Source organism: Eurosta solidaginis, chromosome 3 (genome assembly GCF_040869045.1).
Source record: "Eurosta solidaginis isolate ZX-2024a chromosome 3, ASM4086904v1, whole genome shotgun sequence".
Taxonomy (NCBI): Eukaryota; Metazoa; Arthropoda; class Insecta; order Diptera; family Tephritidae; genus Eurosta; species Eurosta solidaginis.
Genome location: NC_090321.1, coordinates 68,865,400 through 69,153,757, shown reverse-complemented (window position 1 = coordinate 69,153,757; position 288,358 = coordinate 68,865,400). Strand labels below are relative to the sequence as shown.

The 288,358-nt window shown below is 38.5% G+C and overlaps 5 protein-coding genes and 1 long non-coding RNA gene across 16 annotated transcripts; 4 read left to right on the top strand and 2 right to left on the bottom strand.

Moving 5' to 3' along the window:
* Positions 1 to 94,393: 94,393 nt before the first annotated feature.
* Positions 94,394 to 135,145, bottom strand: dnr1 (defense repressor 1). 2 transcript variants are annotated; one of them, XM_067772203.1, is made up of 3 exons: positions 134,352 to 135,145; positions 99,139 to 100,070; positions 94,394 to 97,614 (listed from the first exon to the last, which is right to left on the bottom strand). In XM_067772203.1, the coding sequence occupies exons 1-3, from the start codon at positions 134,436 to 134,438 to the stop codon at positions 96,801 to 96,803; spliced, it is 1,833 nt and encodes a 610-aa protein (XP_067628304.1). In that variant the 5' UTR covers positions 134,439 to 135,145; the 3' UTR covers positions 94,394 to 96,800. The 2 variants fall into 2 exon arrangements, with proteins under 2 accessions (XP_067628304.1, XP_067628305.1); XM_067772204.1 differs by lacking the exon at positions 134,352 to 135,145 and adding an exon at positions 120,011 to 122,120.
* A 5,813-nt stretch (positions 135,146 to 140,958) lies between these two features.
* Positions 140,959 to 142,152, top strand: LOC137246430 (uncharacterized). 2 transcript variants are annotated; one of them, XR_010951486.1, is made up of 3 exons: positions 140,959 to 141,310; positions 141,401 to 141,496; positions 141,557 to 142,152. It is a non-coding gene; the product is annotated as an uncharacterized lncRNA (long non-coding RNA). The 2 variants fall into 2 exon arrangements; XR_010951485.1 differs by having other exon boundaries at positions 140,959 to 141,496.
* A 12,518-nt stretch (positions 142,153 to 154,670) lies between these two features.
* Positions 154,671 to 218,646, bottom strand: LOC137243903 (uncharacterized). Of its 2 annotated transcripts, XM_067772205.1 has the most exons (7): positions 218,332 to 218,646; positions 164,231 to 167,385; positions 162,270 to 162,694; positions 161,066 to 161,344; positions 156,873 to 157,332; positions 156,596 to 156,735; positions 154,671 to 155,182 (listed from the first exon to the last, which is right to left on the bottom strand). In XM_067772205.1, the coding sequence occupies exons 1-7, from the start codon at positions 218,465 to 218,467 to the stop codon at positions 155,089 to 155,091; spliced, it is 4,689 nt and encodes a 1,562-aa protein (XP_067628306.1). In that variant the 5' UTR covers positions 218,468 to 218,646; the 3' UTR covers positions 154,671 to 155,088. The 2 variants fall into 2 exon arrangements, with proteins under 2 accessions (XP_067628306.1, XP_067628307.1); XM_067772206.1 differs by lacking the exons at positions 154,671 to 155,182; positions 156,596 to 156,735; positions 156,873 to 157,332 and adding exons at positions 157,345 to 158,394; positions 158,449 to 158,631.
* Positions 218,647 to 233,282: 14,636 nt separating this feature from the next.
* Positions 233,283 to 236,792, top strand: RpS16 (ribosomal protein S16). The gene is made up of 5 exons (XM_067772201.1): positions 233,283 to 233,379; positions 233,448 to 233,489; positions 233,596 to 233,727; positions 233,900 to 234,014; positions 236,559 to 236,792. Exons 1-5 carry the CDS (start codon positions 233,368 to 233,370, stop codon positions 236,702 to 236,704), a joined length of 447 nt encoding a protein of 148 aa, XP_067628302.1. The 5' UTR covers positions 233,283 to 233,367; the 3' UTR covers positions 236,705 to 236,792.
* Positions 236,793 to 245,597: 8,805 nt separating this feature from the next.
* Positions 245,598 to 258,532, top strand: SMC2 (structural maintenance of chromosomes 2). Of its 8 annotated transcripts, none has more exons than XM_067772198.1 (8): positions 245,598 to 245,766; positions 253,158 to 253,220; positions 254,002 to 254,212; positions 254,271 to 255,312; positions 255,381 to 255,808; positions 255,872 to 256,018; positions 256,599 to 256,915; positions 256,983 to 258,532. In XM_067772198.1, the coding sequence occupies exons 3-8, from the start codon at positions 254,045 to 254,047 to the stop codon at positions 258,421 to 258,423; spliced, it is 3,543 nt and encodes a 1,180-aa protein (XP_067628299.1). In that variant the 5' UTR covers positions 245,598 to 245,766; positions 253,158 to 253,220; positions 254,002 to 254,044; the 3' UTR covers positions 258,424 to 258,532. The 8 variants fall into 8 exon arrangements, with proteins under 8 accessions (XP_067628299.1, XP_067628298.1, XP_067628300.1 ...); XM_067772194.1 differs by lacking the exon at positions 245,598 to 245,766 and adding an exon at positions 250,169 to 250,489; XM_067772195.1 differs by lacking the exon at positions 245,598 to 245,766 and adding an exon at positions 251,175 to 251,351.
* An 18,292-nt stretch (positions 258,533 to 276,824) lies between these two features.
* LOC137243900 (chymotrypsinogen A) lies at positions 276,825 to 287,664 on the top strand. The gene is made up of 6 exons (XM_067772200.1): positions 276,825 to 277,095; positions 277,161 to 277,308; positions 280,571 to 280,678; positions 280,782 to 280,909; positions 287,132 to 287,316; positions 287,439 to 287,664. Exons 1-6 carry the CDS (start codon positions 276,972 to 276,974, stop codon positions 287,610 to 287,612), a joined length of 867 nt encoding a protein of 288 aa, XP_067628301.1. The 5' UTR covers positions 276,825 to 276,971; the 3' UTR covers positions 287,613 to 287,664.
* The last annotated feature ends 694 nt before the right edge of the window (positions 287,665 to 288,358 follow it).

Genomic DNA, 288,358 nt, shown 5'->3' with positions numbered 1-288,358 from the left:
CCATCTTTGATTAACATTACTCCTGGAATGTTGAAAATATACATTGTTTTTTTTTCTTTGTCTATTTAGTAAACGATAAATATGTCTAAAACTAAAAATACTGCATTTGACGGAATTTAAAAACTTTGGTTAATTAAGTTACTTAGGTATATACAATATTCTTAATAATAAATTTTATTTTCGCTTTGATCTATTTCTTCCAGTAATTTTTTATATCAAAATTTACATTTTCAACTTCGTTTTGATGCTTATATTTTCTTTTAACAATTTGTCTGTCTCTTTTGAGCCCTTTTTCGTCGAGAAAATTAGTGACTCGTTTTTCCTTTACAGTCTTTATTATATACTTCGGTTTTTGTTTCAAATTTTGAAATCCCAAATTTTTTACAAGCTCGCGATCTCCAAATTCTATAGATCCGGCTCTATTCTTGTTAATTTTATTTATATATTTTTCTTTTTTAATATGAATAATTTCTTTTAACTCTTTCCAAGCAGATTTGTCAACGTGATTATTCAACAGATCGAATGGCTTCTGTTTAGTCGTCGAATGGATCGTGTTATTATATATTTGAACAGCTTTTAACACAAGCGTTTTATCATCTAGATCGGAGTGCATTTTGCTCAATCTAAGTATACGTATGTGTTCATTGAGGGTTAGGTGAAACCTCTCAATGTCTGAATTTCCAGAATGAGTATTGGGTGATGTAAAGTGATATTCCACATTTTCAGAGCTAAGAAAATTTTTTATTAAAGCTGTGTTAAATTCATTGTCTGCAACAATTTTTTTAGGCTTACCTAATATAGCAAATCTTTCATTAAGAAATTCTACAATAGTTATCGAATTTCGATCAGAAAGGGTGTGAATAGAAATGTGTTTTGTTAGCTTGTCAATGCACGTTAAAAACATTTTAACTTTATTTAAATACCATATATCGATATGACATACTTCATTAGATTCAGATGGGGTTTCCGTAAGACATAATTTTAACTTATTGGGACTTCTATCAAATTTGCACATATTACAAATTATACAATTATTAATAAATTTATGTATTTCTAGTTTTAAATTTGGATAGTATATTGTGTTTTTCATTTCCTCATATATTTCCTCGATTCCTCTATGATTTTTTCCTAAATGATATTTTTCAATTACTTCAATAAGACGGTCTTTTTCACAAATGTCCGTTAAATATTTACAACATTTTAAAATACGCATGCCTGCAATATTTGAGAAATATTTAACTAAAGTCTTTTGAAGTAATTTAGAAACGTCTAAATCATCACAAAATACCCCAACAGTTCCTTTTATTGGGAATATATCTTTTAAAACGCTTAATACGTAGCACTCTTCGTAATTTTCGATTTTTATTATATGCCTAATTTTTCTTTGAAAAATAATCTTTTTTAAATAGCTATTAGATTTTCCCTTTTCTATTATAATTTGGTGTTTATAAATATTTACTGGTGATTCGGTTATATAAACATGGTCATCAAGATTTTCATGCCCACTGTGGATAGTTGCTAAGTCACTTCGTACATCACAATCATTATCAAAAGTGTTTACTTCAATCCTGCTCAAACAATCTGCAACGCAATTGGATTTCCCTTTGATATATTGTATATCGAAATCATATTCATTCAAACTTATCTTCCATCGTTGCATTTTCATATTTGGTTCTTTCAGTGAACTTAGCCAAACTAACGGACGGTGATCAGTTTGTATTTGAAACTTTCTGCCAAAGAGATACGGCCTAAAATATTTTGTTGACCAAACTATTGTCAGGAGACCTCTTGAGTTCCAATGAAATAATTTCAATAAATATATTTAATTTAATAATTTGGGAAAAATTTAAACAACGTGACATCAGGACGGACAAGGCGACAGCTGTTTCGATTATACCTTGTAAATCTCTTCAAAGCCTTTTCTCCCGGGAGTGGGAGTCGAACTCGCACCCCTACGATAGTTGAAATGGTTGTAAACGCATTCAGCTACGTCATGCCTGTTGTGAAGTCTTTCCCAATTGCCTTCTTTATGCATATTTTAATCTTTTACACATTGCATACTTCGTATGCAATTATGTGTTAAAGCTATGCTTGGTACGGCGGTTTTCAAAGAAACTTTGGTTTTTGTTGCTGTTTTCGTTCTATTTATAGAACTACAACGAATTAACCAATTTTGTCTGTTTGTATGATTTTTAATAATCGGGGATTGCCCATATTGCTTTTTTAAATGTATGAAAACATTTATTTGAAGCAATTTTTTTTTTAATTTTATAATTTACGAAAACAGCAACAAAAACCAAAGTTTCTTTGAAAACCGCCGTACCAAGCATAGCTTTAACACATAATTGCATACGAAGTATGCAATGTGTAAAAGATTAAAATATGCATAAAGAAGGCAATTGGGAAAGACTTCACAACAGGCATGACGTAGCTGAATGCGTTTACAACCATTTCAACTATCGTAGGGGTGCGAGTTCGACTCCCACTCCCGGGAGAAAAGGCTTTGAAGAGATTTACAAGGTATAATCGAAACAGATGTCGCCTTGTCCGTCCTGATGTCACGTTGTTTAAATTTTTCCCAAATTATTAAATAAATTATAAAATTAAAAAAAAAATTGCTTCAAATAAATGTTTTCATACATTTAAAAAAGCAATATGGGCAATCCCCGATTATTAAAAATCATACAAACAGACAAAATTGGTTAATTCGTTGTAGTTCTATAAATAGAACGAAAACAGCAACAAAAACCAAAGTTTCTTTGAAAACCGCCGTACCAAGCATAGCTTTAACACATAATTGCATACGAAGTATGCAATGTGTAAAAGATTAAAATATGCATAAAGAAGGCAATTGGGAAAGACTTCACAACAGGCATGACGTAGCTGAATGCGTTTACAACCATTTCAACTATCGTAGGGGTGCGAGTTCGACTCCCACTCCCGGGAGAAAAGGCTTTGAAGAGATTTACAAGGTATAATCGAAACAGATGTCGCCTTGTCCGTCCTGATGTCACGTTGTTTAAATTTTTCCCAAATTATTAAATAAATTATAAAATTAAAAAAAAAATTGCTTCAAATAAATGTTTTCATACATTTAAAAAAGCAATATGGGCAATCCCCGATTATTAAAAATCATACAAACAGACAAAATTGGTTAATTCGTTGTAGTTCTATAAATAGAACGAAAACAGCAACAAAAACCAAAGTTTCTTTGAAAACCGCCGTACCAAGCATAGCTTTAACACATAATTGCATACGAAGTATGCAATGTGTAAAAGATTAAAATATGCATAAAGAAGGCAATTGGGAAAGACTTCACAACAGGCATGACGTAGCTGAATGCGTTTACAACCATTTCAACTATCGTAGGGGTGCGAGTTCGACTCCCACTCCCGGGAGAAAAGGCTTTGAAGAGATTTACAAGGTATAATCGAAACAGCTGTCGCCTTGTCCGTCCTGATGTCACGTTGTTTAAATTTTTCCCAAATTATTAAATAAATTATAAAATTAAAAAAAAAATTGCTTCAAATAAATGTTTTCATACATTTAAAAAAGCAATATGGGCAATCCCCGATTATTAAAAATCAAATATATTTAACGTTTAATAAAAAGTTTATTTGTACAGAGTTTTTGTATAAATTTTATAAATTCCACGCTGGCTCTGCAGTTCGGACGCTTTCTATTTTAGTTCTCGCAATCGACTGACTGACAGGCATCTTGTTGTTCATTGCCTTTTTCGTGAGTAGGTTACCAGCTTGCTGACAGTCGGCCTTTCCTGATATGGAATCGACCCCGATTTCGTTGTCTTCTAGGTCGCTATAGCTTGTTTCGTTCTCATCGAGTTCGGGACAGTTTCTACACCAAGGTTTCCGTTTGCTAGATTCGAAAACAGAAGAGTAGTTTCGCGACTTTATTGACATACCCGGAATGTCTTCGATCATTGTTTAAGACTTTGGCTATACGATGCGGACCACGATATTTTGACTCTAATTTTCTCGATTCACCAAGCCAGTGAGCCCTAGAAACGAACGAATTTGCTTTATTGTTTTCGGCACAGGTATTTTCTGAATGGCATCTATTTTATTGGGATTGGGGTTAATACCATCGATCGAAATAATATGGCCTAAATATTCGGATTGTCTTTTGAAAAAATTACACTTGTCTATCTGAACTTTCATATTGAATTCAGATAATCTAGTGAATATATTTGTTAGTGAATGGACATGTTCCTCTAGTGACGTTGAAAATATAAGTATATCATCTAGATAAACTACGCAAATCGTATTAATGTAATCATGTAAGATCTCGTTCATCATCCGCTGAAATGATGCCGGAGCGTTTTTTAAGCCGAAAAGCATTCTTGTGAATTCGAAGTGACCCGTTGAGGTTGAGAAAGCAGTCTTATGCCTATCTTCAAGAGCTATGGGGATTTGGTGGAACCCTTTAGCCAAATCCAGGGTAGTAAAATACTGGGAATTGCCTAATTTGGAAAACATATCCTCCATATTTGGCATTGGATTTCTATAATCAATAACCAAGTGCCATTTCTCGATTTTTGAATTATCTAATTTCTTGGGTACAACCCAAATGGGGGCATTATAAGGACTGGAGGATTTTACAATAATTCCAGAGTATAGCATCTCATTTATCTGCGTTTCTTCTTCTTTTTTATGGACCTCTGCTACTCTATATATTTTCGAATAAATGGGGGTGTTATTAAAAGTTGGGATTTTATGCTGGTATTTACTGATAACAGATAATTTTTCTCCTTCGTGATAAAACACTGAATTAAATGTTTTTAATAACGCGGTAAGTTTTTCGATCTCTTCTTTATTCAGGTCATCTGTGATTAATTTCTCCTGTATTATTTGTATATCTGGCTTAATAAATTTTATATCTGCTACATTTGAACTAAAACTGAGAATATCCTCGTTAGAAAGATATTTTATTTCACTATTAGGGTTTGAGAAAATTAAATTAATCGTAGCATTCTTTGTAATCAATTGTTGTTTATCAAAATTAATTTTAGCTTTTAAGGGGCTTAACATATTGCAACCAATTATGCCGTCGAAATCAGTATTTAAGTCTGCTTCTAGCATTTCTATTTTAATATTAGGGTTGTTAAACTCTTTGAATAGGGGAGTAGTTACTTTACTGTTTAGAGTTGATTTTGAATTAATTGTTGTAACTGTAATAGGTTGATCTATTTTTGAACTAAAAGAAGAATGAAAACGATTTGTTTTTATTAATGATGTACCTGCACCGGAGTCAATTAAAAGTGGTATTGACAGTTCTGACCACTGTGGCTGTTGATTGAAAATTTTGCTGCGTTTTGGTTTCAATGGTATCTATTTCCATTGGGGCGGTTCTGTTAGAAATACTAGACTGCCTAGTCATATTAGATGGCATGCGCGCACTACTATTGGTGCCTGTCGCTTGTGAGTTATAGCCTCTCATGTTGGTTTGCACAGAGCCTCTGGGATTACTTAAACATCGCTCCGTAAAAGTTTGATTATTATTACTATTTCTCGCATAGTTATTAGTACTTGCTGTACTATTATATTTACTAATTGGTAAATTTTCCCTATTGTTGGCCAAATTCTGTTGGAAAGCACCAGAAGTTCTTGTATTTCTTATATTTAAGTTTTTATAGAAATATTCGGTTTCAATTAACATTTCTTTAGCTTTCAGTAAATTATTGGGATTTCTAGCTTGAAGCAATAATTTTGCATCGCCGGGTAATTTACTAATAAATATTTTCAAAACCATTTTTTCATTGGTTTCGCATTTGTACTAACTATTTTCTTCGAGTTGCGACTTTAAATTTAGCTTTGTTAAAAGATCTGTAACGTACTCAAACAAATCACTAATACTAGACCTTATTTCAGCCATTTTAATTATATTTACAAGGGTTTCTAAGCTTTCATTTATATTGACCTCAGTTTGTAAAATTGTTTTTATACTCTGCCAATCTACAGAGTTATTGTTATTTATAAGCACCACGTTTGCCCTATCCTTAATTTTAGATCTTACCCTTAAATCAAATAAACTTAAGAAATTCGGATCAGCTGAAATTGTTATGGCACGCAACTCGTCAATGTTTTTGATAAATAGAGACAGCTCTTCTGGTTTTCCTCCGAATTCTTCAACATCTGCTAATAAGTCAAATACTGTGAGTCGAGACATGTTGATTATTTCTGGTTCACTACCACAGTTCGTTGATGAATAATGCTTTACAAGTTTTTTGTAGTTTTGTTATTGCATATATATTGTTAACTATTGTTTTTATTTTTGCTTTCTTTAATCACGCTCACAAAGTCTCTCTTGTTAATGCGAATTAAGTCACTCTTATTAAAGATGGTGTCAGCAGTAGTTTCCGCTTTCTTCATATGCGTGCGTAATGCGGCAGTTACCCACCGACGTGTGCCGTACGTAAGGACGTTTGTCGTACGAAGCACGTTTGACCAAACTCTCAAGCCCGTAGGAATCAATGTGTGCGTCTGCGTACATGTACATAACATATTTGTGTGTGTATTGTTTATAGATAAGCACTGTTGCCATTGCCCATTTTGCATGTATGCTTATGAAAACATCAACTTTTTCCAATTTAATTTTTGATATTGTAAAAGGCCGGAATAAATATTGAATAAGTATAAATAGATTACATATTTATAATATGCACTTTTACATAATTATTTCGAATTATTTTCACAATTTTTCAAACTTTAATTAGGTGTTTTTGCATAAAACTGCAAACGGTCAAAAATTAGCGCACAAAAGTTTACTAGGCAACTCTGTCTAGTGAGAGAGCGATCAGCTGACACGTTCATACGGAAAAAATCAAAATTAGTTTTGATTTCTACGTTCCGGGCTACGTACGTACGGGCGTTGCACGTCGGTAAGTTTTCGTTTACATTGCACACTCATTAGATAGGTCGTGTCAGCTGACACGTTTTTGGTACGTACGTTCGTGAGTAACTGCCGCATTAGTGTGTGGATGTATGTGAGCATAAAACGCAAGACCAACTCTTATAATAAGCTAATCGCTAGGCCAACTTCCGCTCTTTGTTTGTGTTAATCTCATGAGTGAGTTGTGTTGAGCTACTTAATGCAGCTATGAGTGCATTGCAACTACTTGATGCAAATATGTACTTAAGAGAAGATGACTGCTCAATTAAAATGTAGCACAAGTCACAAGTTATTTTGCTTGGTCTCTTAATTATTGTATAACAGTATATGGAAAAAATTTCATCCGTTACTTTTTTGCACAGATTTTCTTCAAAGAAAAAGTTAATGTTTCATATATGAAAATGTTTTTTCACATATTATATTAAAAAATTATCTTATTTTTATATTTAACTACACACTAATGTTTGTATAGGTAGCACTATTTATTCTTTTTGATGGTTTTCAATTTTCAAGGTTCAAGAACCGACTGCGCTAGTTTGATGCATGTGTACGATGTTTGTACATGTTGAACTTTTGAAGTTTATAGTGTACTTAACACTGTGGAAGTTTCCTCTAATCCAAGTAAAATCAATATACACATGTTTAAGTTCAATACAAAGTAGTTTTATTTAACACGAAATATAATACGAGGTTTATTTGTTGAAAGCAAAGAGAAGAAGCTAAAGATGTTGAATTCAAATTTGACATCTTACAAGGTTGCATGAATATATGAATTGTGAACAGAGTTGTATTTCAACACGCCCCCTCAATGAACACATTTATGCAATGAAAAAATATTATTATTTTAAACCCATTACATTACAAAATTTTACATGACTAGGTTTAGCCAAGTTCTTTGTCAATATATCGGCGACCATATTGCTGCTGCTACAATATTTCAAATCGATTTTCCTATCACGATAAGCATTTCTAACGTACTGATATTTAATATCAATGTGTTTGCTACGAGAATGGTACACAGGGTTTTTTACCAAATTCATTGCGCACAGGTTATCACCGTTAACGACGATTGTACGTGGACAATCAATTCTCATTTCTCGTAACAACTGCTTTAAATAAACAGCTTCTTTTACTACAGATGTCATGGCCATGTACTCAGCCTCTGTGCTACTAAGTGCTACAGTTTGTTGTTTCTTTGATTCATATGAGAATACTCCTCCAACTAGAATAACTGCATATCCTGTATAAGATTTCCGGTCAGTCGGATCCCCACCCCAGTCCGCATCAACAAAACATTCGATTTGCTTGCCAGTTTTGTGATACTTCAACTGTTTTTCCTGTGTTGCACATAGGTATTTTAATATACGCTTCCCTGCCGCTAAATGTTCGGTATGTGGATCCTTATTACGTTGCGCTAGTTTACATACAGAATGTAATATATCTGGTCGCGTGCATACCGCAAGGTACATAAGCGATCCTATAAGCGACTGATACTGTTTTTGATCTACACGCTTACAATTTTTGTTTTCGCAGTTCACTCTATGACCTGGGTCCAAAGGTATAGCAATAGGTCGATAATCTTCCATACCAAACTCACGCAGAAGCTTTTTAATATGCCCTTTTTGGTTTATTGCAATGGCTCCAGTTTCGCCATTTCTATCGACTTCCATACTTAAAAAATTTTTAACTTGACCTTTGTCTACTACTTTTATTGCATTCGAGATCTTGTGCTTTATATCTTGCATATTTTGCCTATCTAAACATGCAATAAATAAGCCGTCTACATATACTGCCAAAATATTAATTTGACCCTCAATATTTCGAACATATACGCACGGTTCACTTTCACATGACTTGAAACCTATTCGCTTTAGTATGACATCTAGTTTCATATTCCATTTCCTACCGGACTGTTTGAGTCCATACAAAGCTTTCTTAAGTTTTAAGCAATGTTTGGAAAATGTTCATTAACAAACATTTCTGGTTGCGCCATGTAAATATCTTCAGACAGTTCACTATTAAGGTAAGCAGTTGATACATCCATTTGATGTAAATGCAAACCGTACTCTGCCGCAAGCGCAAAAATTAATCTAATTGTACTATATCGTACAACCGGTGAAAACGTCTTATCGTAATTAACACCATATACTTGCGAACAACCCTTCGCAACCAATCTAGCTTTAAAGCGTTCAACACTACCATCTGTGTTTCTCTTTACAGTGAATACCCATTTATTTTTCACAACGCTTTGGTTTTTGGGAAGTTCCATTAAATTCCAAGTGTCATTATTTAATAGCGCACGATACTCTACCTGCATTGCATTAAGCCACTCTTCTGCTAATTCGCCAGACAATGCTTCTTCTACCGTGTTAGGTACCTTAACGTCATCAGCGCGCATAAAATTTAAAGTATTATATACCTTTTTTGGCCTACCGACCCCACCAGATCGAACTAATTTTGGTCTACCTGAACATCGCTTTGGTACAGCTGGTTCATCTTCTGCCGATTGAAATTCTGCATCGCTTACTTGCATACGCTCACTACTCTGATTGACATCTACCTCTTCTGCGCTTTTATTGCTATCATCACCATCTATTATTGGTATGTGTACATCGCTTGCTTTTGTATGCTCAACACTATGACTACCTGTCTCGTCAACGCTTGTGTTGCTAGCATCAACATCCATATTTGGTATGTATAACATCTGCTTACTGACATTGTTATGGTCATCTGAACATACTACTACATTTGATTGTTGATCCGCGTCTGCTGATTCTATGAAATAAACATCTCTACTTATAATTAGCTGTTTTGTTGTCCGATCAAACAAGCGATATGCTTTGGACGTATCTGAGTATCCAACCAATGTATACTCTTTGCCTTTAGGTTTAAATTTTGCAACCTGCCTTTTATCAAGCGCTATAGAGATGGATCCAAATTCCCGTAAATGCGCCACTTTAGGTTTATGACCGTACCAGGCTTCATAAGGTGTCATGGAATCTAATGCCTTTGTTGCTGAACGATTTCGTATGTATGCTGCAGTATGAACAGCCTCTGCCCGCATTGTCTCTTCTACATTTGCACCAATTAGCATACATCTTGACATTTATATTAACGTACGGTTGAACCTTTCTGTCCCCCCATTTTGTTGAGGCGTATAGGGCACCGTCAACTGCCTTACGATTCTATTGTCTTTTAAAAACTGATCAAACGCATTGTTTACGAACTCTCTTCCATTGTCGCTCCTCAAAATGTTTAATTTTTTGCCTGTTTACCGCTCTGCCATAGTTTTAAATTCTTTAAACTTATCAAACACTTCGTGTTTGTGCCGCAAAAAATAAACAAATACGTAACGAGTATTGTCATCGATGAAGGTTAATAAATATTTCGCACCACCAGTTGATGCTTTGTTTACCGAACCACAAACGTCGGTGTGCACCAAACCCAAAATATCAGCTGCTCGATTTTCTGTATTGGTATATGGACGTTGACTGCATTTGCCTGTCATGCACACATCACAACTAATACTTGTTGGTATGTTAATCTTACAGCCATGAACCATTTCTTTGTTTACCAATTCTCGCAGGCTTGCGAAATTTAAGTGGCCGAAACGTTTGTGCCATCTCATACTTTCATCAATAACCCCTTTTGAAAGAAACAATTTGTTTTTATTTAAATCGAATAAATATAGATCACTTATCTTTTGTGCACGTAATATTATTCCTCCGTGCTCATTGATTATCTCTGCTGTGTCGCCTTTCAATTTCACAACATAGCCTCTGTTAACAGCCTCCGCTACTGATATGAAGTTGCTCTGCAAACCCGGTACATACAGCACATCCACAAGTGTGACGTCGAACTTTTTTGTTTTCAATCGAACTTCTCCTTTGCCGGCCGCTAACATTCTGTTGTCGCCTGCTAGCATGATTGATTCCTCACAAGCTTCAAACTTATTGAACATGTCGCGGTCGCAACATAAATGTGAAGAAGCACCGCTGTCGACGCACCATACGTGACTCTGTAAAATGTTATTGTTGACTGCTGCAAACAACCCGTTGTTGTTTTTATTGTTCTGTTGCGAACTTTCTCGTTGTTTCTGCTTACACTGAGCAGCGAAATGTCCCTTCTTTCCACAGCTGAAGCATTTCAAATTTGATAACCGTCCGAGGTTTTTGCTTTTGCTTGCGTTAGCAACGCTGCCATTTGACTTTTCTTTCAAAGAATTCTGTTTACTGACGCATGCATACTCTTGTGCTACGAATGCTTGCACGATACTTCCAGCACACTCCGAATTATATGATTTCCGTCTTTTGCCTTCTTCTATTAGCTTTACTTTTACAGCATCAAGCTTTGGTAAGTCGTCTCGTGATTCCAGTGCCACAACCAAGTTTTCATATGATCTTGGTAGGCTTGCTAGTAGCATAATTACCACCAACTCTTCTTGCACTACTACACCAATTTCCGTAAGTTTTTCTGCATTAGATGTGAATTTGCAAACATATTGCTGAACACATTCTCCGTCGTTCATACGTGTACTAAGTAATTGTTTGAACAATGTTACTTTTCTTACGGGGCCTTTTGGACGATGTACTTTTTCCAAGCAATTCCACGAATCACTTGCTGTGCTGGAACTTTTTACATGTTGAATTTGCATGGGCGTTATGCTAAGGATTATTGTAGCCTTAGCCTTGTCGTCTTTTGCTTTCCAAAGCAACACATCCTTTTCCTCAGCATCTGTTCCCGGACACACCAGTTCTCCGCTCACAACGGACCACAGATTTTGATGAATAAGAACGCTCTTGAGTTGTAAACTCCACGAGTCATAATTTAACTCATTTAATTTATCAATGTTGAACATTGATGACGCCACCTCGATTTCACAATTTTTAATGAAAAAAACGCAATTCTACTTGGACAGCAGGAATTTGCCCCTGGGTCCATAACGTGTTGAACTTTTGAAGTTTATAGTGTACTTAACACTGTGGAAGTTTCCTCTAATCCAAGTAAAATCAATATACACATGTTTAAGTTCAATACAAAGTAGTTTTATTTAACACGAAATATAATACGAAGTTTATTTGTTGAAAGCAAAGAGAAGAAGCTAAAGATGTTGAATTCAAATTTGACATCTTACAAGGTTGCATGAATATGTGAATTGTGAACAGAGTTGTATTTCAACAGTACACATACATACATTCATAAATAAATTAAATGACAAAGAAACGTTTTGTTTCTATTAAATGTTGTTTGTTTATTTAAAATTCACTTTTAACGTTTTTTTTAATAGATATTTTAATTGCATAAATTTTTGTTTGCTACAAAACGATCCGCACAGGTTAAGATTTAAACATTGATTGAGTAGTGCTTGTTCTTTAAACTAAGGTAAGAGTTAAAAATATATATTAATATTTGGTAAGCTAATTGAGAGTGTAATAAATATTAAAGCTAAGAAGAATAGGAATTTATAAGCAAAGTCTGATGAGAGAATAACGGTTATATAGTAAGTAATAAATGAGTAGTATATTAAGAAATTGTAGGGTAATGAATGCAAAGAATATAAATAGGTAAATTATATATTAGTACTATAAGTATATGTAGGATTAGGGGTGTGGATACATTTATGTAACTAAAGGGCACAAGTCAATTGAATGTAAAAACAAAAGCAAATGAGCCAAATGTTTGCAGTGTCAGAAATTTGGTCATATTGCAAAGAATTCCCCAGAAAAATCTAATAGTGACTCTACAAAAAGTGTGATTGTTGTTAGTAAAAGCAACGATGAAGTTACGAAAAAATATATATCCATTGAAAGTGTAAATTGTTATGCGCTTTTAGATACAGGCAGTAAAGTTAACATTATGTCAATTGAAGTATATAATGCTTTAAATAAACCACGCATGGTCGAGTCAAATGTAATGTTAACCGGGTTTGGTAAAAACAATAATTGTAAGCCATTAGGTGAGCTAACGAAAACAATAACAGTTGATGGTGAGTTATACAATTTACTTTTTCGAGTGTTCCCAAGAGAATGTTTAAGCGTAAACGTTATAATTGGTACGGACATTTGCTTACAAGCCGAGCTTACAATTAATCCTTCCGGTTTTGCAATCAAAAAACCACGTGATGATAATGAAAATGCATCTGTTTTGAATATTGAAATTGACCAAGATGATGACTGTATAACTGTTGAAGAGTCAGCTAGTAAAAATGCCAAACAGAAGCTAAGAGATCTTGTCAAAAATTTTAAAACTATGTAAATCTCCAAATGTGCAATTAAGTATTGTGCTAAAAGATGAAACACCAATTTCATGTACACCTCGAAGATTGCCTTTAAGTGAAAGATTGATAGTTGATGATCAAGTTGACCAGTGGCTGAAAGATGGTATCATAGAGGAGTCTGATTCAGAGTTTAGTAGCCCAGTTGTTCTTGTACGAAAACGCGATGGCACTCCAAGACTATGTGTGGACTACCGAAAAATCAACACAGTTACCGTAAGAGACCGTTTTCCTCTTCCGCTTATTGAAGATCAACTTGATAGGCTACAGAATGCAAAGATTTGTAGTACAATATACTTGAAAAATGGATTTTTTCATGTCGATGTAGCACCAAATAGTCGAAAATACACTTTATTCGTCACCCATAGTGGACAGTACCGGTTTTGAAAAGTTCCTTTTGGTCTTTCAAATGCGCCAAGTGTATTTCAAAGGCACATAAATGCAATTTTTGGAGAGTTTACGCGACGTGGTATAGCTTTGCCATAAATAGATGACATAATAATTCCTGCTAGTAACGAAAATGAAGCATTAGAATATTTAGAAGAAGTTTTAAACCTATGGACTCCAAATTAACGTTAAAAAATGACATTTTCTTAAGACTAAAATAGAATTCTTGGGGCACACAATAGAAAAATAACAAATTTCACCATCTCCGCGTAAAGTTGAAGCTTTGATGATGTACAATATGCCTAAAGATTTAAAAGAGATAGAAAGTTTTATCGGACTAACATGTTACTTTCGGAAATTTATACCCTATTTTTCAGTAATCGCAAAACCACTGATAGATTTACGAAAGTTAAATATGAAATTTTAGATAAAAGAGGAACAGCTAAAAGCATTTAATTCGTTAAAGGAAGTTTTAAGCACGCTCCCAGCATTGCGAAACCGAAGTTCACACAGATGCCTTAATCGATGGTTATGGAGCCGTACTGTTGCAGAGATCACCAGATGACAAGCAACTACACCCAGTATATTATATGATTAAGAAAACGACGGATTATGAGAGAAAACTTACTAGTTACGAACTAGAAGTTTTAGCTGTTAATGAAGCTATGAAAAAATTTAGAGTTTACTTACTCGGTTTGCGATTCAAGCTAGTAAGGCATTTACCAAAACCCCCTAGAGAAAGAAGACCTTAGCACTAGAGTAGCGAGATGGATTTTGTTTTTAGAATATTATGACTTCGCAAAACCGACACGCTGACGCATTAAGCAGGCATCCAGTTATGACGATACATGATAATAATATTTTAACTAAGATTCAACGGGCGCAATCACAAGATGTAGAACTAGAAACCATAAGAGAGTTACTAAAGGATAAACCATTATACATTTTGTTACGCTCCGCTGCTTTCCAACGAAGTTTGCGCCTGCAACATCTATACTTTTCGATAATCTTTAGCAAAACTTAGCGTGGAAGACCCCACAAAGTGGTATCGTTTCGTTGGTGACGTACAGCAAGCAGTTAATTCTACGTACGTTAGAAGCATAAATAAAACACCCTTCGAACTTATGGTGGGTATCAAAATGCGTACAAAGAATGATCACAATATCAGACAGCTAATAGAAGACGAATTTATTGCAAGTTTTGACGCTGAACGCGAGGCTATACGAAAGGCGGCAAAGGATCAAATCTTTAAAATTCAAAATGAGAATAAAAGGTCATTTAATCATCGACGTAAACCATCGAAAATCTACAAAATCGGTGAAATGGTAGCAATAAAACGCACTCAATTCGGTGTTATTAAAGTTAAACTAAATGACACATACGACGTTATTCGCATTGGTGAAGGTGAAGGCTCGAAGGAAACCACAACGGGTGCAGAATACATGAAACCATGGGCTAGTGAATACGATGACGATCATGACGCATTCGAGTCGAATGCATAGCAGGATGGCCGAATTGTGAGAATATAGAACAATATACTTCAATAGTATTACACTGTACAGACTTTGATGTAATCGAGTGAGCGGACACTGAAATTTAAATGAATAGAAAAGATATAAATAGAGCAACAAGCAATCATTTTGGAGGAAGTTTCAATTTTTAAAATTTTCAAATTCATTTTAAACTCTGTCACATTTTTGCAATTTTTCAATAAAAAAAACCAATAATTGTAATAACATTTATTCAATTGACCATATAAATGTGATATTTTAATTAATTTTAAGCATTTGGAATTGATCGCCTTGTATGCTGATATGTATTGCATCAATATATGGCGAAAAAAAGTTTAATATTCAAAAATTCATATTTCGAAAACAACGAGCTTTGGCTAATGGATACCCAAGTTGAAATATAAACTGCTCACTCTATATAGAAAAAGTTTAAACAAAAAACAGTAACAGGTTTTTAGATATATTAATTTTTGAAAAAAGTCATAAATTTCTACTAAATACTAAAAAAATAATTTTTTTAACTATATACAATTGTTTATAAATTTATATAAAATTAAAAGTAACAACGAACATTTCAAAAAAAATCATGAGAATCGGTTAATTTTTGACAAAGTTATTGACAGTTGAAAAAATAGGTGATTGCATTTTATGGAATTCAATTGCCGATAAATCCGAAAAAAAATTTGTTTGAGGCCAAAAAAAAAAAGGTTTCATTATTTTCACCAAAGAACAACATATTAAAATTTCATCGAAATCAAAAATCATGTCCTGCGCGGACCGGGTGTCTTGAAATGGAATGAGCATATAGACATTTCTTATATTAGCTTTATGTTTTTATGAAAAGAACAAAGCGTAAACTTAACTAGTTTTATTTTAGGAATTTAAGCTTAACTTATTGCTTTTGCTGGTTCAAGACTCTGGCGGTGCGTGGTGTAGTGGTAGCGTTCTCCGCCTACACCACCGAGGGTGCTGGGTTCAAGACCCGCGCAAAAGCAACATCAAAATTTAAGAAAAAAGTTCATTCAATTACAAAAAAGCATTTATAAGCGGGGTCGCCCTCGACAGTGGTTTGGAAAACACTCCGAAAATTTTCTGCCATTAAAAGCCATCTCAGTGAAAATTCATCTGCCTTCCAGGTGCCGTTCGGAGTCGGCATAAAAAATTAAAGCCCCTTCCCGTATATTTGTAGGAAAAACTAAAAAGGGGCAAGATGCAAACTTGAAGAGATGCTCACCTGAGATAATCGCGCCAAGTATATATTTGTTTTTATTTATTTTTTATCACGGTTCAGGCCTGATTATTCAGTCCTTTATTTGTCACTTTAGCAATGTCTGACTCCGTCCTAAAATGCTGTGATAATTATTTCTTGGTGCTAAAAAATCTGAGAACGTGTGTTAAGTGATCATATTGCACTACTATGAAAAAAGATATACACACAAAAAAATAAATCTTTTATTTCATGGTTTTGATATCGGCTGACACTTCGGCCAAAAAGCCGCCTGAATATGCATTGCAATGTGATATCTTGGAGAAAAATCTATAATTTTGTTAATCGGTCTTGGTTTAAGTATATATTTTAGTGGCGCAAACAAATCTATTCTTTTATCATAAAAGCCACACAAAAAACAACTTACCTCAAACAAGTAAGGAAGGCTAAGTTCGGGTGTAACCGAACATTACATACTCAGCTGAGAGCTTTGGAGACAAAATAAGGGGAAATCACCATTTAACAAAATGAACCTAGGGTAACCCTGGAATGTGTTTTTATGACATGTGTATCAAATGAAACGTGTTAATGATTATTTAAAACGTAGTGGGCCTTAGTTCTATAGGTGGACGTCTTTCCGAGATATCGCCATAAAGGTGGACCAGGGGTGACTCTAGAATGTGTTTGTACGATATGGGTATCAAATTAAAAGTATTAATGAGGGTTTTAAAAGGGAGTAGCCCTTAGATGTATATGTGAAGGCGTTTTCGAGATATCGACCAAAATGTGGACCAGGGTGACCCAGAACATCTTCTGTCGGATACCGCTAATTTATTTATATATGTCATACCACGAATAGTATTCCTGCCAAGATTTCAAGGGCTTTTGATTTCGCCCTGCAAAACTTTTTCATTTTCTTCTACCTAATATGGTAGGTGTCACGCCCATTTTACAAAGTTTTTTCTAAAGTTATATTTTGCGTCAATAAACCAATCCAATTACCATGTTTCATCTCTTTTTTCATATTTGGTACAGAATTATGGCATTTTTTTCATTTTTCGTAATTTTCGATATCGGAAAAGTGGGCGTGGTCATAGTCGGATTTTGGCCATATTTTATACCAAGATAAAGTGACTTCAGATAAGTACGTGAACTAAGTTTCGTTAAGATATATCATTGTTTGCGCAAGTTATCGTGTTAACGGCCGAGCGGAAGGACAGACGGTCGACTGTGTATAAAAACTGGGCGTGGCTTCAACCGATTTCGCCCATTTTCACAGAAAAGAGTTATCGTCATAGAGTCTATGTCCCTACCAACCAAATTTCACAAGGATTGGTAAATTTTTGTTCGACTTATGGCATTAAAAGTATTCTAGACGAATTAAATGAAAAAGGGCGGAGTTACGTCCATTTTGAAATTTTCTTTTATCTTTGTATTTTGTTGCACCATATCATTACTGGAGTCGAATGCTGACATAATTTACTTTTATACTGTAAAGATATTAAATTTTTTGTTAAAATTTGACTATAAACAAAATTTTTTTTTTAAAGTGGGCGTGTTCGTCATCCGATTTCGCTAATTTTTATTTATTTTATCTGCGCTGTGAGGGAGATCTTAAGGCCACAATAGAGGTGGACGGTTGGCGCAAGGGTGCTAAAGTGGCGAACGAGGCGGTACATGTGTACACAGATGGTTCCAAAGTAGTGGAAGGAGTAGGGTCTGCGTTATACTATGCTGATCTGGAAATCAACATATCCTACAGGATGTCGGCTTACTGTAGCGTTTTCCAAGTGCAAATATTAGCCGTAACCAAAACAGTAGAAACCCCGGAAGAGAATAGCTTAAGCTGCAACCGTGTTAACTTTTATATTGACAGTCAAGCAGCAATTAAGGCAATAATCTCGCATAGCACAGCATCTAAATGCGTGTTAGAAAGTAAGCAATCCCTGGAGAGAATCGGGACAGGGAGAAGCATACATCTATATTGGGTCCCAGTGCATGTGGGAATAGATGGGAATGAAAAAGCGGATGAACTAGCTAAAAAGTGCGCATCGCTTGAAGCTTGCTCCGTAGACGTCCCAATTAGACTGGGCGAGATTAAGCCAAGGCGAGAGGTGCACATGGTCGACCAAGCAGGAAAGGCGTGTGTTCAAGCGCGGGGCTGTAAAGTGTCGAAGATTATGTGTAGGTCTTACAACCTTGGACTAACAAAGTTGCTTCTATCATTAAAAAGAGAGGACTGTAGACTCATAACGGGCATTTTTACTGGGTACTGCCTTCTGGCGTCACATGCCTTTAAATTAGGCTTGGTGAGTGATAGCAGATGTAGGAAGTGCGGGTTGGAGGAGGAAACGATTGAGTACGTTTTGTGCTCGTGCCCTGCGCTGACCAGGCTAAGACTCCAGCTATTAGGAGTGATACAGCTATCAGATCTAGAAGCAGCAGGTGGCTTAAGTCCCAGAAAGCTTCTAGTATTTGCCAAGAAGACGGAGTTATTTTATAACATAGGTCCTGGTTTTTAAAAGGAGTTTTCAGTTTGGTCGTTAAAACAAACTTCTGGTAACACTACGGACTCATTCAGTCTATGTGAGGTCTTCATGGACCGGCCAGTTAAACCTAACCTAACCATGAAGTCTAAAAATATAGCCCTCTGCCCTTTCATTGGCATTTCAGGGGCTATGATTGGGAAGGGCATAAGTCAAATGATTATTCGCTGGGTGCTGTCCATGCTAAATAGAAGAAATCAGATGGTAGGGACCACTGAGTCATTTGGGGAGCACTAGAGGATGCCCTCAAGGGAGTGTACTCTCTGCTCTGCTCTCTTGTATCCAAGCGCATGCCACAAGCCCCGCGCATCATAGAATATTGTAGTGATACGAAAGAACTATTATTGTGCCTTTTACCCGGAGAATAAAGTTATCCATGTAAGAACCATACCTGGGTGCCACGAAAACTCGATTTTTATTGGAAGGTGGTTACACTGGACATAATTCTCACATGGAATGCTCATCTAGATGCTACCTTACGCAAAGCAACAATAGCTCTCTTTGTCTGCGCTGGATCATATGTGAAAACATTGGAGCTATCTGTCAAAATGGTATACTTGATACTTAATACTGCTGTGAAAGCAATAGTCACATATGCCTCCTTAGTTTGGTGGACGAAAACCACGCAAAGAACAGCAACTAAGCAATCCGCATAAACTAGTTTGCATTTGCATAACAGGTGCGATGATAACGTCCCTTACTGATGCACTTAGTGCCTCAGTGGGAGTACCTCTCTTTCCTATTATAATAGACGAGCCGGACCCGTGGGAACCTTGCACAACAAATATAAAAGTCTCGTATCAAATATCAACAGAAATCAGCTGTTATATTAATCAAACATCCATAAATTTACATGCGCTTGCACTGTCATCTGGCGAATGTTAACAACTGCCGGGTATCCATCCAGCATCTATAATCTAACATCCGCTTGCGCTGCCGGTAATGCAGTGTTAGTTGTAATCAAGTATTCACAATAATGCCAGAGTACAAATATATTTCTTTGTGTGCTCGCAATAGTTTATTTTTAACAAATTATTTTAATAAAATATAGCTAAACAAAAACAATACGATTAATAATTCCCAAAGCTCGCTAATAACACGAATGCTCATCATTACAACCAAACCTCTATTTATAGATTTGGATTCCAAATAAGAGCGAAAAAAGGGAACTGTACATAAAACAGAAATTAGAAATAATATATAAGATAAAGAGGCAACACCTGCTGCACCGAAACATAAAAATATTTCCTCATTATGTCAGACAGCCAGGAAGACTTGTGTGCCTTGTAGTCCTGCAAAATTACTTTTAAGTTAGTGGATGAATACATTGGAGTCCTTAATGATCTGGAAAAAGTGCAAAGTCATGAAAAATGATGGCATGGTAACTAATAACGCTAGAACAAAGATATCGATATACAGGTGTTACCACATTATTACAATATAGTTAATCTAGACGCTACTAAAGTTCATGGTCTTGAAGTCGGACCGGCGGCTTATGTGCCCTTCCCGATCGTCTTACGGACTCGGGTTGTCGTACATTTTCTAGTTTTGGATGTACTTCCTCGTATATTTCTGTTCGTTGTTGTGGAGCTATGTGTGTGGCTACTGGACGCTCGATGATTACATCGTTTTATCGCTTCTGTTTCCTCTCTGATACGGTGGTTTCTTTGTGATCCTCGACGTTAGTTACACTTGATCCATGGAGTTGATTTATGTGTCGCTTGAGGCTGTAGCTGTTATCTAATTCAACCTGATAATGTAACTTTCCATACTTTTCTGTAACTACGCCGAATTTCCATGTTGCTTTATTTTTGTGAAACCATCTTACTTGTACCCGGTCTCCCATGCTAAATTGTCGAACTCGCTGTGAGACCCTAGGAGGCGATGTTGCTTCATCGTGTTGTACGGGTTGTTGTAATAGCGTGTAGCCTGGTTCGAATTTTCCGACCCAGGTAAATTTCTGCGGGAGTTTTGTTATTTTCTAAGGGTGTGATTCGATAACGGCTGACAATTTCTTGTACCTTCTTGCGCATTGGTGCGTTAACGTGTTGCATTGCTTCAAGTTTGTTCCTCAACCTATGAATGTGTCTTTCCGCTAACCCGTTTATAGCCGGATGCCCCGGTGCGATGAATTTTTGAACGATGCCGTTACTTTGGCAGAATAATTTGAACGATTTGCTTTGAAAAATCGTAGCGTTGTCGGAGACTAGTACTTGTGGCAGTCCATGCGTTGAAAATATTTCGTGTAATAACTCGATCGTGCTCTCGGAAGTTGGTGCGCTCTTTACTACTTGTATTTTTGGCATTTTGACTTTGCGTCGAAGAAAACGAAGAAAAAATGATTTTGAAATGGACCTGCATAGTCCATGTGAACCCTTTCAAAATTTTCTTGTGGCTGTTCCCAGCAATGGGTGGTAATTTGTGCTGGATTTTTTCCAATCATTGCGCACTCATGGCATGACCTTCCCAGGCCTTCTATATCTGCATCTATACCTTTCCAGTAGCAATACCGGGGAGCAATTTATTTCATTTTCACTATTCCTAAGTGCGTATAGTGCAGTTCTTTTAGGATTTCATTACGCAGGGCTTTTGGGATCATTACCCGTTGGCCTTTCAATACAATACCATTTTGTAACGTGTATTCTGGATCTTGAATTTTGCCATTTATTAATCATGTATGTTGTGTCACCCACATTCTTGGCTCCCTCGCCTGCTTAAATTCTTGAATATTTGGAAGTAAACCGTCAAGCTGATTGTCAATTCATAAGAATAACTCCCACGCTTGTCTTGCCGTTCAGTTATGTTCATAGACGGACACCTGACACCGTACGTGACTTTGGACGGCTTGATACGATGGAGCAAGCAATGCATTCACACATACAAACAGAGCTACCGGCGCATTTACACTAATCCAAACACAGGCATCAGACCGCAAGTAGGGAACTAGCGTAGATTTTAAGACTACAATGTTTAGTTCTAATTTGAGATCAATAAAGTAAAGTCATACATTTGCAAACTTATATATCTCATACAACCGATTGTTTAGATAAGAAACGTAATTTCTGCTCCATTTTAACAGCTAGAAGCTTTAAATTTCAATGTTGTCTGAATAAATTGAATAGATCGGTGGTATATATCTCATAGAACTGATTGTCCAGATAAGAAATTTTTCATAGTTTCTGCCCCATTTTAATAGCTAGAAGTTTCAAATTTCACCGAATACTTACGTTTACAGCATATATTGTTGAGATAAGTGATTCATGGTCAAAGCTACATATTCCATGCCGACCACAAAAAACGTCAAACTTTGCATCCTTACACAAAGTACCTATTTTTTTTTTTTATATTTTAAATTTATCATTCAAGGTTCGAATCGAGCTCAAGGCCAGAACAATAATTTTTTTCTAATGATATTTATTGTTTTTTTTAATTTTTCTAAATTTGAAAAATTGTATTTTGTTTTTGGAATAGTAAGTAGAAAATTTTTCAGACAACCTGCCATAGCTGCGCAGATAGATCCATTTCGAAGGGTGCTAAGCCTTCATCATCAGTACGCTTTAGGCATGCTGCGCTAACCTAAGCCTAAAGCGTACTGATGATGAAGGCTTAACACCCTTCGAAATGGATCTATCTGCGCAGCTATGGCAGGTTGTCTGAAAAATTTTCTACTTACTATTCCAAAAACAAAATACAAGTTTTAAAATTTAGAAAAATTAAAAAGTAACAATAATTCTCATTAGAAAAAAATTATTGTTCTGTCCTTGAGCTCGATTCGAACCTTGAATGATTTATCAATAGGCCGATAAAAACAAAAAGAATTTTAAATTTATCTTAAAAATCGCTTAGATATGTACATATGTTCACTATATATTTCATATCTTATATAGCCGATTATTTGGATATTACGAATGCGATAAGATTATTAGTCAGCTCCATTCATGAAAGCTATGAAGTCTGAAGACAGTTTCGTTTTTACTTTTTTATTATTAATAAATCAGCAGCGTCTCTAATATACGACAATTCTTCTATTTCTTTGTCTTTCTCTGTCTTTTTTTTAATAGATCAGTGTGTGTCATTTAAAATTTTTAAGGTGGAAGGCAGCAAAACACTGGAATTTGAAATAATTTCATTCACTGGAACTAAACGCCATTTCAGTTGGTTTATAATGATGTTGAATACTCGATAAAATATGTTCACTTTGAACTAGAGCTTGCGATTTCTTGCGAGTCTCGCCTTCTCGCGAGATTCTTGAATCTCGAAATACTCGTAGGGCCCCGAGATTCTCGACATTAAGCTTATTTGCTGAATTGATAGTATTATATATTATGATTTTTTCTCGAACACGATCGAGAATTTTAGGACTCGAGAGCTCGAATCTCGCGAGAAACGAGAAGATGCTCGAGACTCGACAACTAAAGTTCTCGTTTCAATCTCGGGTATCGTTATTCTCGCAAGCATTTCCGAGACAAGTAATAAGCAGAAACTTATTTATCAATTAAACAAATAAGGAAGGCTAAGTTCGGGTGTAACCGAACATTACATACTCAGCTGAGAGCTTTGGAGACAAAATAAGGGAAAATCACAATGTAGGAAAATGAACTTAGGGTAACCCTGTAATGTGTTTGTATGGCATGGTTATCAAATGGAAGGTATTAAAGAGTATTTTAAAAGAGAGTGGGCCATAGTTCTATAGGTGGACGCCATTTCGGGATATCGCCATAAAGGTGGACCAGGGGTGACTCTAGAATGTGTTTACGTTATGGGTATCAAATTAAAGGTACTAATGAGTGTTTTAAAAGGGAGTGGCCGTTAATTGTATATGTGAAGGCGTTTTCGAGATATCGACCAAAATGTGGACCAGGGTGTCCCAGAAAATCATGTGTAGGATACCGCTAATTTATTTATACATCTAATACCACGAACAGTATTCCAGCTAAGATTTCCTAGACTTTTGATTTCGCCCTGCAGAACTTTTGCATTTTATTCTACTTAATATGGAAGGTGTCACATCCATACAAAGTTTTTCTAAAGTTATATTTTGCGTTAATAAACCACTCAAATTACAATGTCTCTTTCCTTTTTTCAAATTTCGTATAGAATTATGGCATTTTTTCATTTTTCGTAATTTTGGATATCGAAAAAGTGGGCGTGATCGTATTCGGATTTCGGCCATTTTTATACCAAGATAAAGTGAGTACAGATAAGTACGTGAGCTAAGTTTAGTAAAGATATATCGATTTTTGCCCAAGTTATCGGTTTAAGGGCCGAGCGGAAGGACAGACGGTCGACTGTGTATAAAAACTGGGTGTGGCTTCAACCGATTTCGCCCATTTTCACGGAAAACAGTTATCGTCATAGACTCTATGCCCCTACCAAATGTCACAGGGATTGGGATTTTTTTGTTCAACTCATGGCATTAAAAGTATTCTAGACGAATTAAATGAAAAAGGGCGGAGCCATGCCCATATTGAAATTTTCTTTCATTTTTGTATTTTGTTGCACCATATCATTACTGGAGTCGAATGTTGACATAATTTACTTATATGTCATAATTTGACTTAAACAATTTTTTTTTATAAAAAGTGGGCGTGTTCATCATTCGATTTTGCTAATTTTTATTTGGCACACATATAGTAATAGGAGTAACGCTCTTGCCAAATTTCATTATGATATCTTCAACGACTGCCAAATACGGCTTGCAAAACTTTTAAACTACTTTCTTTCAAAAGTAGGCGGTGCCACTCCCATTGTCCAAAATTTTACTAATTTTCTATTCTACGTCATAAGGTCAACGCACCTACCAAGTTTCATCGCTTTATCTGCCTTTGGTAATGAATTATCGCACTTTTTGTGTTTTTCGAAATTTTCGATATCGAAAAAGTGGGGGTGATTATAGTCCGATTTCGTTCATTTTAAATAGCGATCTGAGAGGAGTGTCCCGGAACCTACATACCAAATTGCATCAAGATACCTCAACATTTACTCAAGTTATCGTGTTTAGGGACGGTCGGACGAACATGGCTAAATAAATTTCTTTTTTCGCCCACATCATTTTGATATATAGAAGTCTATATCTATCTCGATTAGTTTATGCCGTTACGGATTACCGTTATGTGAACAAAGTTAATATACTATGTGAGTCCTGCTCAGCTGAGTATAAAAATAAAATGCAACACAAAACATTTGATAAATATGCATACAAAAAGAAAACAGTAATATGGGTTATTAATTTTAGATTATTAATATGTATGTAATTTGTTTTAAATTTTAGTCAATATATTTTTGGTTCTGATGTAAAAATACCAACATATTGACGTTTTTTTGCAATAAACAGCTTCACTTGGTCGTAACAATATTGCCCGCTGATGAAAAGCAATGTTCAGAGTTTACTGAAGTTGCAGGGATGCAAAGAAACGATCTAGCTTGCTCGGAAAGAAAAGGTTCCACCATTGAAAAGGATCCTCATCATATGAAATTTCTGGTTCACAGATGTAAGAGCTCCATTCCGTCTCAAACGAGCTCTTAAGCTTCGAGTAACTATTAAAAAATATGCCAAATTTAGATATCGTTTTTGAAACCACAGTGCCGTAATTTTTTTTATCCGCACGTTCTATGCTATATTCATCACTTAGTTCGGACTTAGCATAGCAAAGTAGTTTATTGCGCACAGATGCATCTTCATGTTTTAAAGACTTAAATCTGGGGCCGAAAAAAGAAGCTTTCATGCGCGGTGTGAAATCTTCCAGTGAAGAAATTTTTGATTGTAAATTTTGAGCCATTGTGGATTTAAAAACACGAATAAGCTTATCGTCTTCGGAATATAATCTCATTTGATTTTCCAACAAAAATTTTATAATGGGACGAATTATAGACGTCGGGGAGCAGTTTTCTGAGCAGAAAATTTCCGTCAATATATTAATGGGCTTTAGGACGTTAATTAATTTGTCTATATTTATCCAGTCTACTGTCATTTCAAGATTTTGAGCTATTTGTATGCTGGTATGTCGTCGGTCAACCAAAACATTAGTTACAGGCTGTCTATCATGCGAAAAGTAGAATTCCAGCGGGTGTTATTTCTTTGAATTAAAGATAGAGTTGGCATACCAAATTGATGCTGCTTTTCTCGTAATGTAGAACAAGCAGAAGCTGAGTGCTTGAAATATCCTACTACTTTGCTAACTTTGATTAGTAGTGTTACAATTTGTCCAATTTCCAAGCTTTTGTTAACATAAATCTGTAGGGTGTGGACGGCACAGGTCAAACCACTTTTATATCGAACTAGTTCAAGTCTACCGATAGCACTAAATAATAATACAGCAGCGTTATCTGTGACTATTGTTGACACCTTTTTAATTCCGCAGTCTTCTAAAATGAATTTAATTTTCGATTTAATATTTTCTGCAGTGTGCTTTTCACTTATATGTAAAGTGTCTAGTGTTATTGTCTGTAAATTGAACCCTTCGTCCACAAGATATGCTGTTAGTGTTAAAAAACTATTTTGGGCTAATGACGTCCAAATATCAGAGGTACCTACTCTTAACAGAATCATATAAACATTTTACTCTTTTTTTGATGGCTTCGCCTTTTTAGCAGTTGTAGCTGGGCACCGCCACTTCCATAAATTTTTCAAATACTGTGCTCGACCCAAATGAAATAGGCAGTTGGTTACGTACTATAAGCTTAGCCACTGCACCGTGTATATGCTCCATTTTTTACTGGGAATGTGTTCTTTTGCTGTTTTTGTAAGGCACTGCTCGGGTATTCGATTTGTGGCTAGTGATAATAAAAATATGTATGTATGTGCAATTATAATCCAGCGTTCCAACAACATTCTTTCTAGAAAACTTTCCCATCTTGACTAAAATCGCTTGAAATTTTGTGAACACTTTAAATATGCCGTATAATTGCTTTTGTGCTAATTCCTTTACAGGCAATGGCTGCATTGCATAGACAGCATTTGGCCCCAATATTCGTTTTTCTTGCATACTGCCATACCCAGCTTCTTTCTGGAGGCATTCTACATATTATTAAATATTAATATTAAAATATTAAATACTGTACGCGTTGTTTTAAAAAAGGGATATGTATGAATTATGCCTCTGAATTGGGAAATAAAAATATTATAAAAAAATTTTGCACGTACGAGTTGATTCAAATGTCATAGCCAACGTAATAAAATGAAAAAAAAAATCCGAAGTAAAAAAAAAAACCAGAATACTATTACAGCGGCTAAATTCTATGTCAAGAAGCTCTCGAACTTAACGAGTATTTCGAGATTCGAGAATCTCGCGAGCTGTACGAGTACTTCGAGATTCGAGAATCTCGTGATCTTTACGAGTAATTCGAGATTCGAGAATCTCGCAAGAAACCGAGATCTCGATTTCTCGAGTCTTGAAGCTGTACTTTGAACAAACTTGTCGTAACTTGAAGATAAACACTATATCTGACACAATATTCGAGCTTTTAAAACTTGTTTACAAGGTACAACACACAAACACACAACAACAAATAAGCACAAACCAATCAACGCGAAAAACAACATTGTGGAGGCCAAACGACTAAAATTACGGACTTTTACCTGCTTCAGTCAGCCACACTAATCGATAAGTAAAAACCACCCTCGGTTCTGAATGAACACACAGCACATACACATAACTAAATATACACAAGCATCAATTTTGGCAATACCTGCTCATGTACCTACGTACTATAAATATAGGACAAACGACAACAACAGATCAGAGCGAAACTCGACACTGATGATGGCACAACGCCGGTTTGTCTCGAAAATAAATTTGACAAGGGATGACGGAAAATCGTTCCATTATACATTAAAAAAATATACTTTTCAAATAAAATTAAATACTCAAGTACAATGTACAATAATAGTTTTGAGTTCGCGGCCTCTTGGGCGCATTTTGCCAGCCCTGCCACCCTATTGTTACGCCACTGTAGGCTAGGCTCAGCTATGTACTTCAACCAAAAACAAAATGCTTAGCTGCAGTATGGTTATCAATAAGACGTTATGCTATGGCGTCAATAACATAATATATTGATTTCATTATATTTGCACTACGTGGTCTTAAAAAAAATCGAAGAACTTTACTCGGGGTAATGTTCATTCATAAGCACATTATGGGCGGGATTGACTCCTCTGATCTTGTTAGTCGACTCAATTTTCCTGTTCCTCGTGGAATGTCCAGGCACTTTGTGCCTCTATGCCGGCAAAATTTTGCCAAAACTAATCGTAACTGCGTAACTGGTGCTTGCACTACAACAACTTGTATAACTGCATCAGCTTTGAATGTTTGTTTAATTTATAAATTTGTATTTAATTATTTTAAATTGTAACATTAATTCATGTTAATATTTATATTAGTAGTCGACCGCTTTGTGTCTGCGTCGACTTTGATCCAAATAAAAAAAATTAATAAATAAGGTTGATAGCATCAGCTGTTTTATACAGAGTTTGCAGGGCCTTAAAGAAATTATTCCGCAATTTTCTTTTTATCTCATGTTCTACTCATTAAACAGGGAACTTTAAAGCTAAGAATAAAGTTTGATCTCACAACCTAAGGCATTTGCATGTGTCACACTTTCATTGCATACAATAAAAAAATGTTTTTTTTTTTTAATCGCAATTATAAACATTTATTTACAAATAACACAAAAAGAAATATCGTAATTTCGACTGCTGATTGAAATAGCACCATATCTCAGCTACTGTTCCGAAAAAGCTCGATCTTAGCATAAATTCTATATGCTATGAGTTCTGAGGTGGGGCGTTCAGCCGAGTTAAGGTTTCCTTTCACCACGCCCGGTGCCCCAAAATCTTCATTGCACACATCAGAACTAAAACGCGCAGCACAAATCATTGGGTTTGTGAAAGGTTTCCCTGATTTCTTATAACATTTGGCACACACAGGAGGTGAGATTATTTTCAAGAGAGCATTTTGGAGTATATTCGAAGTCTGCCCATAATGTGGAATTGTCCAACCCCATCCACTAGTTCGCATTTCCATGCCCTCTTTTAATTCATCAATTCCGCAAAATTGTATTGTATTTACTTTATTACTCTCTTCAAACGATTGTTCCAATATCATCAAAGCTATATCCATATGATATGTTTCGGGATCATAATCATATGGGACATGTATATCGGCCACACTGTTAGTTTGACCAAAGGGTATATCACATAATTCCGTTACACCAGCTACAACAAAAAATTCGCTTTTTGCTGAATCTTTCACACAAATCGCTGCTGTAACCACCTTCTGCAAAGTGACCAAGGAACCGACGCAACGATTTTTGCCGCTATAATGTATTGACACCAAATATGGGCTTGACTCAATCTCCAAAGGAAGGCCCTCTACAATGCGAAATTCAGACCTCGTATAAGTCGAAATGGAGCTAAATATCAACAACACGAGCGCGAAGTAATGGCGTAAATTCATTTTATTTTATTACAATTTTCACCACTTTTTAAGTATAAACTACACCGATCTCAATTTGGTGGGCGCTATTTATACATAAAAAAAAAAAAGTTTTCTTCTAGATTTCAAGAATTTGAACAATAGTTAATAATTTAAGTTAAAACAATTTATACAAACTTAATAAAATGAAAAAAAAAAATCCGAAGTAAAAAAAAAAAAAACAGAGTACATATAATACTATTACAGCGGCTAAACTCTATGTCGAGAAACTCTCGAAGTTAACGAGTATTGCGAGATTCGAGAATCTCGCGAGCTGTACGAGTATTTCGAGATTCGAGAATCTCGTGATCTTTACGAGTATTTCGAGATTCGAGAATCTCGCGAGAAACCGAGATCTCGAGTCTTGAAGTTCTACTTTGAACAAACTTGTCGTAACTTGAAGAAGCCCATCTTCACAAAGATCACCAAATTTGCGTTTCCGGCGTTTCTAGGCTTCAACGAACGGAAACTTTAAAGCAAAAACAAAGTTGAAGGATTCACAATTCACAAATTTTGCATATCATTAACCTCTCTCACGTGTAACGTGTACATCTCTAAAAATTAATCTACATCTTTTTGTTTAGTTTGGTTGAAATGCTCAACGATTAACTTGAAATGGTGTTATAGTCTTTATTTGTCTCACTTTGAATTTAAAGCAGAACTTAAACAAGTAAGGAAGGTTAAGTTCGGGTGCAACCGAACATTACATACTCAGTTGAGAGCTATGGTGACAACATAGGGGAAAATAACCATGTAGGAAAATGAACGGAGGGAAACCCTGGAATGTGTTTGTATGATATGTCTATCAAATGAAAGGCACTAAAGAGTATTTTATGAGGGAGTGGGCCATAGTTCTATAGGCGGACGCCATTTAGGGATATCGCCATAAAGGTGGATCAGGGTTGACTCTAGAATTTGTTTGCACGATATGGGTATCAAATGAAAGGTGTTAATGAGTATTTTAAAAGGGAGTAATCCTTAGTTCCATAGGTGGACGCCGTTTCGAGATATGGCCATAAAGGTGGACCAGGGGTGACCCTAGAATTTGTTTGTACAATATGGGTATCAAATTAAAGGTATTAATCAGGGTTTTAAAAGGGAGTGGTGGTAGTTGTATAGGTGGTCGCCTGTTCAGAGATATCGCCATAAAGGTGGACCAGGGGTGACTCTAGAATGCGTTTGTACAATATGGGTATCAAACGAAAGGTGTTAATGAGTATTTTAAAAGGGTGTGGGCCTTAGTTCTATAGGTGGAACCCGTTTAGAAATATCGCCATAAAGGTGGACCAGGGGTGACTCTAGAATGTGTTTGTACAATATGGGTATCAAAAGAAAGGTGTTAATGAGTATTTTAAAGGGAGTGATCCTTAGTTCCATAGGTGGACGCCGTTTCGAGATATCGCCATAAAGGTGGACCAGGGGTGACCCTAGAATTTGTTTGTACAATATGGGTATCAAATTAAAGGTATTAATCAGGGTTTAAAAGGGAGTGGTGGTAGTTGTATAGGTGGTCGCCTGTTCAGAGATATCGCCATAAAGGTGGACCAGGGGTGACTCTAGAATGCGTTTGTACAATATGGGTATCAAACGAAAGGTGTTAATGAGTATTTTAAAAGGGTGTGGGCCTTAGTTCTATAGGTGGAACCCGTTTCGAAATATCGCCATAAAGGTGGACCAGGGGTGACTCTAGAATGTGTTTGTACAATATGGGTATCAAAAGAAAGGTGTTAATGAGTATTTTAAAGGGAGTGATCCTTAGTTCCATAGGTGGATGCCGTTTCGAGATATCGCCATAAAGGTGGACCAGGGGTGACCCTAGAATTTGTTTGTACGATATGGGTATCAAATTAAAGGTATTAATCAGGGTTTAAAAGGGAGTGGTGGTAGTTCTATAGGTGGAACCCGTTTCGAAATATTGCCAAAAAGGTGGACCAGGGGTGTCTCTAGAATGTGTTTGTACAATATGGGTATCAAAAGAAAGGTGTTAATGAGTATTTTAAAGGGAGTGATCCTTAGTTCCATAGGTGGACGCCGTTTCGAGATATCGCCATAAAGGTGGACCAGGGGTGACCCTAGAATTTGTTTGTACGATATGGGTATCAAAGTAAAGGTATTAATCAGGGTTTAAAAGGGAGTGGTGGTAGTTCTATAGGTGGAACCCGTTTCGAAATATTGCCAAAAAGGTGGACCAGGGGTGACTCTAGAATGTGTTTGTACAATATGGGTATCAAAAGAAAGGTGTTAATTAGTATTTTAAAGGGAGTGATCCTTAGTTCCATAGGTGGACGCCGTTTCGAGATATCGCCATAAAGGTGGACCAGGGGTGACCCTAGAATTTGTTTGTACGATATGGGTATCAAAGTAAAGGTATTAATCAGGGTTTTAAAAGGGAGTGTTGGTTTTTGTATAGGTGGTCGCCTGTTCAGAGATATCGCCATAAAGGTGGACCAGGGGTGACTCTAGAATGCGTTTGTACAATATGGGTATCAAACGAAAGGTGTTAATGAGTATTTTAAAAGGGTGTGGGCCTTAGTTCTATAGGTGGAACCTGTTTCGAAATATCGCCATAAAGGTCGACCAGGGGTGACTCTAGAATGTGTTTGTACAATATGGGTATCAAAAGAAAGGTGTTAATGAGTATTTTAAAGGGAGTGATCCTTAGTTCCATAGGTGGACGCCATAAAGGTGGACCAGGGGTGACCCTAGAATGCGCTTGTACAATATGGGTATCAAACGAAAGGTGTTAATGAGTATTTTAAAAGGGAGTGAGCCTTAGTTCCATAGGTGGACGCCGTTTCGAGATATCGCCATAAAGGTGGACCAGGGGTGACCCTAGAATTTGTTTGTACGATATGGGTATCAAATTAAAGGTATTAATCAGGGTTTAAAAGGGAGTGGTGGTAGTTCTATATGTGGAACCCGTTTCGAAATATTGCCAAAAAGGTGGACCAGGGGTGACTCTAGAATGTGTTTGTACAATATGGGTATCAAAAGAAAGGTGTTAATGAATATTTTAAAGGGAGTGATCCTTAGTTCCATAGGTGGACGCCATAAAGGTGGACCAGGGGTGACCCTAGAATGCGCTTGTACAATATGGGTATCAAACGAAAGGTGTTAATGAGTATTTTAAAAGGGAGTGAGCCTTAGTTCTATAGGTGGACGCCTTTTCGAGGTATAGCCAAGAAGTTGGGCCTGGGGTGACTCTAGAATGTGTTTGTACGATATGGGTATTAAATGAAAGGTGTTAATGAGTATTTTAAAAGGGCGTGGGCTTAGTTCTATAGGTGGACGCCTTTTCGAGATATCGCCATAAAGGTGGACCAGGGGTGACTCTAGAATGTGTTTGTACGATATTGGTATCAAATTAAAGGTATTAATGAGAGTTGTAAAAGGGAGTGATGGTAGTTGTATATGTGAAGGCGTTTTCCAGATATCGACCAAAATGTGGACCAGGGTGACCCAGAACATCATCTGTTGGATACCGCTAATTTATTTATATATGTAATACCTGCCACCTGCGGCGGCCACCGTGGTGTGATGGTAGCGTGCTCCGCCTATCACACCGTATGCCCTGGGTTCAACTCCCGGGCAAAGCAACATCAAAATTTTAGAAATAAGGTTTTTCAATTAGAAGAAAATTTTTCTAAGGGGGTCGCCCCTCGGCAGTGTTTGGCAAGCGCTCCGGGTGTATTTCTGCCATGAAAAGCTCTCAGTGAAAACTCATCTGCCTTGCAGATGCCGTTCGGAGTCGGCATAAAACATGTAGGTCCCCTCCGGCCAATTTGTAGGGAAAATCAAGAGGAGCACGACGCAAATTGGAAGAGAAGCTCGGCCTTAGATCTCTTCGGAGGTTATCGCGCCTTACATTTATTTTTTTTTTTTTTTTTAATACCTGCCAAAATTTCAAGGGTTTTTTATTTCGCACTGCAGAACTTTTATATTTTCTTCTACTTAATATGGTAGGTGTCATAACCATTTTACAAAGTTTTTTCTAAAGTTATATTTCGCGTCAATAAACCAATCCAATTACCATGTTTCATCCCTTTTTTCGTATTTGGTATAGAAATATGGCATTTTTTTTCATTTTTCGTAATTTTCGATATCTAAAAAGTGGGCGTGGTCAAAGTCGGATTTCGTTCATATTTTATACCAAGATAAAGTCTGACCTCACTTTAGTACGTGAACTAAGTTCAGTAAAGATATATCATTTTTTGCTCAAGTTATCGTGTTAACGGCCATGCGTAAGGACAGACGGACGACTGTGTATAAAAACTCGGCGTGGCTTCAACCGATTTCGCCCATTTTCACAGAAAGCAGTTAACGTCATAAAATCTATACCCGTACGAAATTTCAAAAGGATTGGTAAATTTTTGTTCGACTTATGGCATTAAAAGTGTCCTAGACACAGGCGGAGCCACGCCCATTTTGAAATTTTCTTTTATTTTTGTATTTTGTTGCACCATATCATTACTAGAGTTGAATATTGACATAATTTACTTATATACTGTAAAGATATTAAATTTTTTGTTAAAATTTTATTTCAAAAAAATTTTTTTTTTAAAAGTGGGCGTGGTCCTTCTCCGATTTTGCTAATTTTTATTGAGCGTACATATAGTAATAGGAGTAACGCTCCTGCCAAATTTCATCATGATATCTTTAAAGACTGCCAAATTACAGCTTGCAAAATTTTTAAATTACCTTCTTTTAAAAGTGGGCGGTGCCACGCCCATTGTCCAAAATTTTACTAATTTTCTATTCTGCGTCATAAGTTCAACCCACCTACCAAGTTTGATCACTTTATCTATCTTTGGTAATAAATTATCGCACTTTTTCGGTTATTCGAAATTTTCGATATCGAAAAAGTGGGCGTGGTTATAGTCCGATATCGTTCATTTTAAATAGCGATCTGAGATGAGTGCTCAGGAACCTACATACCAAATTTCATCAAGATACCTTAAAATTTACTCAAGTTATCGTGTTAACGGCGGACGGACATGGCTCAATAAAATTTTTTTTCGATCCTCATGATTTTGATATATGGAAGTCTATATCTATCTCGATTCATTTATACCTGTACAACCAACCGTTATCCAATCAAACTTAATATACTCTGTGAGATCTGCTCAACTGAGTATAAAAAGTATTAATAACGAAGAGCTTGTACTGGAGTACCTCAACAACCAGCACGGAAATGTAAAAGTTTACAATGGAAACCGAAAAAGACGGAGGAATCGACTATCTAGACCTCACGATATATATTGGTAAAGTTGACAAAAGATTTACGTATGACATATATATAAAGCCAACGGCCACCGACACAATAATACATAATACCTCAAATCATCCCCAACAGCTTAAAAATGCAGCATTAAGGCATTTGGTACATAGACTTGAAAGAACACCTCTTACACAAGAGGCATATAATACAGAGCTTGAAGTCATATATAATGCTGCAAAAAACGGATATAGATAAGATCAGAAGGACCAAAAAGAAATAATGAGAAGGACAATAATAACACCTGGACGACTATGATATATACTGGAAAAGCAACATATAAATTGCCAAACTTCTTTAAAAAATAAAACATGAACACAGCGTTCAAAACATCCAACAATCTAGGGCGGAAACTAAGAACTAACACTAACTCAGAGAATCCATTTTGCAGCCACGGCGTATACAAGCTTACCTGCGGATGCGAACATAGTTACATAGGACAAACCGGACGGCAAATAAGACCGAGGTTCAGAGAGCATATTAGAGATTACAACAAAAAAACACGGAATCCAAACATTATACCAGAGTCTAACTTCGCGAATCATATGGTCGAAAATGAATTATCCCCAGCAAACATCAATAAAACAGTTAGGGTTCTTCACATACAAGCAAAGGCCTACGTCTCAACGTACTCAAAAACATGGAAATCTAAAAACAGAAAACATTCGACGGTAGAATAATAAACGAACAGATAAACACTATATCTGACACAATATTCGAGCTTTTAAAACTTGTTTACAAGGTACAACACACAAACACACAACAACAAATAAGCCCAAACCAATCAACGCGACAAAACAACAAACCCACAAAGAAGGCTAAACGACTAAAATTACGGACTTTTACCTGCTTCAGTCAGCCACACTAATCGATAAGTAAAAACCACCCTCGGTTCTGAATGAACACACAGCACATACACATAACTAAATATACACAAGCATCAATTTTGACAATACCTGCTTATGTACATACGTACTATAAATACAGGACAAACGACAAACAACAGATCAGAACGAAAATCGGCACTGATGATTGCACAACGCCGGGTTGTCTCGAAACCAAATTTTACAAGGGATGACGGAAAATCGTTCCATTATACATTAAAAAAATATACTTTTCAAATAAAATTAAATACTCAAGTACAATGTAAAAAAATAATTTTGAGCTCGCGGCCTCTGGGGCTGGGGCCCGTCGCATTTTGCCAGCCCTGCCACCCTATTGTTACGCCACTGTAGGCTAGGCTCAGCTATGTACTTCAACCAAAAACAAAATGCTTAGCTGCAGTATGGTTATCAATAAGACGTTATGCTATGGCGTCAATAACATAATATATTGATTTCATTATATTTGCACTACGTGGTCTTAAAAAAAATCGAAGAACTTTACTCGGGGTAATCTTCATTCATAAGCACATTATGGGCATTGACTCCTCTGATCTTGTTAGTCGACTCAATTTTCCTGTTCCTCGTGGAACGTCCAGGCACTTTGTGCCTCTTTGCCGGCAAAATTTTGCCAAAACTAATCGTAACTGCGTAACTGGTGCTTGCACTACAACAACTTGTATAACTGCATCAGCTTTGAATGTTTGTTTAATTTATAAATTTGTATTTAATTATTTTAAATTGTAACATTAATTCATGTTAATATTTATATTAGTAGTCGACCGCTTTGTGTCTGCGTCGACTTTGATCCAAATAAAAAAAATAAATAAATAGGGTTGCTAGCATCAGCTGTTTTATACAGAGTTTGCCAGGGCCTTAAAGAAATTATTCCGCAATTTTCTTTTTATCTCATGTTCTACTCATTAAAGAGGGAACTTTAGAGCTAAGAATAAAGTTTGATCTCACAACCTAAGGCATTTGCATGTGTCACACTTTCATTGCATACAATAAAAAAATGTTTTTTTTTTTTAATCGCAATTATAAACATTTATTTACAAATAACACAAAAAGAAATATCGTAATTTCGACTGCTGATTGAAATAGCACCATATCTCAGCTACTGTTCCAAAAAAGCTGGATCTTAGCATAAATTCTATATGCTATGAGTTCTGAAGTGATGCGTTCAGCCGAGTTAAGGTTTCCTTTCACCACGCCCGGTGCCCCAAAATCTTCATTGCACACATCAGAACTAAAACGCGCAGCACAAATCATTGGGTTTGTGAAAGGTTTCCCTGATTTCTTATAACATTTGGCACACACAGGAGGTGAGATTATTTTCAAGAGAGCATTTTGGAGTATATTCGAAGTCTGCCCATAATGTGGAATTGTCCAACCCCATCCACTAGTTCGCATTTCCATGCCCTCTTTTAATTCATCAATTCCGCAAAATTGTATTGTATTTACTTTATTACTCTCTTCAAACGATTGTTCCAATATCATCAAAGCTATATCCATATGATATGTTTCGGGATCATAATCATATGGGACATGTATATCGGCCACACTGTTAGTTTGGCCAAAGGGTATATCACATAATTCCGTTACACCAGCTACAACAAAAAATTCGCTTTTTACTGAATCTTTCACACAAATCGCTGCTGTAACCACCTTCTGCAAAGTGACCAAGGAACCGGCGCAACGATTTTTGCCGCTATAATGTATTGACACCAAATATGGGCTTGACTCAATCTCCAAAGGAAGGCCCTCTACAATGCGAAATTCAGACCTCGTATAAGTCGAAATGGAGCTAAATATCAACAACACGAGCGCGAAGTAATGGCGTAAATTCATTTTATTTTATTACAATTTTCACCACTTTTTAAGTATAAACTACACCGATCTCAATTTGGTGGGCGCTATTTATACATAAAAAAAAAAAAGTTTTCTTCTAGATTTCAAGAATTTGAACAATAGTTAATAATTTAAGTTAAAACAATTTATACAAAGGAATTTTTTTTCCTCGACCTTGAGTAAATTTTGGGTTTGAAGTGGCTTATTAAAATTTCAATGGCTTTAATGATGAAAAATATTTATACAGCTTTTTAAAATGATATTTCTGTAGAAATTTCATCTTATATTAGCTTTATGTTTTTATGAAAAGAACAAAGCGTAAACTTAATTAGTTTTATTTGTTTCCAAACTGTTATTATGTTCGCACGCATTTAAATGCCTAATTAAAATTTCAATGGCCTTAATGATGAAAAAAATATAAAATATTTCCACAGCAACACAAGGAGTTGATGAATAAAACTCAAGGCGACTTAAATATATTCAAATAATAATTGCAGAAATATACTGCATACTTATTAAATCATTCAAATTCATGCAAAGACGTCTAGCCTAGTCTAGCCTGAGCTTTGTCTACTTTCAGCGCATTCAAGTCACCAGGATCGGATGAGGTCCATTCTTGCCTGTTAAATCAGGGAATAAGCCGTATAGCACCAGCCTTATCCATGATATATAAGGCATATCTCCGGATCGGCTACACACGAAACAGATGCACAGAGGTTAAAGGTAGTCTATATATATAACAAATACAGAGAAACCTGAGAAACTGCCCTCGTCGTATTGACCAATTAGCCTCAGTTAGTGTCTCCTAAAAAGCATGGAGGAAATTGTGGACCAGCTCATTGAGGAGACTAACCTAAACAAACTCACTTTTGTGCAGGAACAAATTTGCCTGCCAGTCAAGAAAATTCACGAAGACGGCTAACATTTCCTCACGGAAAATTTTTTAAAGACTTTGAAGTCTAAAACCCTCACTAGGGTAGGCACCTTATCGTTGGTGTGAGGGCTTAGCCGAACTCCATAGCGCGCGACTATGAGGCGGAGCTGTTTAGGAGTGGCAGCTACGCCGTTTCGCCTCATAGGAGGGCAGCCAGGGGATAAATTCGGCTGCATTCGAACGGAGCCTTCCCTATACGGGCCACCCCGGGAAGTATTGATGGCCTTACCACAGTAAGGGGCGCTGCTGTGGCGGACGGTTCTTTCCCCATATATAATACTTGACCGCTGAGTCCGCCTTGTCGGGCAGGTGGTCGTACGACCAAGATGAACGACTAATTACCTAATTGTAATAAGGATGATGATAAGAGGAGGACTGAGTCGCAAGCCAAGGACGACAAATACGCATTAAGCGATGCGTCGGACTCGGGGAGCGAGAGTAGTGCTGATTCAATGAACTCCGTGTTGGAAAACCACACAAATGAAAACGGAGTAAAAGAGTGGAGAAGGGTACGGAGCAAGGTATGGATACCATGCGTGATGAAGACTGCGACTTCCGCAGAATCAGAATCCTAACATACCGACCCAGGATTGGAAGGTACTTACTGTATCTCGGCCTTCGGGGGAAGGTCAGTTCTACATCTTCCAAATAAATAAGGAGGCGGAGGATATATTATACACGCAACTTAGAAAAATGTCTTTTGGTACAGGCAAAATTTACATGCGACTCAGGAAAAGAAGACCCGAGGATAAAAATCCTAACACGGTAGAAGTGGGCGAAGTCGAAAAGGACCTCAAAAGCCTAAGAGAAAAGTGACAGGTGGAGGTAGCCAACGTCACCACGAAGATGTTAGAAGAGGACCAACAATCAAATGGTGCTGCGAGTCGCATAGAGGTACACCCGGCGCAACAGTTACGAAAGGCTGAAGGGGGCCTCGAATACTCTAAACGAAAAGGGCAAGGGGACGACGACGACGTCACGACGAAGTTGCTGGAGGGAGACAAACAGCCCAATGGTGCTACGAGTCCTACAGATAAACCTCCAACACAGTAAAGTGGCGTCGAGCGTACTCCTCCTAACCCTTGAGGAGGGTTCGTTTGACGTGGCGCTGATCCAGGATCCGTGGCTCTCATCGGGAGGAAATGTATCCGGACTTAGCGCGCGCGGATTTGGCGTTTACTACGCGTAAACGGAAGGACGGGTGCGAGCTGCAGTAATGGTAAGGAAACAGCTGCATTCATATATGCTGCCTAATTACACTACTGAGGACCCCGTAGTGGTGGCCGTTGAGCAAAAGAATAAGCAGGCATTTATACTGGCGGAAGTTCTACCGATGGAATGCAAGAGGCTAGTACCGGTCGAAGGGCGCAAAAAGCGGTTGGTCATAAGCGCGGATGCAAATGCGCACCACAATGAGTTGGGAGGAGAAGATTCGAACGAGAGGGGCGAATCTCTATTTTGTTACTTACTGCAAACCAATTTGCAGATAGCCAACAGGGGAAATGTCCCTACATACATTGGCCCAACATCCAGCAATGTTTTATGTTTTGGATATTACAATGAGCTCCGAACGTGATATATCAGGTTATGATTGGATGGTTCTTGAAATACCATCCTTCTCCGACCATGCGTATATCAGCTTCAGCATCCCCCTAAAGAGTGTAGAAAAGGGGGAACCTTTAGAAACCCCAGGTCAACGAACTGGACTAAATTCCAGAAAAAGGTAGAAACAAAACTGGGACAACCCAAAGATATTGTCAATGTGGAGGAACTTGAGGAGTCTAAGGAATTCCTAACAAGGACGCTTATGACTGCGTATAACAAAGCTAGCCCTCTAAGAATATTTAGAGGAAAATCAAAGCCGCCATGGTGGAGCAATGAGCTGAGTATTCTAAGAAGACAGGTAAAAGAAATGTTTAAGCTGGCAAAGACCGAGGGTATCGAAGCGTGTCGGGATCTACTGAGGATCTACAAGCGTGAAATTTCCAGGGCGAATAGAATCTCATGGAAAAGGGCTGTACGGACATAGAGTGCTCCAGCGAAACAGCACGGTTGAAAAAAGTTCTAGCAAGGGGAAACATAGTCCAGGGACTAATAAAGAAAGAGAACGGGGAATGGTCACGTAATAGTGAGGAATCCCTTGAGGTGCTTCTCGATACACATTTCCCATCGGGAGTTGATTTAGAAGAGCCAGCAGACAGTACTCATACTTCGATCACGGAGCGGGTAGTGCGTGGCTTGGTGACGGATACCAAAATCGAATGGGCAGTGACAGCATCAGCTGTTTTATACAGAGTTTGCCAGGGCCTTAAAGAAATTATTCCGCAATTTTCTTTTTATCTCATGTTCTACTCATTAAAGAGGGAACTTTAGAGCTAAGAATAAAGTTTGATCTCACAACCTAAGGCATTTGCATGTGTCACACTTTCATTGCATACAATAAAAAAATGTTTTTTTTTTTTAATCGCAATTATAAACATTTATTTACAAATAACACAAAAAGAAATATCGTAATTTCGACTGCTGATTGAAATAGCACCATATCTCAGCTACTGTTCCGAAAAAGCTCGATCTTAGCATAAATTCTATATGCTATGAGTTCTGAAGTGGGGCGTTCAGCCGAGTTAAGGTTTCCTTTCACCACGCCCGGTGCCCCAAAATCTTCATTGCACACATCAGAACTAAAACGCGCAGCACAAATCATTGGGTTTGTGAAAGGTTTCCCTGATTTCTTATAACATTTGGCACACACAGGAGGTGAGATTATTTTCAAGAGAGCAGTTTGGAGTATATTCGAAGTCTGCCCATAATGTGGAATTGTCCAACCCCATCCACTAGTTCGCATTTCCATGCCCTCTTTTAATTCATCAATTCCGCAAAATTGGATTGTATTTACTTTATTACTCTCTTCAAACGATTGTTCCAATATCATCAAAGCTATATCCATATGATATGTTTCGGGATCATAATCATATGGGACAAGGGTATATCACATAATTCCGTTACACCAGCTACAATAAAAAATTCGCTTTTTACTGAATCTTTCACACAAATCGCTGCTGTAACCACCTTCTGCAAAGTGACCAAGGAACCGACGCAACGATTTTTGCCGCTATAATGTATTGACACCAAATATGGGCTTGACTCAATCTCCAAAAGAAGGCCCTCTACAATGCGAAATTCAGACCTCGTATAAGTCGAAATGGAGCTAAATATCAACAACACGAGCGCGAGGTAATGGCGTAAATTCATTTTATTTTATTACAATTTTCACCACTTTTTAAGTATAAACTACACCGATCTCAATTTGGTGGGCGCTATAAAAAAAAAAAGTTTTCTTCTAGATTTCAAGAATTTGAACAATAGTTAATAATTTAAGTTAAAACAATTTATACAAACGTAATAAAATGAAAAAAAAAATCCGAAGTAAAAAAAAAACCAGAGTACATATAATACTATTACAGCGGCTAAATTCTATGTCGAGAAGCTCTCGAACTTAACGAGTATTTCGAGATTCGAGAATCTCGCGAGCTGTACGAGTATTTCGAGATTCGAGAATCTCGTGATCTTTACGAGTATTTCGAGATTTGAGAATCTCGCGTGAAACCGAGATCTCGATTTCTCGAGTCTTGAAGCTCTACTTTGAACAAACTTGTTGTAACTTGAAGAAGCCCATCTTCACAAAGATCACCAAATTTGCGTTTCCGGCGTTTCTAGGCTTCAACGAACGGAAATTTTAAAGCAAAAACAAAGTTGAAGGATTCACAATTCACAAATTTTGCATATCATTAACCTCTCTCACGTGTAACGTGTACATCTCTAAAAATTAATCTACATCTTTTTGTTTAGTTTGGTTGAAATCCTCAACGATTAACTTGAAATGGTGTTATAGTCTTTAGTTGTCTCACTTTGGATTTAAAGCAGAACTTAAACAAGTAAGGAAGGTTAAGTTCGGGTGCAACCGAACATTACATACTCAGTTGAGAGCTATGGTGACAACATAAGGGAAAATAACCATGTAGGAAAATGAACGGAGGGAAACCCTGGAATGTGTTTGTATGACATGTCTATCAAATGAAAGGCACTAAAGAGTATTTTATGAGGGAGTGGGCCATAGTTCTATAGGCGGACGCCATTTAAGGATATCGCCATAAAGGTGGATCAGAGTTGACTCTAGAATTTGTTTGCACGATATGGGTATCAAATGAAAGGTGTTAATGAGTATTTTAAAAGGGAATAATTCTTAGTTCCATAGGTGGACGCCGTTTCGAGATATCGCCATAAAGGTGGACCAGGGGTGACTCTAGAATGTGTTTGTACAATATGGGTATCAAAAGAAAGGTGTTAATGAGTATTTTAAAGGGAGTGATCCTTAGTTCCATAGGTGGACGCCGTTTCGAGATATCGCCATAAAGGTGGACCAGGGGTGACCCTAGAATTTGTTTGTACAATATGGGTATCAAACGAAAGGTGTTAATGAGTATTTTAAAAGGGTGTGGGCCTTAGTTCTATAGGTGGAACCCGTTTCGAAATATCGCCATAAAGGTGGACCAGGGGTGACTCTAGAATGCGTTTGTACAATATGGGTATCAAACGAAAGGTGTTAATGAGTATTTTAAAAGGGTGTGGGCCTTAGTTCTATAGGTGGAACCCGTTTCGAAATATCGCCATAAAGGTGGACCAGGGGTGACTCTAGAATGTGTTTGTACAATATGGGTATCAAAAGAAAGGTGTTAATGAGTATTTTAAAGGGAGTGATCCTTAGTTCCATAGGTGGACGCCGTTTCGAGATATCGCCATAAAGGTGGACCAGGGGTGACCCTAGAATTTGTTTGTACAATATGGGTATCAAACGAAAGGTGTTAATGAGTATTTTAAAAGGGTGTGGGCCTTAGTTCTATAGGTGGAACCCGTTTCGAAATATCGCCATAAAGGTGGACCAGGGGTGACTCTAGAATGTGTTTGTACAATATGGGTATCAAAAGAAAGGTGTTAATGAGTATTTTAAAGGGAGTGATCCTTAGTTCCATAGGTGGACGCCGTTTCGAGATATCGCCATAAAGGTGGACCAGGGGTGACCCTAGAATTTGTTTGTACAATACCCATATTGTACAAACAAATTCTAGGGTCACCCCTGGTCCACCTTTATGGCGATATCTCGAAACGGCTGGTCCAAACGAAAGGTGTTAATGAGTATTTTAAAGGGAGTGATCCTTAGTTCCATAGGTGGACGCCGTTTCGAGATATCGCCATAAAGGTGGACCAGGGGTGACTCTAGAATGTGTTTGTACGATATTGGTATCAAATTAAAGGTATTAATGAGAGTTTTAAAAGGGAGTGATGGTAGTTGTATATGTGAAGGCGTTTTCCAGATATCGACCAAAATGTGGACCAGGGTGACCCAGAACATCATCTGTTGGATACCGCTAATTTATTTATATATGTAATACCTGCCAAAATTTCAAGGGTTTTTTATTTCGCACTTCAGAACTTTTATATTTTCTTCTACTTAATATGGTAGGTGTCATAACCATTTTACAAAGTTTTTTCTAAAGTTATATTTCGCGTCAATAAACCAATCCAATTACCATGTTTCATCCCAGTAAAAAAAAAACCAGAGTACATATAATACTATTACAGCGGCTAAATTCTATGTCGAGAAGCTCTCGAACTTAACGAGTATTTCGAGATTCGAGAATCTCGCGAGCTGTACGAGTATTTCGAGATTCGAGAATCTCGTGATCTTTACGAGTATTTCGAGATTTGAGAATCTCGCGTGAAACCGAGATCTCGATTTCTCGAGTCTTGAAGCTCTACTTTGAACAAACTTGTTGTAACTTGAAGAAGCCCATCTTCACAAAGATCACCAAATTTGCGTTTCCGGCGTTTCTAGGCTTCAACGAACGGAAATTTTAAAGCAAAAACAAAGTTGAAGGATTCACAATTCACAAATTTTGCATATCATTAACCTCTCTCACGTGTAACGTGTACATCTCTAAAAATTAATCTACATCTTTTTGTTTAGTTTGGTTGAAATCCTCAACGATTAACTTGAAATGGTGTTATAGTCTTTAGTTGTCTCACTTTGGATTTAAAGCAGAACTTAAACAAGTAAGGAAGGTTAAGTTCGGGTGCAACCGAACATTACATACTCAGTTGAGAGCTATGGTGACAACATAAGGGAAAATAACCATGTAGGAAAATGAACGGAGGGAAACCCTGGAATGTGTTTGTATGACATGTCTATCAAATGAAAGGCACTAAAGAGTATTTTATGAGGGAGTGGGCCATAGTTCTATAGGCGGACGCCATTTAAGGATATCGCCATAAAGGTGGATCAGAGTTGACTCTAGAATTTGTTTGCACGATATGGGTATCAAATGAAAGGTGTTAATGAGTATTTTAAAAGGGAATAATTCTTAGTTCCATAGGTGGACGCCGTTTCGAGATATCGCCATAAAGGTGGACCAGGGGTGACTCTAGAATGTGTTTGTACAATATGGGTATCAAAAGAAAGGTGTTAATGAGTATTTTAAAGGGAGTGATCCTTAGTTCCATAGGTGGACGCCGTTTCGAGATATCGCCATAAAGGTGGACCAGGGGTGACCCTAGAATTTGTTTGTACAATATGGGTATCAAACGAAAGGTGTTAATGAGTATTTTAAAAGGGTGTGGGCCTTAGTTCTATAGGTGGAACCCGTTTCGAAATATCGCCATAAAGGTGGACCAGGGGTGACTCTAGAATGCGTTTGTACAATATGGGTATCAAACGAAAGGTGTTAATGAGTATTTTAAAAGGGTGTGGGCCTTAGTTCTATAGGTGGAACCCGTTTCGAAATATCGCCATAAAGGTGGACCAGGGGTGACTCTAGAATGTGTTTGTACAATATGGGTATCAAAAGAAAGGTGTTAATGAGTATTTTAAAGGGAGTGATCCTTAGTTCCATAGGTGGACGCCGTTTCGAGATATCGCCATAAAGGTGGACCAGGGGTGACCCTAGAATTTGTTTGTACAATATGGGTATCAAACGAAAGGTGTTAATGAGTATTTTAAAAGGGTGTGGGCCTTAGTTCTATAGGTGGAACCCGTTTCGAAATATCGCCATAAAGGTGGACCAGGGGTGACTCTAGAATGTGTTTGTACAATATGGGTATCAAAAGAAAGGTGTTAATGAGTATTTTAAAGGGAGTGATCCTTAGTTCCATAGGTGGACGCCGTTTCGAGATATCGCCATAAAGGTGGACCAGGGGTGACCCTAGAATTTGTTTGTACAATACCCATATTGTACAAACAAATTCTAGGGTCACCCCTGGTCCACCTTTATGGCGATATCTCGAAACGGCTGGTCCAAACGAAAGGTGTTAATGAGTATTTTAAAGGGAGTGATCCTTAGTTCCATAGGTGGACGCCGTTTCGAGATATCGCCATAAAGGTGGACCAGGGGTGACTCTAGAATGTGTTTGTACGATATTGGTATCAAATTAAAGGTATTAATGAGAGTTTTAAAAGGGAGTGATGGTAGTTGTATATGTGAAGGCGTTTTCCAGATATCGACCAAAATGTGGACCAGGGTGACCCAGAACATCATCTGTTGGATACCGCTAATTTATTTATATATGTAATACCTGCCAAAATTTCAAGGGTTTTTTATTTCGCACTTCAGAACTTTTATATTTTCTTCTACTTAATATGGTAGGTGTCATAACCATTTTACAAAGTTTTTTCTAAAGTTATATTTCGCGTCAATAAACCAATCCAATTACCATGTTTCATCCCTTTTTTCGTATTTGGTATAGAATTATGGCATTTTTTTTTCATTTTTCGTAATTTTCGATATCTAAAAAGTGGGCGTGGTCAAAGTCGGATTTCGTTCATTTTTTATACCAAGATAAAGTCTGACCTCACTTTAGTACGTGAAGTAAGTTCAGTAAAGATATATCATTTTTTGCTCAAGTTATCGTGTTAACGGCCATGCGAAAGGACAGACGGACGACTGTGTATAAAAACTGGGCTTGGCTTCAACCGATTTCGCCCATTTTCATAAAAAACAGTTAGCGTCATAAAATCTATACCCGTACGAAATTTCAAAAGGATTGGTAAATTTTTGTTCAACTTATGGCATTAAAAGTGTCCTAGACACAGGCGGAGCCACGCCCATTTTGAAATTTTCTTTTATTTTTGTATTTTGTTGCACCATATCATTACTAGAGTTGAATGTTGACATAATTTACTTATATAATGTAAAGATATTAAATTTTTTGTTAAAATTTTACTTCAAAAAAAAATTTTTTTTTAAAAGTGGGCGTGGTCCATCTCCGATTTTGCTAATTTTTATTGAGCGTACATATAGTAATAGGAGTAACGCTCCTGCCAAATTTCATCATGATATCTTCAACGACTGCCAAATTACAGCTTGCAAAACTTTTAAATTACCTTCTTTTAAAAGTGGGCGGTGCCACGCCCATTGTCCAAAATTTTACTAATTTTCTATTCTGCGTCATAAGTTCAACCCACCTACCAAGCTTCATCACTTTATCTATCTTTGGTAATGAATTAGCGCACTTTTTCGGTTATTCGAAATTTTCGATATCGAAAAAGTGGGCGTGGTTATAGTCCGATATCGTTCATTTTAAATATCGATCTGAGATGAGTGCTCAGGAACCTACATACCAAATTTCATCAAGATACCTTAAAATTTACTCAAGTTATCGTGTTAACGGACGGACGGACGGACGGACGGACATGGCTCAATAAAATTTTTTTCGATCCTCATGATTTTGATATATGGAAGTATATATCTATCTCGATTCATTTATACCTGTACAACCAACCGTTATCCAATCAAACTTAATATACTCTGTGAGCTCTGCTCAACTGAGTATAAAAAGTATTAATAACGAAGAGCTTGTACTGGAGTACCTCAACAACCAGCACGGAAATATAAAAGTTTACAATGGAAACCGAAAAAGACGGAGGAATCGACTATCTAGACCTCACGATATATATTGGTACAGTTGACAAAAGATTTAAGTATGACATATATATAAAGCCAACGGCCACCGACACAATAATACATAATACCTCAAATCATCCCCAACAGCTTAAAAATGCAGCATTAAGGCATTTGGTACATAGACTTGAAAGAACACCTCTTACACAAGAGGCATATAATACAGAGCTTGAAGTCATATATAATGCTGCAAAAAACGGATATAGATAAGCTCAGAAGGACCAAAAAGAAATAATGAAAAGGACAATAATAACACTTGGATGACTATGACATATACTGGAAAAGCAACATATAAATTGGCAAACTTCTTTAAAAAATAAAACATGAACACAGCGTTCAAAACATCGAACAATCTAGGGCGGAAACTAAGAACTAACACTAACTCAGAGAATCCATTTTGCAGCCACGGCGTATACAAGCTTACCTGCGGATGCGAACATAGTTACATAGGACAAACCGGACGGGAAATAAGACCGAGGTTCAGAGAGCATATTAGAGATTACAACAAAAAAACACGGAATCCAATCGTTATACCAGAGTCTAACTTCGCGAATCATATGGTCGAAAATGAATGTTCCCCAGCAAACATTAATAAAACAGTTGGAGTTCTTCATATACAAGCAAAGGCCTACGTCTCAACGTACTCGAAAACATGGAAATCTAAAAACAGAAAACATTCGACGGTAGAATAATAAACGAACAGATAAACACTATATCTGACACAATATTCGAGCTGTTAAAACTTGTTTACAAGGTACAACACACAAACACACAACAACAAATAAGCCCAAACCAATCAACGCGACAAAACAACAAACCCACAAAGAAGGCTAAACGACTAAAATTACGGACTTTTACCTGCTTCAGTCAGCCACACTAATCGATCAGTAAACACCACCCTCGGTTCTGAATGAACACACAGCACATACACATAACTAAATATACACAAGCATCAATTTTGACAATACCTGCTCATGTACCTACGTACTATAAATATAGGACACACGACAACAACAGATCAGAGCGAAACTCGACACTGATGATGGCACAACGCCGGTTTGTCTCGAAACCAAATTTGACAAGGGATGACGGAAAATCGTTCCATTATACATTAAAAAAATATACTTTTCAAATAAAATTAAATACTCAAGTACAATGTAAAAAAATAATTTTGAGCTCGCGGCCTCTGGGGCTGGGGCCCGTCGCATTTTGCCAGCCCTGACACCCTATTGTTACGCCACTGTAGGCTAGGCTCAGCTATGTACTTCAACCAAAAACAAAATGCTTAGCTGCAGTATGGTTATCAATAAGACGTTATGCTATGGCGTCAATAACATAATATATTGATTTCATTATATTTGCACTACGTGGTCTTAAAAAAAATCGAAGAACTTTACTCGGGGTAATCTTCATTCATAAGCACATTATGGGCGGGATTGACTCCTCTGATCTTGTTAGTCGACTCAATTTTCCTGTTCCTCGTGGAACGTCCAGGCACTTTGTGCCTCTTTGCCGACAAAATTTTGCCAAAACTAATCGTAACTGCGTAACTGGTGCTTGCACTACAACAACTTGTATAACTGCATCAGCTTTGAATGTTTTTTTAATTTATAAATTTGTATTTAATTATTTTAAATTGTAACATTAATTCATGTTAATATTTATATTAGTAGTCGACCGCTTTGTGTCTGCGTCGACTTTGATCCAAATAAAAAAAATAAATAAATAAGGTTGCTAGCATCAGCTGTTTTATACAGAGTTTGCCAGGGCCTTAAATAAATTATTCCGCAATTTTCTTTTTATCTCATGTTCTACTCATTAAAGAGGGAACTTTAAAGCTAAGAATAAAGTTTGATCTCACAACCTAAGGCATTTGCATGTGTCACACTTTCATTGCATACAATAAAAAAATGTTTTTTTTTTTAATCGCAATTATAAACATTTATTTACAAATAACACAAAAAGAAATATCGTAATTTCGACTGCTGATTGAAATAGCACCATATCTCAGCTACTGTTCCAAAAAAGCTGGATCTTAGCATAAATTCTATATGCTATGAGTTCTGAAGTGATGCGTTCAGCCGAGTTAAGGTTTCCTTTCACCACGCCCGGTGCCCCAAAATCTTCATTGCACACATCAGAACTAAAACGCGCAGCACAAATCATTGGGTTTGTGAAAGGTTTCCCTGATTTCTTATAACATTTGGCACACACAGGAGGTGAGATTATTTTCAAGAGAGCATTTTGGAGTATATTCGAAGTCTGCCCATAATGTGGAATTGTCCAACCCCATCCACTAGTTCGCATTTCCATGCCCTCTTTTAATTCATCAATTCCGCAAAACTGTATTGTATTTACTTTATTACTCTCTACAAACGATTGTTCCAATATCATCAAAGCTATATCCATATGATATGTTTCGGGATCATAATCATATGGGACATGTATATCGGCCACACTGTTAGTTTGGCCAAAGGGTATATCACATAATTCCGTTACACCAGCTACAACAAAAAATTCGATTTTTACTGAATCTTTCACACAAATCGCTGCTGTAACCACCTTCTGCAAAGTGACCAAGGAACCGGCGCAACGATTTTTGCCGCTATAATATATTGACACCAAATATGGGCTTGACTCAATCTCCAAAGGAAGGCCCTCTACAATGCGAAATTCAGACCTCGTATAAATCGAAATGGAGCTAAATATCAACAACACGAGCGCGAAGTAATGGCGTAAATTCATTTTATTTTATTACAATTTTCACCACTTTTTAAGTATAAACTACACCGATCTCAATTTGGTGGGCGCTATAAAAAAAAAAGTTTTCTTCTAGATTTCAAGAATTTGAACAATAGTTAATAATTTAAGTTAAAACAATTTATACAAAGGAATTTTTTTTCCTCGACCTTGAGTAAATTTTGGGTTTGAAGTGGCTTATTAAAATTTCAATGGCTTTAATGATGAAAAATATTTATACAGCTTTTTAAAATGATATTTCTGTAGAAATTTCTTCTTATATTAGCTTTATGTTTTTATGAAAAGAACAAAGCGTAAACTTAATTAGTTTTATTTGTTTCCAAACTGTTATTATGTTCGCACGCATTTAAATGCCTAATTAAAATTTCAATGGCCTTAATGATGAAAAAAATATAAAATATTTCCACAGCAACACAAGGAGTTGATGAATAAAACTCAAGGCGACTTAAATATATTCAAATAATAATTGCAGAAATATACTGCATACTTATTAAATCATTCAAATTCATGCAAAGACGTCTAGCCTAGTCTAGCCTGAGCTTTGTCTACTTTCAGCGCATTCAAGTCACCAGGATCGGATGAGGTCCATTCTTGCCGTGTAGCACCAGCCTTATCCATGATATATAAGGCATATCTCCGGATCGGCTACACACGAAACAGATGCACAGAGGTTAAAGGTAGTCTATATATATAACAAATACAGAGAAACCTGAGAAACTGCCCTCGTCGTATTGACCAATTAGCCTCAGTTAGTGTCTCCTAAAAAGCATGGAGGAAATTGTGGACCAGCTCATTGAGGAGACTAACCTAAACAAACTCACTTTTGTGCAGGAACAAATTTTCCTGCCAGTCAAGAAAATTCACGAAGACGGCTAACATTTCCTCACGGAAAATTTTTTAAAGACTTTGAAGTCTAAAACCCTCACTAGGGTAGGCACCTTATCGTTGGTGTGAGGGCTTAGCCGAACTCCATAGCGCGCGACTATGAGGCGGAGCTGTTTAGGAGTGGTATCTACGCCGTTTCGCCTCATAGGAAGGCGGCGGGATGTTGGGGACTAAGAACTGCCAACCCCGTAATCCAGGGTGTTATCCGGTCCGTCTATTGGAGATTTGGATTGGGAGATTTGCAGCCAGGGGATAAATTCAGCTGCATTCGAACGGAACCTTCCCTATACGGGCCACCCCGGGAAGTATTGATGGCCTTACCACAGTAAGGGGCGCTGCTGTGGCGGACGGTTCTTTCCCCATATATAATACTTGACCGCTGAGCCCGCCTTGTCGGGCAGGTGGTCGTACGACCAAGATGAACGACTAATTACCTAATTGTAATAAGGATGATGATAAGAGGAGAACTGAGTCGCAAGCCAATGACGACAAATACGCATTAAGCGATGCGTCGGACTCGGGGAGCGAGAGTAGTGCTGATTCAATGAACTCCGTGTTGGAAAACCACACAAATGAAAACGGAGTAGAAGAGTGGAGAAGGGTACGGAGCAAGGTATGGATACCATGCGTGATGAAGACTGCGACTTCCGCAGAATCAGAATCCGAACATATCGACCCAGGATTGGAAGGTACTTACTGTATCTCGGCCTTCGGGGGAAGGTCAGTTCTACATCTTCCAAATAAATAAGCAGGCGGAGGATATATTATACACGCAACTTGGAAAAATGTCTTTTGGTACAGGAAAAATTTACATGCGACTCAGGAAAAGAAGACCCGAGGATAAAAATCCTAACACGGTAGAAGTGGGCGAAGTCGAAAAGGACCTCAAAAGCCTAAAAGAAAAGTGACAGGTGGAGGTAGCCAACGTCACCACGAAGATGTTAGAAGAGGACCAACAATCAAATGGTGCTGAGAGTCGCATAGAGGTACACCCGGCGCAACAGTTACGAAAGGCTGAAGGGGGCCTCGAATACTCTAAACGAAAAGGGCAAGGGGACGACGACGACGTCACGACGAAGTTGCTGGAGGGAGACAAACAGCCCAATGGTGCTACGAGTCCTACAGATAAACCTCCAACACAGTAAAGTGGCGTCGAGCGTACTCCTCCTAACCCTTGAGGAGGGTTCGTTTGACGTGGCGCTGATCCAGGAGCCGTGGCTCTCATCGGGAGGAAATGTATCCGGACTTAGCGCGCGCTGATTTGGCGTTTACTACGCGTAAACGCAAGGACGGGTGCGAGCTGCAGTAATGGTAAGGAAACAGCTGCATTCATATATGCTGCCTAATTACACTACTGAGGACCCCGTAGTGGTGGCCGTTGAGCAAAAGAATAAGCAGGCATTTATACTGGCGGAAGTTCCACCGATGGAATGCAAGAGGCTAGTACCGGACGAAGGGCGCAAAAAGCGGTTGGACATAAGCGCGGATGCAAATGCGCACCACAATGAGTTGGGAGGAGAAGATTCGAACGAGAGGGGAGAATCTCTATTTTGTTACTTCCTGCAAACCAATTACATTGAGCTCCGAACGTGATATATCAGGTTATGATTGGATGGTTCTTGAAATACCATCCTTCTCCGATCATGCGTATATCAGCTTCAGCATCCCCCTAAAGACTGTAGAAAAGGGGGAACCTTAAGAAACCCCAGGTCAACGAACTGGACTAAATTCCAGAAAAAGGTAGAAACAAAACTGGGACAACCCAAAGATATTGTCAATTTGGAGGAACTGGAGGAGTCTAAGGAATTCCTAACAAGGACGCTGATGACTGCGTATAACAAAGCTTGCCCTCTAAGAACATTCAGAGGAAAATCAAAGCCGCCATGGTGGAGCAATGAGCTGAGTATTCTAAGAAGACAGGTAAAAGAAATGTTTAAGCTGGCAAAGACCGAGGGTATCGAAGCGTGTTGGGATCTACTGAGGATCTACAAGCGTGAAATTTCCAGGGCGAATAGAATCTCATGGAAAAGTGCTGTACGGACATAGAGTGCTCCAGCGAAACAGCACGGTTGAAAAAAGTTCTAGCAAGGGGAAACATAGTCCAGGGACTAATAAAGAAAGAGAACGGGGAATGGTCACGTAATAGTGAGGAATTCCTTGAGGTGCTTCTCGATACACATTTCAGACAGTACTCACACTTCGATCACGGAGCGGGTAGTGCGTGGCTTGGTGACCGATACCAAAATCGAATGGGCAGTGAAAACGTTTTCTAAGTTTAAATCGCCGGGCCCCGGGTGGTATATTCCCGGCCATGCTACAAGTTTCAAGTAGAGCGGTCGTGGAATGGCCTAAAATAATATTCGATGGGTGCATAAGACTGAATCATGTATCGCACTCTTGGAGAACTGCTCGTGTGGCTTTCCCACCAAAGCTGGGGAAAGATCGGTCACGTGTATCCCAAAGACTATAGACCCATTAACTTAACATCATTTCTGCTCAAAACCTTTGAGAGGCTGATAGATGTGTACATAAAGTCCAACGTGGATGAAAAGCTGCTCTCCACAACACAGCATGCGTACACCAAAGGCAAGTCGGTAGCCACCGCATGGCATAGGGTGGTAATAAGCATAGAGAAAGCCCTGGAATATAATGAATATGCTCTAGGAGTCTTCTTGGACATTGCCGGGGCTTTCAATAATGGCGGCTGCATGTTAAATTGCAGGAATATTACATGTTGTTGTTGTTAACGTAGCGATAAGGTTACTCCCCGAAGGTTTTGGGGAGTGTTATCGATGTGATGGTCCTTTTTATTTACGATTTACGATTTATATGGCCACGTTAAACCTTCAGGCCATCCCTCCCTCCCTCCTTCTAACTTCGCGAATCATATGGTCGAAAATGAATGTTTCCCAGCAAACATTAATAAAACAGTTGGAGTTCTTCACATACAAGCAAAGGCCTACGTCTCAACGTACTCGAAAACATGGAAATCTAAAAAGAGAAAACATTCGACGGTAGAATAATAAACGAACAGATAAACACTATTTCTGACACAATATTCGAGCTTTTAAAACTTGTTTACAAGGTGCAACACACAAACACACAACAACAAATAAGGACAAAACAATCAACGCGACAAAACAACAAACCCACAAAGAAGGCCAAACGACTAAAATTACGGACTTTTACCTGCTTCAGTCAGCCACACTAACCGATCAGTAAAAACCACCCTCGGTTCTGAATGAGCACACAGCACATACACATCTTTAACTGTCAAACGGTACGGTTGTGTTTATTTCTGCTCCTCGAATTTTACATTTTAAAGTGGTAAAACTATATTCAAATACTTTTTAAGAATAAATAATGTGTGAGACAGAGACTCAAAAAGCGGAATCAGAAGTTGTTTTCAAGAATATTATACCAAATAAAGTTTGATTTTTTAAATTTAATATATTTGCGAGAAAGTGACTCTAAATAAAGAAAGCAAAACGCATACACTTACAAAGTTTGATACATACATATACATATATTCATTCTATATAAAAAATGGAGAGTAAATGCGACAAGTGCAAAAGTACAATACGTGGAGAAGTGTCAAAAATTCGTTGCGAAGGGGTGTGTGGGAAATATTATCATTTAGCACCAAAATGCTCTGGCATAGACCAATACAGTGTTAATAAATTAGAAGCATGTGAAATGCTTAGATTTATGTGTACTGATTGTGTGCAGTATGTTCATAACGTAGCTGACATTCTAAAAGATATGCAGATGGTAGTGAGCAAAAATGGCAAACAACTATCTGAGTACAGGAATGAATTTGATAATGCTCTCAAGAAACATGAAAGAGAAATAAAGCAAGTTTTAAAAGCAGTAGAATTTGCATTTAGCGACAGAATTAAGACAATGCAAAAAGCGCATGAATCATGCGAAAAGAGTGTTGTAGAAGTGAACAAAATACGGGAAATTTCTGAAGGCTTCAAACGAAGGAGCGAGCAGGTCTGTGATGAATTGAAAACAAACAAGGATGACAATAAGAAAATGATTGCAGAAATAAGTAAAGAGAATAAAAAATGTGTAATGAAATAAAGAAAAATGTTAATAGTGTTGAAGCCAAAGTGTCATACGCAGCGATAACAAAAAATGATGGACAAACAAGTAAGGAAGGTTAAGTTCGGGTGTAACCGAACATTACATACTCAGTTGAAACCCTGGAATGTGTTTGTATGACATGTGTATCAAATGAAAGGCATTAAAGAGTATTTTATGAGGGAGTGCGCCATAGTTCTATAGGTGGACGCCATTTAGGGATATAGCCATAAAGGTGGATCAGGGTTGACCCTAGAATGCGTTTGTACGATATGGGTATCAAATGAAAGGTATTAATGAGTATTTTAAAAGGGCGTGGACCTAAGTTCTATAGATGGACGCCTTTTCGAGATATCGCCGTAAAGATGGACCAGGGGTGACTCTAGAATGCGTTTGCACAATATGGGCATCAAACGAAAGGTGTTAATGAGTATTTTAAAAGAGAGTGGGCCTTAATTCTATAGGTGGACGCCGTTTCGAGATATCGTCATAAAGGTGGACCAGGGGTGACTCTAGAATGCGTTTGTACGATATGGGTATCAAATGAAAGGTGTTAATGATTATTTTAAAAGGGAGTAATCCTTAGTTCCATAGGTGGACGCCGTTTCGAGATATCGCCATAAAGGTGGACCAGGGGTGGCCCTAGAATTTGTTTGTACAATATGGGCATCAAACGAATGGTGTTAATGAGTATTTTAAAAGGGAGTGGGCCTTAGTTCTATAGGTGGTCGCCTTTTCGAAATATCGCCATAAATGTGGACCAGGGGGACTCTAGAATGCGTTTGTACGATATGGATATCAAATTAAAGGTATTAATGAGTACTTTAAAAGGGAGTAATCCTTAGTTCCATAGGTGGACGCCGTTTCGAGATATCGCCATAAAGGTGGACCAGGGGTGACCCTAGAATTTGTTTGTACAATATGGGTATCAAAAGAAAGGTGTTAATGAGTATTTTAAAAGGGAGTAATCCTTAGTTCCATAGGTGGACGCCGTTTCGAGATATCGCCATAAAGGTGGACCAGGGGTGACCCTAGAATTTGTTTGTACAATATGGGTATCAAAAGAAAGGTGTTAATGAGTATTTTAAAAGGGTGTGGGGCTTAGTTCTATAGGTGGACACCTTTTCGGAATATCGCCACAAAGGTGGACCAGGGGTGACTCTAGAATGTGTTTGTACGATATGGGTATCAAATTAAAGGTATTAATGAGGGTTTTAAAAGGGAGTGGTGGTTGTTGTATAGGTGGTCGCATTTTCGAGATATCGCCATAAAGGTGGACCAGGGGTGACCCTAGAATTTGTTTGTACAATATGGGCATCAAAAGAAAGGTGATAATGAGTATTTTAAAAGGGAGTATTCCTTAGTTCCATAGGTGGACGCCGTTTCGAGATATCGCCATAAAGGTGGAGCAGGGGTGACCCTAGAATTTGTTTGTACAATATGGGTATCAAAAGAAAGGTGTTAATGAGTATTTTAAAAGGGTGTGGGGCTTAGTTCTATAGGTGGACGCCTTTTCGAGATATCGCCATAAAGGTGGACCAGGGGTGACTCTAGAATGAGTTTGTACGATATGGGTATCAAATTAAAGGTATTAATGAGAGTTTTAAATGGGAGTGGTGGTAGTTGTATATGTGAAGGCGTTTTCCAGATATCGACCAAAATGTGGACTAGGGTGACCCAGAACATTATCGGTTGGATACCGCTAATTTATTTATATATGTAATACCTGGCAAGATTTTAAGGGTGTTTTATTTCGCCCTGCAGAACTTTTTCATTTTCTTCTACTTAATATGGTAGGTGTCACAACCATTTTATAAAGTTTTTTCTAAAGTTATATTTCGGGTCAATAAAACAATCTAATTACCTTACCATGTTTCATCCCTTTTTTCGTATTTGGTATAGAATTATGGCATTTTTTTCATTTTTCGCAATTTTCGATATCGAAAAAGTGTGCGTGGTCATAGTCGGATTTCGTTCATTTTTCATACCAAGGTAAAGTGGGTTCAGATAAGTACGTGAACTGAGTTTAGTAAAGATATATCGATTTTTGCTCAAGTTATCGTGTTAACGGCCATGCGGAAGGACAGACGGACGACTGTGTATAAAAACTGGGCGTGGCATCAATCGATTTCGCCCATTTTCACAGAAAACAGTTAACGCCATAAAATCTATGCCCCTACCAAATTTCAAAAGGATTGGTTAATTTTTGTTCGATTTATGGCATTAAAAGTATCCTAGACAAATTAAATGAAAAAGGGCGGAGCCAAGCCCATTTTTAAATTTTCTTTTATTTTTGTATTTTGTTGCACCATATCATTACTGGAGTTGAATCTTGACATAATTTACTTATATACTGTAAAGATATTAAATTTTTTGTTAAAATTTTACTTTAAAAAAATTTTTTTTTTAAAGTGGGCGTGGTCCTTCTCCGATTTTGCTAATTTTTATTAAGCGTACATGCAGTAATAAGAGTAACGTTCCTGCCAAATTTCATCATGATATCTTCAACGACTGCCAAATTACAGTTTGCAAAATTTTAAATTACCTTCTTTAAAAAGTGGGCGGTGCCACGCCCATTGTCCAAAATTTTACTAATTTTATATTTTGCGTCATAAGTTCAACTCATCTACCAAGTTTCGTCGCTTTATCGGTCTTTTGTAATGAATTATCGCACTTTTTCGATTTTTCGAAATTTTCGATATCGAAAAAGTGGGCGTGGTTATAGTCCGATATCGTTCATTTTAAATAGCGATCTGAGATGAGTGCTCAGGAACCTACATACCAAATTTCATCAAGATACCTCAAAATTTACTCAAGTTATCGTGTTAACGGACGGACGGACATGGCTCAATCAAATTTTTTTTCGATCCTGATTATTTTGATATATGGAAGTCTATATCTATCTCGATTCCTTTATATATGTACAACCAACCGTTATCCAATCAAACTGAATATACTCTGTGAGCTCTGCGCAACTGAGTATAAAAAAAGAAGTGTTGCCAGACATTAGAAAGAATCATCCCTTAATTGTCAAGCCGAATAAAAGGCAAAATATAGAAATAACTAAAACCGACCTAAACTCGAAAGTTGACCCTAAAGGGCTGCAAATAACTAATATAGTAGCAAGGCAATGCGGAGTTGTTATTGTTGAAAGCAAAAATGACCATGAGCGTGACAAAATAAAAAATGCCATTGAGAATAATCTGGGAAATAACTATGAGGTTAAGATTCCCAAAAAAGTGAAATCAGCAGTCATGGTGACTGGTATACATTTTAAATATAGCGACGAGGAACTGGTGCAAAGAATTAAACGACAAAACATTTATTTAAGTGAAACGGACATCAAAATTGTTAAGCAATATTAAGTGAAAAAGAACACGAAAAACTATTATAATGCTGTGATATAAATGAATATTGAAGCGTTCGCAAATGTACTAGCTGGAGAGAGGCTTAATGTAGGTTGGGAACGTTGCCGAGTATATGATGTAGTGCAGGTTTTGTGTTGTTTTAAGTGCAAAGGTTTCAATCATAAAGCTAAAGACTGTAAAGAAACGGAAGTGTACACTAAATGTCATGGCGCACATTTTTCCAAAGAATGCAATGAGACAGCAATTAATAAATGAATCAACTGCATTAGAGCAAACAAAGATCTGAATATGGGACTAGATATAAACCACGAGACTATGGATAGATTTTGCCCTGTATATCAGCAGAAGCTGAATGTTAGGAAAAAACATATGGGATACTAGCAACAAACCAAATAAATGTGACTATATCACGGAAAACTAAAGCGTATACTACACGTACTAAGGAAGGCTGTATACTGCAGTGCATATATCTTAATATTAATAGTATTGTTTCAAATAAAGTAGAACTAGAACGTCTTATGGAAGTTAAATAACCTGCCTTAGTAGTGTGCTCCGAAACCTGTACAACAGATAATATAATGGAATCCGAGTTAAATATTTCTACATATAAATTAATCCGTTGTGATGCACACGGTAGGCACACGGGTGGTGTGTTATTTTATATACATGAACAAGTAGAATTCAACGTTATATGCAATAAGTCTTTCGACATGAACATATGGTGTATTATTATAAAAATTAAAAAATGCGCTCTAAAGTGGATATTTGGAGTAATCTACCACTCACCTAGTAGCAGCGATGCAGATTTTGTTAAATATTTAAATGAGATCGTGAACATGAATATACCATCCACTCTAACCAACTTAGAAGTGTGTTTGCAAAAATGGCCATGGTACAAAAAATTGATTTTAATACGAGAGTAACGGAGCACTCAGCTACAAAAATTGACCTACTATTTGCCAATAATGACCAGATCAAAATTGAATGTGCCAGCGAATATAAAATATTGCAGAATGAGAAAATATGCTAATGCCGTCTGTTGGGAGAACTACAGCGCGGAGAACCTGATAAATCTGCTGCGGATATGTGATATAAGTTCTATATCTAATATAGTGTTAGAAAATAGGGTCCAGGCTTTGAATTATATCTTGTATGAAGCCATGCAAACGTTGACATACGAGAAGAGGATCAATATAAAATTGCGAAATAAGTGGTACGACCGTTAACTAACAGTACTACATAAAAGAAAATTTGAATTATATAAAATTGCGATTAGCACAGGTCATTGAGATGATCATAATGCCGTTAAAAAAATATATAAAAAAACTATAATACTTAAAAAGAAGAAAGTTTAGTAAAGATATATCGATTTTTGCTCAAGTTATCGTGTTAACGGCCATGCGGAAGGACAGACGGACGACTGTGTATAAAAACTGGGCGTGGCATCAATCGATTTCGCCCATTTTCACAGAAAACAGTTAACGCCATAAAATCTATGCCCCTACCAAATTTCAAAAGGATTGGTTAATTTTTGTTCGATTTATGGCATTAAAAGTATCCTAGACAAATTAAATGAAAAAGGGCGGAGCCAAGCCCATTTTTAAATTTTCTTTTATTTTTGTATTTTGTTGCACCATATCATTACTGGAGTTGAATCTTGACATAATTTACTTATATACTGTAAAGATATTAAATTTTTTGTTAAAATTTTACTTTAAAAAAATTTTTTTTTTAAAGTGGGCGTGGTCCTTCTCCGATTTTGCTAATTTTTATTAAGCGTACATGCAGTAATAAGAGTAACGTTCCTGCCAAATTTCATCATGATATCTTCAACGACTGCCAAATTACAGTTTGCAAAATTTTAAATTACCTTCTTTAAAAAGTGGGCGGTGCCACGCCCATTGTCCAAAATTTTACTAATTTTATATTTTGCGTCATAAGTTCAACTCATCTACCAAGTTTCGTCGCTTTATCGGTCTTTTGTAATGAATTATCGCACTTTTTCGATTTTTCGAAATTTTCGATATCGAAAAAGTGGGCGTGGTTATAGTCCGATATCGTTCATTTTAAATAGCGATCTGAGATGAGTGCTCAGGAACCTACATACCAAATTTCATCAAGATACCTCAAAATTTACTCAAGTTATCGTGTTAACGGACGGACGGACATGGCTCAATCAAATTTTTTTTCGATCCTGATTATTTTGATATATGGAAGTCTATATCTATCTCGATTCCTTTATATATGTACAACCAACCGTTATCCAATCAAACTGAATATACTCTGTGAGCTCTGCGCAACTGAGTATAAAAAAAGAAGTGTTGCCAGACATTAGAAAGAATCATCCCTTAATTGTCAAGCCGAATAAAAGGCAAAATATAGAAATAACTAAAACCGACCTAAACTCGAAAGTTGACCCTAAAGGGCTGCAAATAACTAATATAGTAGCAAGGCAATGCGGAGTTGTTATTGTTGAAAGCAAAAATGACCATGAGCGTGACAAAATAAAAAATGCCATTGAGAATAATCTGGGAAATAACTATGAGGTTAAGATTCCCAAAAAAGTGAAATCAGCAGTCATGGTGACTGGTATACATTTTAAATATAGCGACGAGGAACTGGTGCAAAGAATTAAACGACAAAACATTTATTTAAGTGAAACGGACATCAAAATTGTTAAGCAATATTAAGTGAAAAAGAACACGAAAAACTATTATAATGCTGTGATATAAATGAATATTGAAGCGTTCGCAAATGTACTAGCTGGAGAGAGGCTTAATGTAGGTTGGGAACGTTGCCGAGTATATGATGTAGTGCAGGTTTTGTGTTGTTTTAAGTGCAAAGGTTTCAATCATAAAGCTAAAGACTGTAAAGAAACGGAAGTGTACACTAAATGTCATGGCGCACATTTTTCCAAAGAATGCAATGAGACAGCAATTAATAAATGAATCAACTGCATTAGAGCAAACAAAGATCTGAATATGGGACTAGATATAAACCACGAGACTATGGATAGATTTTGCCCTGTATATCAGCAGAAGCTGAATGTTAGGAAAAAACATATGGGATACTAGCAACAAACCAAATAAATGTGACTATATCACGGAAAACTAAAGCGTATACTACACGTACTAAGGAAGGCTGTATACTGCAGTGCATATATCTTAATATTAATAGTATTGTTTCAAATAAAGTAGAACTAGAACGTCTTATGGAAGTTAAATAACCTGCCTTAGTAGTGTGCTCCGAAACCTGTACAACAGATAATATAATGGAATCCGAGTTAAATATTTCTACATATAAATTAATCCGTTGTGATGCACACGGTAGGCACACGGGTGGTGTGTTATTTTATATACATGAACAAGTAGAATTCAACGTTATATGCAATAAGTCTTTCGACATGAACATATGGTGTATTATTATAAAAATTAAAAAATGCGCTCTAAAGTGGATATTTGGAGTAATCTACCACTCACCTAGTAGCAGCGATGCAGATTTTGTTAAATATTTAAATGAGATCGTGAACATGAATATACCATCCACTCTAACCAACTTAGAAGTGTGTTTGCAAAAATGGCCATGGTACAAAAAATTGATTTTAATACGAGAGTAACGGAGCACTCAGCTACAAAAATTGACCTACTATTTGCCAATAATGACCAGATCAAAATTGAATGTGCCAGCGAATATAAAATATTGCAGAATGAGAAAATATGCTAATGCCGTCTGTTGGGAGAACTACAGCGCGGAGAACCTGATAAATCTGCTGCGGATATGTGATATAAGTTCTATATCTAATATAGTGTTAGAAAATAGGGTCCAGGCTTTGAATTATATCTTGTATGAAGCCATGCAAACGTTGACATACGAGAAGAGGATCAATATAAAATTGCGAAATAAGTGGTACGACCGTTAACTAACAGTACTACATAAAAGAAAATTTGAATTATATAAAATTGCGATTAGCACAGGTCATTGAGATGATCATAATGCCGTTAAAAAAATATATAAAAAAACTATAATACTTAAAAAGAAGAAATACATGGAAGATCGAGTGATTATCAATAAAGGAAATATGAAATCCATGTGGAAATGTTTGAAAGATGGTGTGGAACTTGCAGATAATTAAGAACATATTAAAAAAATAGTATTTAACGGTGAATGTCTAGAAAATAGCAACGATATAGCTAATGTCTTGAATTGTTACTTTGTCCAGAGCATAATTCAAATCAATGATAGTATTGAAACAATTGAACTTGTTGATGAAAGTGAAACAACCAACTCGGTAGCAACATTTGAGCTCACCACTATCGAGTTAGAAGATATAATGAACATAACAAAATCATTTAAAAACAAATATGGCGGTAAAAACCTATTATCAGAGGGTGTTATCAAGGACTCTATGGTGTACATTGCACACTTATATAATGACATTATAAACGAATCGTTTGATAGTGGCATTGTTCCCAGCTGCTGGAAGATATCCACAATAATACCAGTGGCAAAAGTAAAAAATACAATGAAACCTGACGAGCTGCATCCGATTAATACCCTACCTATTGATGAAAAAATTATGGAAACAGTGCTGAAAAAGAAACTAGTAGCATACCTAGACGATCATAATATAATCATACCAGAGCAATCAGGCTTCAGGAAAAGCCACTCCTGCGAAACAGCATTGAATATGGTAATTGCAGAGTGGAAAGAGGCTGTTGCTGATAAAAAGGTAGTAGTATCTTGCTTCTTAGACTTAAAGAGGGCGTTTGAAACAATCGATCGAAATGAATTGCTGAAGTTAATGGATAAAATTGGGATCAAGGGAAAAGCTATGGAATGGTTTCGTAGTTACCTGAGTAACAGAAAGCAGAGGACGGTAATTGGAGACGCAGTTTCATTGGTTGTTGATGTTAACATTGGGCTACCACAAGGCTCAGTACTTGCTCCGATATTGTTTATAATTTACATCAATGATATAAAATCTTGCTTGAGAAATTGTAAAATAAGTCTTTTTGCGGATGATGCATTAGTTAGCATTAGTGACAAAAATGTAGATTGCGCTGTCATGAAAATACAAGAAGACTTAAATAATTTATTTAAGTGGCTATGCAGTAGAAAGCTAAAACTTAATATTGATAAAACTAAGTATATGATATTTAACAAGAACCATAATAACTTAATCCTATCTAGTCTGAAAATAAAAACCAATACAATTGAAAGAGTAGATCAAATGAAGTACCTAGGTGTAATAATTGATGAGAAACTAAGTTTCACAGAACACATGAATCATTTAGAGAGGAAAATTGCACAGAAAATAGGATTTATGTATCGAACATGTAAGCTTATTAGCCAACATCACAAAATATTAGTATATAGATCAATTGTAGAACCACATTTTATTTACTGCCCATCAATACTACTAGTAACAAATGATACGTTAATTAATAAGCTCCAAATACAGCAAAACAAAGCAATGCGTTTGATACTAAAATGCTCTTATAGAACGTCAAAAAGTATTATGCTTCCTATGTTAAATTGGCTTAGTATTAAACAATTAATCTGTTATTACTCTTTGAAGTTTATACATTACATAACACAGGGAATGTTACCAAATTATCTGAGTGATAGGATACAGTACAATCATGAGATCCATAACTATGGAACTAGGAGTAGCAGAAATTTAAGACTGCCCAAAGTAAGAACCGAGTTCGAAAAAAAGACCTTAGAATACGTAGACTAAATGTATAATGAACTGCCAGCAGAGATAAAAGACTGTGAAAACGCTGTTAAGTTTAAAGAAAAACTATTTCTATATTGTAAAAATTTAAATATTTAATACCAGTTAAACAATGAATATACTCATTTCTTTTTAATGAAATAGTTTTAAGAAACAATTATGAATTTTGTAAATTGTACTATACAATGAATTAGGCTTTTTTGGCCGTAATAAATAAAATAATAATAATAATATACACAAGCATCAATTTTGACAATACCTGCTCATGTACCTACGTGCTATAAATATAGGATAAACGACAACAACAGATCAGAGCGAAACTCGACACTGATGATGGCACAACGCCGGTTTGTCTCGAAACCAAATTTGACAAGGGATGACGGAAAATCGTTCCATTATACATTAAAAAATTATACTTTTCAAATAAAATTAAATACTCAAGTACAATGTAAAAAAATAATTTTGAGCTCGCGGCTTCTTGGGCTGGGGCCCGTCGCATTTTGCCAGCCCTGCCACCCTATTGTTACGCCACTGTAGGCTAGGCTCAGCTATGTACTTCAACCAAAAACAAAATGCTTAGCTGCAGTATGGTTATCAATAAGACGTTATGCTATGGCGTCAATAACATAATATATTGATTTCATTATATTTGCACTACGTGGTCTTAAAAAAAATCGAAGAACTTTACTCGGGGTAATGTTCATTCATAAGCACATTATGGGCGGGATTGACTCCTCTGATCTTGTTAGTCGACTCAATTTTCCTGTTCCTCGTGGAATGTCCAGGCACTTTGTGCCTCTATGCCGGCAAAATTTTGCCAAAACTAATCGTAACTGCGTAACTGGTGCTTGCACTACAACAACTTGTATAACTGCATCAGCTTTGAATGTTTGTTTAATTTATAAATTTGTATTTAATTATTTTAAATTGTAACATTAATTCATGTTAATATTTACATTAGTAGTCGACCTCTTTGTGTTTGCGTCGACTTTGATCCAAATAAAAAAAATAAATAAATAAGGTTGCTAGCATCAGCTGTTTTATACAGAGTTTGCCAGGGCCTTAAAGAAATTATTCCGCAATTTTCTTTTTATCTCATGTTCTACTCATTAAAGAAGGAACTTTATAACAACGCCCTGCAATTAGTATTTCATTGCTCGATCTAAAAAGTCTTTAACTAATTCATTACTTAAAGATGTATAAATACTCGGATAGAGTGTGCTCGAACAATCCGCATGATGTGATGCCACGGCACAAAGTTTTCCATTCACCACGCCCGGTGCCCCAAAATCTTTATTGCACACATCAGAACTAAAACGCGCAGCACAAATCATTGGGTTTGTGAAAGGTTTCCCTAATTTCTTATAACATTTGGCACACACAGGAGGTGAGATTATTTTCAAGAGAGCAGTTTGGAGTATATTCGAAGTCTGCCCATAATGTGGAATTGTCCAACCCCATCCACTAATTCGAATTTCCATGCCCTCTTTTAATTCATCAATTCCGCAAAATTGGATTGTATTTATTTTATTACTCTCTTCAAACGATTGTTTCAATATCATCAAAGCTATATCCGTATGATATGTTTCGGGATCATAATCATATGGGACATGTATATCGGCCACACTGTTAGTTTGGCCAAAGGGTATATCTCATAATTCCGTTACACCAGCTACAACAAAAAATTCGCTTTTTACTGAATTTTTCACACAAATCGCTGCTGTAACCACCTTCTGCAAAGTGACCAATAAACCGACGCAACGATTTTTGCCACTATAATATATTGACACCAAATATGGGCTTGACTCAATCTCCAAAGGAAGGCCCTCTACAATGCGAAATTCAGACCTCGTATAAGTCGAAATGGAGCTAAATATCAACAACACGAGCGCGAAGAAATGGCGTAAATTCATTTTATTTTATTACAATTTTCACCACTTTTTAAGTATAAACTACACCGATCTCAATTTGGTGGGCGCTATAAAAAAAAAAAGTTTTCTTCTAGATTTCAAGAATTTGAACAATAGTTAATAATTTAAGTTAAAACAATTTATACAAAGGAATTTTTTTTCCTCGACCTTGAGTAAATTTTGGGTTTGAAGTGGCTTATTAAAATTTCAATGGCTTTAATGATGACAAATATTTATACAGCTTTTTAAAATGATATTTCTGTAGAAATTTCTTCTTATATTAGCTTTATGTTTTTATGAAAAGAACAAAGCGTAAACTTAATTAGTTTTATTTGTTTCCAAACTGTTATTATGTTCGCACGCATTTAAATGCCTAATTAAAATTTCAATGGCCTTAATGATGAAAAAAAATATAAAATATTTCCACAGCAACACAAGGAGTTGATGAAAAAACTTAAGGCGACTTAAATACATTCAAATAATAATTGCAAAAATATACTGCATACTTATTAAATCATTCAAATTCATGCAAAGACGCCTAGCCTAGTCTAGCCTGAGCTTTGTCTACTTTCAGCGCATTCAAGTCACCAGGACCGAATGAGCTCCATTCTTGCCTGTTACATCAGGGAATAAGCCGTATAGCACCAGCCTTATCCATGATATATAAGGCATATCTCCGGATCGGCTACACTCGAAACAGATGCACAGAGGTTAAAAGTAGTCTATATATAAGTTACACGCATAGGTACCATAATACGGCACACCCTACGATCACGTTGCTAAGCATGTGACTTATTTAGTTCAACATAATAAAGTCGCTGACGCGTCACACGCGCAACCATCGATCAGGTCACCTTACATTAGTTATGGGAATCGCACGCTAAGCATTTCCTGTTTACACAAGCGAGCAGTTCTGGGTAAAGCATGGGAACTGCAATGTAAACATTTTAGTTAATCTAAGAAGTTATTTAAGTAAGTTACAACGTATGTTGAGGGCAGTAGTTGATTAGCGTGCAAGTGGCACGAATAAAGAAGTTGTGACGTTAATCTGAAATCGTTCCTTGTTTTCATTTCACAAGTATCGGAGGACAGTGAGTTCTCCGCACCTTTAATTTTTTTACATCTCCCACGAGACGGGAGATAACTGGCGCCCGAGCTTCGGAGTACAGGGTTCGCGTCGCGTGTGTTAAGTGGAAAGTGCACAAAAAAAAAAATTGAAAATTCTCCAATCTAACAGTGAAAAGTGCAAGGAAAATAGAAAACAATTTAAAATTCCCCAATCTAACAGGGAAAAGTGAAAGAGAAAGAGAGAAAATTGAAAATTTTCCAACCTAACAGTGAAAAGTGCAAGAAAAATAGATAAAATTGAAAATTCCCCAATCTAACAGGGAAAAGTGAAAGAGGAAGAGAGAAAATTGAAAATTCTCCAATCTAAACGCGACAAGAATCCTCAAATGAGACATTGGATTGTGTAGGTCACACGTATATTTTCTTACAGTTCTTATCTTTTCAGCATACCTAATCATGAACGCCGACAAAATGAAGAAGTCGCTGACTGAAATGAATGGCGCCGTGAACGCCATCCTCGCTCAGCTGAGGAGATTCGAGGAACGCCTCAAAAGCGTAGAATTGACGAACGCTGACGAGTCCATACAAGGACTTAGCCAAACCCTAGAGAGACTAGAAAGTAGGGTAGAAGAGGTTCATCGGCAATCTGTCGATAGTGAGGCAACACCAGTAGAAGAGCCTCTTGTGACTCCTCAGACGGAGGAGGACCTCAAAGAAATAGCAAGGTTACCAGATTGTGTGAAAGAACTTCAAGTGTTTGATGGATCTCGGGAGCACTATACCTCCTGGATCTATAGTGTAGAGCAGGTTTTAAGTGATTATAAGCCCGTTCGGCAAAAGCCAATATATAGGGCAATTTTAAGGCACATAAGATGCAAGATTAGGGGAGCGCCAGATGCCGCCTTGGTGTCTCACAATATTTTAGATTCGGATTGGAAGAAAATCAAGGAGATTCTCTCCTTGCATTATGCGGACGTTAGGGATATCGAAACCCTTGATCAGCAACTTACCCTCATGACCCAGGGGCGGCAAAAGTTGTCCGAATTCTATGCCCAAATAAACAAACAATTGTCACTCATGATAAATACAATAAGAACTGATAAATATGTGCACACAGAAACGGTTAAGGCATTGGCCGAGGCACATAGACGAAGAGCCTTGAATGTCTTCATCAGGGGGCTAAACGGCGACTTGCCGACCTTGCTTCTTATGCAGAAGCCAAAATCCTTACCTGAGGCATATTCGTCATGCCTCATGTTCATGAACGTGGATCGGCGAAACGCTATTTACCGCCCCCCACAGGTATTAAACAGAAGTGGCCGAATGTTCGGCGATTCGTACCAAACTCCATCACAGCGTTATTTTCCTCGCGGCAGCACAGACTACTCTGGCACACCGCAGAATCCAGCCCCGAACCATTCAAGGTACAACAATGCAACCCACTCCAATGGGAGCTTTATAGACCGACATCAAAATCAGATGGGATTCAACTCCCCATACGCCAGGTCAGGGCAAACCAGGAATAGCCACCAATCTGCGCAAAGCTGGCGCAACAACAGTGACCCCCCACGGCTTTAAGAGCGGATGCCGGTGCATCCTCTCAAACCCGCCAGACAGGAAATTCCAGGTTCTCTAGGTACGACGGGCCAAGGAAAAGTCAGTTTCCAACAAAATTTTCAAACAACGAAACAAACAAGAAACAAAAATTGTTTCATCTGGTGGCCGTAGACGAAAAGGAGGGAGAAGATGCCTCCAATGAACAAAAAGATTCAACAATTGACCAACTAAATTTTACAATGGGAGCCTCGTGTCCGGCGTACCATATTTAGAGTACGTCACTCAAGGTCAAGGTATATTAGAGTTCTTAGTTGACACCGGCGCAAATAAAAACTACATTAGCGAGCGCGTAGCCTTAAACACTACCCCAGTGGAAAAACCATTCCATGTAATCTCGGCGGGGGGTAGAATCAAAATCGACAAGAAGGTTTGCGGAAACTTTTTTCTGTTTGTTGGTAGGGATCTGCCGACTACATTCTTTGTCCTTCCCGATCTAGAATCATTTGACGGGATAATAGGGGATGATACTCTCTCAGAAATTAAAGCGGTGTTAGATAGGGAACTCAATACCCTCATCCTTAAACCAGACATCCTTCTGCCTCTTAAGCGAAAGACTGCGCAACAAGTTAACTCCATTAATATAGTCATCCCCCTTGACAACTATGTCACCGAACATACGAAAAGCAAGCTATATGGAATACTAGAAAAGTACGAAACTTTATTCGGTCCAGTCGACCAATCCACGGAAATTCAAACCAACCTCCAGGCTGAGATAAAAACAGTAACCGAAAACCCCATTTACACCAAAAGCTCTCCCTACCCCGTCAATATGCGTGGAGAGGTCGAAAGACAAATTCAAGAACTGCTTTCACAAGGCATCATCCGTCCGTCAAAGAGTCCCTATAACTCCCCCCTATGGATTGTCCCAAAGAAATCCGGCTCGGATGAAGAAAAGAAATACCGGATGGTCATTGATTTTAAAAGGTTAAACGCCGTAACGATTCCCGATACATATCCCATCCCGGACATCAACGGGACTATTGCCAGCCTTGGCGAAGCCAAATATTTTACCACACTGGATTTAACGTCAGGATTCCATCAAATCCCAATGAAAAAGTGTGACATCCCTAAAACAGCATTTTCCACCATGAATGGAAAATATGAATTCCTGCGACTTCCTTTCGGGCTAAAGAATGCGCCCTCTATCTTCCAAAGAATGATAGACGATGTCCTCAAAGAATTTATAGGTCGAATTTGTTTTGTATATATCGACGATATAATTATCTTCAGCAAGGACGAGGCCACCCATTTGGAGGACATCGAAACAATTCTTTTTAGACTACTAGACGCGGGACTCAAAGTTAACCTCAAAAAAACACAGTTTTTAAAAAGAAGCGTTGAATTTCTGGGTTATATAGTAACCTCCGAAGGAATCCTGCCGGATCCTAAGAAAATAAATTCGATAAGAAATCTGTTGCCACCCTCAAATCTAAAAGAGCTCAAAAGTTTTTTAGGTTTAACTTCTTACTATAGGAAATTTATTCGGGACTACGCCAAAATCGCGAAACCGCTCACTAACCTCACAAGGGGTGAACACGCACAAGTTAAGGCTACGCAGTCCAAAAAAGTGCCAATATCACTAGACAGGGACGCCCTTAGGGCATTCGATGACCTTAAGGAAATGTTGACAACCTCAGAAGTCCTAACACTTCCCAACTTCGAAAAAACCTTTAACTTAACAACAGACGCCTCAGACTACGCTTTTGGCGCGGTATTGTCGCAGGACTATGATGGTAGAGACAATCCAATTGCGTTTATATCGAGAAGCTTAACAACCACAGAGGAAGGGTACGCTACAAATGAAAAAGAGATGCTCGCCATCGTTTGGGTCTTAGACAATCTGCGAAATTACTTGTATGGTGCCAGGAAAATACGTATATTCACCGACCACCAACCACTAACTTTCTCCCTCAGCAATCGCAACTACAATGCTAAGCTGAAGCGATGGAAAGCCCGGATCGAAGAGTACAATTATGAACTTATCTACAAACCCGGAAAATCTAACGTCGTGGCTGATGCCCTTTCTCGTCTAAAAACCCAAGTAAACCAATTGACGGATTCAATGCCGCCCACATCCGAGGTCGGTAGTCAGAATGCAACCATGGGATCAGATTCCGATACAGTCCATAGCGCAGAACAGGATAACACAGACCTGATCCCGTTCGTGGAAGTACCACTAAATGTTTTCAGAAACCAAATTGTGTTCGGGGGCAGACTTCAAATCTACGAAGAACCGCACCCTGGACACTCACGCCACTACGTAGGGATAGAAAACATTAGTGAAAACGAACTAATTAGCATCTTGAAAGAAAAACTGTGCCCAAATGTCATCAATGGTATCAAAATACCGGAAGATCAGTTAGGTCTATTACAGAGAGTTTATTTAGACCATTTTACCAACTATAAGGTACGAATAGCGCAAACCCTTGTGGAGGACTTAAGAAATCCAGATAGTGTGTGTGAAGCAATAGCAAAGGAGCACAAGAGGGCTCACCGTAATGCCACGGAGAATAGGAAACAACTTCTTGAGCGTTGCTATTTTCCCAAGATGAGCAGTCAAATTAGGAAATATGTACTGGCTTGTGAGACGTGTAGACTCAGTAAGTACGACAGGCACCCCCATAGGCCAGAATTACAGGCTACACCAATCCCATCGCGACCATGCGAGATCCTTCACTTAGATATATTCGAAATTCAAGGGGAAAAATTTTTGAGTTGCATCGATAAATTTTCTAAATTCGCAAAGCTTTTTCACATCAGAAACAAAGGAACCCTGCACCTTAGGCAAAAAATAGTGAAACTTCTGCACTATTTCACCACCCCTAGAATTTTAGTCACTGATAACGAACGCGGATTGATTAGCCCTGTTATACAAAGCTTGTTAGAATCTCTAGGAATTCAGCTTTACCGCACCCCAACTCAGAGGAGCGGGGTGAACGGCCAAATCGAGAGATTTCACTCTACGTTACTTGAAATTTTTAGATGCTTAAAGGCGGAGACTGAAGCCCTCAGGACCAAGGAACTTGTTATCATAGCTGTAGATCGCTATAATAATTCAGTCCACTCGGTAACGAACAAAAGACCAACAGACATATTTTTTAATCGCTCACAAGCCTCCAACTTCCAAGAACTCCTTGACCAGAGCAGAAAAATGAATAGCCAAATTAAAGCACTATTGAGGGAAAAGCAAATGGCTCAGTTAAAAAGACACAATAAAACAAGTAAGAACGGGACTGTCTTCGGCTGTGCCGAAGACTTCATACCTTTCATGAATGGGGCTGAACAATAATCTTATCCCGTTCGTAATAATCGGATGTATAAGATAAGAAATATATAGTGAACAGATCTGCATTCCTTAACGATTTTTAAGATAAATATAAAATAAAAAATAGGAAGGTAATCTGTGTGAGGATGCAAAGCTTCACGTTTTTTGTGGTCTGCATGTAAAAACTATGACTACGAATCACGTATTTCAAAAATATATGACGTAAACGTAACTATTTGATGAAATTTGATGAATTTTGAAGCTTCTAGCCGTAAAAAAGGGGCAAAAATGAGAGTTTATATGAAGTATATAATATATATACCACCGATCTCTATGATTTTTTCAGACAACAATACATGCTATATACGTAAGCATTTTGTGAAATTTGAAGCTTCTAGCTGCTAAAATGGGGTAGAAATTGCGAAAAGTTTCTTATCTGAACAATCGGTTGTATGAGATATATACTATATATACAACCGACCTCTATAATTTTTTCAGACAACAATATATGCTATATACTTAAGCATTTGGTGAAATTTGAAGCTTCTAGCTGTTAAAATGGGGTAGAAATTGCGAAAAGTTTCTTATCTGAACAATCGGTTGTATGAGATATATACTATATATACAACCGACCTCTATGATTTTTTCAGACAACAATATATGCTATATACGTAAGCAATCGGTGAAATTTGAAGCTTATAGCTGTTAAAATGGGGTAGAAATTGCGAAAAGTTTCTTATCTGAACAATCGGTTGTATGATATATATACTATATATACAACCGATCTCGTATGATTTTTTCAGACAACAATATATGCTATATACCTAAGCAATCGGTGAAATTTGAAGTTTATAGCTGTTAAAATGGGGTAGAAATTGCGAAAAGTTTCTTATCTGAACAATCGGTTGTATGAGATATATACTATATATACAATCGATCTCTATGATTTTTTCAGACAACAATATATGCTATATACGTAAGCATTCGGTGAAATTTGAAGCTTCTAGCTGTTAAAATGGGGCTAAAATTTGCGAAAATATATATATATATACTATATATATATACTATATATACCACCAAATATATACTATATATACCACCGATCTTTATGATTTTTTCAGACAACAATATATGCTATATACCTAAGCATTCGCTGAAATTTGAAGCCTCTAGATCTTAAAATGGGGCAGTAATTACGAAAAGTTCCTTATCTGAACAATCGGTTGTGGGGGATATATACTATATATACGACCGATCTCATCAATTTTTTCAGGCAACAATATGCGCAATATACGAAAGTATATGGTGAAGTTTGAAGCTTCAATCTGTTAAATTGGGTAAGATATTACAAAAATCCTCTTTTTCTGAAAAATCGGTTGTATGGAGGATATATGCTATAGTGGTCCGATCCGGTCGGTTCCGACAAATGTCTAATCGGACACCCAAATACACCCGCTCACCAAATTTTATCAAGCTATCTCAAAAATTGAGGGACTAGTATGCATACAAACAGACAGACGGACAGACGGACATAGCTAAATCAACTCAGCTCTTCAACCTGATTATTTCGGTATACTTAATGGTGGGTCTATCTATTTTCCTTTAAGGACTTACAATTTTCGGTTTCGTGACGAAATTAATATACCATTTCATTTTCATGAAAGGTATAAAAATAGGTAGGTAATCTGTGTGAGGATGCAAAGCTTCACGTTTTTTGTGGTCTGCATGTAAAAACTATGACTACGAATCACGTATTTCAAAAATATATGACGTAAACGTAACTATTTGATGAAATTTGATGAATTTTGAAGCTTCTAGCCGTAAAAAAGGGGCAAAAATGAGAGTTAATATGAAGTATATAATATATATACCACCGATCTCTATGATTTTTTCAGACAACAATATATGCTATATACGTAAGCATTTTGTGAAATTTGAAGCTTCTAGCTGTTAAAACGGGGCAGAAATTGCGCAAAGTTTCTTATCTGAACAATCGGTTGTATGAGATATATACTATATATACAACCGATCTCTATGATTTTTTCAGACAACAATATATGCTATATACGTAAGCAATCGGTGAAATTTGAAGCTTATAGCTGTTAAAATGGGGTAGAAATTGCGAAAAGTTTCTTATCTGAACAATCGGTTGTATGAGATATATACTATATATACAACCGATCTCTATGATTTTTTCAGACAACAATATATGCTATATACGTAAGCAATCGGTGAAATTTGAAGCTTATAGCTGTTAAAATGGGGTAGAAATTGCGAAAAGTTTCTTATCTGAACAATCGGTTGTATGAGATATATACTATATATACAACCGATCTCTATGATTTTTTCAGACAACAATATATGCTATATACCTAAGCAATCGGTGAAATTTGAAGTTTATAGCTGTTAAAATGGGGTAGAAATTGCGAAAAGTTTCTTATCTGAACAATCGGTTGTATGAGATATATACTATATATACAACCGATCTCTATGATTTTTTCAGACAACAATATATGCTATATACCTAAGCAATCGGTGAAATTTGAAGTTTATAGCTGTTAAAATGGGGTAGAAATTGCGAAAAGTTTCTTATCTGAACAATCGGTTGTATGAGATATATACTATATATACAACCGATCTCTATGATTTTTTCAGACAACAATATATGCTATATACCTAAGCAATCGGTGAAATTTGAAGTTTATAGCTGTTAAAATGGGGTAGAAATTGCGCAAAGTTTCTTATCTGAACAATCGGTTGTATGAGATATATACTATATATACAACCGATCTCTATGATTTTTTCAGACAACAATATATGCTATATACCTAAGCAATCGGTGAAATTTGAAGTTTATAGCTGTTAAAATGGGGTAGAAATTGCGCAAAGTTTCTTATCTGAACAATCGGTTGTATGAGATATATACTATATATACAACCGATCTCTATGATTTTTTCAGACAACAATATATGCCATATACGTAAGTATTCGGTGAAATTTGAAGCTTCTAGCTGTTAAAATGGGGCTAAAATTTGCGAAAATATATATATATATACTATATATATATACTATATATACCACCAAATATATACTATATATACCACCGATCTTTATGATTTTTTCAGACAACAATATATGCTATATACCTAAGCATTCGTTGAAATTTGAAGCCTCTAGCTCTTAAAATGGGGCAGTAATTACGAAAAGTTCCTTATCTGAACAATCGGTTGTGGGGGATATATACTATATATACGACCGATCTCATCAATTTTTTCAGGCAATAATATGTGCAATATACGAAAGTATATGGTGAAGTTTGAAGCTTCAATCTGTTAAATTGGGTAAGATATTACAAAAATCCTCTTTTTCTGAAAAATCGGTTGTATGGAGGATATATGCTATAGTGGTCCGATCCGGTCGGTTCCGACAAATGTCTAATCGGACACCCAAATACACCCGCTCACCAAATTTTATCAAGATATCTCAAAAATTGAGGGACTAGTTTGCATACAAACAGACAGACGGACAGACGGACAGACGACAGACGGACAGACCGACATGGCTAAATCAACTCAGCTCTTCAACCTGATTATTTCGGTATACTTAATGGTGGGTCTATCTATTTTCCTTTAAGGACTTACAATTTTCGGTTTCGTGACGAAATTAATATACCATTTCATTTTCATGAAAGGTATAAAAAGGATGCTACCGGAGCGTTATGACGAAAATGACGTCATATACGTGAAGGATAAGCAAATAAAGGGGAAGCAAAAACCTCTATACAAGAAAGAAATCGTTTCAAAAGACAATAAAGTATCAGTCATGGCTACACTACTTCCAAACGGGATTCTGGCGATCTCCCCATAGCTGGTTCGAGAAATGTTAACACCTCTGGTCCAGGAGAAAAAAGAAAAATTTGAGCTTATGCGCCTAATCCGCTAAGCAAATATTTATTTAATTCTCTGCGCCTAATCCGTAGATGAAAAAGAAAAAAAGAAAACTTTGAGCTTATGCGCCTAATCCGCTAAGCAAAAATAAAACAAATTTTTTTTTTAACAAACACAAATAAACTAATAAAAATAAAATTAAAATATTAATCCAATGAAAAAGGATACAAAAAAAAGACAACCAAAATTTTCCACCTTTTTAATTTTCTAATTTTTTGTTCCCTTTTTATTTTTGAAGCCCTTTGTAATAACAGTATAAAGCAAAATTTTTAAATTTTATTTTAATCTTCCCCACTAATCATAATTTGTAAACCACCGACACATTAACAAATTAACATCGCTAGAAAGGCGAAAATCCTAAACTAAAACGATAAGGCTAGTTTAATGATAATCAATCTAATCTTAAGAATTCTGCTTACTAATAATACTTTCCTACTATCAATAACATTTTTTTCTTTTTTATGAAATAGATAACCGTAACTTAGTACTTAGAACATAACAACTACTAACTACATTAAATTAGAATTAACATCTTGCGTTGCAGATTCCCACTGCTGGCATCAGCCATCAGCGCACTACACATATTCAACTACAAGGCCCCAATAATAACCATCCAGAGCGGGGATGGGTGGATCATAGGGGGCTCATTCAAACTCATACACGTCATCGACCTACAAAAGTACACCACGATGGTGACTCAAATGGATAAATTAGCAAGTCATCTAATCAAACGAACCGACGAGCAACTCTTAGCCCAGCACTACATCAACCAAACACTCGAACGACTCGAAGAGTTGATGGGAAGCACAAGCAAGACTAGAGTCACCCGATCCATTGACTGGATTGGGTCAGCATGGAAATGGCTGGCAGGATCGCCTGACGCAACAGATTGGAATAACATCCTCCACAGCCAAAACCAGATAATAGCGAACAACAACTATCAATATAAGGTCAATAGAAAGCTATTCACAACCACCGAAGAAGTATTGAAACGAATTGAAGAAGTGGTGAACCGCACCAACTACGTAGTAAAGGAAACAGAAGGAATCGAATTCGAGCAAAGCGCACTTCGCAACATCGTCCTTATTCGTGAAGAGGTCAATGAATTTGTGCGAGCATGTCAATTGGCAAAGCGAGGAATTGTTAATACCAACTTGCTAGACATAGACGAAGTGAACCAAATCCTATCCGAAACAGAAACCCTCCCATACCAGAATGTAATTGAGGCAATCGAATATGGCCAACCATCGGTCCTCACAAACGGGACACTTCTACTCTACGTCCTATCGATGCCGAAAGTGACGGCCAGTAAATACAATCTTCTGATTACCCGCGCTGGAATCTACGCTGGTAAACAAGTGGACTTACCGTTCGACAGAATGCTGGTCAATCAAGAGGAGACATACGGGTTGACGAAGGATTGCATGGTTATCGGCTCATCCACAGTATGCAGCTCCGAGTCCTTGATTGCGCTGGAAGAAAACAGCTGCCTGCCACGACTCTTAAAAGGTGGGGCTGCTAGTTGTCAATTTATTAGACGAAACGGATCCCGTATAGAGCTGGTAAACGAAAACACCATTTTCATTTCAAACTACCAGGGCATAATAAGGAGCAACAATGCCACAATTACTATTAATGGCACATACGTAATTCAATTCAACAACGAGTCAATCAAGATTGGCGATCAGGAATTTTCCAGCAATGAAGCTGTTACCGCACACGCCCTCCCAGCCGTACTTTCTAACATAAAAAACCATACCATGAAAGTCAACTTGGAGAACATCCACGACATCACAATGGAGAATGTTAAGTATCTAGGCTATGTCAATGAAAAAATCAATTTTTCTATCGTTACAGAAGCTATCTCGATTTGCGCAATAGCCCTTATTGCCGGAACACTGTGGAGATGTTACACAAAGAAACTAGACCTTCCACCGGTTCAAATTCCAACGCATTGGACGGGAAACATTAGCATAAATAGGACCCCCAAAGGCAAATCTGCACCTGCATTTTATCGCTCAGATCCTAGCCTGCCAGTCACAAGCGTCAGTACTAAATCATCACCAGAAGGCCGCAATCACTCCTTACAAAATTTCTCCCCCTCACGCTTTTCGACATTTGATCTACGAGACCCAGATCTTTAAAGGGGGAGGAGTTACACGCATAGGTACCATAATACGGCACACCCTACGATCACGTTGCTAAGCATGTGACTTATTTAGTTCAACAGAATAAAGTCGCTGACGCGGCACACGCGCAACCATCGATCAGGTCACCTTACATTAGTTATGGGAATCGCACGCTAAGCATTTCCTGTTTACACAAGGGAGCAGTTCTGGGTAAAGCATGGGAACTGCAATGTAAACATTTTAGTTAATCTAAGAAGTTATTTAAGTAAGTTACAACGTATGTTGAGGGCAGTAGTTGATTAGCGTGCAAGTGGCACGAATAAAGAAGTTGTGACGTTAATCTGAAATCGTTCCTTGTTTTCATTTCACAAGTATCGGAGGACAGTGAGTTCTCCGCACCTTTAATTTTTTTACATCTCCCACGAGACGGGAGATAACTTATATAACAAATACAGAGAAACCTGGAAAACTGCCCTCGTCGTATTGACCAATTAGCCTCAGTTACTGTCTCCTAAAAGGCATGGAGGAAATTGTGGACCAGCTCATTGAGGAGACTAACCTAAACAACCTCACTTTTGTGCAGGAACAAATTTGCCTGCCAGTCAAGAAAATTCACGAAGACGGCTAACATTTCCTCACGGAAAATTTTTTAAAGACTTTGAAGTCTAAAACCCTCCCTAGGGTAGGCACCTTGTCGTGGGTGTGAGGGGTTAGCCGAACTCCATAGCGCTCGACTATGAGGCGGAGCTGTTTAGGACTGGCATCTACGCCGTTTCGTCTCATAGGAGGGCGGCGGGATGTTACGGACTAAGCACTGCCAACCCCGTAATCCAGGGTGTTATCCGGGCCGTGCCTATTTTGAGGTTTGCAGTCAGGGGATAAATTCGGTTGTATTCGAACGGAGTGGGAAGTATTAATGGCCTTACCACAGTAAGGGGCGCTGCTGTGGTGGACGGTTCTTTCCCCATATATAATACTTGACCGCTGAGCCCGCCTTGTCGGGCAGGTGGTCGTACGACCAAGATGAACGACTAATTACCTAATTGTAATAAGGATGATGATAAGAGGAGGTCTGAGTCGCAAGCCAAGGACGACAAATACGCATTAAGCGATGCGTCGGACTCGGGGAGCGAGAGTAGTGCTGATTCAATGAACTCCGTGTTGGAAAACCACACAAATGAAAACGGAGTAGAAGAGTGGAGAAGGGTACGGAGCAGAGGAAGTAAAAGAGCTCTTTCGCAGTACCGTGCAGCACTAAGCATTGTCCAATGCCTGGGAGCAGTGGTCGACCCAACAGAAGTGGAGATCGAGCGCTTGGAATGGACCCAAGAGGCGGTAGAAGTAGGTCGAAGGCAGTTCAAAAGGTTTGCTGCGAGAAACCCCCGGTTCTGCAACCCGTACTAGCAGGAAGAAGCATCGAATAGCAGAATGAAGAGGCAACGTTCGGCGGAAGGCGACAAGCCTGCTTTCAAGAGGCAGAAAGGAGCCAGTCCCAGAGCCGCCAGGCAGGGCAGTCGCATAGACAAGACATGAAGGCCCAAAGCTTTAGGACAAATGGGCCCCAATAGCGAGGTAGCAACTACCTCGAAAGCTGCGAGTCAGAGGGAAGTTCCAACTACAGAAGTAGTAGATAAGCCAAAGGGTATAACGCTAAGACTCCGGCTTTCTCGGATGTGCTAAAGGGATTTAACGCTAAGACTCCGGCTTTCTCGAAGGTGCCAAAGGGAGATAACACTAAGACTCCGGCCTTTGCCGAGAAGATGAGTGATATGGCAAAGCAGTCACTGACTGTGGCGCTGGTTTATCGTAGCAGTCCTGTCGGACAGATGACTACTGAAAGGTGGAGGTCTGTAGAAAGGGAGCTTATTAGCTAATTGCTTATTATGATGCGGGAACAACCAAGTAAGCCCCTTCCAACCTTTGATTCGGGGGTGGTATAATATATAATACCAAAAGCTAAGGTATGGATACCATGCGTGATGAAGACTGCGACTTCCGCAGAATCAGAATCAGAACATACCGACACAGGATTGGAAGGTACTTACTGTATCTCGGCCTTCGGGGGAAGGTCAGTTCTACGTCTTCCAAATAAATAAGCAGGCGGAGGATATATTATACACGCAACTTGGCAAAATGTCTTTTGGTACAGGCAAAATTTACATGCGACTCAGGAAAAGAAGTCCCGAGGATAAAAATCCTAACACGGTAGAAGTGGGCGAAGTCGAAAAGGACCTCAAAAGCCTAAGAGAAAAGTGACAGGTGGAGGTAGCCAACGCCACCACGAAGATGTTAGAAGAGGACCAACAGTCAAACGAAAAGGGCAAGGGGACGACGACGACGTCACGACGAAGTTGCTGGAGGGAGACGAACAGCCCAATGGTGCTACGAGTCCTACAGATATACCTCCAACACAGTAAAGTTGCTTCGAGCGTACTCCTCCTAACCCTTGAGGAGGGTTCGTTTGACGTGGTGCTGATCCAGGAGCCGTGGCTCTCATCGGGAGGAAAGGTATCCGGACATAGCGCGCGCTGATTTGGCGTTTACTACGCGCAAACGGAAGAACGGGTGCGAGCTGCAGTAATGGAAAGAAAACAGCTGCATTCATATATACTGCCTAATTACACTACTGAGGATAAGCAGGCATTTATACTGGCGGAAGTTCCACCGATGGAATGCAAGAGGCTAGTACAGGACGAAGGGCGCAAAAAGCGGTTGGTCATAGGCGCGGATGCAAATGCGCACCACAATGAGTGGGGAGAAGATTCGAACGAGAGGGGCGAATCTCTATTTTGTCACTTCCTGCAAACCAATTTGCAGATAGCCAACAGGGGAAATGTCCCTACATACATTAGCCCAACATCCAGCTATGTTTTGGATATTACATTGAGCTCCGAACGTGATATATTAGGTTATGATTGGATGGTTCTTGAAAGACCATCCTTCTCCGACCATGCGTATATCAGCTTCAGCATCCACCTAAAGAGTGTAGAAAAGGGAGGAACCTTTAGAAACCCCAGGACAACGAACTGGACTAAATTCCAGAAACAGTTAGAAACAAAACTGGGACAACCCAAAGAGGATGCCAATGTGAAGGAACTGGAGGAGTCTAATGAATTCCTAACAAGGACGCTTATGACTGCTTATAACAAAGCCTTCTAAGAACATTCAGAGGAAAATCAAAGCCGCCATGGTGGAGCAATGAGCTGAGTATTCTAAGAAGACAGATAAAAGAAAGGTTTAAGCTAGCAAAGACCGAGGGTATCGAAGCGTGTCGGGATCTACTGAGGATCTACAAGCGTGAAATTTCCAGGGCGAAGAGAATCTCATGGAAAAGTTTCTGTATGGACATAGAGTGCTCCCGCGAAACAGCACGGTTGAAAACAGTTCTAGCAAGGGGAAACATAGTCCAGGGACTAATAAAGAAAGAGAACGGGGAATGGTCACGTAATAGTGAGGAATCCCTTGAGGTGCTTCTCGATACACATTTCCCATCGGGAGATGATTTAGAAGAGCCAGCAGACAGCACTCACACTTCGATCACGGAGCGGGTAGTGCGTGGCTTGGTGACCGATACCAAGATCGAATGGGCAGTTAAAATGTTTTCTAATTTTAAATCGCCGGGCCCAGGTGGTATATTCCCGGCCATGCTACAAGTTTCAAGTAGAGCGGTCGTGGAATGGCCTAAAATAATATTCGATGGGTGCATAAGACTGAATCATGTATCGCACACTTGGAGAACTGCTCGTGTAGCTTTCCTACCAAAGGCGGGAAAGATCGGTCACGTGTATCCCAAAGACTATAGACCAATTAACTTAACATCATTTCTGCTCAAAACCTTTGAGAGGCTGATAGATGTGTACATAAAGTCCTACGTGGATGAAAAGCTGCTTCCACAACACAGCATGCGTACACCAAAGGCAAGTCGGTAGACACCGCACGGCATAGGGTGGTAATAAGCATAGAGAAAGCCCTGGAATATAATGAATATGCTCTAGGAGTATTATTGGACATTGCCGGGGCTTTCAATTATGTTTCTAAATGGGCGATTATGGATGGTCTTAATTACATTAAAGTACATCCAGCCTTAACCAGATGGATCGGCTGCATGGTAAATTGCATGAATATTACATGGTGTTGTTGTTGTTGTAGCGATAAGGTTACTCCCCGAAGGCTTTGGGGAGTGTTATCAATGTGATGGTCCTTTTCCAGATACAGATCCGGTACGCTCCGGTAACACAGCACCATTAAGGTGCTAGTCCGACCATATCGGGAATGATTTAGATGGCCACATTAAACCTTCAGGCCATCCCTCCCTCCCCACCCCCAAGTTCCATGAGGAGCTTAGGGTCGCCAGAGCCTCGTCGGTTAGTGAAACAGAATTCGCCGCGGATAGGTGAGGTTGACAATTGGGTTTGGAGAAGCTATATATTGCGCTGAAGGGTTGCGCTACACAGCCCCTTGAATCTGGTATTTTAGTCGCCTCTTACGACAGGCATACCTACCGCGGGAATATTACATCACAATGGGGATTGTACGAGGCCACGAAATCAGTGGACAGGGGCACGCCGCAGGGAGGAGTGATTTCACCTCGCTGTGGACGCTGGTCGTCTACCAACTGCTCAGGCGATTCGATGAGGGGCCCGTAAAACTTACGGCTTACGCTGATGACGTTGCAATTGTCATAAATGGAAAGTGCCTTCCAACGATTAGCTCTTTGATGGATCGGGCACTTCGGGATATTCATATCTGGGCATCCAATGTCCGGTTGAAAGTCAATGCGGAGAAGACGGATATGGTCCTTGTTTAGAACTATCTACTACTCGGAATCTTCAACCGGTTACTTCAGTGTAATCTCTAAGTCAGCATCACTCGCCAACACTGAAATTGTATACCGAGTTATATTTGGCATTTTGCTTTCTCGTTATTTTCGTTCATAAGAATACGTTTCGCTGGAGAAAAATCATTGTTTCCGAGCAGCTCTGGCATCCCTTGCGGGTAACCTGACTCTTCGCAAATTTGGAATTTTTCATATTGGTGTCATAACCTCAGAATAAATTTATCACGCCACTTTTTTTCGCGTACCGAGTAGAGTTACGATTGCTTTTACAATTGCCGTTTAATCACGCCACCTTTTTTGCAACGTAAGTAATACATTTTGTACATATAACCACCTACAATCACCAAAAAATGGCACTTGAACGCGAGGAAAACGTAGCAAAATTTATTTCTAATTTTTTAATAAACACCTGCAAAACTGCTAAGCAAAAGCAAACCTATAGATATTTCTGTACTCGAAAAGCGTTACTACAAGATTATTGGAATCGTTATTATCAGGCCAAAGATGATGTAGCGAATATGGAAGAAACGTCTGACAACATTGAAAGCCGTCGCAACGCATTAAGCGAAAGCCGATTCATTGCCGTGGAGAGCGCTTATTGTGAAGCGATGGGCGAACTCAACGACGATATATCAAATTTATTTAACAAACCACCCAGCAGCTCCAACTCTTTGACTACTGGCACAATTCATCAGCCAAATATCACTCTACCAAAAATTGAGCTGCCCAAATTTGATAGCAACCTTCAACATTGGTGCATCATTAAGGACATCGAACTCTGTCCGCAGTCACCAAACTAGTCTCAATCAGTGTATGCTGTTCGTAAAAGCACGCACTTCGGGCTTGTTTAGCTTTTCGTAAACTCCAACCGAGAGCGAAAATAAATCTAGTTCGCAACCACAACCTGTGCGAAAATTGCTTGAGGGGGCACATGCCCTGACTAGCTGTACATCAAAATACACTTGCAAAGCACCACACTTTCCTTCACGATTTCTTCAACGGCAATACGGTGCTGGTGAATCATAATTTCCTGCCACCGGCTTCGCCGCCCTCATCAGAAAATCTACCCAACGTTTTGCTTGCAACTGCACTAATAGGAGTTGAATCACCGAGTGGTCATTTCCTCAAGCTACGTGCATTACTTGATCCCGGATCACAGGCAACTAAGTAATACATTTGTTCGCGGCTCAATAATTACGCTTGCCTCGAACCTCGGTGGCTGTGCCTATTACAGGCATAGGTAAGGTACCTGTCGGCACGTCGAAAGGGCTCGTTGAATTCACTTTGCGCTCTTTACTAGAGCCTGATTTTAATATAAAAGGCATCTCACTGATTTTACCACGATTGGGGCACATGATTCCCACATCGTCGATCAATCATCACGCAGTCAGTGAGTTTTGCGATCTTAAATTAGCAGATCCAACTTTCGTTGGACCTGGAAGAGTAGACGTATTAGTGGGCGCTGACATCTATGGTTCCCTATCGTACAGTGGCCTAAAACAGTCGACTAATAACGCACCTATAACACAAAACACACATCTGGGGTGGATTGTCTACGGACCTATAGTTTCTAACACACAGAAACATTTGCAAGCGAAGTGGTGTACGAACACTTCTGTTGAGCTAAACGAATTGGTTAAACAGATGTGAGCATGAAGACTTAGCATCACCACTGCAAATGACAATGGACGAATTGTATTGCGAGGCATACTTTGCAGAGACCACACAACGCGATGACACTGGACGTTTTTCAGTGCGCTATCCTTTCAAAGTATTTGCCAACTTATCCGCATTGGGAGAATCAAAACAAGACGCGCGAAGACTGTTCAAGTATCAACAAAATCGTCTTCACCGCGATCCAAATATGCAAAACATTATACGAACAGTTCATGGATGAGTACAACTAGCTCGGCCACATGCAGCCTGTATTGGAGAGTGTTGAACCAAACCCAACTTGCTACATTCCTCACCATGGAGTATACAAGGAATCAAGCTCAACAACAAAGCTGCGAACAGTGTTCAACGCGTCGCGAAAGTATAGCACTGGTGTGTCATTGAATGACTGCTTGCATATAGGCCCGAAATTACAAACTGATTTCGCCTCACTCCTCATCAAGTGGCGTTTGCACCGAATCGCTTTCATGTCCGAAATTGAGAAGTGCTACCGACAAGTCAAGGTGTGTCATTAAGACATAGATATGCAGCGTATTTATTGTTCCAATGCAGAGGGCCAACCCCAAGTATTTCGACTACTTACCGTGACATATGGACTTAATTGCTCCCCATACTTAACGATCAAAGTTCTCCATTATCTTGCAATGGAAGAAGACGCTACATATCCCCGCGCCTCGAAAATTTTACGCGAATAATTCTACATGGACGATTGCTTGCACGGCGCTGACACCGTGACAGAGGCGGGAAATCTGAAACACGAACTTCAAGAGCTCTTGCGCTGTGGAGGGTTTTCTTTACGGAAATGGAATTCCAACTCCACGGAATTTCTGCAAAAGATCAGTTCGGATACTCAAGCATCGTCTGAAGCATACTGTAGCTTAGCATTGGACAAAGAAACCAGGGTATTGGGTATTTTTTGGAAATACCTGTCAGATACCATCAAATACAAAATATCGCGTACCTCGAACACAGGACGCATTACAAAACGCCAACAGCTATCTGATATCGCAAGAACATACGATCCACTGGGCCTTTTAGCACCAGTCATCATTGTAGGCAAAATTATATTTCAAGAGCTCTGGGTACTTGGGTGTGAATGGAATGATCCTATTCCAAACCCACATCAGGAAAAATGGAGAAGGTTTCGAGATGAGCTCCCCTGCCTCGAGTCAATAAAGATTGAACGATGGGTTCACACATCAACCAACATACTCAACCGTCAATTGCACATTTTTGCGGATGCATCAAAATCAGCCTACGCCGCGGTGTGCTACTTACGAGTGATCGAGGCGGATGGAACTGTACACGTGTCAATCTCGATGGCTAAAACTAAGGTATCGCCACTCAAAAAGATAACTATCCCACGTCTTGAGCTAAACGCAGCGGTTTTAGCTTCTAAGCTTGCTTCTAAGATGGCAGATGCCCTTAAAATCGACAATGCAAAAATATATTGCTGGCAGACTCGAAAACGACGCTGAGTTGGATTCGCTCTGATCCAGGTCAACACCGACAGTATCTAGCGTATCGCTTGGTTCAAATGCACGAAGTAACATCAGCATCTGCGTGGAGATATTTATCAACGAAGTGTAATCCAGCTGATGTCGCAACTAGAGGAGTTATGCCATCTGATATTACCAATATTAATATATGGTGGTCGGGTCCGTCTTGGCTGACTAGCGCCGAGGGAGACTGGCCAACTCAACCTACCTTAAGTGCTACATCAAACACGATTGCACTTGCCGTCATGACCACTAACATCACTGATCTGTTACGAGAGCATTTGCTGGCGAAATATTCAAATATCAACAAACTCGTCGCGGTGACAGCCTGGTGTAGAAGATTTCTAGCTGCATCAGAACGAGCGGCTGTCCTTAATTTATGGCTCAGGTACGGTGAAAATGTTAATTTTTCTAATGAGATCTCTTGTCTACGTCAAGGTAAAGCGCTCTCGACCAAAAGTAAGCTGCGAAGGCTCAACCCAACCATTTTACGAGTTAATGGACGCCTCAAGCATGTCTTCTTATCAGAAGCGGAACGATTTCCCATTATATTACCAAAAGATGATAAATTGACTACGCTGCTGATAGCCCAAACACATGAGTGTACGTTGCACGGTGGGGTTCAGACGACGCAGAACTTTATTAGGCGTCGGTTCTGGCCTATTGACGGGCGATTATCCATCAAGAAATACACAAACCGCTGCATAAAATGTTTCGCCATCGCTGTCAACAGCTCCGATATATACAGCGACAGTGCTACAACATTTGTAGGAGCAAACACCATGTTGAAAGACGACATCGCTCATTTTCGAAATTGGGTAGAGGCCGGTGCGCATTATGGATCCGTTAGAGGAGTTTCTTGGCACTTTATTCCCCCCGGGTCTCCCAATTTTGGAGGTATATGGGAGGCAGGAATAAAAAGCATGAAGCACCATATTAAACGCGTTGTCGGCGAAGCAACATTGACATTCGAAGAATTCTATAGCGTGCTAAAAGAGGTAGAGGCTGTACTCAATTCGAGACCACTGACCCCTCTCTCAAATGATCCGAACGAAATCACGGCGATTACACCTGCACATTTGTTGAATGAAGGTCCCTTGATAGCACCACCCAAGCAAAGCTTACTTGATATCAAGGCTTCCAGGCTACCCCGTTGTAGACAAATACAACAAATCAATCAACATTTTTGGCAGCGCTTGAGCGCCGAGTATTTGAGGGAGCTTCAGATTCGAAATAAGTGGCAGCAATCGCAACAAAATTTGAAGATAGGTGACCTGGTTATTTTACGCGACGAACGGGCACCCCCTACTCAATGGCTTTTGGGTCGAGTTATCCAAGTACACCCTGGTGGAGATTCTCATGTAAGAGCTGCAACTGTACGTACCAAATCAGCAACTATAAAAAGGGCAATTTCAAAACTAGTGACGCTTCCAATCGATGAGCCGCATATTACGCCTACGGTGGGCGGATAAGTGTTTCGTCGCACAGGACGAGGTGGGCTGAATGTTTAGAACTATCTACTACTCGGAATCGTCAACCGGTTACTTCAGTGTAATCTCAAAGTCAGCATCACTCGCTAACACTGAAATTGTATACCGAGTCATACATATTTGACATTTTGCTTTCTCGTTATGTTCGTTCATAAGAATAATTTTGTTGTTGAATTTATCACTTCACTACGGTGAGCACGTTTTCATTTTGCATTTTCTTTACTGAATATACGAGATTATTAAATAATATATAAATTTATGGCGGTGTAATTAAAATTATTTGGAGGACAATACGTTTCGCTGGAGGACAATCATTGTTTCCGATCAGCTATAACAGTCATGTTTACAAAGAGGTATAAGGTCCCAAATTGGACCAGGCATAAGTTAAGAGGGGTGACCCTACAGGAGAAACTTTAAAATAAAAAATGTAAGGCGCGATAACCTCCGAAGAGATCTAAGGCCGAGCTTCTCTTCCAATTTGCGTCGTGCTCCTCTTGATTTTCCCTACAAATTGGCTGGACGGGTCCTACATGTTTTATGCCGACTCCGAACGGCATCTGCAAGGTAGATGAGTTTTCACTGAGAGCTTTTCATGGCAGAAATACACCCGGAGCGCTTGCCAAACACTTCCGAAGGGCGACCCCGCTTAGAAAATTTTTCTTCTAATTGAAAAACCTTTTTTCTAAAATTTTGTTGTTGCTTTGCCCGAGGTGTGAACCCAGGGCATACGGTGTGATAGGCGGAGCACGCTACCATCGCACCACGGTGGCCGAGGTGGAGAAACCTTGCACAAAATATTTAGGAATCATCCTAAACAGTAAACTGTCATGGAACTCACCGTGGAGGAGAGGGTGAGGAAGACCTCAACGGCACTTTATGCATGTATAAGAATGCTGGGGTGTACGTTAGGTTTATCGAATTTTACAGCGATTGTAAGCCCTATTCTGTACTATGGAGTTCTTGTTTGGTGGAAAGCCACACAAAAAACAACCTACCTCAAAAAATTTGAGGTGGTATGCAGACTATCAATGATTAGCATTACGGGAGCCCTGAAAACAACCCCGACGCCTGTACTGTATGCCATTCTGCACATTCCACCTGTAGACCTGGTAGCAAAGAACATAGCGTTAACAACTGCAACCAGGCTCGGTGCCTCGAGGCAGCGTGAGCGCCGACCATACGGCCATAGTAGTATAGCGTCATCAATCACAAGACAAACAGACTACCTGATTCCCTATCTGCGCTGCGAGGGAGATCTTAAGGCCACAATAGAGGTGGACAGTTGGCGTAAGGGTGCTAAAATGGCGGACACAGATGGTTCCAAAGTAGTGGAAGAAGTAGGGTCTGCGGTTGTTGTTGTTGTTGTAGCAGTGCTTCGCCCCACTTAACAGCTAAGACCGATCACAAATTGTCATGAATATCCTCTAACGGGTGTCCAAGGAAACTTGCTGTTTCAACAGGGGTGGACCATAATGAAAGGGGTGTTAGAGGCGTTGGTTGATTCTGGATAGGTAAGAGTTTAACCTGTTACAGTACCCAGAACGAAGTTGAGCTAGAGTGACTCGCGTTTCCCTGGGGAGTATGCGTTCCTCTTCCGCAAGTTTTGGGTACTGTTCTTTGAGTATTGGATTCACCGGGCAATTCCTGGCATAAAGGTCCGACGCCTGTTTGTCGAGTTCACCAAGGACCTGCTTGTGTTTTTTTGCTTCATACGGCTGAGTTCTCAGGTACCGTATTTCCTCAAAATGCTTACGGAGATGACTCCTTAAGCCCCTAGGTGGTGTTGGCTTATTAATCAGATGTCTTTTGGGATATTCAGGATCTGCGGTATACTGTGCTGATCCGGAAATCAAGACATCCTACAGGCTGCCGGCTTACTGTAGCGTTTTCCAAGCGGAAATATTAGCCGTAACTAAAGCAGTAGAAACCCTGGAAGAGAATGGCTTAAGCTGCAACCATGTTAACTTTTATATCGACAATCAAGCAGCAATTAAGGCAATAATCTCGCATATTACAGCATCTAAATGCATGTTAGAGTGTAAGCAGTCTCTGGAGAGAATCAGGACAGGGCGAAGCATACATCTATATTGGGTCCCAGGGCATATGGGAATAGATGGGAATGAAAAAGCGGATGAACTAGCTAAAAAGTGCGCATCCCTTGAAACTTGCTCCGTATATGTCCCAATTAGGATGCGCGAGATCAAGCGAAGGCGAGAGGGGGACCAAGCGTGAAAGGCGTGGGTTCAAGCACGGCTCTGTAAAGTGTCGAATATTATGTGTAGGTCTTACAACCTTAGACTAAATAAGTTGCTTCTATCATTAAAAAGAGAGGACTGTAGACTCATCACGGGTATTCTGACTGGACACTGCCTTCTGGCGGCATCTGCCCTTAAATTAGGCTTGGTGAGTGATAGCAGATGTAGGAAGTGCGGATTGGAGGAGGAAACGATTGAGTACGTTCTGTGCTCGTGCCCTGCATTTGCTAGGCTAAGACTCCAGCTATTAGGAGTGATACAGCTGTCAGATCTAGGAGCAGCAAGTGGCTTAAGTCCTAGGAAGCTTCTAGTATTTGCCAAGAGGACGGAGTTATTTTATAACATAGGTCCTGGTTTTTGATAGGGGTTTTCAGTTTGGTAGTTAAAACAAATTTCTGGTAACACTACGGACTCATTCAGTCTATGTGACTAGCCCTCTGCGCTTTCATTGGCATATCAGGGGCTTCCAATAACACGGTACATCAAACTATTGAACAAGCTATGATTAGGAAGGACATAAGTCAAATGATTATTCGCTGGGTGCTGTACATGCTAAATAGAATAAATCAGCTGGTAGGGACCACTGAGTCATTTGGGGGGCACTACAGGATGCCCTCAAGGGAGTGTACTCTCTGATCTCTTGTAGACCAATATCAAGCGCATGCAGCAAGCCCTGCGCATCATAGAAAGTGTCGATCACATGGCCAAATATTGGAGCTATCTGTCAAAATGTTGAACTTGATACTTACTACTGCTTTGAAGGCAATAGTCACATATGCCTCCTTAGTTTGGTGGACGAAGACCACGCAAAGAACGGCAACTAAGCAAATCGCATAGACTAGTTTGCATTTGCACAGGTGCGATGATAACGTCCCTTACCGATGCACTTAGTGCCTCATATCAATTATCAACAGAAATCAGCTCTTCTATCAATCAAACATCTATAAACTTACATGCGCTTGCACTGCCATCTGGCGAATATTGCAACTGCCGGTTATCAATCCAGCATCTATAAGCTTACATCCGCTTGTACTGCCGGTAATGCAGTGTTCGTTCTAATCAAATATTCACAATAGTGCCATAGTACGAATAGATTTCTTTGTGTGCTCGCAATCATTTATTTTTAACAAATTATTTTAATAAAATATAGCTAAACAAAAGCACTACAACTAATAGTGCCCAAAGCTCGCTAATAGCACGAATGCCCATCATTACAACTAAACCTCTATTTATAGATTTGGATTCCAAATAAGAGCGAAAAAGGGACCCGTACATAAAAACAGAAATTGGAAGTAATATATAAGATAAAGAGGAAGCACCTGCTGCACCGAAACATAAAAATATTTCCTCATTATGTCAGACTTGTGTGCCTTGCAGTCCTGCAACATTACTTTTAAGTTAGTGGATGAATACATCGGAGTCCTTAATGATATGGTTAACTGGGAGCCAAAAACACGGTTTTGTTAGGATAGTTTCCCGGGAATCATGGAGATGAAGGTAATGAACAGGCAGACCACCTAGGCAAACAGGGGGCTATAGGCGCATTATATGGTCCAGAGCCCTTCTTTGACTTACAAGGGCACACACTAGGGATATAATAAGTAACTGAGAAACGAAGCAGTACATATAACACTGGGTGGAATGCTTAGAACAAAGACAGGGCAAATTGTTTATACTCCCAGCCAAGAGAGTATCAGCCAAAGTCTATAATATAAGCAGAGGGAACCTATAGAAAATGGCCAAGATGGTCCCGCTAGTGAAGCCTGGGAAACCAGCTAACATAGGAGTTTCTTATCGTCTGATATCTCTCTTATCGCCAGTAGCCAAGACACTTGAAGCCACTCTGCTGCCCTACATTAAAGCAAATTTGCAACTAGCCAATCATCAACATGGATTCAGAAAACGACATAGCACAACCACTGGCTAAATGCCATTAGTACTCAAAAAAATTTGCGGATTAAATCAAAGCCCCCCATCACAGGACAGTACTTGTTGCATTAGACCTGTCAAAAGCTTTTGACACGGTCAACCATGGCACGTTGCTGCAAGACCTGGAAGGGTCTACCCTTAACCCAAGTCTTAAAAGGTGGAATGCGAATTATCTGTCTGGTTGGCAGGCATCGGTGCAATTCAGGAACGCAACATCCAAACCAAGAAGAATTAAACAAGGGGTGCCACAGGGTGGTGTCCTATCCCCACTTCTGTTTAACTTCTACATATCAAAGCTACCTTCACCACCAGAAGTAGTCACTATCGTTTCCTACGCCGATAACTACAAAATAATGGCCACAGGCCCAGGCCCACAGATCGATGAACTTTGCAACAAAATAAACGGCTACCTCTCTGATCTCTCCATTTTTTTCACCTCGCGAAACCTGACATTATCACCGACTAAATCATTGGCGACCTTATTTACACATGGACGTCCCAAATATCGACCATTTTGAACATCCACGTCAATGGCACTACGCTACCGACTGTCTTACACTCCAAAATCTTGGGTGTGACGTTTGATCAGGATCTACATTTTGGTGAGCATGCAGCCGCAATTGTACCGAAGTTCCAGGGCCGCAATAAAATCCTCAAATCTTTTGCTGGCAGTACTTGGTGTAAAGATAAAGAAACGCTCATTACCACTTACAAAGCTAATGGCCAGCCAATTGCATGCTACGCGTCCCAATATGGTCGCCAAGCCTAAAGACTATTCACTGGAAGAAGCTACAGGCCTGCCAAAATACCGCCGTGAGAACCGCCACGGGTTGCCTTCTTATGTCCCCAGAACAGCATATACATAATGAGGTAAGAATACTTCCCATTAGGGAAAGAAATGAAATACTAACGAAACAATTTCTGTTGAATACCCATAAACCTGGACATTCCAACAGACATCTGATTGATGAACCTACAGCGCCCAGGGGCTTAAAGAGTCATCTCCGTAAGCATTATGAAGAAATACGACACCTGAGAACACAGCCGTATGAAGCTAAAAAACACAAGCAGGCCCTCAGTGAAATCTACAAACAGGCGTCGGACCTCTATGCCAGGAATTGCCCGGTGAATCCTGTACTCAAAGAGCAATACTCAAAACTAGCCGAGGAGGAACGCACTCTCCCTAGGGAAACGCGCTTCACTCTAGCTCAACTTCGATCTGGGTACTGTAACATGTTAAACTCTTACCTATCCAGAATCAACCCCGATATACAGAACATATGTCCTGCTTGTAATGTATCCCGCATGACACCAACCATCCCTTCAACTGTATTGTGGAACCAACGCCTCTAACACCCCTCTCATTATGGTCCACCCCTGTTGAAACAGCAAGAGAGAAATATTCGACCTGATGATGTAAGGCAGGAGTATCTACGTGTCTCTCGCGCTACATACGATGTTTGTAAGGGTTATTGTGACACGAATATACAAAATAAATGCATTGTTAGAAGAACAAGCGCTAGTCAAACAGCGCAAGTGCGAACGGCCTTAAATACCGGCTGCCCGGAAATTCAATTAGAAGGGCTAATTTCTGCAAGATTCATTAAAGTGGCTTGGCTGTCGATGTACAAACCATGCTTAAGTTGTGAAGGGAATATTTCTCTACATTATTACATAACGAATAAATGACGAATTCGCTTTTCTACTCCCTGACGATCGGTATACGGTACGCCATCAGACTATGACAAAGTGAAAATGGCTATATCACCCTAGAAAAAAGCACAGGGAACCGATGGACAACTACCCGTACGCCACCCTGTAGGCAACCAATTATAACAGTCCGAGTTGATATTTGGACCTCATAGATTGTTGCCATCTAGGATAATGGTAAAATAACTGCCGTCAATCGCGACCTTTTCAACATGGTTTGGTGTTCTTTGATCGACAGGGAGCCAAGGACCTTTGTATATTGTCTTATGCTGGAACCTATTACGATATATACCATATTTCTGGCTATCACGATATCAATCAATCTAAGCTCATTGGGATATGTTTTGATGACTTATCAAAGTCGGCTGTATGCCTTGCTTGCGTGAAGGCGGAGATAAGGACTGATTTGATGCTGATCGCGGTGAGACTTTCGTTCACAGCCGTAAACTGCATTACTTAGCGATGAAGTCTTTACCACCACGAAATCAGCACCGTGACTGCTGCTGAGCTTTCCTTGTTCTGGTCACGGTTGATGTTAAAAGGCGCTATTCCCCTCCTGCTTTGTCCCATTATCCGTATATATGGGTCCCATGTATATGGCGGTGATGTTGGCCTTTGCTTTATGAGGACATCAATAAGCCGGTTAGCCGTATTTTCTTTTAAAACGCCCTGATACTTTAGGCACATGCCCTCAATTTGGTAATAGTCTAGAACAGGGGTCGACTGCGGAAAATAAGATTCACATGATATTAAGGAAAAACCAAAAAATTACCACGGGTCCCTCCAAAACCGGGGGTGGGAGCCACAGAATTTTTGCGATTCACCGCGCTTATAAAAAATAAACCTAGTCGGTCCACCAACGTTTTCCGTGGTCGAAAACAGAAAGATACTTGTGGCAGATATTTGTCATTGGATGATAAAGACATAACATGACAACCAAGTCCAATCAGAGCTGTTTGAAATAAAACATTTTTGTTTTTTGTAATATTTTCTTTTTAATTTTTAATATTTTGTTCTTATTTAAATTGTTTTCTATTTTTAGCTGCCTTTAACAACATTCGGCATTAATTTTTATAAAATATACAGAAAGGTTTATTATAAAAAAAATTTGTGTTTGTATTGATTTTTTAAATTTTGTTACGTAAAATATAAAAGCTTCAAAAATACTTCTTTATATTTTGATTCTGTAAGAAGTCCTGTTGGACAGTTTTAGCCATGGCTCAATTATATGGTTGGCTCATCTCATCAGCTGATTTTGTTTTTTTTTTTTTTTCATTTGACTGGTATAGGGATTGTTAAAAGATGGAAAACGCAAAATGTAACCAACACAATGATAATTATTTACTGCTTAGTGGTAATTTTTTATACAAAAAAGTAGTTTCATATCACTTTAAGTAATTTTTTTAGTAAATGCATCTAATTTAGCGACTTTATTTTTCCGCAACAAACAAGAATTGCAAATTTTTACGTTTTTTCTCCATTCCATTCTCCAACACCAACACGCTGATTTTGACAATCTGAACAAAGGTATGTTGTTGCTGTAGAGATGAGCCAACCATATAGTTGAACCATGGTTTTAGCTTTTCATTTTTTCCAAATTTAAAATTTTGTTCAATATTTTAGGCCCAGTTTTTCAGCTCATTTAACTAGAGTTTAAAAAGTGTGGAAAAATGTAACGATTCACCTTAGTTTAAATGGTCAAATTAATGGTGACCTATCCATTACCAGATAAAACAGCTGAACGAACAAACATTATGGAAATCAATGTAATCGATTAATGGTGCCATACCATAACGCTAAAGCCATAACCATATCATAACCAAACAATTGGTTTTTGGTTTTTCGCCATATCCATAACCTAAAAATATTTGAGTTGGAGAATTTATTAACTTTTTGCAGATTTTATTTATTGTTTTGGATACGTTTTGACTAAGACACTTATTTTTTTATGGTATATGTTTGTAATTTTTTGCGTTTTCTTCATTTTTATGAAATTTTCACAATTTTTAGGTTTAGGCACCAATAACTGATGCAAATTTTAATGGATAAGTAAAAATATGGTTATGACTACGGCGTTGGGGTTAAGGAAGTTTAATTGGCCATTAGAGTCGCATTACAGCTACGTTCACAAGCACGACAATGCCATCGAACTCATTTGTAGATTTTTTTCGGAGTGCACTGATACTTATAAAAAATTTTTTTTTTTTTGAAAATGGTACGCAAAATACGCATTATTTAAGAAAACTGTGTTCTCTACATTTTCGTTTAAAAAGTTAGGGCGAGTTTAAAAAATGTGTTACCCTTGTCAGTGTAGCTTGAATGTAAACTTTGCAATATTAGCTCTTTAAACTTTAATAGAATAACAATTTTGTCGATTTTGGGTTAAATAATTGTTCTAAGCGCGAAACTATTTAGACCAGGTTTACATAGGACAAATTTTGTTGTGGCAACACTTTGTTTATTGATCAGGCCAAGGCGAGTCTATGCCAGGTGATGGCCAAGCGAATTCGCCATGCAAAAGAATGTCAAGTCAAAAGAAATTTAGTATTAATTTCGATTAACTGACATCTCGCTGAACCAAGGCGATTCTTGAAAATTATCAAGAAGAAGGAAACAGCTGATGGGATTATATCGGCAAGGACAGAATTCGCCTTGAATCAGATATAACGGCGAGGAAAATGCACGCTTGTTTTTTTTTTTTTGCAACTTCCTTGAAAATTTAAGTTTTTTATAAAATAAAAAGTATTTATCGAATTAGGTTTATTATTTTAATTGAGTTTTAAAAATTTTGAATTAATTCATTCTTTAATTTAAAATCTTTGGTATTTCTTTTTTAATAGTTGCCAATCTTTTAGTTGAGTAAGCAACAGAAAAGGCGAAGTTGCCTGCAAAAAGCAACAAAAGTTTACACATGTAAACAGGGTCTTAAGAAATAAATACTTGATTAAGGGCTGTGTTCTCAAGTAAACTTGTAGGTTTTTTTGGCCGATAAAAGCATTTTTTGTGAAAAAAAAATCTGTTCTAATTTTAAAGTTCACATGAGAAAATGGCCGTTAATCCTTAAATGCGTGATTTCTTTTAATACGATAAATAAATAAATCATAATTAAGCGTAATTAGAATATTTAAACATGTTTCAAATTAGTTACAAAAGGCAAGGGTAACATATATGTGAAATGCATTTGCATCAAACAAATTTTTAAATATATACTAGTATAGTAATGATAAGTTATAAATTAGTTCTTAATTAATTAGCTTGTAACTAGTTTTAATAATTACTTTAGGCTTTAATATACAAAAAATCAACTCCATTTCGAAAATGTTTTAAAGTTTTCCTCCCTCCTTCCATACACAACATCCAACGACTCTTTAGCAAGCTAGTGTACTGCAGCACATCTTACGCTGGTGTTGGCGGCTGATGTGGAGGCACTTATACGCAATTCTGGAGGTAGATAAATACGCGTTGTACTCGTCACTTTAACACGACAAATCGGACAGTGAATGCATCTCGCAGCACATTCAGCACAGGACGTCACATGCGAACAGGGATTAAACATTGTGTCGATTTCACGATCCATACAAATTTTGCACGTCATCGCTTCAGAGACACACGCTTCTACACAACGCGCTATGGTAGCATCACGTTCCTGCTTGGCACGCAGCGCCATATCCAGTTTATCTGTGACAGTACATATGTCCTCGAAATTCAATACGGTTGTGTTATGATTGCGGCTCTCTTTCTTCGTTGACGTGTACAATGTACTCGCACTTAGCGTTTGTGTAGCACCACTTAACATATTTTCGAAGACATCTTCATTATCAAAGCCAGCTGAGTTGTTACTCAACGCTTCAATTCCCTTTTCATGTAGGATACGACGCGCTTGATCGTGCACCTCACGGCAAGTGCGTTGTATATCGAAAACATAACGTTTACCCAGCTCGGTATCTTCTTTGAACATTGAGGCTATTGTGCCCTTGAGATCGCGTGTAAATTGTTCAGTCACAACACCACGTACTTTATCACAGACATAGAAAGCGTGACGCTCCGTTATAGAGCGATAGAGCCCGGCAGCAATGGCATGCTTTGGCATTTTAATTTCTAGTTCACGACGATCATTGCAATCGCCAACATATTCCAGCTTGAAGGTGCGTCGGAATGATTTTGCGGAGGCGATTGCGCTGAATGGGATGCTGGAAGAAGAAGAGAGAGAAGAATATAGTAAGATTTATGAAGTTCAATTAAGGTTAGTGGAGTAGATTTTGAGGATAACTAAAGCCTACTTCGAATTTAAGCCCAAGGTAGAGGAGCTGAGGATAATTAAGACCGCATATTTTGAATTTAAGCCAATCTTGGTAGATACCATTAAGTGATCCTGTCAGAAGTGGGTCAAGATCCCTTTTGGGCAAGTATAAACACTTGTGAAGAACGAACGTGGTCTGCTGAATATAGTGATGGATAAAGACGTATGTAGATCAAAAACTTGGTATGTCAAAGAAGCTCTGACAGCAGTCACAAAAATGTTGCAGGCTTCTGCTGTCGACAACAGGCAAAAGGTCTGAAATGGTAAGACATTTCATAGCTAACATACCAAGCAAACCAAAGTCACAGAAGACTAGTGATTACTGGCGAGAAAAGTCTGGATGGATTCTTAGTCGAGCCCCTTGGCTTTTGTCTACAACGGGGCTACCGTTTTAGCAGAAGGAAACCGCTGACAAAATTCAGAAAGCTTTCACTTCGCGGTGAGTAGGAAGAAACCCGTAGTGTCAGCTTTCTTCCTACTAACCGCACCTCATACAGAAAAATGGGTGCGGACTGACAGTAGCAATGGAGCTGCAGTGATGGTAAAGGGTCACCCAGAAACTTATCCCTTCAGCAGGGGCTGAAAAGGCTGCATGAAGTGGCCGACTCTCGCCTGACCGTATTTTCAACTGGTTACCCTTATTTTTAATGTAATTCATACCTTATTGGGAGAGTATCAAAAGGTTTGTAGACTATTGGGGATAAGGATGTAACATTACACGAAACAATGACTGATGGGTTATGTTCAAATACTTTCAGAAAGTTCTCGTAACTAAAAAGGTAAATGGTTTTAGGTCACAAGCAATGATCACCTAAGTTCAATCCTTTGCATGGGACTTAGGTGATCGACCAAGCAGGAAAGGCGTGGGTTAAAGCGCGGGGCTGTAAAGTGTCGAAGATTATGTGCAGGTCTTACAACCTTAGACTAATAAAGTTGCCTCTATCATTAAAAAGAGAGGACTGTAAACTCATGACGGGTATTCTGACTGGACACTGCCTTCTGGCGGCACATGCCTTTAAATTAGGCTTGGTCAGTGATAGCAGATGTAGGAAGTGCGGGCTGGAAGAGGAAACGATCGAGCACGTTCTGTGCTCTTGCCATGCGCTTGCCAGGCTAAGACTCCAGCTATTAGGAGTGATACAGCTGTCAGATCTAGAAGCAGCAAGTGGCTTAAATCCTGGGAAGCTTCTAGTATTTGCCAAGAGGACGGAGTTATTTTATAACATAGGTCCTGGTTTTTGATAGGGTTTTTCAGTTTGGTCGTTAAAACAAACTTCTGGTAACACTACGGACTTATTCAGTCTATGTGAGGTCCTCATGGACCGGCCAGTTCAACCTAACCTAACCTAGGTGATAATGTCGATACGCCCGCCCCTCCCCTCACTTTTGTCACACATTCGTTAAAAATACTTACACATTCTTTTCGTCTCCCACGCAAGTCGTTATCGCATTAGCGCCTACCGCCACATCACAACGCACCGAATTCTCATGCGCTGTAACACCACTAAATACCTCCTCACCATAGCCATCAAGTTCTTGAATTTGCTTCAACAGCCAATATTTTGCTGATTTCGCTGTCATTTTCAGTGTTGCCAACTTGCCGTGTTCCACAGCAATGCAATAGTAAAAGTCTTCCGGCATTTCTACATCAACACTGCTTTCTCCACACGACGCATAGACGAGATAATTTTGATAAATGCTCAATGGAGATGTTACTTTATTCTCTGTTGTTCCACCATTGCACATGGATGACTCCTGCGCTGCTGTTTGTGAAGCCGGCGACATATGCGTCGCTAATACCGTCGTTGTACCTTCTTCGGTCGCTGTTGGCATATGTAAATTCTCAATATGTTCGATGGACTTTTGTTTCGATAGACGACGTTTCTTAAAAGACAACACATACTCTTTGTGTGTGCTGTGTGAGTTTTGTTGTTCGCCGCCTACATCATTTCGTCCACCGGGACCATTACTATTTCTTCGCACTGGTGTTGGGCATTTCGCTTGTAGTGCTTGTGGATTGAATCGTATACCGTCGGCTTGACAAAGTAGCGCAGATAATTTAGCTGCATTGGTCCAATCCCGTGCTTGTAAACGTGTTTCGAGTAAATCGGAACGTGCTTGCATATAGAAAATATTACGTACACTCTCTTGGAGTAAACAATGTACGGGTACCCAGAATTTGACGCGTAATGCGAGCATTAAATGTATGCTACTGCTGCTGTTGTCACAGGACAGCCGATTACGTAGATTGATCCATTGGCGTGTGCGTGATTCCTCTTGATTGGGCGTCCAATACTCGAGTCCGAAATATTCCATTTCACAGACAATATCGAGTGATTTGCAAACCTGCAAAGAGATAAGAGGGAAATGGAGTTAAATTAGATTTGTGCGATGAAGCATTCTTAAGCACATATTATTTATAGAGGGCTCAAACGTGGAGGAAGTGCTTCGGCAAATTTCCCGATCCTCTGCCAAAATAATGTTTAAAAAATATTTTAACTAAGGGCAGAGTATAATACATGGATATCTTTTGTCCACTTTAAGAACCATATTTTAAATATTATAAAGAAATATTTAAAAGATCAACCCCCAGGACAACTTCGAGCTGTATTTGAGGTTACTTTATATTGGATTTTTTTCTTGTTAGGTTATTCAAAGAACTTTATTAGTGAGAAAGGCGCATGAAAATCTAATTATCGATATCACTCTTTTCGTGTATTTGTTTTGCATTACTTACTACTTAAATTTTATATTTCCATAGATTGTCACCCACTCAGCATTTAGGTGATTAAATTTTGAATTTCCCTACAAATCAATACAATTTGATTGCTCTTTCCGACTAAATAATGAGTTATCATACAATTGAATAAAAGAAATAATCCAATATGAATACTTTTGATCAAAAACTGAAAAGCATTTTTCGATCACTTTTTGGAATCATTTTTGAAGTCCTTGGATGATTAAATATATGAATGAATAATATTTCCTAGAAATCAACAAAAAGAATAATCAAAAATGCTTACCTTTGATGATCAAAAACTGAATATCACATTTTGGAATCATATTTGAATCAAATGTGTTTACTTTATGTGATCAAAAATTTAAAATCGTTTTTAACTCAGCTTTCTGAATCTTTTCTGACTATGTTTGTAGACTGAATAATGAATTTTATACTTGTTAAAATTTTACTTTTCATTGAAAATTTTATTTTTTCACATACACACACTTTTTCAAACATGAAGTTTAGAAAAAATAAATGCATGATAATCGTATTCGAAAATCATTCAAAAATCTCAACCAAAACGATTGAAATATGTTCAAGAATATGATAAGAAAATGTCTGTGAAAAGCAGTCAAATATTACTCTAAAACAATTAAAGTTCAATTTTACAATGATATCAATTATGAATAAAAAGCGTTTCGAAATATGAATCAATAAATGATTATTCAGGAATAATCACATTTAGGGTACACGAGCCGGACCCGTACCAATATAAAAGTCTCTTATCAAATATCAACAGAAATCAGCTGTTCCATAAATCAATTAAATTACAGCTTGCGCTGCCATCTGGCGTATGGCAGCAACTGTTGGTAATGCAGTGCAAATATTCACAATAGTGCCATAGTACAAATAGATTTTTTTGTGTGCACAATCGTTTATTTTTAACAAATTATTTTAATAAAATATAGCTAACCAAAAGCACTACGGCCAAAATTGCCCAAAGCTCGCTAATAGCCCGAATATCCATCTTTACAACCAAAACTTTATTTATAGATTTGGATTCCAAATAAGAGCTAAAAAGAGAGCCGTACATAAAAACAGCAATTAGAAATAATATATATGTATGATTTTTCTCCCGACGATACATTAATTTTCGAATAGAAAATACTTTTAAATCTGAACATTTTTAATCATCTTGGGGTATGATATTTGAATATTTTTTCATCAAAATTTTCAAAAAATGCTGGCAGGGATACATTGCTGTTGTTGTTGGTTATTTTCATTGCGAATTCATACAAGTGAAACATTTTTTATTCCTCCATTGCCATACCTACCTGTCAAATAATTACTGACAGGGAGAACGGCTGTGACGAATGGAAGAAAGGTTTGTTTTTTGTACCGGGTTATTAAATTGAAGTGCCATGAATTGCCCATTTGTATTTCAAATCACTTTTCTTTTAAATTTGTCTACAGAAAATCAGACTACATATTACTATTCATTTCTAAAATCTAGTTAATAGATTAAATGAGAGCAGCAACTTAAGCGAACATTTTAAAATAAGTAAATAATGCAATGTACCAGTCGCCTACAAAAATGTTTAAAAAAGAATATTGAGCAAATGATTTAAGTAATCGAACAGCGATTAAACAGGTGATCGAGGCTGTTTACTATTGTGAACGTTTTTATCAAACATTCGCCACTTGTATGAATTCACAATGATTTTGATTTTTTGAGTTTTTTTTAGATTATTCATGCTTTTTTAAGGTGTGCAAAGGTGCCGGTTTAAGATGTTTCTTCTGCTTATATTTTTGAGGCTCCTTACTGGTGTCTAAGTACTTTTAGAAGGCTTTCTAAAAACATGGCGAATGCCGAAAGAAATCAGAGCTGGTGCATAACATGACAACCAAAAAGTAGTGAGCGATGATTCGCTTTAAGGTAACTATACATGACTTTACACTTATTTTATAGCTGTACTTCTTTTGAGCGAAATTGTACTATTATCATATAAATTAAAAATTTGCCAAAGCTCCAACTACAATTATACCTAAGTCGACTTTATTTTATTGCATATTAACAACATCAGCAAACTTTTTCATACCCAAAAGTAAAGTATCATCATCATCATAACTAATTAGCATTTAACCAGCTAGGCGGTTTTGGCCATTGTATTGCGACGAATATTCACATCACTAAGTGATACTAGCATCCCTAATTCGATACTAACCAGCCACTCGTATGTACGTAAACAAATCAATCATCATCTACACAAATACATACAAGGCAACGGAGAGATGCTCATAAACACATGTAATCATCAGCCGAAGTAGTACTCACATATACACACGCATATGGCTATACGAGAGACTATAAACTACAAATATAGTACATGTACATATATGGCTGGTAACCAAGCACGAAGTTCGCGAAGTTACTAGACCTTAGAAGAAATGGGTGAACGAGGCAACAGAGAGTATAAAAGCAGCGAAAGCTGAGTAATCAGTAAGCAGTTTGATTTAAACACACAATTATTTTGAAGTAAGAGTTATTGTGAAGTACCTTAAAGTAGTATAATAAAGGCCATTTTGCATTACTGAATATTGGAGTTATTTATGGATGTTTGTTTAATGGTGTGTTCAGTTTATACTTATATTTAAGAATTCATGAGTTTAACACCGGCTTATAATAATTGAATTGGAGTTATTTATTCAACAGTTTAGCGATTCGAACTAGAGTCAATAAAAAAATATTTTGAAGTAAATAATATGTAATAAATTACGTTACTCATACGCCATGCTGTCCGTAAGCAACAGAAAAGTTGTTTAGTTATAAATTGTGTTTTTGTTTACTTTGAAATTATAATAGAAAATATATCCTAGCACACGAATATCATCACAAGCTTTAACTATCATGAAAATTATCTTCAATATACATATGTACATTAAAAAAGCAAATAATTATCTGCTTTGATATAATGAGAGCGTTCCGTTTCTATACACATATATCAGAAAAACAGAAAACGTTTGAAAAATGTCTGCAACACAACTTTAAACTAATATAATTTATTACTAACGAACTAATTTAAAGCAAACCATTATTCATTGTCATCGATCTATCTATCCCATTTGGTTTAATTTATGACTTAAGAACTAAAATAAAAGTAGCGATGACATCAACTCAGACAAAGAGATATTAAAAATAACTTTAACTTCTTCAATACACTTGAATGTGTATACTGGAATAGATCGAAACAAAAGTTTCGAACTTCCGACGCTAAGGAAGATCACAAGGTTTCCAGCAACCAGTGGAAGAGGGTGCATTAAGCGTATGCTGAGAGGATCTCGGCTTAACTCAACGTGCTTTGCACACAGAGTATATTAACTTTGATTGGATAACGGTCGGTTGTACAGGTATAAAGGAATCGAGATAGATATAGACTTCCATATGTCAAAATCATCAGTGTCGAAAAAAAATTTGATTGAGTCATGTCCGTCCGTCTGTCCGTTAACACGACAACTTGAGTAAATATTAAAATATCTTCACCAAATTTGGTACACGAGCTTATCTGGACCCAGAATAGATTGGTATTGAAAATGAACGAAATCGGATGATAACCACGCCCACTTTTTTTTATATATAACATTTTGGAAAAACACAAAAATCCTGATTATTAAGTAAATAATACACCTAGAATGTTGAAATTTTACGTGTGGACTTATATTGAGACTCTTGATAAATATTTAAAAAAAAAATTTTAAATGGGCATGGCACCGCCCACTTGTGATAAAATCAATTTTACACTCGAAGAAAAATTTACATGTAACAAAATTGGGTACGCATATTTTCCTTATAGCAGGAAATATTTTTAGAAAAAATGGACGAGATCGGTTAAAGACAACGTCCACTTTTATATAAAAGATTTTTAAAAGGGTCATGGATGAATAAAATAAGCTATATCTTTGCAAAAAAGAGCTTTATATCAATAGAATTTTACTTTCTAAATTGAATTATAACATCACATTGGAAAACACTAAAATTTAAAAAAATGGGTTTGGCATCGCCCCTTTTATGACTAAGCAATTTTCTATGTTTCGGGCGCCATAACTCGAAGAAAACTGAACATATCGTAATGAAATTGTCTACACATATTTTCCATAGAGCAGAAAATATTTCTAGTAAAATTGGACGAGATCGGTTAAAGACCACAGCAACTTAGATATAAAACAAGTTTATAAGTGTCGTAGACTAGAATAATAAGCTATAACTTAGCAAAAAATAGTTTTGAATCAATGATATTTCACTTATCTAGTTTTACTGTAAGAGGTAATAGGGAGACATTTTTCTTTTAAACGGGTGGTGCCACGTGTTATGTAGAAAAGTAATTTATCTGAAATTAAATGTGCAATGAAGCTCACGCTGGGTACATAATTTTCGGTTACACCCGAACTTAGACACCTTTACTTGTTATTTGTATCCTTCAAAACACAGCAAATTTTTATTATTTTCTATTTATTTTACATTTGATTTTTTAAAGGCATATGTTATTAGTTTGGCCATGAGAAGCTGTCTTTTTCTCCAGATTTTTTTTTTTTCATATAATGCGGTCATATATTTCATATAGCTTTATTGAGTCAAATGGTAACAACCTTACTGACTAGATTACAGTTTGACTTAGTACTAGTTCAACAATTTTAAAAGAGGTTTACTCAGAAAAGTAATAAGACTCAATGCGTGCCTTAAACAGAGACCTTGGCATGGCAAAGTCCAGACCAAGGCTTCTGGATAGGCGATTAAATTCTACAATACCTCTTAGAAGAGGTGCGAAACTGAAGTAATTCGAACGCAACGCTTCAACGCGGAATGTACTGTGGAACCGGAGAGCTCTGTTAGGGACATTGAAAGTCAACTGCCCAAGTAGTTCTGAGCAGTCAATGGCACCGGATATTATGTCAAAAATTAACATTACGTTTTGAACAAAACGCCTAACTTCAAGTGGCAAGACATTGATAAGCATGCATCTAGCATTGTAGGATGGCAGGGGATTATCAAAGTGTAGAGGTTGAAGAGCAAATCGTATGAACTTGCGCTGAATTCTTTCAATTCTTAAAGAGTGCGAAGAGTATATCGGATTCCAGATGACTGAAGCATACTCTAGCTTTGAACGCACTTAGGTATTGTATAGGATTTTCCTGGTATATGGGTCCTTGAAATCTGTAGCATATCGCCGCAAGAAAGCCAAGTTGGTATAAGCTTTTGGTATGAGAAAGTTTACATGATTACCAAAGGTAAAGGTTGAGTCAAAAATTACACCAAGATGGCGAAACTCATTAACTGGAGCCATAGTTACATTTTAAATCGAATACACGAAACAAAGCACTTTCATAGACTTTGTATACGTTATGTGACAGCATTTACTAATATTGAGTCGCAGATTATTTTGAATGGTCCAATTTTTATAGCATTTAGATCTTCTTGCAGACGCAATGCATCAGAGGTACAAGAGATCCTCCGAAAGAGTTTTAAGTCGTCGGCATAAAGCAAATAATTCGAGTTGTTTATGCATGAGCCAACATCATTAATAAACATTAAGAACAAAATAGGACCAAGAATGCTACCTTGTTGTACACCCGAGGTTGCTAAGAATTCATAAGACTTAGTTTTCTCGATTTCAACAAAAGAGATTCTATTTTCCAAATACGACTTCAGCCACGACAGAAAGCTTGAGGGAAAGCCCATGTTTTCAAGTTTCCATAGAAGTAGTTTGTGAGAAACGGTGTCAAAAGCCTTAGAAAAATCCGTATATATGGTGTCAACTTGACATCCATCCTTAAATGCAGAGACACAATACTGAGAGAAAACAGCCAGATTTGTGACAGTCGAACGTCCCACAATAAAGCCATGCTGATATGGATCGACTATTCTATTGATAGCGAATGATAAATTGTTTTTAACAACCTTTTCAAAAAGTTTTGAACATGTTGACAGTTGGGATATTGGCCTGTAATATAGATCATTCAAAGATATTAGAAGGATTGCTCAAGACCAAAAAATTTTTTAAATGTAAGCTACATCTTTAGATACTATAGAGGGCTTTTCCCCTGGGGAAACAGACTCAGTCTAATGAGCATTCAAATAAAAATAAATAAATTATCGGTAGACCCAATCTGTTTGCAAAGATAAATTTCATTTTGTTATTTCATTTCCGCAAGTTATGTTATCTGGCTTGAGAAATAAAAATAAATTACCATTCCGCAGGTAATTCTATGTATGTAAGCAAATATTAGACTGATTTGAGAACTAAGTAAGTGTGTGGGAAAAATACTTTCACTTATAAAGACCCTTTCAAATTTTAACTAGCGTTCGGCCAGTGTTTGGAACTCCTTCCCAATTTGTTTTATTTTATTTTTTTATTTTATTTTGTTTTGTTTTGTTTTATTTATTTTTTTTTTTTTTCGTTTTTTTATTCAATTGTCTTTCTTTTCCTTTATTTTCTTTCTCTTGTTCTTTAATTTTATTTTATTTTATTAACTATTAAAGTAATATATTGCGAAATCAAATCTAAGTTCGTTTGCAGGAGGTTTTGTCAACACAACAATAGCTGTGTTTTATTTTACATCTATATACGTTTACGCTTAAACTTAATATGAACTGCTAAGCGTTAAACTTTATCTACTCTGCTGAAATTGCTGCGCAGAAAATTAGTATTCCTAATTTCAATACGCATTACACTCAGATGTACATAACTGAAATATGTGTCTATGTTTCAGCTCTATGTATTACCTCAACAAATGGTGTGTGTCACTATTCACCGCAACCGATTCAGCTATAGGATATACAGTGTGACCAACGGAGGTTCTGTAGATAGTTGCCGCGAGATGGGCCTTCTAAGCATTATCTAAGTGAGGATAAGCGTTTTTTTTTTACTTCGGAACTTCGGACTTGGCAATTGAAGTTTATTTCTCCTTGCCCATTCACATACAAAATTTCGCGAAGCACTGTTATAAATATTCTCACTATACAAGAAAAATACTTGCTAACATATTTTGTGTTCTATTCATGTGTTAAATTGCAGTTTTTAACTGTGAAAAATGTTAGAAAAGTATCAACGATTGGGAAAAATCATTTCACTTGCAAATTGTTTAAGCACCTTAAATATATGTACTTAGGACCGTATTTGATATGCATATGTTGATGTTATGGTTCAAAAATGGGCGCAGGAAGCTCTATAAAAGGTTTTTATACAAAATTCGTTAAACTCCCAAATCGACTGAACGTGTTAAATTGCTAAATGCGACGAGCAGATATTCAAAACTAAAGCGGCAGTTACCCTCCGACGTGTGTAACGTACGTATACGTATGCCGTTCGTACCCACATTTGAGCGAAATTTATGCCCGTAGTGGCAACGAAAAAAATGTTGCCATTGACCTGTTTGAATGCATGCTTATGGAAACATCAACTTTCTCTATTTCAATTTTTGATGTGGTAAAAGGCTGGAATTATTATTAAATAAGTATAAATAGATTACATATTTATAATCTGCATTTTTACATAATTATTTCGAATTATTTCCACAATATTTCAAACTTTAATTAGGTGCTTTTGCATAAAAACTGCAAACGGTCAAAAATTAGCGCGCAAAAGTTTACTAGGCAACTCTGTCTAGTGAGAGAGCGATCAGCTGACACGTTCTTACGGGCTAAAGCGGCAATTACCCACCGACGTGTGCCGTACGTACGAACGTTTGTCGTACGAAACACGTTTGACCGAACTCTCAAGCCCGTAGGAATCAATGTGTGCGTCTGTGTACATGTACATAACATATTTGTGTGTGTATTGTTTACAGATAAGCACTGTTGCCATTGACCAGTTTGCATGCATGCCTATGGAAACATCAACTTTTTCCAATTTAATTTTTGATGTTCTAAAAGGCTGGAATTAATAGTAAATAAATATAAATAGATTACATATTTATAATCTGCACTTTTACATAATTATTTCGAATTATTTCCACAATATTTCAAACTTTAATTAGGTGCTTTTGCATAAAAACTGCAAACGGTCAAAAATTAGCGCGCAAAAGTTTACTAGGCAACTCTGTCTAGTGAGAGAGCGATCAGCTGACACGTTCTTACGGGCTAAAGCGGCAATTACCCACCGACGTGTGCCGTACGTACGAACGTTTGTCGTACGAAACACGTTTGACCGAACTCTCAAGCCCGTAGGAATCAATGTGTGCGTCTGTGTACATGTACATAACATATTTGTGTGTGTATTGTTTACAGATAAGCACTGTTGCCATTGACCAGCTTGCATGCATGCCTATGGAAACATCAACTTTTTCCAATTTAATTTTTGATGTTCTAAAAGGCTGGAATTAATAGTAAATAAATATAAATAGATTACATATTTATAATCTGCACTTTTACATAATTATTTCGAATTATTTACACAATTTTTCAAACTTTAATTAGGCGTTTTTACATAAAACTGCAAACGGTCAAAAATTAGCGCACAAAAGTTTACTAGGCAACTCTGTCTAGTGAGAGAGCGATCAGCTGACACGTTCTTACGGAAAAAATCAAAATTGTTTTGACTTCTACGTTCCGGGCTACGTACGAACGGGCGTTGCACGTTGGTGAGTTTTCGTTTACATTGCACACTCATAAGATAGGTCGTGTCAGCTGACACGTTTTTGGTACGTACGTTCGTGAGTAATGCGGCAGTTATGCGGCAATTACCCACCGACGTGTGCCGGACGTACGGCCGTTTGTCGTACGAAGCACGTTTGACCGAACTCTCAAGCCCGTAGAAATCATTGTGTGTGTCTGTGTACATGTACATAACATATTTGTGTGTGTATTGTTTACAGATAAGCACTATTGCCATTGACAATTTTGCATGCATGTTTATGGAAACATCAACTTTTTCCAATTTAATTTTTGATATTGTAAAAGGCCGGAATACTATTAAATAAGAATAAATAGATTAAATATTTATAATCAGCACTTTTACATAATTATTTCGAATTATTTTCACAATTTTTCAAACTTTAATTAGGCGTTTTTGCATAAAATTGCAAACGGTCAAAAATTAGCGCACAAAAGTTTACTAGGCAACTCTGTCTAGTGAGAGAGCGATCAGCTGACACGTTCTTACGGAAAAAATCAAAATTGTTTTGATTTCTACGTTCCGGGCTACGTACGTACGGGCGTTGCACGTCGGTGAGTTTTCGTTTACATTGCACACTCATAAGATAGGTCGTGTCAGCTGACACGTTTTTTCTACGTACGTTCGTGAGTAACCACGGCTTTACCCACCGACGTGTGCCGTACGTAAGGACGTTTGTCGTACGAAGCACGTTTGGCCGAACTCTCAAGGCCGTAGGAATCAATGTGTGCGTCCGTGTACATGTACATAACATATTTGTGTGTGTATTGTTTACAGATAAACACTGTTGCCACTGACCATTTTGCATGTATGTTTATGGAAACATCAACTTTTTCCAATTTAATTTTTGATATTGTAAAAGGCCGGAATACATATTAAATAAGTATAAATAGATTAAATATTTATAATCAGCACTTTTACATAATTATTTCGAATTATTTCCACAATTTTTCAAACTTTAATTAGGCGTTTTTGCATAAAATTGCAAACGGTCAAAAATTAGCGCACAAAAGTTTACTAGGCAACTCTGTCTAGTGAGAGAGCGATCAGCTGACACGTTCTTACGGAAAAAATCAAAATTGTTTTGATTTCTACGTTCCGGGCTACGTACGTACGGGCGTTGCACGTCGGTGAGTTTTCGTTTACATTGCACACTCATAGGATAGGTCGTGTCAGCTGACACGTTTTTTCTACGTACGTTCGCATTATGCGGCAGTTACCCCACCGACGTGTGCCATACGTACGGCCGTTTGTCGTACGAAACACGTTTGACCGAACCCTCAAGCCCGTTGGAATCAATGTGTGCGCCTGGGTACATGTACATACAATATTTGTATGTGTATTGTTTACAGCAAAGCACTGTTGCCATTGACTAGTTTGCATGCATGCTTATGGAAACATCAACTTTTCCAATTTAATTTTTGATGTTGTAAAAGGCTGGAATTAATATTAAATAAATATAAATAGATTACATATTTATAATCTGCACTTTTACATAATTATTTCGAATTATTTTCACAATTTTTCAAACTTTAATTAGGTGTTTTTGCATAAAACTACAAACTGTCAAAAATTAGCGCACAAAAGTTTACTAGGCAACTCTGTCTAGTGAGAGAGCGATCAGCTGATACATTCTTACGGAAAAAATCAGAATTGTTTTGATTTCTACGTTCCGGGCTACGTACGTACGTGCGTTGAACGTCGGTGAGTTTTCGTTTACATTGCCCACTCATAAGTTAGGTCGTGTCAGCTGACACGTTTTTTCTCCGTACGTTCGTGGGTAACTGCAGCTTAACTGCGGCTTAAGAGCTTGATATAAACATATGGTGTGCTCAAAAATATAGCACGCTCTAACAGAAGGGAAAACTTAATATAGAAAAATAAATAATGAATGAATTCCACCTACAAAACAAATGGTGAGCTGCTTTGAAGCAGCGGTCCCCATTTAGTTGAATAATTATTGGCGCCACTTCGCCCGTATTATTATTCTCTTTCGTCTTTATTCGTATTTAGTTGTCGCTGAACAACAAAGATGACTTGATACGCAACTCTCTCATTTTTTGCGCTCTCACGAGGGATTTCTCTCAAATTTGAGCTGGCAACAATCACAGAAAAATCCGTCGCGCCAGCTGAAGCGGCTGCCAGAACAAAAAATGTGCCAGCTAAAATGAAAAACGGGCCAAAAATTTCGGTAAAATTTTGTTTGACCTACAACTGTAGAAATGCGTTCAAAAATTATGGGAAAAAGGATAAAACTACTTGTTTTAGTGTAAATATTATTAGTTCGAAGGCGGAGGGTAATATTATTTCCCATTCAAAAGTTATCACTAAAAACAGGTTTTGTAAATATGACGTTCCGATGCAACCAGTCCATTTTGATCACAGAACCTGAAACGTCAGACATGTAGGATAAGCCCTATCCATTAAATGATGTTAACTATTATATCATAGGTCCGATTTACTGAAATTTCAAAAGAATATATGGTTTTCACTGTGAGTTAAATGCGTTACAATGTCTGACTAATTAATTTAATCAAAATGTAAATTTTACTTAGATTTGTTTATATTTGACTCTAACTAGTCGTATTATTGTAAAATAAGTTTAAAGAAATGAATATTTTACCACTATCATTTTATTAAATGATTGAAACTTTAATCGCCGTAATGTATGTGAAAAATCCTCATATTCAGATCTATTCATTTTTGTTTGAAGTGGCATCATTGACAAATGTTATAAAAAATGTGCATTTTGACAGCGCTCTCTCGAAACAAAGAGTTGCAAATCCATTCATCTATGCCATAGCGGAATGATACAGGTGGCAGCATTGTGACATACCTACAAACATAAATAAAAAAAAAGTACGTGTGGCACTCGGGGACTGCCGCGGTAAAGCTATTGCATATTATCAACTTATGCAATTATAATATTTATGCAACATTTTGTTTTCTTTGATATTAATTCAAGTTTTGTCTTTGATATTAATTCAAGTTACACTTTTTAAGCGTGGTGACCGATAAAAAAACAAATTTTTTACTTTTATTGAATAAATGAATATTTATAATTGAAATTATAGGTTTATGGTAACAGAAATAGGAAACATACGTTTGAGACTTGATATCCTCTGCAGGTAACTTTAACATTCATTTTCACTTTAACTTTAACATTAACTTTAACTTTAACTAACTTTAAGTTTAACTTTAACTTTAACATTAACTTTAACTTTAACTGTAACATTAACTTTAACTTTAACTTTCACTTTAACTTTAACTTTATTTTTAACTTTAACTTTCACTTTAACTTTAGCTTTATGATAGAGATCCAATTTTACATATTTGGCCTGTTGCTAACACCGAACCTTTTTCGAAACTTTTCGAACCTTTTCGAACCTTTTTTGACAAATATCCGTTACGTTTTTTTTTTTTATTTAGTCGCCAAGCCCGCGATAAAATCTATGCAATAGCTTAAAAATTCCATGTACTTTGTTTTTGTAAATTCGATGGACAAATGTCAAAATCGTACTGCGCCTGAAGTTGATGTATCAAATGAAATAAAAAAAGTGTATAATCAGCTGTTCCATGCTGCCACCTTGTATCGTTGCGCCATGATCTATGCTGAACAAGCAGAGTAGCAACATCGCAGGAGGCTATTGTTTATTTGCGTATTTGCGAAAAGATATTTTGCAAGCAAACGCTCATGCGCAGAATGTTTTAATGGTCTCATGGTAAAAACTTATTTTGTTTACATTTTTCGTAGACTCAAGCAATAACGTAGTATTTATATGGCATATTTACGAATTACTTTTTGTGTGTCAACAACCATGCGTGCATACGTCCTACCTAATTGATTTTTCATCAACTAAACCGCTACCAATAAAATGATTTTAGTTTTACTCACACATCCACAGTTTGAATTTCGGGTACCCCTGCTTTGAAGTCAATGTAAAGCAAGTGAGCTTGTGAGGATTACAGCTCCGACACATAAGCCGGAGTCATTGGTGCCGTATGTCGTATCGCTGTAGTCGTATCCCTAACGTAATCAGCTGTTTATCGTTACGACGGTAAACCAAAACCCAATTGGTTGGCTACGATACGGTTACGACCTTAGCGGCACCAATAATCGATTGCATTGATTCTCATAAGTTTGGTCGAATCAGCTGTTAAAAGGTTACCGATACGGTTACCGATGAAGCACCAATGTCTCCAGCTATAAGCAGTTTTTCATATAGATGAGTTTAACACATGCTAATGCATTATGTGTAGATTGCATGTATTTTTATGGAGAATGGTAGAATGAGCGACACTGGCGCCATCTGATATTGAAAAGCAGCCATCTCCCAAATGTTGTTCCAAGTAAATTATAAGAAGAAGAATTTGACATTTGATTTGGCTAAGGGTGTTGGCACACTTTGCAAGTGAAATTATTTTTCCCACTGGTTGGTAAATTTTCTAACATTTTTCGCAAATAGAAACTGCAATATAACAAATGAATACGACACAAAATATGTTAGCAAGTATTTTTGTTGTATAGGGAGAATGTTTTTAACAGTGCTTTGCGAAATTTTGTATATGAAGTGGCAAGGCGTAATAAACTTCAATTGCCAAGTCTGAAGTTCCTTCATATTTACAAACGCAACATCTCGGTTGATTGTGGCGATGTTATTGGAATGCATAAGATTGTGTTAAACGCATCTATATGAAAAATGTCATTGTGTCACCGCCTTTAGGTTAAGAGAAAAAACTCAAATAAATGCAAATATTTGTGTGTTTGTGAATTGGATAAATTTTGTAAAGAGCGAACACAGTGCGAGCTAAATGCTTTATCGCTCCTAAAGATCGCTCTTCTTGGTTCATTTTAAGTTTTCTGCTCAGTTTTTTTTTTAGTATCACTGAGTATCTGTTGTATCCGTGAGTGCTGCGTGCTGCTACACACGTACACATTTCGTTTTGACAAGAAAATGAACTTTATATTACTTGTTTTAATAGATAACCAACAAAAACAACAGCAATAACTGCGAGAGATATAAAAATAAATACAATAAAAACTAATTGTTTAAAAAAGAGAATTTCGTGAACAAAACAGAAATGAAATTTAACATGAATACACACACACACATTAAAAAACACTATGGCGATATATACATACACACATACTATATACATAGTTATAAAAAGGCATGCTATGTGTGAATGGTAAAATTGGACTTTGTACAGCGACCCAAACGAAAAATGGACTTTGTACCCAAACACATATGAACTCAACTGAACGCGTTTTTGTTGTTCCGTTTTTTGTTGTTGCTAACTGCTTAGTTGGTTGTTTGAATTTATGTAGTTGCCGTGTGCGCCTACTCATGCTGCCGCTGGTATTAATGAGTTGATCATACAACAGTGTTGCCGTTAATTAGAAAATCCAAATAAATAAATATGTTTAATTATTAACTTAACTTAAATACTGTGTGTTATTAGATAAATATGTCGATTTATTAAGGTAATTAGATACAACTCATTGTTTTCGATACATGTGGTGGTTTATTTACACATTTACGTAGGTACATTAGCCCTAGAAAGATAACGAACGGCATTTTTTTACCCTAGAAAGATAACGTACGTCTGAGAGACGTGTTCAAGTTTAAGGACCCTAAAGATATAAAAAAAACTTACATTTTGTTTTTTTTTTAATCATTTATTTGATATATATACACTTGTTTTAAACGTTTTTTAAAGAAAAATATTGTTTTCTTTACTATATTAAAAATTAAGTTTGACTTGTCTTGGACTTGTCCTTACAAAAATCAGTTTTTTTCGAAGGACCTCAGTTTATAGCAAAAAAAAAAAAAAAATAAAATGCATATTTTTGTACTTCAATTGCATGAATTAACTGTTTTAAACTATACTTAAAAAATATTAGCTAAAATCACCATTTTCGGCAAAAATTACATATAAAATTAGTCATGTCACGTAGTCACGTTAAAGATAACGATACGTCTCATAGACGTATTTGTAAAAAATGATCGTATATATTTCAGCAAACAAAAAAGTTACTATTGAAAAACACCCCCCACTGACAAGCTGGCAATGGTAGCTGAGAAAACTGAGAATAAGAATGTTCTCTCTTTACGATTGTGGGAAACTGAGAGCAAAATTAAACCGACGTACCTCTCACAGACGTACGTTATCTTACTAGGGTTAGGCTTATTCAGAAAAAAAACGCTACTTTCACTTCCCATGAGTTTTGCAAAACTCAAATGTAGAACCTAACAAGTAGCAGATATTTAAAAACAAAGTTTTTAGTGTTTACACATATATGTAATACTTCTCTATCACTACTACTGAACTGTGCAGCCTGTCAAACATTACAGTACAGATATACAACGAGAGAAGGAGACAAAATCTTAAGGCTGTCGTTAAATTTTTGTAAAAATGGCGCTTAAATATATGTATATTTCAACAAGCCGTCTTGCTTCTATCAATATTGTATATTAGGCTATTTCGTTCGAAAAAGGAAAATGAAGCTACAAAAGAAAATAAAATGTTTCACATACCAAGGCAATTGATAGGTGAAGAAATGCCTTTACTTTCAGCGCACAAAAATAAAGGTCCGTTTGTCGCACCATCTGTGGACGTATGGAATATTGTATAGTGTCAGAGAAAGCTTTAAGACAAGTACTCAAGGCATGCCCAATTGGAAATGTAAAATTAAGTTTAATAAATAAAATTTTTCAAAATACAAGATTTGTATTCTCCAATAGTATCATGGACGATCACATAGCCATCGAAAATTTATTTAGCAATGACATCTTTAATAATCACCGAACACAGCTGTGTAAGGAAGTAATGCTTTTATTTGGTTATTCGTTTGTTTTTTGAAACGAAAAAAGGACGGACGAAAAAGAGTATGATAGAAAAAAATTTACAAAATTGTTATTATTTCAACACCAATAGCAGCCAGTGAGTACTGGACTTATATTTTATTTACTTCATCAAAAATTTACATCATTAAAAAACTCAAAACGTTTAAAGAAATACTTTTGGGATGTACATATGTATAAGTATATTTTTATACATGTATATTTGATTTTTTTTTTTTTCATTTTAAAAATATGAATTCTTCACCTTGTTTTTGTTTTTTTTTTTTTTTGACTATTTATGTAAATAATGTACTTTGTATGGCTGCAGCCCATGTTTAAATAATAAATACAACATCAAGCCTTGTATTGTATTTGTTGGTCTTTTCATTGTTTAATCGACTAAACTGAGATTTTATAACAGCTAGTGTGCAGAAGTTGGGTAAAGGGAATAGTGACCCGTTGCTACCCCTTTAATACTTTTTTTACACACGCTACTACAATGCAATAACACTAACAAAGCCCGCGCATGCGCAGAACATACATTTGCACAGTTTCAGCAAATAATGATTCACAGAAAATTTGCACATTAGGAAGATAGGAAGGTATTTACATATATAGAAGTATTATATATATGTGTTTACCACGTAGAACCCATACCACCCGACATTTCTATAACCGCTGTAAATCACCCCTTCATTGACGCTTCATTCAAGAGCAACTTCCATAACAGATACCCGCAAGTTGGGCGCATTTTTTCTTTAACACGATTTATTCGCTTGATTTCAAATTTTAATTAAAAATAGATTTGTAATAAAACGTTTTTTCCACCATTCTGCTCGTCAACCCCAAGTTTTGAATAATTTATAAATTAGCATACATATATAATTCACTCAGTATTGAAGTGCTTAAGCAATTTATATATTTTCGAACACTTTAATTTAATGAGTAAGAATTTCTTACTTTTGCATAAATAAATAAATAAATACAAGGTGCAATAGCCTCCGAAAAGATTTTAGGCCGAGCTTCTCTTTGTATAAAACTTTTCATTTATTCAAGGCGACATTTGTCTTCCATTTTTTTAATCAAGAATACTTGATTGCATATTTCTCACAATATTTACATGTACGAGTTAGCTCAGTGAATAAAAGCACTCGATTTCAATTTTATTTTTATAAAATTTTCGCCATTTTAAAGGAAAAAATAGCTTTAATATATAATTTTTAATTTTATTTGTTCAAATTTATGGAAGGATTTCTATAGCGAAATATCATATATCATTTTACTTTAATTGCCATGTTGCTCGTTTTAACGAAGCTAAGAGTAGTTCATGTTTTGAGATTTGAAAAATAGGTTTGAATAGCAAAAAAAAGGCAAATTCAAGTCAGAAAACCGAAAATACAGTTCACTAGTAATTAAATTGTACTCTCTTAAGTTGTATGCAAGTTCTTAAACAACAACGTATAAACAACAACTCTTTTTTTTACAAAAAAAATTTTAAAAGTTGAAAAGGAATTTTAAAAAGACCTAATCCCTACACTCTTGTTAATAGCACTATATTGTCTGTTGTGAATTTTACTGACAGTAAATTTCTGTGATTACTATTTACTTATTAACTAAACAAATATTCATTTACCAAATAAAAATTTGTATCTCACAGTGAAATATAAAACAAAAAGGGTTCAAATTTGAATTTTCTTAGAAAGATCGTAAATTTTCCAAATAAAAACTCTATCATTGTAAATCTTAGCAAGTAGCGCAACTAAGAGATGATCGCTCAAAATTAACACACACACACAAACATGCTCGCTCGCATAGCCAAAAAAAAATTTATTTAAAATTCTTAATTCTGAAATATGAAAAACTTTCGTCTTGATCGAAGGAACCTATGTATATCCAAAATTTGGTGATGATTGAAGTGTGGGAAATACGTTTCAATAGGGAACACATACACAGAATTTGACTTTTATAGAAGATGTAGATAGACTGAAGCTAACAAATTTTTTAACGGCGGCAGATTACTAAACGTCCAAAAGGAATAACAGCCAAACTCAACAATGGAATCAAACTTTAGGTGTTAAAATTGCCTAAGTTTGTACGGCGGCCATAGTTCTGAAAAATCCCATTTGTAGGGAAGGTGCCACGCCCCTTTTTCCCAATTCCACATTTTACTGGTGTTAGGACTTAACGTCATATAACTCCCTGCCAATTTTCATTATCCTACCATTACTACATCGAGAGATATGCAGTATGATATACTCCTTGGTGTTGTTAGGGATTGACTTCATATAACTCTTTACTGATTTTCAATGTTCTGGCATGTATACCTTCAGAGTTATGCAGTACCAAAGATTCCATTTGTATGGGAGGTGCCACGCTCCTTTTATATATCGAAATTATTTTTAGCCTAAAACATTCGTGTTGATCGAAGGAACCTATAGCCAAAATTTGGTGATGATTGAAGTGTGGGAAATACGTTTCCATAGCGAACACACACACACAGGATTTGATTTTTATATATAGATTTCACTTGCCCATATATTTTAAATTCGTTGAGCGCTGTTGTTGCCGTTGTCACGGCCTGAATCATAGACTTTTCATATTTTATATGTACATACATGTGCAAGTGTCTGTAATTTTGTAGGAGCGACGTACTAATAAAATGTTTGCTCGTGGCTCTGAAAAATGTACGTTTATTTAAGATATCGAGATTGTATTGAAAATCTAGCACGCGGCTGGCGAGTGCTTCCCGTTACGTAGCGAATCACTTGCGCCGTTTGTGTGACAATGATAATAAGTGGGCGCGGAGTGTAATATACAATCAGATAAATATGAATGCATACACATATTAAATGCATTACAAATTGAATATTTGCATACATTTTTTATTTCACCTCAATCGTAAAAATTTCTTTCTACAGTATTTTAAATATTTTTTATGTAATTTTTTTTAGTATCTTATCACACTTTACTTATGTATGTATGTATATATGTACATATGTATATATGTATGTAGGTACGTATGTGTGTATACATGTATGTATGTATGTACATACATATTTTACGACGTTTTTGTCACTATACAATTTTTTATTTTTTTATTTCGTTGTTTACATGCCGTTCTATATATTCTTTACTTCTGGCAGTTGACACTAGCCTCAGATGTATTTCGAATAAACTGCAAACGCTGCTTTGTAACGTCAAAGAAGTTATCGAAAATGTATTCCTTTTTCTCTTAAAACGATGCTTATAGCGTTTTCATTTCTGGCAAAGGTGTCAGTGAAGAGTCAACCGTAGGTTATAGTATAGGAATTAGGCTGTTATGCCTTCTGACCACATGGTACTAAATACTGCATACTTTTCTACGTACCTGACACCGTTTTTGATATTTTTGGGTATGGGGTTTTAGCGATAGCGAAGTTTGGAGTTTGAGGGCAGGGCTTCCCTGTGCACGTTTGAAAAAGAAAACGGTAGCACACGGTAGGAGAAAGGTTGATACTACTTGGAAAATGAAATTTTTCTGGAACAATTCTCCAGAGTTTTGAATGTTTCGTTTCATGCGATGTGGATAACTAAATATGCTCTCATCTCGAGTAGAACCTGTGACGTCCCAGGCAATTACACTCACATTTTGTAATCGCTAAAGTTAGTTTGCTAATGACTTAAGTTTGGCATTTCTTCTGACTACAACTGTAACCACTATTCTAGTCTTTCAACGCTAATCGAAAAAGTGAAATTTCCAATACTCATTTTTCCAAGCTGAAATCTGTTTAAAACCTTATTGTCGGTATTAGACTGAAAATGTATGCTAAGTGCGAATGGGGGTCCGTTGTTTTTTTCTTCGCTTATCTTTCCCAGAACGTTTTCTTTGACGTAAATTGTATAAAATAATAGCTTTATGATGTAATGTTTACTAGGACTTATTTATATATACATAACTATTATTATTTTTCCACCATTATCTAAACTCTGCCTAATGACGTAGTTTTTTGGGGTCAAGTAAAGTCATCGATTGCTATTAATATTGCTGATTGTGTGACAAAAAAACAATCTTACTTTTCTTAAACGACATTGGAATTGATAACGTTTTTACTGTAATTTATTAAATTTTTTCTTATCAGCCATTTTTTTTTTTTAATTTGTTTTTTAGCGCAATTAGCCACACATTAAAAATAGCAATTTTTTTTCAACCCGTCAAAAATATGTTCACAAAAAACGATTCGTATTAAAAATCTCTTATTATATTAATGGTGTGACTTTAAGGATTGCCGCTACATTGTTATTCACGTTTTTTATTCCATTTTTTTTTTGTTTTGCTTTTCCTTGCGATAAGCACTTTTTTCAAACCTCTTTTTCCTCTTCTTTTTTTTATTATGTTCCCGTTTTAATTTTTTTTTCTGTTTTGTTTTGCATTGACGTAATGGTAAACAGGCCCCTATTTTGCAGTTGTTTACTTGTAATGAAAATCTATACCATTTGCATACGCATTGTTGTTGCTAAAGGCGAATTAAGTAATTTTAGAATGCTAATTTAATATGTTTTGCATATATTCCATTGGAATATGCTATTCTGGTAGTTCTTTGTTGGATGGTTGTTTTCGCGAAAACATTAAAGTATTTTTATTTTATTATGTTAATTAACTGTAAAAAATGACACTGGCACACTTACAATAAAAATTGGTTTGTACATTTGACTAAAAGCCATATGCCTATACCCACTTTAACGTAGTGAATCCGTATCTACAGCGCGGTTCACTAAGTTTCAGCGTTTCTAAGATCGAGATTCTCTAAAGGGCCAGTTAAAAAACTTCCTTAACCCTAACCCAATATTCTTAACCATATTTTTACTTATCCATATCAAATTGGCATCAGTTATTGGTGCCTTAACCTAAAAATCGTGAAAATTTCATAAAAATGAAGAAGACGCAAAAAATTATAAACATATGCCACAAAAAAAAAAGTCTCTTAGCCAAAACGTATCCAAAACAATAAATAAAATCTACAAAAAATTAATAAATCCTCCAACTCAAATATTTTTAGGTTATGAATATGGCGAAAAACCAAAACCCAATTGGTTGCCTATGGTATGGCACCATTAAACGATTACATTGAGGATGGTTCGATCAGCTGTTTTATCTGGTTATGGATAAGTTACCATTAATTGGCCCTTTACTTAGTTTTAAGTTAAGTACTAAGTATTTATTCTATTTGAGAAAAAGTGGTATATCTGATAGTGAAATGTCAAAATTTACGAAAAGTTCAAAGAGGAATTAAAAAACATTGTGAATCCATAGAAGTGAAAAATCTTTCTATTCCTCCATTGCCATATCTATCTGTCAAATAATAGCTGACAGAACGGATGTCGCGAATGGTCAGAGAATGGAAGAAACGTTTGTTTTATGCTCGCGGTTAATAAATTGTCTTATCTTACTGGCATGAATTGCCTCTTTGTGTGTCAAACCAACTTTTCTTTTTAATGTGTCTACAGAAAATCAGATTACATATTAATATTCATTTTCAAAATCGAGTTTATTTAGAAAATATGAGCAGCCAGTTAAGTTAACCTTTTAAAATATGTCAAATATGCAATATGGCAGTCCCCTACAAAAATGTTTGAAAAACACTATTGAGCAAATGATTTCAGTAATCGAACAGCGATTTAACAGGTGATCCAGGCTGTTTACAATTGTGAACGTTTTTTTCAAACATTCGCCACATGTATGAATTCACATATGCACATTAGACTGGGTCGAAAAGAAAAGTTGCTAATGTCCGCCCCTAAATTTAAAGATTATGTTGAGAGGGTTTCGGAAAATTTTGTTCGATCCTTCGAAATACAACCGAAAAGGTCTTACGTTGAAACTTGGTTATTTGACGTCCGATTTTTAAAATTGATATGTCATTATTTTGGCCTTGAGAAGCTTCACATTTTCGTTTAATATCCTTTTAAGCTATGAAGTCGTTTTCACATGATTAGGACAGCTAACAAAATTGTACCCCCCTCCCTAATGTATCCTTTTTTTCCTTACAAAACGAAAGTACATACTTAAAAATTCAAGAAAATGTTGCTTTTAAACTATTTTCCTAATTTGAAGGGCTGAATTCGATTTTTGAGAAATTTGGTATAACAGCTGTTATGCGAGGTGAAAGGTCAGAACTTTGACTTCTGGCCACAGTCAGACTCTGACTTTTGATTTTTCACCTCGTATAACAGCTGTTATACCAAATTTCTCAAAAAACGAATTCAGCCCTTCAAATAAGGGAAAAGAGCGGACCACGACCACATTTTTACTTTTCCAATTTGCTGAACGCGTTAACAAAAAAATAAAATTTCGAAATGTAGAATTTCGAACTTCGAAAGCCGATATCTATTTTTTGGAGGCTAACTTCGAAAAACGGAGATAGTACTTTGTTTACTTAAGCATCAATCTATAGAAAAAAGTGGGAATTAGTGGACAGCAGAATTGTTAAGCGAGCTTACCGCTGTCAAATGTGTTTAAGAAGTTAATGAATAGCGCTACTGGGTTTGGTTTGGCTCCAACACGCCGTTACGAATTACCAATAATCGAATTTTTTTAACTGTTTGTGATTTACACTTAATTTTAACTTTTTTATAGGCACATTTTGAACTTATCAAATATCAAACAAACATATTTATTTTCCTATGTATTTAATTAGCGAGCTTTGCTCATATTGCTTTATACAATGGTTTTTGTAATTGATATTATTTATTTTCCGTTTTATACGCATACGAACTTTAACATTTTTTCCCAGCTATATCACAACGCCTACTTTAATCTTTACAAATACGAGCCCCCATGTCATAAAAATTAACATTACTTTAAGCACTCATTTTACTTTGTACTCTGCTCGGCACACTGAACTTCGAACTTAGGTTGTTGTATACTTGTTATTGCGTTATTGCGTTACTCATCAAAGTACCTTCAGTATCAAATACAATTAATACTGCTGTATCTCAAAGTCTAATGTATTTGTAGCAAATTTTTTATGTGTAGCTAGAAATAAATTTATACGCGCTAAATTAAATGCCATGCAAAATATGTACATATACTTATAACAATTTATGTTAAACGTTCAAAGTCCAATTACAATTGTCGTTTTTCAGAATCACCATCTATGCTATTTGCCGAATCACGATTTCGCGTAATAATCTAATTATCTAGCAAGCAATTAAGTGAACCGCACATTTTATCGTTAATATGTAAAAAATGTTTTATAACGTCAGGACAAGTAGGGATTTATTTGCATTAGTATGTTACGATTATGCTCAAAATATATTTTGATAATTCGCCAATAATGTCAAAGAAAACCTTGTTGAAAGTAAAATGGTACAAAAGGTCACATTAAAGCGGTTTACTCTATACTTTTTTAAACGGTTTTATTTAGCTTGACTTGACAGGCCGGCCGGCCGACTGCCCGGCCGTTGTGAACGAATTTAAATAACTTCGCGATAAGCTACAAGCTTGAAGCTTGGAATATAGTTTAGAACCCGATGACAATGCAATAATAAGAAAAAAAACACTCCGATAGGTGGCGCATGGACCGATTTGGTTCATATTTGGAACACATAACACATACATGAATAGAAAGCGAGCTATGAAAAAAATCGCCGCTAGGTGGCGCAATGATCGAGATATTCCAACAAATCGTATTTGTGGTTTGATTTTGTTCATATTTGGAACACATAATACATACATGAATAGAAAGCGAGCTATGAAAAAAATCGCCGCTAGGTGGCGCAAGGATCGAGATATTCCAACAAAGCGTATTTGTGGTTTGATTTGGCTCATATTTGAAACAAATATTACATACAGTCCGGTAGAAGTGACATCAGAATATTTTGTGTTCGACGAGGAACAAGCATACGCAAAGTCGAGTAAAGTCTTTGGAAGGATTATGTATTGAGGACTTAGATTGTAACAAATTGTCAGGAAAGAGTCCTTGTAATAATGAGTCACTAAATGAACTAAATTAAAAAAAATAAATTTAAGGCGCGATAACCTCCGAAGAGATCTAAGGCCGAGCTTCTCTCCAATTTGCGTCGTGCTCCTCTTGATTTTTCCCTACAAATTGGCCGGACGGGACCTACATGATTTTTATGCCGACTCCGAACGGCATCTGCAAGGCAGATGAGTTTTCACTGAGAGCTTTTCATGGCAGAAATACACCCGGAGCGCTTGCCAAACACTGCCGAGGGGCGACCCCGCTTAGAAAAATTTTCTTCTAATTGAAAAACCTTATTTCCAAAATTTTTGATGTTGCTTTGCCCGGGGTTTGAACTCAGGGCAACCGGTGTGGTAGGCGGAGCACGCTACCATCACACCACGGTGGCCGCCAAATGAACTAAATAGAATGAGAAATAATGGACAATTAAATAAAGTCTAAAAACTTGAAAATAAAATAATAATAAAAAAATTTATGTTAAACGGTTTTATTGAAAACAATACTTACATGAAGCAATAATAATACTAAAAGCTAGACAATAATTAGGTAGGTCCTAGGTACTAGTCCTCACAGTCCTCATTAATCTAGGGCATTGATCATACAATTAAATAAAAGCGTTGGACGCGTCAAATTTATATTGATAGTCTTAAGTAAGAACAACTGAACCTTAATAAGGTTATGATACGCTTGTATTATCCACACTATTCAAATTAATAATAAATAAGTAACGGTTAATTCAATATGGATTAATAGCACAAACTCCATGTGGCATTGAGGCCATGTTAATTTATGACTTAATTTATTTTTATTATGTATATATTAATTAACTGCTTAATAAGATAAGAAATTTCTTAATCATCATAACTAATCAATCATGATATTTACGAAATGATTACTCAGGTTTAAAATTAACGATTAGTGTAGTACGGATTAAAAAGAAAAGTAAGTAAATCATATTTACTCATAAATTAATACGTTGATAACTATTATTTAAGGTATAAAATTGAATTTTTATTATATTTATTTTTTTTAAGCGCATTTAGACTATATATGTATGCAATTGACTCGTTAATCGGTATTATTAATTGATTACTGTGAAATATGTCTGAATAAAAATTCTCATTAGTGTAGCAATTAAAAAAAGACTGATAAATACGGGAATGTTTACCTATGCTTTATTGCCTTTTCTTTGCTGAATAAAATGTTAGCACTCTCACATTCTAACTTTTGAACTAGGTCACCTGGCATCCTGCAAAACGGCTGAATTTGTATGTAATCGTGACCCTTTTCTTATTCATTGAGAAATATTCCTCGTGTTCCAATGGTACATGAACCAGATACGGATAGAGATTTAACATGCAAATGCAACAACAATGTGAACCATATGGTTCATGTTAAATCTCTATCCGTATCTGGTTCATGTACCATTGGAACAAGAGGATTTTATGAAAAAACATACAAACTTACGAGAGAACTGAGAAGAACCAACAGGGTGACATTATTTTCAGAACAGAAAACTTCAGACACAGTAGTGCGATACTGCACGACAGGTCGGCAACAATTTGCACGCTTACTATGTACTTACTAGGGTGATCGACCCGATTTATTTGAACCGGGTTTTCCTTAATTTTTTGGCCGTTTTTTTTTTCTAAAATTTCGAATATCGAATAACCCGGGTTTTTTCTTCGGTTAACCGGTTTTTCCGAAGGACTATAAAGGCCTTTGAAAGTTTATCGAAATACGGCAAAATGTTAAACTCATGTTCCCTGAACATTGATTTTGTACTTAAACACTGACCAATTTCCCCTTCATGATTCTTTTATAGATTAAGCTTCCCAAACTGAAACAAAAAAATACGCTGTAGCATTGTATATTCAAGTTGACACAACTCAAAATATTTTTTTTTTTTAATTTTTAATAGGTATGAACTTTATTGCTTACTACGCAATATCATTTGCAATAAATGTCGCATTTTGCGGTTAAACAAAAAATATGTTAATTAACTGAATTGTCATATTTGGTTAAGGGGTACAAGTTGGAGACCGTGGTTTGGAGTTAGTGTATTGGCCTACCACGCCAAAGGTGTTTGGTTCAAACCAAGGGTAAAAACTATATTCTTATATCCTTTGGAAATAGAAAGTTTGAGGAACGGCCCTCTCTGTAGTGGGCTGGCAAGCTCTATGTGTGTACCTCGGCCATGAAAAGTTTCTCAGCAAATTAAATATATGACTCAACATATTGTCGATCTAAGTCCCCTCGAAGGCATATTTCGCAATTTATTATTATTAGTACAAATATTGCTTACTCAGCAACTCTGAGATATTTCACTTATAATCATAAAATTGTTTGAGTTACTCCTGCAGTAGGCGAGTATTCATATGAGATATTTATAAAAGGCGCTTGCGATTTAATTAATTAATTTATTTATTTATATGGCGTTGTGAGTTGAATAGGAATGCAATTTATTAAAACTTAAAGAAAAATATTGTTTTAGATTTCAAAGTTAATCGCAAATTACCCCAGATATAGGGATATAATCGGTTAAAATTCTTTAGTTTCTAGTAATTTATATTGAAGTTAGTTTCATCAAAAGCAATATAACGGGCTTCAAAGGAAAAGAAAATTTAAATGAGATTAGATTACGTAATCGATGGGTTTGCTTACTTGGTGTTACATTTAAAGAAATTATCTTCATTTTCGTACCTAAAATTGTGTATAAAATTTTAGGCCGAGCGACGAAAGCGGAAGGTGCGTTGTAGAGCAAACAAGTTAACATTACCCATTGCTTCGACAGATCCTAACCTAGTTTATAGAGATGCGACATGGATGAACGTGTGGTATAACGTCCACGGACTTATTATAGATGTTTTCATATGTAAACGTAGGCTAAAGTGAGTAGTTATGGTTTTTCTGAAGATTAATTAATATAACCGTTCTTTCTTCTCCGAACAATAGAAAATCAAAAAATAAACAAAGTAAAATATTCAAATTTTTTATTTGAAAAATAATATATATGTATGTGTGCAATTGAGAAATTAGAAATTTTTCATTGCGGAAAAACGTCAATTTGTGTTTTTATCATAGTACCAAGCTCCAACTGGCCTTATAGGCCCGACACATATTATTTCCAATGCAGCACCGATGAGAAGATTGCATATTTTTATACTCAGCTGAGCAGAGCTCACAGATTATATTAATTTTGTTCGCATAACGATACCACGTAACGGCATAAACTAGTCTAGATAGATATAGACTTCTATATATCAAAATGATCTGGGCGAAAAAAGAAATTCATTTAGCCATGTCCGTTCGTCCGTCCGTCCGTCAGTCCGTAAACACGATAACTTGAGTAAATTTTGAGGTATCTTAATGAAATTTGGTTTGCAACTTCCTGGGCACTCATCTCAGATCACTATTTAAAATGAACGAAATCGAACTATAACCACGCCCACTTTTTCTATATCGAAAATTTCGAAAAATCGAAAAAGTGAGATAATTCATTACCAAAGACGGATAAACCGATAAAACTTGGTAGATGGGTTGACCTTATGATGCAGAATAGAAAATTAGTAAAGTTTGGGACAATGGGCGTGGCATCGCCCATTTTTAAAGGAAAGTAATTTAAAAGTTTTGCAAGCTGTAATTTGGCAGCTGAGTATGTAATGTTCGGATTTAACGATGAGATATACGAGCTATACGCAGACATCAACATAGTCCAGCGAATTAAAACGCAGCGGCTTCGCTGGCTAGGCCATGTTATGCGAATGAAAAATTACGCTCCGGCCAGGAAAGTGTTTCTATCGGAACCCGCCTATGGACGCCGAGGTAGAGGGCGGCCCCCACTCCGTTGGAAGGACCAGGTGGAAAACGATTTAAACTCCCTTGGTGTGACCAATTGGCGCCGGTTGGCAGAGAGAAGGAGCGACTGGCACGCCTTGTTGGATGGCCATAACCGTTTCAACGGTTAAGCGTCAATTAAGTAAGTTTGCAATGTTCGGTTACATCCGAACTTAGGCTTCCTTACTTTTTATGGGAAATGGTAAATCGAGCAACACTAGCGCCATCTGATAGACAAAAGTTGAGAATCTTTAACTTTTGTTACATGTAAAGCATAAGAAGAAGAATTTGGCATTTGTTTTGGCTATGAGTGCTTTCAGACTTTGCAAATTAAACTATTTTTCTCACTCGTGGGTACTTTTCCAATGTTTCTCACAATTAAAAACTACATTTTAACAAATGAATAGGAGTCAAAAATATATTAGCAAGTTTTTTCTTGTATGGTGAGAATGTTGATAACGGTTCTTCGCGAAACGTTCAAGTCGAAATAAGTTTCAACTGCTAAGTCTGAAGTTATGTTTACATTTACAGCCGCAACAGCTTGCGCCATTGTAACGCTGTTCGCTTTTGCATCAAAACTCATGAACATGAGAAACCCCATTCTGACTAGGCCATAACTTCTGCCGATTTTAAAAATCGAGATTTTTACCATAGTCAATTGCTAGCTGCATTGTCGATTGAGAGATTCGCTAACTTAGTTTTACCAACACTTGTTAAATATTATTCACTTGAGAAAAAGTGGTGTCTGTGGTAATGAAAGTCAAAATTTCCGAAAAGGTCGAAGAGGAATTAAGACAAAACATCTCAACAATTGTTCGCGCTGCAAAAAAATTACAAATTAAACTGCAAAATATTAATTTAATTAATTAATTAAAGATATAATTTTACCAACTTTCTTGAAAGCTTAACTACATCAACAAAGACCGCTACAAATTGCCGAATGTCAAATCGACAATGATAAAAGCGGAGTTTATTTTATCAAGTTCAGGGTTGACAAAAGAATTTTTAAAATTATTTAGCTAATTTACCGTTGTTGTTGCAACAGTTAGTGCATAGCGCCACTGTTTAGTGATGGCCGGTATTATATTTGGCAGATCACTGAATAAATCTATCAGTTTTACAGTAAAATCGTCAAATCGAAAACTGATTACATATATACACGTAAATATGAACCTTGTCAATTTAACTGTAAATATTTACATACATTTGTTTATTTAGAGATATTTTTAGTTATTGCTTATTATTTTTACTAACCCGCCACACTTGAATAAAGAAATCATATTAATAATGGAAAACGAAATCATAAAAAAATATTTCTAAAACAATACCAACTAAATTATCAACAAGTCGCTAATTCTTTTTTGTAATTGTACTAAGTACCTACTGTATGCTTACTCGAGCATATAAAAGAATTCATTTTATTGATGTGTTTTCAAAAATATTTCATTGAACTTTAAACACGCGCAATCGAATGGAATAAAAAGTTCGCACTTTGCTTATCTACCGTTGAAAAAAAATATAAGAAACAAGTAAGGAAGGCTAAGTACGGGTGTAACCGAACATTACATACTCAGCGTCCAAATTACAGCTTGCAAAACTTTTAAATTACCTTCTTTTAAAAGTGGGCGGTGCCACGCACATTGTCCAAAATTTTACTAATTTTTTATTCTGCGTCATAAAGTCAACCACCTACCAAGTTTCATCGCTTCATCCGTCTTTAGTAATTAATTATCGCACTTTTTCGAAATTTTCGATACCAATCTATTCTGGGTCCAGATAAGCTCGTGTACCAAATTTGGTGAAGATATCTCAGTATTTACTCAAGTTATCGTGTTAACGGACGGACGGACGGACATGGCTCAATCAAATTTTAATTCGATTCCTTTATACATGTACAACCAACCGTTATCCAATCAAAGTTAATATACTCTGTGTGCAAAGCACGCTGAGTATAAAAACAAACAATAAATGTTGATGATGAAATACGCAAAGTTGAAATTTAATCGCATACAATTTGCCGCCGCAAACCAACAACATCACATCAATACGAAAAGCAAGCAGCAAAGCAAAAAAAAGTAGGAAAAGACTGTTTTACTGCATTTAATTGTCGACTTATGGATTGTAAGTGGCTTGGTGCTTATAAAAAGTTAAATGTTTGATTATAGTTACATATGTACATATGTAAGTATGTGTAGGTATTGAAAAATATGGGTTTGTGTGCTCTACAGCGCGCGATATGAACTTCATAGGTTGTACGGTTGATGACGAATTTGCGGCAAATGTTTGTTGCGTAGGTCATTGCAAAAATCGATATGTGCATGTGCAATGCAATGCGATACGTACAATATATGGCGGTGTACGATGGGTGCAACTTAATATTGGCGGCGCGCAACAAATAAAGATGAGAAATGGAAGTCAACGAACAAATGTTTTCTTGAATGAAAAACGATGGTAAGGAAGCATAACTAAAAGTCCTACATATATGTATACATACATATATAAAAAGCAGTGCTTCTCAATCAAGATTACAACTGTTGAACATTTTTGAAGCCTATCAAGACCTTTCAAAAAGATATACATTTGAAAAAACAACATGGAACAGCAGCTTGTTCCAGAACTCTGCCAACTTTCAAGGCTTGCATTTAACAAATGAAATGTGCCAGTAATTCTACTTCTTACAGCTCCTGCAACCCCACCTTAAGTAATCGTCCTTGCAACAATCTTATTCAGCCTAAGCCTCCTCCTAGGAGCATTAAAATGCCCCTTTATGCGCAAATAGACGAGGTGACAACTTACATAAAAGGACGCTCCGATCCTGCCGTCTATGCCAAATCAGCGACGACTTTGTCGTCATACGCTCCACTGATGCCAACTCATATTTGCTACAAAATTAATTTCACACTACGATGCTTCTCTGTCGAAGCTGTCTAGCCCTTATATACAATATGCCTTAAAAAGCACACAAGAGCTGCCTCAACAAGCGCATCTAATTCCGACGCCATCTATATAAAGATATTGTAATAGATTAGACAGACGGGACTCGGAACTCTCTAAAGTATCGGATCTAAACAATTACCTCATATTATTAAATATATCCTCACATGCTAAGTCAATCCGACGCAGCTAACCCCACTATATCTGTAGTAAGACCCCACGGAAAGAGTGCACAATACTTTTAACCCAAGGGATGTCCGTAGACTAGGTTAGGTGAATGTGTTTCGCTCTATATAGGGCAGAGAGTAATACTAAGTTAGCCAATAAGTTACAATATGAAACAATACTGATATGAGCTTGAGTTATATCTCCTTTCGATGCGAACAAATCGACATCGTTCGTAGTATCATCCTCTAAGGTGCGGCGCAGAATAGCTGCTTTTCAGCTGGGATAAGTGACAGATATCCTGAGTAGATACAACCTTTTACTCTCGAAACACCTATCAAAATGGTTCATAAACTCTAGGGGATTGACTTTTAACATTACTGAGGTTAGAACTGCAGTAAGGCAGCTCTTGGTTTCTAGCCTTTCCACACATGATGTAGCACGAGGTCACTAGCCTATTGTAGGTTAAGCATAGTACGAAAGCTGCTCTGATAGGCATTGCTGCTTACCGTTCTACTCTTTTGTTCGTCGTCAGTTTTGAATTTTTCAAGTGTAGTGCAGTGCATATGCAGTAATGCCAAAAATTTTTGAATATAAAGATATTGCATGCGCGAACTTCGGTGGAAAGCAGCGGAGCGTAACAAAATTCTAGTAGGTCACTTTCACCACACCAAAAACTTTAACACAATTTTTAACATAATTTAAGCACATAAATACACTGATTGGAGTTTCAGAGAGTAAAAGTTAAAATTCTGAACACATTACCTGAATAAAAAGTGCACAAATAATTGTTAAATAATAAATACAGACAGTGGTAGTTTAACAAATTCTGCTGTGGTAAGTGGTGAATGTGACCTACTAGAATTTTGTGAAGCTTGCCTCACACGATTTTTCGTCTATGCAATGTCTCTATATTATATCGTTTCTGGTAAAGCATTAAAAGCGAATGGGTTTTACCTCCGCAGTGTAATATTACTGCCTTTAAGCGTCATCTCTGAAACTTTTTTGAATCTGTCTTTGACGCACTTGTCAAGCTTGTGGTTACATAACTGGTTATAGCAGCACATAAGTAGCTTGATTCCTTAAATATTACCGACGTGGCGCACATTATAAAAGTGCTACAAAAATATATAATGTCAGCCATTATTCACTTCGAAAATTCATTGTTCGATTAGCGGTATTGGTGATTGGTACTGCTATCCTCTTGGCTTAAAGGGCCCATTACTGATACTTAGCATAGACTTGACTTGACTTGAGAATTGTCACTTACAGTTCTGTTAAATAAACATTGCATGTTACTGATTACTCAAAACATAGCAACACTTAACTTGACTTAGAAGCCTGTTGAATTTTCATTTTCTATGTAAGTTTTAAGTGACTTTTACATTTTGAGATGCCATTTGTTTGTTTTGACATTTTGTCATACAAATGACATTTATTGATTATGATGCCATATTGTATGCGCTAAGTGGAGTATACTCGTGGCTAAGTTGCCAAGTTTAGGCCAAGTCAAGTCAAGTCTATGCTAAGTATTAGTAATGGGACTTACATAGCTTATTCAATTGGTTAGAGACTTCTTTGGTAGAATAATTTGGAAACGACAAATGACACTGATGATGGCGCAACGTCGAAATCGATTTGTCTCCAAACCATATTTGACAAGGGATGACAGAAAATCGTTCCAATATACATCAATAATTTGGTCCTCTACTATGAACATGAAAAATTTATTTTTTTTTATGGGGCAATTTTAATCATTTTTTCAATAAAAAAAATTGATCTTACAAATCAGTAGGCTGATATAACAACAAAAATTGTTAATACATCCAAGAGCACGGGTAAAAGTGTCAAGAAATATGACACTATGGCATCATTGCCATGAAAGAAGTCCAATTTTCACATCCATTCTGCAACAGATGTCGCAGTGCTGTGAATATCAATTGCCGATAAAGGAATTTAGCAGTTCCCGAAATGGATCTATACAACGAGCTTTGGCAGTTGTCTAAATGTTTTCTTTCTTCTATTCTAATTTCAAATTTTTTCAATTAAGAAAAAATGTATCTTAACAATAATAATGATAAAATAATTATTGTTAGGCCTTGACTCAATTATTTTAACAATAAATGATAAAGTGTTTAAAACTAAAGTATTAAATAAACAACATAATAATAATAATATTTGTAGTAAATATTGCATCCTATAACGTGTTATTATTTTGGTCTTGGGAACCTCAAAATTTATTTCTCATTTCCTTTCTAGATATGTAGTGGAATCCACTAACTTTCTAACGATTTTCGTGATCGATGTATTGACGAATCGATAAGTATAACGATTTTGGTATTCAGCTATTGTTTAATTTTAGATTGTAAGATTGTCAACGGCATAAGCTGGAATTCCATTATTCTTTCATTTGAACCGATAATATTCACCTATTAAGACATGTTAAAACTGATTTAATGAATAGCACAATCGGTATCGTAAGCGAAAAATCGTTAGTTAAAATCTCGACAAATCGTATCGTTAAAAGTTAGTAAATTCTACCACTGAAGTCGTTTTTACATTGTTTTTTCCTCTCACCGAGGCTACGTCAAAAAACGATACGAATCGGACGTCAAACAATTTTTTAATGTTGCTTTGCGCGAGGGGTGAAGCCAGGATCCTCGGTGTGGTAGGCGGAGTACGCTACCATCACACCACGGCAGCTGCCAAAAAACCTAGTTATAACAAAAAATTATATAATTTTGCAACAATTTTTTTTGGTATGGCGACCGACCAAGTCTACGCTGCATTATATCATGATGTAATAATAAAGGTGATATCAACAACATAACCTCACTTTTTCGACAGCTAAATAATTCTATTAACGGCTTATATAGAATAGCCGTGTTTTTTTACATCGTATACGTTTCGTTTGCGCGTGAAAAAAACACCTATCCTCGCTTAGATAATGCTTAGGAGACCCATCTAGCGGCTGTGGTTAAACAAATAGCTACAGCCACAGGGTGTACCGAAAAGTGGAGACACAACGCTCTGATGGTCATAGGGTATAACATATAGCTGAATCAGTTGCGATGAATTGTGGACACATAGAATACATAGAATTAGTGTAGAGGGTGAAACAAAGACACATATTTCAGTTACATCTGAGTATAATGCGTATTGAAATTTAGTAGGACAAAATTTTTGCGCAGAAATTTCAGAGGTGTATTTAAAGTTTAATGGATATACGCGTGTTAAAAAACACGGCTAATATTTCTAAACGTATAGTAAAATCTACTACGTTCGTAGTAGAACTCAAAGGCAGTTCTGTATGATAGACAACCCTTATAATTGTGCATTCCGAACTTGTCAGAATAAGGGAAAACGTCAACGGGTTGAGAACACTTGAATATTAATTTCATCATGCATTATATAATCTCATTCGAAAAAAAGTTTGGGAAACAATGATATGAAGCACATATACCTACATACTATTTATAAACAAATACCATACATACCTTTTCGAGACACTCCTGCCCAATTGCCTTTGTATCCCATTTGACAGCCAATTGTGTGCCATTCGGTAAATTCACAATGCACCACATTTTGGTTGAAATTTATGTTTTTGCAGTGCAGCCAGCCTTTCACTTGATTCTTAAATTTTTCGTTTTAATTTTTTTTTTACGAAATTTTGTCTTTGTGGCACTGTTTCTTTTATTTTGTATATTTTGTATATTTTCCTGTAACCTTTTTTATTTGGGTTGTTCGTGCAATTTACGTGAATTCTGTTGCTCCAAGCAATCTTAAAAAAATTAAATGTATGCGGGCTTGCAAACTGGCTTTTTGTTAAGTAGATATGTATCTACTTGTATGCATGCGTATGTACAATATACAACTTTATTTTTATTTTTATTGGTGCGCGCACAACGGATGAGCCAGTTTTATTTTTCACAATTGCAATATTCAATAAACATAAATTTTTTAAAAGTTTTTCTTATATAACACACACTTCTTTGTTAAACAATTTTTTTTTTTATTTTTTTCAAGTTTAACAAGTTTTATATTTTGCGATTTTTTGAATTTTATTTCGATATTCTTGTATAAGCGAACTCGTTCTGCTTTTTTTTCTTTTTAAGAAATCACTTTTGATAAATATTTTGCATTTAATTGTTATTTCTGTGTAGTATTGAATACACCTGCATTTTGTTAAACGCCGGTCGCACAACTGCTTCACTTGAATTTCGCCTAGCGATTGAACGTTTTTCGATTGCAGCAATAAATAAAACCGCCTGTGTCTCTCTGTTAGAAAGCCAGCAAGACCGAAATGCAAAAATAAATACAAAAACATACAGGAAAATAACAAAGACAACTTTAAGTCTGAACACCCACACATTTCCAAAGTTTAAATGAATCGCTATCATAAAGTAAACCAGAGAGCGGCAAACTCAGCGTACCTACACAAATATTTCCGTGCTCACTAATAAAAAAACACAAAAATGTGCGTTAAGTGAATTAAAGTATCTCTGAGATACGACACCCAGTGCACGGACTTCACCACTTTATTGGTAGATCTACCAACTTTTTAGCCCATTTTCATTTTTTTCCACATCTACCACCAAAGCCGAAAAATCTACCAACATTTGCCTTTGTAAGGAAATTAAGAAACTATTCAATTCGAAGACAAAAAATTACCCCTTTTGGAATATTTTGATGCAAAAAAATATTCAATCTAGTCAAATGACAACGATTGTTCCCTTACTTAAAGCTTTTCCATTTCATAAGACTTCCATGGAAATTCTTAACAACGAATGGCGATCATTAATGTTATATGATAAGCAAAAAATAGAAAAGATATTTTCCGACGATATTCTTAAAGGATGGATAAAATTGGGAACTGAAAAGAGTCTTCTAGAAGAAAATTTGAGCAATATTACCTCAGAGTAGTGCAGCCGCAGAAAGGTCGTTCTCTATAATGAACGACATAAAAACCGCCAAGCGTAATGAACTAAAAATTTCAAGTATGTTAAATTAATATTAATAAAAGAATATTGTATCGGAGCGGACTTTATTTCAGTCACCAATTGAATTAATAAGATTTTATTAAAAAAAATTTAATTTGTAGAAGATGATTTTGTTACTTGTATTTAATAACACCCATATGGCACTAGATTTTTCTTTTGTTTTTTCTGATATTTTTTTTGGTTGAGAATTCGGTTTTTATTTTGAAAAATTTGTGCACAAATTCAAACAAGAAAGAATTTGCTTAGGTCCGTGCACTGACGACACCCAAGGCAATGTGTTAGTGTTGCCATACGTACAATGTTTTTGAAGCTAAGAAGAGTATTTTGTAAGATTCTAGGGATTTGAAATTGTATCCAAAGTGTTATTAAACTTGACAATTTTCTCATAAAGACCCGGATTATAATGTCAAAAAGAAAAAAAATCATCTCTTTCAGAAAATTTTTCAGTTATTAAATTTTAAATTTGTGAAAAAGTTTTTATTTTCAAATAAAACACCATCATTTGCAGTAAAAACATGCCAAGTGCAGTAAGGTGCATGTTGTTGTAGTATCGATAAAGACACTTCCCGAAGGAAGCCCGACCATCCCGGAACGATTTAAAATGACCATTCAAAGGGTTGATAAGCGCAATTCATAACTTCCTCAACCCAATTGTCAACGTCACCTACACGAGGCAAATCCTCTTACGTGTGCCATACACATATTTACCAGGGGAGGCTCTGGCGACCCCAAGTCCCTCATGGAACTAGGGGGTGGGGGGCGAAATGGCCTAGAAGGTTCAATGTGAACATAAATCGTTTCCGAGAAGGTCGGGCCTTAATGGTGCTTGTTACCGTAACGTACCAGATCTATATCTGGCAAAAGACCATGAACATCGATAACACTCCCCGAAACTTTCGGATAGTGTCCTTATCGCTGCAACAATAACAACATGCCAACATTTAATCTTTTAAGCAATCCCTCCACCCATTTCCTAGTTCCATGAGGAACTTGGGGTCGCCAAAGCGCCGCCCTCGGGTAGATGAGGTTGACAACTAGGTGGCGGAAGCTGTAAGGCTTTAAAGCTTTTTATTGCGATTATTAACACCTTGAATCCTCTTATAATTCCAATTAGATCATAGACGGTTGAAGTATGAAAGGAGCACAAGGTATGAAGATTGCGGTGCGTGTTACTTCAGCCAGGACAGCAAAGAAGTCCGTTTTTTTCAAAACGTTAGCTTGCGAACAAAGACTAAAGCAATGAAAAGAAAGCTATTAACAAATTCATTTCGCCTTTGCGAAAATAATTTTAAGGAAACTGATTTTATCAGCTGTCCGTCAGATCTGAGTATTTACAAACGTGCTCGGTTGTATCCAGGAGCTGTTTCCTTTTCAAATGAATTAAGTCCTTCAAGCTGAGCACTATTAAGCAAAATACCATATGTGTTTTCCATTTAAAAACTCAATCAAAAAGCCCTTTCGAACGTAAGGCTCGAGGAGGTTGGGTGTATGAACTTAAAAACCCTAACAAAAAGTAGTTCTGGAAGTGGGAAGATAATGAATGCGTAAAAGCATAAATCTTGGACAATTAAATACAAAAAATTGCGTAAACAGCTTTGTAAACAGATATTTTTTTATTTTTTAGCAAATATATTTTCAATATTATGTCAGTTAGACAAATGTAACTTGGAAAAAGCAACACCAAATATTTAGAAACAATTTTTTTCGATTAGATCGTCTCTCGGCAGTAATTTGGCAAATACCCCAAGTGTATTTCTGCCATGAATAGCTTCTCAGTGGAAGTTCATCTTCCTTTCAGATGCTGTTGTTGTTGTTCTAGCAGTGCTTCGCCCCATCCAATAGGTGCGACCGATCACAAATTGTCATCAATGTCCTCTAACTGGAGTCCAAAGAAACTTGGAGTTTCAACAGGGGTCCACCATCGTGTGAGGGGTGTTAGAGGCGTTGGTTCCACATTACAATTCGAGAGATGGTTGGTGCCGTGTGGGGACACGTTGCAAGCAGGACATGCATTTTGTATGTCGGGGTTAATTCTGGATAGGTAAAAGTTTAACCTGTTACAGTATCCAGATCGAAGTTGAGCTAGAGTGATGCGCGTTTCTCTAGGGAGGGTGCGTTTCTCTTCTGCAAGTTCTGGGTATTTTTTTTAAGAAGTGGATTCGCCGGCAAATTCTCGACATAGAGTTCGGATTTGCATCACAAACATGGTTCAACTATATGATTGGCTCATATCTACAGCAACAACATACATTTCTTCAGATTGTCAAAATATGGCTGTTGGTGTTAGGCGAAGAGATGGAGAAAAAATATAAAACGTTGCAATTCTTGTATGTTGTGGGAAAATAATGCGCTAAGTTAGATGAATTTATTAAAAGAATAACATAAAGTGATGTGAAACTATTTTTTTATAAAAAATTTACCACCACGGCAGTAAATATTTGTCAATGTGTTGATTACATTTTGCGTTTGCCATCACCTTTCGACAATTCCTATACCAGTGAAATCAAAAAATAAAATCAGCTGATAAGATGAGCCAACCATGTAATTGAGCCATGAATCACAAATAACAGCGTCTCAAGCACCAAAATGACAACACTTTACTTTATAGGTGTGCAACAATGTTATGGCTCTTAAGCGCCAAATACACGATACGAACATTTCCGCGAACATTCCCGTTATGTCATGTTTCTGCGACCTTTTCTGTCGTGTATGGTGGTGTTTGCCAGTTCGCGCAAATGTTCGCCAAAAATTCAAATAAAATATAATAATCGTAGTAATTTCTGAACGGAACAGACGTGCGCGGAAAAGTAAAATGGACAATAAAAAATTTCTGAGTGAATTTATTGAATCTTCTCTTTTTTTTACGCTTAATTGCCACAGCGAGCAATATTGCTGCAGCACAATTGTTGTCCATATTCATCGCTGTCTGAAAGAGAACTAATGTTCGGCCAAAAGTTCGTATGGTGTATGGCCAAAGCTGCGAACAAGATTGCGGAATGTTCGCGGAAATGTTCGTGTCGTGTATTTGGCGCTTTAGTGTTCATTTCTATGCACTCTTCTTTGTATCTTCATATGTATATACCGGTGTATGTATGTATGCTTCTCTTTATGTGTGGCTTTTAAGAGCTAGCAATTGTTGTTTATTTAAGAGCTACTAATTCATTTTTATTAAGATTATGACCACGGTTGCCACACCATGTTTTCTTGTGGGACCAAAATTCATCGAAAAAAAGACCAAATCCCAAAGAAGTGGACAAAATTTTTGTAGTTTTAATTGGCTTACAAACAATTCGGCAATTCGCAAATGTGTCGAAATCTTTGTAAAATCTTTGATTTCAGGTTGTGGTAAAGTACAAAGTCACACACATTTTCATTCTAACAAAAAGCCTTATACATATAAATAAATGTTTTCACAAAAAACCTTAGACCAAACCCGTGTCGCAAGCCAGATTAGTTCTGTTTTATTTACATAAAAATCGCGTTTTTAAACTAAATTTCTCCAGGACTCGGTTGTATCAATTTTATTACAAAATCAGACAAAATGTTAAAAAAAATTGTTTCCAATAGCTGGCTGCTCCATTTTTTTTTTAATTTAACTCTTTACTCTTTCGTTTACCAGTGCACCCTTACGATTCAATTTTCCCATCTATAGCCTAGATTCAGTAAGTACGGGTTTTAAAATGTACATTATTTCCATGTAATTTGTGTTAGAGGAAAATGTACATTTCAAAACTCACATTAATTGAATCTAGCCACAGTCCTCAGATTTACTATTGAAAAGTCTTAGAAGTTTGAACTGTGTAATAATGGTCGAATTTCCATTTGACGATGTTCGAGAAATTAGTTATTATTAACAATATTATTATTAAAGTTTCGGGGGTTCTGCTCTCCAACGGAAATAATTTGGCACAAAGCGTTTATATCAGATCTACGTTGAGCATTTGTTAAGTTATCGCTTTCCAAAAATATTCCTGCCTGACTTCCAATAAAAATATTCCTTGGGTTAAGATACTTAGTACTCTAAATTATGTACATTGACTTTTTTTAAATATCCAATATTTTGATATAATAATTGCACCTAAAATTACTCATATTGATGGAATAATATCAGCAGACTAAATTTTTCTGATTTAACTCTTTAGCGCAGGTCGGAAATATATAGAAACTTTTAATGTTGTAACTGATATCGAATTTGACGGTTGTATAGCAGAAATGCTATTAACTTCCAGACACAAAAATAGAAAATATAGCCGCATCGCAGTGTGAAGAACATAATAGCCTTGGAATTCCTAAAACTCATCAATTTGTTTTGTGCTGTGTGAGAAAAATTTAAAAACTATCATTACCTATCGAAGCATATCGCATAACTTGAACATAAAACAGTTGTAAGTCCACTTAATATAAAACAAATTATTCTCATTAATTTATTTTGTTTTCAATACAAGAATGTCTTCATCAGTGGACAACTCCGTCAAATTACTTTGAGATGTACGTGCATTTGCAACAACTTTTTTTAAGCTCAAACCGTGAAAAAAAAACTATCACGAAAAGTGTTTGAAAACCGATCGAAATATCTAGCCACCAAAACAAGATTTTCTGATTGACCGCTCGTTTCACCAACAATTAACGAAAATTGGTTTGCTTCAAGATCCAACACCTTTCTAAAGTATCTGCTAGGTGAAGTGCCATTGTTCTGCTGCATTTTGTTGACATCAATTTTTTTGTAACAAAAGAAATTCATTGCGGTAAATTATAAATTATATAAGGGTTAATGAAGGTGTGGAAAATTTTGTGGGCAGTGTTGAACATTTTTTCCTCAGTGAAAACAAACAATCTTGATCACAGCCTAAAAAGGACCAAAATTCGAAAAAAGGGACCAGCGGATCAAATGTGGTTGACAAGGACCATTTTTGGCCCAAATGGACCAAAAGTGGCAACTGTGATTATGACTCAGTTAACTCACAATTCTCAAAGGTTTGTTTTTGTTAAAAGAAGAGCGTAAATGATTACAAACGTGAAGAATATCACGGAACATTATATATAGGGATCGAAAATATAAGATATCTACAATTAGTGTAATCGAGTTTGTGTTTTTGCTACAAGCAAGTGTTTCTAATGTATATATGTAGCTTGCGATGTTAATTCCGGATATGGAATCTCTTTTTGATCGCCAATTGAAAATTTATCAGGAGAGCTATCAGAAAGTCAGCCAAAATTTACCATCTTCCAAGGAATGCTCGGGTTAATGTATATTACGTATACGCAATGGCTGTACTATCAATTAATGTTAATCACCCTTATCGCGAAGTTCACACGGAAAAGTCTTAGTCTTCACTTTTTTTATTCGGGTGAACTTTTTCTGCCTATCGGCAATTTCGGGCGAACAAAAGTTCACTTCGAAACAGCTGATGCTCTATTGTGAATTAGCAGTGAACAAATAATTTACTTGCAATTATGTAAATTTTGTAAACAAGCACAAATTTCCTTAAAAGACAGAAAACATAGAGATAAAAAATGTATAAAAAAATGTTTATTATTGCATTTAGGTTGGTATTGATTGAGCGCGAGGAGAATATAAATTTGAAAGCGATTCGGAGGCAATTAAGGGACTGTTCTAACCCTTTGGAGCTAAGTGATCCACTGTAAGTTATAAATTACTATTTTCAGCACTTTTGAATAAAAATTTAACTTTTTTCAATTAGTTTTCGACAATAATACAGGCTAAACTCCTTGCCGCTATTGAAGCAAACATTTGGAGTTCCAACAATTGTAAAGTTGAGCGCATGTCTTCGTTTTTTCGCAGAGGGAGAACATCAAAAAGGCGTTGGAAATAACCATGAGGTGGGTCTTAGCCGGTCTTGTTACAGTGCGGTACTTTCAAAGGTGCTGAACATTTTGGAACCGTTGCTTTGTCCACAATAGTTAACTTGGCCGACATTAAAAAAGAGCAACTTCAAACTGCACACGATTTTTATACAAAGTTCGGAAAAGTAGGAGTTGTGGGATGTTGGGCCCGCTTCCTGTCCCCTTCACGTAAATTGCATTTTTAGACGCCTTCGTTGTCATAAAAATAGAATTTACAAACTTAGCAATAAAGGAATTTTACTTTTTTCCACTTAGCTTCACTCTTAACAGGTGTACCAAGGCTATTTAAACATAAAGTAAGCTGCTTCCAGAAGTGCGGCACTTTTTCCCGATCATCTTGTCAAGCAGCATTTCCAATTGTGCATTATTTACTCCTAATAATAAAAGTACTTATAATTATAAGAATATCAAATTTCAAAAAAAAAAAACAAAATCACTGACATCTTGTTTTTCTCTCGTTCGCCTGTAAAATATAAGTGAATAAATTTGGGTTTCCCCGCTATTCATTTCGCCCGAACAAAGAGTTGCCGATAAGGTGAAATCTTTTTCGAACAGGAAAAATTATTTCGCCACCCTCTGCGATAGGGTAAACAAAAACTGTGAATATTTTCGGGTGCAAATAAAACTCGCGATAAGGGCGAATATGTATGTATATGTACAATTGAATGAATACCTTAGCCCAGGCATGCTTAACCAACGAACCGATATCATTTCGTTACGATAATTAACGTTAATAAACGAAACAAAGTCATTTCGTTTCGTTTATTAACGTTAAGAACGTCAAATTAACGAAATGATTTCGTTTCGTTTTCTGCCATATCAAAACGAAATCAAATCGTTTATGTTGATTATTAATTTCAAACTATGCTGGCAAAGCTGATTGATGGCGGAGTCATTAAAGGTGAAAGTATTAGCCAAGCTGATTGCAACTTTTCTCATGAATTTTGACAGTACGAACATTTCTCAGAGTATTTTTAACATTACCACCAACGAATTACACAAACAAATTATATGGAGTTTGTGTGTGTATGTGCGCTCGTTGTTACCACCTTACGGCTTCACCATGGCTATAGCATTGCCAGCACAATTCAAACATAAAGTATCACGTTTTTGTTAACGTTTTTAACGTTAACGAAAGCTTTTCGTTTCGGTTAAAAACGAGATACAATTTATCTTGATATTTTCTTTATCGATAATATTTCGAAGTGTTTCAACGGAAACGGTAGAAATTTTTTGATAAACGATTAGCTTAACGTTAAGGTGCATCCCTGCCTTAGCCAATACCTTTAGACCAGGGGTCGCCGAAATCAAAACTGTGGCTGTGTGAGTAAAACTAAAATCATCTTATTGCTGGTGGTTTAGTTGTTGATGAAAAATCAATGAGGTAAAACGTTTGCGCGCATGTTTGTTAACACACAAAAAGTAATGCGTCAATATGCCATATAAATACTACTTTATTGCTTCAGTCTAAGGAAAAATTTAAACAAAATAAATTGCTAACATTAAACAATGAAAACATTCTGCGCATGAGCGTTTTTTGCAAAATATCTTTTCGCAAATGCGCAAATAATACCTCACCCGATGTTGTTACTCTGCTTGTTCCATTGTGAATGATGACAAAGTGTGATTTCTTCTGCATAAACGTCAAAATTCCAAAGTGATTGGATCACCTGATTCGTACTTGACTATCGCTGTCTCATTCTGTATCTCTTTCTATCACCCGCTGAAGATAGGCGCCGCCATATTGAACAGCCTGTCAAAACGCTGAAAAGTAGCCATATTGAACAGCCTGTCAGGCAGTTGACAGATAAGAGATCACACTTTGTCATCATTCACAATGGCTTGTTCAGCGACAACTAAGTACGAATAAAGACGAAAGAGAATAATAATACGTGTAAACTGGCGCCAATAATTATTCAACTAAATGGTGACCATTGCTTTAGACAATTATAAAGAATATGCGAAGCAAAAAATATTTTTCTGATGTGATTTATTATACAATAGAGCACCTGGCAGACTTTGTTCTGCCCGAAAACTGGTTTGTCTATAATTAAAAAGGACACGTCGTCCCCCCCCCCCCCCCCCACTCTCTATCCTTTCCTTTTCCACCTTATCTTTGATTTTTCTTCTTATTATTGTGCATCCCTTATTCCATTCCCTCCCACTCCTACTCCCAATCCCACTCCAACTTCCAATCCCACTCTCACTCCAACTCCCACCTATCAATCCTACTCCCATTCCCATTTCTACTCTCACACCCGAATTTTGATAAATTCATATTTTTTTTTAATAACTTCAACATAGTAACTGAAAAGTATAAGGATAATTGGTATTTCGTACTTAAAACTCAAATTAAAAAATTGTATTTCTATTAATAAAAACTTTTATTGGAGCTCTTAGCCACACAAATATATATATCAAAATTTCAAAAACCGATTTTGATTTTGCATATACAATGTTTATTGTTGTCGATATTTCGACCTCAGTTTGAAGTCATCTTCAGGACTGGAAATTAATTTGTATTAAGACATTACCTTTTTTTATTTAATTTTTTTGTTTTTTCAATTTGTACGAACAACTTCGATTTTAATTATTGGGTTTGATTTGGAGCTCCTCATATGGAATCTCTATACCAAATGTTCAAAATCTGCTTCAACTGACCGACCGATTTCAATAAACCACTACGAAACTAACGCGTGTACAATTTTTAAAATTCCATAAATAAGATATGGATATGTAATTGAGACGTTCTCCTGCCCGATAATACTCCTCCCTGCTCTGTATCTACTCTCCCAGTCAACAGAAGCATGTGTCATATAAATGTAACTTTTATTTTTATTTTTTTTGTATGCTTCTTCTTGCCTCTTTCTCCTCCTATGCATATTTAATCCCTATTTCTCCTCCGCGTTTTCTCCCCTACACTTTCTAGATTTTTCTCTCCTCTACTCCCACTTTTCTTCATCATCTCTTTCCTTTCTTCCCCTGACACTTTCATTTTTATTTCCTACTAACATTTTCTTTCCTCTCCCTCACCCCATCTAAATTTTCTTCATCTCTCGCTTCTCTCTTTTCCTCTTTCCAATTCATACCCCTATCTCTTATTTTCCTTTCCCTCTCGTTTTTCCCTCTCATTCTTCTTCTTGACCATCGCCTCTGGTTAACACTCATTAACACATCTTATTTGATACCCATATTGTGAAAAGATATTCTGGGATCTTCCCAGAATGATTCTGATATCGTTCTAAATTGACCACAGTGTCCCTTGTTATAACCAGCGAGAGTTCGTAGGTTCTCTCTGATTAGATTAATGAGTTTGATTAGTATCAGTCAATTGCTGGGAGTATAAAAATTTGGCATGCAATGTAGTCTGCCTGTTCATTACCTTCATGCCCCTGATTTCCGGGAACCCGTCCTAAAAAAACTTTGTTTTTGGCTCTAAGATCACTTAGGACTCCAATGCATTCATCCAGTAGCTTGAAAGTAATTGTGTAAGACTGCAAGGCACAAAAGACTGCCTGGCTCTCTGACATAATGAGGATACTGCTTAAGTATAAGCATCTTGGTACTCATTCTCTAACGCAAACTTCTATTGCATGGATTTCTGCCAAAAAAAATTGTGTGTAGCATCCTGTTGGTATCGATTTCTTGAAGTTTTTTTTGGATCATCCGTGAACAAGACCTCGGGCTCAGTATTTAGATTTCGTATTTCCCAAAGAGATGTGTACACAATGGACACCTCAAACTTCTGTGAGGCCAATGCATCACGTTTGTAGTTGAAATACGGGATTTTCTATGAAGTTTCTTATTACTTCGTATGCTCTGTCATATTTCCATAGCATATCTTTTACAGTACACTAACAATATCCACGGCTATGCATTTGCTACATCGTTGCAAAAACGCAACATCAAAAAGAGTAATCAAATCATCAACTGTAAAAACAAAACAAAAAATGCAAAGAAAAAATTTTAAATGAAAAAAGTTGCTCCCTATCCGTAGGTTTTTTTTTTGGCTATAGCAACGTTTCCAGCATCAAATGCATACAATTCTGAACTCCCCTAATGTATTTTGTTGGTGTATTGTAAAAATATTCAAAAGTTTGCAGTGCAATAATGCTAGACGCTTTGTAAAAAAAACCCTGGACTCTCCTTTCATGTTTATTCTATTGGAAACAAACTTTGTTGTACAGTGCAATAATATAAATCTTTCTTTTAGTTCCATGCACAGTGGCTATAGATTTCATTATATTTATTTTTGTCAATACTTTTTTTGTTTGTTAAAAAACAGCATTGCAATAAAATGTATAAAGAATGCATGCACCTTATTTTATGATAATAAGCGATGAACTGCACAGATCATTGAACTTCAAATAATTACCTTAGAAGCAATAAAAAAGAGATTCAAATTGCTAACAGCATTGGGAATTTCATACGGGGATGCGAAATTATCAGTAAGGGACAAGGCGAATTTAGAATTCAGTTATGGATTCGCCTCGGTAAGGGGGTAGAAGAGAACTCTGAAAACATTGAGTGAGGGCGGAAATAATACATTGGTTTTAGCTTCGAGCCTCGTTGTGTAGCCTCGCTGGCGTCCATAAGGCACCTAAATGTCTGCCTTTGCTGGGCACCAAGGCACAGCGATATTGAAGTCAGTGAATTTCCAGATGGAACAGGTGGAACACATTATAGCGGAACTGTGCAAATTGTAGCACAGAATACAAATAGCCCATGACACATCTGAGGCTCTTGACAAAGTGAACGAATACAAAGAGGTTTTTTACCGTACCAGTGCCGCAATCGAAGAAAATCAAATCACATGCTGGAAAGTGCTTTGCAAGAAGTAGTTTGAGGTCGTTGGGGACAAGGATACAAATTACTAATGGGTAAATGGCCTTCGTCGAACCAAGCCATCGACAAGAATTAAATCTTCTTATCATTTTCACCCGACCAACCAGAGAGGAACAACAACAAAACAGAACTCAAAAGCGCTGCGTGAAGCCTAGGAGATCTCCAGAACCCACGGAGTCAATTGGGCTAGCTGCAAAGCTTTTGTTTCATAACAAATGCCATGAAGCAAGAATGATGGATAGCCTCATAAAAAATAGCCTCAAGGCAGCTACATATTTATGTAACATGGAGGAGGACTGTTCCATCAACTACATAGCTCCCGGAGAAGGACTCCACAGTAGATGTCATAGAAGAAGAGAAAGACTCTAGCAAGAAAACGATTAAGTGCGTCGCCAAGCGACATAAATAGTCGTATTGGTTACGCTGGCCATGTAAATGCTTTTACCTTCGAAAGGTAGCATGGCTTTATTGGCGCGGTGGAACGCTCATTTTTGGTGCCAATATATCTACAAGATATATCAACGCGATTGCAAGCTAAGACCAAGCAGCTCGCTGTTCGGTGCTAGGTCCTGATCTCTTGAATAATATGTAAGGCAGCCTTTATTTGTTTTCACGTTAAAAAAATCAAATTTCTTGCCGCTTTACAATTCACATGGCTGTTGTGAGAACAGCGTAAAACTGTGAACTGATGTAGCTCAATTTTTATAAATAGCTGACTGACCATGATCTCCAACTGGCGATGGCAAAAACGGATCTGGCTAACCTCACGAAAAGGCCATCAATAGTTAGAAACACGCAGCTTAATGGATTGTCTTCGAATTTAAGGCTTTGTAATGGTGAATCTGAGTCGGTTATTGGAATAGGCGAATCAAAGCCAAGGTTGGTGGCATCTACCTCAAAATATATATTCTTAGATGTTGATGATATTTGGACGGGGATATGAAAGTAGCTTCCCAGCTTACTGCACAGTTTCCACAGAAGCCGTCGTCGTTTGAGTTCCCCAGCTAGCTCTTAAACCGATTGCGTGGGAGTGGTTTTGTTAGGTTGCGGGCATCTCACTTTAGTTCACCTCCAAAAGTATATTTAGTGGCTACTCATATGTTTGGACACATGCGTCTGGAAATAGTAAGCAACTTAAGACGCATACGATAGCAACATCCTGGTAATTCCCTAATGTATAGCGACCATGGTGGCCACCGTGGTGTGGTGGGAGCGTGCTCTGCCTCCTACACCAAAGATCCTGGGTTCACGCCCAGGCCAAGCAACATCAAAATTTTAGAAAACAGTTTTTCAAATTAGAAGAAAGTTTTTCTAAGCGGGATCGCCCCTCGACAGTGACTTGGCAAGCACTCCGAGTGTATTTCTGTCATTAAAAGCTTCTCAGTGAAAACACATCTGCCTTGCCGATGCCGTTCGGAGTCGGCATAAATCGGAAAAATTAAAAGTAGCGGCAAACAAAATGGAGGAAAAGCTCGGCCTAAAATCTTTCGGACTTTTGCACGCAACTCCATTCTCCCAACAGCAGCACTGCTGTCCTTACTAAAGGCAAGAAAGAATAAAAAATTACACTGAAGTTACAAAAACCCCGAAGCCGGTTTGTCTCCAAACAAAATTTGAGAAAGGATGACGGAAAATCGTTCCAATTTGAATACATAAATACATTTTTATGCATTTTAGTAAAAAATGCAAGCACTTAGGTAAATGTGTTAACCGATTGCCATCACGTTTTATGTGCCAAGTCGCATGTTTTCCAAATGCGACATCTAAAGCTCACTCAATTCTTATTGTTTCTATTATTGCACCTTCATACCACAGAATATCCAATTAGTTTGTGAATATACCGCTCATGTTCTAACAATCTTATTAACATTACCTTTGTTGCAATTTTTCAGTCCATTGGATAAGCAGGTGAATGCTGATTGGTAACCTCTCTTAGTTACCAAAGACGTTAACAATACGAATGCCAGACCGTACAGCACCAGATTTGTTTTATATAATCGATCAAACCCAAACAGTGAAACCCCTCAGGTTGTTGTTGTTGTAGCAGTGCTTCTCCCCATCCAATAGGTACGACCGATCACAAATTGTCATCAATATCCTCTAACGGAAGTCCAAGGAAACTTGCAGTTTCAACAGGGGTGGACCATAATGACAGGGGTGTTAGAGGCGTTGGTTCCACATTACAATTAAGGAGATCGTTGGTGTCATGCGGGGACACATTGCAAGCGGGGCATACATTTCGTATGTCGGGGTTGATTCTGGATAGGTAAGAGTTTAACCTGTTACAGTATCCAGATCGAAGTTGACCTAGAGTGACACGCGTTTCCCTGGGGAGTATGCGTTCCTCTTCCGCTAGTTTTGGGTACTGTTCTTTGAGTACTGGATTCACCGGGCAATTCCTGGCATAAAGGTCCGACGCCTCTTTGTGGAGTTCGCTGAGGACCTGCTTGTGTTTTTTGGCTTCATTCGGCTGAGTTGTCAGGTGCCGTATTTCCTCATAATGCTTACGGAGATGACTCCTTAAGCCCCTGGGCGGTGGTGGCTCATCAGATGTCTGTTGGGATGCCCAGGTTTTTGGGTATTCAACAGGAACTGTTTGGTTAGCATCTCATTTCTCTCCCTGATGGGGAGCATTCTCGCCTCATTACGTAGGTGGTGTTCTGGGGACATAAGAAGACAGCCCGTGGGGGTTCTGAGCAGTATTTTGGCAGGCCTGTAGCTTCTTCCAGTTTTTAGGCTTGGCGACAATATAGGGGACGCGTAGCTTGCAATCGGCTGGCCAATTGCTTTGTGTGTGTTTTTGTTATTGTTATTCATGTTGCCGCGTTCTCAGTGGAAACATTATGACTTCATTTGTCATCACATTTATCCAATGATAAATTAAATGTGATATGGAACAAGCTTTTTACACTGATATGGGCTAAGGCAATGGGGTAAGATAATTTTTTAGAAAGGGCATATGAAGAGGTACACAGTGTACATGCTGGACGCACTTTCGGTGAATTCCCATTGGACAGTGTCGCGAGTCCGAGGAAACTTGCTGTTTCAACAGGTTTGGGCCAGAGAGTTAAGGGTGTTAGAGGCGTTGGTTCCACATTGCAACTGAAAAGATGGTTGGTGTCATGTGGCGACACGTTCCAAGCAGGACAAACATTGGGTATGTTGGGGCCTGAATAAGTTAGAGTTTACCCTATTACAGTTACAGTTTAAACTATTACAGTATCCAGATCAAAGTGACTCGCGTCTCCCTGTGAATGTTGCTTTCCTCAACTGTGAGTTCGGGGTATTTGTCTTTATGAACGGGGTTCAACGGGCAATCTCTGGCATAGCAGTCCGACGCCTTTTTCTCGATGTCTCTGAGAACCTTATCGTGCTCCTTTTTTTCATACGACTGAGGTTTTGACTGCCGGATTTCTTCATAGTGCTTACGGGGATAACTTCTTAAGTTCCCGGAGGGCTGAGCCCCTTCAGACAGATGTCTCTTCAGATACCCAGGTTTATGGGTATTCAGCAGAAACTGTTTGTCCAGCATTCTATTTCTCTCCTGTATAAGAAGTGTTCTCGCCTCACTATGTATATGATGCTTTCCAGTCATAAGACATCCCGTGGCAGTTCTGAGCGCGGTGTTTTAACAGGCCTGCGGTTTCATGTAGTGTATTTCTTTTAGGCTCTGCGATCATATTGAAGACGCCTGGCATACAAGTGGCCTGTCAAATGCTTATAAGTGTTTATGTGCGTTGAGGATTTTTTTGCTACTCTGGACTTTAGGTACAACTGCGGCTTCATGCTCACAAAATTTAGATCCTGATCGAATGTCACACCCAGTATTTTAGTAGTTAGACATTCGATACCGTAATGCCATCGACGTGGATATCCAATATAGTCGACAATTGCTTTGTGTATGTTGTAACTAAGATTGCCGAGGATTTGGTCGGTGACGGTGTCAGATTTCGCGAGGTGAAGAAACTGGAGACTAGGGAGATAGTCGTAGATTTCATAGTATACCTCATAGATGGATGGGCCGTGGCCTGTTGCCATTATCTTGCAGTCTTCGGCGTAGGAAAGTAGTAACTTCTTCTAGTTTATAAGTGTTTATGGGCGTTGAGGATTTTGTTGCTACTCTGGACTTTAGGTACAACTGCGGCTTCATGCTCACAAAATTTAGATCCTGATCGAATGTCACCCCCAGTATTTTAGTAGTTAGACATTCGATACCGTAATGCCATCGACGTGGATATCCAATATGGTCGACAATTGCTTTGTATATTTTGTAACTAAGATTGCCGAGGATTTGGTCGGTGACGGTGTCAGATTTCGCGAGGTGAAGAAACTAGAAAGACTAGGGAGATAATCGTATTTTTTCATAGTATACCTCATCGATGGATGGGCCGGGGCTTGTTGCCATTATCTTGTGGTCTTCGGCGTAGGAAAGTGGTAACTTCTTCTAGTGGGGAAGGGAGCTTCGATATATAAAAGTTAAATAAAAGTAGGGATAGAACACCTATGTTACGTTCTTGAACTGCACCGATGCCTGCCGACAACACAGATAATTTGCAGTGCACAAAGGCTTTTGCTATGTCATATTCGGAAGTCATCCTGATGATTGACAAGCCGCAAGTTTTCAGTGAAGTAAGGAGCATGACGCCTTCAAGTGTCTTGTCTATAAGCGATAGGAGAGATATTGGGCAATACGAGTATCATACGTTAGCTGGTTCACCAAGCTTTAGTAGCGATATCACACTAGCCATTTTTCAGGGATGACGAAAGTGGACAGATACAGGTTGAAGGCGAGCAACAGTTATTTTAATTTCTCAAGGCCAAGGTTTTTAAGCATTGGCAAGGTAATCCCACCCGGGATAGTTTAGCAAGTTCGATGGCTTCTTCAATTTCTTTGGAGAAAATTATCGTAGGACACGCGTTATGCTTGTGTGCTCGTCTGTTGGCCTGCCGTCTAGATTTGTTGACCAAGGATGGCATTACAGATTGGCAAAAGAAATCGCTTGCGCATTTCTTCGCATCCGATAGCGCTTTATCGCGAAAAGCTATGGATATTTTGACATTGTGCTTAGTCGAGTTTGAGAGAGACTTTACGGTTAGCTAAATTAAAAAATTTTCTACAGAAAAATGCTCATGAAAAATTTCGTTTGTAAGTAAGAACAGTCAGTTTAATACTAGGGATAACCGTGACCGTATTTATCAGATTTTTGAATGGAATTTACAAATCTATATTCTATACTACTAATACTAATTTTTGGACTGCAATTTTTCTATAATTCCGTTAGATTTGTAGTGACCAAGGCGAACTCAGTACCATTGTATATGTGTAAACCTTTACAATGCTCAGTACCATGGGATGTTATCCCAACAGCTGATTCTTCTTCTTGATTATTCCATACAACGGGTTGTACAACAATATGACAGTTAATCGAAAACAATCAAGGCGAATCCATACCAGGTGGTGACAAAGCGAGTTCAATCATTTCGCCGTGCAGATGAATGTCAAGTCAAAAGAAAATTTTCATAAATTTCGATTAACTGACATTTTGTTGTACAAGGCTTTGTATGGAAAATTATCATGAAGAAGCAAACAGCTGTTGGGATAACACCACCTGGTACTGAATTCGCTTCGAAAACAATGCAAAATTTCTTTTGACCCAAGGCGAATCTATACCAAGTGCTGGCAAAGCGAGTTCAATCATTTCGCCGCGCAGATGAATGTCAAGTCAAAAGAAAATTTTCATAGATTTCGATTAACTGACATTTTGTTGTACAAGGCTTTGTATGGAAAATTATCATGAAGAAGCAAACAGCTGTTGGGATAACACCACCTAGTACTGAATTCGCTTCGAAAACAATGCAAAATTTTTTTGACCCAAGGCGAATCTATACCAGGTGCTGGCAAAGCGAGTTCAATCATTTCGCCGCGCAGATGAATGTCAAGTCAAAAGAAAATTTTCATAGATTTCGATTAACTGACATTTTGTTGTACAAGGCTTTGTATGGAAAATTATCAAGAAGCAAACAGCAGTTGGGATAACACCACCTGGTACTGAATTCGCCTTGTTTTGACTTTACTGCACGGCGAATTGCCATCTCCTTGCATAGATTCGGTATCGTGCAAACGGAAGAATTGGCCTGAGCTCCGAAAGAGGTCTTGTGGTCATAATTTATCCGGAGGGTTAGTGCCAGGGAACAAAAATGGCAGAAAATACTATACATGTGCATACGGATGGTTCCAAATTAAAGGAAGGGGTCGGGTCTGCCGTTTACTGCGTCGATCCAGAAACAAGTTGATCCTACAGGCTGCCAGATTACTGCAGCATCTTTCAGGCGAAAATTATAGCCGTGAAGGAAGCAGCAGAAATTCTGGAAGAAGCGTACCTAAGATGCAGTCGCGTCAATATTGACAGTCAGGCAGCGATTAAAGCAATAATCTCACACAGTACTTCAGCAAGAAGTGTTCTGGAGAAGCATTGAAAAAACTTCGCTCAGAACGGACCATACATCTATACTGGGTTCCCGGTCATTAAGGGATAGAAGGTAATGTAAGGCCAATGAGTTGGCAGAGGAGGGTGCAACACTCGCTGAAACGACATTAGATGGCCCAATCCGTTTGGGAGAAATTAAAAAAATACAGGAGCTGCATACGATCCATCAATCAAGAAAGTCATAGATAAAATCGCTGGGCTGCAAAATTTCTAAGATCATGTGCAAAGCCTGCGATATTAGACTTACAAAGTGGCTCATATCTTTGAAGAGAGCAGACTTAAGGCTCGCGATGGGCATTAGACTGGGTTGATTTATTAACCGATATCGCGCCATCGATTTTTCGATAGAATTTTGGGCTCGGGAAAACAAAATCCACTACGCATACCCAAAAAAATAATTTGCGAGCCTGCGCAATTTCAATTTTTGACCTTTTTTCGACTTTGATTTTTAAGGTTTTTTTCATGACCTACTAAAAAAATTTTCATTTGATTGTAAAATTTTCATGTATACCCTGTCCGACCCAAAAATGTCCGCTAAAAACGTTGTCGATAACAGTTTTTTGAAAAAAAAAAAATATATATACATATGAAATTTTTTTTAGTAGGTCATGAAAAAAACCTAAAAAATCAAAGTGCAAAAAAAGTAAAAAAAATGAAATTTCGCAGGCTCTAAAATTATTTTTTTGGGTATGCGTAGTGGAATTTTTTTTCTGAGCCCAAATCCTATCGAAAAATCGATGACGCGATATCGATTAACTTTCGTCCATAAAAATCGACCCAGCCCACTGGGCATACTAACTGGACACTGCCTTCTGGCGTCACATGCTTATAAGTTAGGTCTCGTCAGTAACAGCAGGTGTAGGAAGTGCGAGCTGCAGGAAGAAACTGTTGAGCACGTTCTGTGTTCCTATCCTGCGCACGCCAGGCCAAGGCTCCAGTAATGAGGGACAGCAGAGTTGCCAGATCTCGGGACAGCAATTAAGCTAGGCCCTAGAAACTTCTAGTATTTGCCAATCGGACTGAGTTATTCTATAACATGAGTCCTGGTATCTAATTGGGGTTCTTCCGCTTGATAGTCAAACAAATTCTGGTGTCACTATGGACACATTCAGTCTATGTGAGGTCTTTATTGACCGGCGAGTTCAACATAACATAGAGATTAGCCTCGGTACTTACCATAAACACTTTATTCATTAGATCAAATACAGTTTTATTTTTTTTTTTTTTGCTTTTATTTTATCACTTGCTTTATTTCACTTTGTAAACAATTTTTCTTATAACAACGTTATAAAACAATTTTTTTTTATTATAGCTTAAACTTAAATTTTATGGTATAACTTTTACAAAAATCATAAAATTGTGGCGAGTTTGCTGAAATACAGCAAAGGTTCCAAAAATGTTTAATAATTTTTTGCTATGGCACGTTGTTTATATGTATATTGAAAATAATAGATATAATAATAGAGATAATTAATAATTAAAAAATAAACGCTTAAAATTTATATTTTATAGTTTTTTAAAACTCTCCATGCCATTTGAAAAATAACTAAATTAGAGTTCTTTTTTTGAATTTATTTATTATTATTATTTTTTTTAATATATATTTTTTCTTATCAAATTTTTCTTTGCGTATATTTACAAATTGTTTGAATAATTTTAAAATGACCTTTGTGCTGCATTTCATCCACACAAACTTGTTAGCCACAACCAACTCAAATCAAAAAGTAAATAAAAAACAAAAGAAATGCTTTGGAGTATTAATAAAAACAAAAATCGACTTCGGTTGTATAGGATTGGAAGGTGTGGGATAAGAGTTAAGTGGACGCGCTAAAAGTGTTGTTGCATGTATATATATATATATATATATATATATGTATATATATATGTGTGTATATATAACTATATATTGAGTCATTCAACTTACCCAGGTAATAGTTTGTATATTTTTGCTATTCCTTTTGAAGTCTTAATTTTTTGTATAGTGATATTCTGTTACCCTTTTGTTCCTTTTGTTGTTTCAAGTCGGGGTGAATTGTTTATTTAATTGTTAAATGTTGATAACTGCATTCCTTATCTTCGCATTGGCCCATCAATTCGTATGGACATAAAATATCGTTTGGATCCCATTTTCTGAAATACGATCAAAAGAACTCAATGTGAAGTAAGAGTAAAAAATTAATGATATATGGGGCCATTTCATGTTAAATCGAAAAATAAGTTCTAAAAGTTAGCCTCCAAATCATAGTTATAAACTTTCGATGTGCGAAATCGAAACTTTCGTAATTTTATTTTTAATGAACGGTTTACAAGAAAAACAAAAAATGTGGGCGTTATACCTCTTATTTCCTCATTTCAATTATATAACTACATATTTTGCAAGTTTGTGTCATACGAGCTCGAAAGTTATATCTGAACAAAAAATAAGATGTTTATAATTGAGCTTTGTTTTCTAAATACTATATAAACTGGAAAAGGCTGTTCAGCAGCCGGCAGGGTATTGATCTTAATCAATTTTTTGAGAGATCGAGCTATAAAGTTAACTCTCCGTTTTTCGAAGTTAGCCTCTAAACATAATGTGTTTTATAGAAAATTGTTGTAAATACTTAAAAAGTATCATCGATATGGGCGGGATCTGTTTTTTTAATTTTTATTTTTTTTTAAGAAATTGTTTTTAAAAAATCAGTTTTGACTGTCTCGACTTTTTCAACCTTCCACTGCTTCAATTTGGCAGATGAGTTCAATGTAAAGTTGAAGCTTTTGGCACAGCATTCTACGTAAATCCTGCTAAATGTCTCTTGTACAGAAATGCTCGTTGTTACCACGAGACACAAAGATAATCTGATCAGCGCTCTTTACAACACCTAAATTATATAGATTGCTGTGTTGTTGTAGCGATGAGGACACTCCCCGAAGGCCTTGGGGAGTGTTATCGATGTTCATGGTCCTTTGCCGGATGCAGATCCGGTACGTTCCGGTACCAAGCCTGACCATCTCGGGAACGATTTGTTATGACCACATGCGACCCTCTAGACCATACCGCCCACCCACCCCCTAGATCCATGAGTAGCTCGGGGTCGCCAAAGCCTCGGCTGTTAATGAAACAGGATTCGCCACGGATAGGTGAGGTTGACAATTGGGTTTTGAGAAGCTATATATTGCGCTGGCAATCTGAAAGGGTTGCGCTACACAACCGCTTGAATCTCTTTGGTATTTTAGTCGCCTCTTACGACAAGCATACCTATCGCGGGTATATTCTGCCCCCTAACCCGCTGCCAGTTCGAAACCACCTATCTTAGAAACTTTTTTCAAAAAAACCCTACCTCAACACGTCTTAAAAAAAAGAGCAATTATCATGACGATATTAATATATAACAGATACTTCAACGTGCCATGAACTACCACAAGCCAAGATACGCACATATGAAAGTACCCATATACCATCAATTTTTGACATATTTATGTATGCTGATATGAATTTAATAAAAATTACACATTTTAACGACAATTTCTAAAACTTGTGTCACACACGTTTAATATACGCACCCACTTTCACTTTTTAAATGCATAAGCGGTGACACATAATCGCGCACCGAACTACGTGGACGCTTCGTTTGTGCCATATCTTCCTTCATAACATCTGCAACGTTTTCTTCTTGTTTAGCACCGACATGCTGACGTTGAACCTAAACATACTCAACAATTGTGTTAATTTAAATGTAATGGTTAGCAAAATAATTTTTATACATGTGTTTAGATAAGGAAAATGCAAAATTATATGAAAATCTCAAAATATTAGATCAATAAAATAAAAAGCACGCACTTCTTTGATGCCGCTGGCTTCACACGTTGACCCGGACATCTCTTCAGCACTTGTTACATTATCAGTGCATGCTTCCATATCCGCCACTTCGTTAGCAATATCACAGTTTTCTTCGGGTTGTGCATGAGCATTTATCACATGACCATCAACAGTATTCACACATACTTCAAGTGAGCTATTATCAGTTTTTTTACATTCAGCATTAGCTTCATCGTTTACTTCGCCGTCAACATTTTCGCTTACATTAGCAGCGTGCGATTCGGGCGGTGTATTTTGCAATAAAGCTGTGCCATTTTCCGGGAATTCATTTGCATTGGCATTATTTTTAGTATTGGATTCGTTTATGGCATTCATATTTAATTTATCTAGATCATTGTATGTTAAGGAATTGACAAACTTTATATGTGTTGCCAGTCCTTTTGTTTTAAGTGTTATTTCACTTTTCAAATTGTTATTCAATCTAAAGGAACAGAAAAAAAAACAACAAATCAATATAGATCATATTAGTAACAGAGGAAACAGAAAATATAATATAACAAGTAAGGAAGTCTAAGTTCGGATGAAACCGAACATTACATACCCAGCTGTACACTTGAATTGCTGTTGTTGTTTGTTTTGTGTGCTTAATAGTGTTACAAGGCTGCGCAATATTACATATACATATGGTTCTATTCTGAACTAATTTTCGTTTAAAAGAAGCAAAAAGGATACAGATGCTAACACCAATCACCTTGAGCGAGTAATAATGCAGTTTTCCTTCAGATATGGGGATTTCGCTACTGTTTATTTTAAAATAAAGATATACAAAACAATAAACATAAACACACAAGTGCCATTGTATTAAAAAGCGTTATTACAAAAAAAGAGCAGGGTTATTAACGTAATTTTCCAACTTTTTCTAGAAATAGCTTATTAGCTGCATCTAAGCACTTTAACAACATTTTTTATATAAAAGTGGGCGTGGTCTTTAACCCATCTCGTCCATTTATACTGAAAATACTTCCTGTTAAACACCAAATTTTTCGTCGAGTTAGGGCTCTAGAAACGTTGGGAAATGCATTGTAAGAAAGGAGCAGTGCCACGCCCACTTTCAAGATTTGAATTTTTTCCCATTTCTTGCTATAATGGCACAAAAATCAGCCCTATTCTGTATTTCGACTTGGATTGCAATTTTTTTGGTTTGGCAATTTTGGTATTCTGTGTTCCAATCTCTTTCGATCCAACTTCGAATCGTTCGATTTTGTGGATTCTGCATTCCGATCGTAGTTCCGTTTTTCTTAGTTGCAAATTTGTTGGCGGAGAAATATTTTATTTTTATTTTTTTATTAATTTATAACAGAATTTTAACAAAAATGTAAGTAAAACTTGTTAAGAAATGTAAAAGGCTTGATGATGATTGTTTTTTATATGTTTCCAGGTCAAAAACAACATGCCGATGTCGAAGTCCTTGGACGTATTTGCCCCGCAAAAGTATCTAACACATACTTGAAAGCATCCTTATTAAGTCGAAAGTTTTTTGAACCTAAATAAGAAAATAAGTCATTAAACTTTACCACTTTTAAGTTCAATTTCTTACGATTCGTCACTCATCTCCAATGGATTACACAAATCTCCCAATATTTGCCTTTCCATTCTCGCCTGCCATTTTTGTATGCGTTGCTTTCCAACTCCACAAATAATGCCGCGGCTATTGATTTCAGTATAATAGACAGTTATAATTTGTGTTTGTTCGTTGGGTCCAGTTATATGCCAAAGCAAGCTGCCGGAGTAGAGGAAGGAGAAGAGAAAATGTAAACAATCCTTGCGGAAAGAATAAATAAATCTTCATAAAGTATTTTAGGCCAGTGCAATGAAATTAGCATCCATAAAATGCAGAAAATGTCAACTATATTCGTGCAGGAATCCGTTGTAACAAAACTTGGTGGCCACGGCAGGGAATTGGCCAAAAGAACGACAAAAACACACATACAATTATGAAAGCACTTCACTCAAAGAAATATAACACTGCGGCAATATATTCTATTGCTTTTTTTTGTACAAAATGGCGTGGATAATAAAATACAAACGTGTTTCAGTATTTTTTACAAAATTTCTTTAATTTATTTTGTTCCAATGTTCACACATTCTTCGATTAAAGCGGAGCGTCGAACGGGAACGTAATCGAGATGCAGAATAGGGGTTAATTTTTTTTGCCTACGACCCTTTTACAGTCATTTATATAAAAGTGGGCGTGGTGCTTAACCAATCTTATCCATTTTTACTAGAAATATTTCCTGCTATAAGGAATATATGTGTACCCAATTTTGTTACGATATGTAAATTTTTCTTCGAGTTATGGCTCCCGAAACATTGAAAATTGCTTAGACAAAAAAGGGGCGGTGCCACACTCATTTTCAAAAATTTTAGTGTTTTCCAATTTAATGTTATAATTCAATTTAGAAAGTAAAATTCTATTGATACAAAGCTCTTTTTCGCTAAGATATAGCTTATTATTTTCGTCCACGCTCTTTTTAAAAATCCTTTATATAAAAGTAGGCGTGGTCTTTAATCGATCTCGTCCATTTTTTCTAGAAATATTTCCTGCTATAGGGAAAATGAGTGTACCCAATTTTATTACGATCCGTCAATTTTTCTTCGACTTATGGCTCCCGAAATATAGAAAATTGCTTAGTCATAAAAGGGCGGTGACACGCCCATTTTTTTAAATTTTTTCCTATGTATTGTTTGCAAAGATATAGCTTATTTTATTCGTCCACGCCCATTTTAAAAATCTTTTATATAAAAGTGGGCCAATTACGATATTTTTTCTTCAAATCATTCCTTATAGTAAAGTCAACCTCTGCCGAATTTTGTTAAGATAGGTTTAACGATTTTTGATTTATGGTTAATATTTTCCACGCCCATTTTATAAAATGTTTTCAAATTTTTATCAAGTCTCAAGATCAGCCCACACGTAAAATTTCAACATTCTAGGTGTATTATTTACTAAATAATCAGGTTTTTGTGTTTTCAAAAATGTTATATATATAAAAAGTGGGCGTGGTTATCATCCGAATTCGCTCATTTTCAATACCAATCTATTCTGGGTCCAGATAAGCTCGTGTACCAAATTTGGGGAAGATATCTCAATATGTACTCAAGTTATTGTGTTAACGGACGGACGGACATGGCTCAATCAAATTTTTTTTTCGATACTGATGATTTTGATATATAGAAGTTTATATCTATCTCGATTCCTTTATACCTGTACAACCAACCGTTATCCAATCAAAGTTATAATACCTTGTGTACAAGTACAGCTGGGTATAAAAAGTATGTAATATGTATGTATATACTATGTAGATACCCAAAGTAGACTTAGCTAAACAAATATGCAGACAAAATTACGCATCACGTGCTTTAAAAACTTTGATGCAGCAATTTCGTTACAATTGTCTGTATATACATAGTTAACATTTCAAATAAATTCTACATTTTCAGGCGAAACTCATTATTATCATTAAGTCAAAATATTTTTTGTAATTTTTTTGGTTTTGTTTTTAAGAAGTGGAAAAAGGGTTATAAAATGGTGGTCAAAGCCATACTTTACTATGGAGCAGGGTTTTTTGGAATAATAACCATATTGTCATTGAATGTAATGTTGAATATATACCCGGTACATATTTTAATCAATCCGCTGCCATTTAAACCTTACGATTAGATAATTTTATATTTACTATTGTTCAAGTATTAACAGCGCTTCACCCCATCCACGCGACCACTTAAGAATGTCACCGAAACTCTTTAACGGGTGTCCAAGGAAACTGGTAGTTTCAATTATGTCGGACCATTGGGATGTAGCTGCTTAAGGCTTCACTTTACACGGCAGCCGAGCCCTATTTAATTTGTATAATAGATATATTCCTGTTTGAAGTCGGCTGACGTTTTTCTGGAAGCTGAGAAATTTTACTAGTGCTCTAGTTCTTGTATATACAGAAATTAAAGAAAAAAATTTTGCTCCTGGAAAATTGCAAAAATGTATCCTGAGAATCCAAAACTATGTGTATAACTTACGACAGCTACATTTTTCATATTAATTACGATTCACTCGGTCCCTCTTCATGATAACGAATTTACCAAATTAACGTTACGAAACAAAATGAGTTAAAAGCACATAAGGTACGGTGAACAAATATGCCAGCACCAGAAAATACCTATAATCATCGCCCTTAACGCGTCTGCCCAACTTCATTGCCATTTCTAGCACTTTTGCACGTTTTTGTTTCAAGTTTGTTATGAATTCATTGTTGGCACATATTTCTGGATAAATACGTGACATTTTTATTTGTTCTTCTTTCATTTTGCGCTGTGTTTGGTCCATTTCGAGACGCAGTTCCTTGATGCGTTGCTCATGACGCATTTTAGCGATTTTGGACAATTTTGCATCATTTACAAGTTGCAGCGATTTATCCAAACGTTTTATGATATTATTACTGAAAACAGAAACGACATTGAAAGAGTGTTAATTAAAAAGATTTTCAATTCACATAATAATATTTACAGAGCTATGTAATATAATAGCAACACAAAATAAATGTGAATAGATTTACTTTTTCTCTATGAATATATCGCACACTATCTACAAAAGAGTCACAACTTGAGAAATGTAAATGCTCAGGAGAGAAGAAAGACGGTTTATGTTAAAACGTCTGTAATGTTATACTGAAGTCCAGTTTTACAAAGAAGGAGGCTTTCATTATAAAATGAATTGACGAAATTTTGTCGTAATTATTTGTTTACGGACAAAATATATAGCAATTTTGAATTATGACTATTTGATTGAAATATTTTTATTTTACGTTTGGTACTATATCCAATTATGCCCCTTTAACTGAAAAATTTACTTACTCTTTACGTATAAAAAGACACAATTTTAATTAATACACAACAAAGTTAAAACTTTTTTGCAACAAGATAGTCAGAATATAAAATAATACGCTTTATGCGTAAAAAACTGTTCACTTGTTCTTAAGCACATTGACAACTAAAAATAGTACTCTTTAGTTGATACAGCGCAAGCGATGCAATCAACACCAAAACTGGCATAACGGTAATTTTCCAGTTAAATAAGAAAATAATGACAACGAAATTTAAGGGGCAGTTAGAGATGTGTACTGTGAATTGGTTTATGGAAAAACCGATTTTGATTTTTTTTTAAGTTATGACTCTTTTGTAGTTAGTGTGCGATATAAGAAGCTATTGACTGAGCCGATAGCCATAGCAGCTGGTGTTCTTTTTTGTAAGTCTTAAAATTCATTTTAAGCCTAAATATGATAATAATAATCAAAATCTATTGAAATTTATCAATATTCAGTGTTTCAATTATATTACACAACACTGTATTTAATTGCATTTTACCTTATATTCGTAACAATTTTTTCACATGTCTGCAGTTTCGCAGTCAGCGCCAAATTCGCTTTTACTGCTTCTGCCTTAGCGATCTGCACATTTGCAGCAGCCACCTCATTGCTATCAGTTTTTCTTGACTCACATTTTTCGGTACTTTCAACGGCATCATTTTCAATTGTTTTGGCTTCCTGATCATAGCCGCCCATACTTGATGCATCGTTGGATGTTTGTGTGGCAGTTTCACTGAAAATAACCTCCTTGGTCTTTTTTAACTTTTGCGTGGCACTGTCTTTCTTATTTTTGCTATACTTCTCAGCATCTTCTAGCAGAGCTTTTTGCATTTTTTTCAGTTGCTTTTGTTTTTCCAATATTTTCATGCGGTGTACAAGTCGTTTGTATTCCTCTTGTGAAGCGGTGGGTAAACTACGTACAGCCTGACAAAAAAAAAATATCAGAATAGAACAGAAAAGTTGAGACAGACTAATTACTAATGGAGCTAAAAAATAATATACCCAGATTTTGATTTTGAAGGTTCTGGAAAACTTTTTTGAAAATAACTATGCAAGTACTACAATCAATATTTTGCATGCCTAACAATAATGTTGTGAAGTTCCTTTAAGTACCAAATATCGTTGTAATTGAAGGTACCAGAATCAAGTCTGCGGCAAGTAACATCAAAGATACTTTCGAAAAGTTATTCTAAAGGAGATCCCTCCTCAGTCAGTACCTTGAAAGATTGAGAGAGGCAAAAAGAACGAAGAGGGTATGAAAGTGCTCAAGAAAAAAATATGAAAGGACGGAAGAATGACAAAGAACTTAAGAGCGGATGGAAGATCTGTAAAAAAGTTTGGAAACGTAATCGGGGAGGGTCGATTTAGGCGTGTGAATGGGTTAGAAATATGACCACAGGCATGCCTTCTGTCGTAAGAGGTGAGTAAGGCAGGGTGCGAGTTCGCCTAAATTTTAGGTCCCTAAACTAATATTCCACTGGAACTTTCCAGCACTGCAATAATTTGGGAAAAAGCTGTCAGAACTGTGCAAGTTGATTTGGAAACCTAAATTATTTATTTCTGCTAAGAAAATAATAACAATTCGGGAAATTTGGTATTTTTGATACGTTTTCACGCTAAAAAGAAAAGAGGTCAATTAGGGTCCGCGGTAAGTACCTATCCCAAGATAGCAGTTCAAGAAAATGCAGTGGCTCCGTTTTATGAAGCTTTTTTCGAACATAATGGGGCACGTGCACAATGACCTTTTCCACAATCTCGAATTCAATACTGTGATGTTGGTACGCCTCCAATAACTTCTTTAGGCAAATTAGTGCACTTGGCTGCCAAATATGTTCAGATTGCGGTCCATACTTGAGAAGGATCCAATTCTTGAGTCGCCAACATCAGCTTAAACAAAATTGAGCCCACCATCACATACAATCGATCGGACCTTAATCGCAGCAGGGATCATCGCTCTATGATCTATGATTTACTTAAATTGAATGGACAAGAGCCATTTATTTGCATATACAATATTGAAAAATCAATATTTGTTTTTGAAATTTGACATTTGAATTTAGGTTGAAAAGTATGCTCATTCAAATTCTAAATTTTTATTTTGCACTGCCTTAGGGACTGTTTCCAGTGATTTAGGTTTCTTCTCTATTTAGGTAGACATTTAGGTCAACTCGCACACAGCCTAAAATCCGTACATCTAAAGGATCAATGGTTTTGAAAAATCTTTCACCAGAAGTCACTTGTATCCACCCGTAGCGGATTAATATGCGACAGAGGACTGCCCTTATCTGCAACACTACCTTGTTAATCGCCTGAAAGGGGCGACGAGGGGCTATCACTAAAAATATTTTATATACTTCATAGTGGTTGAAAGGGCTAGAGACGACCTGCTAGCATAGTTGGTTATAAAAAATCGTGCTATAGTAAGTACATTCAACAAAAATAAAAATTAAAGCAACCCACCGTTGGTGTGCCCGTCTGTTTACTGCTTGAGCTTATTTTCCGCACACGCGCATGCTCTACGCTGCTGTTAGTTTTTGATTGCGTTTTCGAACGCATATTTTTAAGGAAATCTTCTAATTTCTTTTCGAATGCTTCAGTTGCGGCAGACATCACTGCGTCCTGTTGTGCTGATAATGACAAATTCGATATATCATCATTTGGCATTTCGGCGAGTTGCTGTTGTTGTTGTGAATTACTCGAAACTTTGCTGCTATAAAAATTTTCATTGAGTATGCCCGTCAGTGAGTCGGGTGTGGCAGTACGCGCTGTGGTTAGACGTATACAACGTTCTAAAGTTTGATGACGTAAAATTTCTTCATCCTCTGAGGAGGATTCAACATCGCCACCGACACGTATAATTAGCTTATTCACTTTTATATTAGGTAATTTGGAGCTTGTGAGTACACGTGATTGTGTGCTAGCTTCGGTAATCGTTTGTGTATCATTACTTGTGTGTAAATGTTTGTTAATCACTTTATTTGGTTTAACAATTTTCAGTTGCTTTGATATTGGGTTTGCAACTAATGATGGAACTCTTGGTGCTGCTGACACCGTTTTCTTTTGCGACGGAGCAGCATTTTTTGCTGGTTGGTTTGTTGTTGTAGTAATTGTTGTTTTTGTTGCTGATGCAAATGTTAATTGGCTAACTTTTCGCTTCTCCACTGCAGCCCTCGCTAATTTCTTCACAGGCTTAACTGCATTCGGTTTAACATTCGCAATAACGTTCGCAATAACGTTCGCCATAACATCGCTTTTAGTGCTTACTTCTTTTAGCAATTCCTTGTTCTCTTTTTCACCACTAGCGCTGCTATTTCTTTCTTTGTTGCTTGCCGACTCTTGTATGCGCTCTTTTCCATTCACACTTATAATACTCGTCGCTTTTTGGGTGTGATTTAACTGCTCGTTAGTTGAGGTTTTGAATTTCTTTGATGGCTTCTCATAAACGCAGACGCTTTGTGCATTACCGGCTTTTTCTAGCTCAACATTATTGCTGCTACCTTCCGACGAATGCTGACTGCTGCTATACTCAATGTCTTGCCTGAGTTCAATGATACGTAATGTACGCCCTGCTTTAGACATTTCGTTTTCTAAACGTCTTTTTTGAGTATTTTCAATTGATGTCGCGTGTGTACCTAAAATTTCGGGCGCACTTCTTTTGTGCGATTCCAATTCGAAACTACTTCTTGTGTCTTCCTGCTGCTGCATTGAATGTTTATTTGAATCATTCGATTGTGATGACTCATTTACAATGAGGTTATGCGCTTCCGCATGCGCCAAAACTACTGTTTCTTCTTCGTCCCCAAGTTCCTTGCAACGAGCAAATGGTTTTATAGTTAAACGTGGTTGTATATTATCAGCGTGTTTTTCACAAACCTGTTGCGGATCTTCGCGAGGTTGTATAGATTTCTTAACTTTTAAACGACGTAATGCTTCTTTTAATATTGACTCCGTTGGTTTGGTATCCAAGAGGGGTTTATTAACTTGTAATACAGGAAGTTGGAGCGGAAGCGCTTTTATTATAGTATTATTCTCCTGAAGTCTATCCACATCCAAGGATGCGATTTTCGGTGAGTGATGTCGTATAATTTGTGGTATCTCTTGCGCCGGCGAGGGTTTTCTCAAACGTGGCATACCATTTGCTTTCGCTGCCTTAGCCATCTGTCGTTGTGATAGTAACAAAGCGCGTAAAGCTTCTGCTTCTTCTTCGTCTTCACCACTACCCTCACCGTCCGGTGGTTCATCTTGTGTATCTTCCGCTATAATATCCATGCTAGCAGATTTCGGTGATGCAGTGATGATAAGCTCTCTATTTGGAACTTCATTTTTCACATCATTATCAAAAGTATTCACCGCGATCTCATTCGTGATTGGCAAGGGCTGTATATCGTTTGCTGTTGTTGTTATTAATGGTGGTGCAGGCGGTGTTGGTGGCATAGGTAACATTGTTTGTGGCATATCCATTGGAGTGCTATAATGTATTGTAGGGTGCATATACATATCAAAGGCGGCAATGCCACTGTTATGATTAACATAGTTGAATGCCATTGCTTGCATGGCAACGCCTTTCATAGGTGGCGCATCAGGTGGCAAAGGTATATCATGTGTTGCTGGTTTTTGTAAGCAATCGGCAATATCAACCATATTCGACCCGTTATCCTCTCGCTCACTATCACTACTAACAATATCCATATCTATAGGTTTGGTATCAATTTGTTGGTCTACTGTTTCTAAACTTATATTACTATTTTGTTCATCATCGCAGTGTATGGGACTAAGTAATAGGTGCGGTGAACTTGCTGGACTTAATTCCATATCACCATGCAACTCTTCAATTTCCGAGTCAACCACACTTATTGGTTCCACGACCAAATCATCAAAATCTGTAGGTGAATATGCAATTTCCGCATTGCGTTTTTTTCTCGTCGCATGCTTTTTCATAATCGCTGACCTTAGCGCAATTAAACGTAATTCATGCTCTTCTAGGGATATGGAGTTATCACTATCAATTTCTACTACATTATCTATGTTTTCATTTAAATTCGCTGTGGCATTTTGAAATGTTTGTACTTTTTCATCTTTATCTTCGTTTTCTTCATTATCTATTGGAATGAGTTTGTCCGGCTGTAGACGCTCTTTTAATGAGCAAACATTATTTTTCCTCTCAGCTGCACCACGCCCCAATGCTAAACGTAGCTCTTCACGACTCAAAGGCAATGTTGTGTTATAACTTTCATCTGGACTTTCAATTTCCATGGCCGCTATTGAATAATTATCTCTATCATAATCACTCATGTCGGTGGAGTCCAATGAAATTATTTCAATGCCAGGTTGTTCATAGTATGGATTCAGCACAACACGTTCCCGATTATGATGATGATGATGGTGACGTCGCTTTTCTTCATGCAGTTGAGTCTTACAGTGTTTTTGGCGTTGATGTGTGCAACGATTACTCCTTCGCGCATGTACCTTACATTTACCCTTCTTATTTCTTTTGTGTTTCTTCTTTTTAGGTGTTTGAAATTCAACAGATGAAATGGATGAAACATCGGTGGGTACCTGGCCCGCACGTTGTTCAGCTTCAAAGTCATTGTAATCATTAAATTGATGCATGTGACCTGCAGGATGTAGAAATGTTAAACGAGCTTAGCAACCCCAAATATGTATAATATTGTGACTCACACCCGGTTCGTTAATTCATTAATCGGTAGTATTTTTTAATGATCGAAATATAATTCTTAAGGGCAAAACACGCATAAAAACCACCGATAAACGAAGAAGCGAGCAAGTTATGAATCACGCAAATGTTTTCTGGAATATAATATATCATTCCTACAACAATATGGCATTGTTCAACACTAATTGATATTATCTCCTCTAAGTTGCGAAGTTTGAGCAGAGCTGGGTAAAACCACGCCTATACATTCCTTAGCAATAAGAAAAAATTGCCAATTCATTTTCTCAACAGCTCATTGCGATCAAAGGTACACTAATTTATGTATGGCAGTTTAACGTCACCTAAGACACTCACAGAGCCCTAGGCTTTAGACAGTGGTAGAATATAGCACACAGCTAAGTAAATACGACCTTCTTACGGCAAAAATAACAAGTAAAGGTGTCTAAGTTCGGGTGTAACCGAACATTATATACTCAGCGTGAGCTTCAATTGTACATTTCATTTCAGATAAATTACTTTTCTACATAACACGTGGCACCGCCCATTTAAAAAAAAAACTGTCTCCCCATTTCTTCTTACAATAAAACTTGATAAGTGAAATATCATTGATTTAAAACTATTTTTTTTTAAGTTATAGCTTATTATTCTAGTCTAAGACTCTTTTAAACTTCTTTTATATCTAAGTTGCCGTGGTCTTTAACCGATCCCGTCCATTTTTACTAGAAATATTTTCTGCTATAGGGAAAATTTTTGTACCCAATTTTATTACGATCCGTTAATTTTTCTTCGAGTTATGGCTCCCGAAACATAGAAAATTGCTTAGTCATAAAAGAGCGGTGCCACGCCCATTTTTTTAAATTTGAAGTTTTTCCTATTTATTGTTATAAATCCACTTGGGAAATGAAATACCATTGATATAAAGCTTTTTTTTGCAAAGATACAGCTTATTTTATTCGTCCACGACCCTTTCAAAAATCTTTTATATAAAAGTGGGCGTGGTCCTTAACCGATTTTGTTAATTTTTCTTCAAAGCATTCCTTATAGTAAAGGTAACCTCTCTGCCGAATTTTGTTACGATAGGTTTAACGATTTTTGAGTTATGATTAATAATATTTGTAAAATTTATTTTATCACAAGTGGGCGGTGCCACGCCCATTTTCAAATTTTTATCAAGAGTCTCAATATCAGTCCACATGTCAAATTTCAACATTCTAGGTGTATTATTTACTCAGTTTTTTTGTGTTTTCTAAAATGTTATATATGTATATAAAAAGTGGACGTGGTTATCATCCGATTTCGCTCGTTTTTAATACCAATCTATTCTAGGTCCACCTAAGCTCGTGTACCAAATTTGTTAAAGATATCTCAATATTTACTCTAGTGTTGAGGGTCGGACGGACGGACGGATGGACATGGCTCAATCAAATTTTTTTTCAATACTGATGATTTTGATATGGAAGTCTATATCTATCTCGATTCCTTTATACCTGTACAACAAACCGTTATCCAATCAAAATTAAATATACTTCTGTGTGCAAAGCACGCTGAGTATAAAAAAATTGGGATTTTTTGTACTGAACTTTCCGAACGAGTATGGACAGCCAAGCATTTAACGTTCTACATCGTAATAATGTACATATATCACAGAACCTCGTCCAAGCCGAGCACCCTCAGAAAATCGAGTTTGGCACTCGGTTTACTGGTTTCATGTTGTTTACCTTCTAGCTTGAATGAGCCGAATTTTCATCTCGCAAAGGTGTCGCAATCGAGAAGGATGAGCTGTGCACTCTCACCAGCTGCGAGTTAAGGGCCTTAGAATATACACGCGGCAGGTATGCCTGTCGTAAGAGACGACTAAAATATCAAATTGATACAAGGGGTTGTGTAGCGCAACCTTTTAAAGGGGTTGCCAGCGCAATATATAGCGCAATTCTCAACTTCACCTACCCGTGGCGAATTCTGTTTCTTTAACAGCCGAGGCTTTGGCGACCCCAAGTTCCTTATACCAAATCGTTTCCAAGATGGTCGGATGGTTAATTGTGCTTGTTACCGGAACGTACCCGATCCGCATCCTGTTGAGGATGAATGATTGAAGCGTTACAACTGTATACATATATACTTTGCAGGTAATCTAATTTTCTTTTTAGGATTGTAGAATAAAATATTAAATTTGTAATTTGAATTTACAATATTGGCGACGAGTTTGTTAGGAACACTCGTTTTATGCAAGAGGGATCAGGAACAATTCCAGGCATTGTTTCAGTCTTTGCTAGTGCAAAGTCAGCAGAGCTACATCAAGAAGAATAAAATGAGAGAAAAAAAACTTTTTTAAAAATAAGCTTTTATTATTGGTTAATAAAATTAACTAAAAAATAAAAAAAAAAGACTGTAAGTTCATTGTAACCTTTAACGATAATTAGGCTTCTTCGTCTGCGACAAAAAAGATCCATATTGTACATAATTATATATTTTTAACATTAAAACTTTACACCTAAATTATTAAATCTTACAATCTCTCTATATATCACAGTCCTAATTGTTCTAATAAAAAGCGTGTTAAATTTTGATGGTATAATTAAGAACATTTAGGACCTCCTTTTCTTGCTATCATAATGTAACGCGCTTTTATTGGAACAATTAGGACTGTGATATAAGCTGTAAGATTTAATAATTTAGGTGTAAAGTTTTAGTGTTAAAAATATATACTTATGTACAATATGGAGTTTTTTGTCGCAGACGAAGAAGCTTAATTATCGTTAAAGGTTACAATGAACTTATGAAGTGTTATATTTCTTTACAGTCAATTTCTTTTTTACTTTTTAGGTAATTTTATTAACCAATAATAAAAGCTTATTTTTAAAACAGTTTTTTTTCTTTAATTTTATTTTTTACCCTTTAGTTCGTTTAATTAACAAGTAATAAAAGCTTGTGCTTAGAAAAGCTTTTTTCTTAAATTAAATTTAAATATTAATTTTGTTTTAATTTTTAGTAGGGTAAAATATTGTTTAAATTAGTTATGTAATCTTTACTTAGTTATTTGTAACATTTCTCATCCTATCCATTTCTTTTAATGCATCAACATTACAAGGTTTCTTCGAAATCAACTTTGAACAGTCAAGGTTTTCGATTCGATAATTTGCAGCCTAGATAAATAACCGCATGATCTACAGTAGTTCCCTGCATTTTGTGCATAGTTGAAGCCCAGGACAAGACAATCGGGAGCATTCTTCTTTCAGCTGTGCCGTGATTAAATTTAGAAGGAAATTGAACTGATTTAAGATGTATTATGTGAACGCCATCGTTACCAAAGTCTACACGAACTGATGGTATATCGTTATGGTATAGTTGAGCACGTCTGTAATATGGCCATATAATTTTAGTGATGTGACCTATTGCTCCATTTACATGTCCCTTAGTAACGTCAACGCTAGATCTCAACATAACTTTAGCACAAATATTTCTAGTTCTTTTGGAAGACCTCCTGTTTTGTTAATGTCTGAGTGTATTATATTATTAACACCAATCTGATCATTGTTATCAGCTGAGTGAAAGAAATTGTGCTTTTGAAACGATACGTTGAGTTGTGTTGTTGACATCAATCGATACAAACGTTGAGTGAATAGAGTGGAAAATTATTATGCTCACTAATTTATCGTAAAGTTGCAACTGTGCGTTCCAAGAAGTTATCACTAATCAACTTCGCCAGTAGTTGTGCTTTTGGAATGCGTCCCATGCTTTGTTCAACTCATTCAAATGAATTTGTATATATGTATGTGCATACACATGTTCACGTGTTCTTGCAACAACAAAACGTTAAATACATACATACATACATATGAATATACAGATTTTCGAGAAAACATATCGTATATGTTTGCCAAAAGTGGCTTCACTTCGGATATCAGCACTTCGGTTGTCAGATCTTTCGCGTTCAACGCTAACGCGGTGTCAGGATGAAAAAGACTCTGAACCAAATTACTGATACGAATCGCTACGTTTAAATAACCCTGACTGAGTATGAGTACACGATTTTTTATATCATGATGCAAATATATTGGGGCATATTCCTAATCGAAATAAAATGTGAATAAGTTAGTTGAAGCATTCTTCACAGAGAGCACATACAAAATTGTGTCAAACAGTGCTAACTAACTTAAAATCATATTTTATTGTGACTTTGCCTATGTCGCGTTCAGTTTACAACTACTCATTGCAGATCTCTGCTCTGTGGGTTAAATCTGTAAAACAAAATCAAGTGCGCAGAAAGTATGCAACATTCTACTTTCGTTGTATACACAAACCAAGCGAAGTTACCTCGTTCTTGAGCCGCTGAAGGTTATTCACCATCCCTCTAAACAAAGGACTTAGGCTTTTATTCCCTTGTGAACACAAATCTTTACCGATAACTCTGTTATCGATAAATTTATCGAATTATCGCAAAGTAATATTGCATTGTCATCGGAGTTATACATGTGTACAAAATTTCAGCTCAATCGGACACCGGGAAGTGTATCAAATTTAACTTGCAAGATTTGATTACAAACAAAAGCCAAGTGAAAGTAAATAAAAGCTTATAAAAAAGGGCTCGATGCAACAGTAGGTAAAGCAGCAAAATCGGAAAATATAAGGGAGCAAGCTGTGCTTCCTCAAGACTCAACGGCGCACGGTGGGGTATTTGATCAACCTAGCTGGCCAAAAGTCAATTTTCGAAAATATTCCAATTTTTTTTAATATACTCCCTGGCGTTCCTAGATGTCCACTGAATAGTATACATACCCCAAAAACCCATCTGCAGCGTAAACGGAGCTAACCACGCACATCTAAAGTTGTATAAAAATTGTGTGCAGTTTTTGGATTAAAAAGCAATATACCCTAAATACTTGTTCACTTGTTTAGCCTTAATCAAATCTAGTTACATTTTCTTTTAGGACAGGTAAATTTGTTTTTAATTCATATGTTAGATTTTTTATATCGCATGTTTTAACTGATTTATTCTACTTGTAATACTACTACTTTTCAATATTACATTTTTTAAAAACCTTGCAAACAAAAAGATATATCTATATATGTTACGTTCCAATGAAACGTGATCCAGATACTGATAGAAATTTAACATGCAAATACAACAACAAATTGATCCATATGTTTCACGTTGTTGTTGCATTTGCATGTTAAATCTCTACCCGTATCTGGATCACGTTTCATTGGAACAGGAGGATTAGTTTGTGTTTGTTTCAAAGTTTAATAACAAAAACGGCTGCACATACCCGCGATTTTTTGAGTGGTTATAAATTTTGTAAGAGACTGATACCTTTATTGGCAAAAAGTGGCAACCTTGTGAAAACATCGTAAGTGGCAACACCTAGGTGAAAAGTCCTAAAATTTTATACTATATCGATGTACTAAATTTGATTCAAATCGTTTAAGCCGTTTTCGAGATAGTAGTGGATATACAAAGAAATATAAAAAAGAAGGCGAGGTGGCAACCCTTCTTAAAAACGTCAATAGATTAAAACACTTTTCGTTTGATACCCATCCCAAACCGGGGGCCCGATCCATAGTAATTATGTGCGGAACACTGTGAATTTACTGTCAAATATTTCCTTTCATAACAATGACGTGAGACAACCACTTTTTGAACAGAAATAACTGCTGTTTTAATTTTGGCCAGCTAGATTGGTCAAATACCTCACCGTGCGGCGTTTACAGTTGTTGTTATTGCAGCAGTGTTTCGCCCCATCCAATAGATGCGACCGATCACTTGCTGTTTCAACAGGGGTGGACCATAATTAGAGGAGTGTTAGAGGCGTTGGTTCCACAATACAGTCAAAAAGATGGTTGGTGTCATGTGGGGACACATTTCAAGCAGGACATATGGATAGGTAAGAGTTTAACCTGTTAGAGTACCCAGATCGAAGTTGAGCTAGAGTGACTCGCGTTTCACTAGGGAGAGTGCGTTTTTCCTCTGCTAGTTTTGGGTATTGTTCTTTGAGTACATAATTCACCGCGCAATTTCTGACATAGAGGTCCGACACCTGTTTTTTAGCTTCATACGGCTGAGTTCTCAGGTGCCGTATTTCCTCATAATGCTTACGGAGATGACTCCTTAAGCTCATGTGCGGTGTAGGCTCATCAATCAGATGTCTGTTGGGATGCCCAGGTTTCTGAGTTAGAATTTCATTTCTCTCCCTAATGGGGAGTATTCTCGCGTTATTATATAGATGGTGTTCTGGGGACATAAGAAGACAACCCGTGGCGGTTTTCAGGGCGCTATTTTGGCAGGCCTGTAGCTTCTTCCAGTGAGTAGCCTTTAGGCTTAGCGACCATATCGGGGACGCGTAGCATGCAATCGGCTGGCCAATTGCTTTGTAAGTGGTAAAGAGCGTTTCTTTATCTTTACCCCAAGTACTGCCAGCAAGAGATTTGAGGATTTTATTGCGGATCTATATTTTCGGTACAATTGCGGCTGCATGCTCACCAAAATTTAGATCCTGGTCGAGCGTCACACGCAAGATTTTGGGGTGTAGGACAGTCGGTAGCGTAGTGCCATCGACGTGGATGTTTAAAATGGTCGACATTTGGGACGTCCATGTTGTAAATAAGGTCGCGGAAGATTTAGTCGGTGATAATGCCAGGTTTCGCGAGGCGAAAAAACTGGAGAGATCAGGGAGGTAGCCGTTTATTTTATTGCATAGCGCATCGATCTTTGGGCCTGGGCCTGTGGCCATTATTGTGCAGTCATCGCCGTAGGAAACGATTGTGACTCCTTCCGGCGGTGAAGGTAGCTTGGATATGTAGAAATTAAACAAAAGTGGGGATAGGACACCACCCTGTGGCACCCCCTGTTTAATTCTCCTTGGTTTTGATGTTTCGTTTCTAAATTGCACCGATGCCTGCCGACCAGACAGATAATTTGCGGTCCACCTTTTAAGACTTGGGAGAAGGATAGATCCTTGCAGATCTTGCAGTAACGTGCCATGGTGGACCGTATCAAAAGCTTTTGACAGGTCTAACGCAACGAGTACTGTCCTATGGTGGGAGTTTTGATTTAAACCGCAATTTATCTGAGTACTAATGGCATTTAGCGCGGTGGTTGTGCTATGTAGTTTTCTGAAGCCATGCTGATGATTGGCTAGTTGCAAATTTGCTTTAGCAGAATGGCTTCAAGTGTCTGGGCTACTGGCGATAGGAGAGATATCGGGCGATAATAATCTCCTATATTAGCTGGTTTCACAGGCTTTAGTAGCGGGACCACCTTGGCTATTTTCCATTGAAAAAGGTGGAAAGGAACAGGTTGAAGACATGTGCTAAATATATGAATCCCTCTTTACCTAGGTTGTTGAGCATCGACATGGCTATGCCATCTGGGCCCACTGCTTTAGATGGTTTAGCATGACCGATGGCATCCTCAACGTCTTTGGCGGTGATGGCAATTATGGACGCGCTGTATTTATGTTTATGTGCGCGTCTGTTGGCCCGCCGTCTAACTTTGTCAACCGTAGAATGAATTATATATTGTCGGCAAAAAGCGCTCGCGCATTTTTTCGCATCCGACAGCACTTTATCGTCAAAGGCGATGCAAATTTTGTCATTGTGCTTAGACGAATTCGATAGCGACTTTACGGTGGACCAAAGATTGCTAACACCGGCAGAGAGGGTATAATCCCTTAAATGCTCCTCCCATTTCGCCCGCTTGTGTTCATCCTTCGTCCCGTGTTATCCCTTACTTGGGGGTCACCGGGATCGAGCTGTCTTATAAGGTCAGGTTCTCTAGCTAAATTTGCGGTCTCCGCCGGAAAATGAGGCCAAATTTCGGGAATTCTTCCGGCGGGAATAAAACGGTCCGAGGCCGATTCAATGACCTTGCGGAAAGCACGCTGCCCTTGGCGATCATCAGTCGGGATTATTTTCTTAAAGTTTATGAAAGTGCGGTTTTCGGTGACGATGAAGTCGGCGGTTCGCTAGAGCGAAATAAGTATAGGCAGGCGGTCAGGTCTGGCGAACTGTGACAGCTTCCCACCATACGAGTGGGGGCGTCTCGGTTTATTGTGCAGAACGTTGTTTCTTCTATTTGATCCCCCAACATCTCACTCCTGATGTCCGCCTGAGTGGTGTATGATAAACGCGAGACTGCCTCTATTTCCGCTCTCGCGATCACGGTTGCCACACCATGTTTTCATTTGGGACCAAAATTCATTAAAAAAAAAGGACCAAATCTCAAAGAAATGAACCAAATTGGCTTACAAACAATTCGGCAATTCACGAATATGTCGAATTCATTTCATTTCATATTTCAAAATCATTAATTTCAGGTTGTGGTAAAGTACAAAGTCACACACACTTTCATTTTGACAAAAAGCCTTATATAAATAATTATTTTAACGAAAAACCTTAGAGAATTAGATTGTTCTGTTTTATTTACATAAAAATCTTATTTTTAAATAAAATTTCTCCAGAGCTCGTTTGTATCAATTTTTCTATAAAATCAGTCTAAAAGTAAAAAAAATTGTTTCCAATAGCTGGGTGCTTCAATTTTTTTTTTTTTTTTATTTAATTCTTTACTCTTCCCTTTACCAGTGCACCCTCAGGCTTCAATTTTCCCATCTCTGGCCTACATTCAGAAAGTGCGAGTTTTGAAATGTACACTTTTTTCCATATAATTTGTTTTAGGGAAAAATGTACATTTCAAAACTCACATTGATTGAATCTAGCCACAGTCCTCAGATTTACCATTGAAAAGTCTTAAAAGTTTGAACTGTGTAGTAATGGTTGAAATTCCATTTGACTAGGTACGAGAAATTAGTTATTATTAACAATGTTATTATTAAAGTTTCTGGGGTTCTGCTCTCCAACGGGAATAATTTGGCACAAAGCGTTTATATCAGATCTACGGTGAGCCCTGGTCAAGTTTTCGCTTTTCAAAAATATTCCCGCCTTACTTTCAATAAAAATATTCCTTCGGTTAAGGTACTTAGTATTCTAAATTATGTACAATGACTTTTTTCTTTAATCTATATCTATAAATCTTATAAAATAAAGTCGGTAAATGCCATGTATGCACATAACTTCACACAGAATGCTCCGATTTTAAAACGGTTTTTTGCATTTGAAAGCTTAGCTACGTGAGATGGTACAGTTAATATAATTTGAAGATATATATTATAGGGGCATGGCAAATTGCCAAAATGTAGTAAAAAATCATAAAATTTTTGTTTACACAGCTATAACTCATAAACGGATGGATAGATTTAAAAAATTCTACTTTTCAGTAAAACTTTGAAACATTTACCTTCGATCTGCATCAAAAAAAATACTTGATTCCTTTCTTATATCAGCCAAATTGTTTAAACAAAAGTAACATTTTTATCAAAAAATGCGTATGTGTGTTTATCCGCTGTGAACTGTCCGCGCTAATTGCTTTTGAGTGAGCCTTGATGCGACACATACATACGTGCATATATAGCATTCGCTGCGTTATTTAACTTCGGGCGTAGGTTTATAGGTATGTATGGATGTAAATCACTAAATAGTATAAAACAAAGTCGCTTTTTCTGTCCCTATGTCCCTTTGAATGCATAAACCTTTAAAAATACGCAAAGGATTTTGATGCGCTTTTTTTAATAGATAAAGAGTGATTGAAGAGGAAGGAACGGATCAACATATTTGGCTGAAAATTGGTGGACGGGTAGCTTAGAGCCAGGAGACAGACATAGGATAATTTTTATCCCGTTCTGGCTAGGGTCTTGAGATCAAAACGTGGACCTGGGTAATCCTGGTATATGTTTGTACAATATGGGTATCAAATGGAAGCTGTTTATGAGTACTTTTATACGGGGTATTTTTCGTACCCGCGGGTAACTAGGGTCTCGAGATATAAGCGAAAACGTGGACGCGTGTACCCCTAGAATGTGTTTATAGAATATGGATAACAAATGAAAGCTGTTGATGAGTGCTTTGGTACAGAGTAATATATTATCCAGAGACGGACTGAGACTGGGATTGGGACTAGGACTGGGCCTGAGACTCGGAGTGGGACTGGGACTGTAATAAAATACATACCACCCTCTGGGATAGGCAATAAGGGATGCAGAAGAATGAGAAGGAATTGAGGGAAGAGAAAAGAGAGAAGGAGATTGGGAAAGAGATAGAATGAGACGAAGATGGAGATAGATGAAGCGAAAAAGACGGAGGGAGGAGTGAATAAAAGGATTAGGAAAACGTGAAGAGGGTGGAGGGTAGAGTCAGACGGAAAAAGCTTATTAAAATTTATGTAGATATACCAAATTTAGGGCAGAACAACGTCTGACGGGTTTGCTAGTATGTATATACTAGAACACCCGGCAGACGTTGTCCTGCCCTAAATTTGGCCTATCTGCATACATTTTAATAAGCTTTTTCCGTCTGACTTTACCCTCCACCCTCTTCAAGTTTTCCTAATCCTTTTATTCACTCCTCCCTCCGTCTTTTTCGCTTCATCTATCTCCATCTTCGTCTCATTCTATCTCTTTCTCAATCTCCTTCTCTCTTTTCTCTTCCCTCAATTCCTTCTCATTCTTCTGCATCCCTTATTGCCTGTCCCAGAGGGTGGTATGTATTTTATTACAGTCCCAGTCCCACTCCGAGTCTCAGTCCTAGTCCTAATCCCAGTCTCAGTCGTCTCTGGATAATATATTACTCTGTACCAAAGCACTCATCAACAGCTTTCATTTGATATCCATATTGTATAAACACTGTCTATGCATTCACTGGCCCACGTTTTGGCTTATATCTCGAGACCCTGTACTTGTAGTAACCACCGCGTGAGGTTTACGCAACTTGCGTGAAAGTTTGAACAAAATCGACCGACGCATCTCTTCAAACACCGGCGACCAACTAACACACATTTTAGGCTTTCTTTTTATACTCAGTTGAGCAGAGCTCACAGAGTATATTAACTTTGATTGGATAACGGTTGGTTGTACAGGTATAAAGGAATCGAGATAGATATAGACTTCCATATATCAAAATCATCAGGATCGAAAAAAAATTTTATTGAGCCATGTCCGTCCGTCCGTCCGTCTGTCCGTTAACACGATAAATTGAGTAAATTTTGAGGTATCTTGATGAAATTTGTTTTGTAGATTCCTGAGCACTCATCTCAGATCGCTATTTAAAATGAACAATATCGGACTATAACCACGCCCACTTTTTCGATATCGAAAATTTCGAAAAACCGAAAAAGTGCGATAATTCATTACCAAAGACGAATAAAGCGATGAAACGTGGTAGGTGAGTTGAACTTATGGCGCAGAATAGAAAATTAGTAAAATTTTGGACAATGGGCGTGGCACCGCCCACTTTTAAAAGAAGGTAATTTAAAAGTTTTACAAGCTGTAATTTGGCAGTCGTTGAAGATAAAAAAAAAAAAAAATAAATGTAAGGCGCGATAACCTCCGAATAGATCTAAGGCCGAGCTTCTCTCCCAATTTGCGTCGTGCTCCTCTTGCTTTTCCCTACAAATTGGCCGGACGGGACCTACATGTTTTAAGCCGACTCCGAACGGCCTCTGCAAGGTAGATGAGTTTTCACTGAGAGCTTTTCATCGCAGAAATACATCCGGAGCGCTTGCCAAACACTGCCGAGGGGCGACCCCGCTTAGAAAAATTTTCTTCTAATTGAAAAACCTTATTTCTAAAATTTTGATGTTGCTTTGCCCGGGGTGTGAACCCTGGGCATACTGTGAGGTAGGCGGAGCACGCTACCATCACACCACGGAGGCCGCCACAGTCGTTGAAGATATCATGATGAAATTTGGCAGGAACGTTACTCCTATTACTATATGTATGCTTAATAAAAATTTGCAAAATCGGAGAACGATCACGCCCACTTTAAAAAAAAAAAATTTTAAGTCAAATTTTAACAAAAAATTTAATATCTTTACAGTATATAAGTAAATTATGTCAACATTCAACTCCAGTAATGATATGGTGAAACAAAATGCAAAAATAAAAGAAAATTTCAAAATGGGCGTGGCTCCGCCCTTTTTCATTTAATCTGTCTAGGATACTTTTAATGCCATAAGTCGAACAAAAATTTACCAATTCTTGTGAAATTTGATAGGGGCTTAGATTCTGGGACGATAACTTATTTCTGTGAAAATGGCGAAATCGGTTGAAGCCACGCCCAGTTTTTATACACAGTCGACCGTCTGTCCTTCCGCTCGGCCGTTAACACGATAACTTGAGCAAAAATCGATATATCTTTACTAAACTCAGTTCACGTACTTATCTGAACTCACTTTGTATTGGTATAAAAAATGGCCGAAATCGGACTATGACCACCCCCACTTTTTCGATATCGAAAATTACGAAAAACGAAAAAATGCCATAATTCTATACCAAATACGAAAAAAGGGATGAAACATGGTATTTGGATTAGTTTATTGACGCAAAATATAACTTTAGAAAAAAACTTTGTAAAATGGGTGTGACACCTTATACATATGTATATTAAGTAGAATGAAATGATAAAGTTCTGCAGGGCGAAATAAAAAACCCTTGAAATCTTGGCAGGAATACTGTTCGTGGTATTATATATATAAATAAATTAGCGGTATCCAACAGATGATGTTCTGGGTCACCCTGGTCCACATTTTGATCGATATCTGGAAAACGCCTTCACATATACAAATACCACCACTCCCTTTTAAAAGCCTCATTAATACCTTTAATTTGATATCCATATCGTACAAACACATTCTAGAGTCACTCCTGGTCCACCTTTATGGCGATATCTCGAAAAGGTGTCCACCTATAGAACTAAGCCCCACGCCCTTTCAAAATACTCATTAACACCTTTCATTTGATACCCATATCGTACAAACACATTCTAGAGTCACCCCTGGTCCACCTTTATGGCGATATTTCGAAAAGGCGACCACCTATAGAACTAAGGTCCACTCCCTTTTAAAATACTCATTAATACCTTTCGTTTGATACCCATATTGTACAAACGCATTCTAGAGTCACCCCTGGTCCACCTTTATGCCGATATCTCGAAAAGGCGACCACCTATACAACTACCACCACTCCCTTTTAAAACCCTCATTAATACCTTTAATTTGATACCCATATCGTACAAACACATTCTAGAGTCACCCCTGATCCACCTTTATGGCGATATCTCTAAAAGGCGTCCACCTATAGAACTAAGCCCCACGCCCTTTCAAAATACTCAAACACATTCCAGAGTCACCCCTGGTCCACCTTTGTGGCGATATTTCGAAAAGGCGACCACCTATAGAACTAAGGTCCACTCCCTTTTAAAATACTCTTTAATACCTTTCGTTTGATACCCATATTGTACAAACGCATTCTAGAGTCACCCCTGGTCCACCTTTATGCCGATATCTCGAAAAGGCGACCACCTATACAACTACCACCACTCCCTTTTAAAATGTTCATTAACCCTTTCATTTGATACCCATATCGTACAAACAAATTCTAGGGTCACCCCTGGTCCACCTTTATGGCGATATCTCGAAACGGCGTCCACCTAGGGAAATAAGGATCACTCCCTTTTAAAATACTCATTAACACCTTTCATTTGATACCCATATCGTACAAACAAATTCTAGAGCCAACCCCGATCCACCTTTATGGCGATATCCCTAAATGGCGTCCACCTATAGAACTATGGCCCACTCCCTCTTAAAATACTCTTTAATACCTTTCATTTGATACACATGTCATACATACATATTCCAGGGTTACCCTCGGTTCATTTTCCTACATGGTTATTTTCCCTTATGTTGCCACCATAGCTCTCAACTGAGTATGTAATTTTCGGTTACACCCGAACTTAACCTTCCTTACTTGTTCTAATATATAAAATTCTTCTGTCACGGTTTTAGAGGCTTAACTCCTCCGAAACGGCTGAACCGATTCTCATGAGATTTTGGGAGTATATTGGGTAGGTCTGAGAATCGCCCAACGTCTACCTTTTTTTCGCTACGCGTCTAGGGTCTTGAGATCAAAACGTGGACCCGGGTACCCCTAGAGTGTGTTTGTACAATATGGATATCAAATTTAAGATGTTGATGGGTGCTATAGTACAGGATAATTTTCATACAACTGGGAGGCTAGGGTCTCGAGATATAGCCCAAAACGTGGACCCGGGTACCCAGAGAATGTGTTTATACAATATGGATATCAAATGAAAACTGTTGATAAGTGCTATAGTACAGGATAATTTTCATACAACTGGGAGGCTATGGTCTCGAGATATAGCCCAAAACGTGGACCCGGGTACCCCTAGAATGTGTTTATACAATATGGATATCAAATAAAAGCTGTTGATGAGTGCTATAGTACAGGATAATTTTCATACAACTGGGAGGCTAGGGTCACGAGATATAGCCCAAAACGTGGACCCGGGTACCCCTAGAATGTGTTTATACAATATGGATATCAAATGAAAACTGTTGATGAGTGCTATAGTACAGGATAATTTTCATACAACTGGGAGGCTAGGGTCTTGAGATATAGCCCAAAACGTGGACCCGGGTACCCCTAGAATGTGTTTATACAATATGGATATCAAATGAAATCTGTTGATGAGTGCTATAGTACAGGATAATTTTCATACAACTGGGAGGCTAGGGTCTCGAGATATAGCCCAAAACGTGGACCCGGGTACCCCTAGAATGTGTTTATACAATATGGATATCAAATGAAAACTGTTGATGTGTGCTATAGTACAGGATATTTTCATTCAATTGGGAGGCTTGGGTCTCGAGATATAGCCCAAAACGTGGACCCGGGTACCCCTAGAATTTGTTTATACAATATGGATATCAAATGAAAACTGTTGATGAGTGCTATAGTACAGGATAATTTTCATACAACTGAGAGGCTAGAGTCTCGAGATATAGCCCAAAACGTGGACCCGGATACACCTAGAATGTGTTTTTACGTTATGGGTATCAAATTGAAGCTGTTGATGTATGCTTTAGTACAGTGTAAGTTTTACACCGCTGGGTGACCACGCTCTCGAGATATAGGTCAAAACATGGACCCGGATACACCTAGAATGTGTTTTTATATTATGGGTATCAAATTGAAGCTGTTGGTGTGTGCTATAATACACAGTAAATTTTACACCGCTGAGTGACTAGGGTCTCGAGATATAGGCCAAAACATGGACCGGATACCCCTAGAATGTGTGTGTATTATGGATATCAAATGAAAGCTGTTGCTGAGAGCTCTAAAGTTCATTGTGATATTCGATTTAATCGCATCAACCTGGCAAAACTGATAAATATACATGCGAAGCCGAAATAAAGACAAGAATTAATAATACCCACATACCTATTTACATACGTCCTATTCGATTTGCCTGAAATTTCGTATATAAATTAGCCTATATTAGTATTTACGATGCTTTTTTCCGGGAAGTATACCAGAGACGGACTGGGACCGGGATTAGGACCAGGACTGGGACTGAGACAGAGACTCGGAGTGGGACTGGGACTGAGATTCGGAATGGGACTGGAACAAAATACATACCACCCTCTGGGACTGGCAAGATAGTTCTTTCGCATAGCCAAAAAACAAAAACATTTAAATTTAAAATTCTTAATTCTGAAATATGAAAAACTTTCGTCTTGATCGAAGGAACCTCGAGCCAAAATTTGGTGATGATCGAAGTATAGCAAACACGTTTTCATAGGGAACACACACACAGAATTTGATTTTTATAGAAGATGTAGATAGACTGAAGCTAAACAATTTTTTTAACAGCGGCAGATTACTAAACGTCCAAAAGGCATAACAGCTAAACTCAACAATGCAGTCAAACTTTAGGTGTTAAAATAACTTAAGTTTGTACGGCAGCCATAGTTTTTCCCCATTCCACATTTTACTGGAGGTTTTAGGACTTAACGTCACATAACTCCTTACCAATTTTAATTATCCTACCATTACGACATCCAGATATATTCAGTATAATATATTCCATTTGTATGGGAGGAGCCACGCCCCCTTTCTCCAAATTCCGCATTTTCTTTGTGGTGTTAGGGATTGACCTCATATCACTCCTCATTGAATTTCAATGTTCTGGCATGTATACTTCAAAGGTATGCAGTACCAAAGATTCCATTTGTATGGGAGGTGCCACGCCCCTTTTATATATCGAAATTATGTTTAGCCTAAAACCTTCCCGTTGATCGAAGGAACCCATAACCAAAATTTGGTGATGATTGATGTGTGGGTAATACGTTTCCATAACGAACACACACACACACAGAATTTGATTTTTATATATACATGGCTAAACCTATTTGGGATTTCAAAATCAACTAACCATCATCTCTCCTTCTTGTATCTTTCCTAAAAATTTCATGGCAATCTGTCGAGCCGTTCTCGAGTTATGGAGTGACAATCAAAATGTACACTTCTTTTTATATATATAGATGGCAAAGAAAAGCCGACACATGCGCTTAAGTTTTTAATGTAACCTTTTTCATATCATATTCTAAATATAAGTACTTTAAGGGTAAAGCTAAAGACAACATTTTTTTATTTATTTAATTGAAAAAAAAATTTTTTTTTGAAGCAACAGAGAGTATAAAAGCAGCGCAAGCTGAGTAGTCAGGGATTTAAACACGCTATCAGTTGCGAAGTGAAGTATAATTGTACTACTCCCAAAGCAGTCTAATAAAGACCATTTTACAATACAGAATATTGGAGTGATTTATTCAATAGTTTAGCGATTCGAACGTTAGCAGAAGCTTTCAAATAAGGGGAATTTCACCAAATTCGTTAAAATATTGATGAAATAATATCAGCATACGAACTTTTTCTGACTGAACTCTTTAGTGTGGCCGGAAATATATAGAAACTTTTAATTTTGTAACTGGCTCATTACATTTCAAGACACCCAGTCCGCGCATAACATGATTTTTGATTTTGATGAAATTTTGTTGTTGTTGTTGTAGCGATTTGGTTGCTTCTCGAAGGCTTTGGGGAGTGTTATCGATGTGATGGTCCTTTGCCGGATACAGATCCGGTACGCTCCGGTAACACAACACCATTAAGGGCTAGCTAGCCCTACCATTGAATCTGGTATTTTAGTCGCCTCTTACGACAGGCATACCTACCGCGGGTATATTCTGTCCCCCCCCCCCCCCCCTAACCCGCCGGGGGCATTGATAAATTTTAATATGTTGGTCTTCGGTCTAAATAATGAAACACGTGTTTTTTTTTTTGCCTCATAAAAAAATTTTTTTCGGATTTATCGGCAATTGAATTCCATAAAATGCAATCGATATTTTATTCACCTATTTTTTCAACTGTCAATAAATTTGTCAAAAATTAACCGATTCTCATGATTTTTTCTTTGAAATTTTCGTTATTATATTTACTTTTATATAAATTTATTATATTATAAATGGCAAAGTTTGGATGTGAATATGTTTGGATGTTTGTCCAGACGTTTGTCTTTGTGACTCAATCACGCAAGAACGGCAGGACCGATTTGGATGAAATTTTGCACACATATAGCCAATAGTCTAGAAGGATCTACTAGCTATATATTTTTCAAAAGGGGCGTGGTCCCCGCCCCCTAGGAACAGTTATAATTTAATTATTATATTTTTTTGTCTTTGCGACTGAATCACGCCAGAATGGCTACACGGATTTTGATGAAATTTGGGACACAGACAGTAGTCTACTAGCGAAATTTTTTTCGAACATGAAAAGAGGGGTGGGGGTCCCACGACCTCTTCGAGCAATTACTTTTTAATAATTTTTACACATTATAACTTTACGTATACTGGCCTTCACCAATATCACAGACTCAAGGGGTCAAATAAGTCGAGGGCTTACAAATTAAGCAGTGACACCCTCCGCCCCCTCCCCCTTTATCACCCACTCTGGTGTAAAATCTATAAATTTTTATAACTCAATATAAATTTTCACCTAAATCAATAGTTTTTGGTATCTGGCACATACAGATCGAGATCTAGACAATTTTGGAGGAACGATCAGTGGTCCTCTCCTTTTACTCCCGCCATCCGCCATCCTTCAATTGTTTTTATTAGCACGCTTTTATTAGCTTTACCTGTATGTTTCTATGTAACTTTTCATTCGCTCCTACGTCTGCTGCCTTATTAACATGGTTTTATAATTAGCTTCACCTCATATGGAGACCCTTGCGGGATCATTTCTGGACGGTTTTCGGGATCGGTCCGGGATCCCGCCGGGGTAATTTCGGGACTTTTTCGGGACTATTTCGGGATCATTTCGGGACCCTTCCGGGATCATTTCTGTATAGTTTTCGGGATCCGTCCGGGATCCCGTCGGGGTTATTTTGGGACATTTTCGGGACTATTCCGGAATCATTTCGGGATTATTTCGCGATCATTTGGGGACCCTTCCGGCATCATTTCTGGATGGCTTTCGGGATCCCCCCCCCCCCCCTAACCCGCCGGGGGCATTGATAAATTTTAATATGTTGGTCTTCGGTCTAAATAATGAAACACGTGTTTTTTTTTTTGCCTCATAAAAAAATTTTTTTCGGATTTATCGGCAATTGAATTCCATAAAATGCAATCGATATTTTATTCACCTATTTTTTCAACTGTCAATAAATTTGTCAAAAATTAACCGATTCTCATGATTTTTTCTTTGAAATTTTCGTTATTATATTTACTTTTATATAAATTTATTATATTATAAATGGCAAAGTTTGGATGTGAATATGTTTGGATGTTTGTCCAGACGTTTGTCTTTGTGACTCAATCACGCAAGAACGGCAGGACCGATTTGGATGAAATTTTGCACACATATAGCCAATAGTCTAGAAGGATCTACTAGCTATATATTTTTCAAAAGGGGCGTGGTCCCCGCCCCCTAGGAACAGTTATAATTTAATTATTATATTTTTTTGTCTTTGCGACTGAATCACGCCAGAATGGCTACACGGATTTTGATGAAATTTGGGACACAGACAGTAGTCTACTAGCGAAATTTTTTTCGAACATGAAAAGAGGGGTGGGGGTCCCACGACCTCTTCGAGCAATTACTTTTTAATAATTTTTACACATTATAACTTTACGTATACTGGCCTTCACCAATATCACAGACTCAAGGGGTCAAATAAGTCGAGGGCTTACAAATTAAGCAGTGACACCCTCCGCCCCCTCCCCCTTTATCACCCACTCTGGTGTAAAATCTATAAATTTTTATAACTCAATATAAATTTTCACCTAAATCAATAGTTTTTGGTATCTGGCACATACAGATCGAGATCTAGACAATTTTGGAGGAACGATCAGTGGTCCTCTCCTTTTACTCCCGCCATCCGCCATCCTTCAATTGTTTTTATTAGCACGCTTTTATTAGCTTTACCTGTATGTTTCTATGTAACTTTTCATTCGCTCCTACGTCTGCTGCCTTATTAACATGGTTTTATAATTAGCTTCACCTCATATGGAGACCCTTGCGGGATCATTTCTGGACGGTTTTCGGGATCGGTCCGGGATCCCGCCGGGGTAATTTCGGGACTTTTTCGGGACTATTTCGGGATCATTTCGGGACCCTTCCGGGATCATTTCTGTATAGTTTTCGGGATCCGTCCGGGATCCCGTCGGGGTTATTTTGGGACATTTTCGGGACTATTCCGGAATCATTTCGGGATTATTTCGCGATCATTTGGGGACCCTTCCGGCATCATTTCTGGATGGCTTTCGGGATCCGTCCCGGAACCCGTAGGGGTACTTTCGGGATCATTTGCGTGCCTTCGAGAGATAAATTCTTGATGGTTGCCGGGATCATTACGGGACTTTTTCGGGGTTATTTTGGGTCCCTTTAGGCATCATTTCTGGATGGTCTTCGGGATTCGTCCGGCATCCCGTCGGGGTCATTTCGGGACTTTTTCGCGACTAACCCGGGTTCATCTGGGGACCCTTTCGGCATCATTTCTGGATGGTTTTCGGGATCCGTCCGGGATCTCATCGGAGTAATTTGGGGACTTTTTCGGGATCATTTGCGGGCTCTTCCGGCATCATTTCTGGATGGTTTTCGGGATCCGTCCGAGATCTCGTCGGGGTCATTTGGGGACTTTTTCGGGATCATTTGGGGGCTCTTCCGGCATCATTTCGGGATCCCGTCGGGGTCATTTCGGGACTTTTTCGCGACTAATACGGGTTCATTTGGGAACCCTTTCGGCATCATTTCTGGATGGTTTTCGGGATCCGTCTCTGATCTCGTCGGGGTCATTTGGGGACTTTTTCGGGATCATTTGGGGGCTCTTCCGGCATCATTTCGGGATGGTTTTCGGGATCCGTCCAGGATCTCGTCGGGATCATTTGGGGACTTTTTCGGGATCATTTGGGGGCTCTTCCGGCATCATTTCTGGATGGTTTTCGGGATCCGTCCGGGATCCCGTCGGGGTCATTTCGGGACTTTTTCGCGACTAATACGGGATCATTTGGGAACCCTTTCGGCATGGTTTTCGGGATCCGTCCGGGATCCCATCAGGGTAATATCGGGACTATTAGGGGATCATTTGGGGACCTTTCCGGCATCATTTTTGGATAACTTTCGGGATCCGTCCGGGATGCCGACGAGGTCATTTCGGGACTATTTCGGGATCATTTGGGATACCTACCGGCATCATTTCTGGATGGCTTTTGGGATTCGTCCGGGATCCCGTCGAGGTCATTTCGGGACTTTTTCTCGACTAATACGGGATCATTTGCGGACCCTTTCGGCATCATTTCTGGATAGTTGTCGGGATCCGTTCGGGATCCCGTCACGGTCATTTCGGGACTATTAGGGGATCATTTGAGGACCTTTCCGGCATCATTTCTGGATAGTTTTCGGAATGCTTTCGGGATCCCGTCACGGTCATTTCGGGACTACTTCGGGATCATTTTGGGACCTTCCCAAGATCATTTCTGGATGGATTTCGGGATCTGTCCGGGATGCCGTCAGGGTCATTTTGGGACTATTAGGTGATCATTTGAGGACCTTTCCGGCATCACTTCTGGATGGTTTTCGGTATCCGTTCAGGATCCCGTCGGAATAATTGCGGGACTTTTTCGGGATCATTTGGGGTCCGGGGGTTTCCGGCATCATTTCTGTATGGTTTTTGGGATTCGTTCGGCATCCCGTCGGGGTCATTTCGGGACTTTTACTCAACTAATACGGGATAATTTGCGGGCCCTTTCGGTATCATTTCTAGATAGTTATCGGGATCCGTTCGGGATCCCGTCATTGTCTTTTCGGAGCTATTAGGAGATAATTTGAGGACCTTTCCGACATCATTTCTGGATAGTTTTCGGGATCAATTCGGGGTCCCGTCGGGGTCATTTCGGGACTTTTTCGGGATCATTTAAGGATGGCTTTCAGGATTCGTCCGGGAACCCGGCAGGGTAATTTCTGGACTTTTCGGAGACTATTTCGGGATAATTTTGGGACCTTCCCAAGATCATTTCTGGATGGATTTCGGGATCAGTCCGGGATGCCGTCAGGGTCATTTTGGGACTATTAGGTGATCATTAGCACGCTTTTATTAGCTTTACCTGTATGTTTCTATGTAACTTTTCATTCGCTCCTACGCCTGCTGCCTTATTAACATGGTTTTATAATTAGCTTCACCTCATATGGAGACCCTTGCGGGATCATTTCTGGACGGTTTTCGGGATCGGTCCGGGATCCCGCCGGGGTAATTTCGGGACTTTTTCGGGACTATTTCGGGATCATTTTGGGACCCTTCCGGGATCATTTCTGTATAGTTTTCGGTATCCGTTCAGGATCCCGTCGGATTCATTGCGGGACTTTTTCGGGATCATTTGGGGTCCTCCCAAGATCATTTCTGGATGGATTTCGGGATCTGTTGGGGATTCCGTCAGGGTCATTTAGGGATGCGTTCGAGATCCCGTCAGGGTCATTTCGGGACTTCTTCGGGACTATATCCGGATCGTTTCTGGATGGTTTACTTGATCCGTAAAGGGCCCCTTAAGGCTAATTTCGGGACTATCAGGTGATCATTTGAGGACCTTTCCGGCATCACTTCTGGATGATTTTCGGTATCCGTTCGGGATCCCGTCGGAATCAATGCGGGACTTTGTCGGAATAATTTGGGATCCCTTCCGACATTATTTCTGGATGGTTTTCGGGATTTGTTCGGGATCCCGTCGGGGTTATTACGGGACCTTTTCGGGGCTAATACGGGATCATTTGGGGATCCTCTAGGGGTCGTTTCGCGACTTTTTCTGTATTATTTCGGGATCATTTGGGGACCCTTCCGGCATAATTTCTTGATGGTTTGCCGGATCCATCAGGGTCGTTTCGGGACCATTTTGGGATCATTTGGAAGGGTCCCCGAGATCATTTCTGGATCCGTCCGCGATGCCGTAGGAGCCATTTCGGGATTTTTTGTTACTTTTCCGGGATAGTTTTTGAACCCTTCCGCGATCATTTCTGGATCTGTGCGGGATCCCATTTGGGCCATTTCCGGACTATTTCGGGATCAATTTGGGACCCTTCCGGGTTCATTTCTGTATAATTTTCGCGATCCGTCATGTATCCCCTCGGAGCCATTTCGGAACTTTTTCTGGAGTATGTCGGGATAATTTAGGGACCCTTCCTGGATATTTTCTGGATGGTTTTTGAGATCCGCCCAGGAGCCCGTCATGGTCATTTCGGAACCTTTTCGGGTTCATTTTGGAACACATTCAGGGATCATTTCTGTGTGGTTCTCTGGATACGTCTAGAATCGTGTGGTTGTCATTTCTGGTTTTTTTGGGACTATTCCGGGAACTTTTGGAGACCCTTCCGGGGCATTTCTGGATGGTTTTCGGGATCCGTCCGCGATAGCGTGGGGGTCATTTCGTAGCTTTTTCTGGATAATTTCGGGATCATTTGGGATGCTATCAGGTTATCAACTCATTTAGTTCTTTATTTTACTCAATTACAAAAATAAAATGCATTAGACAAAAAAAAAATTTTGAACAGATAACTTGATAAGTAGGCTAACGCGAATAGCCCATATATTTAAAATTCTCGTTGCGGCCGGGGCCGCGGGTAAAGGCTAGTAAATTTATAAACAATAGCATATAGTTAAAAAAAATTTTTTAGTATTTAGTAAAAATTTATGACTTTTTACAAAAATTAATATAGGTTATTCTTTTTTTTTTAAAGATTTTCTATATTGAGTGAACAGTTTTATTTCAACTTGGCTAAATGCCAAAATTTGTTGTTTTCGCGATATGAATTTTTGAATATTAACATTTTTTTCCCCTATATATTGATCCAATGCGTATCAGCATAAAATTGCTTTGTTAAAAATTAACCGATTCTCATGATTTTTTCTTTGAAATGTTCGCTATTACTTTTAATTTTATTTAAATTTATGAGCAATAGCATATAGTCTAAAAAAAATTTTTTTTAGTATTTAGTAAAAATTTATGACTTTTTTTCAAAAATTAATATTTCAAAAAAAAAGCTTATTTTTGTTTGCCTAATCTTTTTCTATGCTGAGTAAATAGCATATATTTCAACTTGGCTAAATACCCATTAGCCAAAATTCGTTGTTACCGGAATATGAAATTTTGAATGTTAAACTTTTTTCTCGCCATATATTAGCTGTGTTTTTTTTTTTATTATATATGTTTACGCTTAAACTTTATATGGACTGCTAAGCGACAAACTTTAAACACATTATACTCAGATGTAACTGAAATATGTGACTTTGTTTCACCCTCTACACTAATTCTATGTATTCTATTTGTGTCCACAATTCATCGCAACTGATTCAGTTATATGTTATACCCTATGGCCATCAGAGGGTTGTGTCTCCGCTTTTCGGTACACCCTGTGCTGTAGCTGTAGTTGTTTAACCACTGCCGCTAGATGGGTCTCCTAAGCATTATCTAAGCGAGGATAGGCGTTTTTTTTCACGCGCAAACGTAAACGTATACGTGCGTGAAAAAAAAACACGGCTATTGATGCAATACATATCAGCATACAACGAGATAAATGCCAAATGTTTAAAATTAATAAAAATACCACATTTATTATTGAAAACATTAATTTGTTGTTATTTTTCAGAAATACAGTGATTTTGTAGTAAATCGGCGGCATATTTGCACATCATTTTTTTAAACTATATTCTACTGTTTATAAATTTATATAAAAGTTAATATAATAACGAACATTTCAAAGAAAAAATCATGAGAATCGGTTAATTTTTGACAAAGTTATTGACAATTAAAAAAAAATAGGTGAATAAAATATCGATTGCATTTTATGGAATTCAATTGCCGATAAATACGTGTTTCATTATTTTGACCAAAGAACAACATATTAAAATCTCATCAAAATCATGTCCTGCGCGGACCGGATGTTTTGAAATGGAATGAGCCAACTGATATTGAATTTGAAAGTTGTATATCTGAAATACCATTAACTTCCAGACACAAAAATAGAAAATATAGTCGCATCGCAGTGTGAAGAACACTTTCCACAATAGCCTTGAAATTCCTAAAACTCGTCAATTTGTTTTGTGCTGTGTGAGAAAAATTAAAAAATCGATATTCTTTGTAAAAAAATTTTATGGGTCACTTTTTGTTTGGCATGGCGATATATTGTTTCACAAACTCTCATTACCTATCGATATAGTTGCACGCATAACTTGAACAAAAATACAGTGGTAAGTGCACTTAATATAAAACAAATTAGTCTCATGCTTTGATTTAGTTTTCAATACAAGAATGTGTTCATCAGTGGACAACTCCGTCAAATTTCTTTGAGATGCACATGCATTTGCAACAACTTTTTTTAAGCTTAAACAGTGAAAAAAACTATCACGAAAAGTGTTTGATAACCGATCGAAATATCTAGCCACCAAAACAAGATTTTCTGATTGACCGCTTGTTTCATCAACAATTAACGAAAATTGGTTTGTTTCAAGATCCAACACTTCCCAAAACTATCTGCTAGGTGAAGTGCCATTGTTCTGCTACATTTTGACGGCAGCAATTTTTTTGTAAGAAATCCATTGATGTAAATTGTAAATTATATAAGGGTTAATGAAGGTGTGGAAAATATTGTGGGCAGTATTAACATTATTTTCCTCAGTGAAAACTGTCAGGAACGAACCTATCATCGGTTCAGGAACACACATACAATCGATTCACAATACACATTCTTATATATACATATTACTGCACACCACTTTTATTGTACACACTCTTGATATACATATTATTATTGAAGATTGTTCTAGACACGAACTATAATAAAACACGTGCCTTCTCAATCGTTCTATTTTATTTAACAAAAGTAATTTGTGCACAATACACAAGAAGTAAAGTTTCTGGGACATATAGTCTCCGCTGAAGGGGTAAAACCTGATCCCGAAAAAATAGAAATTATAACGAAAATTAAGCAACCGGAAAACGTGAAAGAGTTGCAAAGATTCTTGGGTATGGTAACATACGTGTCGAAATTCATAAAAAGTTTGGCAGATATCACCCAACCACTAAGACAATTATTGCGAAAAGATGTTGAGTGGGTGTGGGATACACAACACAATGAAGCATTCAATAAATTGAAAACTCTGTTAAAGAATCCACCAGTACTAGGGTATTATGACACGAAAGCGCCAATTTTGCTGTCAGTAGATGCCAGTAGTTGTGCATGTGGCGGAGTACTAATACAAAAACAGAAGCCGATCGCTTACTGCGCGAAATCGTTCACAAAAATCGAACAGGGCTATAGCCAATTAGAAAAAGAAGCAAACGCCATTCTAGTTACATATAAAAAATTTCACATCTACATTTGGGGTTGCAAAGATTTAACGATCGAATCTGACCATAAGCCTCTTGAGACAATATTTAAAAAGCCAATTACAGATGCACCACCGAGATTGCAAAGAATCATGTATCAAATCCTGCCTTATAATCCAAAAGTTACTTATAAAAAAGGTACGGAATTGTATGTAGCAGATTTACTGAGTAGAGACTGCGAAAACTTAGATAGTGAAGATTTAAATACAGAAAATTTACAAATATGTGCTATTGTGCCATTCACGAAAACGCGAAAAGACGAACTTAAAGCAGAGACCTCAAAAAGTAAAGAACTTAATGATTTAAAGTCAACCATATTAAAAGGATGGCCAGAGACCATCAATAAAGTGCCGGTAGATCTCAAAAAATATTGGTACTACAGAGAGGCTCTCAGCGTTTACGAGGACATAATTTTTAAAGATCACAGAGTATTGGTTCCAAACTTAATGGTGCCATTAGTAATGAAACATTGCCACCTTAGTCATAAGGGACTACAAGGGACGCTAAAACTGGCCCGTGACAATGTATTCTGGCCAACAATGACCAAAGATTTAACTGAGTACATAAAAACTTGCAGTGCATGCAGCAATATACAAAAAGATAATCAGATGGAACAAATAAATTTACAAGCAGCACCGAAACGGCCATGGAGTATTGTCGCTTCGGACATATTCCACTTAAGAGGAAAGGATTATATCCTCATTGCAGACAGCTACTCAGGATACTTTGACTTTAAACAACTAAACAATATCACCAGCTTCAACGTCATTAAAGAACTTAAGACATGGTTTGCTACCTTCGGCATCCCGGAAGTACTATTATCAGATGGTGGTAAACAATTTGATTGCAGCGATTTCAGGGCTTTTCAGAAAGAATGGAACTTTGAACATAGAATTTCGAGCCCTCGTTTTCCACGCTCAAATGGTCTAGCCGAACGCTATGTACAAGAGGCAAAAAACCTGATGAACAAGTGCCTCGAAGACAACACGGACATACAGCTAGCGCTGCTACATCATCGGAATACTCCACGCATGGACCTAGGGTCTCCAGTTCAACGGTTAATGAACAGAAGAACCAGAACGCTATTATCTACCAATGAAAAGCTACTCAATCCAAAAATAATAAAAAACGTAAGCAAAAAACTAACAAAACTGAAGGAAGGTGAGAAAGGAACAGCAGATAGAAATAAAAAACAGAGTAGAGAATACACTACGCTAGAGAAAGTACTGCTTAGACAAAGCCATAATAACTGGGTTCCAGCTTATATAGTGAGACCAGAAGGACACCGCTCGTACAGAATACAAACCGAGGATCGCGCCATATACAGAAGAAACACATGGCATCTTAAGCCAGCCACTTCATCCCTCGACGTTGATCCTAACTCGTCCACAGATCGTCCTACTGTTGAACCAAAAAACCAAAGTTCTTCGAGTCCAACACAGCCACCGACAGAAACCACAACACAACAGTGTCCGCCAGATGACGTGCCTCGTGAAGCTGAACCTTCCACGCCTGCTACACCACAGGATGCAGCTAGCCTCAATCATCCACCACGCACTCGCTCTGGACGTGTAATTAAAACACCCGCAAGGTACCGCTGAAAAGGGGGGATGTCAGGAACGAACCTATCATCGGTTCAGGAACACACATACAATCGATTCACAATACACATTCCTATATATACATATTACTGCACACCACTTTTATTGTACACACTCTTGATATACATATTATTATTGAAGATTGTTCTAGACACGAACTATAATAAAACACGTGCCTTCTCAATCGTTCTATTTTATTTAACAAAAGTAATTTGTACCAAAGTTAAGGTACATTACAAAAACAAACAATCTTGATTACAACCTGAAAAGGGCCAAAATTTAAAAAAATGGACCAACGGGCCAAATGGGGTTGGAAAGGACCTTTTTTGGGCCAAATGGACCAAAGTGGCAACCGTGCTCCCGATCTTTTCTGTGGACATTATACCCAGAACAGGTCTACAGAGCAGATCTTGCTGCGAGTTTAGTCTCTTGAGTCGCAGCGATGCGGATGTTATAACGCTTCATGACATCGACTATGAAGCAAAAAAACACAAGCAGGTCCTTGGTGAACTCCACAAACAGGCGTCGGACATTTATGCCAGGAATTGCCCGGCGAATCCAGTACCCAAAACTTGCGGAAGAGGAACGCATACTCCCCAGGGAAACGCGAGTCAATCTAGCTCAACTTCGTTCTGGATACTGTAACAGGTTAAACTCTTACCTATCCAGAATCAATCCCGACATACAAAATGTATGCCCCGCTTGCAACATGCACATGACACCAACCATCTCTTTAATTATAATGTGGAACAAACGCCTCTAACACCCCTTTCATTATGGTCCACCCCTGTTGAAACAGCAAGTTCCCTTGGACTCCCGTTAGAGGATATTGATGACAATTTGTGATTAAGGCGTAGACTACGGGACGCCCTTGGGCGTGAACAGCAAGGAGCCACAAAAGATTTATAAAAGTTACGAGGACGTCTGGTTTTAGGATCTAGCCCAGAACAACCTGTCCAATGCAGCCATCCCTTGCATGTGAACCAAGGTTTATGTGAAATTTGTGTTACCGATAATGGGCCTCAGTTTGTTTCTCGTACAAAGGTATAAAAAAATTAACAACCTCGGTCAGTAAAATGGTCAAGCCGAACGATTTGTTGATTTATTCAAGAAAGGGATTCAAAAAGCATCAGGAAATCTCGACAAGAATTTACATTAACTTTTGTTTTCGTATCTATATACACCTTCTTACAATCTTGGTACGAAATCGCCGTTTGAATTAATGACAGGCCACATAATGTGAACAAAATTTGATCTTATTAAGCCAAAGACTTCAAATTCGATTTGCAGTACAAAAATGGCAGATCATTTTAATACACATCATGGGGCAAAGTGGAAGGAATTTCAACTTCAACAAAGAATGGAAATGGCCTGATGGTATAGTTAAAGGCAGAAATGGAGCTCTTAATTATATTGTTGAACTTATCACACCTTATGGTAATCGCAGTGGCAAAGCTTATGCCAATCAGCTTAAGCGCCGTTTCTCAAAAAACGAGTTGGTTGATCTATTTGAACTGCCAGATTTTAATGATAGCCTGTTTTTGTAAGATAAAAATAGAGAAAGAAGTGAAATTGAGCCGATCATTATTCCATGACCAGAAGTTGAGTAATAGTGAATTTGGAAGATGATGGGAGAGCTTTGAACAATGTATACATATGTATATATTTTACAGGAAATCTAACTTTCTTATTAGCTTTGCATATACATACATATATTAACATATTACTTTTCTGAATGAATATAAATATTAAAACGGTTCAGCTATATGGTTGACTCATACCTACAGCCCCAACATGCCTTTGTTCAGATTGTCAAAATCTGCTTGTTGGTGTTAGGCGAATGGAATGGAGAGAACACATAAAACATTGCAATTATTGTGGGTTGTGGGAGAATTATGCTCTAAATTAGATGCATTTACTAAAAAAATAACTTCAAATGATGTGAAAATATTTTTTTATCACATTACATTGGTTACATTTTGCGTTTTGCATCACCTTTTGACAATCCCTATACCAGTGAAATGAAAAAAATAAAATCAGCTGATTAGATGAGCCTATGTTCCATGATAAAATTGAGCCATGGATAGAGATGGGAAAGGGGTAAATACCCAAATGGTAAATACCCGGTAAATTGGTTATATATGGTAAAAATGGGTAAATACCCAAATATTTACCCAAAAGGGTAAAAATAATCTTTTGGAAAATATGGGAAACAAGTACACAAATTCAATCAAAAATGTACCCAATTCGTCCTATCCATTACGCTATCGGTTGAATTAGTTTTAATCTGTTTTTGTTGTTGTTGTAGCAGTGCTTCGCCCTATCCAATAGGTGCGACCGATCACAAATTGTCATCAATATCCTCTAACGGGAGTCCAAGGAAACTTGCAGCAACATGGGTGGACCATAATGAGAGGGGTGTTAGAGGCGTTGGTTCCACATTACAATTAAAGAGATGGTTGGTGTCATGTGGGGACACATTGCAAGCGGGGCATACATTTTGTATGTCGAGGTTGATTCTGGACCCCCAGCGGGTAAGGGGGTCAGAATATACCCGCGGTAGGTATGCCTGTCGTAAGAGGCGACTAAAATACCAGATTCAAGGGGTGTGTAGCGCAACCCTTCAGGTTGCCAGCGCAATATATAGCTTCTCCAAACCCAATTGTCAACCTCACCTATCCGGGGCGAATCCTGTTTCACTAACAGACGAGGCTCTGGCGACCCCAAGCTCCTCATGGAACTTGGGGGTGGGGAGGGAGGGGATGGCCTGAAGGTTTAATGTGGCCACATAAATCGTTCCCGAGATGGTCGGGCTAGCACCTTAATGGTGCTGTGGTACCGGAGCGTACCGGATCTGTATCCGGCAAAGGACCATCACACCGATAACACTCCCCAAAGCCTTCGGGGAGCAACCTTATCGCTACAACAACAACAACAACAGGTTGATTCTGGATAGGTAAGAGTTTAACCTGTTACAGTATCCAGATCGAAGTTGAGCTAGAGTGACTCGCGTTTCCCTGGGAGTATGCGTTCCTCTTCCGCTAATTTTGGGTACTGTTCTTTGAGTACTGGATTCACCGGGCAATTCCTGGCATAAAGGTCCGACACCTGTTTGTGGAGTTCGCTGAGGACCTGCTTGTGTTTTTTGGCTTCATACAGCTGAGTTCTCAGGTGCCGTATTTCCTCATAATGCTTACGGAGATGACTCCTTAAGCCCCTGGGCGGTGTTGGCTCATCAGTCAGATGTCTGTTAGAATGTCCAGGTTTCTGGGTATTCAACAGGAACTGTTTGGTTAGCATCTCATTTCTCTAATTTCGGTAATCCAGCGTTTTTCAAAAATATGTTGCCATTAATGCATGCCGTTGCAAAAATTTAAGTTTACCCAGTAAGCATTTAGTGATGGTCCTAGACGATAGGTTGTCTAGTTCCATAGGCTGCTTACATACACTGTTGCGCGTATTCAGCAAACGTACTAAAGGGCTCAAAGTCATCCATCGCAATGCGCAAAGCCTATATAAAAAACTGGATGAACTGAGATTCATATCTGAAGGTTCTGATATAGATGTTATATGTATTTAAGAAACCTGGTTTTCTTCATGTCACAAAAATGATTTGGTGCAACTAAATGGATATCAACTTTTCAGGGCTGATAGACGTGGTCATGGTGGTGGTGTTGCTATATACGTTAAAAGTAGTTTATCCTGTAAACTTTGCTGTAGTGCTAGTCCAAGTGATTCTGTCGAATATGTGTTCGTAGACGTGTTCTCTGTAAATAATGAAAGGCTTCTTATCGGCTGTGCATACAGACCTAATCGTGGAATTGACTTCTCTGGCTTTATTGAATTTCTCGAGCCTCGACTTATAAGCTATGATAATATAATCATCGCTGGGGATTTCAACTCCAACCTTCTCGTCGACTCAACTCTAAAGCAAAGTATGGAGTCTCTTGGACATTTTCCCACCAATTTAACTTCACCTACACACTTTATTGACTCAAATTCTTCTTTGTTGGATTTATTTTTTGTGAATGATCCCCTGAAATTGCTCCACTACGATCAAATGTCTGCATCTTGCTTTTCAAAACACGATCTGATATTTCTTAGATACAACTTTCAAACGTCACACATCCAATGGTCCTTTAAGTATCGTGATTTTAAAAGCATAGATTACAGTTCCCTTAATGCAGCGATGGAGTCGGTTGAATGGAGCTTGATTTGTACGCTGACATCGGTCGAGGCTTCATCATCATCATCGATCAGGCATCATTCCTACAGAACCATATTATTAGGCTTTTCGACAACCATGTGCCAGTGAAACTCAAAGCTGCTACACACAATAATACCCCTTGGTTTAGTGCCAATCTAAAACACTTAATTCACCAGCGTAACCTTGCTTACTCACGATGGAAAAGATACAAAAGGCTGGAGGCTCACAACAACTTCAAAGCAGCTAGGATCGCTGCAAACAAAGCCACTAGGTCAGCTAAGCAGAAATTTTATAATAACAAGTTTAGTTCTGCTTTGAGTTCGAAGGAAACTTGGAAGTCGATTAAAGATATTGGTATCGGAAAATCCAAATGTGATATTTCTGTCCTCCCTGATGTAGACATTAACGAGATAAATATAAATTTTGTAAATCTGCCAATCTCAACTGACAATATATGTGCTGACAATTATTGTATTCGTGCTAATGTCGATTTTGGTCATCTTGAGTTTGTTAGTGTTGATGATTGTGATGTCGTTCAAGCCATTCTTTCTGTAAAGTCTAATACTATGGGGTTTGCTGGTATATGTCCGAAATTTTTAAAAATAATTCTTCCTAAAATCCTTCCTCACTTAACCTACTTGGTTAACTCTGTGCTGACGTCCTGTGTATTTCCCAAATGTTGGAAAGTTGCTAAAGTAATCCCAATCCCCAAGCAAAACAAGGAGTATAGACCTATAGCTATTCTGCCTTTCCTTTCCAAGGTCGTCGAACGAATTTTGCACTGCCAGATAAATACTTATGTGCTGGATAATAAACTTCTCACAGATTCCCAGTCTGGATACAGGTCAAATCGTAGCTGTAAAACGGCGCTCCTATCGGTGATAGAGGATATTCGAGAACAAGTTGACAAAAATTTTACTGCTTTCCTAACTCTTCTCGACCATTCAAAAGCGTTTGACTCTGTCGATCACGCCGTTCTCTGCAAGAAGCTGGACAACCTATTTAATTTCTCCAACTGTGCAACAGCCCTCATCAGATCGTATTTGGCCGACCGAACTCAGGCACTAAGTGTTGGTAGCAGAAAGGGTGACTTCGTCAGTGTTTTAAGAGGCGTCCCACAAGGCTCAATCCTTGGTCCCCTGCTATTTGTTTTGTATATAAACGATTTGCCTGGTGTTCTCAAGTATTGTAATATTCACATTTATGCTGACGACGCACAATTGTATATGTGCTGTCTTAGTAATCGTACCAGTTCGTGTATTAATAACTTAAATTACGATTTGTGTCAAATTGGTACGTGGGCTTCTATGAACGGGAAAGTGGGAAAAGTGTATAGGATGCTTCGTACACTCTGGCTTACACAATATTTTACTCCGTTACATATTCGTCTATTGATAGCAAAAGCGTACTTAATACCTACGCTCCTTTATGGTTGTGAGATTTGCTCTAATTGTGACTATGTATGCAATAGGAAACTTAATGTTGTTTATAGCAACATTGCTAGATACGTCTATGGGTTGAAAAGACTTGACCACGTCTCTCATCATGCTGACAGGTTGCTAAATATTTCATTTGATAACCTTATTAAACTTAAAACGCTTACTAAGCTACATAAATTAATATATATGAAAGAACCTGACTATCTGTTTTGGAGGCTAAATTTTCTCCAGTCGTCTAGATCTGTTCTCCTTACCCACTTCAGACATCGTATGCTAATATCTGATCGCCTGTTCTTTATTACTTCCATACGTCTTTGGAACTCGCTCCCTTCTAGACTTAGGCTTATAAGCAATGCTCTGCTCTTCAATAAAGAATTAACAAGTTTCTATAATAGCCTAGACAATTAAAATACTGATTTCTGACTAAGTAAATCTACTCTATCATTCGTTTATTTATTTATTTATTATTTATTAAATATAATATTTATTATAACATTTTCTTATACACCTGGACAGAGCGTGGCAGCTTTGCGGTCACATTAAAAATGTCGAGAATCGTCCATGAGCGGAAAAACGTCGATGCTTATACAAAAAAAGAATAGCAAGGGTAACAATGATGTACAAATGTAATTCATTTTGTATTAAAATGAAAAATTGTCGTAACAAAGTTTCAAAATTTGTTCCAAACTCGCTGTGTCGAACATAAATAGTTGATAAATTATAAGTTTTGCATGCTAGATTAGGAGCTTCTAGGCCGTTAAATAAAAGGCAAACAATAAATTTTCTTTTACCCTCCTACGCGTTTCGACGCTTTTCTGATTCCTACATTGCCCACTTCTTTTGGACTCGGTTCGGATTCTTAAATTATGAGCGCCGTGAGGAAAAACCTATGGCACGATTTATGTGTGATGAATGTGTTACATATATTCAGAATGTAGACTTGGTGCTACAAGAAATGCAAATGAGTGTGAAGAAAAACAATACAATATTAAATGAGTATAAATATGAGTTTGAAGAGGTGATGAAGAAAAGCCAAAATGAAATAAAGGCTTTATTGGAAGCTGTAGAGGATCGATATACTCAAAGAGTAGCAACTATGGAAAGATCACAAAAGCTTTTTGAAAAAAAAAATTGGTGAGATAAAAAGCTTATATGAAATGATAGAAGTGAAAAATAAAACTGAAATAATTGGTAAAGACAATGAAAAGGTATGTAACGAAATAAAAAAAATTAGTAGTAATAATAAGGAAAAAGGGCTGTCATATGCAGAAGTAATGAAAAATAATAATAACAAGTAAGGAGGGCTAAGTTCGGGTGTAACCGAACATTACATACTCAGTTGAGAGCTGTGGAGACAAAGTAAGGGAAATCACCATGTTGTAAAAGGAACCTAGGGTAACCCTGGAATTTGTTTGTATGAGATGTTGATCAAATGGAAGGTATTAAAGAGTATTTCAAGAGGAAGTGGGCCATAGATCTATAGATGGACGCCATTTAGGGATATCGCCATAAAGGTGGACCAGGCCTGACTCGAGAATTTGTTTGTACGATATGGGTATCAAATGAAAGTCGTTAATGAGTATTTTAAAAGGGCGTGGGTCTTAGTTCTATAGGTGGACGCCTTTTCGAGATATCGCCATAAAGGTGGACCAGGGGTGACACTAGAATTTGTTTGTACGATATGGGTATCAAATGAAAGGTGTTAATGAGTTTTTTAAAAGAGCGTGGGCCTTAGTTCTATGGGTGGACGCCTTTTCGAGATATCGACATAAAGTGGACCAGGGGTGACTTTAGAATTTGTTTGTGCGATATGGGTATCAAATGAAAGTCGTTAATGAGTATTTTAAAAGGGCGTGGGTCTTAGTTCTATAGGTGGACGCCTTTTCGAGATATCGCCATAAAGTGGACCAGGGGTGACTCTAGAATTTGTTTGTACGATATGGGTATCAAATGAAAGTCGTTAATGAGTATTTTAAAAGGGTGTGGGTCTTAGTTCTATATGTGGACGCCTTTTCGAGATATCGCCATAAAGTGGACCAGGGGTGACTCTAGAATTTGTTTGTACGATATGGGTATCAAATGAAAGGTGTTAATGAGTATTTTAAAAGGGCGTGGGTCTTAGTTCTATAGGTGGACGCCTTTTCGAGATATCTCCATAAAGGTAGACCAGGGGTGACTCTAGAATTTGTTTGTACGATATGGGTATCAAATGAAAGGTGTTAATGAGTATTTTAAAAGGGAGTGGGCCTTAGTTCTATAGGTGGATGCCTTTTCGAAATATCGCCATAAAGGTGGGCCAGGGGTGACTCTAGAGTTTTTGTGTACGATATGGGTGTCAAATGAAAGGTGTTAATGAGTATTTTAAAAGGGCGCGGGCCTTAGTTCTATAGGTGGACGCCCTTTCGAGATATCGACATAAAGGTGGACCAGGGGTGACTCTAGAATTTGTTTATACGATATGGGTAGCAAATGAAAGGTGTTAATGAGTATTTTAAAAGGGCGTGGGTCTTAGTTCTATATGTGGACTCCTTTTCGAGATATCTCCATAAAGGTAGACCAGGGGTGACTCTAGAATTTGTTTGTACGATATGGGTATCAAATGAAAGGTGTTAATGAGTATTTTAAAAGGGAGTGAGCCTTAGTTCTATAGGTGGATGCCTTTTCGAAATATCGCCATAAAGGTGGGCTAGGTAGGAAAGTGAAAAGTAAAGTCCTCTCTCGGCGAACGAAAATCATACTCTACAAGTTACTTATCGTACCCGTCCTGCTATATGGGGCAGAAGCATGGACCATGACAACAGCAGATGAAGCGGCTTTAGGAGTGTTCGAGAGAAAAGTTCTTCGAAAGATTTATGGACCTCTACGCGTTGGCGATGGCGAGTACCGAAGAAGATTTAATGATGAGCTGTACGAGCTATACGCAGACATCAACGTAGTCCAGCGAATTAAAACGCAGCGGCTGCGCTGGCTAGGCCATGTTATGCGAATGAAGGATGATGCTCCGGCCAAGAAAGTGTTTCTATCGGAACCCGCCTATGGAAGCAGAGGTAGAGGGCGGCCCCCACTCCGTTGGAAGGACCAGGTGGAAAACGATTTAAACTCCCTTGGTGTGACCAATTGGCGCCGGTTGGCGGAGCGAAGGAGCGACTGGCGCGCCTTGTTGGACGGCCATAACCGTTTAGACGGTTAAGCGCCAATTAAGTAAGTAAGTAAGGGGTGACTCTAGAATTTGTTTGTACGATATGGGTATCAAATGAAAGGTGCTAATGAGTATTTTAAAAGGGAGTGGGCCTTAGTTCTATAGGTGGACGCCTTTTCGAGATATCGACATAAAGGTGGACCAGGGGTGACTCTAGAATTTGTTTGTACGATATGGGTATCAAATGAAAGGTGCTAATGAGTATTTTAAAAGGGAGTGGGCCTTAGTTCTATAGGTGGACGCCCTTTCGAAATATCGCCATAAAGGTGGGCCAAGGTTGACTCTAGAGTTTTTGTGTACGATATGGGTATCAAATGAAAGGTGTTAATGAGTATTTTAAAAGGGCGTGGGTCTTAGTTCTATAGGTGGACGCCTTTTCGAGATATCTCCATAAAGGTAGACCAGGGGTGACTCTAGAATTTGTTTGTACGATATGGGTATCAAATGAAAGGTGTTAATGAGTATTTTAAAAGGGAGTGGGCCTTAGTTCTATAGGTGGATGCCTTTTCGAAATATCGCCATAAAGGTGGGCCAGGGGTGACTCTAGAGTTTTTGTGTACGATATGGGTATCAAATGAAAGGTGTTAATGAGTATTTTAAAAGGGCGCGGGCCTTAGTTCTATAGGTGGACGCCCTTTCGAGATATCGACATAAAGGTGGACCAGGGGTGACTCTAGAATTTGTTTATACGATATGGGTATCAAATGAAAGGTGTTAAAGAGTATTTTAAAAGGGAGTGGGCCTTAGTTCTATAGGTGGATGCCTTTTCGATATATCGCCATAAAGGTGGGCCAGGGGTGACTCTAGCATTTTTTTGTACGATATGGGTATCAAATGGAAGGTGTTAATGAGTATTTTAAAAAGGCGTGGACCTTAGTTCTATAGGTGGACGCCTTTTCGAGATATCGACATAAAGGTGGACCAGGGGTGACTCTAGAATTTGTTTGTACGATATGGGTATCAAATGAAAGGTGCTAATGAGTATTTTAAAAGGGAGTGGGCCTTAGTTCTACAGGTGGACGCCTTTTCGAGATATCGCCATAAAGGTGGACCAGGGGTGACTCTAGAATTTATTTGTACGATATGGGTATCAAATGAAAGGTGTTAATGAGTATTTTAAAAAGGAGTGGGCCTTAGTTCTATAGGTGGATGCCTTTTCGAAATATCGCCATAAAGGTGGGCCAGGGGTGACTCTAGAGTTTTTGTGTACGATATGGGTATCAAATGAAAGGTGTTAATGAGTATTTTAAAAGGGTGTGGGCCTTAGTTCTATAGGTGGACGCCTTTTCGAGATATCGACATAAAGGTGGACCAGGGGTGACTCTAGAATTTGTTTGTACGATATGGGTATCAAATGAAAGGTGCTAATGAGTATTTTAAAAGGGAGTGGGCCTTAGTTCTATAGGTGGACGCCTTTTCGAGATATCGCCATAAAGGTGGACCAGGGGTGACACTAGAATTTGTTTGTACGATATGGGTATCAAATGAAAGGTGTTAATGAGTATTTTAAAAGGGCGTGGGTCTTAGTTCTATAGGTGGACGCCTTTTCGAGATATCTCCATAAAGGTAGACCAGGGGTGACTCTAGAATTTGTTTGTACGATATGGGTATCAAATGAAAGGTGTTAATGAGTATTTTAAAAGGGAGTGAGCCTTAGTTCTATAGGTGGATGCCTTTTCGAAATATCGCCATAAAGGTGGGCTAGGTAGGCAATTGAAAAGTAAAGTCCTCTCTCGGCGAACGAAAATCATACTCTACAAGTCACTTATCGTACCCGTCCTGCTATATGGGGCAGAAGCATGAACCATGACAACAGCAGATGAAGCGGCTTTGGGAGTGTTCGAGAGAAAAGTTCTTCGAAAGATTTATGGACCTCTACGCGTTGGCTATGGCGAGTACCGAAGAAGATTTAATGATGAGCTGTACGAGCTATACGCAGACATCAACATAGTCCAGCGAATTAAAACGCAGCGGCTGCGCTGGCTAGGCCATGTTATGCGAATGAAGGATGATGCTCCGGCCAAGAAAGTGTTTCTATCGGAACCCGCCTATGGAAGCAGAGGTAGAGGGCGGCCCCCACTCCGTTGGAAGGACCAGGTGGAAAACGATTTAAACTCCCTTGGTGTGACCAATTGGCGCCGGTTGGCGGAGCGAAGGAGCGACTGGCGCGCCTTGTTGGACGGCCATAACCGTTTAGACGGTTAAGCGCCAATTAAGTAAGGGGTGACTCTAGAATTTGTTTGTACGATATGGGTATCAAATGAAAGGTGCTAATGAGTATTTTAAAAGGGAGTGGGCCTTAGTTCTATAGGTGGACGCCTTTTCGAGATATCGACATAAAGGTGGACCAGGGGTGACTCTAGAATTTGTTTGTACGATATGGGTATCAAATGAAAGGTGCTAATGAGTATTTTAAAAGGGAGTGGGCCTTAGTTCTATAGGTGGACGCCTTTTAGAGATATCGACATAAAGGTGGACCAGGGGTGACTCTAGAATTTGTTTGTACGATATGGGTATCAAATGAAAGGTGCTAATGAGTATTTTAAAAGGGAGTGGGCCTTAGTTCTATAGGTGGACGCCTTTTCGAGATATCGTCATAAAGGTGGACCAGTGGTGACTCTAGAATTTGTTTGTACGATATGGGTATCAAATGAAAGGTGCTAATGAGTATTTTAAAAGGGAGTGGGCCTTAGTTCTATAGGTGGACGCCTTTTCGAGATATCGCCATAAAGGTGGGCCAGGGGTGACTCTAGAGTTTTTGTGTACGATATGGGTATCAAATGAAAGGTGTTAATGAATATTTTAAAAGGGTGTGGGCCTTAGTTCTATAGGTGGACGCCTTTTCGAGATATCGCCATAAAGGTGGACCAGGGGTGACTCTAGAATTTGTTTGTACGATATGGGTATCAAATGAAAGGTGCTAATGAGTATTTTAAAGGGAGTGGGCCTTAGTTCTATAGGTGGACGCCTTTTCGAGATATCGCCATAAAGGTGGACCAGGGGTGACTCTAGAATTTATTTGTACGATATGGGTATCAAATGAAAGGTGTTAATGAGTATTTTAAAAAGGAATGGGCCTTAGTTCTATATGTGGACGCCTTTTCGAGATATCGCCATAAACGTGGACCAGGGGTGACTCTAGAATGTGTTTGTACGATATGGGTATCAAATTAAAGGTATTAATGAGGGTTTTAAAAGGGAGTGGCCCTTAGTTGTATATGTGAAGGCGTTTTCGAGATATCTACCAAAATGTGGACCAGGGTGATCCAGAACATCATCTGTCGGGTACCGCTAATTTATTTATATATTGTAACGAATTTGCTTGCAAATCCTCTTATTTGCAATCCTCTGCTAAGTTCGAATCACTAAACTGTTGAATAAATAACTCCAATATTGAATGATAGAAAAATGGCCTTTATTAAAGTACTTCACAATAACACTTATACTTTGCTACTCGCTGGCTTAATAACCAAACTGATTAATAACTCAAATGAAACTCTACTATTGGCCGCCAGATCGCGTGCTTAAGCAAACTGATTGATAGCTCAACTCAAACTGAATTACTTCTTACTCGCTTGCCCCGCTTTTATAGTTTACGCTGCATACTTCTAGGCTCTTCGATTTCCAGAACTTACTAGTTGTTTCGGCTACAAAATCGCCAGCCGCAACTACGTGCACAAATTATTGCCCTCTCTTGTGACCACTGAGATAAGAATATGCATGTGTTTGTGCATTGCCGCTCCGCTGCTCGTATACGTACATATGTGTAGACGCAATTATTTATTCGTTTATGTAGATACATAAAGATTGAATTATTGTTGTGAATGTTTGTAGTTTACAGTCTCTCGCGCGCACATAGGGGTATAAGTAAATGCATCTGTGTGTGACATCTCTCTGGGCTGCCTTATATATGTGTATACTTGATTTGATTATTAACGTAAATACTGCTTGGCATGGCCTTAGCATCGCCTTAGCGATGGGATAACTTAGTGATGGTAATATCCGTGACACTGCCCTCCACCTAAGTCTGATCGTCCCGATCAGACAAATCTCTCGATCTAAACGTTGCCAGCCTTTCCAAATGGACCACTTTCATTTTGGTTCGTGGTTTACCGATGGTTTGTATGCGGTACACTACATCGTTGATCCGTTTTACAACTTTGTATGGGCTTTCCCAATTACACTGCAATTTCGGGGACAAACCTTTTTTACGTTGTGGGTTGTATAACAGCACCAAATCTCCTTCCTGAAAACCTTCTGAATTAATTGCTTTATCGTATCTGGCTTTCATCTTGTCACTCATAATCTTTGTTCTTTGCCTTATCAGATCATGTATTTCTCTTAGCTCTTCTTCCAAATCACTAGTGGATTTCCTGACATTTCTCTCCGCATTGGCATCTATCCCAAACTTCAAATCAGCTGGCAGTCTAAGGTCATTGCCAAAAATTACTTTTGCAGGGGTTTGGCCCGTTGTCTCATGCACTGCTGATCGGTAAGCCATCAAGAATAATGGTATGCGGGTATCCCATTCTTTATGGTACTTGTCTACTACTTTCCTTAAGTGCTCCTCCAATGTTCTATTGAATCGTTCTACCATACCATCGGATTGAGGATGCAATGCAGTTGTCCGTGTTTTTCGAATGCCCAATGACTTACACATTTCCTGGAACACAGCTGATTCGAAATTCCTGCCTTGGTCAGAATGTAACTCCATTGGTACACCATACCTTGCAACCCATTCGTTTTTAACCACTTCTGCTACTGTTTCTGCTTCTTGGTTTGGGATTGGGTATACCTCTGGCCATTTACTGAAATAATCCATAACCACCAGTACGTATTTGTTTCCGCGGTTACTAGTAGGAAATGGACCTGCGACATCCATGGCGATCCTTTCAAATGGCGCAACTGAGTTATATTGCTTCATCTGGCCATGACTTCGTGTTCTGGGCCCTTTCGCTCTGCTGCAACCCTGTTGTTGTGGTGCAGTTCGCAATCCACTCAGTGACCGACTGACGGCAACCAACCCAATAGAATCTCTGTTTAATCTTCTCGAGCGTCTTCGTGATTCCAAGATGACCTCCGCTTGGACCATTATGCAGCTCGCTGAGCACGTCAGGAATCCTCTTTCTGGGAACAACTATCAGTTTATTCTTGTATTTACCATCCTCACTCTCCCATAGTCGATGAAGGCAACCGGATATCAATTCTAAACTGTTCCACTGTGCCCAATATGACTTCGCAATGGGACTCTCTGCTGACATCTCTTCTCTGTTTGGTCTTTCATTTCGTTCGAGCCCTTGCATAACACGTGACAGATCTGCATCTTCTAGCTGGCACTTTCTTAGCTGTTCCTTGTCCCATTCATCTGTATATGTTATATTCATTAGCCGGACATCTATAATGTCTTCTTTAGCCTCGGCTTTTGAACAGTGCTTGCATTCCAAACTACATGGTCTTCGTGACATTGCATCAGCATTTCCATGGGTACTACCTTTTCGATGCTCAATGGAAAAGTCGTAGCTTTGTAGTCGCTCGATCCACCGTGCCAATTGTCCTTCCGGATTACGGAACTGCAGAAGCCATTTCAACGCTGCGTGATCTGTCCTGACACGGAATCGCTGGCCGTAGATGTATTTGTGAAAATGTTTAATGCAGTCTACCAACGCCAACAGCTCTCTCCGCGTAACACAGTAGTTCCTCTCTGGTTTTCCAATCGAACGGGTGTAGTATGCAACTACCTTCTCCTGTCGATCGACCAGTTGTGATAAAACGCCTCCTATAGCATATCCACTCGCATCTGTATCCAGAATAAATGTTGCTCCTGGAATCGGATATGCTAACATTGGGGCAGTGCACAAACGCTCCTTCAATGTTTGGAAAGCCACTTCTTGCTCCTTCTTCCATTCAAAAGCTTTGTTTTTTCTTGTAAGCTCATGGAGGCTATGGGCTACGCTGGAAAAATTTGGTACAAATCGGCGGTAATATGTGCACAGCCCAAGAAAACTTCTCAATTCATGTAGGTTCTGTGGTCTTGGCCAATCCTTTACAGCCTCTATTTTTTCGTTCGCAGTGCAGATGCCCTCTGTCGTTACCTTGTGACCCAAATAATTGACTTACTTTTTAAACAGCGCACACTTTTTGGGACTTAACTTCAGACCAGCGCCAGCTATTCTCTGGAAAACTTCCTCCAAGTTCTTAAGATGTTCATTAAAGTTCTTGCCCAATACGATGATGTCGTCCAGGTACACCAAGCATGTTTTCCAATGTAGTCCTTTCAGTACCTGGTCCATGAGTCTCTCAAAAGTAGCTGGTGCATTAGAAAGTCCAAAAGGCATCACTGTAAATTGCCAAAGACCATCACCGACACTGAAGGCTGTTTTCCCTTTATCTTCCTCCTTCACCTCCACTTGCCAGTAGCCGCTTTTTTACTCAATAATGACGCCGTTTCCTGGGTCAATGCATGGGATACCGTTTCAGCAAACGTTAGTTTTGGATTCGCATATGTAGCCCGCTTCGTTTCCACATCTCGTATGCCATTTATGAAGCTCTGGATTTTTACCCTTTCAGTGTATTCCACGGGTGCGTCCGCATTTGTAAGATGAGCCAATCTTTCAATATCTGAAGCAAACTCCTGCAATGTCTCATTTGCTTTTTGGTAGCGGTTTTGCAACTCAATTTGGAATATCTGTTTCCTATGCTCGCTTCCCTAACGTCGTTCTACAGCAGCCATCAATGTTTCATAACTGTTCCGTTCGTACTCTGGAATCGTCTGTAAGATTTCCGCTGCAGGCCCTTTCAATGCCACGAACAGTGCAGCAACTTTATCTTCCGCATTCCAGTTGTTCACTGCTGCGGTCTTCTTAAACTGTAGCTTAAAGACCTGGAAAGGAACAGAACCGTCAAAGGATGGTGTTTTTACCTTTGGATTACTCGCTGAAACTGCTGGACGATTTAATTGTAACTGCTCCATACGACCCTTCAAATCATCGACTTCTGCCTGAAATTGAGCGATTTTTGCATCCTGCGCTTCCAGCTTTGATGTTACCCTTGCTTCCTGTGCTTCTAACTGTGAAGACATTTCTGAAATACGTGTTTCTTGTGCTTCAATCTTCGATGTTATTCGTGTCTCTTGGGATTCCATCTGTGATGACATATACGTTTTCTGTTCTTCTAGTTGAGATGACATATACGTTTTCTGTTCTTCTAGTTGAGATGCCAGTTCAGATGTTATATCTGTCTTTTGCGATTCCAGTTGAGAAGCCAATGTCGATGTTTGAGCAGATATTGCAGCCAAAATCATGTTCAAGTCTGTGCTGGTAACCGTCTGCGATGTTTCGTTTTTCTCTTCAATTTTTGTTGTCTCCTCGCCATCAAGGTGAAAGACATACTCTTCCACATCAATTCCTTCTGCTTCCATTGCCTCTCGTAGCCGTGCCTGAAGTTCGAGTTTAACGCCGCTTGTATTCAATCCACGGCTCTCCAACTCCTTCTTCAGTTGCTGGATCTTTAATTCACTGAACTTTGCCATATCCTTGTTATCTTCTGGAATTTATTCAACAATTCCTCTTCTGACACCAATTGTAACGAATTTGCTTGCAAATCCTCTTATTTGCAATCCTCTGCTAAGTTCGAATCACTAAATATATAATAAATAACTCCAATATTGAATGATAGAAAAATGGCCTTTATTAAAGTACTTCACAATAACACTTATGTTTTGCTACTCGCTGGCTTAATAACCAAACTGATTAATAACTCAAATGAAACTCTACTATTGGCCGCCAGATCGCGTGCTTAAGCAAACTGATTGATAGCTCAACTCAAACTGAATTACTTTTTACTCGCTTGCCCCGCTTTTATAGTTTACGCTGCATACTTCTAGGCTCTTCGATTTCCAGAACTTACTAGTTGTTTCGGCTACAAAATCGCCAGCCGCAACTACGTGCACAAATTATTGCCCTCTCTTGTGACCACTGAGATAAGATATATGCATGTGTTTGTACATTGCCGCTCCGCTGCTCGTATACGTACATATGTGTAGACGCAATTATTTATTCGTTTATGTAGATACATAAAGATTGAATTATTGATGTGAATGTTTGTAGTTTACAGTCTCTCACGCGCACATAGGGGTATAAGTAAATGCATCTGTGTGTGACATCTCTCTGGGCTGCCTTATATATGTGTATACTTGATTTGATTATTAACGTAAATACTGCTTGGCATGGCCTTAGCATCGCCTTAGCGATAGGATAACTTAGTGATGGTAATATCCGTGGCAATATGTAATACCACGTACAGTATTCCTTCCAAGATTCCAAGGGCTTTTTTCATTTTCTACTACTTAATATGGTAGGTGTCACACCCATTTTACCAAGTTTTTTTCTAAAGTTATATTTTGCGTCAATAGACCAATACAATTACCATGTTTCATCCCTTTTTTCGTATTTGGTATATAATTATGGCATTTTTTTCATTTTTCGTAATTTTCGATATCGAAAAAGTGGGCGTGGTCATAGTCGGATTTCCGCCATTTTTTACACCAATACAAAGTGAGTTCAGATAAGTACCTGAACTGAGTTTAGTAAAGATATATCGATTTTTGCTCAAGTTATCGTGTTAACGGCCGAGCGGAAGGACAGACGGTCGACTATGTATAAAAACTGGGCGTGGCTTCAACCGATTTCGCCCTTTTTCACAGAAAACAGTTATCGTCCTAGAAGCTAAGCCTCTACCAAATTTCACAAGGATTGGTTAATTTTTGTTCGACTTATGGCATTAAAAGCATCCTAGACAAATTAAATGAAAAAGGGCGGAGCCACGCCCATTTTGAAATTTTGTTTTATTTTTGTATTTTGTTGCACCATATCATTACTGGAGTTGAATGTTGGCATAATTTACTTATATGCTGTAAAGATATTAACTTTTCTTTTAAAATTTGAATTTAAAAAAAAAAATTTTTTAAAAGTGGGCGTGGTCGTTTTCCGATTTTGCTAATTTTTATTAAGCAGACATAAAGTAATAAGAGTAACGTTCCTGCCAAATTTCATCATGATATCTTCAACGACTGCCAAATTACAGCTTGCAAAACTTCTAAATTACCTTCATTTAAAAGTGGGCGGTGCCAGACCCATTGTCCAAAATTTTACTAGTTTTCTATTCTGCGTCATAAGCTCAACTCACCCACCAAGTTTCATCGCTTAATGCGTATTTGGTAGTGAACTATCGCACTTTTTCGATTTTTCGAAATTTTCGATATCGAAAAAGTGGGCGTGGTTATTGTCCGATATCGTTCATTTTAAATAGCGATCTGAGATGAGTGCCCAGGAACCTACATACCAAATTTCATCAAGATACCTCAAAATTTACTCAAGTTATCGTGTTAACGGACGGACGGACGGACGGACGGACATGGCTCAATCGAATTTTTTTTCGATACTGATGATTTTGATATATGGAAGTCTATATCTATCTCGATTCCTTTATACCTGTACAACCAACCGTTATGCAATCAAAGTTAATATACTCTGTGAGCTCTGCTCAACTGAGTATAAAAAAGGTGAAAACAAAAGCAAAGATACTACAGTGCCTGAATTAAAGAAACGTACTCCTATTATTGTTAAACCGAAAGTAAAACAATCGTGTGAAAAAACCAAGAAAGATTTAAACAATAAAATTAATCCTAAGGAACTAAAGATAACAGATATTAAAGCTGGTAATAATGGTATTATGGTGATCGATAGTGTTGATGAAAATGAAAGAGACAAAATAAAAGAAATAATGGACAAAGAAATTAGCAATGAATATGAGATAAAGATACCTCGTGAATATAAACCAAGACTATTTATAACAGGTACGCAATTTCAAAAGAATGGTGATGAATTAACTGAATGCCTACGAAAACAAAATAAATGCTTTGAACAGGGTGAAGTAAAAATTATTAAGCAATATAATGTTAAAGTTAGTCACAAAAATTATTATAATGCAATAGTTGAGGTGGATGTGGAAATATTTACTGAAGCAAAATACAAAAGCGTTAAAATTAGATAAACTGAATATAGGATGGGAAAGGTGCAAAGTATACGATGGTGTTGATATAACAATGTGTTTTAAATGTAAAGGATATAACCATAAAGCTAGTGAATGCAAAAATGAAGATGTTTGTAGCAAATGCTTGGGTAAACATAAACCCATGGAGTGCAAGGAACAACCAAAAAACATGTGCATAAATTGTATTAGAGCTAATGAGAAATTAAATCTAGGGCTTGATACCAATCACCCGTTCAATAGCAGACATTGCCCTGTCTACTTAAAACACTTAAATGTAAAAAAACAAAGGCTAGGATATTAGCAACTAACAATCAGGCCACTGGCTCACCTGGACCATGCTAATGTTATGCAACGTAGAGTATCAAAGTACCAAAAAAGATCCACAAAGGACATCAACAATGACTTTAAATGCATCTATTTAAACATAAAAAGCCTAGTAGCTAACAAATCAGAGTTGGAAGTGTTGGCGGAAGTTCATAGACCAGGCATGTTGTTGTTGTTGTTGTAGCGATAAGGTTGCTCCCTGAAGGCTTTGGGGAGTGTTATCGATGTGATGGTCCTTTGCCGGATACAGATCCGGTACGCTCCGGTACCACAGCACCATTAAGGTGCTAGCCCGACCATCTCGGGAACGATTTATGTGGCCACATTAAAGCTTCAGGCCGTCCCCTCCCTCCCCACCCCCAAGTTCCATGAGGAGCTTGGGGTCGCCAGAGCCTCGTCTGTTAATGAAACAGGATTCGCCGCGGATAGGTGAGGTTGACAATTAGGTTTGGAGAAGCTATATATTGCGCTGGCAACCTGAAGGGTTGCGCTACACACGCCTTGAATCTGGTATTTTAGTCGCCTCTTACGACAGGCATACCTACCGCGGGTATATTCTTACCCCCTTACCCGCTGGGGGGCATAGACCAGGCATCATACTGTGCTCTGAAACATGTACAACCAAAGATATTCTAGACAATGAATTAAAAATAGAAACCTATAAAATGATAAGATGTGATTCCCATAGCAGGCACACAGGAGGTGTGTTAGTTTATGTACATAGTACAATTGATGTTAAAGTAATCTATAATGATAACATAAATGAAAACGTATGGTGCATTGTAATAAAACTGAAGAAGGTTGATAAAAAGTGGCAGATTGGAGTTCTGTACCACTCGCCGAGCACTAGTGATGCAGCTTTTGTTGAATACCTAAATGAAATTCTAATTGATAAATATGAAAAAAGTAACCATAATATAGTAGTCGGTGATTTTAATATTAACATGAACTGCATTTCAACATATAGTACTAAATTAAATGAGATATTTGCTGTGATGGGGATGAGCCAAAAAATAGAATTTAATACGCGAATGACAGATACAAGTGAATCGAAAATTGATTTATTATTTTCAAACTCGGATGAAATTCTCTGTAATAATTTGCAGGAATACAAAATATCTGATCATGAAACTATACAATTTAATATTAAAACGTCCAAAGTATACAAGATGAGACTGACCAAGAAAATCATAGCATGGGACAAATATAAAAGTGATATTTTAATAAGCATCCTTAGATCATTTAACTTCAACTTTACTATAAACTTATCAATTGATGTAAAAGTCGAATTAATTAATAATATAATGATTCAGGCTATGGAAAGTTTAACCTACGAGAAAGAAGTGCATATCAAGTTAATGAATAAATGGTAAGGCAGAGAATTGGCACAAATGAATAAATATAAATACAATTTGTACACGCGTGCGTTGCAAACTGGAGAGTGGGATGAATATAAAAATATAAATAGGTTATACAAAAAATTAGTCAAATTAAAAAAAATAAAGTATATGGAGAATAAAATCATTTTGAATGAATATAATGCTAAAGAAATGTGGAAATATCTCAGATAGCGAAGGCATAAAAAAGGTGATACTGGATGGCATACTGGTTGAAAACGAAACCGATCTGGCGAATGGAACTTGGTGATATCTGATTGGAAAGAAGAGCTAAACAACAAAAAAAGTAGTGGTTTCAGTTTTCCTTGACCACAAAAGAGCTTTTAAAACGGTGGATAGAGAGATATTAATAAAAAAAATGCAACGGATTGGCATAACTGATATTGAACTTAAATGGTTCCGCAACTATTTGAAGCAGAGAAAGCAGAGAAAGCAGGAAACAGTTATAAATGCTGTGACGTCGGATGAATTAGAGGTACCCATAGGGTTACCTTAAGGCTCGGTATTGGCACCTATATTATTTCTTATATACATAAATGACATAGTCAATGCTATCGAAGGTTGTGAAATAAGACTTTTTGCGGATGATGCATTAATTATGATAAGTGAAAATAATATTAATACTGCACTTGCCAAAATGCAACATGAGCTAAATAACTTGTCTAAATGGTTGTGTGGTAATAGACTGCAACTAAACATAAATAAAACTAAATATATGATAATACCAAGGAGGAATATCAATGAGGAGGATATAGCCGAGCCAAAAATAAATGATGAAATCATACAAAGAGTTAACAGTATAAAATACTTAGGAATAATAATTGATAATAAACTCAAATTTGGAGATCATATAAATTATACAATTAAAAAAGTTGCTAATAAAATAGGAGTGATGCAGAGAGCAACTAAATTCATTCAAAAAAAGTACAAAATAATCTTATATAAATCAGTTATAGAACCGCACTTCGTGTACTGCCCGTCCATTCTATTCATAATATCGGATAAAGAAGTAGACAAGCTCCAAAAGCTTCAAAATAGATGCATGAGATTTATTCTTCAGAAACCTAGAGATACACGAACGGCTGACATGTTGAAGACTTTAGACTGGTTAAGTGTGAAACAAAAGATTTTTTTCCACTCCATGAAATTCATATTTAATATCAAACATGGAAATGTACCTGAGTATTTAAATAAAAATATAGCATTAGTTGAGCAGACTCACAACATAAATACGAGGAGCAAACGTAATTTCAAATTGCTGTTTTTTAGAACTGAAATTGATCAACAGAACATTTTCTACAAGGGTCTGAAAAGTTACAATGATCTGCCTATGGATATAAAAAGTTGCAACCAGATAACAGTATTTAAAACAAAATTATATGAATATTGTAAAACCTTAGCTATAAGATAAAAAACTGTAATATTTTCAAATTTACGAATTAGGCTGCTGGCCGTAATAAATAAATAATCTTATCTAATCATATGTTTGAGGGATAGCTTTGTTTGCGTAAATATGTATACCCTATAAACATTTCAGTTCTGGAGTTCAATATGGGTCGAAAAATATCAGCTTCAAAAATGCTATCACCTCAGAGCCTTTATGACTCCAATTGGGTGAAATTATAAACCAACGAAAAATATTAAAATCAGTAAACTAGGCAGCTCCGGAATAAAAACTCAGAAATTTTTCTGCGACAGTTTATTCTAAATAAATAATTAATTCAACTAATACTTATTTCATTTCTATCTTATCATCATGGGAGTTTTATCACAACAATTTTCTCCCCTATGTTTTCCGCTTCGGATATATGTCAAAAACTCTTCCGAAAAGCCCTGAAGTAGTGTCATTAAAATAATCATTAAATTTGTAATTTGGATTTACAATACATCCGGCAAAGGACCATCAACACCGATAACACTTCCCAAGGCCTTCGATTAGTGTGCTTATCCAAACAACCACAACTTTTATTCAATATTTTTTTGGGTACAGCAAAATCATCAAAATCAAAACAACCACATGAAAATTTGGGTAAAAGTCTAGTTGAGGGGTCGACTTCTAATACGCTACCAAAAATATCGAGAGAGGTGTCAAAAGACGCGTATTAATCTCGAGAACAATAATCCGAAGGCGGAAAAGAAACATTTTATCGCTGTCCGAAGATATTTGCAGTTGAAGTTGGCGATTTTCATGTCGTTGTTGTTGTGTTTGTACCCTCAAAAAAAATTGTGCAACAACGTGGCGGTAGCCACGGTTATACCACACACCCGAACTTGGCATGGCGTAGCCCAGGGTTATTTTTTATAAGCGCGGCCGAAGGCCGCCAACCGCGCTTTGGACCGACAACGAATCCGAAATTGAAAATTTTCATGTGGTTGTTTTAATTTTAAAGTTTTTGTTTTACCCAAAAAAAAAAAAACCTGTGGATGTTTTGGGCGGATATAGTTTTGGTCTCCAAACTGGTGTTAGGCTCACGCAGGGTAATTTTTTACAAGGGCGGCCAAAGGACACCAATGCAAAGGTGTTCTGCCCAAAAATAGTATGGATCACACCACCGGGTTTGGTGCGCTCCGGGCCATTTTTCGGTTTTTGGAAATATCTTTTCACAGAAACAAATTTTTTAATTTCCGCTTTCCGATTCGTGGTACTGGATTCATAACGCGTCTTTTGACACCTCTCCCGATATTTTTGGATGAGTTTTAGCAGCTGTGAGCTAAAGTAAAGAATTGCCACAAATTCAGTGGTCATGCAAATGTAATATGTACGCACATAACTTATAATAAAATGCAAATATGAGTACAAAACTTACTTTGGTCATGCAAGAACAAATGCACTTACCATACTTGTCCATATAACAATCTGTAAATCCTTTAATTTTTTCATATTTTGCGTTTTCTTCCTCCAGTTCATTAATTCTTTTACGCAGTCCATCTTCTTCAGAATCGATTTCTCCTTCTTCCCGACCGCTCGACATTTTCGATTAACTACACTTTTTGGCTGAGGTCACGTGCTTTAAACAATTTCCCATGTAATTAACTAAACTTTAATGCTGTTCAAGTATATAGTAATTTGATTAAAAAGAATGAATTTCGACTGCTCTGATTTTTTTCCTATACAATTCTTTTGTGTTAAATGACGGTGGACTCCAAGTGGGCCCAGTGGATGTTAAATTAGCTCTGTTCTTAAACTAATTAATATAAGCTCGATTTACTCCACAAGGAACAAAAACGCTTATTATTGGAAATATTATGGTGGACGAAGTAAAATTTTGATAGTTATGGAACAGATTTTTTATGAAATGATAATTTATTTCCGGTAGATGGGTCTGTATACAAGCTAATTGCATGGAATGATAAAATAGCCGTTTTTTTACATGTATACACATCTACATTTCCAATTAAAAGAAAGCTTATCGACAACTATATATAGTAGAAGAAAAATGGAAACACAAACCTTTTCGGTTATTGTGCATAACGCATACCAAAATTGAATTTAGAGAATTGTAGAGACACATACTTTTTTGTACTAATTTTATACTCAACAACTTCATAATTGTAGACAAAGTTACGTACTTAACAGTAAATATAAGGTTAAGTGCATGCATATGCCTGTAAAACACACCTAATGAAACTGAACTTTCATAGACTTTTGAACATATTTATGTAAGTTTTTTTCATACCATAACTCCACAGAATGTGCATTGGCTTCCAGAAACGTTTACACCGTGTTATGGTAACGCATCTACAAGGGAATCAGTAAGGAAGGCGGTCGGCATGATGTGTTGGTGCACAGTGGCTAGTCATTGTCGGCTGGGGCGGGTCCTTGCCAACCTTACTGTTCCTGCGCCATAAACAGAGAAATGTTCCTATCATGCCTATCAAAACGAGCAGCTGTCAAATTCAAAACAAACCCGACAGAAGCGCAGAGACCGACTCAAAACGCTTAAAATTCAAAATTAAAACGACATCCGGTCGAACCGGATGCCACGGACAACCGTTGACTTTCCAACATTTAAAAAAAAAATTCAAATTCAAAAAAAAACTGTCAAAAAAAGAAACTAACGATCAAAAAAACTAACCGAACCGGAAACGACCGGTTACTAAATCTGAAAAATGAAATAAAAAAAAAGCTGAAATACAAAGACAAATAAACAAAAGGGAAATACACAAAAAGGGCCGAATATACAGAGGGGCGCCGCGGGTGGTGTTGCGACGCCCGGTGCTTTAACCCACCCTCAAATAACCATGGCCACCGACGCACCTATAATTTCGGTGGCCCCTTACCTGTCTTACCTTATGCCTTCTAAATAATTGGCGACGCCAGCATTCCCATTTCAATTACAAATTTATTTATAATTCATTTTCATTACGGCTTATTACTTAGGATTATGATTAAATTTATATAAGTTTACAGCTAGGTACATTAAAGTGAGCGAAATGATGCCGTACAAAAAGGAGGTTCACTAGGAGTGATTAGTAAGAAAAAAAGGTATGTACATATATTCATTCCTTTTGATATAAACTTGATTTAGATCCAGGTCATATTTACTTTGGTACTGAATTCAAAAAAAAGTAGACCATCCCAATTGGAGGGTAGGCAGGGGTATACATGGAAGCTTCCTTATACCTGCTCACTTTGTTGTGGGCATATGTCGAATAGCATTGTTTTAAATGAATATGCTTATTTATACGTAAAGACAGACCTATTTGTTCTTACAAATCTCTTGTTTAAAACTACGAACTTTCTTCAAAATACCCTGAAACATATGCAGGTTAGAATTGACCAATAAACGTTTAGCGTTTGACGCAATACTTCAACGTCTGTACTTAAAATTTACATTTTTATTTAGGTGTACGGTGTAAATTAGGCTTTTATTTAAAAATTAAAATATATAAAAAATAAATAAATACTAGGCGCGCTATACCCTCGGGGAAATACAGACCGACTTTCCTAAATTAATCATCTAAAACATGTTTACTTGCGAAGTTGAAAAATACAGAAAACTCCAATATACATAGGTATGTATGAATACACTAATTTTCAATAAGAACAAATAAAAATAATCTGACACCTTTTAAATATTATATTTAACTTTTACATTTCAAGTATGTGTATATAACATACAAATTGGCATGTCTAGTCCTTTAAGGCTAAATATACATACATAGTCAAGGTATTTATCATCATGCATATGCATCTGATATCAAATCTTTAATTGTATTTATCTTGATTTTAAATTTAATAATCCGAAATTTCCAAATTGGGTATGCCTTCTTGGTTGTCTTTCGTTAATGCAAACCTTACCTAATCTTAGTCAGAAAATTCTATACGAAATTGGCATAGCCAGGACATATGCGAAATTTTATTTAGGGTTACCACAAAGCATAGCATTAGTTTTGCGTATTTAACGCAAAGGTACAATAGTGGTGGAATTCAAACGTAATACAACGGCTGGCATTCTCCAGCTGACTAAACTTAGGCAAGTATTTCATAAGGGGGGTTGCATACATATGTGCAACCTAAGTGGTCATATGCTTATATGTACATATACCCCTACTCACTACGCACCTTGGTACATTTTCTAGGTGGCTGCACTCGACGCGCACTCTAATGGGGCATATGTCTATATATGCATATAACTATACCCAATTTAGGTAGCTAATCATACGTGTAAATGGGTGGCGATTAGATGTAAATAGTGTTAGTGTCGTATATCATGTTTCGTGTGCCCACCCTTATGTACGTGTACCTAGGAGTGTATGTAAGCTCCACTCAAGGGGCTTTGGAACGGACTCACCCCTTTATGTGGTTATTGCGGTAGTTGTTCTGGTTGAGGTGGCCGGCTCTGGGTGTGCCCGGCTTATTTCGTTGGGCCTATAGGTAGCGGCCTTTGCTGCTGCGGTTGAACTTGCTGTTGTTGATGTTGCTGATACTGCCGATTCAATTCATTGGCTGTTGTTGTTGAATCTTACCATTTGTTATTTGTGCCAATACGTTCATGTTGCCAAAGACCGTTTTACGTATTCAATACAAAATCGATTTTATAAAGTTGCAATTAATTCAAAAAAAATTTCCCCGGTTTGTTGTTGTTGCCGGTTCAACGGGCCCATGAGCATATAAGGTGTTTGCCACAGGTGGTTGTAATTCTACTGCATCCACATTCATGTACACATAACCGCTTGCAAATGTGTGAACAAATTTTTCAATTGTAGTGAGACTCCTCGCTGTTTTTAATGCGTTCAGCAAAATTCGTATATTTTATGCTTAGTAAGGTATGATTGATTGAACATAAAATGGAAGTGCGGCTTTTTATAGTTAATAGCAAAGAAATGTATTATAAAACTATTGCCAAATGTTGTCCTTTTTGATCACTTTTATTTTCCTGCAGATTGATTGATAACGTTGCCGATATCTTTCTGTAACTTCGGTAATATTTTTTTTTTTTTACTTTTTCTGCAAAGATATAGCAAATATCACTTTTCTGGTGTGTATCGGGCGGAAAACTCATGCTAGCAGAGAAAAATTTTTCTTCCTCATGGCCGGTCTGTCTGTTCCCTTCCTTTCGATATTTTTCTTTCTATCGCCACTCTCACCACATCGCTAGGTGTGTTCGCGTGAACACGCTCCCAAGGGGATCATGGCCGTAGACCGCAGCAGCAGACCGTAACAAACCTGCTTCGCTTAGAAGGCCCGACGATGAAGCGAACAGGAACCCGGATCCTCTGTGGGAAGCTACTGCCAGGGATCTCCGACGACAAGCAACGTGGGGCACGACTCACCCCTGAGATAAGAGTCTCAAAGTCCTACTACGAAGCTAGCCGGGCAACATAGGTCTATCAAAAAAAAATTAAGTCAAGTTGGGAGTAATTTCTGTTTCCTAGTTATACGGGCTTTGCGGCAATTAGACATTTGTTATGGAGAACTCGTCAAAACTCCAAAAGATGATTCCTAGAGGTTATCGCTCCCATTGGAATGCAAGACAAAAAAAAGGTGTAGACATTTTGATCTGGAGAACTCGTCCAAACTCCGAAAGGCTAGTCCGACCTAAGCGTGGACTGCCAGGGTGTTCACGGTCCTCGGTGAGTACGCGTGTGAACAACCTATGAGGTCACTGCTCGGGGAGAATACTGGGCGAGATGTCCCCGACCGCCAAAACGCCCAGACAAAAAAGGTCCAATTGGTGGGTATAGAAAAAAAATCAAATTGTAAATTGGTAAAAGAAACGCCCTTGTTGGTTCATTGCGGACGAATATCCGAAGCATGGAAGCGACCTATCAATTTCCCGTTTAGGTCCTCGAGATCATACAATGCATTGCCTATTTTTCGAAGCACGCGACACTTCAGGTATTTGGGTAGGAATTTGGCGTTAATGCCTTGTTTAAAGTTACTTAAGGCAAAATTTCTTCGGAAAACTTCCTGACCTTCCTTATAGTTGACTTGTCTAGAGCGCTTGTTATAGGTGGTTACTCCCCTATCCTTGGCATGATCTAAATTTCTACGGATCTGCTCACGAATATTAGTCAACTTGTCAGCTCGGCTTACTACCGTAACCTGGTCTTCTCGAAGGCTGCCGAGTTTCCCTAAAATGCTGTACGTTGAGGCATGCTGGACCATGTTTTGGCCATATAACGCAAAGTATGGAGAACACTGAATCGCTGTATGAAAATCACTTCTCAAAACTGATAAAATTTCGGGTATATGCTTATCCCAATTAGTGTGGTCAGGTTTATCCTTCAGGAAAATCCTAATCTTAGAAACAATTTCTCTGTTGACGCGTTCGGATGCGTTCGCTTGGGGAGAATATAGCCCCGTCCTCACGTGCGTCACCCCGTAGTTTGCAAAAATTTGGTTCATTTCCTTCGAGATAAACTGTTTACCATTGTCACTGTGAATAAACTCAGGGACCCCTACAGCTGGAAAAATTTCTGAAGCGAAGTAATTTATAACGTTAACAGTGGTGGCTCTCTGCATGGGCTTTAGCCAAACGTATTTTGAAAAATGGTCTAGTACTATAAAAAGAAATTGATTTCGCCGCTTAGATCTCGGATACGGCCCTAGAAAGTCGCAATACAACCGCTGAAATGGCCTTTCGGATTCAAAGGTACTCCCTATAGGTGGTCTCGACTGCTGATTGGTGGGTTTTACCGTTTTGCAGGTGTCACAACGCTGGACGTAGTCCCTGACGTCCTTAGCCTGCTGCGGCCAGAAGTACTTCTGCCTAACACGTTCTAAGGTTTTCTGCCATCCGCCATGGTAACTCCGGTTAGCGTCATGTGCTAATCTCACTGCTTCCTTAGTCAACCCTTTTGGCAACCATAAACGCCACAGCGAGTCTTCTTCCCCTTCCATCCCCTTACGAAACTTAACTCTTTTGAAAATTACACCGTCTACCACTCGTAAATCCGGAAGTGATTCCTCGTTTTCGGTGACGGTCCGAATTAAGTCTAAATATTCGTTGCTGCAAAATTCGGGAGAGATTAAATCTATTTCTCCGGGCGTGGTAGTGAAAGTTAACTCGTCAACATCAAAACGCGACAGCGCGTCTGGTACTACATTCAGGGTGCCCTTACGATGTTCCATTCTAAAATCGTATCTTTGCAGTAAGAGTGACCATCTCGCCAACCTCCCGCTCAAGTCTTTTTGTGTCATCAACCACTTGAGACTGGAGTGGTCCGTAACAATCCGGAAAGGTACTCCTTCGACATAGGGGCGGAAACGCTTCACGCTAATTATGGCTGCTAGACATTCCAGCTCGGTTACCGTATAATTGCGTTGAGCATTATTCAGCTTTTTCGACACGAACGCGATTGGATGCTCAGCGCCGTCATCATCGACCTGGAACAACACTCCGCCAACACCTATTTTGGAAGCGTCGCATTGTATTACGAATTCTTTGGAAAAGTCTGGTTGGGCCAAGACAGGCGCCGAACTCAAGGCTACTTTTAGTTTTTCGAACGCCTCTATAGCTTCAGGAGTGAGTTTAAACGGGCCTGCTGACTTGCGGAGACAGTCGGTCAAGGGACCTGCCAAGTCAGCAAAATTGGTAATAAATGCTCGGTACCAATTCGCCATGCCCACAAACCTACGCACTTGCCGAGGGGATTTAGGGATCGGGAAGTTTTGTATTGCTTCTACTTTTCCCGGATCCACTTTCAGACACCCGCTGCCTATCAAATACCCTAAGTAGCGTATTTCCTTCTGACAAAATTTACTTTTTTCCACATTTATTGTCAGACCTGCATCTCTCAAACAGTTCGCCACTTCCGCTAGCAATTTTAGATGATCCTCAAAATTAGTGCTACATACCATCAGATCGTCCAGGTAGACAAAGACGTTCTCTCGCAGACGCGAAGGGATCGCCTTGTCCATCAGCCTACTCATAGTCTGCGGTCCATTGCACAGACCAAATGGCATCACCTTGAAGTGGTACAGAGGCCTCCCCGGAACTGCGAATGCTGTTTTTTCCTTCGAGGACTCTGTCAATTTGATCTGGAAGAACGCGTCTTTCAGATCAATGCCACTAATAAAATGCGTATCTTTCAGTCTGCTCAATAAGCCGTTGATATGAGGCAGGGGGTACGAATCCTTCTTAGTCACCGCGTTGACCTTTCTCGAATCTATGCACAGCCTGACTTTGCCTGGTTTCCGGACCAGTACTACAGGACTACACCACGGGGAGTTGGATTCTTCTATAACTCCTAACTGTAGTAACCTGTCTAGTTCTCTAAAAGCTTCGGCTTGCCTCGGCGGCGAAAGAGGAAAATGCTTGCTTTTTATAGGCACAGCATCACCGGTGTCGATGTGATGCTCCACTAATTTAGTTTGCCCTAGGCCTAACTTCTCGTACGAAGGAAACGTCTCGATGACTTTTCGCAATTCTGATTTCATTTCTGGTGACAATTCATGGAGGTTAAGTTCCTCTTCCTTTTCAAGCCTAGTCTCTAAGCACTCTACGCTCGGGAATATTTCGGGAGCTAACGCAAATGCTCTCCAAAAATCTACCCCGAAGTATGCTTCCTGGAGCAATGAGGGAACAAGGTAAAAACGAATAATCTTTGTGATATTTTTAAAAGTGACCGGTAGAGATACTGAGCCTAAAATTTTTTGCTTGTTGCCGCCTGCGGTATATACGAACGCATGTAAGGGCTGATATTCGAAGCCGTTACCCTTTAGGAATTCTAATCCATTCTTCCCTAAGATGGAGACGTTGGCTCCCGAGTCCAACAACCCTACAAGAAAACTATTTTTAATTTTAGCCTTTACTAAAGGCCTTTCGTCCTCAGTAAGCGTTAACGTGGTGGCTTGCAGCAGTCTACGCTCCTGTACTCTCCTGTGGTATCTCTTCCTACACTTCAAAATATTGTCCGATACCGGATATTGGTCAAAAATGGTATGTCTTATTTGTTCATACCCATCCTCCCTTTCTTCTAGGGTTGGGAAAAGTTGCGTTTGGCACGCGACATCCCTATGCTGGCGTCGCAGAATTTTGATTTGCTCGCCCATCGTGAAAGAGGACGTTCGACTCTCGGATTCAGAACTATTCGAATCGTCAGTACTATCGGGGAAGGTTATTATTACAGTCGAGGGTTCTTCTGCCAGGGTACTACTGCACCTCGGAAGCTCACCACCTCCATGCAGAGATTCGCCCTCTGGTTCAGCGCACGGGACGACGCCTCGAGCACTGGCTGATGTGGGAGCTATGAAGCCGAACGAGGTTCCCCCATCTTCTCGCTCGGGTACTGGTTTCCCTGCCTGCGATGGTCCCTAGGGCATTTAGGAGTGAATACACCCTTATACCCACATTTAAAACAAAAAGGACTTTTTATGGGTTCCTCGCAATATATATAGGAGTGCCCCATTCCCTGGCAATTCCAGCACTGGATTCCCGAGTAGTCCGGTCTTCTGCTGCGTCTATATTCCAGCGCCTCTATCTGCGGATCTATCTCGCCGTTCTCGCCTTCCATCGTCATGTCCGGGGTTGTCACGCGTGCCTCGCTTACCTGCCGTCCTGGGTAATTGGCTCCCAGCAGCTTGCTCTCTTTCAGCACTTGTTCACCTCGGCGTGCTACATCGCGCAGATCATGGAGGTTCCTTACGTCCGCATTAAAAAGCATTAGCTTAAGGCTACTGTTGACGTTCCTTTTTATTATGTCAATCAGTAGAAGCTCTGACATCGGCTCCCTTAAGCGCGCGTTCAAGGAGATTATGTCCGCGTGAAACACGTCATAACACTCACTTGCCTTTTGCTTGCGCATGGAGATCTCCATCATGATCTCGTGGTCCGTTTTCAAAGTGCCAAACTCTCTTTTTAAGGAGTAGCACAAAAAGGCATATGTCGCATTTGGGTTTTGTTTGGTAAATAGCCAGTACCATTCTTCGGCTCGTCCAGAAAGGAATAAGTGGAAACTGGCCATTATTTGTTCGTCAGGGCATTGTGTGCGCTCACACAAGGTGTTTAATTTGAAGAGGAAATCGCTTACACTCCCAGTGCCGTCGAATGCGATTTTCCACTCCTGCGGTTTTACTGCTATGCTGCTTGGAGTCGGGTACATTGGCGGTACTACCGATGGCAATGGGTTACGGTCCATCCTGCTTGCGTTCCTGTGTTGCTGGTGTGCTTGCTGCGTGGATTCGAGAGCGGCGTTGAGCTGGGCCATGTTGGCTCTAATTGAGCCCATCTCTCTCCGCATTTCCTCCTGCGAAGCCTGGAACAGTTGGTGTAGCACGTCCACCCACGAGCCTCCACGAGTGGCTTCGTCCTGCATTCCTAGGAGGTTCGCCTGATCGCTGGTAGCGTCCCCAAAATTTCCAACCTCTTGATTTGGTGGTAAGGCACCCGCTCCATCTGGTGCATAGTTCGACACATTGGTCATTATCCCCGAGATGTTGTGGGTGTTTAGCAGCGATGCATTTAAATTGCTGGTGCTTACAGGTATGTCCAGTTTGTCGCGGTCGTCGTTCGGGCCCGAGCCTATATGAGTCCCCGCGGGATTTCCGTAGGATCCTCCTACTGGGGTATGCACCACCAAAGGACGCCTTGCTTTCGAAAAAGCCCCCCTATTAGCGCCGCCCCGGTGCTGGTTCCCTCGTAAACTGCCCGCACTCTCGAACGGAGTGTTCCGGCCCGTTTGCCCGTAGGACTGGTCACGCGACATAATCCGTTAGAGAAAAAAAAAATTCTTTGCCAAATAGTATCCGAAAAAAAAACCTTCTGTTCCCAGAAGATGGTTTGTTAAAAGAGGAAAAAAAAGTTTATATATCTATATATAAAAAAAATTGTGCGAGAATTAAGGCAATCATTTATCAATGATCGCACCAAAATAGAAAAAAAAATTCAAAAGCTGAAAAGAAAACGGTTATTATATATAAATTTTATATGAACAATGTAGGTGGTGATGGGAACGCTGACATCCCATCATTAGAAGGCAGTAGGCTAGGCAAAAAAAAATTTGATACAAACACATTCATACTTGGCCCTAGTGCTCCCAACCGCAGTGCGAGGGGGTCTTAAGGTCCCCCTACGAGACTGGTCTGAGGCCACTAGGGTCACTCCAGGCACACACGGGTTGGTCTCAACACGCCCAGCCGCAACGCAGGGGCAGTCTCCAGGGGCTTGCCCCTGGGACTGGTTGGGGGTGTTGAGGCCTCCCGTTCATTTTTACTGGGCACCCCTCCTGCCTCCGCCGCAATGGGTGGAGCGGTTTCGGAACCGCTCCCCCAGTCTGGCGGGACAGGAAGGAGTGCCACTCTGAATCCCAGCTCAACCCTCCACAGTCCAGGTGGTATTCTAAACTACCACCTGGGGCGTGGGATGAGCCGGGGTTCTTTTTCCACATACATACACGCACTCACACTGACGACACAAAATTCGGCAAAAAAAAATTTAAAAAAAACTATTAACTTTAAGCAAAAAAAAATTCAAAACCCAGTTAGCGGACATATATGTACCAAAGCCGACTAACGGACAACATTCCGGGAAAATAAAAACCCCAACTACAAAAAAAAATAAAGTGCGTGCAGCACTGCCTCATCGGGTGAATACAAAATCCCGATAACTGACGTTAAGTCACGTGGCTCCGTCAGCCACTGCCCCCGATGACCAGCCCGGACAACCTGATCCGTCTAACCATCCCACCGCAACGTAGGTGGCAGCTCTGTGGCTGCTCACTCGGACTGGTGGGATGGTCAACCTCACAGGTTGACCCGACTGACCCCCGCGGTCAGCGCTTCAGGCGCCGCGTTGGGCGCCATCTGTTATGGCGCCCTCAGCAACTGTCATCGCGACAGTGCCTCGGACGCCAAGACGTTGGGCGCCATCTGTTATGGAAACGCATTTACAAGGGAATCAGTAAGGAAGGCGGTCGGCATGATGTGTTGGTGCACAGTGGCTAGTCATTGTCGGCTGGGGCGGGTCCTTGCCAACCTTACTGTTCCTGCGCCATAAACAGAGAAATGTTCCTATCATGCCTATCAAAACGAGCAGCTGTCAAATTCAAAACAAACCCGACAGAAGCGCAGAGACCGACTCAAAACGCTTAAAATTCAAAATTAAAACGACATCCGGTCGAACCGGATGCCACGGACAACCGTTGACTTTCCAACATTTAAAAAAAAAATTCAAATTCAAAAAAAAACTGTCAAAAAAAGAAACTAACGATCAAAAAAACTAACCGAACCGGAAACGACCGGTTACTAAATCTGAAAAATGAAATAAAAAAAAAGCTGAAATACAAAGACAAATAAACAAAAGGGAAATACACAAAAAGGGCCGAATATACAGAGGGGCGCCGCGGGTGGTGTTGCGACGCCCGGTGCTTTAACCCACCCTCAAATAACCATGGCCACCGACGCACCTATAATTTCGGTGGCCCCTTACCTGTCTTACCTTATGCCTTCTAAATAATTGGCGACGCCAGCATTCCCATTTCAATTACAAATTTATTTATAATTCATTTTCATTACGGCTTATTACTTAGGATTATGATTAAATTTATATAAGTTTACAGCTAGGTACATTAAAGTGAGCGAAATGATGCCGTACAAAAAGGAGGTTCACTAGGAGTGATTAGTAAGAAAAAAAGGTATGTACATATATTCATTCCTTTTGATATAAACTTGATTTAGATCCAGGTCATATTTACTTTGGTACTGAATTCAAAAAAAAGTAGACCATCCCAATTGGAGGGTAGGCAGGGGTATACATGGAAGCTTCCTTATACCTGCTCACTTTGTTGTGGGCATATGTCGAATAGCATTGTTTTAAATGAATATGCTTATTTATACGTAAAGACAGACCTATTTGTTCTTACAAATCTCTTGTTTTAAACTACGAACTTTCTTCAAAATACCCTGAAACATATGCAGGTTAGAATTGACCAATAAACGTTTAGCGTTTGACGCAATACTTCAACGTCTGTACTTAAAATTTACATTTTTATTTAGGTGTACGGTGTAAATTAGGCTTTTATTTAAAAATTAAAATATATAAAAAATAAATAAATACTAGGCGCGCTATACCCTCGGGGAAATACAGACCGACTTTCCTAAATTAATCATCTAAAATTATTATTATTATTATTATTATTATTATTAAAACATGTTTACTTGCGAAGTTGAAAAATACAGAAAACTCCAATATACATAGGTATGTATGAATACACTAATTTTCAATAAGAACAAATAAAAATAATCTGACACCTTTTAAATATTATATTTAACTTTTACATTTCAAGTATGTGTATATAACATACAAATTGGCATGTCTAGTCCTTTAAGGCTAAATATACATACATAGTCAAGGTATTTATCATCATGCATATGCATCTGATATCAAATCTTTAATTGTATTTATCTTGATTTTAAATTTAATAATCCGAAATTTCCAAATTGGGTATGCCTTCTTGGTTGTCTTTCGTTAATGCAAACCTTACCTAATCTTAGTCAGAAAATTCTATACGAAATTGGCATAGCCAGGACATATGCGAAATTTTATTTAGGGTTACCACAAAGCATAGCATTAGTTTTGCGTATTTAACGCAAAGGTACAATAGTGGTGGAATTCAAACGTAATACAACGGCTGGCATTCTCCAGCTGACTAAACTTAGGCAAGTATTTCATAAGGGGGGTTGCATACATATGTGCAACCTAAGTGGTCATATGCTTATATGTACATATACCCCTACTCACTACGCACCTTGGTACATTTTCTAGGTGGCTGCACTCGACGCGCACTCTAATGGGGCATATGTCTATATATGCATATAACTATACCCAATTTAGGTAGCTAATCATACGTGTAAATGGGTGGCGATTAGATGTAAATAGTGTTAGTGTCGTATATCATGTTTCGTGTGCCCACCCTTATGTACGTGTACCTAGGAGTGTATGTAAGCTCCACTCAAGGGGCTTTGGAACGGACTCACCCCTTTATGTGGTTATTGCGGTAGTTGTTCTGGTTGAGGTGGCCGGCTCTGGGTGTGCCCGGCTTATTTCGTTGGGCCTATAGGTAGCGGCCTTTGCTGCTGCGGTTGAACTTGCTGTTGTTGATGTTGCTGATACTGCCGATTCAATTCATTGGCTGTTGTTGTTGAATCTTACCATTTGTTATTTGTGCCAATACGTTCATGTTGCCAAAGACCGTTTTACGTATTCAATACAAAATCGATTTTATAAAGTTGCAATTAATTCAAAAAAAATTTCCCCGGTTTGTTGTTGTTGCCGGTTCAACGGGCCCATGAGCATATAAGGTGTTTGCCACAGGTGGTTGTAATTCTACTGCATCCACATTCATGTACACATAACCGCTTGCAAATGTGTGAACAAATTTTTCAATTGTAGTGAGACTCCTCGCTGTTTTTAATGCGTTCAGCAAAATTCGTATATTTTATGCTTAGTAAGGTATGATTGATTGAACATAAAATGGAAGTGCGGCTTTTTATAGTTAATAGCAAAGAAATGTATTATAAAACTATTGCCAAATGTTGTCCTTTTTGATCACTTTTATTTTCCTGCAGATTGATTGATAACGTTGCCGATATCTTTCTGTAACTTCGGTAATATTTTTTTTTTTTTACTTTTTCTGCAAAGATATAGCAAATATCACTTTTCTGGTGTGTATCGGGCGGAAAACTCATGCTAGCAGAGAAAAATTTTTCTTCCTCATGGCCGGTCTGTCTGTTCCCTTCCTTTCGATATTTTTCTTTCTATCGCCACTTTCACCACATCGCTAGGTGTGTTCGCGTGAACACGCTCCCAAGGGGATCATGGCCGTAGACCGCAGCAGCAGACCGTAACAACCGGATTGACACAGAGCACCTGTTGTGTTGCTTCACCGGACAGATGAGTTCAATGTACGCAGCAAGAGTTCTATGTATGTATGAATAAATACACAAGACGCAAAGAAAATAAATAAACTTGATTTTACAGAGAAACACCGGTCTGTTTCAGCGCCATGCTGCTACTCTACAGGGCGCTCTGTTGTATATCTATTATCTCTGCTAAAAGGCGAATGTATAGCGACCGTTTATGCATATATGATACTACTTTATTTTCTCTGTATTTTTCTCTTATAATTTTTGTCGCCCTCCCTCCTAATACAGTTCCAATACTGATGTAAGTGTTGTGTAAACTATATTTCAAAAAACTAACGAAATACAAGAAATATACAACCTAATTCATTAAAAACAAACGAGGCAGTTTGTATTTCGACAGGTTCTTTTGACGTTTGGCCGTTTTTTCTTTATTTTTCTGATAAAGTTTTTTTTTGTTGGAAAAATTTGCGTATAAAAACACAACTAAAATCAAATTTCTTGTGAAAAAAGTGAACCATCAGAGACCGTAATAATTTTCCCGTACTATTTGCATAGTTTTTATTGTTAAAAATGTTAATGAAAAAAATAAAATTTAAACCATAAACAAAAACATGTCAAACTCAGTAATTTTGGGGGAAAAGTGGTCTCGCTTTCTCACAGTAGAAAATGTTTCTGTATCTTGAAGTATCGTACCGAAAAGTTTCGTCAGTTTTTCTAGCTTGGAATCTAAGTGAAAAAAGTAAGGTCATCTAGGCATTAGCGTCGAGGCAGTCGTTCCTCGCGTTCCAATGAGGCGTGACCTAGATACGGATAGATATTGAACAGGCAAATGCAACAACAATGTGCCATGACAATTTGTTTTTGCATTTGCATGTTAAGGCCTCCGGAATTTACAACGAGATTAACTGAATTTTTGTATGTGTGCGTGTAGGGTATTTGACGCTTGCCCCGCGACTATCAAATAAAAAGCCATCAATCAACATTTCCATTGAGAAACCATAGCGTTCGGACGTGAATATGTCGTCATCGGATAATGATTTTTTTTACTTGCAACTACACCAGTTTTATTAAATAATAAAAAAATTAATAAAAATTTTATTAAATAATAATAAAAGCTTTACATTCCATAATGCTGGTAAATATTGATAATTTTCAATAAATTTTAATATGAATTGCTGTTCTTCCGCGCACTTGGTCGTTTTGAATGTCAAAACAAACTAGATACAACACTGCTGTTTTTTCAATCACACCCCGCGACTATCAAATAAGTAAGCGTCAAATTAAAAATCAAATATTTTTGATTTTCCTCAACGTGCAGCCGACAACAAATACGTGTGTCACGAAGTCACCCCACTGCACTAACACACAAAATTCAATCAATCTCGTTGTAAATCGCAGGAGGCCTTTAAATTTCTAATGTAACACGCTTCATTGGAACGTAACAGTCATAATTTGGCCAGTAGAGGTCACCCAATTATGAAACTGACAGCTACCTTCGTTAAGTTACACTTCTTAAAAAATGGCGGCGCTTCCGGCCTTTTTCACAAAGTTGCTTGAGCAAAGATGCAGCAAAAAGTGAGATTACAATTCAAGTTTTATGTATTTTATTAGTGTTAATTTCCATTGTTATTGCTTAATTTCAGCGCAGAGAGCCGGTACATGCTGTGCAAGTTTTTGGACGCAAGGTTAGTTGAATAAAGTTCATATTTAAAAGAAATAAAGCGTCCATCAGATACACGTGTCGGTTGCTATATTTTAATACAAAAGTGAACTAAATTTTATTATTTTCAGAAAACCGCCACTGCTGTTGCTTATTGCAAGCGTGGACGTGGTCTTTTGAGAGTTAATGGACGCCCTTTGGAACAAATTGAACCAAAAATGCTGCAATACAAATTGCAAGAACCACTTTTGCTGTTGGGCAAGGTGAGTTTTTGTGATGGGAAAAAGAAATCTGTTCAATCGCTAATATTTATGATGAGTACTACTTATCCCGAAATTGAATCTAATGAAACTACGTTTACAACTGATACTTGATGCTCAGTTAATTAGTTTTTTAAGTTATAGAGCGAATGTTAATTTGTGATATATATTGCAGGAAAAGTTCGCCGGCGTAGACATTCGTGTTCGTGTTAGCGGTGGAGGTCATGTAGCCCAGATCTATGCTATTCGTCAGGCCATTTCCAAGGCGCTGATCGCTTTCTATCAAAAATGTAAGTAAACACTACAGAAAAATGTTTGGTAAAATTCTAGTTGAGGGGTCGATTACTAATACGCTACGAAAAATATCGGGAGAGGTGTCACACGACGCGTCGTGGCATCAGTATTAATAATCCGAATGCGAAAATAAAAATTTTAACTCGGTCAAAAGATATAACGAAAAACCCAGTAATAGCCCGCGGGTCCCTCCGAAACCGTGGGTGGTATCCGTAGTATTTTTGAGCAGACTACCTTTCTGCGTTGGCGACCTTCGGCCGCGCTTATAAAAAAATTACCCTGGGTGGATCCAACACTGGTTTGGAGACCAAAACTATATTCGCGCAAAACACTTATGTTCACATTTTTTTTTTTTTTTTTTTGTGTGTACAACAACCACATGAAAATCGCCAACTTCAACTGCAAATATCTCCGGACAGAGATTCAATTTTTCTTTTACGCCTTCGGATTATTGTCGCGATCAAGACACCTCTCGATATTTTTGGGCATTCGACCCCTCAAGTAGACTTTTACCAAATGTTTAAATAATTATTGAACTAAATTATGGAATCTCGGTATTAAGCATATTCTTGTTTGGAACCTCAAGATTCCTATCGAGAGATAAAATCAGGCAAATACCAAGCAATCTTATTTCTTTCTATAAGTTTAAGTGATGCGAGATTTACAAACCAAAATGTATTGTTCAAATGCTTGTATTTTAATGAAATGCTTGCGACCAACAGTACAAGCATGCCAATTAATACCGGGAGGTAGATTCAGTAAGTGAATTTTGAAATGTACATTTTTTTTTTACAATTTATGTGGGTACATTGCCACTAAATTACCAAATTCAAGGGGCTGTGTAGCGCAACCCTTCAGGTTGCCAGCGCAATATACAGCTTCTCCAAATGCAATTGTCACCCTCACCTATGCGCGGCGAATCGTGTTTCACTAACAGACGAGGCTCTGGCGACCCCAAGCTCCTCATGGAACTTGGGGGTGGGGAGGGAGGGATGGCCTGAAGGTTTAATGTGGCCATATAAATCGTTCCCGAGATGGTCGGGGTAGCACTTTAATGGTGGTGTGTTACCGGAGCGTACCGGATCTGTATCCGGCAAAGGACCATCGCATCGATAACGCTCTCCAAAGCCTTCGGGGAGCAGCTTTATTACTACAACAACAACAACATTGCAAAACTCACTAACTGAATACAGCCCCGAAGTTAGCTGAAAACAAGTAATCTCACAGATGTAAATGTAACAAAAAATAGGTATCGACATCATGCGCATGTCGGTGATGCTATAATCCGTACATTTTTATATATTATATATTTGAGAAAGTTAAATGCCGGCTAATACCAGATTTTCGTTAGGATAAGTTAATTCCTTCCGAAAGATGAAAGCACGGCAAAGTAATTTAATCGCGCATATATCAATCACATGTGTAATCAATATACCAATCGCATGTGAGTGTTGCTAGGTTTACATACAACTTTGAATATCTTTGTAAAAACTTAAATGCCGGTTAATACCAGATTTTTGTTAGGATAAGTTAATTCCTTCCGAAAGATGAAAACACGGCAAAGTAATTTAATCGTGCATATACCAATCACATGTGTAATCAATATACCAATCGCATGCGAGTGATGCTAGGTTTACATACAATTTTGAATAACTTTGTAAAAACTTGAATGCCGGTTAATACCAGATTTTTGTTAGGATAGATAATTCCTTCCGAAAGATGAAAACACGGCAAAGTAATTTAATCGTGCATATACCAATCACATGTGTAATCAATATACCAATCGCATGTGAGTGATGCTAGGTTTACATACAATTTTGAATAACTTTGTAAAAACTTAAATGCCGGTTAATACCAGATTTTTGTTAGGATAAGTTAATTCCTTCCCAAAGATGAAAACACGGCAAAGTAATTTAATCGTGCATATACCAATCACATGTGTAATCAATATACCAATCGCATGTGAGTGATGCTAGGTTTACATACAATTTTGAATAACTTTGTAAAAACTTAAATGCTGGTTAATACCAGATTTTTGTTAGGATAAGTTAATTCCTTCCGAAAGATGAAAACACGGCAAGTATTTTAATCGTGCATATTCCAATCACATGTGTAATCAATATATCAATCGCATGTGAGTAATGTTAGCTTTACATACAATTTTGAATATCTTTGTAACAACTTAAATGCCGGCTAGTACCACATTTTCACTTCCTTCCGAAAGATGAAAACACAGCAAAGTTATTTGAACATGCATTTACAATGCACATTATACGCCAAGCATGGCAAATGTGAGTGATGCTAATTTTACTTAACTTTTTATACGTCTTTCAATAAACAAATTTTCATTTTCAAATACAGAGGAATATTTCACTTTTCCCGAAAGATCAAAGCACGATAAATCAAATCATCGCGCATATACCAATCGTAATTTTTTATTGCAATCATTATGAGTGATATAGTTTTTATGATATGATTCGCTTAACTTAAAAATTTTGCTAATCGATTATATTAATCCATGTATTATTTTTTCTTTTAAGACGTTGACGAAGCCTCCAAGAAGGAAATCAAGGATATTCTCATTCAGTACGACAGAACTCTGTTGGTCGGTGATCCACGTCGTTGTGAGCCAAAGAAATTCGGTGGTCCAGGTGCTCGTGCTCGCTACCAAAAATCATATCGTTAAAGCATTTATTACGATATACGTTTATTTACATTTTAAGGCGTTATAAGTGGACAAGAGAAAAAAATAAATTTTTTATTTTAAAAATTTATATTTATGTATATGGAATTTTTTTTATTATTTTAACTTGGCTCCAGTTGCATCGGTGTTGTTGTTGTTGTAGCAATGCTCGCCCCACCTAATAGCCGCGACCGATCACAAATTGTCATCAATATCCTCTAACGGGAGTCCAAGGAAACTTGCCGTTTCAACAGGGGTGGACCATAAGGAAAGGGGTGTTAGAGGCGTTGGTTCCACATTACAATTGAAGATATGGTTGGTGTCATGTGGCGACACATTGCAAGCGGGGCATACATTTTGTATGTCGGGGTTGATTCTGGATAGGTAAGAGTTTAACCTGTTACAGTATCCAGAACGAAGTTGAGCAAGAGTGACACGCGTTTCCCTGGGGAGTATGCGTTCCTCTTCCGCGAGTTTTGGATATTTTTCTTCAAGTACTGGATTCACCGGGCAATTCCCGACATAAAGGTCCGACGCCTGTCTATGGAGTTCACCAAGGACCTGCTTGTGTTTTTTCGCTTCATACGGCTGGGTTCTCAGGTGCCGTATTTCCTCAAAATGCTTACGGAGATGACTCCTTAAGCCCCTAGGCGGTGCTGGTTCATCAATCAGATGTCTGTTGGGATGCCCAGGTTTCTGGGTATTCAACAGGAACTGTTTGGTCAGCATCTCATTTCTCTCCCTGATGGGCAGTATTCTCGCCTCATTATGCAGATGGTGTTCTGGGGACATAAGAAGACAGCCCGTGGCGATTCTGAGAGCAGTATTTTGGCAGGCCTGTAGTTTCTTCCAGTGGGTGATTTTTAGGCTTGGCGACCATATGGGTGACGCGTAGCACGTAATCGGCTGGCTAATTGCTTTGTATGTAGTCATGAGCGTTTCTTTATCTTTTCCCCAAGTACTGCCAGCGAGGGGTTTGAGGATTTTGTTACGGCTCTGAATTCTCGGAACAATTGCGGCTGCGTGCTCACCAAAATGTAGATCCTGATCAAACGTCACACCCAAGATTTTGGGGTGTAGGACAGTCGGTAGCGTAGTGCCATCGACGTGGATGTTCAAAATGGTCGACATTTGGGGCGTCCATGTTGTAAATAAGGTCGCGGAAGATTTAGTCGGTGATGCCAGGTTTCGCGAGGCGAAAAAACTGAGAGATCAGGGAGGTAGCCGTTTATTTTATTGCATAGCGCATCGATCTTTGGGCCTGGGCCTGTGGCCATTATTGTGCAGTCATCGGCGTAGGAAACGATTGTGACTCCTTCCGGTGGTGAAGGTAGCTTAGATATGTAGAAATTAAACAAAAGTGGGGATAGGACACCACCCCGTGGCACCCCCTGTTTAATTATCCTTGGTTTTGATGTTTCGTTTCTAAATTTCACCGATGCCTGCCGGCCACCCAGATAATTTGCGGTCCACCTTTTAAGACATGGGGGAAGGGTAGACCCTTCCAGGTCCTGCAGTAACGAGCCATGGTTGACCGTATCAAAAGCTTTTGATAGGTCTAGCGCTACGAGTACTGTTCTATGGTGGGGGTATTGATTTAAACCGCAATTTATCTGGGTGCTAATGGCTTTTAGCGCGGTGGTAGTGCTATGGAGTTTTCTGAAGCCATGCTGATGAGGGGCTAGCTGCAAATTTGCTTGGAAATAAGGGAGCCAAATGGCTTCAAGCGTCTTTGCCACTGGCGATAGGAGAGATATCGGACGATACGACTCACCTATGTTAGCTGGTTTCCCAGGCTTTAGTAGCGGGACCACCTTGGCCATTTTCCATTTCTCAGGTATGACAAAGGTGGAAAGAGATAGATTGAAGACATGCGCTATATATTTGAACCCCTCTTTCCCTAGGTTTTTAAGCATCGGCATGGCTATACCGCCTGGGCCACTGCTTTGGATGGTTTAGCACGACCAATGGCGTCCTCAACCTCTTTAGCGGTGATGGTGATTGGTGACGCGCTGAATTTGTGTTTATTGGCTCTCCGTCTATCTTTGTCGACCGTAGGATGCATTATATATTGTCGGCCGAAAGCGCTCGCGCATTTTTCCGCATCCGACAGCACCTTATCGCCAAAGGCGATGGAAACTTTTCTTTGTGCTTAGTTGGATTCGATAGGGACTTTACGGTGGACCAAAGTTTACCTACACCGGTAGAGAGGTTAGAACCTCTTAGGTGCTCTTCCCATTTCGCCCGCTTGTGTTCGTCCACAAGCAATCTGATGAGTTGGTAAGGAATACTCCTTTGGGAGTATAGGACGGCTCCAAATCTAATCTGTATTCATACAAAAAATGTGCTCCAATTAACATTGCGATGGCCTAGGAGAGGAGTAGGTGATCCCACTCTCGCTTTGTTTGTGAGTATTCCATAGAGTACATACGTGAGAGTACATTCCAAAGTACTTTCACTGTAGTACGCCATGGAGCACCCACAGAGGATCATATGCCAAAGTACTAAAGAGGAATTGTGTTGTCGGAAAGAATTATCGGAGTGAATTTTATTTAAAATGAAAGTAAATGAAGAGGGGCAATACAACTTATATTTTATACTACGAATATTCTTATGTTATTTAGCATTTGCGTGAATAAAGAAACTAATATTTCTCTATACTATAAGCTGGAAACATTGGTGCTTTATCGGTAACCGTATCGGTAACCTTATAACAGCTGATTCGACCAACCTTATGAGAATCAATGCAATCGATTATTGGTGCCGCTAATGCGGCAGTTACCCACCGACGTGTGCCGTACGTACGGACGTTTGTCGTACGAAGCACGTTTGACCGAACTCTCAAGCCCGTAGGAATCAATGTGTGCGTCTGTGTACATGTACATAACATATTTGTGTGTGTATTGTTTACAACAAAGCACTGTTGCCATTGGCCAGTTTGCATGCATGCTTATGGAAACATCAACTTTTTCCAATTTAATTTTTGATATTGTAAAAGGCCGGAATACATATTAAATAAGTATAAATAGATTACATATTTATAATCAGCACTTTTACATAATTATTTCGAATTATTTTCACAATTTTTCAAACTTTAATTAGGTGTTTTTGCATAAAACTGCAAACGGTCAAAAATTAGCGCACAAAAGTTTACTAGGCAACTCTGTCTAGTAAGAGAGCGATCAGCTGACACGTTCTTACGGAAAAAATCAAAATTGTTTTGATTTCTACGTTCCGGGCTACGTACGTCCGGGCGTTGCACGTCGGTGAGTTTTCGTTTACATTGCACACTCATAAGATAGGTCGTGTCAGCTGACACGTTTTTGGTACGTACGTTCCTGAGTAACCACGGCTTAAGATCGTAACCGTATCGTAGCCAACCAATTGGGTTTTGGTTTACGGTGTAACGATAAACAGCTGATTACTGATAGGGATACGGATAAAGCGATACGACATACCATTGTACAGGTTTACAAGTATGATATGTATGAGAGGGAAACAATTTCTTTCCCTTTCTAACACACGGCAGTTTGACACTTCGGTCAGTGTCAAACTAGCGTGGAACCCAGTGGAACCTGCGTGGAACATGAGTTTTGACACTGAACGAAGTGTCAAAATTACCGGGGTTGCTTCGTCGAAAGCGACGCAGGGAAGCAAAAAAGGGATCGGAATATCAGATATGGGTTGCTGTGATGGGAAATTTCTTTTAACGAATTTAGTAGGAAATTTTAAGTGCACCCATGTGGGTCCTTCAGAAAATTATAAAAAAGTCTTCAATTGGGGTATCTGAGGACGCGTAGTTATTTCAGTATTAAGAATACAAACACGGGAGTTAAGTTTTTCTACCCGTTCAAAAGTTCTCCGCGAAAAACAGTTTGAAACCGAGGTCGACTGCAATAACCCGTCCAAAAAAGCGGAAAGAAAAATGAATAGATGCGTTTTGTCCTGTTGTCAATAGTCCGAAGAGAAAAAGTATTCGAATTATTGGAAGCGAGGCAAAAACGCGTCTATTAATACCTCCCCCGACGGTTTTGGTCGTGTTTTAGCAATCGTCCCCGTAAAAAAGTATCACAATTTGTTAATTAAAATTGTCCAAAATATATGGTTATTAAAGAGAGATGTAATTAAGTGCTCGTTTGAAAGTAAATAAGTATATTTCTTTGTAATATAAGAAAAAAAAATTTTAAGCAGTGTTCGATAGCAGCTACTAAACTTTGTTTGGTCCTAAGAAGTACAACAGTGCCAAATAGCATTCACAAAAAAAACGAACAAGAACAAGCATTTTATCAGGTGAGCGTGGCTGTGTATGTGCGTGCTGCTACATATCCTACTTGTAGACCTGTACAATGACGACATACGGCACCAATGACTCCAGCTATAGTATGTATACATAAAACCAGTGCGCTGTTGCATTTTATCAGAGTTGCCAAAGTAAAATTTTATTATCAGTTATTTGTATGCAATATTTTACTTTTGGCAACTCTGTTCGATCGTCATCGTGTTGTGATCACGGTCGTTAAAAAACGAGCAATGATCGGCTGATGGTGGTCCGCAAACGCATTGCAAAGGAGTATTGTTAGAGTACTCCAACATAAAGATGTAAAACAGCGGCGACATCTGCATAACACATTTCACGTGTGCGAAAATATTACGACCTCTGGGGCCCTATTCGCTAACTGTTAGTTTTAAAGTGTACACAAGAAATTGTGTAAACTTTGAAATTCTGATTCTGTAAAGAAAAACTGTGAACAAAGAAACTCACTGATAAAAACTTCGTGAGTTTTCTTGGCAGCCAGTGTACACTATTCTGACATTCAAAACTCATACGCACTGTTGCAGAATGACTTTTTTGTTTTCATGGCGTTTGAAGAATATTTTCTCACTGACATAAGACTTTTACATTCAGCGCTCATTCAGCAAAACAATGTACACAATAATTTACAGAATCGCATGAAAATTTAAATTGTAAATTGTGTGTGCAAATGAGTTTTCAATGAGTGTACATTTTTCAGTTTTTCAGTTACATAATTGACCCCTGCCTCTTAAAGCGGTAACCGTATCGGTAACCTTTTAACAGCTGATTCGACCAACCTTATGAGAATCAATGCAATCGATTATTGGTGCCGCTAAGGTCGTAACCGTATCGTAGCCAACCAATTGGGTTTTGGTTTACCGTCGTAACGATAAACAGCTGATTACGTTAGGGATACGGATACAGCGATACGACATACGGCACCAATGACTCCGGCTTTAGTCTCTCAATGATCCAGAGCATTCCCGTGAGAATTGTGCGTGATCCTGAGCTCTAAAACTCACTGGATGACGGCTACTATTACCATTAGAATTTCATGCTGAAGGAAAACCGCCAGTCACTTATTTTTTTTTGTTTGTTTTAGGAATTTCTTTCAATTTCAAAAGATGGCAAGAGAACCCTTAATTTGCCTCTTAAATCGCCAGGTTAACAAACGTATAAGGGTAATATACTTGCAACATTTAGACGTGCCTAAGCAATTGACACATGTTACATAGTAAAAACCCGTAGAACAAATATGTTTTCTTGTAAATAGCCGTGTTTTTTTTCACACGCGTACGTATAAGTTTCGTTTGCGCGTGAAAAAAAACGCCCATCCTCGCTTAGATAATGCTTAGGAGACCCATCTAGCAGCTGTGGTTAAACAACTAGCAAAGATGACTTGATATAGCGGAATGATACAAGGTGGCAGCATGGTAACATACCTACAAACATAAATAAAAATTCCATGTACTTTGTTTTTGTAAATTCGATGGACAAATGTCAAAATCGTACGTTGATGTATCAAATCAAATAAAAAAAGTTTATAATCAGCTATTCCATGCTGCTACCTTGTATCGTTGCGCCATGCTTGATACGAAACATTTGTTTACACTCTCATTTTTTCCGCTGTCACGACGGATTTATCTGAAATTTGTGTTGGCAACAATCACACATAAATCCCTTGCGCCAGGTGAAGCAGGTGCTAGAACAAAAAATGTGCCACCTAAGACGAAAAACCGGCCAAAAATTTCGGTAAACTTTAGTTTGACCTACAACTGTAGAATAGCGTTCAAAAATTATGGGAAAAAGGATAAAAATATGTGTTTTAGTATAAATATTATTAGTTCGATGACGGAAGGTAAATATTATTTCCCATTCAAAAGTTATCACTAGAAATAGGTTTTGTAAATATGAAGTCCCGATGCAACCAGTCCATTTCGATCACAGAACCTGGAACGTCAGACATGTAGGATAAGCCCTATACGTCAAATGATGTTAACTATTATATCATAGGTCCGATTTACTGAAATTTCAAAAGAATATATTGTTTTCACTGCGATTTAAATGCGTTACAATATTTGACTAATTAAATTAATCAAAATGTAAATTTTACTTGGATTTATTTATATTTAACTCCAACTAGTCGTATTATTGTAAAATAAGTTTAAAGAAATAAATATTTTACGACTATCATTATATTAAATGATTGAAACTATAATCGCCGAAATGTATGTCAAAAATCTCCATATTCAGATTCAATTATACGCAAAAATTTACCAAACCGGACATGGCCGGTTACTAACGCTGAAAATCAAAAAAAAGCTGAAAAATTAAAATAAAGAAGGAAAAGGGCCGAATATAACTTGGGGCGCCGCGGGTGTCGTTGCGACGCCCGGTGCATAGCCCACCCTCAAAATCCATGGCCACCGTCGCACCTAAAATTTCGGTGGCCCCTTACCTGTATTACCCTATGCCTTCTATATAAATAAGAAAGTCAGCATTCCCATTATTACTATATTTTATTTACAACTCATTATAAAAAAAATTCAAGGTTACAAAACTTAGGGTACGACTTAATTCCTAGCAATAATCAATTAGGAGGCATATTAAGCTATCTTATGGTATTTTAGTTTAATTTACCTTTGATTGGTATTTGCGTTTTGTATTTATTAAATTCTTCCTAATACAACAATTTGGCAAAAGTCGTTTACATTAAGAGTCAGAACCGTGACAGAGAACAAGGTGAAAATACAAAAATAGTTTAATACGTAGATAACCAACAGATAATTGGTAAGCCAAGACATAAAGGTTTTATTATTGTTATTTATAGTCTTAGTTATTCCATTATATTGTGATTTACTAATGATTCTGTGATTTTAGGGTATATTTGGTTTAATTTTACTGTACTTTGTGGTATGTTATATTATCTTAGTTTTATTTAATTGAATTTCATTTTATTTCCTTTTGATTTATTCTAATTTTGTTTTATGTTATTTTATTTTATTTATCTTATTTTATTCGCCTTTTTAAAAAAAATGTGTCTGAACATATATGACTAATTTATTTTGATTGTAATATATAGTTGTATCTGTGTTTGGAAGTTTCCGAAACTGTCTTTAAATTGCCTACTTTTAACATTATGTATAATGAGGTTTGCATGTCTGTAAACATATGCACTTTTATGTATGTAATTTAATGTATGTATGCATATCCGTATATATGCGAACAACGCAAGTGCTATAGATTTTAAGCTTATTAACGTTTCTTACGCTTTTCAAACACATTTAAGTACTCTTTTTATGCATAATCTACGTTTAAAGTTCGTATGTATTTACGTACTAATATGTTTATCATGCTTCAGCTTTTGGCATTAAATCTTTAACTATATTAACCTTAGTTTAAAATTTAATAATGCGGGATTTCAAATTGGGTATGCCGTAATTATTTATACTGTTTTCCCACAGACGGCTTATTGAATAATAAAGGCAGTTTTCTACATTAAGACGCTTATTGAGCTCAATCTTTCCTACAAAATTCGAATCTATTATTATTTCATTAGTAGCTAATCGAATGCCTAATGAAGTCAAAAGCACAATGCAACTCTGTTGGCAGCGTTCCGCTTCCGTTTCCGCTTCTTAGTTTTCAAAGCAAATGTCATTGGCTGCATGGCGGAACGATACAAGGTGGCCGCATCGAACAGCTGATACATCAACTACCGGCGCAGTACGATTTTGACATTTGTCCATCGAATTTACAAGTACATGGAATTTTTTTTGTTTGTAGGTATGTCACCATGCTCCCACCTTGTATCGTTCCGCCATGATTGTCTGTCTCATCCTTCATACTAATCGAGCAGTTACTTCTGTGTGAAAGCAAAAAATTTACGATTTCATTAGCAGGTGAAATGAGATCATTAAGTTTCTGTGTGAAAACAGTATTATAATATTTTCACACAGACGGCTTATTGAATAATAAAGGCAATTTCCTACATTAAGACGCTTATTGAGCTCAATCTTCCCTACAAAATTCGAATATATTATTATTTCATTAGTAGCTAATCGAATGCCTAATGAAGTCAAAAGCACAATGCAACTCTGTTGGCAGTGTTCCGCTTCCGTTTCCGCTTCTTAGTTTGTCAAAGCAAATGTCATTTGTCAAAGCAAATGTCATTGCTGCATGGTGGAACGATACAAGGTGGCCGCATCGAACAGCTGATTATAACCTTTTTTATTTGATTTGATACATCAACTACCGGCGCAGTACGTTTTTGACATTTGTCCATCGAATTTACAAGTACATGGAATTTTTTTGTTTGTAGGTATGTCACCATGCTCCCACCTTGTATCGTTCCGCCATGATTGTCTGTCTCATCCTTCATACTAATCGAGCAGTTACTTTTGTGTGAAAGCAAAAATTTACGATTTCATTAGCAGGTGAAATGAGATCATTAAGTTTCTGTGTGAAAACAGTATTACGCTTCTATAATGACTGTTAAGTATAAGACATAAAAAAATCTGGCAGCCTGCGGGTTGCATAGAAATAAGAATTGGTATGGCAGCTTGTGGTCAGCTGTCATTTTTATTATTAAATAAAAACAAAAAATTGAAAAAGGCAACGTTGTGTAATTTTCTTGCTGAGTACTTTTTCTGGTGGATTTTATCATTGGTACAAGCGCAGGAAACATTGGTCCATGTAGAGCCGGATAAGGTGAATGGGAGATTTGGAAGGAAATCGAAGGAATAAAGGAAAGGAAGACGCCGGGAGTTTGTTGGTGAGTAGTGGAAGAGCTGGTGTCCGGCTTACGCATTTGCAGCCGAGCAAGAATTTGCTGTGTCCAGAGATCCATGTAAGTATAGCTTGGGGTAGTGGAAAAGGTTTCCATGCGGTTGTAGATGATTGCCTGTGATGGCGAGGTAAGGGTGACTCCGGCACTAGCATCGCAATGATTCAGGCGGTCATGCTGTTGGATTGTGCGCTCGGGAGAGTGCCGAGGTGGCGCTGCACTGCAGTTTCGCGCCTGCCGTTGAATATAGTAGCGTACAAGATGGTATAGGTATGTGTGTGTGTACTTTCGAGGAAGCGTTTGGTTTAGACGTGGGATTTTGAATTCAACGATGGAGATGAAATGCCTGCGGGCAAGTGAGAAAGGGTCCAATGCTGACATAGATTCAGCTGGACATTCGTGAAAGATGCCTTCAGGCAAGTGAGAAAGAGTTCAATGCTGACATAGATTCAGCGGGACATTTGCGAAAGATGGCTTCGGCCAAGTGAGAAAAAGTCCAATGCTGGTATAGATTCAACATGACATTTGCGATAGAGACGTTTGAGCATGTTAAGAAGAGAAAGAGAGAGACTGTTGATGGCAAAGGGGGTTGTAGATTTGTGTGTACGTATATGTATACATGCACATGTATTGCTTATTAGCTAGGCTCCGTGCTTGCAAGGCAGCAGAAAGTTCGAGATTGTGATCGATTAATAGAATTCATTCATTCTACTCCCAGCACGAGTAAATAAGTCATAGCTATCCAAAATGGCGGGTGTGATTGAGAGCCTTTTCAAGTCGATTAAACGAATTGAAGAGTATACCCAGAAGGTGGAATTTGCCGACGCAGCTATTGAACAGGTGCAAGTACGAGCTGAAAAGTTAGAAGCTACTATGAGCGTTTTGTTGAGGCTCATCAAAAGCAAATGGAGCGAGATTCCAAGAAGGCCAGTACGTATGATGATATAGCGGCAACAGTAGAATCAAGTTATTACGCAGCGCTAGCGGCGCTGTCAGCAAAGATAAAGCAATTGTCTCCGGCACAGTCAGCCATGCCAACCGCTCAACCCCCGATGGCTGTGCAAGTGAATCTACCGTACCGCCAGCATGATATGAAAAACACATGGGGGATTTCGACGGGACCCTCACGAAATGGTCTGGGTTTCGCGACAGGTTTGTAGCGGCTATTCATGATAATGAAAACGTTTCTCCTGCGTTCAAATTTTCATATTTAAAGAAGTCCTTGGTGGGGAAGGCGGCGCGAACCTTGGGTGAATGGCAACTCACTGATGACAACTATATCGAAGCATGGGACAGGCTTAAGCAACTGTACGACAGGAAATATCCCATATGTCGCGAGCACCTACGAGAGCTATTAAGGCTTCCAGCTATTGAAAGTGCCCCTCGTCCTAATGATCTGCAGCGGATGTCAAACGTGACACACGAAGTGTTACGCCAACTGCGCGCCCAGGGCATTCCAGTTGAAGGTTGGGACATGATGGTGGTCCATTTATTACACGAGCGTTTAGATCCAGAGACAAGCAAACAGTGGGAGCTCCAAAGGCAGACAGAGACGCCCACTGTTAAGCAGATGTTGGAATTTTTGGATCGTTAGGCAGCCGTAGTGATGGAACGATATTTCGCTATTGGTGATTGCATCGCCGCTATTGACAAATTGCTAATAGCTATAGCGCTATAGCTATTGCAATCCAAAAATATCAGTGATTGGCGATTTTCCTTCATTCGATTCTTTTGAATGGCAATCACCTCTGGCAGAATATCGCCAATAGCGATTATAGCGATTGGCGATTTTCCTTTAGCATGAAATTCTAATACTAGCCGTGTTTTTTAACACGCGCGTATACGTTTCGTTTGCGCGTGTTAAAAAACGCCTATCTTCGCTTAGATAATGCTTAGGAGACCCATCTAGCGGCTGTGGTAAAACAACTAGCTACAGCAACAGGGTGTACCGAAAAGCGGAGACGCAACGCTCTGATGGCCATAGGGTATAACATATAGCTGAATCAGTTGCGATGAATTGTGGACACACATATAATACATAGAATTAGTGTACAGGGTGAAACAAAGACACATATTTCAGTTACATCTGAGTATAATGCGTATTGAAATTTAGTAGGACAAAATTTATGCGCAGCAATTACAGAGGTGTATTTATAGTTTGTCTCTTAGCAGTCAATATAAAGTTTAAGCGTAAACGGATATACGCGTGTTAAAAAACACGGCTACTAATATTGATAGCGGGGATGCAATTATCGATAGTGAAATATCTTTCATCAGTTCTCATCTATGTGCTTTGCTTTCCGACTAGAGTTGTGCTTTTTCGTTCATTTCAGAGATTCGAATCTTTAGTTCTTTTTCTGATGAACGAACAAGTTGTTCTTTTTGTTCATCTGTTCTTTTTTTTTTTCAAGAAATTTGATCACTGCTGCTCGCACCCGCGAAAAAAGCCAACAAGTATAGATGGGGGTGTGTATTCAGCAATGCTTTGTGTAGGTATATTTAAATGTGTTATGAATAAATAAGTTAATATATATATGTATAATTAACTTCAAAAAAGTTACAAATTTCGGAAGACCCAGGAAATTGAAAGAGTACAGACACAAATTGTAGATAATAACTTTCCAAGTTTAATAAATGTAATAATTAGTTTCTTACAAAACATGTTTTTCATAAATAGTCCATACATATATTGTTGTAGCAGTGCCACACACAAATCTTTAGTGTAAGTGGCATTATCGACATTCGTGCTCACTGTGAATTTCTGCGTATGTATGTATGAATTTACAGTGTTCGCGAACGGGAAGAGAGAAAGAATAACATTAGATAAAACGAACTAAAAGAACAAATGAACTAAAAGAACAAAAAGAACCGAAATCGAAGATCTAGTTCACTTGTTCAGTTGAGAGACCCGGTCAATTGAACAAGTTCAGAACGAAACGACCCAACTCTATTTCCGACTGAGTAAAAAAGTTTATTGGCGACAAAAAGGAATAATTTTCTCGAAAATTGGAAAATATACTTTTACAAAAGTTTGCCAGCTATTATCGAAAAATGGGGATAGTTGTCTTAAGAACTGCACAACGAAAAAAATTTCTCGTCAACAGATAGGGGTAAATAAGGGCGAAAAAAGTATGCTTTTTGTACAGAGAAATTGTGGAAACGGCGAACGGAACAAAGCAAACTTATGCAACAACAATTTTGACGACGAAGTGATGTGCAATAATTGCAAAAAATAGTTTTGCAATGGGCGTGGAAGCACATCCTGATCCCAAATTGTTAAACTTTCGGTGAGGGCTAAACATAGGGAAGTCACCCTACATTCTGAAGGTCCACTTCGAGAAACAGTACTAAAATTTTACCCGTGTGGCGTACGTAATGTATATGAATTGGGATCAAGAACAATGGAAGCCAGTTATAACTGATCGTTCGTGTTTGCCGTGGTTTGTTAAGGTGCCTACCGAGCAAGAGCAGTGGCGTGCACGACAAATATCAGCAGCACAAATAAACAAATTAGAGGGATTATGGAAGGAAAATATCGATGCAACATTTCAGGATTTAGAGAAGCCAGGTATAGACACTGAACCATCACAAGTGCTATTGCGTTATGAAGATGGTTATCAATACGAGATAGTTTTTGGTCCACTTGTGGGCCTAGAAACAGAATACGATAAAAATTTAAAAGGATCGCAAACACAGGAGGGTATAGAAATAAGATGGGACGTTGGCCTAAACAAAGAAACAATAGCATTTTTTCGCTTGCTAAAACTGATTCGGACATGAAACTAATGCATGTGTTATTCATAAGTTAATACTTCTAGGCTGTAGCCGTTAACAGTTTTATAAAATAAAAGAATTATAGAAACATATATCACTCGTCTTATTGTAAACAGATTAACTCAAAATTTAAGTTTTTTGGGAGAATGCAATTCAAGCTTTGTCATATGGTTTGTATATGGTTGAATTCTCCGGCTAATTTCTAGGGCACTGAAGTGGGTGGCTAATTTTCTGCTAAAGAATATTTGTATAATAGTTTGAAGAATTTGCTATATTTTTCCTCTGTATTTTTCATTAAAAATTGATTCACTTTACTATACAAATATTATGCAGCCGAATACAACTTTCAGGATAAATTCATACGGAGTATTTCTGAATACATCGGTGTAGTATAATATAGTAAATAAATCATGTTTTTATGGTGTTACATATACAGATTTATTTTGGGTTGATTCATCTTACATTTAAAAATCAAAGCATTTTCAATTAGCAAAATTTATAAAACAAAGATGCATAGACATCTATTTCAACTAGTTTCATCTCATTGAGTGTGATACCAAAGAGGATAGATATATTCAGAAATTTTTGATCGCTGAAAGAAATTTTACTCGATGTTAACCGAGAGATAGTCGGCCAGTTGCCTTCACATCTTGTCCGCAATTTGACAGCGAGGTGTGGGGAAATAAAAATTGACTGAGTGGAAGTTGAGTTTTGGTTGAGTGTGGCTGGAACTTCTGCAAAATGTCAAATCAGCCAAAACAAAGTAAAAATGAAAACAATAATACAGTGAAAAAGTGAAAAATTGTGTAAATCTCTAAAATAAAGTGTTAATTTGTGGTAAATTGCGTTAAAAATGTTTAATATTGTAATAATAATTGTGTTGAGTGCGGTGAAGTGGTTAAAAAGTGTAGAAAACTACAAAGTGAAGTGAAGTGAGGTTTGTACAAAGCAGGCATGCTTAACCAACGAACCGATATCATTTCGTTACGATAATTAACGTTAATAAACGAAACAAAGTCATTTTGTTTCGTTTATTAACGTTAAGAACGTCAAATTAACGAAATGATTTCGTTTCGTTTTCTGCCATATCAAAACGAAATCAAATCGTTTATGTTGATTATTAATTTCAAACTATGCTGGCAAAGCTGATTGATGGCGGAGTCATTAAAGGTGAAAGTATTAGCCAAGCTGATTGCAACTTTTCTCATGAATTTTGACAGTACGAACATTTCTCAGAGTATTTTTGACATTACCACCAACGAATTACACAAACAAATTATATGGAGTTTGTGTGTGTATGTGCGCTCGTTGTTACCACCTTACGGCTTCACCATGGCTATAGCATTGCCAGCACAATTCAAACATAAAGTATCACGTTTTTGTTAACGTTTTTAACGTTAACGAAAGCTTTTCGTTTCGGTTAAAAACGAGATACAATTTATCTTGATATTTTCTTTATCGATAATATTTCGAAGTGTTTCAACGGAAACGGTAGAAATTTTTTGATAAACGATTAGCTTAACGTTAAGGTGCATCCCTGGTACAAAGACATTGTGTGTGGCATGTGGCATACGTATGTACATATGTAATTATGTGTGTCATAATGGCTTTTGCATACCAAGTGGTTTGTGTTGTGCAGTGATAACATACATTTTATGCAAATTAACGACTTATGAATATACAATGGATTTCGTTTGCACAGAAATTCCTAGTGTGCAAATGCCGTCGGCAAAACACTATTTGCATGCATATTTGAATTTGCATACATTTTCCTAACATTTTAATTTATTAACAAAAAGGTATGGGATAATTCATAAATGTATGATTAATTTACATACGTTTCATGTAAGGGCATATTTTGGGCAAATTAATTGGTTTTTGTTTGTAAAGATATAAGCAAAATTTCTGCAATTTGCTGCAAATACACAAAAACTCAAAATCTGCAAAGAGCTCAAGTAAATATGGATACTCATTTCATTTTGGCATATTTCCCCACATTCATAATGGCCGCCAAGAAAATACACCACAAATGAGTAAAATGAAATACGAATATAAATGGGCAACAACTGGCCGACTATGTCTCAGTCAACATTCGTTACTTCGTTCCAGCGAGCAAATGCGCTACTTTTTGACGATTGACGCCTCTTATATATCTATCCTCTTTGGTATGCATGCGTTATTCTTCATTCTTCTTTATTATTCTATACATTGTGAATGATGACTAAGTGTGATATCTTCTGCATAAACGTCAAAATTCCAAAGTGATTGGATCACCTGATTTGTAAATGACTATCGCTGTCTCATTCTGTATCTCTTTCTATCACCCGCTGAAGATAGGCGCCGCCATATTGAACAGCCTGTCAAAACGCTGAAAAGTAGCCATATTGAACAGCCTGTCAGGCAGTTGACAGATAAGATAACACACTTAGTCATCATTCACAATGATTCTATATATTTAACTCTAATACTGTTTTCACACAGACGGCTTATTGAATAATAAAGGCAGTTTTCTACATTAAGATGCTTATTGAGCTCAATCTTCCCTACAAAATTCGAATCCATAATTATTTCATTAGTAGCTAATCGAATGCCTAATGAAGTCAAAAACACAATGCAACTCTGTTGGCAGCGTTCCGCTTCCGTTTCCGCTTCTTAAGGCTCCATTACTGATACTTAGCATAGACTTGACTTGGCTTGCGAACTGTCACTTACAGTTCCGTTAAATGAACATTGCATGTTACCGATTACTCAAAACTTAACTAACTGTTGAATTTTGATTTTCTATGTAAGTTCTAAGTGACGTTTACATTTTGAGATGCCATTTGTTTGATTCCATTTCATTTTGTCATACAAATTGACATTTATTTAAAAATAAATTTCAACGCTGATTATGATGCCAGATTTTATGCGCCAAGTGGAGTATAATCGTGGCTAAGTTGCCAAGTTTACGCCAAGTCAAGCCAAGTCTATGCTAAGTATCAGTAATGGGGGCTTTAGTTTTTGGAGTGTTCAGTGCTTAAAAATGTCATTTGTCAAAGTAAATGTCATTGTCTACATGGCGGAACGATGCAAGGTGGCCGCATTGAACAGCTGATTATAACCCTTTTTATTTGATTTGATACATCAACTACCGGCGCAGTACGATTTTGACATTTGTCCATCGAATTTACAAGTACATGGAATTTTTTTATGTTTGTAGGTATGTCACCATGCTGCCACCTTGTATCGCCATGATTGTCTGTCATATAGCATTGTCATTTTATTCGCTTGACATTTCATCCTTCATACTAATCGAGCAGTTACTTCTGTGTGAAAGCAAAAAATTTACGATTTCATTAGAAGGTGAAATGAGATCATTAAGCATCTGTGTGAAAACAGTATAAGGAAGGTAAAGTACCGGATGTGAAGCAATATGCAAAACTCGCTAGTACTCTGGTGTTGTTGCCAGACTGTTTGAATAATAATTAAAGTGAGACATAAAGTGTTGAATGAATTTATTAACATATTAATGTTAAATTTGATTATGCCCGATAGCAATTATATGTATATTCTTGCACAAAGTGTATATTTTTATTTTATTGTTTTTTATGATTTTTGCCCGATAGCAAATTAATCTTTCTTCGCACAACTTGCATATTTTTACGATGAACTGATAACGCGCACAATTCGTAAGTATTTTTAAATATTTTTAATAAAATTTTTGTCATTTCGACTCACGCACTGTCCGCCATTTTATTCTCAAACCGCATGAGTAGAGTCCATTAATAAAACCGAAGTCATTGGTGCCGTATGTCGTATCGCTGTATCCGTATCCCTAACGTAATCAGCTGTTTATCGTTACGACGGTAAACCAAAACCCAATTGGTTGGCTACGATACGGTTACGACCTTACCGGCACCAATAATCGATTGCATTGATTCTCATAAGGTTGGTCGAATCAGCTGTTAAAAGGTCACCGATACGGTTACCGATAAAGCACCAATGTCTCTAGCTTAACACGCAAATTACTTAATGCGACAGAAAAGGTCGCAGAAACATGACATAACGGGAATGTTCGCGGAAATGTTCGTGTCGTGTATTTGCCGCTTAAGGGATACGGATACAGCGATTCGACATACGGCTACGGCACCAATGACTCCAGCTTTATTGGATAGAATTGCCCCTGATGACGCAATTGCTATCACTATAGCTATTTTTCATTCGCGGCGATGCAATCACCTATAGTGAAATATCGTTCCATCACTAGTTGCTAAAGTTTTATTTGCCAAAATTATTATTTGTTTACTACTAAAAATATTGCTTGTGTGAATTCAGTAACAGTTTTCTGCGTAATTTGGTAAGGCCATTTTCATTTTGTATAGTTTAACGTAGCCAGTTAAGCTGAAGTACGCCATTGCAGGCGGGAAAGAAAGCGTGCTAATTGGATTGGTAAAATTTTTTTGTTTACAGAATTGGCGAAGTTATAGTCACCACGGGCATTAGGAGAAGTGAAATGTATATTAAGTCGGTCATAATAGATGGCTTCAAATCCTACGGGCGACGCACTGAAATTCATGGTTTCGATAGTGAATTCACAGCGATCACAGGATTGAATGGTACCGGCAAATCGAATATATTGGATTCAATATGTTTTGTGCTTGGTATAATGAATTTAGGCCAGGTATTTACCAATATTTAACAAGATCCTTGCAAGATGCATTGCTTAATCTCATTCATAGGTACGCGCCGCCTCACTGCAAGATCTCGTTTACAAAAGTGGCCAAGCCGGTGTTACCAAGGCCACAGTTACACTCATATTTGACAATACAGATCCCAATCAATGCCCGTTGGGCTATGAAAAATGTCGCGAAATCTCTGTTACAAGGCAAATTGTTGTCGGTGGCAAAAACAAATACCTGATTAATGGCAAGCTTGTGCAAAATAAGAAAGTCTCGGATTTCTTTTGCTCTGTCCAGCTGAATGTAAATAATCCAAACTTTTTGATTATGCAAGGACGTATAACAAAGGTGTTGAATATGAAACCACAAGAAATATTATCAATGATCGAAGAAGCAGCAGGTACAAGTATGTATGAGACAAAACGCGAGGCCACCAATAAGCTAATTGAAAAGAAGGATGCTAAAGTGCGCGAAACAAATACTCTCCTACAGGAAGAAGTCGAACCCAAATTGGAGAAACTACGCCAGGAACGTTCAGCATATTTAGAATTTCAAAAGATATGTCGCGATATTGAATATTTAACACGCATACACATATCCTTTCGTTATACCAAACAGAAGGATGCGCTACGTTCTATTGAACAAAATATTGAAAAATTAACTAATCGCATTGAAGCTTGTAAAAATGCCATAAAAGATAATAATGCGGAAACTGAACGCATTGAGGAAGCAGCAAAACAAGTACAAACTCAAATAGATTCCGATAGTGGAGGTGCATTGAAAGAAATAGAAGAACAACTGACCAAACATGTGGTGGAGGAAGGCAAAGTGTCAGGCAGTTTGAAATCAGCACAAACTAGTATCGATCAAGAGCAGAAAAAGTTACGCACCTTAGAGAAGAATATAACAGAAGACGAGAAAGCGCTTAAAGCCAAAGAAATGCAAATGGCCAAAGTGCATGACCTTTTTCAGAGTCTGAAAGAAGCTGATGAGCAGGATGCGCGTGCATATGATGATGCACAGAAGAAATTTGAAGCTGTTACACAAGGTTTATCGGTGGATGACGATGGACAGTCGTGCTCATTACAAGATCAGCTGATAAGTAAGTTGCAGACTGACATTAATATGCATATTTATTTGGTTAATATAAAAGTCCTAATCTATCCACAGATGCAAAACAGCAACTTAGTCAAGCTGAGACTACACTTAAAACATCGACCATGGAGTTATCACATTGTAAAAATGTCTTGAAGCAACGTGAGAATGATAAAAATTCAAAAGATGGAATCTACGCTAAAGATCAACAGCTATGTGAAAAGTTAGAACGTGAAATACAAGGTCTAGGCCAAAAAATGTCAGCAATCGATTATGAGGATGGTAGTTTTGAGGCGTTGCAGGAACGCAAAAATGTATTACAACAGGAAATACGCGATTTTAAGAACCAGCTAGATCGGCGTAATGCTTATCGTTACGAACTGCAATATCGTGATCCTGAACCTAATTTCGATCGTTCCAAAATGCGTGGCATGGTTGGCAAGCTATTTAATGTACGCGACGAAAAGAATAACTTGGCTCTAATGATGACCGCAGGTGGCAGCGTAAGTGTGTCTATTTCTTGCTGTAAAAAATCTAAGAAATATCACTCTTACTTTCTCTTCTAGCTATACAGCTATGTTACTGATGACGATATAACCAGCAAAAAAATTCTACAAAAGGGTCAACTGCAGCATCGTGTCACTATTATACCAATGAATAAAATTACTTCTCATCCCATTGATCAGAGTGTGGTGGATTTTGCTCAAAATTTGGTAAGTGAAAAACTTATTAATTTTTTATACATGCGACTTTTTAAGCGCCTTTTCCACTTAAATGCAAGATGACCCAAACTGCTCTTGGCTTTCTTCTCTGCCTTTATGTTATAGGAGTGGTTTTAGCGGCAACGGTATCCGAACACTTCAGAAGTTTGGCATAATAATCAAATGAAATGGCTCGTGGTGAAAGCCGCACCTGCGCCATTTCCATTGAAATCTTCGCAAAGAGCGTTCCGGATACCGGGTTATTGATTTGTTGGTGTATGTATGTTTGGGGTGCGGATGCATCCGTCTCACAAATAGAACCTTTTAAGATTAGATAAGTCTGTACATTCGCGAAGGAATCATTACTTGCTCTCGCTAGCTTTGAAGTCACCTTGGTACTTGTTGAAGCTGGTTTCAATTTATTTAGCCAGTTTGCTATTGGATATTAGTTTTTGAATAGATGGTGAGTTTTTGGGGGTAGAAGGTGATACGATCAGGCACAGCGCTTTTTATTTTTCTTTGAAATTTTGTTACTTCGTGCGCATAGAAACTACCTATGTATGTATACCTACCTGATTTTTTTTCCTCTCAGGTTGGAAAGGAGAATGTACAATCTGCCTTGTCGTTAGTCGAATATGATCGTTGCTTTGAGCCAGTAATGAAATTCGTTTTTGGTCACACTTTAGTGTGTCGTGATTTGAACATTGCCAAAAAGGTTACATATCATCGAAACATATACTCACGCTCCGTTACTTTAGAAGGGGACGTTGTTGATCCACAGGGTACTCTTTCGGGTGGGTCACGTCCAAAGGGCAGCAATGTGTTGGCAGAGTTAGCTGAAATAAAGAGATTGGAAAGAGAAATCGCGATACGCAAGAAGGAGTTGCATGATGTTGAGCAACAATTACGGTTTGTGCTTATAATTTCCATTTGTAAGTATATTCGTGCATTTATTAGCTGTATTTCTCTTCTGTAGCATGGTGACAGAGTCAGCTCGCAACTATAATCGCATCAAGGAACAATTAGAGTTACGCCAGCATGAATTGAATGCGTGTCAACAGCGTTTAGCGCAAAGCACATTCCAACAAAATCAAGAAGAGATAAAGGCGTTACAACATCAAATCGAAACTCTCGAAGGTGACCTTACTAAAGCACGAGAAACACAAAAAACTGCGCGCAACAAAATCAAAGATATCGAAGCAAAACTTGCTGATGCTAAAGGTTTCCGTGAACGTGAATTGAAAGCTGCATCTGAAGCTATGCAGCAAGCAAAAAAGAAGTCGGAGGAGTCGCGCAACAACTGGAAAACACGCGAACAAGAATTTGAAACATTACAATTAGAAATAGATGAATTACATAAGAGTATTAGAACGACTACAGAACAACGTGACGCTATGAAGGAAAATATTACTAAAATGAAAACAAGTTTGGAAGAATTGCATGCTAGTAGCACAACCATCGCAGATCAAGTAGCTGCTCTGAAGGAACGAATAAAAGAACAAAAGGATAAAATTAACTCACAAAATAAAGAGCTAAAGAATCTATTAATTAAGAAAGACAAACTGGCTAAAAACAGTCAAGAAATGACTTTGGAAATTAAGAAAAAAGAAAATGAAGTGAATAAAGTACGTAACGATAGTAAAGACTCATTCCGCAAAATCGAATCGCTCGAAGAGAAATATCCATGGATATTGGAGGACCGCGAATTTTTTGGCACAAAGAACACCCGATATGATTACTCAAAAGAGGATCCAATTGAGGCAGGCCAAAAATTGACAGTAATGCGAGAACAAAAGGATAAAATGGAGCGGCACATAAATTTGCGTGCAATGATATTGCTGGATCGTGAAGAGGAACAATATCAGGAGACAATGCGTCGTAAAAAAATTGTTGAACAAGATAAAGAAAAAATTAAAAATATTATTTGTAAAATGGATGAAAAAAAACGTGAGAAAGTGGAGAAGGCATGGAAAGTTGTTGACGAGAACTTTAGCAGCATATTTAGCACTCTATTGCAAGGTGCACAAGCGCGTCTTCATCCTGTCAAACAATCGGGTCAATTGCTTGGTCTTGAAATAAATGTTGGTTTCAACGGTGTATGGAAGGAGTCGCTTAGTGAGCTATCAGGTGGTCAACGTTCGCTGGTTGCTTTATCGCTTGTTTTGGCTATGCTGAAGTTTTCACCTGCTCCCCTTTATATACTCGATGAAGTTGATGCTGCATTAGATATGTCACATACACAAAATATAGGCAACATGTTGAAAGCACATTTTACAGGTTCACAATTTATAATCGTTTCATTGAAGGATGGCATGTTTAATAACGCTAATGTTTTGTTCCGTACAAAATTTGAAGAGGGTGTTTCAGCGGTGACGCGTACAGTAAATGCCAAATTAGCTGCACGTGGGCGCAGATAAAAAAGCAGTACAATGATGGACATACCAATTTTTTAATTCAAGCTATTTTTTTATATTCAGTTTTTTCTAAATAACGCATTTCACGAATAAAAATTAATCTAAAAACTAAGCCGTACACTGTGCTACATTATTCAAATGTTGTGTAGAAAATCGCAAACCAGTACATAGACCTTCTGCAATACCACGCTGTTATTGTTGTTGTTGTAGCGATAGAGACAATCTCCGAAGGGTTTCGGGCCATCCAGCCCCATTTCCCTAGTTCTATAAGGAACCTGGGGTTCGCCAAAGCCACGACTGCTATATATATACATTAATATTTGCAAGAGGATTCCCCATGGGTAGGTGAGGTTGATAATTGGGCAGCGGAAGCCATTAGCTTTGTTCTGCGCTTATCGATCCCTTCAAAGCACTACTACAACAACAACAACCCGCGTAAACAACATTGCGAAATCAGTTATGCAAAATCCTTTAGTAGGTTGACATTTCCTTAAGTTGGCGGCCCTATCCCAACTAGTCCCTTGGAGTGAATCACAGTGATTCTAGCCTATCAACCAAGTTTAAATGTTACCTACACGTTTCGGATCCTGTTACATATGTGAATACGTAGGCACATATATTTACCAGGCGAGGCTTTGTCCTTCACAAGAACACTAAAACTGATGAAGCAAACGTTTTGAACTGTTTGAACTGAGCGTATAACCTTAACATCTTAAAATCGGTCGACTTTCATTCTAAAATATCGTTTTGGTTTAGCGAAGACTATTGAAATCAATGTTTCGAACACAATCGTCTGCAAATTTTGGTCTGCATTTAAAAAAAAGATATCCAGGGTCCTTGTAAATTTTAATTATGTAGGATTATACTATTTTCACCTATGAGTTACGCAATAATATCCACTTGGACTACTTATGATTTCGAGGGCGGGATCCTTTGCCGAATAGTTACTCCATAACGTTTCAAGGTGTTTCTCTGGTTGTTGTTTTTGTTGTAGCAATGCTTCGCCCCACCTAACAGCCGCGACCGATCACAAATTGTCATCAATATTCTCTAACGGGAGTCCAAGGAAACTTGCTGTTTCAACAGGGGTGGACCATAAGGAAAAGGGTGTTAGATAGATAGATAATTAATTGAGGATCGCACTGCGACCATTGGTCTATTGTGCCCTCATCTGCTTCACAACACCTCATCCAAGCCGACATTACTGATGAACCCTAGCAGTTTACCTGACTTGAGGAGTTTGATGTGAGAATGCTCTGGCCATGGTGAGCCCATAAACTTAGCTCTACGTCTTGAGATTGCATCACACTCCAGGAGGATATGGTCCGCCGTCTCCGCTGATCGATCACAAAATCGGCATGTGTTGTTCGATATTATACCCAGCTTTTGCATGTGGCTGTTCAGTCTACAGTGTCCTGTAAGAATAGCTGTTAGAATTCATAGGTTATTTTTCGAGAGGCCTATAAATGCCCTGTATCGAGTTGTGCAGTAACCCCCTAACAGTAGCTTAGATTGTCTCAGGCCTGGCATATTACGCCAGTGTTCTTCCCTCTTTTCCTTTTCTTCAGCTAATAGATGCCCCCTAATTTCCTGTGGGCCTACTGGCAGGAATGGCTCAGGACCAATAGGTCGTATCGTTGCTGCTTCTCTGGCCAGGCTGTCCGCCTGCTCGTTTTCCTCGACTCCCCTGTGGCCAGGAACCCAGGCCAACAGTAGTTCATTGTGTGCTCCTAGTTGATTCAGCTTTTCCACGAACTCAAGGACTAGTGCTGATTTTATTTCAAATGCTGAGATGGCCTTGAGGGCGGCCTGACTGTCACTGAGTATTGCAATTTTCTCATTGGAGTATTTCCGCTGAAGGTTCAGGTTCGCGCACTGGCTTATGGCGAATACCTCCGCTTGAAAAATGCTCGGGTATGCTCCCAGGGGTATTGATATCTTGGCTCTGGGTCCAACGACTCCAGATCCAATCCCCTCTGGGGTCTTCGAGCCATCGGTATACCATACTATACTGTTTAGCTGCTGAATGCTCTCAATTCTGTTTTCTTCCCACGTACCCTTGTCTCCCAGTTCTACTTTATATCTTTTCTCATATACTATCTACCTGAGGATGTCATCCCTCGGGAGTTGAGAGATTGGGATCTACTCTCTCAATTCCTCCATGTTCCGGGACGATATGACTTTACCTTTGCCCGAGCCCACCTTGAAGATATTAAGGAGGGCTCGCTTGGCTGACTGCTCTATCGATATATGCAGCGGGGTTAGATCGAGGATAGCTTCCAGCGCTGTTGTGGGGCATGTGCGCATGGCTCCCGTGATGCACACACATGCCAGTCGCTGAAGTTTTGACAGTGCTTGCCTCGTCCCGAGTTGTTCTCGAGGCTATTGAGCCATATGTTATCATAGGTTTTACTATCATGGTATACATCCATCTTAGCACGTGGGGGCTACAGCCCCATGATTTCCCTGCTAGACGTTTGTATACCATGATGGACCTCGTGGCCCTAGTCTTCATGGAGTCGAAGTGTTGTTTCCATAAGAGCTTGGTGTCAAAAGTGATCCCCAAGTACTTCACTGCGGTTCCATATTCTAGTTCCACGCCATATATTGTTATTGCTCTCAGGGCTGGTAGGACCCTTCTTCTGGTGAAGGGGATGATGGTTGTCTTAGATGGGTTGATGTTAAGACCCACATTGGCGCACCATTCCCTTGTAATGTTCAATGCTCTTTGTATTATGTCACAGAGCGTACTCTCGAATTTACCCCTTGCAATTATGACGATGTCGTCAGCATATCCTTGGCATCTTATGCCACTGTCTGATAGCTTTTGCAGGAGTTCATCCACTACTAGGCTCCACAAAAGGGGTGACAGGACACCTCCCTGGGCTCGTTGTAATAAACTTAACTGCGCTGCTGCCTACTTGAGCTTCAGCGATTCTTGTGCCGAGTAGATTGTCAATCCATTTCTGGATTGGCACCTGAACTCCTCTTCTCTGCAGTGCTATGTTTACGCTTTCGTGAGATGTGTTGTCAAAGGCACCCTCAATATCAAGGAAAGCGCAAAGCACTGTTTCCCCTGTTTCGAACGCCCTCTGTATTTCAGATGTTAACTGGTACAGAGCTGTGTCCGTGGACCTACCCGCTCTGTAGGCATGCTGGCTATAATGTAGGGGCCAGCTCTTGAGGGCGTTCGACCTGATTTCTTGGTCTATTATCTTTTCCATTGCCTTCAAGACAAAGGAGGTTAGACTTATTGGTCTGAAGGACTTTGCTTGTGAATAGTCCTTTTTACCTACTTTTGGTATGAATACTACTCTTGCTCTTCTCCACATCGTGGGTATATATCCCAGTGCCAGGCTATCTCTCATGATCCTGGTGAGATGTGGGATGATCTGTGTCCCTTGCTGCATTAGCGCCGGGTAGATGCCATCCACCCCCGGAGATTTGTATTTCTCAAAAGATGCCACTGCCCATCTGACTCTGGCCTCACAAAAGAGAGAGTTGGCTAGTTGCCAGTCCGATGGGGTTGGTCTAACTCTGGGGAATACAGGTTCCGGTACTTGCGGGGAGGCCTCAGGAAAATGCGCTTGTAGCAAAGCCTTTGCTGGCTCTTCCACCGTTTCGGTATAGGTACCGTCTGGAAGCCTAATTGCTAGGTTTGTCTGTCTCTGCTCTTTGGCTAGGGCCTTGTGTGGCCTTGCCGCTGCAGGCGTGCTGGAAATTCCCTCACAGAAATTTCTAAAACTTTCCCTTTTTGCTTTTCTTATCTCCTTATTGTACTTAGTTAATTTTGGGTGTATTCCTCCCAGTTGCCGGTTCTCCTTGCCTCGTTAAAGAGTTTCCTGACTTTCCTCCTTAGCAACGTCAGGTCATAAGACCACCAGGGGGTTGCCTTCTTACCCTTAATCAAGGAGACACGGCAACTGGAGTTATAGGCATCTATCATTATTTGATTTGCCCTTTCCACCCTGCTCTCTAACTCGGTACAATTGGTACTTCTGCCTTTACTCTTAAGGCTATCTATGTTAGCTTCTATAATACTTTTGTAGCTGTCCCAGTCTGTTTGCCTGGGATTTCTTCTAGGGTTGGTTTACCCCGATACAGCGCCCAGCTCAATAAAGCTATTAGCGTAGAGCTGCTCGAAACTCCACGAACGGTAGCAGCAAGACATCGACAAAGTAGGAAATGGAAACAGCACCTTTTCGACCCACAAATATTTGACATTATCTGGAAGGACGCCATAGTACGAGAATCGCATGCGGAAGACCAGTCGGTTCAAATCACTAAGTTGCTATGTATGGCATGTGATGCTGCCATGCCCAGAAGTCGCGGAAAAGCACAGCGCACTCCGGTATATTGGTGGAATGACGAAATTGCGGAAGAGCGTAGAAAATGCCACAAAGCACGAAGAATAGCGCAGAGGGCACGCTCATCACCACGATATGCAGCGCTACACAGCACCTATGTCGCACAAAGAAAGGCACTTAAAAATGCCATAAAAAAGAGCAAGAAGTTATGCTTTAGGGAACTGCTGGATACTGTCGACCTAGATCCTTGGGGATCAGCCTACAGAACTGTGATGGCCAAAGTTAAAGGACCGATATCACAGCAACCTACGTGCCCGATACTGATCAATATTATTGTTGAAACACTTTTCCCGGCGCAAGATCGCTGGACTTATCCAAGCGAGGATCTAGAAAGTACGGAAATTCCGCAAATAACAGAGCAAGAGGTGCTGGACGCTGCAAAAAGAGTTGCTGATAACAAATCCCCAGGACCCGACGAAGTACCAAACATAGCCCTTAAAGCCGCGATTACAACTAGGGTTACATTATTTACTGATCTTTTTAATGCCTGTATGCAAGAAGGCGTGTTCCCTCGCCCGTGGAAACGACAAAGACTTGTCCTATTGCTGAAACGTGGTAAACAGCCGGACCAACCATCCTCATATAGGCCACTTTGTATGCTGGATTCCCTAGGGAAGATTTTCGAGCGTATAATTAGTGAGCGCCTACAGCGCCTAGAAAGACCAGGTGGCTTATCGAATAGTCAATATGGATTTCGCAAATCAAGATCCACCGTAGATGCAATACAAACAGTCGTCAATATAGCTAGAGAAGCTATCTCTGGAGGCCAAAATAAAAGGAAGTTCTGTGCACTGATTATGTTGGACATCAAGAATGCTTTTAACACTGCGAACTGGATGCAGATAATGGCAGCGCTGCAAAGCTTCGGCACTCCAGCTTACTTATGCAGAATTATAGGTAGCTATCTTAAAGACAGAGTACTTCTTTTTGACACGGATCAAGGAGCAAAAGAGTACAAAATCACAGGAGGCGTCCCACAGGGATCTGTTCTTGGTCCAACGCTTTGGAATGTAATGTATGACGGGGTGCTAAAGATAGATCTACCAGAAAACACGCAAATTGTGGGATATGCTGATGATATTGCAGTGGTAGTAGTGGCCAAGAAAATGGACCTGCTTCAAGCATTATGTAATGACGCCGTAGCAAGAATAAAGGAATGGCTGACCAATACAGGACTGGAGTTGGCTAGCCAAAAGACGGAAGTGGTATTAGTAAGCTCCAAACGGTCGGCGAACGAGTTAGTCTTAACTGTCTGGGATCATCAAATCACCTCAAAGGATTCCTTAAAATACTTAGGAGTGCACATTGACTCTAAGTTAACTTTCAAAGAGCACTTCAGAGCGGTGGGGGAGAAAATTACCAAAGTTAATGGATCACTTATGCGAATAATGCCTAACATTGGTGGTCCGAGCGAAGCTATACGTCAGCTATTGTCCACAGTAACCAGCTCAATAATACTATACGCAGCACCAGTGTGGTATGGATCTAAACAGACCCATCAAAAATATATATTAGCAGCGTACCGACTTGCTTCTTTAAGAATAGCAAGTGCTTATCGGACGGTGTCCGACGACGCGATCCTGGTTCTAACCCGGAAAATCCCAGTGGACTTACTGGCAAGCGAAATGGCCGATCTGTATAACACTAATATCGAGCGACCATCTGAAGAAGACAAGAAAAGAGCAAGGACACAAACAATAGCTAAGTGGCAAGAACGGTGGGAGGCCTCGAGTAAAGGGCGTTGGACTTTCACACTAGTTTGGAACGTAGCTCAATGGAATGAGCGGAAGCACGGCGAACTGAACTACCATCTCACGCAGATAATGAGTCGACATGGCGGTTTCAAAGAGTATTTATGGAAGCGTAGGATAGAGGAAGATCCTCATTGCCCAATGTGTACCACAGAGTTAGAAAACGCAGAACACGTCATGTTCTACTGCCCCCGTTTCCACGAAGAAAGACTCACCTTGCATGGAGTCTTTGGGGAGGAACCTACCACGAGAAATTTAGTTTCACATATGTGCAACAGGAAAGAATGCTGGACTGCAGTGAGCAAAATGGCATTTATAGTAATGACACGCCTGATGGATGCTGAGGGAGCGCAGAGAAATGCGCATGCGAAGCAGTGGCTATTAAATGGACACTCAGAGCAAATAGCGGGAACCTGGACGCAGGGACAACAGTAGGCTCTTAAAAAATGAGAAATATGGAACGCCACCCTGAAGTAATGCGAAAGTGGTGCCGGGGTGGGCGACGGTTCCAGAACGGGGCTGTTTTTTAGTCTACGGACACACGGTTGCTGCGACGGCAGCAATTATGGTTCATTAGGCATTTTTCAGCCTCCCCGCAAAAAACAAAAAAAACAAAAAAAAAAACCGCCCAGCTCAATCCTTATGATTCTGTGGTCCGAAAGGGAGGGTTCTTCTGAGACCCTCCATTTCGCGATCATATTCTCAGTTAGGTTGTTGCCGAGTGTTATATCAAGGACTTCTGCCCTAGCTCTCGTAACAAACGTCGGTTTACTCCCGACGTTGTATATACTTAAATCATTGCTGGCTATATATTCTAGCAAACACTCACCCCTTTGGTTGGTATCACTGCTGCCCCATTCCGTATTGTGGGAGTTAGCATCGCTTCCTATGATTAGAGGAAGTTTCGCTCTTCTGCAGAGAGCTACCAGCTTCTGTACGTTATCTGGGGGACCATGTTGTCGTCCCCCGGGAAATAGGCTGCGGCTAGCACAATGCTGCAGTCGTCCCCATTGATCTTTGCATCGATTTGCACCGCCACCAAATCTCGACTTAAAAACTCTGTAATGCAAAAATAGTTAATATCTGTTTTAAGCATTACACATGCTCTAGGTCTCTCCTGGGAGAGATCCCAAATTAATTTACTATTACTCACATTGAGGCCCCTCACCTGTCCCTTGTATACCCAAGGTTCCTGTATGAGGGCAATGCCCAGATCATCCGAGGCAAACTTCCTCGCTAGTACAGCCGAGGCTGCAATGGCATGATGGAGATTGATCTGGGCTACCTGGATACTTATGCCGGTCATTTTCGCTCGGCCGGCCTCATCGGATCGTCGTAATCCGACAACCCGCTCTCGCTGTCGTCCTGCTTGTTTAATGCCAGCTCCTGGAGGTTCAAGCCCTCGATGAGCTCCTGTGTGGTAGGGATTTCATCAGCCCTTGGCTGTGCGATTGCATCGCTTCCGCTTGCTGCGGTGGGAGGGTTTGTGGACTCACACGCTCGGATGGTGTCGGTGCTTGCGTCCGACATGTCCTCGTCCGACGGCTCGTGTTTGTCGACGCCCTCTGCCTCCGCCCTTTCTTCCGGCCGCTCACTGTTGCCTGGTTGCATCCAAGGTCTCACATGGAGCCGTATCTGTAATGCAGCTTGAAACCATTCCTACGAGTAAGCTGGTAAGATTCCTCGTCAATGCCCGCGTCGAGACGTAGGCCCGTTTCTTCCGCGCTGCAGTTTATGATGCGTCACCTTTGCGTTTTGAGGCCCTCGTTTTGGTTCGCGAGGAGCCGGATCAAAAATTCTTTGGGGCGTTCCGCACTCCTGGGGAGGAACATTGTCACATTATGTGTGGGCGGTATATCATCCCCGCGCCTCGTACATAATGGTGGCCCTGTCCACCCCTCGAGTGTTGGTACTACCTCTTCGAGCCACTTCGCTGTTCTCTCGTCCTCGCCGTCTACGAGGAGGAGCCCTGCTCTGAAATACACCCCGAAAAATATTAGGGCATGCCCACACCCCCTGAACACTCCATCCATTATCTGTTCCTGGAGAATCGTCAGGTCCTCTTGACTGAGGGCATCCGCTGGGTAGTTCCTGGGCAGCACAGCCACTCGGATACCCCTGAGGGCGTCCGAGTAGCTCTGCTGCCTTGGTGCTGTCTCAGCGGGTAACCCGGTCGCCCTGGCCAAATTCTCCCGGAGCATGGTTGCTGTGTTCTGCGGAGCATGGGCCCGTTGCCTTTTTGAGCTGGGAGTTTCCTCCGGTGTGATCTGCCCGATCCTACGCTTTTCAGCGGTACCGGGTGTATGCTGGCCGGCTGCCGCTGGCTGTGTTCTACTTTCGCCTCTATTCCTCCGTTCGGCGGTCGCTGATCTCTGCTCGTTGGCTGATTTATGCCTGTGCTCGTCTGCCATGGCTCTTGCCTCCCTGGGCGACAGGCCCTCCTCAAGGTATCGGAGACACCATTTTATACCTGATCCACCTAGTCCCAGGCGTCATTTGTCCGTAAGCGATCCTGGTCTGCCCGGTGGTGGTAGTGCAGGTTGCCTACCTCTGTTATGCCTTCTGTTGGGCCTCCACTCTTCCCGGTTTCGTCTGGTGTCGTTCCCTTTCTGGGTCCTATCGCAGCTGCCTTGTGAGCTGCTTCCAGAATCATGCTTCGACGGTGATCGCCCATGCTTACTCGGCTCTCTAGAGGGCCTGCTAGGATGGTTGTTTCCACCTTCTCTCGTATGTGTAGAGGTACCGTCGGAGCTACGTTTGGTTGCTGTACCTCTTTCCTCGGGAGGCCCGCGATGCTCTATGGTGGTACTGGGCCCTCCATGGTTCGCGGGTTTATTGCTCGACGCCTGTCCCTCCTGCTCCCCTTCCTTGATTTGCCCGCGCTGGTCACCAGTGGCCGAGATGCCTCTGGGGATCGCGGGTTTCGTCGCCTTTTGCTTATTATGCTCTTCTGGACCGCGTTGCTTTCCTTGGGTATCTGTGTTGCCCTTTGGGTTCGCGGGTTTAAGAGCCGGTTCTCTGCGCACTCCAGCGCTGGTGGAGGGAGATTCGTCATCCCGCATATGCTCTAAGAAGAGCATTGCCTCCTCTCTCGAGAGGCTCTCCAGGAAGTGCCTGGAGTACTTGCGTGGCCTGCTACTGCTTTGCCCGCTGCTCTTCTTGGAGCCCGTTTTCATTGTTTTGTTGCTGTTGTTGTTTGGTTTTTTGTTGTTGTTTTGGTTTTGGTTTTTGTTTTTCTTCATTTTTTGTCGTACGACAACATGTTTGACGTGGCAAGCGTAGTTGTCTAATTATTTATATGGGGAACTGGGTTGGTCCGCCGCGGCAGAGCCCCTTGACGCGGTAAGGCCATGATTACTCCCCAAGGTGGCCCGGTGTTGGGGAGGCGCCGTTATAATACAGCCGGTGTTGTGGACCTCCTGGCTGCAAACCAGTCCAATGGGCACGGTGACGCATGACACCCTGGCTTAGGAGGTGACAGTTCCTGGTTACCGATAGCATTCGACCACATCTGTCAGGTGAGCGCGGTTGCGCCGCTCCCATCTTACCAATTAGTATCGAATGCGATCGGCATAAGCCCCTGCACCGCTACAAGGTGACTGTCTTCGCAGGAGCGTTAGAGGCGTTGGTTCCACATTACAATTAAAGAGATGGTTGGTGTCATGTGGGGACACATTGCAAGCGGGGCGTACATTTTGTATGTCGGGGTTGATTCTGGATAGGTAAGAGTTTAACCTGTTACAGTATCCAGAACGAAGTTGAGCAAGAGTGACACGTGTTTCCCTGGGGAGTATGCGTTCCTCTTCCGCGAGTTTTGGATACTTTTCTTTGAGTACTGGATTCACCGGGCAATTCCCGGCATAAAGCTCCGACGCCTGTTTATGGAGTTCACCAAGGACCTGCTTGTGTTTTTTCGCTTCATACGGCTGGGTTCTCAGGTGCCGTATTTCCTCAAAATGCTTACGGAGATGACTCCTTAAGCCCCTAGGCGATGCTGGTTCATCAATCAGATGTCTGTTGGGATGCTCAGGTTTCTGGGTATTCAACAGGAACTGTTTGGTCAGCATCTCATTTCTCTCCCTGATGGGGAGTATTCTCGCCTCATTATGCAGATGGTGTTCTGGGGACATAAGAAGACAGCCCGTGGCAATTCTGAGAGCAGTATTTTGGCAGGCCTGTAGCTTCTTCCAGTGGGTAATTTTTAGGCTTGGCGACCATATGGGTGACGCGTAGCACGTAATCGGCTGGCTAATTGCTTTGTATGTAGTCATGAGCGTTTCTTTATGTTTTTCCCAGCGAGGGATTTGAGGATTTATTTACGGCTCTGAATTCTCGGAAAAATTGCGGCTGTGTGCTCACCAAAATGTAGATCCTAATCAAACGTCACACCCAAGACACCCAAGATTTTGTGGTGTAGGACAGTCGGTAGCGTAGTGCCATCGACGTGGATGTTCAAAATGGTCGACATTTGGGACGTCCATGTTGTAAATAAGGTCGCGGAAGATTTAGTCGGTGATAATGCCAGGTTTCGCGAGGCGAAAAAACTGGAGAAATCAGCGTTTATTTTGTTGCAAAGCTCATCGACCTGTGGGCCTGGGCCTGTGGCCATTATTGTGCAGTCATCGGCGTAGGAAACGATTGAGACTCCTTCCCGTGGTGAAGGTAGCTTAGATATGTAGAAATTAAACAAAAGTGGGGATAGGACACCACCCTGTGGCACCCCTTGTTTAATTATCCTTGGTTTTGATGTTTCGTTTCTAAATTGCACCGATGCCTGCCGACCACCCAGATAATTTGCGGTCCACCTTTTAAGACATGGGGGAAGGGTAGACCCTTCCAGGTCTTGCAGTAGCGAGCCATGGTTGACCGTATCAAAAGCTTTTGATAGGTCTAGCGCTACGAGTACTGTTCTATGGTGGGGGTATTGATTTAAACCGCAATTTATCTGGGTGCTAATGGCATTTAGCGCGGTGGTAGTGCTATGGAGTTTTCTGAAGCCATGTTGATGAGAGGCTAGCTGCAAATTTGCTTGGAAATAAGGGGGCAAAATGGCTTCAAGCGTCTTTGCTACTGGCGGTAGGAGAGATATCGGACGATACGACTCTCCTATGTTATCTGGTTTCCCAGGCTTTAGTAGCGGGACCACCTTGGCCATTTTCCATTTCTCGGGTATGACAAAGGTGGAAAGAGACAGGTTGAAGACATGCGCTAAGTATTTGAAACCCTCTTTCCCTAGGCTTTTAAGAATCGGCATGGCTATGCCGTCTGGGCCCACTGCTTTGGATGGTTTAGCGCGACCAATGGCGTCCTCAACCTCTTTAGCCGTGATGGTGATTGGTGACGCGCTGAATTTGTGTGTATGTGCGTGTCTATTGGCTCTCCGTCTATCTTTGTCGACCGTAGGATGCATTATATATTGTCGGCGAATTTTCTCGCATCCGACAGCACTTTGTCGCCAAAGGCGATGGACACTTTGTCTTTGTGCTTAGTCGGATTCGATAGGGACTTTACGGTGGACCAAAGTTTACCCACACCGGTAGAGAGGTTACAACCTCTTAGGTGCTCCTCCCATTTCGCCCGCTTGTGTTCGTCCACAAGCAATCTGATGCGTTGGTTTATATCCCTTATTTGGGGGTCGCCTGGATCAAGCTGCCTTATAAGGTCACGTTCTCTCGTTAAGTTTTCGGCCTCCGCCGGGAAGTGGGCCGGATTTCGGGAATTCCCCCGGCGGGAATGCAACGTGCCGAGGCGGATTCAATGACCTTACGGAAGGCACGCTCCCTTTGGCGGACATCAGTCGGGATAGGGAGGGCAGCAAAGAGGTTGCCTGTAAAAGATTTATATTCTTTCCACCTACCTTTTTTGAAGTTTATGAAAGTGCGTTTTTCGGTGACGATGAAGTCGGCGGTACGCTCGAGCGAAATAAGTATAGGCAGGTGGTCGGATGCCAATGTTACCATCGGCTGCCAGTTGACGTAGTTTACGAGTTCTGCGCTCACGATTGAGATATCTGGCGAACTGTGACAGCTTCCTACCATACGTGTGGGGGCGTCTCCGTTTTTTGTGCAGAACGTCGTTTCTTCTATTTGATCCGCCAACATCTCACCCTACTGTCCGCCCGCAAGTTTGAGTGCCATAGATCGTGATGGGCATTGAAATCGCCTAAGAAAATGCGATTGTTGCCAGTGAGTAAGGCTCTGATATTAGGGCCGTATCCACTGGGGCAACAGGTGGCAGGAGGGATGTAGATGTTGATGATTTTTAGATTTTCATCGCCTGACCGGACAGATAGGCTTTGGCGTTCTAAGACATTGTCCCTGCGGTCGATGCCAGGATCAAATATATAATATTGCACAGAGTGGTGTATGATAAACGCGAGGCCGCCTCCATTTCCGTTCTCGCGGTCTTTCCTGTGGACATTATACCCAGAGCAGGTCTGCAATGCAGATCTTGCTGTGAGTTTAGTTTCTTGAATCGCAGCAATGCGGATGTTGTGCCGCTTCACGAAATCGACTATCTCCGTAATCTTCCCAGTTAGTCCATCACAGTTTAACTGCTGAATTTTGAAGTGCATAAGGGGAGATGCCGCCACTCTGGGGGTAAGTGACGGGTGACTACGCCTGGGTTGTGGAAGGCCAGGACACAATTGCTGTTGTGGCCCTGGGACTGGGCGTCCTTGGGCAAGCATTGGGGTACCCGGATGATTTGGGTTTGCGACCTGGCAACATGGCGCGATGATGCTGGCAAACGGAGGTAGGGACTAAGAGTCTGTTTCCCTGACCTATACGATTAAAAAAAAAAAAAAAACGATTGCTGCCGGAAAAGAGGCGGGGGAGAGAAGACGGGGGCAGGGGCTGATGCTCAGCATTGCTACCGACTCTACTACGAAGGTAGTAGTTATGAGTGGTAGCAGCTGTTTGAGTTGTTGGCGCCGTGGGGCGCGAGCAGCAGCGGGTACTTGTTGTGGCTTGCTGAGCAGCGGGGCTGCTGGAAGGTACTGGAGGGGCGCTTAGGCGTAGACTACGGGACGCCCTTGGGCGTGAACAGCAAGGAGCCACAAAAGATTTATAAAAGTTACGTGGACGTCGGGTTTTGGGATCAAGCCCAGAACAACCTGTCCGATGCAACCATCCCTTACACGAGACACACTTAACAGAGTATGACCGTCCTAAAAAGATTCTTTTCCGGCAGATGCAGCAAAACCATTTCTCAGGAGCGGGGTCAGGAGACGGACTCGGATTGGATTCGATGCCTTCCCGGAGTAAGAGAATATGGAGCAGTCCTGCTGCAAGGAGCTGCTGGGAGGATGACAATTTGTGGGAGGGACGCAACAAATTAAATGGGGTTACACTGAAATGACAGTCCTTGGTCGGAAAAAATCCCGAGTCGCTCCGGTACATAAAACCGACTGCCTTGGGAAGCAGTGGTCGGCAGTATAGCGCGACAAAAAAAATCCGTTAGAAAGTCTTCGGAGCTATACATAGAGCTTCTAGTGACGTTCACGAAGGCATGACTTCAAAGTCGCAGTCCTATAGCTTCTGTGCTGGCATTATGAGGGCCAGGAGGCGTGGTAGCAACTGGTGGTGGACAGGATTGCTACTGTTCGTACTTCGGGAAATATAACTCTTAAAATAGTCGAAAAAACTAGATGCCCCCTTCGGCGCGATTAACAATAGGCCAGCGTTCGTGCTCATCTTTAAAACTGTGCCATGAGTATTAAAAGACCATTAATAGCAACCGTAAGTCGCTTTTGTGCGTGACCAGCAAGGGATCGGAAATAATTTAAAGAAATCGTGTCGATAACGAGCATTTGAAGTTAGACCATCTCCTTCGGTGAAACTACGCTTTGTACGAAACATACAGACAAAAGTATGACCGTTTTAAGTACCACTCCCCAAGACCGAGGTTAGGTTCGAAGCCTCCCTGGAGTAAGTGAACGAAGGACAGTTCCTCCGTAAGGAGCTGCTCTTGAAATTTTTTGAACGATCCGCGAGACTTTGGGGCAAAAACCTCGGATCTTTCCGAAATCGCCAAAACGTTGATTCCCTTAAATACATACAAACAAAACCTTACCAAAATATTATTTTTTTAAATAGAAAACAGCTTCTTAAAGCAAGAACACCGGCGTACACCGCCGCCGCCGATATACTGATCGGCGTAAACCTGTAGGAGGGAAGGATGGCCTGAAGGTTTAATGTGGCCATATCAGTCATTCCCGAGATGGTCGGGCTAGTACCATAATGGTGCTGTGTTACCGAAGCGTACCGGATCTGTTTCCGGCAAAGGACCATCATATCGATAATACTCCCCAAAACCTTTGGGGAGTAACCTTATCGCTACAAAAACAACAACAACAACTGCACCTCATCATCTTTCATGCAGGAAGGTATGTTCAGACGTACCGCATAAACTCTTTCTGGAGAATTACTAGTCGGGATTCTCATTACCATATAATTTCCTGACAGCCATACCTTTCGGGCTTAGCGATCTGCGTGACAATTGTTGGTTGGATGATCCTTATCTTGAAATAACTTGAGGCATTTACAAGCGTGAGCAGATGTTCCCTGACCACCTTTGATTGCACAAAAATTGAGCTCAGTGCTTTGACTGCCGATATGTTACCCGAGTAGACGCTAAAAGGGATTCAAGTGTTTGTTAAGCGCAATACAAAGTTTTATAGAGACATAGCTCCTCCTACCAAATGTTCAACCTTACCTACACGAGGGGAATACTAATACATAAATGAAAGTATCATACACATATTCAGCAGGGGAGGGAATGGCGACCCCAAGTTTCTCACGGAAATATGGGAAAGGTGATGACGTTGAAGGTTTAACATGGCCATATCAAATCGTTGCGGAGATGGTCAGCTAGTAACCGGAACGAACCGACCTATATTGGGAAATGTGCTTCAATACCGACAACTCTCACCGAAACCTTCGGCGAATGTCTCTATCGTTCGAACAACAACAACATTAATAGGCTTGGGGCTAACATCGAGATATAATCAAAAACCTCGTCGCGAGATGATGAGCCTGTACCACAACCCCTAGCAACGGAACCTGGAGAACTTAAGGCTAAAGAATGGGACTGAAAATCTCTTTGTCGACGTAAAAAAAAACAACTCGAAAAGCAGTTACCTGTATGCCACTAAATAAGATTTTCTTGCAAAGCTGCGTCAGGATGGGCAAGGATCTCTCGGATATTATCGACCTCAAACGAGACTCCAGAAAAGGCTACTTCCTTTCCTGCGATTTCTTTGACCAGATGCTAGCGAAGATAACTCGAGCAGCAGAATTTAACCATCCTGGAAAATTCTATCACAATACACACAAGGAACAATAAAACAAGAACAAGACCGTGCAGCTCCTGGTGTATGCAAATAATATTGATTTCATCGGCCTTAACAAGAGCCTATCGAAGTCAATGTTATGATGAACTGTAGGTGCTTTATACAGATTAGATTAGAGTGCATAAAACTCAAAGGCTCCGCCTGTTATGCGAGTGGACGAAGACTCTTCGACCCAGAAAGAAGTTCTATCGAACCCCGAATTTGAAAAGATAAACAGTTGAAAAGAAAAGGTGAATGCTCACTTGACCGCCTTTAGTACTGAACGAACCAGCGATACCTGTGCGCACTTGCGTGAGCGCCTACTTAAATTCCATCCGGTAGGTATGTACCTCTTGAATAGCTTGGCGGGTAATAATTTCTATTGCGATATCCATTACATAATGCCCTCCTTCGGCCTATAACAATGCGGAGTACAGTTTCCTTCCTCTAATGCATGCTATAACATACCGCATTTTCCTACTGTAATAGTCCCAAATTTACTTTTTTCCAAAGCTACTGTTAAAATCGCCAACTTTTTTTTATTAGTACCGTGAAGAGATTTCTCGTATGTTTGTTAAACTACAAGGGATGGCATCGTTCCACATTTCCCCCCAGGCATTAATATAGATGAGCGAGAGGTTTTTTCTAGTGAGACGGTACCATTATGCGTGCAAAAATGCTGTTGCATTGTGTAAAATCCAGGAAACAGAGCACGAGTTTTATTAATATGCAAAAAGTGTTTCGAGTATTTTCAATTAAAATTTGCAGCTGGCCTAATTTTATACCCAACTGTGCCTGAATGAGATTTACGCAGTCATGACAACAGTCCAATGAATAAAAACCCAAGGGCTTTACCGCGTAGGTGATGTTGCGCGAAGGGTTGAAGACACGTGAATATCAGATACATAAGGAGAAATAAATAAGCAGCTATTCGAGAAGGTTGTTCGTGAAAAGTCTAAACCCTTGGAGAGATATGCGAACGAGGCAACAGAGAGTACAAAAGCAGTGCAAGCTGACGAACAATGAATCAGTTTGGTTTAAACACGCTATTAATGAAGTACGCGATAATTGTAATTGTGAAGTACTACTCCCAAAGTAGTCTAAATAAAGAACGTTTTGCTATACTGAATATTTGAGTTATTTATTCGACAGTTCAGCGATTCGAACGTTAGCACTAAGTACTAGGAATTTCCCAAATTTTTTACAGTAAAAAAAGTCCGAAAAATAAGAAGGATGCATGATTTTCCATGCAAATTCTATGGATCCCATAAACTTTCACATAGGAAAGCTTGTTGACCCGGACTATTAAAACGGGTCCCAGGTTTAAGTACTTATGTGTAGCACAGCGTTGATCGACAGCAATCGTGGTTTCATAAAAAACGACTCCATATCTATAAGTTTTTGTTTTAAATTGCATGTGCTTAGGAACAAGTGTTGCAATTGAGAACAACAAGGGATATTAAATTTACTTCTCTGCCTTTTTCCCAAATCAGAGGTAGGGCAACATTCTTTCCCTGCTGCAAAAGGTGGTAGGAATACTTTGTGAACCGGCGATTCGTAGCACAAGATCGACCGGCTTTTTCACAATTGTCCAATTGTTTTGTGATCTGCTAACCCAAGTCTTCAACAGTGTGGCCGTATATTTAGTCGGTGGCAGTGTCAAGTCAAGCTAGGTAAAAAAAAAACTTGAGAGACTTTATTTCGGAGCATAGCTCATCAATTAAATGGCTCGATCCGGTGCCATTATAGTGGGGTAATCTGCATAAGGAACTATAGCATGCCAATGTCAGATTTCGAGGGCTAAGTCATTTGTATTAAGCGCATCATTGTTGCTGTACTTGTGCGCCTCTTTTATAACTCCCAGTTTGATCTTGTCAACAGAAAGATTACTAATTTCCGTCAAAAAGTGCTCGCGAAGTTTTTCAGGTCCAATAAAACTTTCGTGACCGCTGTCCAGCTCCAGCAGAGAGGTGGGAGGCCTTGAAACGCTCTTCCCTTCTGGTTCATTTATGTTGGTCTACATGCTGCCTAAGCTGCGCATTTAGCTTCCACATCGTCGAACGAGTTAACGCTCTATCGATTCTATTCGTTGAAGTAGTCTCATTAAAGTTGATGTAGGTATGGCGCTTGCAGATAGCGGTACGGTCGCAATGTGTTCTGGCTAACTCCTTGTGCGGCTATTTTCCTTAAATTGAAACGACGTCACTTTCCTTATTTTCAAATGCAAACCGTGACTGTTACGATTTTTATTCCCTATAGCAAATCGCTTCAACCTGGTTAGCTAAAATATTCTCGAGTTATCCACAGACCGCAGAGCGATAAATACTTTGATCGATGATGATATTCTTTTGCTGGATATCCAGTAGCTCGACGAACTCGGAAAAAATTTGATATGCCCAAGTTGAACCTTCTAGGTCAGTGGACTTAAGTCGCCCCTTACGATAAGCATGCCTACCACGCGAATAATCTAAGCCCCTTAATATGGGGCAAACAAATCGTTTCCGACGGCAGTCGGTCACACTCTCCTAAGTCTTTTAGGGTTTTTTTCGGTTAAAGCAACAACAACAACAATAAAAGGGAATGATCACAACCCACAGCTGGGTATACAATATTTGATTTCATTCGAGCTCAAACCTCTTTACAGCTTTTCTGTAACTTTACACCTAATTAACAAAACCTAAATTTTTTGTTGTAAATATATATTGATTTGCCTGAAATCAGATGAATTTTAAATTGGTTGTTTTTAAATTTTTGCATTTGTACGTAAAACAATTTTAAACATACATACTTATGTATGTAGTTATGGTATTTAGATCTATTGACGGCGCGTGGACCAGACGATTACGAGGATACAAAAACAAAAAAAAAAATTAAAAGCACAAACAAAAATTTAAAACAACAAATGACTATAAACGTTAGTTAGATATTATTGTATTTAGAAACAGTTCTTGTGTTTGATCAGCTTGCGTGGGTGTGACTAAGTGTTCGGAGCAGGTCGAGAAACTCTAGACACTCGTTCAAATCAACTTCTTTTGTCCGCTAGCCTATGAAGAATATTAGCTGAATATGGGGTCTCAGTTGTGTTTTGAGGTCTGAGACAAAATGCTGTTGTTCAAAAATTATAGCTGTGTCGTGGCGTTTTTCTTATTATCCGTCTTATATATGTCTGGAAAAGTCAATGCCACGCCTATTGTTGGTGGTGAAGTGATCTATAGTCCTGAATATGGTATGCTAAATATTTAGTGAGATAAAGACGATATTTGTATTAAACATTTAAATTAAACTTCGTAGCTGCACCCAAGTATCCTTACATGGTATCGTTACAAGACATACATGATCCGACCAGTACACCGAATATACGACTATATCAGCATTTTTGCGGAGGTACTCTGTTAAATGAGTTTTGGATCGTGACTGCAGCGCATTGTCTATGGCACAAGTAATTACTTTGAAAAACATAAACTAAAGTTACTTTAAACCAAATAATCTGAGTGCAATCGAATTAAGTATACCTAGCTGTGCAATGGTTGGTCTCGACACAACATGTTTCTAAGAAAGAATAAAAAAATTGACAAAACCTCATTCAAGGCTACTAAAGTAATAACGGTGTGCAGAGATCTTGCGAGCAAATACTGAGGATGTTACCGATATATGCTAAGATTTAAGAACACTAGACAGTTTAGAAGAAAAAATGAATACATAAGCATATACAAAATTAATAAAGGAATAGCAGATCCGGCAAACGTTCTGCTCTAATTTAGTTTACCTGCACAACTTTACGTAACTTTCAAGAAGTTTTTATCTCTTAATCTATCACCTCTTCTCCCTGTCCGTTTCCCCTGCGGGTGAGGGGTTGGAATATACTCGTGTTAAGCCGTGCCTACGGATTTGGGTAGAGTTTTTCTGCTGATTGCTGAGTAACAGAACTATATCAACAGAGTGAGCTGGGATTAGGGAATTGGTATGTCACAAGGGGGGGGGGGGGCTGTTTTTTAAACGGTTTTATTTAGCTTGACTTGACAGGTCGGCCGTTGTGAACGAATTTTGTAATTAAAATTTAAGTAACTTCCCGATAAGCTACAAGCTTGAAACTTGGAATATATTTCAGAACCCGATGACAATGCAATAATAAGAAAAAAAACTCTGATAGGTGGCGCATGGATCGAAATATTTCAAAAAATCGTATTTGTGGTCCGATTTGGCTCATATTTGGAACACATAATACATACATGAATAGAAAGCGACCTATGAAGAAAAGTCGCCGCTAGGTGGCGCAAGGATCGAGATATTTAAAGAAGAACGTACTTGTGGTTCGACTTGGCTCATATTTGGAACACATAATACATACATGAATAGAAAGCGACCTATGATGTCCGATTTGGCTCATATTTGGAACAAATATTACATACAGCGCTGTAGAAGTGACATCAAAATATTTTGGAGTTCGAGGAGGGACAAGCATACGTGGCGCAGAGTCGAGCAAAGTCTTTGTAAGGATTATGTATTGAGGACTTAGATTGTAACAAATTGTCAGGAAAGAGTCCTTGTAATAATGAGTCACTAAATGAACTAAATATAATGAGAAATAATAGGCAATTAAATAAAGACTAAAAACTTGAAAATAAAATAATAAAAAAAAATTTTAAGTTAAACGGTTTTATTGAAAACAATACTTACACGAAGTAATAATAATACTAAAAGCTAGAAAATAATTACGTAGGTCTTAGGTACTAGTCATCACACTCCTCATCAATCTATGGCGTTGATCAGACAATTAAATAAAAGCGTTGGACGCGTTAAATTTCTATCGATAGTCATAAGTAAGACCAATTGAACCTTAATCAGGTTATTCTACGCCTCACATTTTTAGGAATTTCACGCGTCCAACGCTTTTATTTAATTGTCTGAGCAACGCTCTAGATTGATGAGGAGTGTGATGACTAGTACCTAGGACCTACCTAATTTTCTAGCTTTTAGTATTATTATTACTTCATGTAAGTATTGTTTTCAATAAAACCATTTAACTTAAAAAATGTGTTTAAATTATTTTATTCCTACCTGCTTTTGGTCGTAGCTATGAACGATCTGTTTCAGGACTTTTAGAATAGGGGTAGTGGCTTTTGCCCATTACCTGGCAGTTCTTGTCAGGGAGAAATTTCTGTTAATCCTGAGGAACGTATTACAGGATTACTTGGGTATCGGGGGGAACACTTGACCCTCCTTCCACTGCTTCCATTCGCAGTTCAGGACTTGTTGTTTAGAACAAGGGGGCCCTTCGTAAAACATCGTAGGATATTAGCTTATGAGTTTAGAACACTCCAGCGTTATTTTCAGCTTCGACTTCTTACCTAGCAGGACAGACAAATGTGCAGCGGTTTCCGGTCATGTTGCCACATTCACAAGTCATATTACCCCAAGGGGGGAATGGGACGAGGAGTCAATACCGGACGGAAGTCTCTTCATGGATGGATTAATGTTAAGTTGGAGAGCGTATTCTGCGAGGAGCTCGGTGCCAGCTGAAAATTTAGGCGGTGTTGGCAGCTATAAACGCTACGGTACATGTTATCTGCCGTTGTAACTGTTAGCGAGTTTAAGATTTACTCAAATATTTAGTCGGCTATCAAAGCCCTAAGCCGCCGTGGGGTTGAGAGCTGTTAGTGATTGTTTGACCCCAACAGCGGTAGCATCGAACTAATTTTTAATACAATTTATTTGGGAGTGGGGACATGGCAACTGTCAGGCGAATCTGATCACTTTGTCTCTGCTACCGCACAGGTGGCGGTGGACAGATGCCACCTAAACTAACCTAAGGCCCCTTTAAAAAATATCAATATCATCAGCATATTGTACGCTCTTATAAAAAGTAGATTGCCCCATTGCGGCTTAGATCGCCTCTTCTGAAGCCTCGTTTGGTTCCAAGTGCATGAAAAGGGCCTTTCTTAATCGTTATGGAGCTGGTAGTGTTGCCCATTGTTATTTGGGAGAGTCTAAAGAAGCTCAAATTCAGAGCAACTCATTTTCTCGTTATCAAAAGCTGCTTTGAAGTCGACTAAAATAAAATGCGCGTCAATTCTCTTATCATAAGTTTTCTCCGCGATTTGGCGTATTGTGAAGATATGGTTGATAAACGATTACCGAGGTCTAAAGGTGCACTGATAAGGTCCAATCACCTCAGTGACTTTTTGCTTCACTCTTTTACATAATTTGTTAGGTGGAGGTGGCAAAAAGCGAGCAATATCCAAAAGCCGTAACCGGGTTGTCGAGCACCTCCTCTGTAGATGCCCTGCTATGGCCAGTATACGTATAGAATGTCTGAAAAAGTATTTCATCGACTGCTTAGCAGAACTTGGCTCTGCGAAAATCGAAAATATTCTACGCTCCATCAGAATGGGCCAGGCTAAAGTGTGTCCCTCACATTGCTGGGGGGCAACCACTTTAACGTAACCTAACAGGGTTGTGGCGAGGCCCACTACGCAAGAACTCCTACAAAAAAAAAATCTAAGCATCAAGCCTCGAATAAGATCTAATTTTTCTGATAACGACCACGGCAAGCGGTTGCAACCTAAAGCTAGCTAGATCAAGTTTATAATTGCACAGCTGGGTACAAAATACAAAAACATCTCTTTAAGTGATTTTTTTTAAAAGTACTTTTCTAAATTTGCATTTTCTTTAAAAAATTCTCTACTCCAACAACAACAAAGAAACTTGGCAAGAATAGCAGCCGTTATCGGACATGAAAGTCTCTCCAGTGCTGCTGAGAATAATAGTCGTTATGCTGTGGACCGTGCTGAATTTATTTATTATCGACCGTGGGTACTTTCATTTTCATTTCAATATACGGTTTAATTGATTTATTAGGTAATAATGCAAAAAAAAAAAAAAAAAATTATAAAAATGTGATGGACTTCGCAGAACAAATATTCGAAATGATATCGCATTGCTACATTTGAAGGAACCATATAAAATGGCAACAGCAATGGACGGGTTGGAGAAACACGTTTTTGGAAATCTTCCTCCAGCTGATGTCAAACTTAATGGGGGTGAGTAGGAGATTAGTCGGCATAAGCTATTTGTTCAAGAAATTTAGTTTCAACGCAACTATTTTCCCTAGCATTTTATGTTTTTAGCCATACTGACTTTGGTCTTTCTTGCCTGACTGTTTTTAGAAACAAAAGGTTTGGCGCTTAGATTGAATTGATGTACCGTGATCTTATTTTTGTTTTTGTTTTTTTTTTTTTTTTGCGGGGAGGCTGAAAAATGCCTAATGCACCATAATTGCTGCCGTCGCAGCAATCGTGTGTCCGTAGACTAAAAAACAGCCCCGTTCTGGAACCGTCGCCCACCCCGGCACCACTTTCGCATTACTTCTGGGTGGCGTTCCATATTTCTCATTTTTTAAGAGCCTACTGTTGTCCCTGCGTCCAGGTTCCCGCTATTTGCTCTGAGTGTCCATTTAATCGCCACTGCTTCGCATGCGCATTTCTCTGCGCTCTCTCTCAGCATCCATCAGGCGTGTCATTACTATAAATGCCATTTTGCTCACTGCAGTCCAGCACTCTTTCCTGTTGTACATATGTGATACTAAATTTCTCGTGGTAGGTTCCTCCCCAAAGACTCCATGCAAGGTGAGTCTTTCTTCGTGGAAACGGGGGCAGTGGAACATGACGTGTTCTGCGTTTTCTAACTCCGTGGTACACATTGGGCAATGAGGATCTTCCTCTATCCTACGCTTCCATAAATACTCTTTGAAACCGCGATGCCCACTCATTATCTGCGTGAGATGGTAGTTCAGTTAGCCGTGCTTCCGCTCATTCCATTGAGCTACGTTCCAAACTAGTGTGAAAGTCCAACGCCCTTTACTCGATGCCTCCCACCGTTCTTGCCACTTAGCTATTGTTTGTGTCCTTGCTCTTTTCTTGTCTTCTTCAGATGGTCGCTCGATATTAATGTTATACAGATCGACCATTTCGCTTGCCAGTAAGTCCACTGGGATTTTCCGGGTTAGAACCAGGATCGCGTCTTCGGACACCGTCCGTGATCTTATATCACTATAATAACATTCGGGAGTTAAGATCATGGTCCTTACTCTGCACAGTGGTCGGTTCCATAGGCCAAAAGTAAAAAAATCGAAGTGAAAAGTTTGTCATCAAATGTGTCGTTAGTATCTCTTATGAGAACAGCCTTTCTTAACTGGGAAGATTACGGAGATAGTCGATTTCATGAAGCGGCACAACATCCGCATTGCTGCGATTCAAGAGACTAAACTCACAGCAAGATCTGCATTGCAGACCTGCTCTGGGTATAATGTCCACAGGAAGGACCGCGAGAGCTGAAATGGAGGCGGCCTCGCGTTTATTATACACCACTCTGTGCAATATCATATATTTGATCCTGACATCGACCGCAAGGACAATGTCTTAGAGCGTCAAGGCCTATCTGTCCGGTCAGGCGATGCAAATCTAGAAATCATCAACATCTACATCCCTCCTGTCACCTGTTGCCCCAGTGGATACCGCCCTAAAATCGAGGCCTTACTCACTGGCAACAATCGCATTATCTTAGGCGATTTCAATGCCCATCACGACCTATGGCATTCAAACTTGCGGGCGGACAGTAGGGGTGTGATGTTGGCGGATCAAATAGAAGAAACGACGTTCTGCACAATAAACGGAGACGCCCCCACACGTATGGTAGGAAGCTGTCATAGCTCGCCAGATATCTCAATCGTGAGCGCAGAACTCGTAAACTGCGTCAACTGGCAGCCGATGGTAACATTGGCATCCGACCACCTGCCCATACTTATTTCGTTCGAGCGTACCGCCGACTTCATCGTCACCGAAAAACGCACTTTCATAAACTTCAAAAAAGGAAAGTGGGAAGAATATAAATCTGCAACAGACAGCAGCTTTGCTGCCCTCCCCATCCCGACAGATGCCCGCCAAGGGGAGCGTGCCTTCCGTAAGGTCATTGAATCCGCCTCGGCACATTTCATTCCCGCCGGGAGAATTCCCGAAATCCGGCCCCACTTCCCGGCGGAGGCCGCGAGCTTAGCGAGGGAACGCGACCTTATAAGACAGCTTGATCCAGGCGACCCCCAAATAAGGGATATAAACCAACGCATCAGATTGCTTGTGGACGAACACAAGCGGGCGAAATGGGAAGAGCACCTAAGAGGTTCTAACCTCTCTACCGGTGTAGGTAAACTTTGGTCCACCGTAAAGTCCCTATCGAATCCAACTAAGCACAAAGACAAAGTTTCCATCGCCTTTGGCGATAAGGTGCTGTCGGATGCGAAAAAATGCGCGAGCGCTTTCTGCCGACAATATATAATGCATCCTACGGTCGACAAAGATAGACGGAGAGCCAATAGACACGCACATAAACACAAATTCAGCGCGTCACCAATCACCATCACCGCTAGAGAGGTTGAGGACGCCATTGGTCGCGCTAAACCATCCAAAGCAGTGGGCCCAGACGGCATAGCCATGCCGATGCTTAAAAACCTAGGGAAAGAGGGTTTCAAATATTTAGCGCATGTCTTCAACCTGTCTCTCTCCACCTTTGCCATACCCGAGAAATGGAAAATGGCCAAGGTGGTCCCGCTACTAAAGCCTGGGAAACCAGCTAACATAGGTGAGTCATATCGTCCGATATCTCTCCTATCGCCAGTGGCAAAGACGCTTGAAGCCATTTTGCTCCCTTATTTCCAAGCACATTTGCAGCTAGCCCCTCATCAGCATGGCTTCAGAAAACTCTATAGCACTACCTCCGCGCTAAATGTCATTAGCACCCAGATAAATTGCGGTTTGAATAAATACCCCCACCATAGAACAGTACTCGTAGCGCTAGACCTATCAAAAGCCTTTGATACGGTCAACCATGGCTCATTACTGCAAGACCTGGAAGGGTCTACCCTTCCCCCATGTCTTAAAAGGTGGACCGCAAATTATCTGGGTGGTCGGCAGGCATCGGTGCAATTCAGAAACGAAACATCAAAACCAAGGAGAATTAAACAAGGGGTGCCACAGGGTGGTGTCCTATCCCCACTTGTGTTTAATTTCTACATATCTAAGCTACCTTCACCACCGGAAGGAGTCACAATCGTTTCCTACACCGATTACTGCACAATAATGGCCACAGGCCCAGGCCCAGAGATCGATGAGCTATGCAATAAAATAAACGGCTATATCCCTGATCTCTCCAGTTTTTTCGCCTCGCGAAATCTGGCATTGTCACCGACTAAATCTTCCGCGACCTTATTTACAACATGGACGCCCCAAATGTCTACCATATTGAACATCCACGTCGATGGCGCTACGCTACTGACTGTCCTACACCCCAAGATCTTGGGTGTGACGTTTGATCAGGATCTACATTTTGGTGCGAACGCAACCGCAATTGTTCCGAGAATTCAGAGCCGTAATAAAATCCTCAAATCCCTTGCTGGCAGTACCTGGGGAAAAGATAAAGAAACGCTCATGACCACATACAAAGCAATTAGCCAGCCGATTACGTGCTACGCGTCACCCATATGGTCGCCAAGCCTAAAAACTACCCACTGGAAGAAACTACAGGCCTGCCAAAATACTGCTCTCAGAATCGCCACGGGCTGTCTTCTTATGTCCCCAGAACACCATCTGCATAATGAGGCGAGAGTACTCCCCATCAGGGAGAGAAATGAGATGCTGACCAAACAGTTTCTGTTGAATACCCAGAAACCTGGGCATCCCAACAGACATCTGATTGACGAACCAGCACCGCCTAGGGGCCTAAGGAGTCATCTCCGTAAGCATTTTGAGGAAATACGGCACCTGAGAACCCAGCCGTATGAAGCGAAAAAACACAAGCAGGTCCTTGGTGAACTCCATAGACAGGCGTCGGACCTTTATGTCGGGAATTGCCCGGTGAATCCAGTACTTGAAGAAAAATATCCAGAACTCGCGGAAGAGGAACGCATACTCCCCAGGGAAACGCGTGTCACTCTTGCTCAACTTCGTTCTGGATACTGTAACAGGTTAAACTCTTACCTATCCAGAATCAACCCCGACATACAAAATGTATGCCCCGCTTGCAATGTGTCCCCACATGACACCAACCATCTCTTTAATTGTAATGTGGAACCAACGCCTCTAACACCCCTTTCCTTATGGTCCACCCCTGTTGAAACGGCAAGTTTCCTTGGACTCCCGTTAGAGGATATTGATGAAAATTTGTGATCGGTCGCGGCTATTAGGTGGGCGAGCATTGCTACAACAACAACAACAACAACAGAACAGCCTTTTAAAAGGTATATTTGTTTTTGTTGTATTCGAACTGTACTCTTTAAGAGCAGCTTCAAAAGTGAGGTTATGGTATTAGTTGGTTTTTGCAGTGTGAGCAAGTTAAAAATAAAGTGCAAGTTTAAGCTATTTAAAAATACATAAAATATGATTATATTGAAATAAATGGAAATATATTTATAAATATTGTAGCGAAAGTATTTACTTCATTTTGAAATAATTTTAGTGTCTTTAGCTTGTTTTTTGTTTTTTTTTTGTTATTTAAAATTTCACCAGTGCCTTTATTAGTGTTTATTTGCACAAATATTTCAATTTGAGTTAAAGTTTTAGTTGGGTTCCTCACCGATCCCCACGTTGGGACTTATATCTTATTATTAGTCAAAGCTTTAAGATTCTAAAGTGTTAATATCAGCTGCCACCTTCTGCCCCTAACTATGTATGTTTTGCGACAATTTTCTAATAGCGCCAACGTGATAAATCATTGTCGTATGTTATATGTGCTCACATGTAACATACGACATTATTTTATCCAGTCGACGATAGCAAATGTAAACTTTTGTGTGTGTTAGTTGTTTTGTTATTGTTATGTATGCAAGATATTTTAATAACTTTAATTTTTTTATTTAATCCTATTAAAAATTGTATTTGCGATAGACACATCTTACCACTTTTCCCCACACATCTACTTACTTTTTGTATGCATGCAGTGAAAGTGGGTGGTTGTGAGTCGGTATAAGGCCTGCACCAATTTTATGAAAAAATAATTATCACATATTTGTTAAGCCGTGAGGAAAGTTTCACGTTGATATCTCTACTGGAAGTATTTTTGGCCACATACTCCATATAAGACCGACCACTGTGCTCTGGGGCCTTTTTCTTCCTTCGCTTCCATACCCGGGTTCTGCTGTGAATACCTTCAGGGTCGGAGCGTCTACTTTCATGAACTATGTTCATGTGTGCATTAAGCTCATACAGCTCGTGATTTAATCTTTTTCGATACTCTCCGTCGCCAACGTGTAGGGGAATGTAAATTTTTCAAACCTGTTTCCCGAATACTATGAGACCGTCATATTACAAGTCGTTAGTGTACATGCTTCTGCACCATATAGCAGGTAAGTTAAGATAAGTGAATTTTGGAGCTTGACTTTCTTTTCCGAGGGAGGACTTAATCTTTTAAAGGCCAACTCCGTCTAAGGTAGCATTTGTTGACAATAGTAATTCTCGCCTGAATTTCTAAGCTGACGTTGTTTATGTGAATGTTTCTGGCAAGATAAATGAAGTGATTTTGCTTTTTAGAAACTTTGACTGCCAACACCGACGTGGTTGCCAAGACGACGTAAACGCGCTGACTCCTTTTTTGCTGACAGGAGGTCCTTTGCTTTTTCTTTGTTCCCCCTCAAAACCGCATTTTCCGTCACTTGTTGATGTCAATGCTGTCAACATACGCCAGTAATTGCTCGCTCTTATAAACTATCGCCCCACAGCGGTTAATTTCCGCAGCTTGTATTATTTTCTCCAGCATAAAAATAAAGAAATTGAACGATAGCGGTCACCTTATTTTAAACCTCCGCTCAAAGAGTTTCATCCCAACTCTAACTGCGCTGGTGCTGTTGCTCAACGTAATTTTCCCAGCCGTATAAGTTTTGCAGGAATATTAAATTTAGACATAATAGCTCCCTTTCGTGCTATTGAAAGCGGCTTCGAAATCAACAAAGAATTGATGTGTGTCATATGGGGCGTATATTTACCAGTTCTGAGTCCCCACAGATAAGGTCCAATCAGTTGGCCCACGGTGGGCTTAAATTTTAACACAATTTGCTTGACAGAACCTTATATGCGATACTAAGAAGTGTGATTACACTAGAGTTCGCGCAGTTTGCAGGATACGCAAAGCTTTTTCATTATATGTAGATAGTTTTTTGAGGAAGTTGTTACAAATTTTGAATTTATCATTATAAGCTACTTTCCCTTTTGTATTTTCAGCTTCCTGCAACATAATAGGTTATGGCGCAACTCAATATGCTGGCGAGTCACAAGACAGGCTTATAGAAGGCAAAGTAAAAACAATAACTAAACAGGAATGTGTTGAGATTTTGGGAAGGATTCTGGCACCCCCACACGATGAGACAACACTTTGTGCCTTGGGTCTAAATCAAGATACCTGTCAGGTAGTGATACACTGTTAAGCCCGGCTTATCAATAACCGTCAATTTTTTTAATCAGAAGGCCAAGTTTCGATAAGTCGGTGACAAAAATTTATGGGAACACCTCTGACGATTTTTTTTTGCAGGGCGATAGCGGTGGTCCTCTAATTTGCAAGTTCAACGATACTTCTTTTATCGTGGGTGTTGTTTCTCATGGACTCACATGTGGAATAACAGGTATACCGAGTATTTACACGTCCATTGTACCTTATTTGGAATGGATAAGCTTGGTAATCAATGATAAGAATGCGGAAACTTGAATGGATTTCAGCAACATATAATAAATAAAGAAATATTATGCAGCTATAAAAAGAGTTTAGATATTTAATTTTCAAATAGAGCAGAATTGACCAAAAGGAACCAGTAATTTCCTCTCAAAACAGAAACATTGGTTGGATGTACTTAATTCTACACAACATTTTCTACTGGAAGCAACGCCTAGTGTAGTGACAACCGACTTTTTTTAAACGGTTTTATTTAGCTTGACTTGACAGGCTGGCTGGCTGGCCGGCACGAATTTTGTAATTCAGAACCATCGAAATATTTCAAAAAATCGGATTTGTGGTCCGGTTTGGCTCATATTTGGAACACGCTACAAACATGAATAGAAAGCGACCTATGAAAAGTCGCCGCTAGGTGGCGCAAGGATCGAGATATTCAAAAAAATCGTATTTGTGGTCCAAATTGGTTCATATTTGGAACAAATATTACATACAGTCCGGTAGAAGTGACATCCAAATATTTTGGAGTTCGAGGAGGGACAAGCATACGTGGCGCCAAGTCGAGTAAAGTCATTGGAAGAATTAATTTAATTAACTTAATTTCAAAAATAGTCTAATGTTCTTACAGACTACTTGAGTTTGTACTTAAAAATACAGACCTTAGCAATACAATCAAAAATTATAACACTCAACAAAGATTTGAAGGTGGTCTTTGGCAAAGAAAAGTCAATGGCCAAAGAATTTGAGATAGTATTGAACTCCCTCAGTGCTCTAAAAATGGGAGC

Excerpts from the sequence above, each read along its gene's own strand:
- SMC2 (XM_067772197.1), top strand. The coding sequence starts at position 254,045 with ATGTATATTAAGTCGGTCATAATAGATGGCTTCAAATCCTACGGGCGA. Across the intron at positions 254,213-254,270 it reads GTATAATGAATTTAGGCCAG|GTACGCGCCGCCTCACTGCA; the intron begins GTATTTACCAAT and ends TCTCATTCATAG. Across the intron at positions 255,809-255,871 it reads TGATGACCGCAGGTGGCAGC|CTATACAGCTATGTTACTGA; the intron begins GTAAGTGTGTCT and ends TTTCTCTTCTAG.
- LOC137243900 (XM_067772200.1), top strand. The coding sequence starts at position 276,972 with ATGCTGTTGTTCAAAAATTATAGCTGTGTCGTGGCGTTTTTCTTATTA. Across the intron at positions 277,309-280,570 it reads GCGCATTGTCTATGGCACAA|AAACTTGGCAAGAATAGCAG; the intron begins GTAATTACTTTG and ends ACAACAACAAAG. Across the intron at positions 287,317-287,438 it reads TAAATCAAGATACCTGTCAG|GGCGATAGCGGTGGTCCTCT; the intron begins GTAGTGATACAC and ends TTTTTTTTGCAG.
- dnr1 (XM_067772203.1), bottom strand. The coding sequence starts at position 134,438 with ATGTGGTGCATTGTGAATTTACCGAATGGCACACAATTGGCTGTCAAA. Across the intron at positions 100,071-134,351 it reads GGCAGGAGTGTCTCGAAAAG|GTTTGCAAATCACTCGATAT; the intron begins GTATGTATGGTA and ends ATCTCTTTGCAG. Across the intron at positions 97,615-99,138 it reads GTGGGAGACGAAAAGAATGT|CATCCCATTCAGCGCAATCG; the intron begins GTAAGTATTTTT and ends TTCTTCTTCCAG.
- RpS16 (XM_067772201.1), top strand. Across the intron at positions 233,728-233,899 it reads CACTTTTGCTGTTGGGCAAG|GAAAAGTTCGCCGGCGTAGA; the intron begins GTGAGTTTTTGT and ends TATATATTGCAG. Across the intron at positions 234,015-236,558 it reads GATCGCTTTCTATCAAAAAT|ACGTTGACGAAGCCTCCAAG; the intron begins GTAAGTAAACAC and ends TTTTCTTTTAAG.
- LOC137243903 (XM_067772205.1), bottom strand. The coding sequence starts at position 218,467 with ATGTCGAGCGGTCGGGAAGAAGGAGAAATCGATTCTGAAGAAGATGGA. Across the intron at positions 162,695-164,230 it reads AACAGACGGGCACACCAACG|GCTGTACGTAGTTTACCCAC; the intron begins GTGGGTTGCTTT and ends TTTTTTTGTCAG. Across the intron at positions 155,183-156,595 it reads CATTTAAAAAGTGAAAGTGG|AAAATGGGATCCAAACGATA; the intron begins GTGCGTATATTA and ends ATCGTATTTCAG.